Source organism: Lepidochelys kempii, chromosome 25 (genome assembly GCF_965140285.1).
Source record: "Lepidochelys kempii isolate rLepKem1 chromosome 25, rLepKem1.hap1, whole genome shotgun sequence".
Lineage (NCBI taxonomy): Eukaryota > Metazoa > Chordata > Testudines > Cheloniidae > Lepidochelys > Lepidochelys kempii.
Genome location: NC_136404.1, coordinates 3,785,862 through 4,073,435, shown reverse-complemented (window position 1 = coordinate 4,073,435; position 287,574 = coordinate 3,785,862). Strand labels below are relative to the sequence as shown.

The 287,574-nt window shown below is 48.6% G+C and overlaps 3 protein-coding genes across 8 annotated transcripts; 2 read left to right on the top strand and 1 right to left on the bottom strand.

The window, feature by feature from the left end:
• Positions 1-47,025: 47,025 nt before the first annotated feature.
• Positions 47,026-171,233, top strand: LOC140903081 (excitatory amino acid transporter 1). The gene is made up of 11 exons (XM_073323802.2): positions 47,026-47,196; positions 108,827-109,083; positions 110,354-110,491; positions 111,588-111,792; positions 129,893-129,935; positions 132,172-132,515; positions 145,107-145,340; positions 147,503-147,697; positions 162,362-162,496; positions 165,912-166,090; positions 167,580-171,233. The coding sequence occupies exons 2-11, from the start codon at positions 108,867-108,869 to the stop codon at positions 167,702-167,704; spliced, it is 1,815 nt and encodes a 604-aa protein (XP_073179903.1). The 5' UTR covers positions 47,026-47,196; positions 108,827-108,866; the 3' UTR covers positions 167,705-171,233.
• A 21,769-nt stretch (positions 171,234-193,002) lies between these two features.
• Positions 193,003-244,499, top strand: LONP1 (lon peptidase 1, mitochondrial). Of its 6 annotated transcripts, none has more exons than XM_073324137.1 (18): positions 193,003-193,021; positions 202,736-202,824; positions 213,032-213,151; positions 214,137-214,371; positions 214,993-215,054; positions 215,842-215,971; positions 217,171-217,254; positions 217,999-218,219; positions 226,253-226,391; positions 229,634-229,812; positions 231,131-231,218; positions 232,775-232,897; positions 233,566-233,682; positions 233,946-234,086; positions 234,174-234,339; positions 235,577-235,785; positions 242,955-243,119; positions 244,108-244,499. In XM_073324137.1, exons 3-18 carry the CDS (start codon positions 213,102-213,104, stop codon positions 244,270-244,272), a joined length of 2,274 nt encoding a protein of 757 aa, XP_073180238.1. In that variant the 5' UTR covers positions 193,003-193,021; positions 202,736-202,824; positions 213,032-213,101; the 3' UTR covers positions 244,273-244,499. The 6 variants fall into 6 exon arrangements, with proteins under 6 accessions (XP_073180238.1, XP_073180237.1, XP_078706718.1 ...); XM_073324136.2 differs by lacking the exon at positions 193,003-193,021 and adding an exon at positions 193,172-193,615; XM_078850592.1 differs by lacking the exons at positions 193,003-193,021; positions 217,171-217,254 and adding an exon at positions 193,172-193,615.
• Positions 244,500-245,642: 1,143 nt separating this feature from the next.
• On the bottom strand, positions 245,643-258,597 carry RPL36 (ribosomal protein L36). The gene is made up of 4 exons (XM_073324142.1): positions 258,490-258,597; positions 257,153-257,247; positions 247,195-247,329; positions 245,643-245,774 (listed from the first exon to the last, which is right to left on the bottom strand). Exons 2-4 carry the CDS (start codon positions 257,243-257,245, stop codon positions 245,685-245,687), a joined length of 318 nt encoding a protein of 105 aa, XP_073180243.1. The 5' UTR covers positions 257,246-257,247; positions 258,490-258,597; the 3' UTR covers positions 245,643-245,684.
• Positions 258,598-287,574: the final 28,977 nt, after the last annotated feature.

The window sequence follows — 287,574 nt, the reverse complement described above, 5'->3', positions numbered from 1 at the left end:
GCAGGCGTCCTGGGGTAGTGTCCCTGCCCCTGGTTCACATTTGCCCCTGGGGATTAGACACAATGCCCCCATCCCTCCTCATCTCCCTGCCACTCACCTCCTCACCCCCTGGCCTGCCTCGTCCCTCCTCAGTCCCCTGCCCACCACTTGCCTCCTCGCCCTCCGCTCACTGCATCCCTCCTCACCCCCGCAGCCCTGCGTGGGATGGCAAGCAGGGGGACCTCCAGAGGGGTGGAGGAGGGGAGGAAGACTCACCAGGCAGCAGCAGGCAGCAGCGGGGTCTTGGGGAAGGGGCGGAGCGGGAGGGAGGGGAAGAGGTGGGGCCACCATGGCCCAAGTGTCTGGTGGAAGATCCACAGTGGCGGCACAGGGGACTCCCCTGGCCTATTATACCCGCTGCCCATGCACCTGAGCTGGGCTCCCCATGCCCATATGAGGGCACACAACACAAGATATGGAAGGAATTCCGATGCTGAGCCATTTCTCACATTCAGGAATCTGGAAACGAGTGTTCAGTTCATCCAGTGAGTGACTGGCGCATTCACGCTGTAGCCAGTCTGTGGGTTCATGCAACATGCATCTGCCTGGAAGAATCCTGCATTGGCACCGACTGACATGCTTCAGCAGGACTCGTCTTCAAGGACAGAGATGGACATATTGAAATCTATTTCAGGTAGAATCTAATAACCCAGGCACTGGCTGGGGAGAGGTGGTGAAGCTCCCATCTACACCAAAGCCTTGCCATAAGGCTTCAGTTAGGACATGGGGCTCAGGAGAGCTGCCTTTGGATTCTCCCATTTAACAGACTAGACTGCAGCTCTGCAAAGCTGAGGGCTGCATCACAGAGTCATAGAAGATTAGGAAGGCGCTGAGAGGGAGGGGGAGGAGCGGGGATGGGGCATGCTCGGGGGAGGGGGCAGAAAAAAGAGGCAGGGAAGAGGAGGGGCAGGGGTGGGGCTTTGGGAGAAAGGGTGGAGTGGGACAGGGTCTGGGGCTGATAGGGGGGCCGTGAAAAATTTTAAATCAAAATAAAGGTCCCTGGGTTGCTAAAATTTGAGAACTGGTGATGTAAATAAATCCAGGTTTTCATTTTAACAACATCCCTTGTTGCCGTTCCCTTTAGCTGGAGAGAGTCTGTAGAAGGGAAAGATTCCCGGTTTGACAGTCTTCTCGGCGGTGTCAGAGGCAGAGTGTAACAGGCTCTTTGAGGCCCCCTGCTGGAGGCCTCGCAAGTCCTACCACATCCTGCCCCAGAAAAGGAGCAGTGAAGGTGGGTCCTCCAGGCCTGCCTAGAAAGGCTACAGGGAAGCAGCCAATGATATCCCAGCAGGCCCAGTTAAAAGGAACTGCAGGGCCTAAGCAGATCAGTGGCTGGCTGGATCCAGGGGAGCAAGGGGGCTCCTGGCTAGGTGCAGGAGTTGCAGTACTGCTCCTGCCTGGTGACTGGGATTCAAGCAAGACTTTAGCCCTGAGGTAAGGGTGAAGCTGGGGCTAAGAAAGTAAGTGGCCAATGGAAATGCAGCAGCAAACAATTAAAGGGAATCAGCTGGTGGATGCGACTTATAGGGTCCCTGGGTTGGGACCTGGAGAAGTGGGTGGGCCTGGCTCTACCCCAGACAGGCCAATGCAGAGTGGCCTAAGCCCAGAGAAGAGGGCAGAAGACCCTGAAGAGGGTCAGTATTTAATTGAACTGTTCCCCTGGGAAGGGGATTGAAGCGAATGGGGTCAGGAAGGCTTGCTATGGAGTGAAGAGTCACCAGGCAGGGGCCTTGGGGTGCTGCTCTGTAACAGCAGTTACCATTGGAAGCTAGCTCAGGAGGGGTCGAGGCTAATCAGGGTACTGTGATAAGCCCTGTTAGATGAACTGAGCCTGGAGACAGGGCTATAGGCTGAGATGTTACAAAGGGCACCGTGAAAGGCCCTGCTGGACTTGTGCCCTGGGAGGTGTCTAATTTGTTTATGCTCCTATGGACTGTATGCGACTCAGTCGGAGGGCTGAGGCAGTGACACCTGCTTGAGAAGGTTAACTATCAGCAGGGGTCACCACCAGCAGAACAAAGCTGAGAGAGTGCAGACCTCGCATGAGGTGAGTGGCCCTGTCACAATGTCCTTTTGAGGAAAAGGAAAGCTAATTGAGATGGGCTGGAGTTGATGTTGTGTTTAAAGTCTGATCCCATGTCTCTTAAGACAAAACAAAAGAGACACATACAAACGTGGAGAGAAAAGAACAGCAAAGACAGGAAATGCAGCTTCTGTCTCTCATGTTGACTTTCACTTGCAACCTCACTGCTGGAAAAACACAGCACATGGTCTTATCAGCCACTCTGAGAGCTGGCAAACTTGTACTAGCACCAGGCTTTTCAGGCAGTGTTTTTTAGCTGCCTCTTCTAGGTTGTAAGTTAACAGCACTGTTGTAAAATATACCGTCCTGGCCAGCTAAGATAGAGTCTAATTAGACAAAAGGAAAAAGTGATAGAAGAAATAAAGTAGAGAAACATAAGAATGGCCATGCTGGGTCAATCCAGTAATCCCTCTAGCTCAGCATCCTGTCTTCCAACAGTGGCCAATGCCAGATGCTTCAGAGGAGTGAACAGAAAAGGGCAATTATCAAGTAATCCATTTCCTGTTGTCCAGTCCCAGAGGCTTAACAATCTTGGCTAATAGCCATTGATGAACCTATCCTCCATGAACTTATCTAATTCTTTCTTTGAACACTGTTATAGTTTTGGCCTTCACCGCATGCACTAGCAACGAGTTCCACAGGCTGACATGCACTGCGTGACCTAGTATTTTCTTTGGTTTGTTTTAAACCTGTTATCTATTAATTTCATCGAATGACCCCTGGTTCTTGTGGTATGTGAAGGGGTCAGCAACACTTCCCTATTCACTTTCTCCACACCATTCAAAATTTTCTAGACCTCTATCACATTTTCCCCCTGCCCCCCCCCAATCATCTCCTTTCCAAGATGAACAGTCCCAGGCTTTTTAATCTCTCCTCATATGGAAGCTGTTCCATATTCCTAATAATTTCTGTTGCCCTTTTCTATATTTTTATCTGTGTAATGCATGGCTAGAAAGGGTTAAACATCCTGCAAAATAAATACACAAACATTATTTACATATGTATGAATGGGGTGGACAACATAATCAACAGTCCCTGTCTATGCTATATTCTGATAATTCAGAAGTCAAAAGAACATCTTATCATATAAATGAAGTGTAAACACTGGATATCTCAGTATTCATCTCTCTTTGCAATGTACTGTGAATGGTGGAGGAACAAGCAAATGGTCTTAGGTTAATTCATGTAGCTAAGTACTAGTGACGGACTTCCTTCAAAGGCATCCTAATTACCTTTTGTTCCCTGAGGAAATCCCAACCTGTCAAAAGACATGAAATTGTATAAAAGATCCTGGGGTCCTGATCTGCTTAAGCTTCTTCAGGGGAAGATTGAGGTCCCAGTTATGCTGGGATGCCCTGAATATGAGATTTGGACTATGAAGCGAATTCTAAAGGAACTCTTAGCAACTATAAAGCTCACCATCTCTGCTGTGAATCTGAACTCCAATGAATTGAACTCGTGTATGTATATTGATCTTTTAACCATACTCTCTCATTTTTTTTTAATAAATTTAGGTTAGTTGTTGGGTGTGATCTGAAACATTCATTAACCTGGGAGGTAATGTGTCCGATCCTTTGAGATTAGTAGAATCTTTTATCCTATATGATTTACAGAAACTTTCATCATATTTGATGAGGATACCTGGATGGAGGCCTAAAGCTGGATCACTTTAAGGGAACTGGGTTTGGACTTCTAAGTAACCAGTAAGGTAATAAGGAAGCTGTTTTTTGCTGGCTTGGTAAATCTAGATATTGGAATATCCACCAGCTTTGAGGATTGTCTGTCCCATTCTTTGCAGGTCTCCCTAATTGAGTGACCACAGCTGGCTCCCCACTAGCACCCTGGTCACAATCTGTTTTTGAGAGGGGGCAACCAGAACTGTATGCAGTATTCAAGGTGAGGCGTACCATGAATTTACGTAGTGGCATTATATTTTCTGTCTTATCTATCCCTTTAACTGTTCCTAATGTTCTGGTCACTTGTTTTGACTGCCACTGCATATTGAGCAGATGTTTTCAGAGAACTATCCACAATGACTCCAAGATCTTTCTTGAGTAGTAACCGCTAATTTAGACCCCATCATTTTATATGTATAGTTGGGATTATGTTTTCCAATGTGTATTGATTTTCATCTGCCATTTTCTTGCTGCATCAACCTGTTTTGTGATATCCCTTTATAACTCTTCAGTCTGCTTTGGACTTCAAATTTTGCCACCTTTCAATTCAACTCTTTCCCAGACCATTTATTAATGTTGAACAGCACTGGTCCCAGTAAAGATTCTTAGGGGACTCCATTATTTACTTCTCTCCATTCTGAAAACTGACCGTCTATTCCTACCCTTGGTTTCCTGTCTTTTAACCAGTTACTGATCCATGAAAGGACCTTCCCTTTTATCCCATGACGCCTTAAGTTTGCTAAGAGCTTTTGGTGTGGAACCTTGTCAAAGGCTTTCGGAAAGTCCAAGTACACTACATGAACTGGATCACCCTCATCCACACGTTTGGGAAAGGAAAGGTTATGTTCAGGATTGAGCTGGTGGTGGTCTCTGGCTCTCTCTGGCCCAGCCTGTTCAGGACAGCTCTCAATATGAGGCCATCTGAGGTCCCAGGAGACAGTGGGGGTGGCAGCCATGATGGTGAAGCTCATTCCTTCCCCATCTTCCAGTCAGCGCTGTTTTCCTTTGCCTTTCCAAAGTGTGTGGCTTTTTTGTGTATAGATGGCTTTTGTTTTTTTTGTGGGTGGGAGAGGTTATGACCGCAGGCAGGCATGGGTGAACTTGCCCATCCTCCTCATTTTGTCCACCAGTTAAGCCTAATTTCTGAAACTAATTTCATTGTTTTCCAGTTTAATAGTTCTTGAATTATAGCAGGAGGCATTTTTGTTTGGACTAATTGAATTTTTTTGTCTTGCTTTTGCAACTCTTCCCATTGACATTTATTGTTGTAGGCTACTGAGATTTTATGAACTTTCACTTTTCATTCCAATTAAAATAAACTTGTAGGCCCAATTATTATAACAGGTCTATTTATTTTTTTCAGGCCAGGGCATTGGATGGGAGCCCTCTCACTGTAGGATAGCAAAAATCCAAATAGCTAATACTGTTTTTCAGGGGACTTTGTAGCTAGTGCAGAGAGAGCATATTGTGTCAGAACATGCTAGCTGGTCATTGTAACCCCTCAGCTCCCTCCTATCCCTACCACTCCCAGAGTAGGTATCCACCTCCCGCTACTGCAGACAGGACAGTTGCCACACAGTAACTGGCATTACTACAGTGAGTTACATTCAAAGAATTTTACACACATTATCTGACAGATCCAGGAAGGGCAGCAGTACCCTGGGGCACTGTATGGGGGGTTTCATTACCTAGAAATGCTTCTCATAAAAGCCTCATCACTCTAACTAGCTGCACTGTAGTCTTACCATGCCAGTCATTCCATCTGAAACAGCTGCACTGCCCTATATGGCATATAGAAACCAGCCACAATTATTGTGCTCACCAAATTCAAATGAGGGATGGGGCTTGGCTTATGGAGTGTGGCTTGGAGCATAAGATTTGCTGCAGCTCCTGGGTTGTGATTACAGTTTGTGTCCATGATGTACTCAACCCAAGGTGAACCAGCAGAGCTCTGCATCTCATTTGTTCAGTGACTGCAGTCACATCTCCTCAGAGCTTGTTAGAAGGTGGGGTACATTCATTACTTAGATGAAAGACTTCCGAGGAACATTTAGGAGCTGCAGATAGTAATGTGGGTGGTAGTGTTCCCATGCTGTTCCTGAAGCTTTGTTGATTTCAGCAGACTTCGATCTTAATCATAAAAGACCACAGGTTCAGCTCAGTGGTGAAGGCTCAGCCAGGCTTATTATCAACAAAGCACAGTCTCAGTGCCCCGTATAGCAGTCTGTGAGTACACTAGCTAACATGTATGCTAATGACGACAAGGTGTGATATTCCCCGGCATTATCTGGACCAGTGATCTGCTAGGTCACTCCAATCCTTGATTCTGGGAGCCAGCCTTACCCTGCTCTGCTGGGAGAACCATTTCTCCCCCCCCCCCCCACTCCTGGGCTGTTCATGCACAGCCTCTGGTATCTAAGCTTCTCCCAGCTACTTGCAACCAAATGACACTAGCCAATGTCTCTGGTCCCAGATACAATGCTAGGAACCTTCATCTTGCAGTGTCCAGTTATACCTGCTGGATGCTGCAAGCTTATGAGTTCATCAATTTAACAAAGAAATTGATATGTACCAGGCCTGTTATCCCAAGGGGTGTCTGACATGCTTTAAACCAAACGCACTGCTTCAGGTAGAATAAACGAATTAACCATGAAAGAGATTTTAAGTGATAAGTCAAAGCACAACAAGTCAGATTTGGTCAAATGAAATAAAAGCAAAATGTATTCTAAGCTGATCTTAACGCTTTCAATGCCCTTACAAACTTAGATGCTTCTCACCACAGGCTGGCTGGTTGTCCTTCAGCCAGGCTCTCCCCTTTGATTAGCACTTCAGAGGCTTGGTGGTGATATCTGTAGATGGAGGTGGAAGAGCAGAGGAGCCTGTCAAACGTCTCTCCCTTTTATCATGTTCTTTCTTCCCTCTTGGCTTTGCCCCCCCCCTTCAGAGTCAGGTGAGCATTACCTCATCACAGTCCCAAACTGCCCAAAGGAAGAGGGGGGTGACTCACTCGAGAGTCCAACAGATCCTTTGTTGTTGCCTAGGCCAGTGTCCCTTGTTCCTGTGAGGCTAGGCTGGGTTTGTCCCATACATGACCTGATGAGCTGTGAACTGTCCCTCTGCTCTTGGAGGGTTTTTGCCTGGGCTTGCTTTAAGCCATGAGGACACATTCTCAGCCTCGTAATTATACTCACGAAATTACTACCTATAACATGAGTATAACAGTGCTCAGTGCATCATAAGCCTTCTGAAGACACCCAACATGACAAACTTTGCATTAGATACCACACAATCATAAGGATGAACATGGGGGTGCTGGGTGTTCCCCTGCGGTGAACCCTGGGTGTTCTCTTCCACAGAAGATATCAGTTCAATCAATATAGTGATGTCCCCATGCCTAATACAAAGCTGCCCCTCCTCCTATTACTCTCCTTTTATAAATGGTAATAAGTTACGCACTACATTGCAGATATTACTAGTTACCGTCCTTTTACCTTGGACCTGCTAGTTCAAGTAACCTCCTCATCCATTATCCTGTCATTCCATCCTTCTCTTACAAGGGATCTGTGTTCCTGTGCTAGCCACTTAGGAATGTATTCATATGGTTAGCTGGTACCTAGTGCTACTATTCTAACAAGGCCTACAGCTTACTTTGATTCATATGTTTAGCCATGCATAGGGCTGAAGCAAGGCCTACAGGTGGCTCATTAGGGTGTAAGTAAGTACTGAACTCAGTACCCCAGCACAGTGCTTTGCTGCTGGAAGCACCACCTTCCCAACCAGATATAAATCTGAGGGTCTGATCATTTACTGTTAGCCAAAATTTGGTGACAAGAATAAAGCCCAAATCAAACCGAGCAGAGCCATGAAGTCTGAACTATCACCTTACAGTATGAGAGTCTGGACCGGCAGGGACACTGCTCAGGGAAGCAGCATCTTCAAAGAGAACCCATGAACAACTTGGGGTAGAGAGGATCTTTGGAAAAGCCTCATTAATTCTTCCCCAAAAACTATGTTAAGAAAATATGATTCCTGGGATCTCTGTGCAACCTTGATAGTGACAGTTGGGAGCTTTAGTTTAAAAACCCTGTGTAAAATGTACTGTGTAACTACAGCAGACAAGTCTTAAAGGCTCAGTCAAATTGCAACTAATTAGCATAAGAAAATGCAGAACGGCCATGCTGGGTCAGATCAATGATCAATCTAGCTCAGTATCCTAGTGCTTCAGAGGAAATTAACAGAACAGGGCAATTTTGAGAGATCCATCCCCTGTTCATAGAATATCAGAGTTGGAAGTGACCTCCGGAGGTCATCTAGTCCAACCCCCTGCTCAAAGCAGGACAAATCCCAGCCAGAGCTTTGTCAAGCCTGACCTTTTAAAAGAACTTCTAAGGAAGGGGATTCCACCACCTCCCTAGCTAACGCATTCCAGTGTTTCACCACCCTCCTAGTGAAAAAGTTTTTCCTAATATCCAACCTAAATCTCCCCCACTGCAACTTGAGACCATTACTCCTTGTTCTGTCCTCTTCTACCACTGAGAATAGTCTAGAGCCATCCTCTCTGGAACCACCTCTCAGGTAGTTGAAAGCAGCTATCAAATTCCCCCCTCATTCTTCTCTTCCGCAGACTAAACAATCCCAGTTCCCTCAGCCTCTCCTCATAACTCAATTGTTCCAGTCCCCTAATAATTTTTGTTGCCCTTCGCTGGACTCTCTCCAATTTCTCCACATACTTCTTGTAGCATGGGACCCAAAACTGGACACAGTAGTCCAGATGAGGCCTCACCAATGTCGAATAGAGGGGAACAATCACATCCCTCAATCTGCTGGCAATGCCCCTACTTATACACCCCAAAATGCCATTGGCCTTCTTGGCAACAAGGGCACACTGCTGACTCATCCAGCTTCTCGTCCACTGTCACCCCGAGGTCCTTCTCTGCAGAACTGCTGCCTAGCCATTCGGTCCCTAGTCTGTAGCGGTGCATTGGATTATTCTGTCCTAAGTGCAGGACTCTGCATTTGTCCTTGTTGAACCTCATCAGATTTCTTTTGGCCCAATCCTGCAATTTGTCTAGGTCCCTATGTATCCTATCCCTACCCTCCAGCGTATCTACCACTCCTCCCAGTTTAGTGTCATCTGCAAACTTGCTGAGGGTGCAATCCACACCATCCTCCAGATCATTAATGAAGATATTGAACAAAACTGGCCCCAGGACCGACCCTTGGGGCACTCTGCTAGATACCGGCTGCCAACTAGACATGGATCCATTGATTGCTACCCATTGAGCCCGACAATTTAGCCAACTTTCTACCCACCTTGTAGTGCATCCATCCAGCCCATACTTCTGTTGTTCAGTCCCAGTTCAAGGCAATCAGAAGTTTAGGGACCTGCCATTGATGGACCTATCCATCATGAACTTATCTATTTTTTTTTTTTAAACCCAGTTATACTTTTGGCCTTCACAACATACCTTGACTATGAGTTCCACAGGTTGACTGTGCATTCTGTGAAGAAGTATTTCTTTTGTTTTTTAAACCTGCTACCTATTTATTTCACTGGGTAACCCCTGGCTTGTACATGAAGTGATAATTAACACTTTCGTATTCACTTTCTCCACACCATTCATGATTTTATCGACCTCTTTCATATCCCCTCTTATGCATCTCTTTTCTAAGCAAAACAGTCCTAGTCTCAAAGTATGGAAGTTGTTCCATACCCCTAATTTTTGTTGTTCTCTGAACTTTTTCCAATTTTAATCTTTTTTTGAGATGGGGCAAGCAGAACTGCATGCAGTATTCAAGGTGTGGGTGTCCCATGGATTTATATAGTGGCATTATGACATTTTCTTATTATCTATCCCTTTATTAATGGTTCCTAACATTGTTAGCTTTTTTTTGACTTCCACTGCACACTGAGCAGATGTTTTCAAAGGACTATCCACAATTACTACCACTTTCTTGAGTAGTAAAAGTTAATTTAGATCCCATTATTTTGTATGTATTGTTGGGATTATTTTTTTTCCAATATCCATTACTTTGCACTTACCAACGCTGAATTTCATCTGCCATTTTGTTGCCCAGTCACCCAGTTTTTTGAGATACCTTTGTTTCTTAAGTCCAAAACAGACTACAATCTTGAGTAATTTTTGTATCATTTGAAAATCTGGTTACCTTATTGTTCACCCCTGTTTCCAGATCAGATATGAATATCCCTCCCTCCTAGGTGGGGAGGGATAGCTCAGTGATTTGAGCATTGGCCTGCTAAACCCAGGGTTGACTTCAATCCTTGAGGGGGCCATTTAGGGATCTGGAGCAAAAATTGGGAACTGGTCCTGCTTTGAGCAGGGGATTGGACTAGATGACCTCCTGAGGTCTCTTCCAACCCTAATATTCTATGATTCTAAGGTCCTCTCATGGATCAGTAACTGGTTAAAAGGGTAGAAATAAATGGCCAGTTTTCGCAATGGAGAGGGGTAAACAGCAGAGTCCCCCAAGCATCTGTATGGTACCTGTGGTGTTCAACATAGATATTCTGTGATTCTATGTTGAACACCACAGGTACCATACAGATGCTTGGGGGACTCTGCTATTTACCCCTCTCCATTGCGAAAACTGGCCATTTATTTCTACCCTTTTAACCAGTTACTGATCCATGAGAGGACCTTAGAATCATAGAATATTAGGGTTGGAAGAGACCTCAGGAGGTCATCTAGTCCAATCCCCTGCTCAAAGCAGGACCAACACCAACTAAATCATCCCAGGCAGGGCTTTGTCCAGCCAGGCCTTAAAAACCTCTAAGGATGGAGATTCCACCACCTCGTTAGGTAACCCATTCCAGTGCTTCACCACCCTTCTAGTGTAATAGTGTTTCCTAATATCCACCCTAGACCTCCCCCACTGCAAATCTTCCCTTTTATCCCATGACTGCTTACTTTGCTTAAGAGTCTTTGGTGAGGGACTTCATCAAAGACTTTCTGAAAGCCCATGTACACTAGATCTACTGGATCACCCTTGTCCACATGCTTATTGACACTCTCAAAGAATTCTAATACATTGGTGAAGCATGATTTCCCTTTATAAAAGCAGTGTTGACATATCATGTTTTCTTTATATGTCTCATAAATCTGTTCTTTACTACTATTTCTATCAGTTTGCCTGGTACCGAAGTTAGCCTTACCCAGCTGTAATTGCCAGGATCACCTCTAAAAATCCAAGTTACATTGGCCACTCACCAGTCATCTGGTATAGAGGCTGATTTTAGCAATAGTTTACATACCATATTTAGTTCTGTAATTTCATATTTGAGTTCCTTCAGAACTCAGGTGAATCCAATCTAGTCCTGGTGACTTATTTTGTGTTTATCAATTTGTTCCAGAACCTCCTCTACTAACACCTCAATCTGGGACAGTTCTTCTGATTTGTTCCTTAAAAAGAATGGCTCTGGTGTGAGGATCTCCCCCATATCTTTTGCAGTGAAGACTGATGCAAAATATTCATTTAGCTTCTCCCTAATGGTATTAAGTACTTCAATCATCCAGTGGCTCCACTGACTGTTGGGAAGGCTTCCTGCTTCTGATGTACTTAAACTTTTGCTGTTAGATTTTTGTGTCTTTAGCTAGTTGCTCTTATACTTTTACACTTGACCTGCCAGAGTTTATACTCCTATTTTCCTCAGTAGGATTTACCTTCCAAGTTTTAAAGGATGCCATTTTGCCTCTATCTCTTGTACTCTGCTGTTTAGCCATATTGACATTATTTTGGGTCCTTTTACTGTTTTTCTTTTCGAAATGTAGGGTATACATTTAGTTTGAGCTTCTATTATGGTGGGTTTTTTTTTTTAAATAGTCTGTATGTAGCTTGCAGGCATTTCACCCTTGCGAGTGTTCATTTTTAATTTCCCTTTAACTTCATTTTTTGTGTGAAAAGGAGTACTTGTGGCACCTTAGAGACTAACCAATTTATTTGAGCATGAGCTTTCGTGAGCTACAGCTCACTTCATTGGATGCATTTTTTTTTCCTACTGAATGCATCTGATGAAGTGAGCTGTAGCTCACGAAAGCTTATGCTCAAATAAATTGGTTAGTCTCTAAGGTGCCATAAGTCCTCCTTTTTCTTTTTGCGAATACAGACTAACATGGCTGCTACTCTGAAACCTGTCATTTTTTGTGGTGTTCCCCATTTGAATTTAAATGCTACCATGGTGGGTTCCTTTGGCATTCTGCCCCCCATAAGGATGTTAAATTTAATTGCATTATGGTCGCTACTACCAAGCAGTTCAGTTATATTCCGTTCTTGGACCAGATTCTGTGCTCCAATTAGGACTGAATCAAGAATTTCCTCCCCCTTTGTGGGCTCCAGTACAAGCTGCTCTAAGAAGCTGCCATTTATAGTATCTAGAGACTTTACCTCTGCATCCCTTCCTGAGGTGACATGTATCCAGTCAAGATCAGGATAGTTGAAATCCCCCATTATTATTATTGAGGTTTTTTTTTTATTTTAATAGCCTCTCTCTAATCTCCCTGAGCATTTCAGTCACCGTCACCATCCTAGTCAGGTGGTAGATAGTATATTCCTAATTCTACACTCCATTATTCAAGCATGGAATTGCTGTCCATAGCAAGCCTATGGTACAGTTAGACTCATCTGAGATTTTTACTTTATTTGACTGTTTTCTTTCACATATAGTACCATTTTCCCTGACCAGCACAATCTACTCTATTTCACTGTAACACTTAAAGGTACTGCCTTCTACCGAAGGCTATTTCCAGGCCAGAGCTCCAAATTTTGCTCTTAACTGTTTCTGCTATAGGGCTAATAAAAAAGTTGGAAGAAACTTTATTTTTTTGCCTGGTTTTCAATGAAATTTCACTATTGGACACAGACATTAGGTTTTGTTGTTCCAGACCATCTAACCCTAACCCTGGAAGATTTCTGCCTGAAAGGAAAAAAAGCTTTAGGAAGTGATGAGTAATTGAAAACTAGGTCTTGGAGCAGTTGCTGCAGCTTCGCAAAAGAGGTTTGATTCCTGTTGCTTCAAACAAACTGTCCACTCCAGCCCCACAGTTTGGGGGAATTGCCTTGCCTGTTAGAGACTGGCAGTGTTCTGCAAAGTCAAAGTGAATACAATTCAATTCCTACAAGATTTTAGAATTATTTAATGGCATAAAAGGTAATAGTGTTGATGCAAGGCATTTGACTTGGTACCACTCAACATTTTGAGTAAACAACTAGAATGATATAAAATTAACATGCCACATACTAAATGGATTAAAAATTGGCTGACTGATAGGTCTCAAAATGTAATTGTAAATGGGAATCATCATCAGGTGTGTGTGTTTCCAGTGGGGTCCCACAGGGATCATTTCTTGGCACTTTGCTAATTAACATTTTTATCAATGACCTGGAAGAAAACACACCATCTGAAAGTTTGCAGATGACACAATTGGAGAAGTGGTAAATAATGAAGAGGACAGGTCACTGATACAGAGCGATCTGGATTACTTGGTTAAACAGGGCTCAAGTAAACAATATACATTTTAATATGGCTAAATGTATACATCTAGGAACAAATAATGTAGGGCATACTTACTTACAGGATGGGTTACTCTATCCTGAGAAGTAATGACTCTGAAAGATTTGGGGATTGTGCTAGATAATCAGCTGAAGATAACCTCCTGGTGTGATGCTATGGCCAAAAGGATTAATGTGATCCTTAAATGCATTAGCACAGGAATCTTGAGTAGGAATAGAGAGGTTATTTTATCTCTATTTGGCACTGGTGTGACCACTGCTGGAATACGGTCTCCAGTTCTGGTGTTAACAATTCAAGAAGGCTGTTGATAAATTAGAGGGAGGTCAGAGAACTGCCATTAAGGATTAGAAAACATGACTTACACTGATCTATTCGGCTTACCAAAGAGAAGGTTAAGGGGTGACTTGATTAGTCTATAAGTACCTACATGAGGAATAAATATTTAATTACAGGCTCTTCACTCTAGCAGAGGAAGATCAAACATGAGCCAATGGCTGAAAATTGAACCTAGACAAATTGAGACTTGAAATAAGATGTACATTGTAACAGTGATGGTAATTAATCACTGCAACAATTTACCAAGAGTTGTGGTGGATTCTCTACCACTGACAATTTTTAAATCAAGATTGGAGATTTTTTTAAATCTCTCCTCTAGGAATAATTTTAGAGAATTTCTCAGCTCTCTGTTACACAGGAGGTCAGACTACATGATCACAAGGGTCCCTTTTGTTGCTGGAATCCATGAATCCATAACAAATCCATAGTCACTTGGCTATGCCATTCAGATTGCCGTCACTGTCACACTGCCAGCATTGATACCCTACTACTGTGAATGTACCAACAAAGCAGGACTAAGATGTAAGTGCTTTTCATAGGCTGTATGCAAAGAAATTTACCATCTTATCATTCTGACTCCAGCTTGCAAAGAATAGTAGGGCACACACTTGTGAACCAGTTCAATAGGTGGATAAGAGAAAAGCTAAGATCTCGGGAAAGCCAAAATCCACTCTGCAAATGGAGGCTCTGGAGGACTCCTCTGCTAGCTGTCATCCCTAGGTCCAAAGATTTGTGCCTCACAATATAGTGGAAGGCACCCTGCTACAAATGCATTCTCTTCCCGTGTGCTACACAAGGGTACATCACCTGGCCCTAGACAGATGTCTCCTAAGGACACTGTCACAATTCACTGGGCTGGAGACTACACCTGGACTGAACTTTCAATGATGAGTGTGATTGTGTAGTGTTTGCTGTTCCAGGAAATGCTATGCAGGATGCACTGCAGGCTTATTATGCCCTTATCCCAAAAGTGCTGCTGTAGGGTTTGATCCTGCATCAGAAGGAAAGCATGTTAGCTCAGACTCAGACCTATGTGCATGTTATCTAATGGAGTCAATGGCAATTCTACAGCCAGTGCAGGAAGACATTTTAGCTGAGCTGTAGAAGCACAGTGACCTTGCTCTATAGATGCACATTTATAAAAGAGGGCAAATGGTTAGAATCAGTTAAAAAGAGTGAGGATCGACTTTGCTGGAACACTATCAACCTCAAGTAGCCCTAGGGGAAAAAGAAACTCATTGCCCAATGGGTGCCCTAAAGTCCTGCTGGACTAGGGAGCTGCAGCCAGATAGCCTTTGGAGCAGATATTATTAGTTATGGGCCCAGGCTTGAATCCCAAATCTAGACATTCCTGGGGTCAGGGAGTTGCAGCAATCTGGAATGGAACCTAGATCCAAATCTTGCAGCTCAGGCCCATCTGGTACATGGTTAAAAGAAATGTGAACCACCAAGGCACCTATCTCGAGCAGGAAACCCCAGGCCCTCCCAGGAAGAGAGATTGGGCAGGAGTTCATGACACTTTCCATGTACTGTCTCTGGAACATGATAGGTGGTGGCTAACTGAACCTTACCCTCTAAGGGCATGCCTATCCGCAAGTAAGAACCTGTGGCTGGCCTCTGCCAGCTGACTCAGGCTAAGGGGCTGTTTAATTGCGTTATTGACATTCAGGCTCAGGCTGGAGTCTGGGCTCTAGGACCCTGTAAGGTAGGAGGGTCCCAGAGCTCAGACTTCAGTCCAAGCCTGAAATTCTACACTGTGGTTAAACAGCCCCTTAACTCAAGTGCTGTATTGCCGAGCACGTGTCTAATTGCAGCGTATACATACCCTTAGGACAGGGGTGGGCAAACTTTTTGGCCCAAGGACCACATCTGGGTATGGAAATTGGGTGTTGGGTGCGGGCTCCGGCTGGGGGTGCAGGCTCCAGAAATGAGGAATTCAGTGTGCGGGAAGAGGGTCCGGGCTGGGGCATGGGGTTGGCATGCAGGGGGAGGGCTCCAGCTGGGGATGCAGGCTCTAGGGATTAGGGTGCAGCAGTGTGCTTTGGGCTGGGACCAAGGGGTTTGTTGGACAGGAGAGGGATCAGGGCTGAGGGTTGGGGCATGGGAGGGGGTTGGGGTGCAGACTCCAGGCAGTGCTTACCTCAAGCGGCTCCCAGAAGCAGCGGCATGTCCCTGCTCTGGCTCCTATGTGATGGCACAACCGGGCGGCTTTGTGCGCTGCCCCATCTGTAGCTCCCATTGGCCGTGGTTCCTAGCCAATGGGAGCTGCGGGGGTGGCACTTGGGGCAGGGGCAGCGTGTGGAGCCCCTTGGCTGCCCCTACCTGTAGGAGCCGGAGGGGGGACATGCTGCTGCTTCCAGGAGCTGCACAGAGCCACAGTGCGCACAGAGCAGGGCAAGCCCCTGAGCCTGCTCCCTGGTGGGTGCTTGAGGGCCAGATTAAAATGTCTGAAGGGCCAGATGTGGCCCCTGGGCCGTAGTTTGCCCATCCCTGCCTTAGGGCCTGGTCTTGCTGGAGGCAGTGGGGCTTTGAGGCCCTGCAATAATCTTTCCTCTGGACTGAATGCTGAAGGGCCAGGCCTGATTATGAGCGTGAAGGGACACCTGGAGAAGGGACATATCACTTTCTCTTGCTATTCCCACTTCTGCTGGTTGATCTTGGGTGCCCAATGCTGTGGGAAAGGCAGCTCCCATGGTGTTCTGGTATTTTCACTTGAAGACAAATCCAGGATGTGCAAGAAACAAAAATAATGGCCCAGGGGTTGGGGCAGGAGGGCTACAGGAGTTTCAGCCATTTTTTATTTTACCCTATTGGGGACACCAGTCCAGGACCCCGCCATCCACCCCATCAGCTAGACTCCAGTGTTTCCTGGTCCCCTCCTACCCCCACAGCCTCCTCTCCCCGGCGGCCCCGGGGCGCGGGCACCGCAGCAAGAGCTCAGCGGCGCCGGGGTTCACGGCAGCGGGGCCCGGCCACTGGCAGCGCGGGGCGGGGGCCTGGCTCCGCGCTCGCTGCTCCCTCAGTACCGCGGGGCCGGGCCGGTTTGCGGGGTGGGGCCGGGTCGGGCCGGTTTGCGGGCCGGGGCAGGGCGGGGCCGGGGCCGGGCCGGGGCCGGGCGGGTTTGCGGGCCGGGCCGGGGGCCTGGGGCCGGGGCTCTGCGGCCGCTGGAGCGGGCGGGGCACAAGCTGCGGCCCGGCTCCCCCTTTCCCGCCAAGAGGCTGGGCGCGCCGCTGTCCCCCCGCGGCGGTTCTGCTGCCTGCCGCCCGCGGCGCCGCCGGGGAGGCGGCTGGGGACCGCGGCCCCGGGCCCGGGGCGCCGCGCCTCGCGGGCTGGATCCCGGCTCGGCGCCGCTGCGGCTCGGGGTCATTGTCCCCCACAGAGCGGGGCCGGCCTCGGGCCCTGGCTGCCCCCAGGCTTGGCGGGTGCTCGGCGCGGGTCAGGCAGATGCTCGCGCTAGACCAGGCGCTCGCGGTGGCTGCACCTGTGCAGGGCCTTGTCCGAGTAACCGGTGGCTGGAGGCGTCAGCCCCAAGTGAGCCCTTTAACAGCGGCTGACCGGGCTTCAGGGCGTGCGGAGCCCCAGGAGCTGTTCTGCAGGGGCCTGTGGGGGGTCCGGGCTGGCCACAGGCAGCGCTGTGTGCGGAGGGCCAGCGATGTGGGGCTCATCCCGGGCTCGCGAGGAAACGGTTCACGTCGGGGGCCTCCAGAGTTTTTGTCCTGAGCTCTCACGTTGTGACGGAAGGTGCTGAATCTTTAACTAGGGTTTCACTGGGAGGCCCTGGGGTTAAATAGGGGTTAACAAACCCAGACAGAACCCAGGTGTCTGACAAAAACTCCCTTCCCTCTCAATTGCGCAACTTCCATTGGGGCTTCTTATTGCACAACCTGTAACTGATATTTGGTGCAAGTTTGTGAGGACAGGCTGATTTCAGATCCCATTTCAACATAACTTTTGTCAGTTTTTTACAGGCTTAAGGTAAATAAAAATAGGAGGTGCTTAGTCCAGCGTAGAAGTGTAGTCCGACAGATCTGCACCCCGATTGCTAACTCTGCACTGCACTGATGTAGTTGTTTTGGTTGCAGGTTGCATGTGGCTTATAAATCCCTCATTCTCCAGGAACCAGGCAGAATTTCAGGGTGGACAAGACCTGAATTCCTCATGTAAACAATAAGCAGATGCATTTTTTGTTTTTGACAAAAACATTTCAGGCTTTTATTCATTGTAAAGAAGCAAAAAGGGAAAATCAATTCCTCCCCGCTCCAGCTAGTCACCTTTATGTGAATTGGAGCCTTTTAAAACAAAAATAATTTATAAAACCCAGTGAAGATCTGAAATAATCATAGTCACTAGCTCTTCTGTAGTGCTTTTCATCAGTAGACCTCAAAATGCTATTCAAAAGAGGTCAGTATTATCCCCATGTACATATGGGGAAACTGAGGCTCAGAGAGGTGAAGTAACAGCCAAGGTCACCCAGTAGCCCAAAGCCAGGAACAGAACACTGATCTCTTAAATCCCAGTCCAGTGTTCTATCCAGTAGCACTCCCAGCCTATTGCAAATAAGCAGAATTCATGTGCATTTACTGTAAAATCACAATAAAAATTCATATATAGATTCGGGAACCTGATTCCCCGTTTCCTTGCTCTGCGGGTACTCACTGATACCAGCAAAAAGTGAGTGCAGGATGATGACAAAGCACTGCTGAATCAGAATGGCAACATTTCCTCCCACTTTGCACTGAAGTAAATGAGGGCATGACCATGCTAGCCTTTTTACCTCAACTTCCTGGATTGCCAGTTAACGCCAGAAGCAAGCACAATTGTGTAGGCTGGTGTGAACACTCCCCATGCATTTGCTCCAGGCTACAGATAGTTGCTTTACCCTAGGGCTCTGTTTAGGTGAAAAGGTCCAGTTTAGATAAATCTGCACCTTAAGATGCAGAGTAATGGAGAATCAGGCCCAAAGTGCATAAGAACGTCCATACTAGGTCAGACCAAAGGTCCATCTAGTCCAGTATCCTGTCATCTGACAGTGGCCAATGCCAGGTGCTTCAGAGGGAATGAACAGAACAGGTAATCTAGTGATCCATCCCATCACCCATTCCCAGCTTTGGGCAAACAGAGGCTAGGGATACCAATCCTGCCAATCCTGGCTAATAGCCATTGCTGGATCTATCCTCCATGAGTTTATCTAGTTCTTTTTTAGAACCCTGTTGTAGTCTTGGCCTTCACAACATCCTCTGGCAAAGAGTTCTACAGGTTGACTGTGTGTTGTGTGAAGAAATACTTCCTTTTCTTTGTTTTAAACCAGCTGCCTGTTAATTTCATTTGGTGACCCCTAGTTCTTGTGTTATGAGGAGTAAATAACACTTCCTTATTTACTTTCTCCACACCCATCATGATTTTATAGACTGCTATCATATCCCCCCTTAGTTGTCTCTTTTCCAAGGTGAACAATCCCAGTTTTATTAATCTCTCTTCATATGGAAGCTGTTCCATGCCCCTACTCATTTTTGATGCCCTTTTCTGAACCTTTTCCAATTCCTATATGTCTTTTTTGAGATGGGGCAAACACATGCAGTATTCAAGATGTGGGTGTACCATGGATTTATCTAGAGCAATATGATATTTTCTGTTTTATTATCTATCCCTTTCTTAATTATTCCCAACATTCTTTTAGCTTTTTTGACTGCCGCTGCACATTGAGTGGATGTTTTCAGAGAACTATTCGCAATGACTCCAAGATCTTTTTCTTGAGTGGTAACAGCTAATTTGGACCCCATCATTTTTTATGTATAGTTGGGATTATGTGCAGTTCTACTGAGCAAAATGGTGTCGGCTTCATGTCCATTGCGTCTCAGTAGCCATGGCTGCTTGATTTATAAATAAAAAGATGCTTTCTTGAGCTGCAAGTTCAGCCTGGGCTCTGACAGTCAAGCTAGGTTCTTGCCTGCTCTCGATTCATGATCAGTAACTAAAGGTATATCTACCCTGCAACAGGAGGCGTAATTTCCAGCTAGTTGCTTGCCTACAATCCCATCCAAGATCTTCCATATGTACTTGGGCAGCTAGCCTATCCCACTGCCATGGCTACGCTGCTATTTTTAGTTCACTAGCTTGATCAGAGACATGAACGTCGACCTGAGCTGGAAATTATACCGTAATCTCAGGTGTACCATAAAGGCTTGTGTACATACTTAGCAGTGCTCCAGTGCTTCTGGTGAAGACACTCTGTGCTGACAGGAGAGAGCTCTCCCGTTGGCATAATAAAGCCACCTCCACGAGAGAGCTTCTCCCACCAACATAGCGCTATCCACTCCAGCGCTTAGGTCGGTGTAATTTATGTCGCTCAGTGTAAATTATGCCCACATAAGATGTACTGTGGGCATAGCCTCAGTGCTGGCCAAATCCCACCCTGGCTGACTGTGCACCCTGCCAGGTGCAGTTGGGGTTACTGTGCTGCCAGCATGTAGAGAGGGAGGCTATAAACGAGGATGAGATCAGCAGGCAGTGGGGTAGCAAAGACATAGAGAACTTGCTTCCCAGATCTTCATTGCTGAAGATGAGTGAGAGGGAGAGCCCAGCTTAACTATCCAAGCTCTGCTGACCCTGTGGGCTGGTGGTTGAGGCCACCTGGCACATTTCTAGAGTCAGCAGAGCTGTAGGACATATAAGCACATTGTTAGAGTCTCTGTTTGAAATTCACTTCCTCCTTTACATATCTGCCAAGACCTGAGCTCAGGGTTCTGTGGGTCTCACCATGCTTAGGCCCCTGATTTCCTTTTGGTGCCAAAGCCCAAGGGTGGGGAAAAACCCCATAGGGTTCCTCTCTGGGAGTTTGCACTGCAGCCTTTCCTCCAAGGTGTTCATCCAAGCAGAGCTCACCGCTGGGTGGTCCTTCCCTGCCCTGCTTTGGGTGTTGCTCCCCCAGTCCTATCTCTTAGGAGCCCTGAGGCTGTGCAGTGCTTCCTTGCTCATGGTTGTGGAGGGAGTTAGCATCGCTTCTTGCAGCATTAACTGCTCTGGGGATGTGCCACTGGAGATCTGCCCAGTCCAATGGTGAATGGTTGCCCCCCACACTCCCTCATCTGTGCAGCTCCATCCATGTGGAGTTCATAGGCTCTGAGTCGGGGTGGGGGTGGGAGTCTGCACTTCCCAGTCTGCATGCACCCACTCTTTCTCCCCCATCAGCCTAGAGCATGGGTCTTTTTCTTTCTGAGGCCCCCTTGTCATGGACTCATAGGACTTGTGCTCTCTCTCAGCTCCCCACGGACCTTGGGAGGAACCCCATTCAGTGCGACAGCCCTTCTCGGGAGTCCACTCTTTCTTGGGGTTAAGCCGTAGGCCCCTCCACCTCCTGGAACTGCACCTCTCTGAGCCCTCATCACGCCTGTCTCTTGCCGTGGGCCCCCTTGGGGAGTCCACTCGCTCTGGACCCCTGGGGTCTCCACTCCCAGAGGGAATAATGCAACCCTGATCTCTAGACAGCAGTGACTCTCGGCCAGCATAAAACAGAAGTGTTTATTGAGCATCTGAACCCAGCACAGGAAGCTCTCCGGGCCCTCAGGCCTAGCATCCCTCAGCACAGTACATCTAGGTCTCTCCTGCATCCAGGTGAGCCCTTGCTGCTCTCTCCCCTTAGTCCAATAGCCCCTCCTTCCAGCCAATCATCCGATATCATCTTCCCCAATAGCTCCTCCCCTATCTTTTGTCTTCTGTCTCAGGTAAACAGGTCACTGGGGCCCTCTCTCCTCCATCCTTTGTTCCCACTGGCTGGAACTGGTTAGTCAGGTCACCAGGGTCCTCTCTTCTCAGCCCTTTGTCCTCCCACTGGCCAGAACCAGCTGGTTGCCAAGCTGGAGTGGGCATCATTGGTCAGCAGGTCAGGGCTGGCCCAGAACATTTTGCCACCTGAGGTGGGGAGCTCAAATGATGCCCCCATACCCCCTTGTTTGGGCCAAAACTTTGAAAGGTCTCAATTCTGCCTTCTTCCTGCTCTACTCCTCTCATGGTCCTGCTCTGCTACCTACCCCAATATAGGAGAACTAACAACTTAAAATGCCTTGTTCAAACATTTTAAGTAACACTTCACTTTCACTTTCAAACGCCTGAACAGCAAATGTAACTTTTCTTGTCTGCATAGTAAACACTGGCATATTTATCTGTTTGAATAATCAAAGTGGTGCTTTCCATGCCTTCTTGGTTGCAAAGATTTGAACTGCTTCCTGCTGAAGGTCCACAGTCTGGGCCAGCTCATGCTCTATGGAGATGGTTGCAAGGCCGACCAGCCTCTCCTGTGTCATTGTGGAGCATAGTTGTGTTTTTATTAACTTCAGCTTGGAGAAGCTGCGTTCTTCACTGGCAACTGGGTCAGGAAGTGTTGGAAGTATGCGCAGAGCAACAAAAGCATTTGGAAAGATGGTGGTCATCTTATTTGTGCACATATTTTCCAGAACAGCCTTTGGAGTTTATCCTGCTGAAATGTGTCTTAAAAGGGCTTTCAGTTCATCACCTTATCAGTTCATAGAATATCAGGATTGGAAGGGACCTCAGAAGGTCATCTAGTCCAACCCCCTGCTCAAAGCAGGACCAATCCCTCAATTTTTGCCCCAGATCCCTAAATGCCCCCCTTAAGGATTGAACTCACAACCGTGGGTTTAGCAGGCCAACACTCAAACCACTGAGCTATCCCTCTCCCCCCAAATCACTCGCGTCAATTTCGTGCATGTCATCATGTGTCATCAACACTGTCTGTAGTGCCCTGCATTGCTGGTGTTGTAGGTCTTCTTCGGGTATAGTGAGGAGATTTGGAATATAATACAACATCCCAAATATACTGCTGTGTTCCTTGAGCTCTATGAAACGTTCTTCAACTGACTGTATTGCACAATCTAGCACCTGGTTAAAGAATTCAACTTTGAATTGTCGTTTGGGGTCTCTTATGGGATTATCCCGTGCCTCGTGATCAAAATGTTGTCTTCTTCGGTGACTCTTGTATTCTTGAATGGGTGGGAAAATACCTTCTGTGTGACGTTCCTCTGCCAACTTCTGTGCACTCTTCAGAACGTTTTGAAATCCCTCATTTGACTGGTAAGACTGTAGGTATGACTTTGCTTTGTTCAGTTGTTCCATTGCTCCAGATATATCAAGGTCAACACCTTGGAGTCTCTTGCTTACAACATTTATTTCAAACAGTATGTCATACCACAACACTAAGCCACACAGAAATTTGGTTTGTTTCTGGTGATTCCATTTCACCTTGGCTGGCTCTGGCTTTAGGCAGCCGCTTCCCACCTTGTGGCCCAGGTACGACACCTCTGCCATCCTCATCTTACCCTTTCCGGCCTCTATCATCTGTCCTGCATTCTGGAGGCATCCCACCCCCCTCTTCACTGGGACACACGGTTCTCCCAGGTCAGGCTGAAGACACAGATATCATGAATGTAGCCAGGCACAGTCTTCCACCCCCCTCAGTAATTGACCCCCGGGCACTGGAAGGTGGCAGGTGCCCCCTTGAGGCTGAAAGGTAGGACCAGGAACTCAGAGCCCTCTAGGGCTCATGGCAGCAGATTTCAACCTGGCAACTGGGTCCAAAGACACCTGCCAGTAGCCCCTGGTGAGATTCGCAGTAGAGATGGATCGATCATTTTTAGTGCACTATTGGAAGCTCAGTGCTGTCACCCTGTTCGATGCTCGGCCCACCTTGTCTAGGATTTTGTTAGCCCTTGGCATGGGGCAGGCATCGAACATGGTGATGGCATTGAGCTTCCAATAGTTCACTAAAAATGATCGACCCATCTTACTTGGGGTCCAGCCCCACTGGTGAGTCCCAGGGGCTGGAGGATGGCTGGATCACCCCTAACGTCAGTATGTCACTGACCTCTCTTCCGGATCCCGGGCTGTTTCCCCGGTGACTATGAACAGGGAACACCTCCCCTCCTGTGCAGGGACAGCTAGATTAGTGAGCCCAGGCTGGCTGGCACCCGGCTGCGGGTACGAACGCAGCCCCTCTGATCTCAGCTGGCGGGCAGGGGTTAGCTTGTCAGAGAGGGGAAGGTATTCCAGCCGGAGGTCGGCTCCTGGCTTAGGACAGAGATTCACTTTCCCCTTCTCCTTTCCCTGCCCACACTCACTGCCACACCAACAGTCTCCCTGTCAACGTATGGCTTCATGATTTCAACATGGTACAATTGCCCAATTGGGCAGCTCCAGCACATGACTCACCTCCTTCAGCTGGTTGCTGATTTCACAGGGCTCTTTCCAGGCATCCTTCGCACTGAGCTGAGACCCCTCTTCCAGTCCCTGATCAGGGACATTGTTGTACCAGCCCTTTTGCAGTTCCTGGGCCCCAGCTAGATTCTTCCTGGCCAAACCCGTGAGCTCAGTGAGTTTTCCCCAGAACGATAGTTCAGAATCCACCACCAATTCCCCATTTGTTTCTCATCAAGTCCAGAGGTCCCCTCCTTCTCTTTCCATACACCAACTCAAAAGGGTGGACCCCTATGAATTTCCGGGGCAGTAAACGTTATGCAGCAGCTCTCGCCGGGTGTGCTAACCCCCCATGATGTTTAAAAGAAGGGACATCCCTCCAGTTGTACTTCTGGGGGACCACCAGGCACCCTCTGATCCCCCAAGTTCAGTTTTCCCTCAGGGAGCCTTTTCTTGGTACTGAGTCACTTTTGTCACTTGGATCCTTCCCCAGGATCTCACAACACTGGGGCCCACAAGGCCCCCGCTTCTTCCAGGGGGGAGCCTTCTGCGGCCAGGTCTAGAATTCAGCTGCTGGGTTCGGGGGCCCAGCCCTCATTGCTGTGCCTTAGTTTTCCCACCTCGGGACAAGGCCTTGGTCTCAGCCCTATTAAGCCCTGTCCTTGGCAACTCACTTCCCGCCATTGGAGGTTCCATGCTCCCCTGCTGAGTGGATTGCTGGTGCCAGACCAAGTGACCCTCCCTGATCTCAGCCACAGGCAAGGATCAGGGTGCTGTCTGGGCAGGTCTTCAGTCCATCCCCCAACAGCACCTCTGCAGGTAGCTGATCATGCACCCCAATCACTTGGGGCCCCCATTCAGATGTATCCTCGCTATAGAACCTTAACTGGGGGTCCAACCACCCCCAGCGCCTGTGTCCAGGTGAGGGTAGGGAGCGAGACCACTGCTTTGGTTGCTGCATCGGAGCCAATGTGAGCTACCTCTACCCTGTGCAGGGCTGGCTATAGATAGGCAGATAACTGGAGCTTTTGCAGTTCTTCCCTTGTGCTACTAGCCAAGGGGAAAAGTACCCTCCTCCCTGCTGACCTGGCCATTTGTGGGTCATTCACATGCTCACTAGCTCCTGCTTTCTCCACCATCTGATCTCTGGGTTCAGCTCTTTGGCTGTTATTGGCACAGGGTCCGGATCCTGTCTTAAAGAGACACAGTCACTTCCCAAGAGTACGTCAAAGCTGATGTGCTGAAGGACCCCAGCTACCAGTCCCTCCATCCTTCCTGTGTCTGAGAAAGAGGTGAATGGCTAACTTCCCCCAATCTACATGGCCCCTCAGCAGCTGGTGGGGTTGCACCACACCCACAAGAATCTCAGTCCCAGAATATCTTCACCCTGTGAATGTCTCCTGCCGCTCCAACTGGGGATCAGAGGGGCCTGAGCCCAGGAGTCACAAGCAGACATCTGCTGGGCTTGGAGTGGAAGCCCGTTTGCCTTTTCCCCCTCTCCTAGCTAGCTCTGCCCCAGGAGCTGGTTGGGTGACCGCTTCCGAGCTTGCTCTCTGAACCTGCATTACAGGCTGTCTTCCCTTTGCCCATTAACCCTTTGAGGGTTCTCGTGGGCAAAAATTTCCTGTGTCTTTGGGAATTACACCACCTTGCATCCTTTTCCCTGAAGTAATGACATCTCAGGTTCCAGGGAAGGGGTCTGCCTGTTCTGGCATTCGGGGGCACCCCTGCATTGGGCTTCCTGAAGTCTCACCTCTAAGAGGTCCCTGGCATGTTTCTCTCTCCTCCACCCTACCTGCTGTCCATAACTTCAAGGCTGCCAGCGTACCTGCACTTCGCAGGGCTTTGGGCTTCTGAGAGCAGATGTCCTACAGCTGCCCCAGTCCAACTAGATTATACACATCGTCTGCGGGAGTGGCCCGGCACCCTTTCCCACCTTGCAGAGAGAGTCTCCCAGCAGGATGGTGACCTCCTTGTACGTGATGCCCAGGGTTTCTCATACACCCCAGAATCTTTTCCTGTCTGCCTGAGGGGACCATTCAAACTTACGCAGCAAAGCCTGTTTGAATGTTCATAGTCCCCAGTCTCTGCACTGTCCATTTGGCTGAACACCCCTATGGCCTTGGGACCAAGCAGCAGGGTGAGACAGCTGTGCCTGTCCGTGGGGTCAACCTGGTTCAAATCACCAGCCTTCTCAGAGGCAGTGAGGTTGGCATCGATATCCCTCCCCCATTACATGGGGGCACATTTTGGAATCTAGGCTTCCTGCCAAATTGGCACCTTGGGGTCCTTCCCCACTTACCCCATAGCAGGTCCTCTTGGTCCGCCTCTTCTCCAACTCCAGCTCATATTTTCACTGCTCTGAGTGGTCAGCTAGCCTCCACTCCTCCGGCTCTAGCTCCTTCACTCTCAGCACCAGTTTCCATCTCTTCACATTCGTTGGGGGGAACCCAGGTTGGGAAGCCCTGCTCCTGGCTGGGGAACTGGGTTGTCCGGTGGATCCGATTCACATTCGACATTGGTGAGGCCTCATCTGGAGTACTGTGTCCAGTTTTGGGCCCCACACTTCAAGAAGGATGTGGATAAATTGGAGAGAGTCCAGCGAAGGGCAACAAAAATGATTAGGGGACTGGAACACATGAGTTATGAGGAGAGGCTGAGGGAGCTGGGATTGTTTAGCCTGCAGAAGAGAAGAATGAGGGGGGATTTGATAGCTGCTTTCAACTACCTGAAAGGGGGTTCCAAAGAGGATGGCTCTAGACTGTTCTCAATGGTAGCAGATGACAGAACGAGGAGTAATGGTCTCAAGTTGCAGTGGGGGAGGTTTAGATTGGATATTAGGAAAAACTTTTTCACTAAGAGGGTGGTGAAACACTGGAATGCGTTACCCAGGGAGGTGGTAGAATCTCCTTCCTTAGAGGTTTTTAAGGTCAGGCTTGACAAAGCCCTGGCTGGGATGATTTAACTGGGAATTGGTCCTGCTTTGAGCAGGGGGTTGGACTAGATGACCTTCTGGGGTCCCTTCCAACCCTGATATTCTATGATTCTATGATCCTCTGCCACTCTCAGGCTCTCCAGACATCTCGGAAGCCCTCCTGGGATCTGGAACTTGCTCCTCGGGCTGATCATTCTTTACCAGCCAGGCAATCAGCAGCTCCTGGGTGGGCCTTCTAACGCTCAGCGCTCTCTCCCTGCACAGATGTGCAGGGACCCTTGTAGGGAGCTGGTTCTAGGCCATTTCCTTGCTGGTTCCTTCAATTCCCTTGTTTTACTGCTGACAGCCACTCACTGCAAAGCGCCTCCTCTCACAGCTAACCGTCTACAGGGTGCATCCACCAACCATCCTCTGCTACCATGTTGCCAAGGACTCACAGGACTCATGTTCTCTCCCAGCTCCGTATAGTCCCCAGCAGAAACCCCCTTCAGTACGACAGCCCTTCTCGGGGGTCCACTCTCTCTCAGGTGTTAAGTCGTAGGCCCCTCCGCCTCCTGGAACCACACCTCTCTGAGCCCTCATCATGCCTGTCTCTCTCCGTGGGCCTCCTCAGGGAGTCCACTCCCTCTAGACCCTGTGGCCTCCACTCCCAGAGGGAATGATGCAACCCTGCTCTCTAGACTGAAGTGACTCTCAGCCAGTGTAAAACGGACAGGTTTATTGAGCGTCTGAACCCAGCACAGGAAATGTGCCCCTTTTTATTACAAACCACACACTTTTGCTCTTGCAAAAATCTCATTGTCTTAAAAAAGTTCCTAGCTATAGTATCGCCCGTGGTACAGCCTCAATTCTAATGAATATGGACAGGGTTCTTTATTGAGACTATGGGACAAAAGCAGACCCTGTAGTTCTCTTGGGATCCCCAGTCTCTGTGCTGCTTAGTTCTACAGTACCACATAAGGTCTCTCCAGGTCCTAGAGGTGTGGCAACAGTGCAGTGGGTCAGCAGTCACTGGTTCCCAGCAGAGTACATTGGGGCACAGACTGGCCTGTCATATTATAGCACCTTTGCCATGCTGGTGTAACACCGACAGACCCCGGTCGTTGGCAGGCGGGATCGAACCTGGGGCCTCTGGAGCTTAGTGCATGAGCCTCTACTGCATGAGCTAAAAGCCTCTATTGCATAAGCATTAGCTGTTTTAGCTAAGGCTGTAGAGCAGACTCATTAATCTCTCTCTCTCTCTCTAAGCGGTCTCAGTGCCACTAGATGGGACAGAACCCCACACCCAGAAGGTGTGTGGGTTACACTGGCTTATGCATGAATTGACCTATCCCCCTGTGACTCATGACTGATCCTAGTGCCCACGCCTGTAGTAGAAACTCAAACCAGGGGTCCTTCCTTTTATTAATTTGGATAGCAAGTTCAAGTATATCCTGAATCATCTATGACCAACATCGCGGAGAGCTGTAGCTTTGAAGCTCTGTGCATGGCTTGCTGCTGCTTTCCAGCAGGAGGTGACGTTCCCCCAATATTCTGATGCAACACATTGTGCAAATTACAGGGCTCTGGTTATAGCCATTCCCATTGGTCACATGGTGTCTGGACAACTGTAATCTGACCTGACAGAGGTGCTAGCTCTGTTGTTTGGCTTCTTTTTAAAAATATGTGTGTGTGAGAACGTTCCGTTTGCTACAGTGACCCAATGGAATTTCTGGCTACAGCCAGGCAAGAGGGCTGGCCAAGTTTCCCTAGCTCTGACAATATATCTCAATCAAGATTTGCATCAGTCTTGGTATCCCAGTCCTGCCTGCAGTTCTCCAGCTCAGCAAGAGCACTAAGCTTTAGTCCTGGACTCCACACCATTCCAGCCTTCATTAACAGTAGCTATGATGCTTCATTCCTTGCCTTTGAGTAATTCTACTGAAGTCATAGAATCATAGAATATCAGGGTTGGAAGGGACCTCAGGAGGTCATCTAGTCCAACCCCCTGCTCAAAAGCAGGACCCATACCCAATTAAATCATCCCAGCCAGGGCTTTGTCAAGCCTGACCTTAAAAACTTCTGAGGAAGGAGATTCCACCACCTCCCTAGGCAACGCATTCCAGTGTTTCACCACCCTCCTAGTGAAAAAGTTTTTCCTAATATCCAACCTGAACCTCCCCCACTGCAACTTGAGACCATTACACCTTGTCCTGTCCTCTTCCACCACTGAGAATAGTCTAGAACCATCCTCTCTGGAACTACCTCTCAGGTAGTTGAAAGCAGCCATCAAATCCCCCCTCATTCTTCTCTTCTGCAGACTAAACAATCCCAGTTCCCTCAGCCTCTCCTCATAAGTCATGTGTTCCAGACCCCTAATCATTTTTGTTGCCCTTCGCTGGACTCTCTCCAATTTCTCCACATCCTTCTTGTAGATTGGGGCCCAAAACTGACACAGTACTCCAGATGAGGCCTCACCAATGTCGAATAGAGGGGTACGATCACGTCCCTCGATCTGCTCGCTATGCCCCTCCTTATACATCCCAAAATGCCATTGGCCTTCTTAGCAACAAGGGCACACTGCTGGCTCATATCCAGCTTCTCGTCCACTGTCACCCCTAGGTCCTTTTCCGCAGAACTGCTGCCTAGCCATTCGGTCCCTAGTCTGTAGCTGTGCATTGGGTTCTTCCATCCTAAGTGCAGGACCCTGCACTTGTCCTTGTTGAACCTTATCAGATTTCTTTTGGCCCAATCCTCCAATTTGTCTAGGTCCCTCTGTATCCTATCCCTGCCCTCCAGTGCATCTACCGCTCCTCCCAGTTTAGTAACATCCGCAAATTTGCTGAGAGTGCAATCCACACCATCCTCCAGATCATTTATGAAGATATTGAACAAAACCGGCCCCAGGACCGACCCCTGGGGCACTCCACTTGACACCGGCTGCCAACTAGACATGGAGCCATTGATCACTACCTGTTGAGCCCGACAATCTAGCCAACTTTCTACCCACCTTATGGTGCATTCATCCAGCCCATACTTCCTTAACTTGCTGACAAGAATACTGTGGGAGACCGTGTCAAAAGCTTTGCTAAAGTCAAGATACAATACATCCACTGCTTTCCCTTCATCCACAGAACCAGTAATCTCATCATAGAAGGCGACTAGTTTAGTCAGGCATGACCTTCCCTTGGTGAATCCATGCTGGCTGTTCCTGATCACTTTCCTCTCATGTTAGTGCTTCAGGATTGATTCTTTGAGGACCTGCTCCATGATTTTTCCAGGGACTGAAGTGAGGCTGACTGGCCTGTAGTTCCCCGGATCCTCCTTCTTCCCCTTTTTAAAGATGGGCACTACATTAGCCTTTTTCCAGTCATCCGGGACCTCCCCCGATCCCATGAGTTTTCAAAGATAATGGCCAATGGCTCTACAATCACAGCCGCCAGTTCCTTTAGCACTCTTGGATGCAACTCATCCGGCCCCATGGACTTGTGCACGTCCAGTTTTTCTAAATAGTCCCTAACCACCTCTTTCTCCACAGAGGGCTGGCCATCTGTTCCCCATGTTGTGATGCCCAGCACAGCAGTCTGGGAGCTGACCTTGTTTGTGAAGACAGAGGCAAAAAAATCATTGAGTACATTAGCTTTTTCCACATCCTCCGTCACTAGGTTGCCTCCTTCATTCATTAAGGGGCCCACACTTTCCTTGGCTTTCTTCTTGTTGCCAACATACCTGAAGAAACCCTTCTTGTTACTCTTAACATCTCTCGCTAGCTGCAGCTCCAGGTGCGATTTGGCCCTCCTAATTTCATTCCTACATGCCCGAGCAATATTTTTATAGTCTTCCCTGGTCATATGTCCAACCTTCCACTTCTTGTAAGCTTCTTTTTTATGTTTAAGATCCCCTAGGATTTCACCGTTAAGCCAAGCTGGTCGCCTGCCATATTTACTATTCTTTCGACACATCGGGATGGTTTGTCCCTGTAACCTCAACAGGGATTCCTTGAAATACAGCCAGCTCTCCTGGATTCCTTTCCCCTTCATGTTAGTCCCCCAGGGGTTCCTACCCATCCGTTCCCTGAGGGAGTCAAAGTCTGCTTTCCTGAAGTCCAGGGTCCGTATCCTGCTGCTTACCTTTCTTCCCTGTGTCAGGATCCTGAACTCAACCAACTCATGGTCACTGCCTCCCAGATTCCCATCCACTTTTGCTTCCCCTACTAATTCTTCCCGGTTTGTGAGCAGCAGGTCAAGAAAAGCTCCCCCCCTAGTTGGCTCCTCTAGCACTTGCACCAGGAAATTGTCCCCTACGCTTTCCAAAAACTTCCTGGATTGTCTGTGCACCGCTGTACTGTTCTCCCAGCAGATATCAGGAAAATTAAAGTCACCCATGAGAACCAGGGCATGCGATCTAGTAGCTTCCGCGAGCTGCCGAAAGAAAGCCTCATCCACCTCATCCCCCTGGTCCAGTGGTCTATAGCAGACTCCCACCACTACATCACTCCTGTTGCTCACACTTCTAAACTTAATCCAGAGACACTCAGGTTTTTCTGCAGTATCGTACCGGAGCTCTGAGCAGTCATACTGCTCCCTTACATACAGTGCTACTCCCCCACCTTTTCTGCCCTGCCTGTCCTTCCTGAACAGTTTATAACCATCCATGACAGTACTCCAGTCATGTGAGTTATCCCACCAAGTCAGTGGAATCGCTACAGATTTATGACTGAGATCAGAATCTGGCCTTGTGTATTGTTGAGGGGCCTTGGTTGGAGACCTCACATTGCTTAAGAAGTGTTTTCTATTCAGTGATTTTGTATGCCTGGATGGGCATGTGTTACTTCTACCAGCATGGCAGTACTATCAGTAGCATTCTGGATGTCCTCAAGAAAGAGTCCATGTCCTCTCTGTTTGGTTAGATGCCTTCTGTTCCTCCTCTAGGACTGACTCTCAGGGTGTTTGTTGTATGATCTTGTGGTGGATATAGCTGTTGCCTTGGGAAATTGCTAGGTCATTTCTACTTGGTAATCTAGCATTCTTTCCCACTTGTAATGGGGTCTCATAATCGTTTTCTGACATCTAGGCAGTGTTTTGCACAATGGTGTGTGTAATGTGGCTTCCAAAGTTTTATGATCTGTTTGTACCTTGGCCATTTTCCTCCTGTGCCCACCATGTCCTGTAGCACACAGCAAAAGGCAAATGGCAAATCCCTTAAAGTGTAAATAAGTCAAGTCCTTACATATTTGTATCCTAAGTCACTTGTATGGCACTTCCACTCTCTACATCGCTCCACAGACCTTATGTAATTACTCTCTAGCTGTAGAAATATCAGTTGCTGTTACTTTGCTGCCTGGAATAGTCTCTTTCTTCCCCTTTGGCACTATCAACCGTTTGATGTTGCCACCCACTTCCCCCATGCCAGCCACCTTAACAATTCTTTCTGCTACTGTCCTGCAGAGCAATTCCCATTGCCTCAGCAGCTGCCACCTCTCATTACCCAACAGCCAATTAACTTTGGCTGGACTTCACCAGCAAGCAGCTCTGACTGTATCCATGGATAACAATCCAGCTTCTCATGCTGTGCCAGATCAGGAGCAAAGTCAAAATCCTTGAGATCTGGCAGCTCACCAGAAAAATATGTGCCGGCCCTGGTACACTGCCCAAATTGAAAACCAGCATCTCCCACAAGAAGAGAAGGGCTGCCAAAGTCTGGCTGTGGGTTAATGATCCCCAAGCCAAGGCCAGCAGACAATTGCAGGCACAAAAAGGAACAAACAAGCAGTCTTGGATTCAATGATTTTATGGGATTGTTGGTTTTTGCAGCTTTCCAAATAATCTCTTTCATGTGAAAAAATCTAGTTTCTGGTCTTTTCCACTGCTGATTGTTTGTACCCTATTTCCTGGGCACTTCTGTAGAAGTCAGATCCCCCCAACTGTGTCTGTGTCACCCGTTTGGCCTGTCCTCAGTCTCTCTACAGCAGGATGATGAGGACATCCTAGAGCACACAGTAATGGTGCTGCTCTTTGTGGAAGCCTTCTGGGTGTTCTCCTCTCTGCCCAGGCACTGTGGGATAGCTGCCTGGGTTTGCCCAGTTGACACTGACACACTCAGGCAATGTGGTAGCTGCACAAACATTGCTTTTTGGTTCACACTTGGCCAGGTGGTGAAAAAAGCTGCTATGTGGCCATAACTCAAGTATGTTTGTTGTTACTGGTGAAATGAGCATGCTACGAGCTGGCTTTCCTCGTAGCATAGATCAGACCTCCAGACATGGCCAAACCCAGAACCTTTGACCCAAATGAAACCCCAAACCTTGGTGGGTTGGATATGATGGAGCCTGGAGCTTTCTTGGCAAATCTGGGGCTTCAGGGGGGTTTCCCTGCCAAGCCCCTCTTATGGAAGATGACAAAGCTGGCTTCTGATCTGTTGTACTTCTGATCTGTTGTACCCCAAATGCCCAGACTCCAGATTCTAGTCTCACTGGCCCTGTTGGGGTAGAGGAGGCCACCCTGAGCCCAGGCTTGCCCACGAGGCCCTAAACAGTCACATGGACTTAAAGCAGCTCTAAATGGTGCTGTGTGCTGTCAAGAGGAGCAGCTCCAACTGGCTCCTAGCTCATTAGAGAAACTGAGCCAGAGGGGAGGTCTGTTCCCAGCACTAGTGCTATCAGGCCACCTCCGCTGTGAGCTCTCTGATCTACTTTCAGTGATTGCTCCTGACCTAGAAGAAGTTAGAAGCAGCCCCATAGGAATCTCACAGCTCATGCCCTGGAGCTCTCGGGGTACCAGTAAGCAGCCATGCTAGGGAGTGTGTCACTGGAAAATTGCACTGCTCTTTGAGTGAGCTTGCATTAGGCTGGAAGCGCTTGGGAAGGGCACCTTGAGAACAGCCCAGGCTGGTGCCCCACGCTGCCCCAGCCCTGTAAATTGTGTCACATTCACCCACTGACCCTCCCTCCCAACCGTGCGGACTGTCTCCCTTTGGCATAGGAAAGAAGTCCTCTGCTAACAGCGCTAACTACCCCCCAGTGACTCACCAGGGTGAGCAGGGGTGTTCAGGCTCCATAGCCCATTTGGTCCTTGCCCTTTCTATTGAGGAGATGTTTGTGAGTTCACACCTGTCCCACTAGGAACTGGACTGAGCCGCACTAGCTCATTTCAAATTGGTCCCCAAAGAGCTCCCTGATGGCAGCAGTGATCCCAAACATGGGCTGGATTGGAGCTGGATTCTGTGTCTTCGTTCTAGACCAATGAGCTCTCACATCCCATCCTCGAGAATAGAGCAGCCAAGCGACAGTGAAGAATATGACAGGTTTCAGAGTAACAGCCGTGTTAGTCTGTATTCGCAAAAAGAAAAGGAGGACTTGTGGCACCTTAGAGACTAACCAATTTATTTGAGCATGAGCTTTCGTGAGCTACAGCTCACTTCATCGGATGCATGCCGTGGAAACTGCAGCAGACTTTATTTATACACAGAGAATATGAAAAAATACCTCCTCCCACCCCACTGTCCTGCTGGTAATAGCTTATCTAAAGTGATCATCAGGTGGGCCATTTCCAGCACAAATCCAGGTTTTCTCACCCTCCACCCCCCCACACAAATTCACTCTCCTGCTGGTGATAGCCCATCCAAAGTGACAACTCTTTACACAATGTGCATGATAATAAAGTTGGGCCATTTCCTGCACAAATCCAGGTTCTCTCACCCCCTCACCCCCCTCCCAAAAACCACACACACAAACTCACTATCCTGCTGGTAATAGCTCATCCAAAGTGACCATTCTCCTTACAATGTGCATAATTAAGGTGGGCCATTTCCAGCACAAATCCAGGTTTTCTCACATCCCCCCCACCCCCATACACACACAAACTCACTCTCCTGCTGGTAATAGCTCATCCAAACTGACCACTCTCCAAGTTTAAATCCAAGTTAAACCAGAACATCTGGGTGGGGGGGTAGGAAAAAACAAGAGGAAATAGGCTACCTTGCATAATGACTTAGCCACTCCCAGTCTCTATTTAAGCCTAAATTAATAGTATCCAATTTGCAAATGAATTCCAATTCAGCAGTTTCTCGCTGGAGTCTGGATTTGAAGTTTTTTTGTTTTAAGATAGCGACCTTCATGTCTGTGATTGCGTGACCAGAGAGATTGAAGTGTTCTCCGACTGGTTTATGAATGTTATAATTCTTGACATCTGATTTGTGTCCATTTATTCTTTTACGTAGAGACTGTCCAGTTTGACCAATGTACATGGCAGAGGGGCATTGCTGGCACATGATGGCATATATCACATTGGTGGATGTACAGGTATACGAGCCTCTGATAGTGTGGCTGATGTTATTAGGCCCTGTGATGGTGTCCCCTGAATAGATATGTGGGCACAATTGGCAACGGGCTTTGTTGCAAGGATAAGTTCCTGGGTTAGTGGTTCTGTTGTGTGGTATGTAGTTGTTGGTGAGTATTTGCTTCAGGTTGCGGGGCTGTCTGTAGGCAAGGACTGGCCTGTCTCCCAAGATTTGTGAGAGTGTTGGGTCATCCTTTAGGATAGGTTGTAGATCCTTAATAATGCGTTGGAGGGGTTTTAGTTGGGGGCTGAAGGTGACGGCTAGTGGTGTTCTGTTATTTTCTTTGTTAGGCCTGTCCTGTAGTAGGTAACTTCTGGGAATAAGTAGGGGACCTACAGCACCATGATTTTTGAGTGCTTTTCACTATCTATCTGCTGGTCAGATAAGTGACAGCCTCCCAAGGCTTCTGCAGCTAAGAGGGTCCCTACGCCTTGTCCCTTATTCGTCTTTCCGCGGAATTGAGTGACCGATCCTGGCTTGGCACCGCTGGAATCGAGAGATGCAAGGAGGGTAAGAAGCACCCACACCTGATCTCCTATCTTTAGTGTACACATATTTTGAAGTAGAGCTCTATACTTTGTTTTCTTTCTTTGGGATTGTGGCTTCAGTTTTGTAACTTGTTTGTGTGTGTAACATCTCTACATTTAAATAAGTAGGCACTAGCAATTTTGTAACCACATGATTAGAATCTAGCTTAATAAATTTTGGTAACCATTTATGCATAAGCCTGACTTGTTTTCTCTGGTTTACTGTAAAGCAGCCAACACAATTAAAGAACCTCAGCCGTTTTGGCTCTAAAGCCTGGCCATTAGGTGAGAGTACTAAGAGCCTAGCGTTGAGTTGTGCCGCCTCCACGGGGCAAACTCTTGGGGCACCTGTCAGTCAATCCTGGCTGCCCGCTGCGAAGGAGCTCTGAGCTCTAGCAGTTAAAGTCACGGGTGTGGAGAGGCTCTTAGTGCTGCCATTGGGGCACCTGTCAGTCAGTATTGACTGCCCGCTGCGAAGGAGCTCTGAGCTCTAGCAGTTAAGGTCACGGGTGGTTAGGACCTTGGGGCATCCGTCAGCCTAGCCCGGGCTGCCCGCCGCGAAGGGACAGTGCGTCCTAGCGGTTAAAGTCACGGATGGTATAAACGGGCATAGCTGGCACCTCACCAAACATCCTTGGCCGTCGGCTAACAGAAATTGGTTTATGAATGTTATAATTCTTAACATCTGATTTGTGTCCATTTATTCTTTTACGTAGAGACTGTCCAGTTTGACCAATTTACATGGCAGAGGGGCATTGCTGGCACATGATGGCATATATCACATTGGTGGATGTGCAGGTATACGAGCCTCTGATAGTGTGGCTGATGTTATTAGGCCCTGTGATGGTGTCCCCTGAATAGATATGTGGGCACAATTGGCAACGGGCTTTGTTGCAAGGATAAGTTCCTGGGTAACTACAATACCCACCTGCTGAAGTAAAGAAACAGATTGATAGAGCCAGAAGAGTTCCCAGAAGTTACCTACTACAGGACAGGCCTAACAAAGAAAATAACAGAACACCACTAGCCGTCACCTTCAGCCCCCAACTAAAACCCCTCCAACGCATTATTAAGGATCTACAACCTATCCTAAAGGATGACCCAACACTCTCACAAATCTTGGGAGACAGGCCAGTCCTTGCCTACAGACAGCCCCGCAACCTGAAGCAAATACTCACCAACAACTACATACCACACAACAGAACCACTAACCCAGGAACTTATCCTTGCAACAAAGCCCGTTGCCAATTGTGCCCACATATCTATTCAGGGGACACCATCACAGGGCCTAATAACATCAGCCACACTATCAGAGGCTCGTTCACCTGCACATCCACCAATGTGATATATGCCATCATGTGCCAGCAATGCCCCTCTGCCATGTACATTGGTCAAACTGGACAGTCTCTACGTAAAAGAATAAATGGACACAAATCAGATGTCAAGAATTATAACATTCATAAACCAGTCGGAGAACACTTCAATCTCTCTGGTCACGCAATCACAGACATGAAGGTCGCTATCTTAAAACAAAAAAACTTCAAATCCAGACTCCAGTGAGAAACTGCTGAATTGAAATTCATTTGCAAATTGGATACTATTAATTTAGGCTTAAATAGAGACTGGGAGTGGCTAAGTCATTATGCAAGGTAGCCTATTTCCTCTTGTTTTTTCCTACCCCCCCCCAGATGTTCTGGTTTAACTTGGATTTAAACTTGGAGAGTGGTCAGTTTGGATGAGCTATTACCAGCAGGAGAGTGAGTTTGTGTGTGTATGGAGGTGGGGGGGATGTGAGAAAACCTGGATTTGTGCTGGAAATGGCCCACCTTAATTATGCACATTGTAAGGAGAATGGTCACTTTGGATGAGCTATTACCAGCAGGATAGTGAGTTTGTGTGTGTGGTTTTTGGGAGGGGGGTGAGGGGGTGAGAGAACCTGGATTTGTGCAGGAAATGGCCCAACTTTATTATCATGCACATTGTGTAAAGAGTTGTCACTTTGGATGGGCTATCACCAGCAGGAGAGTGAATTTGTGTGGGGGGGTGGAGGGTGAGAAAACCTGGATTTGTGCTGGAAATGGCCCACCTGATGATCACTTTAGATAAGCTATTACCAGCAGGACAGTGGGGTGGGAGGAGGTATTTTTTCATATTCTCTGTGTATAAATAAAGTCTGCTGCAGTTTCCACGGTATGCATCTGATGAAGTGAGCTGTAGCTCACGAAAGCTCATGCTCAAATAAATTGGTTAGTCTCTAAGGTGCCACAAGTACTCCTTTTCTTTTAGTGAAGAATATGTTAATGTGGAAGCAGCCACCACGGCAAGGCATGGAGGAGCAGCCATGTCAGGTGGAGCTGCCCAGCCCCAGTGTGTGGAATGTTAACTGTAACCTGGAATGCTGCCAAGTTACATTTAAATTGGACCCTCACAAAGTGCATGAAGAGTTAAAGCTCCCGCAGCCTGTCCCATCCCCACTCAGCCCTCGGATAGTTATGGGGTTGAGTCCCAGGGCGTGCAGGGTACACAAACCGCAATGGGTAAACACCAGGATGATGCTAATGTCTCGAATTCTAGGTTTCAAACATGGAGACTCCCCCAGCACTTGGGCTCAGGGCAGGACTGAGTCTGAGACTTCTCACATTCCTAGTGTCCCATCTCCAGGCCACTGATACCTGCCAAGGTGGATGAGCTAATGGAAGAGGACGCAGATGCATGGGGGTGGGGCTGATTCCTGGGGTGCATGAGGAAAGGGGAGCAGATCTATGGTTTGGTACATGTGCCATGGAAATCCCAGTTGTACTGAGACCAGGTGGCTCATGAGACTGTGAAAAACCTAACCAAGATGGATGAACCTGTCACCACTGACCCTTCCTTGTCACTTCAAGTGCACCCACCTTTCAGGTCTCTGGTCTCGAGCCAGCACTTGTCTGGGGGTCACCAGGCAGTTCTCCCCTGCTGCTAACCATGGTTTCCTCAGTAGACCTAGGTTCAGCCTTTGTATTTCAGTTCCTCTGGAGCAATGACAGTGGTAGGCAGTGATCAGACAGCCTCCTTAAAGCAGAATATTGTTTTACTTAGAATCAAAGTATTTCAGAGAGAACAGATCTTAATACGTCTATCCATGTGCCTGTCTGTCTCTGAGGTTTTCCATTCCCTCAGATGCTTCTGCAAACTGTCTTGGCTCCATATCTCAGTCTGTTCTACGGGGAACAGCTCACTCACACTCCACCCCAAGAGTTCTTTTAGCTGGTTAGTGTCCCTTTGACCTCTAGGTTCCCAGCCTTGGCAAACAGCTGTGTAACAAATGGCTGGAGCCTTGGAATAGCATCTTCATGGCTAATTGCTCAGCCATTGTCTTGGAATTGCCCCCAAGTGTGTGTTGAGAGGTTGCTTATCTAGGGCCACTGTATTGCTTTTCTGCACCATTTTCCCTACTGGCGAGACAAATTCATTCAGGAAAGTCTAATAGCCAAATACAGCTGTGCTCTCTGATCAAGTCATATATGATATTCATACAGTAACACTGCACTCCTGTTTATCCAAATGGCCTGCGGGACATCCAAAACTTTTGGCTAACTGGGCATTTGGATAAAGGAAGTGCTATTTTAAGAACATAAGAATGGCCATTCTGGGGCAAACCAATGGTCCATCTATCCCAACAGCCTGTCTTCTGACCGTGGCCAGTGCCAGATGCTTGAGAAGGAATGAACAGAACAGGGACATTATCGAGTGATCCATCGCCCTCTTGTTCAGTCAAAGCACCTGACAGTCAGAGGTTTAGGAACACCCAGAGCATGGGGTTGTGCCCCGACCATCGTGGCTAATAGCCATTGATGGAGATATCCTCCACGACCTCATCTAAGTCTTTTTGAACCCAGTTACACTTTTGGCCTTCACAACATCCACTGGCAATGAGTTCCACAGGCAGAATGCGCATTGTGTGAAGAAGTACTTCCTTATGTTTGTTTTAAACCTGCTACCTATTAATTTCATTGGGTGACCCCTGGTTCTTGTGGTCTGTGAAGGGGTAAACAACACTTCTGAATTCTGCTTCCAGTTTTCTCCAAATGTGTTTCTTTGTGGCTTGATTTTTTTCAATGTCAAGAGAGCTCATATTGGCCACCAGTGCCTGTGTGATATTCACCATTGTTACAACAGGAAGCTTTGAAAACAAATCAGTGCAGATATAACTGAATAGCATATCATATGCTATTGTCATGACCTTGATGACACTTTTCTGTTGGTCTTGTGTAGGCTCTATAACAAGATCTGTGTCTCTGCTGCTACTAGTTCCCTTGGTCTAACAGTTGATATCTTTCTGTCCATCTCCTCTTCTGCTCTTTTCTGTACATTCCTTTCTGACCTGAGATCTACTGCTTGACACGATGGCTCTCAGGACTTGGTCCCTTTCACATATTTGGATACTTTATCACAGAGTATATGGACTTTTCCATACACTGTGGTGGACGATGCTCTTATTCTCCTTATTGATTTGCATGATTCATGGCCAATTCCTTTGTTACAGCTAGAAGGTTCTGCTTGTTTTTTAAGCTGTTGCCATGTTTTCTTGTGTGTGAAGATCTTTCCACAATTTAGGAGATAAAATGTGTAGGTTCTTCACTGGTGTCTTTATATTGCATGATGGCAGTACATTTTTGGATCTCTGTGGCTCTCACAAGATTCTTCCATAATTCTAGGTATCTTGGTTTGGTCAGTTCTGTGTAAGGAGCTTCCACATTGCATATCTCACATGTGGTTTTGGACCTTTGCTCTGTTCGTGGACCCTTTTTGGGAACCTCTGAATTGGTTTCTATTTTTCATTCAAGAATCACAACTGCATCCCAAACTGAGGAAAAAATAAATCTTAGGTCACAGTACCTTATTGTACACAACAACTACCTAAAAGTTGATTTGAAGTTGAAAATAATTATGTTAATGCCTGCAGAATCAAAATAGTTTTTCACGTGAAGCTTGACCCCCGGTTGTGGTTGGTTGCCATGGCAACGGTTATGCAAATGAGACTGTTCAATGTCATTAAAATTTCACTAGTTTAACTAGAAAGAAATTACCTAAAATTGGGTGAAGATTTTTAGTCAAAGTATGGTCCATACCCATTTTTAACCCTTTGCCTACCTTCACATGTATGGTTTCCAATAGAAACAGGCCTAACTCCACCTTCAAGCTACAATGCAGAAAGGTCCACCACGTTTTTTTGTAATGTGTATGCATGGACCTTTCAAAAAAAGATGCGAATTTGCCCACCCATGTGATACCAAAAAGTTGTCTGGCTGATGGTCTGTCTGTCTCTCTCTTCTCCAGCTCTATCCTGGACCTCTGAGAAACCTTCCTGGCACCTGTTTTGCCAAACCCGATACATTTCCTGGAAAAGTTTCAGACAAATCAGCATTCAAAAAAAAAATTCACTGAAAAATTCTCAACCAGCTCCATTGTTGAGTGCCTTCCACATGAGTCCCAAGGCCCTGAATTTGACATCGTGTCCTATGGGGAGCCAGCCTGGAGAGTGGAGATTAGATCTGATGTGTTCACGATGCTTTGTGTTGCTGAGGCGACACACTGCCATATTCTACACTAAGTGGAGTTTTCTGAGGGCTTGTGGTTGCATTCCAAGTACATGGGGTTGCTGTAGCCCAGATGGGAAGTGACAAAAGCAGTCCTGCTATTCACTGCGGGAAGGCACTGCACAGCTGGAACCCAGTGAACTGCAAAATCCAGGCCTGCTATTATCACTAGCAGCTTGGATTCAGTTTAAAGAGACCAGGAACCTATTTTGTAACTTTGAGGTGTCTTGAGATAGTCCCAGGCACAAGCCCCAATAATATCTGAGTCTGGGTATCACAGGGCAAGGCTGGTGTGAGGAAAGACGCTGTAAGTGAAATTTGTCAGACATCAGTCATTCTCGGCATGTGGGAGACAGACACCAAACCGGCCACTATTTTTAGTCTGAAGGGGGGAAATAGAGCAGGTTGTAAAGGGCTAAACTGAGATTTAAATTTAATGTGAGCAGTGGGTGGTGGCAAAAGACAATTATCATAGAATCATAGAACATCAGGGTTGGAAGGGACCTCAGGAGGTCATCTAGTCCAACCCCCTGCTCAAAGCAGGACCAATCCCCAATTAAATCATCCCAGCCAGGGCTTTGTCAAGCCTGACCTTAAAAACTTCTAAGGAAGGAGATTCTACCACCTCCCTAGGTAACGCATTCCAGTGTTTCACCACCCTCCTAGTGAAAAAGTTTTTCCTAACATCCAACCTAAACCTCCCCCACTGCAATTTGAGACCATTACTCCTTGTCCTGTCCTCTTCTACCACTGAGAATAGTCTAGAACCATCCTCTCTGGAACCACCTCTCAGGTAGTTGAAAGCAGCTATCAAATCCCCCCTCATTCTTCTCTTCTGCAGACTAAACAATCCCAGTTCCCTCAGCTTCTCCTCATAAGTCATGTGTTCCAGACCCCTAATCATTTTTGTTGCCCTTCGCTGGACTCTCTCCAATTTCTCCACATCCTTCTTGTAGTGTGGGGCCCAAAACTGGACACAGTACTCCAGATGAGGCCTCACCTCATAGAGGCCTCACCTCATAGAATAGAGGGGAACAATCACGTCCCTCGATCTGCTCGCTATGCCCCTCCTTATACATCTCAAAATGCCATTGGCCTTCTTGGCAACAAGGGCACACTGCTGGCTCATATCCAGCTTCTCGTCCACTGTCACCCCTAGGTCCTTTTCCGCAGAACTGCTGCCTAGCCATTCGGTCCCTAGTCTGTAGCTGTGCATTGGGTTCTTCCATCCTAAGTGCAGGACCCTGCACTTATCCTTATTGAACCTCATCAGATTTCTTTTGGCCCAATCCTCCAATTTGTCTAGGTCCCTCTGTATCCTATCCCTGCCCTCCAGCATATCTACCACTCCTCCCAGTTTAGTATCATCTGCAAATTTGCTGAGAGTGCAATCCACACCATCCTCCAGATCATTTATGAAGATATTGAACAAAACCAGCCCCAGGACCGACCCTTGGGGCACTCCACTTGACACCGGCTGCCAACTAGACATGGAGCCATTGATCACTACCCGTTGAGCCCGACAATCTAGCCAACTTTCTACCCACCTTATGGTGCATTCATCCAGCCCATACTTCTTTAACTTACTGACAAGAATACTGTGGGAGACCGTGTCAAAAGCTTTGCTAAAGTCAAGAAAAGTCCTATGTTAGTTAAATGTTAATTACTAATAATAGATGTATCCAATCAAGAAGACACTGTCAGGTATTGCCTAGCATACATGTCACCTTTGTCCCCTGCTGGATAGAGTCAGAATTGCTCCACTGTCATGTGACCTATGAGGCATAACAGCTAGAGAAGATCAGCTTAGGTTCCCCTCATGAGGGTTTTTTGCTTTCCCCTTCCTGGCTTCTGAATTATTTATTCCCAGGCCAGCTGCTGAAGCAAGGAGTCAGCCCTGTGGGCTAGATAAGTGGCTCTCAACCTTTCCAGATTAGTGTGCCCCTTTCCAGATTAGTGTGCCCCTTTGTCTTGCAAACCCCAAGTTTCACCTAATTTAAAAACTACTTGCTTACAAAATCAGACATAAAAATTAAAAAGTGTCACAGCACACTATTACTGAAAAATTGCTTGCTTTCCCATTGTTACCATATAATTATCAAATAAATCAATTGGAATATAAATCTTGTATTTACATTTCAGTGTATAGTATAGAGAGCAGTATAAACAAGTCGTATGAAATTTTAGTTTGTACTGACTTCACTAGTGCTTTTTATGTTGCCTGTTGTACAACTAGGCAAATGTCTAAATGAGTTGATGGACCCCAGGAAGACCTCTGCGTACCCCCAGGGGTACGTGTACCCCTGGTTGAGAACCACTGGGCTAGAGCAGCAGCAGAGATAGCTGAGAAATTGCAGCAGAGATCTCTAATTGCAGCAGAGATAACCGAGAAAAGAAGCATAAACTGCTGTGCAAAAGGTGACCTCCCAGCCCCTGGACTGCTTGTCTGATTTCCTTTCTACTAAACTTCTGTGTTCCCCCCCCTCACATCTACCCCTGCTGCCCTCATGGGGTGGGTGTGCAGGCTCCTCTGAGAGCCAAGGAGCAGGCCAGTTGGCTCCAGGCACACTCTTGCCTGCCACCTGCTCTCTCCTCCCTCAGCAAGAACAATTGCTCAGTTCTATCGACATATCTCAACACATGCTTAGGAAGCACGATACAGACTGAACGTTGGGCTGTCCTGCGTCGCACCAAGAGTGTATGTTTTCTGGGCACCTGGTCTGTTTCTGATATCCTGTGGAAGAAGCCTCAGCCACCACAGGCTAGCTGTCCAGCCTGGTTACACAGCGCTGGAGAGCAGCCTGTCCAGGTTGGAGGCTGCTCGATCACATAACACCTTTTTGTTTGATGCCAGATCTTGCTGCTTTTGCTCAGTGAAGGGGACTGGCAGCATGGAGGGGAAACTTCTCCCTTCTAGCCACTCATCACAGGTAGAACAATTCATTCAGTAACAAGAACAGGCCTTAGAAGATAAAAGGAAACTGGAGGGTTTACAAAAGTGCAGTCAGGCCTTTCAGGTCTCAATCCCACCCCTAGTCTGCAGCATCCATCTAGGCCCTAGGCAGCTCTCCCAGGTACTGAGATGCCAGCAGAAGCCTGGTGGCAATTTAGGTTCTGCTGTGTCCATTCTTCCTTCATCAACAAGCCCAGGAGTTTCATAGAGTTTAAGGCCAGAAGGGACTGTTAGATCAAGTCTGACCTCCTGTAAAACACAGGCCAATACATTTCATCCAGACACCACATATTGTGGCCAGTGGTTTTAGTTAAAACATTTCAGTGTGGAGACTGATGTGTCACCATTGCCCAAGTGTCTAGGTGAGACATGCCCACGTGATCCCAGCAGGTGTCCATGTCCCAAGCTGCAGAGAAAGGCAAAAAACCCCAGGGTCCCTGCCAATGTGACCTGAGGGAGAATTCCTTCTCAACTCCATGAGTGGCAGTCAGTCTGACCCTGAGCATGTGAGCAGACACACAAGCCCGGCACCTAGAAAGAAGATTCTTTCTACCACCTGAGAGCCTGGCGCCCCCCCATCCAGTCTCTTGTCTCCAGCTGTGACAGTCCCTGATGCTTCAGAGGAAGGTGGGGGAAAAAAGCCTGGAATACATCTGGCCAATTGTGCCCTGGGGTATTCCTGAAGCATGAGATTTGATGATAGTCACTGTCATAATGTGGAGCTGCAAGTGTTGGGAGCAGACTGTAAACAGCTGTGAAGCTCTTTTGTTCCTAACAGCTTCCGGGAACTTTAGGTCTTGGCCCATCTCTCTGTGGCACCCGGGGTGGAGAATGGGACAACTCCTGAGCTCCCGGAGAGCCTTGTAAAGGTGCCAGGGAACAAAGCCTGGCTTCCTCACCTAGAGGAAAGTTAGAAAATTCGGAGATTTAGAGAAACACCAGAAACCAAAGAAGAAAGAGAGATGGGGGATTGGGGTGGGGTGGCAGTTCTGGGGAGCTCTTAGAGCTTGGAAATGTCCAGGGTTTTATACAGGTTAATGTATGTTCTGGATATTGCGCTGGGCCAGTAACATGATGGATGGCTCTGTAGTGAGATGGCTTTAAGAGTTATTCAGCTCTGAAGGGCCTGGGCCTGAACCCAGTGGTGCAGTGTCCAGCAGAATTGCTCCCATACAGAGGAGCAGATTGGTTGTGGTGCTGCCTGCCTGCCTGCTACTCCCTTGTGCCTGATTTGGGTGATGTTGGCAGCTCTGAGAGCTCGAGAGCCAGCAGCAGGTTTATTTTCATCATGTGAGACCAGATGCCTCTCTTGGGAGACAATGTGAAGTGTAATTTGGGCGGCTTGTCTCAAGCAGGGAGCTGTGTCCGTGGCACAGGGAGAGAGGAAGAGGGGTGACAGAATGAGCCCTTCAGTACCTCCACCTCAAGAGCACACAGGAGCTTTGTCAGTGAGACTCAGGCCTCTGAGTGGGCAGTGCTGGACAGCTGCTTGGGCTTTCTGGAGGCATCCCAGGAGGTGCCTCTAAGGGGCTCTTCTTGCCTCTCCTCCTGCTCAGTGTTTACATGAAGCTGCAGGGTGTCTGCTGCTGCAGTGTTGCTGTTCAGCTCAACTTTTCTCCTTCCCATTGAGCATAGATTATAGTTTCAGTAACTCACCAAGATCGGATGGACCAGGCTGGGTCTCGGCTCGTGTGAGGCAGAGTTGGTGCTTGCTGGCAGGCGAATGGTGGGAGGCTAGGCCATGGGCACACACACTAAGCCAGTGGTTTACCTCCTCCCAACCAGACGAGTCAAATCACCCACAGGAGTTCATCTCCCACCTAGGGTGTGATTTTGTAACTACTTAGCTGGATGTTGAACCCAGAGCATTCAGCACAAGCCCCAGAGCTACAAGAGAACTCCACTAGCCTTCAGGCTCTTATCTCCACTTGGGCCAGCTTCTAGAGGGACATGTGATCACGTGCACTCCTGCAGCACACTGCAGACATGGAGCTGCTGCTGCTGACCTTCCAGCCCTAAAACTTGTGTCTGGGAGATACGGCTCTCCCTGTGCCTCGTTGCAGGAGCTGTGATTGGCTGGGAAGTGCTTTCTCTTGTCCCCTAAACTGTATGCTTGAGGTAGTACTTTTATCTCCGTGTTTAGAGTGCCCAGCTGCCATGGGAAAGGGAGCTCTAGGAATCTGTGTTTAATAAAGCAGTGATGAAAGCCAGCGGGAGCTGTGCCTGTTTCCCTGAAGGCAGAGTTTGACTCACAGCTAAAATGTATTGATGATATATTTTCCTTTGCATGAAATGAATGGCATCTGGCTAGTGACATAGCTGATACACACACTACTGTAGATCCCACATGTTAGGACAAGGGCAGAAAATTCACATTTACAGGCCTTGGGCTAAGCTGTGCAGGTGCATCTGGCCTTTGGAGGTCCTGTTTGCATAGATCAGGCTGATGAGAGAAGAAAATCTGGGATCCTTATCTGGTAACTCTCCAGCTGTGGGATCCAAGTGGCTTTCTGAATGCAAGGCAGCCTACCAGAAAGCAGCAGAATAAAGAAATGGGGTGGGATAGAAGCTGGTGCCTCCTGGGAACGCCTTGCACTGTTCTTGCTCCGCTGCCTTCACTGTCACTAACTCTTTTCTGTAGCTTGTGTGCGGAGACAGAGGAACCCAGCCCAGCATTGGCAGTGTTAATTGCAGTGTGGAATCCACGCAGCATCTTGGTGACAGGTGCCTTGAGTCCCCAGCTCCCCCACAATCAGTTCAGATCCTGCAGTCTCCTCCTCCCTGCTACCCCCACCCCCTTCCATGTATCTTAGGAATGATACAGTCATCCTTTTCCTTTCAGAGGAGGCTGCTGAGAGTTCTGGGCTAACGCTGGACCTTCCAAAGAAGAACATTTTGCCTTCTTCCTTTGTGCGGGAGGAACAAAGAAGAAAAGAACAAATGGACTCGCAATAACCCCCAAGAACACAGGCGCGTTTTCAGACCAGAGTCCTGCTGCCCTTTGACACCTGCTTCAGGTGAGTTGTTTTGCCAGTGAAAGCTGTGATTTCCCCACGTGCCAGGGGAAAGCTGCAGGGGTCTGGCGGACACTGTGGGGATGCAGTAATAGAAGGCAAGGGTTTTCCCAGGTGTGTGTGTGAAGGAACTTCTCTCTCAGTGTTCTTTGTAAAGGGGAGCTAACCTGAAGAGAGTGCCTGGGAAAGCACTCTGCCCTGGCTCTGTGGAGGGCTTATGTTACTGGGCTGTATTTTGTGGGGCTAGAGACTAGGGTGAAGCAGATTCCATTAGGGGGCGTCAGTCTGAGGTGGGAGATTATTTTCTTTGTAGATGCCTGCCTTCTGGGAACTGGACTTAGACCCTGGATCAGAGCGAACCAATGTTCAGTCATTACAAAGTGGTCTGGATTGGAACCTAGCTCCCTGATCCATCTGGTTCCCTGTGGGTTCTCTTCCCAGCTTTGCCACTGCCTCACTGAGTGACCTTGGGCAGGTCCCTTACCCTCTCTGTGCCGCAGCTTCCCTGCTTGTGGGGTAACCATTGCTACCCACGCTGTACGTGTTGGGGAAGGTCTAGGTGGGGATTGTTGTACAGTACTCTCTTAGAGGCAAACAGAAGAGGCGATATTGTTTGGTATGGAGAGGAAAGAGTAAACAAGGGAAAGGAGGCATTTCCTAGACCTTCGCAGACAGGACACCCCTGCTGGGTAGGTTCATGCCCAGCTCAGAGCCAGCCGAGCTCCCCCATCATTGTACTGCGGAAAGGAGCTGCTCCAAACATCACACAGCAGAGACACTGCTCTTTCCAGTGAGCCTCAAACGTGGCCCCACAGAGCCACCACAGGGCAAGTGTGGGTACGCAGTGGCCCAGACACAGCCCAGCAGAGCCCCTCAGCCTCTTTCCTGAGACTCCCAAGAAGGGCAAGTTAGTGCCAAAGTGCAGGAATCATTTGCTGTCCACACCAGTTCCCAGGCAACTGACCAGAGCTCCAAGGGTAACTATCTCGCTAGGGCAGTAGCCCTGTCTGCCTGGCCTCTCCTTGTGGGGACAGAACACCGCTTCCCTTCTGCCTTTGCCCCTTCTTTCCTTCTGCCCTCTCCCCGCGGCCTGGAGACCTCCCCTCCCTTCTGCCATCTGCCCGGGCCTGGTGCTGGAGAACTTCCCTCCACTCTGCCCCCGGTGCTGCAGCACTCCCCTCCCTTCTGTCATCTGCCCCCGGTGCTGGAGAACTCCCCTCCCTTCTGCCCTCTTTCCCCAGCTCTGGAGAACTCCCCTCCCCTCTGCCCCCTGCGCTGGAGAACTCCCCTCCCTTCTGCCTTCTGTCCCTGGTGCTGGAGAACTTCCCCCCCTTCTGCCCTCTGCCCATGGTGCTGGAGAACTCCCCTCCCCTCTGCCTTTTGCCCCCAGCACTGGAGAACTCCCTCCCCTCTGCCTTCTGCCCCTGGCGCTGGAGAACTCCCGTCCCTTCTGCCCGGAGATCTCCAGTGTTCCCAGAGGAGTTAACTTCCGTCCCCAGGGAAGCAGCCAACACACATTCTCTCTGTAACCCCCTGCTCCATGCAGGGGGTACCTCTCTTTCGCCTTGTAAGTTAGTATCTACCTATTGTATGCTGACCCCACTAGTCTCCTGGGGTCCCATACTCCCCCTCTCGCACTCCTTTAGGGTGCCTCATTGCTGCTGCCTGGGAGGGGTTTCATGGCCGCCCCCACAGAATATGCTGGTTCTGTGTGGGACACAATAGCAGCGTTTTCTGGAGATGGGAGAAGTGGTCTCAAATGTGCTGATTATTCCCAAGGTCTCTGGCTACTTCCTAGCTCCAAAGAAAGCTGAGGCAGTGGGAGTGGAGAGGAGAGGAGTCTGGGAAGGGCTGTGTGTCACTGAGGTGAGGTGGGCTCAGTGGACTCACTTGACTCTGGGACCTGTTCCCAGGGCTGAGCTCTTTGGTGGCAAATGAGGCAGGGTGGTGCAAAGGGGGGTTCCTTCCAGCCGGAGTGAGAGCACAGGTTTCCCTGCTAGCTTCACACACATTAGATTAAAGGATTGCTGCTTCAGGATGCCGAGCCGTTTCTTTCATTGAATCCCACCCACTCTGATTATCTTGAATGAGGTTTTGCAATGGGCGTTTCAAATTGGGCTGGCTTTGGCACTTCTTGGGAAGAGGCTGTATGGTCTGCTAATTCGAGTAGTGCCCTGTCTACACTCAGGGTTCTCCCCCTGTTGCTCTAGTTCGGGTGCACCCCTGCTGGTGCGAGTAATAATGGGAAGATGAGGGTACGTGAGCCACCAGGCTTTTAACCATTGTATAAACCTGCTCAGAGCAATGAGAGGTGGTCCGCTTTGCCCTAGTACTCCCACCCCAGTGCTCAAGCATTGGTGGGAGAATTTGACAAACTCCGGAGTGCCCATGCTGCCCAAAGTACTGGAAAGCCAGGATTCCTGGGTTCTGATTCTGGCATTACTGTCGGCTCCCTGGGTGACCTTTCTCAAGACACTTCCTCTCTTGGTGCCTCCTTTTCCCCCTGTACAATGGAAATAATGATACTCACCAGCCCTTGGAAAGTGCTTTGAGATGTAAATGCAAAGTGTTGTCAATCAGCTCCATATCATAATCGTTCATGGTTTTGTTACAATGAGAGCAACAAGCCCTTCTCACTTATTCCAGGGTGTCGGTGAGGGGAAGTCCCTGGGCTTCCCTCTGGTCTACGATATGCCAAAAGATGCAATACAAGCACTTAGTTCAATATGTAACACGTAGGGCAAAGCACTCAGCAGTCCCCTCTCACCTTGTGTCCCTGCCTGACCAGAATGACCAGCTGGGCCAGTTGTGTGTCTGTCCTTTGCTTCCAGTTGGACAAGGCTATGGAAAGGGAGTTATTGGCTGAGGCTCCAAAGGTTTTTATTGATTGATTGAATTGCTGCCCCCTTTTTGCTCATGTTGCTTGGTAGCTGATCCCCTCTGTGCCTGGGACCTCTGGGTTTGTCCTTGTGCCACAGCCTTGCTCAGGGCTTGGCGCGCAAGGAACTGCTGCCGTGGTTGGTATTGGTGATTGTGCAGCACAACGCCTCCTCCAGCAAGTGCCTCGCTGGAGAGTTACACACACACACACGAACAAAAGGAGAAGGGCATTCACTGAGTCACCCCAGTGAGCGCATGGGGGAAGAAACTGACCCCTCACATTCAAATTTAGTCTCTCACGGGCCTTAAAAGGGGGAAAAGCCCCGCTGGAATTGTGGTGCTCTCCTAAGGGCACCCAGAACCGTAAGCTACTGTATTACCTCTTTGCCGGAGTTTACAGTGTGTGTCCGCTCCCTGCCACACCCATCTGTCTGCATCACCAGCCAACTCCTTGAGACTCTGCCAGTCTAAACCTTCCCTTGCAAGTAACATTCAGTGCCCCAGGATGTCTCTCTGCAGTGTCCAGTCCCTCTCACTGGACACTCACAGAAATTTACCAAGGGGCACTGCCTCCAGAGAGACAGTGCGCACCCCAGCCTATTAGCTTAGCTGAGGACACACACTTCACTTTGATATACAGCACTGAAATGGTTTATAGTCAAACTAAGAATAGATTTATTAATAAAGAGCATGGATTTAAGTGACACTAAGATAGAGTAATAGAGACAAAAATGGTTCCAGATAAAACAGAAGTACAAACACGCTTTGTAGAGTCTAAAATTTAAGATTACAATCCCGGTTGCAGGCAGTTTTGAACCTATAGTCAGTTCTCAGCATCTTCAACCCACATGGCTGAAGGATCTGTCTTTCACAGATTCCAAGAGCACTGGCTTCTTTTGTCCCTTGGGTGATAGATAACTAAGGGGTTCTCTCTCCTTCTTTTTATAGTCCAGTAAATCTTTCAAATGGATTCTTCTGAAGTGTATCTCCAGATAAGGATTTTTTCCCCTGCTGCATGTGCTCCAGGAAGCTGACACCATGCTGTCTTCCTCATCCTCTGGACAATCTGCTTTTTCAGTTGGTTTAAATGTGTAGGTGTAAATATACTTTCATTCTCCTTGGGATCACCTTGCTTAATTTATAACAGAGACAGAGGCAAACAGACAAAAGAATATTCCTTTGTCTAGGACAGTCTTGTTCATCAGCTCCACTTGGATTGTGCTTTGTCTAAACACATTTTAGTAATTTATTTTCCTCAGGCATAAATAATTCTTAATACACAACCTGTACATACATCATGCAATGATATTCATGACCAGTATGTTCCCAGTTTTTATATGATACCTTGCAAGATACTATTTGGATAAATATTATGATACACGCAATGTGTTACATGTAGTGAGTTTGTCAGGCCTGGCAACAGTTTAGTTACAGGCAGTGAACCCTTTGTCAGAGGGCAGTGAGGCCTCCTGTTGTGTTAGTTCTTCTAGGATTTTGCTCACCAGGAGCAGCCTCTCTTTTTAAGGGGACGTAGCATGGGCCACTGGGGATTTGCTTTGCTGGCTGCCCCATTGCCACTAGGACAGCTGTGGAGTAGCCAGGTTGAGGCACTCTCTTCTGTCCCAGGACAACAAATGGAGTTGTGTTGTGTGCACACAGCAACTGGTTTTCTCTGCCTGCCCATTACTGTGGCGCTGCACAAAATTAAAGAGCAAGAGAGAAAAGGAGCCTGGACCACAACATAGCCATGTGCCATTGTATTTGTGCACCTGAACCTACCACCCTGCTAACTGTGTGTGTATCAGAGCATGCTGGGAAAATCTGGACAGCTATCCCACACTGCCTGTGCGAGTGACTGCACACCCAGCGTACAAGCTGGGAACAGGAAGTGCAGAGGCAGAGTAAACAGGAAAGATAATGAAAATAGTTATCTGAATGTCACCAAAATTCTCACAAAGTTTGGCTTGAAAGTTGGGCCAAGGTTTGAGGGCTAGGGATGGGTAGGGTGACATATTTCCCTATGCTGAATACAGGACACCTGGTAAAATTACTTGTATTCAAGCGCGTTCAACGGCAATCAGTCATGCAAATGTTCAAACTAACATCAAGGTGACTGAGCCCCTGTTAAAAGAAATACTGCTAGTTGGATTCTTTTCATTTACCTTTGTATGTTTAAGACTTTAGCGCTCACACAGGGAGGGGTGACACCCCCCCACACACACACACAGAGGGAGAGGGGTCACACACACACACACACACCTACCTCTCTCACACTGACCCGACCTCCCTGCCTGCGCTCTGCACCCTTCATACCTGACTGGGCCCCCAGGACAGACCTGCCTCTCCTGGAACCTGGCACCACATCTTCCAGAGGCAACAAGTCGGGGGGCACACAGGGTCACATGCCCCCTCTCCCCAGATTTGTGCCAGGGTTCACATCAGAATGTGGCCGGCAGCAGCCTTTTGGCACTGTGCGGGAGGGAAGGGATGGGAGCTGCTTCCAGCCTCAGGAGAGTAGGGGAGAGGGAAGGGAAGACCTGGCCCGTGTCTTTGCAGAGCTCATCTCTCCCCCACCGCTCCTGTGTGGCTGGAAGCAGCTTGTCCCTTCCTGCCCGCACAGTGCCATAGAATCATAGAATAACAGAGTTGGAAGGGACCTCTGGAGGCCATCTAGTCCAACCCCCGGCCCAGAGCAGGACCAATCCCAACTAAATCATCCCAGCCAGGGCTTTGTCAAGCCTGACCTTAAAAACTTCTAAGGAAGGGGATTCCACCACCTCCCTAGGTAACGCATTCCAGTGTTTCACCACCCTCCTAGTGAAAAAGTTTTTCCTAATATCCAACCTAAATCTCCCCCACTACAACTTGAGACCATTACGCCTTGTCCTGTCACCTGCTATCACTGAGAATAGTCTAGATCCATCCTCTTTGGATCCACCTTTCAGATAGTTGAAAGCAGCTATCAAATCCCCCCTTATTCTTCTCTTCTGCAAACTAAACAATCCCAGTTCCCTCAGCCTCTCCTCATAAGTCATGTGTTCCAGACCCCTAATCATTTTTGTTGCCCTTCGCTGGACTCTCTCCAATTTCTCCACATCCTTCTTGTAGTGTGGGGCCCAAAACTGGACACAGTACTCCAGATGAGGCCTCACCAATGTCGAATAGAGGGGAACGATCACGTCCCTCGATCTGCTGGCAATGCCCCTACTTATACACTCCAAAATGCCATTGGCCTTCTTGGCAACAAGGGCACACTGTTGACTCATATCCAGTTTCTATGTGGATTTGGGCAGCAGTGCACAAAACAGATTGTACAAGGTTTGGCTAAAATCTCTCTTCTTCCAACCATGCCGAGCTCTCCTCAGAATCCATCTTTCTTTCTTGGTATCATGACAGTGCAGAGAGTCCCCAGCGAGGATCATGATTCCATTGTGCTGAGCACGGTACCAACACAGCAGAAGAGACCATCTCCGCCCTGAAGAGACAGTTAAAGGAAGCTCTGTTAATCCCATTTTACAGATCAGAGACTAGGGCACAGGGAATTTTCATTATGGCTGGTGATTTGCCCAAGGCAGTGTAGGAAGCCTCTAACAGAGCTGCAAATTGAATCCAATTCTCCGAACTTTGTATCCAGTGCCTTATCCTCAAAAGCACCCTGACTTCTCCAGCAGTGACCCTCCCACCTTGCACTGCATCAGCAATACCTGGCTTGCTCTGCCAAGGCATTTTAAAATGGAATGTCAAGTTCTGAGTTTGGATTGTACAAACCCTGCTGACCATCTCCCACAAGGAGCAGAGTGCACAGGGCCCCTAACAACCCTCTACCTCAGCCAGTGGAGAAACTTGCTTGGTTCTTTTTTAAAGAATCAGGTCCCTGTAAACTCACCTGTGAAGATCCAGTTCCTGAGGTTAACACCAACTGCCCCAAAAGCAGCAGGATCTTACAAGGGGCTGTCCAGAGAGATTTTGTTTATCTTTTACCCTAGAACTCATAGAATGCACAAGACTCTGTGCTGGCCTCACTCAGAGATGTCCTTAGTCAGTCGTGTGTTGTAGCTGGAGTCTTTCTGAGATGATGGGAAATAGGCCAGCTCAGTGAAATTAAACCCCGGTTTATGAAATGGGTTATGTAACAGGCCTGTCCTCTTGCATCATCTGTAAAGCACTTGTCCCTTCAGATCCTTCCAGGCCTTTGAGTGTGTTCATGCCTCTCATGGTATTTGTAGTGTTATCCTTGGTTTGTGGCTCAGCTCCCACCCCTGGTCTGCAGGGGACCCAGGCCATCCCAAAGCCTGCTCATTGCAACCAGAATTTTGGGTGAGAGAGGAATTGCTGGCCCCTCACGTAACAGCAGGTATGTTGGAGTCTTTTGACGCATTTCAGTGTTTGCAAATGGATTTATTTCTGAGTCTTCACTGGCCCTTCGGGGAGTTTCTTGTGCTAGGGAGCCCTGCGCTGTTGTAGCTCCAGAACAGGCTCCTCTCCAATGGGGCTGGCAGAACCCAGCACCATCTGAGGGGGTGTGAAACTTCTGAGATTTCCTTGCTGTACAGACAATTGGAAAGACATTATTGCTCTGTTTTTTTTTAAAAGATCTACCCTCAGAATGAGCTTGGGGAAGTTCTGGGGCCTGTGTTACACGTGAGCTTGGCAGAGTTCCAGTTGTTTCTGAGTTTGACAATTAATATGGATTGTTATTTTTTTTAAAAAAATTAGTTTTTAACTATTTTTATTTGTACAGTGGCTGGAAATTAAGGAGGTGGGGTTGGGCTTTGGGTAGTGCCGACAGCGGGGCTGCAGGGGGTTCCCAGCACTAAGAGCAGGACTGCAGGGGGCTCCCTGGTAGGGCAGGGGCCCAAGACACCTGGGCACAAGGTGCAGAAGAGACTGTGGAGCAGAGCCCCCAGCCAGGGGCATGTCCACAGGGGAGGCCATCCCACTGCTGAACAGCTCCTGCCTGGGGAGGGCTTCTACGCCTCTGACTGGTGAGTGAGCAAGGCCATGACAGCAGAGCTGCAAAGGGCTACATGCATGGCCACTGGGCCAGCGACACTGGATCCCTGCAGTCACAAGGGTGTAGGGAGGGCTGTAGTCCTGGCAGGACATAACAGAGACCCTGCAGTTGTGGGCACGAGGAGGAGTCCCTGCTGTGGGGGAGGCCACTTGGTGCTGAATGGCTGCTGACTGGGACAGAGCCATTCAGCAGTGGGCCAGAGTCTCTGCTCCTTCCAGTTCTGGCCCAGAGTCTCTGCTCTCCATGGCCAGGACTGCACCCATCCCTGCACCGTGTGCCTGCGGGAATCAGGTGTCACTGGCCCTGCAGCAGCAAAGGGAGCCCTCTGCATCGCCGCTGTCAGAGCACGGGAACGGGTCTGTGACAATGGGGCTGCGGCTGGGGACACGCGATCCTTGCAAACCCAAGGCGTGGGGGGAGGTTGCACTCCTGTTGACTGTTACTGAGCAATATATTTTTCATCGATTTCAGTGTGTCAGCAGAAATAGATGTTTTCTGACATCTGTCAATTAAAATCTAATCCTGCCAAGCCTGCTTATCCAGGGGCGCAGACTAGATGATCACACTGGTCCCGTCTGGCCTTGGAAACTAGGACTCTGTGCTGCTTCCTGGACCAACAGCAATAAACCAAAACCCAGCAGCGCTGAGAACTCATGCTCCAAACTGAGAACTTGTACTCCAGCAGCCTCCCCTTGGCTTGCTTACAAAAATGGGTCTCTCAGTTCCAAAATCACTGAGTTTGGGAGTATTGCGGTTATGTGGGAGCAGATTACCAGAAATAGCAGAGCCCAATGCAGTATGCATAGACAGGGGAGAGCAAGTGCATTTTACCTACCCAATGGGGGCATTGTATAAGCTCTCAAGACTATTTCATTGCATTTTTAAGGGGTATGACTGCAGCCCACTCTCAAGTGAACCAGCTTTTGCAAGGGGTTCCACATTTTAACAGAATCCAGTTCTGTTCCACGGGCTGCAAAGGCAGGCAATTTTCTACAGGTGAGAGAGAGACTGCTCCTTCAAATACTCTGTAGACTAAGGGAAAGTGTGGAGCTGGGAATCAGGAGGCTGTGTGTTCAGGCCTCACCTCTACTGACTGCTCTTTCTGTTTCCACGCTCTTATTATTGACCAGAACCTCATACCCTGGAGTAGAGTCCTTGAAGAGCTAGGTGGCCTAGTGCTTAGTGCACCCAGTTTTTTGTCTCCCAGACAAAAGGGGGCAGAAACGTCTGGTTCCTGCCCCTAGGCCAGAAGAATCACAGCCTCGGTCGGTTTTGGGGCCTTGGTCTCAACCAGCTGTGGTAGGGGGACCCAGAGCCTCTCTTCACCTGGTCTCAGGCCAGGCCCTATTTGGGACTGTACCAGCAGAGTCCTCTACAACAAAACTCCTAGTCTGCTCTCCTGGGTCACTTCCTACTTGTACTCGCCTTCAGTTTGGGGTGCAGTCCCCTGCAGTCCAAACAATCAGGAACTTCAGAGTTCAAAACTGAGCCAGGTTCTCCAAAGGGTGTTGCAGAAGGCACTGCCAGGGGATGTCCTCAGTACTGGGGGCTCATCTCAGGCTCAGCTTTCTGTCTGGCTTTGTTCTAGGAGAGGGCTTATCTTTCCTCCAGCCCATTTACCTCCCCCGTAACCTGGGCTTCTGGGGTCTTTAATTTGCTTCTCCAGCCAGAGTGTACTCTGCAGGCCTGGGAAGAGGGGGATTGGCCCAGGATTGTCCTTGAGCCCTTTTAGGCCCAGTGCAGGCTTCACATACCCAACCTATCCTTCCCTACTTTACAAATAGGTCCACACAGTTAACTGGACATTGTTACTGAAACGTGCCTGGGAAGAGAACCCAGGTCTCCAGCAAGACCAGGCTAAGTTTTAGCTACTTGGCTGCACTGCCTTTCCCATTGGGTATGCCACATGTATGTCTAGTTAGTCTGGCTCTAACCACTGCACCACATTCTGCTGTCAGCCCCAGTGATAGAACTCAGGAGCACTGCTCTCCAGTAGTTTACTTCTGACTAGCAAATAGCTGTTTCACCCACTGTCAGAATCATAGAATCATATACTATTAGGGTTGGAAGAGACCTCAGGAGGTCATCTAGTCCAATCCCCTGCTCAAAACAGGACCAACACCAACTAAATCATCCCAGCCAGGCCTTAAAAACCTCTAAGGAGCCACGGCAGCGCTTTAACATAGGCTGTGTATGTTACTGGCTGGCACTTCTTACTGGTGCACCATGCTGGCCCACTTCCACCTCTGGTTCCAGTGCATTCTTGTGTACTTTATCTAATCCAGTTTCATGTTAGGTAGGACTCTTCTCATTGCCTTTTTGGATACTATTCAGCAGTATAATAGGTCTCTCCATTCACCCCAAATTTTCCTTAGCTCAGTTTCACACCATAACTACAGACCAGTCAGCCTCACCTTAGTCCCTGGAAAAATCATGGAGCAGGTCCTCAAGGAATCCATTTTGAAGCACTTGGAGGAGAGTAAGGTGCTCAGGACCAGTCAACGTGGATTCATCAAGGGCAAGTCATGCCTGACCAACCTGATTGCCTTCTATGATGAGATAACTGGCTCTGTGGATGAAGGGAAAGCAGTGGACATGATATACCTTGATTTAGCAAAGCTTTTGATATGGTCTCCCACAGTATTCTTGCTAGCAAGTTAAAGAAGTATGGATTGGATGAATGGACTATAAGGGGATAGAAAGCTGGCTAGATTCTCAGGCTCAACGGGTAGTGATGAACGGCTCGATGTCTAGTTGGCAGCTGGTATCAAGCGGCGTGCCCCAGGGATTGGTTCTGGGGCCAGTTATGTTCAACATCTTCATTAATGATCTGGATGATGGGATGGATTACAGCCTCAGCAAGTTTGCAGATGACACTAAGCTGGGTGGAGAGGTAGATATGCTGGAGGGTAGCGATAGGGTCCAGAGTGACCTAGACAGATTGGAGGATTGGGCCAAAAGAAATCTGATGAGGTTCAACAAGGAGAAGTGCAGAGTCCTGCACTTAGGACTAGAGACCGAGTGACTAGGCAGCAGTTCTGCAGAAAAGGACCCAGGGGTTACAGTGGACGAGAAGCTGGATATGAGTCAACAGTGTGCCCTTGTTGCCAAGAAGGCTAACAGCATTTTGGGCTGTATAAGCATTGCTGGCAGATCGAGGGACGTGATCGTTTCCCTCTATTTGGCATTGGTGAGGCCTCATCTGGAGTACTGTGTCCAGTTTTGGGCCCCACACTACAAGAAGGATGTGGAAAAATTGGAAAGAGTCCAGCAGAGGGCAACACAAATAATTAGCGGGCTGGAGCACATGATTTATGAGGAGAGGCTGAGGGAACTGGGATTATTTAGTCTGCAGAGGAGAAGAATGAGGGGGATTTGATAGCTGCTTTCAACTCCATGAAAGGGGGTTCCAAAGAGGATGGATCTAGACTGTTCTCAGTGGTCGCTGATGACAGAACGAGGAGTAATGGTCTCAAGTTGCCGTGGGGGAGGTTAAGGTTGGATATTAGGAAAAACTTTTCACTAGGACAGTGGTGAAACACTGGAATGGGTTACCTAGGGAGGTGGTGGAATCTCTTTCCTAAGAGGTTTTTAAGGTCAGGCTTGACAAAGCCCTGGCTGGGATGATTTATTTGGGGATTGGTCTGCTTTGAGCAGGGGGTTGGACTAGATGACCTCCTGAGGTCCTTTCCAACCCTGATATTCTATGATTCTAGATGACCTCCTGAGGTCTCTTCCTAATCTTCTATGATAACTCTTAGCTGTAGTCCGCTAGCATTACCCTAAACCAGCCAATCTCAAATCTGATCCACTGCCCTTTTCCTGGTGGACCCCAGAATGCAGCATTTGAGGAAGCAGATCCCGGGAGGATGGAACATTTAGGAGAGAAGGGGGTCGATCTTATCTGAAGTTGTTCACCTAACACAGTGGCTGGAAAACCACTGCTGGAAACACCTTGTGAGGGATAAACCTCAGCTAGTTCAGAAATTCAGTTTGGAGATTAATCCAAACCTCTTTGTTCTGCAGAATCATACTAGAAATTTCTTAACAACAAAATTTGTGGTGCTTCCTGCCTGGTCAGAAATACTGCAAGAACAGGTTTCAGAGTAACAGCCGTGTTAGTCTGTATTCGCAAAAAGAAAAGGAGGACTTGTGGCACCTTAGAGACTAACCAATTTATTTGAGCATGAGCTTTCATGAGCTACAGCTCACTATGTATCCGATGAAGTGAGCTGTAGCTCACGAAAGCTCATGCTCAAATAAATTGGTTAGTCTCTAAGGTGCCACTAGTACTGCAAGAACAGTCTGTCTCCCACTATCATTTTGTCATTTTTGGTTCTGATTCCAGCCACAGTCTGGCACTCAGAGGAAAACAAAAATGTAAAATTGAGGGAAATAAACAGAAAATGTTCAATTATCATTGTCAGATATTAACGAAGTTCTTTAGCAGTAGAGCTGGGCAAATAAGTGATTTCTTGGGGTTAGTGGCCAAAACCAAAACAATTTCATTTCAGGTCCAGTGAAGGGAAACGTTTTATTTCAGGGTTGGGTGTTGGTTTTGTTTTGTTAAATCTAGCTAAATTTCTAAACAGAACATCATTTTAGAAACAAAAAGCCTAGGGGGCCCAGAGGATGAAGGAGGAAATTTCATGAGCCCCTAGATGGGATAGCAGCAGGGTCTGTTCTCCCAGTACCCAGTGCTGCCCCACATACTCCCCCAAGGTGTCCAGACACATCTTATTGGCCAAGGGCTTCCCTTCCAGCTTCTGGGCAATGGTCTCCCTGCTCAGAGCAGCTGCATGGCTCCTGGAGCTGGCACCCGGCTCAGGACATCCTGGGGGCAGGCTTTCCCCTTGCTCCTGGTGCTGCAGCTCTGCTGTGAGCCTCTGATGTCCTGCCTGGAGTTTCCATGGCAACTTGGGGCTGGGCTTTCCCCTTGCTCCTGGCCCCAGGCTGCAGCAGCTGCTCCCCTGTGAGGCCCTGGGGTCCAGCCAGAGAGGTTCTGGCCACCCAGCCTTTGTGGGGAAGTTTCACTCGCCTTTGGATGCACACACATACCCAGAAGTTCTCCCAGCCATGCTCAAAGTGACATGTGGGGATGCAGAGGAGCCCAGATGGGGGAGGGAGCCTCTGGAGACCTGGCTGCCCTCCCCTTCCTCCGGGCACTGAGGGGACTTGGCTGTTGATGGCAGATCCTGTTTGCATTGCTGCTGAGGGAAGAGTGACTCTGGCAGGCTCTGGAGCGCTGGGACCGGTATACAGTTTTGGGGCAATGCCCCTGCCTATTATGGTTGAACCTGCCAGGAGCAAAAAGCCCCCACCCAAACAGACTCTGGGGATCATTAGAGCATGCAGGCTGTCCCACCATGACAAGGCAGGGACACCAGAGGACAGGGAGCCACCTAAAGAGGAAGCAAACATCCAGGAGGCAGAAGAAGGTCTTGATATCAACACAGACACACCAACTAAGGAAGTAATCATTCAAGCCATCAGATCCTTTAAAAATGGGAAACCTCCTGGCAGGGATAACTTGAATAAGGAATTGTTCAAGCTAAATCCTGAGTTAGCAGCATCTATCCTGGCCCCTCTGTTGAGCCCGCCAGGTTCTGTTTCTATTGTGACAAAGCTCTGTCCTTGTCTCCATGGGTCCCACATTTCCTGGCAGATTTTGCTAGCCTCAGAGCATCACTGTGACCTTCCACATAACCCTTCTCTCTCTAGAGACAAGGGTCACAGTCTACTGATCCATTTTCATCATAAGCCAGCAAGGAAGGTGAGGAGAAGCCACCCTCCCTTGCACAGTCTCTGTTGTCTCCCAGTCTCAGTGATTAGTCAGGGGGGGGAGGGGGGCAAAAGGGGGAGCCAAGGCCCACCCTCTACTCCAGGCTCCAGCCCAGGGACCCTAATAGTATCAGCTATGGTAGCTGACCTTTTAGAAACATGACACATACAATTCCCTGGGCTACTTCCCCACAGCAGCCCCCACTTCCTCAAGCTCCACTTCACCCTTACCTCAGGGCCTCCTTCCTTGTGCCTGATATGGTGTGTACCGCTCAGTGTCTCCAACAGCACAACTTCCTCCCACAGCTTCTGACATGTCCACCACCTGACTAACTGGGAGGCTTTTAACTAGTTTCAGCCAGTCCCTGATTGGCTTCAGGTGTCCCAATCAACCTAGCCTTCTCCCTGCCTTCTGGAAAGTTCTTAATTGGCCCCAGGTGTCTTAATTGACCTGGAGCAGCTGCCATTTCACTTATCCTGGTACCAGGGATTTGTTTAGCCTGGAGTTAATATAGCTATCTCCCACTACTTTTCTATAGCCATCTGGCCTTGCCCCGTCACACTATTTACATCAGTCTGGGAAAGGGAAAAAGCTGTGGACCAATGGGGTTATAGTGAATATACCAAAGAAAGGAATTCTCAGTGATTGTAATAACTGGCATGGTATCACACCTTTTATCTGTGCCGAGCAAATTATTGTGTAAGATTATAGTCCAGCATATATCAGAGGCAGTTGATAGCATTCTCAGAAAAGACCAAGCCAGTTTTTGGAAAGGGTGTGGAAGCACAGACCAGATCTTCACTCTATGAAACATAATAGAACAATGTTTAGAATGGCAATGGCACCTCTCCATAAACTTCATAGATTTTGAGAAGGTTTTGCTAGCATTCACAGGACCAGCCTATGGCGCATTCTGCAGGCATATGGAATCCCTCTCCATATCATCAACATCATCAAAAGCTTCTATTCCAACTTTACATGCAGTGTTGATCACAGTGAGCTCAGTTTTGAAGTCAAAACAGGAGTACATCACGGATGTGTCATGTCTGCAATCCTCTTCAACATTGCCATTGACAGGGTAATGCAGCATACAACAGAAGATATGCCAAGAGACATTAAATGGACACCCTTCTCATCCCTTGAAGTCCTGGAATTCGCAGATGATCTCGCTCTCCTGTCATATACCCAACACCATATACAAGAAAAAACAACTCAACTCAACACATTCAGCCAGCAAATTGGGCTGAAAATCAACTGCAATAAGACTGATATCATGACCTTTAATATTGCCTCATCAGGATGGATCATAGAATCATAGAACTGGAAGGAACCTTGAGAGGTCATCTAGTCCAGTCCCCTGCACTCAAGGCAGGACTAAGTATTATCCAGACCATCCCTGACAGGTGTTTGTCCAACCTGCTCTTAAAAATCCCCAAAGATGGAGATTCCACAACCTCCCTAGGCAATTTATTTCAGTGCTTAAACATCCTGACAGTTAGGAAATTTTTCTTAATGTCCAGCCTAAACTGCCCTTGCTGCAGTTCAAGCCCATTGCTTCTTGTCCTATCTTCAGAGGTTAAAGAGAATAATTTTTCTCCCTCCTCCTTGTAACAACCTTTTATGTACTTGAAAACTGTTATGTCCCCGCTCAGTCTTCTCTTCTCCAGACTAAACAAACCCAATTTTTTCAGTCTTCCCTCATGGGCCATGTTTTTTAGACCTTTAATAATTTTTGCTGCTCTTTTCTGGACTCTCTCCAATTTGTCCACATATTTTCTGAAATGTGGCTCCCAGAACCGGACACAATACTCCAGTTGAGGCCTAATCAGCATGGAGTAGAGAGGAAGAATTACTTCTTGTGTCTTGCTTACAATACTCCTGCTAATGTATCACAGAATGATGTTTGCTTTTTTTGCAACAGCATTAAACTGTTGACTCACTGGTACCAGATGACAGAACAAGGAGTAATGTTCTCAAGTTGCAGTGGTGGAGGTTTAGGTTGGATATTAGGAAAAACTTGTTCACTAGGAGGGTGATGAAGCACTGGAATGGGTTACCTAGGGAGGTGGTGGAATCGTTAGAGGTTTTTAAGGTCAGGCTTGACAAAGCCCTAGCTGGGATGATTTAGTTGGGGATTGGTCATGCTTTGAGCAGGGTGTTGGACTAGATGACTTCCTGAGGTCCTTTCCAACCCTGATATCCTATGATTTTATGACTCATGTTTAGCTTGTGATCCACTATGACCCCCACATCCCTTTCCACAGTACTCCTTCCTAGGCAGTCATTTCCCATTTTGTATGTGTGCAACTGATTGTTCCTTCCTAAGTGGAGTACTTTGCATTTGTCCTTATTGAATGTCATCCTGTTTACTTCAGACAGTTTCTCCAGTTTGTCCAGATCATTTTGAATTTTAATCCTGTCCTCCAAAGCACTTGCAACCCCTCTCAGCTTGGTATCATCCGCAAACTTTATAAGTGAACTCTCTATGCCATTATATAAATCATTGATGAAGATATTGAACAGAACCGGACCCAGAACCGATCCCTGCAGGACCCCACTCGTTATGCCCTTCCAGCATGACTGTGAACCACTGATAACTACTCTCTGGGAATGATTTTCCAACCAGTTATGAACCCACCTTATAGTAGCTCCATCAAGGTTGTATTTCCCTAGCTTGTTTATGAGAAGGTCATGCAAGACAGTATCAAAAGCCTTACTAAAGTCAAGATATACCACATCTACTGCTTTCCCCCATCCACAAGGCTTGTTACCCTGTCAAAGAAAGCTATCAGGTTGGTTTGACACAATTTGTTCTTGACAAATCCATGCTGACTGTTATTTATCACCTTACTATCTTCTAGGTGTTTGCAAATTGATTGCTTAATTATTTGCTTCATTATCTTTCTGGGTACAGAAGTTAAACTGACTGGTCTGTAATTCCCCGGTGTGATACACCGGCAGCAGGCGAGTGTTTTTTTTGTTTGTTTGTTTTGTTTTGTTTTTTTGAAGCAGAAAAGAATTTTATTTGTATAACACTTACAAAGAATCACCAAAAAAAAAAAATAAAGCAAAACTATGCAACAAAACAAAGGCAAACACAAGGTATAACACATCAGCCTTCAGGAGGGAGAAGTGTTCAGATTAGCCTGGGCCCAGAGCGGGGGGGGCATCCTTGACACTCGTGGTCTTCCACCCTCCTGAGTTACCTGGTGGCCTAGAGCGGGCGAGCTTCCTTGACACTCATGGTCTTCCACCCCCTCGAGTTACCTAGTGCCACGCCCAGTGTCACCGATTATTCCTCTCCTGAGAGTGCCCGACAAGATGGGCAAGGCTGCAGGGTGGGTGGTTTGGGGGTGGGAGGGGACGCATACCATGTGTGATAGGACCCCTCCTAGGTGACAGTAATTATGGTATCCACAGCAGCAACGGCTGGGGCTGGGGTCTCTCGCTCTTCCCCTCAATCAAAGGGTCAGACGGAGGGAACCGGACGGGGTCATCGAGCAGAGAACCTCGGACAGCACCCGCCGCTCCTCGAAGGCGTCAAGGGAGTCGGTGGACGCTGCCCAGAGGAACTCCGCCCGGATACGTGAATGTACTGAGGATCGGGAAAATGGCCCTACAATCACAGGACGCTTCATTAGCCAACCTCCCCTCTCTGGTTTTATAAATGGCTGTTTTAGCTAGGGCTAGGAGGAGGTTAACCAGGAGATTTCGCGATTTTGTGGGGCCATGGATGGGGAGTGTGTAAATAAAAAGGTGAGGGGAAAAGTGTAGCCAAAAGCATAATAAAATATTCGTGAGGAGCCGGAAAAGGGGCTGCAGCCTGGCACACTCTAAATATATGTACGCCAGGTTTCCCTCACGTTGCAAAAAGGGCAAGTATCCGGGGTGGGGGTGAACCGTGTCAAAAACACGCCCGTGCTCACAGCTCCATGAAGGAGCCGCCAACTAATGTCCCCGACGGGCCTCGGGACGAAGGTGGAATACAGGCTGGCCCACCGGGGTTGCTCACCCTCCAAAGGTGGCAGGAGGTCCTGCCACTTTGTATCGGGGCGGGACACCAGGGTGTGGGCGTGAAGGGTGTGAAGCGTGAGTGTGTATAGATATTTCCATGGCGCGATTTGGAAGCTGACTGGCTGCAGTTCATGCAGCTGGCTCGCAGTGAAAGCGTGAGGGGTTTGTTGGGATCTACGGGGTAGGGGCCCAATTGAAAGGTCCGGCGGGCCTGGGGTAGAGGGTGGGCGGGGTGCGCCCTCGCGCAGGGCTCGGTTGAGATAAGCCTGAGCAGCGGGCGTCAAGGTGGCCTTCACCTCCTGAAGTACGCGCCGGGGGGTACGAGGTCTGGAGAGCCCCATGCGCCGAGTGAGCGTCAGGGGATCCAGCCAGTCTCCCCGGTCGTAGTCCAGGAGATCTCCGACTCTCGTGACTTCCGCCAGGACCAAACTCTGGCACACGGAGCGGGACTCCGCCGCCTGCACACGGAGCTGGGGGTTGTGTAGCAGGGGGTCCGCAAGGAGATCTGCTCCCACGGTGGCCGCCACGGACCTGGTCGTTGAAAACAGTTTCCAGGTCCGGAGGAGGTCCTGGTAGAAGACTGGCAGCCCAGAGAGGTCTCGCGGAAAACCTTTTGGACAAAGATAAAAGAGCTGCTGGTTGTATCGGAGCCCTTGGAAGCGGCGCAGGAAGGCGTGCGCCAATATGCTCCACGTCAAACTACCTGCACTATAAAGGAGCCTCTGCAGGGCCTGGAGGCGGAAGACACGGACCTGAGTGTGCAGACACTTCAGGCCCTGCCCTCTTTCCTTCAGGGGTAGATGAAGAACCCCAACAGGGGCCCAGTGCATTCCTGACCAAAAGAACTCTAGATTCGATGTCCGGAGGTCGGTCAGGAAACTCGGGACCGGAACCAGGGTGTTGAGCCAGTATCAGAGCGTGGACAGGACTAGTTGGTTAAGCACCAGTGCTCTCCCTCGGAGGGAGAGACATCGGAGTAGCCTCGTCCATTTCCGGAGCGGCTCTATCACCCCGCCTTCTAAATTTTGCCAGTTCTCCGGCAGAGAAGGGTGCATGACAGAAAGGTAAACGCGTAGGTAGAGCAGTGGACCCGTGCTCCAAAGGATGGTCTGAAGTGCGGGTCGGAGGGAGCTCGCCTGCCGCCAGTCCCCCACCACCAAGCCAGAGCTCTTGACCCAGTTGACTCGGGCGGAGGAGACTGCCAAATAGATGGCCTGGCAAGCCTCCACCCGTGCCAAGTCCCCCGGGTCCTGGACCACAAGGAGCACGTCATCGGCGTACGCCGACAGGACCAGCCCCAGCTCCGGCTCCCACAGCACCAACCCCGTCAACCTCCTGCGGAGGAGACAGAGGAAGGGCTCGATCGCCAGAGCGTACAGCTGGTCCGAGAGGGGGCACCCCTGCCGTACTCCTCGCCTGAAGCTGACCGGTTGGGTCAGGGTCCAGTTAAGCCTAACCAGACACTCCGCGGAAGTGTACAGCACCTGGAGAAAACTCACAAACTGAGGTCCGAATCCAAACGCCTGCAGAGTGCCCAGGAGGTACCCATGGTCCACTCTATCGAATACCTTCTCCTGATCAAGAGACAGGAGGGCGAACGACAGACCCTCTCTACGCCCGAGTTCCAAAAGATCTCGGACTAGAAATAGGTTGTCAAAAATGCTGCAACCCGGGACAGTATAGGTCTGGTCTGGGTGGATCACATCCGCCATCACAGACCCTAGCCGCAGCGAGATTGCTTTCACTACGATTTTGTAGTCCGTGCTAAGGAGTGAGACGGGATGCCAGTTTTGTAAATCGAGGAGGTCCCCCTTCTTCGGCAAGAAGGTGAGCACTGCTCGCCTGCATGAAAGAGGGAGGACCCCGCCCTGCAAAGACTCAGCCCAGACAGTGGCTAGGTCTGGGCCAAGGATGTCCCAGAACGCGCGGTAGAACTCCATGGTCAGCCCATCCATGCCCGGAGATTTGTTGGTGGGCATGCGACAGAGGGCTTCCGAGAACTTGGCCAGGGTGAGAGGCAGCTCTAGTCGGTCTCGGTCGCCCACGCTGACCGTGGGGAGTTCCTCCCAGAGCACCCTGCAAGCGCCAGGAGCGGTCGGATCTGGGGAGAAAAGGCTTCTGTAGAAGTCACGGGCCCTCCCACACATCTCCACTGGATCCGTGAGGGGGCTCCATCTTCTGCTAGAAGGCAGTTGACGTGTTTCTTGGCCCCCCTCGTTTTCTCCAGGGCGTACAAGAAATGGGAGCCGCGATCCATCTCCCGAAGGAGGCGGATGCGGGATCGAACAAAGGCACCTTGGGCCCGATGGTCCTCGAGGGCCCAGAGCTCCTCCCGCTTCTCCCAGCACGCTCCGCAGAGGAATGGGTCCTCGGGGCTGGCGGCCAGACACCTCTCCATCTCTAAGACCTACCGTTCCAACTGCTCTATCGCTGCATTTCTCTGTCGGCTGGTGCCCCGGGTGTAGTCACGGCAGAAGAGCTTGGCGCGCACCTTCCCTAGATCCCACCAACGCCGCTGCTCTCACCAGGCCAGCCAAAACTCCCGGAAGGACGTCACGAAGCCCTCATCCTCCAACAGGCTGTTGTTAAAGTGCCAATAGGCCGGCCCCGGCCTCTCTGCACGGAGGGAGGGTGTTATGGTGGCTAGATGATGGTCGGAAAATGGGGCCGGCCGAATGTTGGAGGAGTGGGCCTGTGAAAGATGGAAACGGGATAAATAAATACGGTCCAACCGAGAGTGGTGTGACCGATGGGCCTCCACCCGTTGACAAAGGTGAACGTGGAAGTGTCATCTGGGTGGTGGTCACGCCAGACGTCTACTAGGGAGTGATGTTCGACTATTTCTCGGAGAATGTTCGCAGCAGCCGGGCTCAGCTTGGCCCCTGAGCTGTCCTTTTCCTCGAGGGTGGTGTTAAAGTCCCCTCCCAGGACTAAGCACTCGTGAGAATCTAGGGTGCTGAGGAAGTCGGACACCCGCTGATAGAATTGCGGCCACTTCGGGCTCGTTGTCAGGGCATAGATGTTAACGAGGTTGACCACGAGCCCCTCCATACGGACTCGGAGATGCAGCAGGTGGCCCGGCATGGCCTCAGTGACCCCTAGCACCTCGGGCCGTAGGTTGGGGGAGAACAGGGTCACCACTCCAGCTTGTCAAATCGTGAAGTGGCTGAAGTAGACCCCGTCCCCCCACTCCAGCCGCCAGCTGTCCTCGACGGTCGGATCCGTATGGGTCTTCTGCAGGAAAACCACAGAGTACCCCCCTTCACGAAGGTAAGAGAGCACCTGGGACCTGCGGAGAGCCATCCTACAGCCCCTGGTGTTCAAGGTTGCAATAATGAGGGGCGTCATGCGGAGGGCTGGAGGGGTGGGGGTTCCTTGTTGGCGGGGGTGTTCGCAGCCCCCAGCGGGTCACGCAACAATCCGTGACCCATCCTGTAAGTGAGTAAATCGTCACGGAAGCTGCGGGCCTGCCCGTAGGCCGTGGCACCGTGCCTTCCTTTCCCTTTACCCTCCTTTATAAGGGCCCTTGTGGCCTGGAGGATTTGATCAAAGTCCCCCCATAGCTGAAGAGCTAGCTATACTGTTGTACCAATAAAATAAAAACCAGCAGGATCTTATTAAAGGGAAAAAGGCAAAATACCACATTTATTGTGAATACAGAAAGAATCATAGTAAGCAGTTAGTTATAGCTATAACATTCCATTCAATCTCATATTTATTCACACATTCATTCATACAAACACACACACACACACATACACACCCACACACACAGGTTCTGCAAGGTTGTTATCATAGTTACCAGCCTTAGAGTTGCTCATGCCAAGCCACTGGCCAGGTGGCCTGGACATGAGGAGGGAGCAGGGCCTTGTCAGATGCTCATCTGATGCTCCTGGAAGTTGGTTTGCAGAATCAGACCCCAAAATTCTCACTTTTTAGAGTCTATTTTTATAGGAATTTTTTCCTATGCCAGTCTATGGGAATTGCTACATCATGCTGTTGCTGAATCGATCAGCAGATAGCACATTCCTGACGGCTCCAAGATGTTATCTTGTTCTTTGGTTCTCCCATTCCTGAGGCTGTTGGGTGGATTCCAGTCTGCCCTCCGGGGGGTCCTCTGGTTATTTCCACTTGACGCCTTCTTCAGCCAATGGACACTGGATTCTTAGGCTGGCACCTCCCTGATCATTCAGTTATTATCCACACCAAGCATCCATCCACATACATCCTCTATCTCTATTTTAATCACAATTGTTAATACAACAAAAGGGCGGGGAGTCTCTGGGTGCTGTTTCTGTTGTTACAGAGTATTGCTTTGAGTCTCTCTCTGTGTTAATTGCTTTGAGAACAGGACTCTGTCTTAGAATGTACTAACACAATTAGCAGCTTGCAAGTTTCACACATAGAGGGAGAGAAACAGCACCAAAAACCAAGAGACCTCTTAATTAGTAATACCCTGGAATTGAAACTATGGGGAATCAAACTCATTTGTGATTTTAATACAGAACTTCTTTAATATGATCCAACAATACCCTGTTGCGGGAGTCACGGATGTCTTCTAAAAACTGTCGCAACGCTTTTCGCAGTTCATGGGGGGGGGTTGCGATTTCCAGGTTATTCCCTGGTGGAGCTCTTGGTGCAGCCTTGTGGTCCGCTGAGGCGGGCAGGCAGGGTGCGGACCACCGACGGGGCATCTGAGAGGCTAAAGTTATTAGGTCCATCTCAAGCCTTGGGGTAGAAGAGGATGGCGGAGGGAAAATTGCAGCTCCTAATGGGTCGCGGCAGGAAAATGAAAAGTCTGCTCCTTGGGGGGGATCCGCAAAAAACAGGAAAGAAATAACCCCAGGGGCGGAAATAGCATTGCAGGAGGAGGTGGATTGGGCAGGGACAGGGGTGGGGGTGGGGGCAGAGGTGAGGCTCTGGGCTTTGGGAGGCAAGCAGCTGAGAGGTGGTGCCTCCCGAACAGATTTGAGGGTTGAGGGGGTGGGGAGGGGGCTCCCAGAGATGCTAGGCGCAGGCTCTGTGGTGGATTTGGCAGCCATGGCCTCAGGTGGGGGACCACCTTCTGCAGGGTGCTTGCCCGGGAAGGCGGTTAGGGGGAGGGAGCATGGGGAAAGGGGGACTGGGGTGAGGTTGCCCAGATCGAGGCCAGCCGGCAGTAGGTCATTCTCTCCCTGGGTGACCGGGGTCAAACCTAGGGCCTCGATCTCCTCATACATGGAGGAGAGGTCGTCTTCTGCCACCCCGGGGGTCTCCCCTCTGGTGCCCGCTACGACGGTTGCTTCGGGGTTTGCGGGGGGTTCAGGTGATATTCGGGCAGAAGGGGCTTCCTCAGGGGTCTCGGAGGGGAGGGTCTTCCGTGGAGGGGAGATTCTACCTTCCAGTGCTATTTTGTCTTCCCCTCCTGACACCGGCGGACGGATCTCTCTCGTGGGCATAGCGGAAGGCTCAGTGTCAGTGTCTCCCTTCCTGGTCTTCCGGGGGGGCCTCCGCATCGGATGGGTGCAGCGGAACTCGAGCCTTCCGCTTGCCTCGTTTTCCCTGGACTAGGGTCCAGCCCTCCATAGCATCATCTGGGGGCTGGTTAGCAGGGGTCGTGTCGGGGGGCAGAGACAATGGCTCAGGGGCTTGGGGGGGGAACGGTGAGGCAGCATGGGGGGGGCGGTTCTCCTTGGGGTGAGCCCTCTCCTATGCCTGGTAATATCTTTGCTGCACCCTCCTCCATAGGCTCTGCTGGATTGTTAACAGCAAGGGCGGGGCTCCCTTGCTCGTCTGAGCGTTGTAGGGGAGGTGTCTCTTGGGCCCTGGCAGGAGCAGCGGTGGATCGAGCAGGAGGAGAGGTGATTTCAGATGTCGGGCGGCCAGGGGCGCCGGCAACGACGAAGCTGATGTCCTGCCAGGTCTCGGGTGCCCCTCCCTGCCGGGCCAACGGGAAGTCTCTTCGGACATGCCCCGCTGATCAGCAGAGGTAGTACCGGGCCTCTCCTGTGGAATAGTAGACCCGATAGCGGGCTCCCTGGTAGGGGACTAGGAAGGACCCCTTGAGCGCCTCTCCATCACGCGCCGGCGGCGGTAGAAGCTGCACTTGCCGGCGGAACGAAAGGACGTGACGGAGGGTGGGGTCCTTGCAGCCCAACGGGAGAGGGCTGATGACAGAAATGAGTTTCCCCAGGATGGAGAGAGCGGGTAACAGGGTGGCATTGGGTAGAAAAGGAGGGACGGAGGTCAGGACTAGGCGGACGCCCAGGTCTTCTAGCGGCTCCAGAGGGACAAACACCCCCCCCACCGCCAGGCCCTTCCCCACCGCCAGGCCCTTCTCCACCGCCTCCTGGGCGACAGCCTCCGATGCTAAGAAAAAGACGACCTTCCCGTACATTTTGGAGGCTTCCACAATAGCCGTGGATTCTACCACCCTCGCCAACGCCTGCACATATGTCTCCACGTGGGGCGAGGCGGGCACCAGGAGGCAACAGACGCTGTGCTTCATGGTCATGGTGGGAAAGGGGCCTCGGCCACTATTGATGGTAGCGGAGGCGGTGGGTGGGCGAGATGATGAGGCGGCAGGCCGGGGGGGCGGACTGCCACCACCCAGGCATACGCCCTGGGGGCCGGGGGAGGGACGCTCTCAGAGCTGGTGGAGGGAACAGCGGGGAGGGACGCCATGGTCGATGATGAGGCCACAGCGGTGGGGGCAGCCTCTGCCATGGAGGGCTTGGTGGTTGTGGTGGGGCCCTTCCCCTTCTTTGCACCCTGGCCTTTCCGGCTAATCGGGGGGGCTTTCCTAGAATCTGGGGGGGCGGTGGGCGTAGCAGCGGTAATAGTCGCCCTGGTGCCTCCGGCTGCCGATGCCCCAGCGGAGGTGGTGGCAGGTGTTTTGGCAGCAGTGGTGGGGAGGGAGGCTTGGGGGTTGGGCAGGGGGGTAGATGGGGGAGGGGCAACTGAGGTTGTTAGAGGGGGCCTCACTCCTCTCATTCCTCGCCATCGTGAGCAGGGAGAGACGGGGAGACACCAGAAGGAGGAGGGGGGAGGGGGAAGCAGATTAACCACTTCTCCCTGTTGGGCTGCAGGTGGGGGGGGCAAATGGGTCGGACTGGACAGGGGAAGGAAACAGGAGTTGGGGTCAGATAGTGGGGCAAACTGTGGGGTGGGCAGTCTGGGGGTGCAGGGGGGGGGAACGCGGACCCACGCGCGTTTATCCAAAAAGTCTCGTTTGGTCGGCTGTTGTGTCTGGTCCGGGTGATGGAATTCAAAGCAAGCAGTTGAAGCTAGAGGCAGACGGCAGGTTGCCAGCAGGGACGGACGGCGCGGGGGCCATGACGGTTGTAGTAATGTTGGGGGGGCACCAATGGATCGGGGGGCAGCTCCGTGCCACACCCCCTGTGCCCCTACAAACGCAGTTAAGACACAGTCAAACTCCCCCCACATGAGAGTACAGTTCAAAAGTTACTCAGTCTTATGGCCCCCTCCACGATGATTTGTAGCTTCCCTGAGCAATGTCTCTGTCAGCTGTCTTCTCTCCTGGTCTTTGTGGAGCATTCCAAAAATGCCAAGCAAAGATAAGAAAACCATTAATTGCGGGCCACAAAGAAACAGCAAAACAGTTGGGTCTGGGGGCATCCACTCCCCTCCTCCGGGGAGCGGGTCGGCAGTCCTCCCCCCCTCCTCCGGGGGGTTGCAGCTGAAACAGTAGCAGCGTCCGAGGGCAGGCGTGGGGGGGGGCTGGCAGGCAAGCTGGCAGCCGACCAGCACTCAAACGGCAGCAAAAAAAAAAACAGCAAAAAAAAAAACAAAACGAAGAAAAAGCGTCTGGCCCGGTCGGGGGGAGGGGGGGAACTGAAGCAGGGGCAAAAAGCAAGGAAAGCCCAGGCCAGAGGGCAGCAGGCGAGTGTTAGAAGGGAGCCTTCTTCCCTGTAGAGGGAAGAAAGTTTGCTATAGATTAATTAAAGCACCTGAAGCCAGTCACCTGATAAAACCCCCCTGCCAGGGGAAGGAGTTGACGCAGAGTGGTTTGGTGTTGGAGCAGAGAGCAGTTTGGAGGAGTTGAAGCAGAGTGGATTGGTGTTGGAGCAGAGAGCAGTTTGGAGGGAAGCAGAAGAGAGTTTGGAGAAATGCTGCGGTGGGCTAAGAAGACCAAGACCCTAGGTAAAGGGACACCTGGTTCGTGCAGAGGGAGGGCAGGAAGCCCCACAAGCTGAAGGGCAGGAGAGGGAAGTAGCCCAGGGGAAGGGAACCGCTATTTCAAGCGGTTTACCACTATCCCTAGGGCCCCTGGGCTGGGACTCAGAGTAGAAGACGGACCCAGGTCCCTCCCTCTCCACTCCCCTCCTCTAGGACACTCGTGGGGCAGTTAATACCCCCAGTTCAGGGGTGAGAAACGGTGCCCTGAACCGTCCCCAAGAAGAGAAAGTGCGAGACCTATCAAAGTACTGCCGGCAATTTGCCACACCGGGTTGTCCTTATTTCCCTTTTTATAGATGGGCACTATATTTGCCTTTTTCCAGTGTTCTGGAATGTCTCCCATCTTCCATGACTTTTGAAAGATAATTGCTAATGGCTCAGATATCTTCTCAGTCAGCTCCTTGAGTATTCTAGGATGCATTTCATCAGGCCCTGGTGATCTGAAGATATCTAACTTGTCTACGTAATTTTTGACTTGTTCTTTCCCTATTTTAGACTCTGATCCTACCTCATTTTCACTGGCATTCACTATGTTAGATGTCCAGTTGCCCCCAATCTTCTTGGTGAAAACTGAAACAAAGAAGTCATTAAGCACCTCTGCCATTCCCACATTTTCTGTTATTGTCTTTCCCCCCTCGTTGAGTAACGGGCCTACTCTGTCCTTGGTCTTCCTCTTGCTTTTAATGTATTTGTAGAATGTTTTCTTGTTTCCTTTTATGTCCCTAGCTAGTTTGATCTCATTTTGTGCCTTGACTTTTCTAATTTTGTCCCTACATACTTGTGTTGTTTGTTTATATTCATCCTTTGTAATTTGACCAAGTTTCCACTTTTTGTAGGTCTCTTTTTTGAGTTTTAGATAATTGAAGATCTCCTGGTTAAGTCATGGTGGTCTCTTGTCATACTTCCTATCTTTCCTATGCAGTGGGATAGTTTCCTCTTATGCACTTAATAATGTCTCCTTGAAAAACTGCCAACTGTCTTCAACTGTTTTTCCCCTTAGACTTGCTTCCCATGGGATTTTACCTACCAACTCCCTGAGTTTGCTAAAGTCTGCCTCCTTGAAATCCATTGTCTTTATTTTGCTGTTCTCACTCCTACCATTCCTTAGAATCATGAACTCTATCATTTCATGATCACTTTCACCCAAGCTGCCTTCCACTTTCAAACTCTCAACCAGTTCCTCCCTATTTGTCAAAATTAAATCTAGAACAGCCTCCCCCCCCGAGTAGCTGTCTCCACCTTCTGAAATAAAAAATTGTCTCCAATACATTCCAAGAACTTTTTGGATAATCTGTGTCCTGCTGTGTTATTTTCCCAACAGAAGTCTCGGAAGTTGAAGTCCCCCATCAGCACCAAGTCCTGCGCTTCGGATGATTTTGTTAGTTGTTTAAAAAAAGCCTCATCCACCTCTTCTTCCGGGCTAGGGCGTCTGTAGTAGACCCCACCATAGCATCACCCTTATTTTTTACCCCTTTTATCCTTACCAAGAGACTTTCAACAAGTCTGTCTCTTATTTCTATCTCAACCTCAGTCCAGGGGAAGACATTTTTAATATATAAGGCAACACCAGCTCCCTTTTTTTCCTGCCTGTCCTTCCTGAGCAAGCTGTATCCTTCTGTACCAATATTCCAGTCATGCGTATTATCCCACCAAGTCTCCGTCAAGTCAACTGTCATAGTTATGTCTATTTACTAGCATTATATTCTCACCAATGTAGAAACATTCATATACTTGGGCAGCACCATCAGCCAGGACATCTGGAACAAAATCAATAAAGCCAGGAACCCCTTCAGGAGCTTAAATACAGTCTGGAAATCATCAAAATACAACATCAAACCAAACTCAAGATTTATCAGAGCTGCATACTTTCAACATTACTTTATAGTGCAGAATGCTGGGGAATGAGAAAGTATGACATGTCCAAACTGTCTTCATTCCATACAACCTGCCTCAGAAAAATTCTCCATATCTTTTTGCCCAGAACAATCTCAAACCAAGATCTATTGACACAGTGCAACCAAGAAGATAAGAGCATCATCACTGCCAGGAGGCATTGGAAATGGATTGGCCATGTGCTTTGGATGGAAACTGATTCCATCACCAGAGTGGCAATAAGATGGACACCTGAAGGCAAGCAAGAACAAGGCTGCCCAAAAACAACATGGCGAAGAGCTGTGGAAGCTGAGCTGAAAAACCTGGGGCACAGCTGGGGAACCATTGAAAGACTTGCCAGAAACAGACAGGAGTGGAGGAGCTTCGTCGCTGCCCTAAACGCTAGAGGCGTAATGGGAACATGATGATGATGATGGGAGTGGGAGGGGGAGGAGAAGCAGCTCTCAATCTCTCCTGTTGAAGCTATTCCACTTTTTAACTAATTAACTAGTCACTGGAGCCGGACTTGAACTTGTCTCCAGAATCATAGATGAGTCTCCTAACCATCTGGCTTAGTCATTCTTAGGGCACGTCTACATTGCAATGTTAAGTCAACCTATGTTAGATGGACTTATAGCCACTGCAGAAGCCATGAAATTGACAAGAATGACAGCCAACAGCCGCTGTAAGGGACACAGTGTCTACACAGACACTGTCTCCCTAACTACACTGACATAAGCCCTATGCCTCTCATGGAGGTGGAGTTATTTTGTCAGTGTATTAGGGCACTTACATTGGCGGGAGCAAGAATATAGTGTAGACACTGACATAGGTCTACATAAGCTGCCTTTTATCGACCTAGCTTTGTAGTGTAGACCAAGCCTTAGGCCTTGTCTACACTACACAGTTTTGTCAACAAAAGGCAGCTTTCATTGGCAGAACAGTGGAGGTGTACACACTACAATGCTCCTCCAGCTGATTTAACTCTCCTGCTATGCTGGCAAAACCACCACGAAGAGAGACGTAGAGCTTTTTGTGGCAGTTAGATCGACAAAGTGTCAGTGTAGACACTATGTTCATTACATCACCATGCCCACCGTGACCACTCTGCTCGCTGTTCTGAACTCTGCTGCCCTGCATCCAGCTACAGACATGCACCCTTCCCCTTTCAAAGCCCCAGGAAGGTCTGAAACTGCTCAGCATGGAGAGCTCACATGGCTACTGCCAAGCTGAGCAAACGCACTCCTGCCTGGACTACAGGGGAGAGGGTGGATCTCCTTGGTCTGTGGGGAGAGGAGTCTATGGGAGAACTTGGAGGGAATCACAAAATCAACACATTAACATGGAGCCAGCAGCAGACAGGCAGGGCGGGCTGCTGATGAGGGGTGGAGGAAGAGACTAGTGCTGTGCAGAGTCAGGGAGGAAGGACAGGGGCTGATGTTGAGCTGTCCCCCTCCCCTCACCGGTGTAGGTCTCTGCTGAGCTGGCCTGTGGGGACAGGTGGGCACCTGCTGTCTGTGCACCAGCTTCTGCCTCAGGATTGGTTGCTTCCGGCTGCTGTCTGAACTTAAAGAGACAGCGTGCTGACACACTCATTGTCCCCCACCACACACAGTCTTTGTCTCTCTCTCACACACACACACTCACTGTCACACACTCTTCCCCCCCCCCCGCCCCCACTTCTGTGGGCTTCTTGTGTTAGTGTTCAGCACTATCAGTTGGTCATATTACCGAGTGCTACTTTGAAACGTGATTTACAATGTGTTACTTTTCGGGCACACACAGCAATCATTACACGGTTCCTAGCACGGTGCAAACAAACAATGCCAAGCTCAGCACGCTACAGCAACACACATTACTGTGGCTCGGTGTTAATATGCTCCTTCAAGGCATCCCCCGCCTCAATAGCCGCCCACTGGGCTCCTCTTGTAGCCTTGTGTTCATGACGCATAGCACAGTGCTGAATAGCAGTGCAGGATCCAGGCTTTTTGACAGAGTTGGCTGGCTTGCAGGTTACCAGGGTAGTTGAAAACCAGCTGGCAATCTAGTAGAGTTCCCATGGAATGATGGAATTGAGAAACCTTCATCATGTGACACTGTACCTGCCCCATGTGGCACTGCAAACCTTTCTCAGAGCACCCTGTGGCCAGTTGTACAGTGGGATAGCTACTCACAGTGCACTGCTCTCTGTGTGGATGCAAGAGGATGCTAAACTGGGAGGAGTGGTAGATACGCTGGAGGGGAGGGATAGGATACAGAAGGACCTAGACCAATTGGAAGATTGGGCCAAAAGGAATCTGATGAGGTTCAATAAGGATAAGTGCAGGGTCCTGCACTTAGGACGGAAGAACCCAATGCACAGCTACAGACTAGGGACCGAATGGCTAGGCAGCAGTTCTGCGGAAAAGGACCTAGGGGTGACAGTGGACGAGAAGCTGGATATGAGTCAGCAGTGTGCCCTTGTTGCCAAGAAGGCCAATGGCATTTTGAGATGTATAAGTAGGGGCATAGCGAGCAGATCGAGGGACGTGATCGTTCCCCTCTATTCGACATTGGTGAGGCCTCATCTGGAGTACTGTGTCCAGTTTTGGGCCCCACACTTCAAGAAGGATGTGGATAAATTGGAGAGAGTCCAGCGAAGGGCAACAAAAATGATTAGGGGACTGGAACACATGAGTTATGAGGAGAGGCTGAGGGAGCTGGGATTGTTTAGCCTGCAGAAGAGAAGAATGAGGGGGGATTTGATAGCTGCTTTCAACTACCTGAAAGGGGGTTCCAAAGAGGATGGCTCTAGACTGTTCTCAATGGTAGCAGATGACAGAACGAGGAATGGTCTCAAGTTGCAGTGGGGGAGGTTTAGATTGGATATTAGGAAAAACTTTTTCACTAAGAGGGTGGTGAAACACTGGAATGCGTTACCTAGGGAGGTGGTAGAATCTCCTTCCTTAGAGGTTTTTAAGGTCAGGCTTGACAAAGCCCTGGCTGGGATGATTTAACTGGGAATTGGTCCTGCTTTGAGCAGGGGGTTGGACTAGATGACCTTCTGGGGTCCCTTCCAACCCTGATATTCTATGATTCTATGATTCTAGGTGCTATTGTGGATGCGCTCCACCAACAGAAGCAACATAGTATGGACATGCAACGACGGTTTAATTACAGCGGTGGCTGGACATCAGCTTAACTTGCATTGACAAAACTCGGTAGTGTAGACAAGGCCTTAGTCTCTCCAGCTGAAATGACTATTCATTGTCATTCATAGTGGCACTTCACAGAGTGAATAGTCATTATGAATGACCACAATGAATGACAAGGAATAGTCATTGGGCTCTAGAGACAGTAAGTGAGAATAATTCTATAGCCTGCTGGTGGCCCACTCACTGAGGATGTGGGCGACTCAGGTCCCTTCTCCAAGGACAATTTAATTATTTATACACAGTGGAACAGCTTCCACAGGAGAGATTGAGAGGGTGCTGCAGAATATGCCCTAGCCCAGTGATTTGGGCACTCATCTGAGGGGTGAGGCAGGTCTGTGTTCAAATTCTATCTCCCCAGTGTGGGGGTGGGGGGGAAGAGAAGCTAAAGGTTAGAAGGCACCTCCTCTTTTAACCAGCTCAGTCTCACAAAATATTTTGGGTGACAGTGTGTAGCCAGTTCATATCAAATGCATTTTTCAGTGAATTCTCTATTTACTGAAAAAGTTTCTCCCAGGTCAACGTAAACCCCATGATTCTCAGACTCATGAGCCGCTGGTCATTTATTCCCCCAAGGCATCAAGTGAGTACATTACTCAAGCTGTGTTACTTACCGAGGATTTTCTGAAGAAACAAGAAATTCCAGAGATGAGAACTGGCTGTAAAAGCTCTCGAAGTGCTATAACTTTTGAAATATTTCTAAACTGCTTCTTGGTGCTGCTAAATAGCCGAGCTCAGGGGCAGGGCAGTGACATACATTTTATGAGGGGGGAGGCCTTATTTATTATTTTATTTTATTTCTGTAGCTCTGTTAAAAAAAGTTGTGAGACAGAAAATTTTTAAAGGTTTCAGAGTAACGGCCGTGTTAGTCTGTATTCACAAAAAGAAAAGGAGTACTTGTGGCACCTAAATTGGTTAGTCTCTAAGGTGCCACAAGTACTCCTTTTCTTTTTGAAAATTTTTAAAGCAGCTCTTTTTTGGAGGCTGGGAGCTGTTTGCCAGGAATCCCTCCCACAAATGACCCCAAATTTGTACCACAACATTTATCATGATTCCTGTTGTATACCTATTTTCAAGACAAGCTCCCACTGCACATGGCTTTTACAGCACTTGGAAAAATCAGCTGTTCAACAGCGAGCTCTACTCTCCCTGAACTTTGGAAGTCATACACTCCTCCATAACAAGCATCTGGGGCAAAGTTCTCAACTGATCCCTAGTAGAGAATAGTACAGTATACATCTGACATTCTCAGGAATCTACTGAGGGAGGACTTGAACTCTCACTCCCTGAAGGTTCAAGTTGAGGTCTACTGCCTGGTCCCTAAGCTGCCAAGGGATAGTAGCACACGCTGACCTGCCTCTACACAGTTGTGGCCACAGCACAGCCTGGCTTGTGACACAGGCACAGATCCCTTTCCCAGATGCCTGCCAATTTATTCAGGTGGACAGACTTGCTAATAACTTTTTCCAATATTGATTCTCTGCCATGGATCTGGGTGCCAGACACAAGCTGATTTCAAATCCAATTGGATAATCTTAGGCTGGTGCAGTGCCATAGTTTGAGCCACAGGGATGTGCACAAAAAGTTACAAACATCAGAAAATTTACTGATCAAACCCGTTTCCCTGGGTGCTGTATCTCAGGAATATCTTGATTTAGGAATCCCAAATTTGCAGCACTAACCCTTCTCCGCGCCCCTTTGAGGCACATCAACTTTCAAGATAATTTGATTATGCGTGTGAATTTTATAGCACTTTGAAAAACATCCTCTGTGGTTTTTCCCATGGGTTAGAGAACTTGTAGCACTGTGGAACAGGTGGGTTGTGGGGGTGGTGATTTATCCCTTGGTGGCAACCTGCATGGAGGCCCTGTGATTCTGCAGTGCCTCCTAGCAACCCCTACCCCAAAGCTCTGCTGCTGTGAGCTCCTTGGCCTGCAGAGCCGATTCCTGCCGAGCACTGGTATGTGCATTCAGATGGAATAGAGGGGCCTGTGGGGTTGGGGAGACTAGAACAGCTGAGCGCTAAAAGCCACTGGACAAGTGCTATTAAAGCAGTAGGGAAAAAATATGTAAGAAGGTATGGGAGCAAATACCAAAAAGAAAAGGAGAACTAGTGGCACCTTAGAGACTAACCAATTTATTTGAGCATCAGCTTTCGTGAGCTACAGCTCACTTCATCGGATGCTACTCTGAAACCTGGGAGCAAATAGAAGTATCAGCTGAGTGACTAAAGGCAATATTTGAACCAACCGTGAGGAAAGGAGATCCTCCTGAGCTGAATAATTATTGCAGTATAAGCTTAGTACCAGTACCAGGAAAAATAATGATGAAAGTGATTGTTATCGGATCCCAGCCATTTTCAGAGGCAGTCGTAGGCAAGGAACAGTGGAGCTTCAGACCAGGCTGAAGTTGCATTGATTAAATAATCAGACTCTGACAGTGGATGGGATAAAAGTGATGAGGATTAAAGATGTTTGCTGTTTTCATCAACTTCATGAAAGTATTTGATTCTGTTTGGAGGGAAGCATTGTAGTAAGATTATATGGAGTTCGAGACAGGATAACTGAAATTCTAAAAGTTATGTATGGAGACTCCTGTAGTGCCATAAGAATTGGTGGAAAGATAAGCAACTGGTTCAAGTCAAAAGTTTGCTGTAAGACAATGGGCCAGGAATCACCATAATTTTTCATCATGTTCTTAAATAGGACGTTAAGAAAGATAGGGTGGAGAGTGTGGCATTAGGGGATCCAGAGTTAAGCGCTTTAGCTTATGCAGAAGACATCATACAATGCGTAGACACATTTAAATTAATGAAGATATTCTTTGTTAACTTGGAACATTGGTGTAGTTCACTTGGACTTACAATAAATGCCAAGACAATGAAGTGGTTGCATCTTGGAAAGGGACAATAGGTAGTGTTGAAATGCAGCAGCAGTGAAGTTGTAGAGCAAGTAAAATCTGGGAAGCTTGATCAGTGTCAATGGTTCCATCAAGGATGCGGTTTAAAGGAAGTATGTTTTAACTACAAGTGATGCACAGAAGTTGATGAAATTATGGACTGATAAAAACAGTGGTACCAAAGTTAAAATGTATCAACCCAGTGTACTAACAATATTACTCTATGGTCTAGAAGCAGCTGCATTAAATGAAACAGACCTCTCAAGGCTGGAGGCAGTATGGGATGAGGGACAAAGAGTCAAAGGTGTTAGCCTGGTTATTGTCCAAAATCAAACAGTGTTAAGCAAAGTTCAGGGTTTGGTATCCAGAGGCCTCAGCCTGCTTAGTTCCACAGCAAACACCTTGTAACCATTCATCAAAGATAAGGAATAGAAGGGAAAACAGTTAGAGCATTTGAAATGTAAGGTATTAAATCGGGCTCTCTTTGTCACAGCGTCCCCTTTCCCTTTCCCTCTAGCTGGAGAGAGTCTTTAGACAGGCTTGTAAATGGTATCACAGGTGGTGCTAACTGTCCTTCCGGGGGAAGAAAGGAGGTTAGTGGAGATGGGCTGGAGCTAGTGATGGTGGTGAAGTCCAATCCCATTTCCTAGCAGAAAAAAACAGACAGACCCACACAAGAGGGGGAGACAAGCCCAGTACAGATCGAAAACGCAGCTTCTGTCTCTGGTCTGACTCCCACTTGTCACCTCCCTGCTAGAAAAACACAGGCCCAGCCCATGGTGTGATGAGCTACTCCAAGACCTGGCAAACTTGTACCAGCACCGGGCTGTTTAGGGCATCGCTTTGAGCTGCCTCTCTGGTCACAGGCTTACAGCAGTGTTGCAAACTATGCAGCCTGGGCTGCCCAAGCCAGGCTCTTGTCAGACAGAGGCCAAAGGAGAGGGCTAGAAAGAGAAGAAATAAGGGAGGGAATGAAAAGGACGCATGGTGGCGTGGAGGAGAGACACAAAGTCTGATCCCAGGTGGTGTTTGAGAGTTAGGCAGAGCTGGTGATGTCATCTTCGTCCCACTCTCAGGCCCGATCTGGCAGCACAGCTCTCAGGATCAGGACAACAAAGGTCCAACAAGGTCATGGTGGATCCCAGGAGCTGGAGGGCACTGCAGCTATGATGGTGAAGCTCAGTTCTTTCCTTTTTCTCAGTCAGCAATTGTCCCCCTTTGCTTCTTCTCCCATCAACATGGAGTGACACAAGATGATTCTTGTGCTATTTTATTGAACTCCCAATCAGGGTAAATGTGTAGGCCCAATTATTACACCAGCATCTACGCAGAAACTTTCAACCCCAGGGAAGCCAGCCATAAAAGGATCACTCCCCACTTCCACTCCCACCCACACCCAGAATCCCAGCTGTTCACACCTCTTCATAGCAAGCAGAACAGATTGTGGAGACTGATGTATCAGCTCCCACCAGTTCTACGTTCGGGCTGATTAGTGCTGTGTGCTGCCTGCCAGGTGGCTGGGCAGTGCTGGTAGCCAAGAGAACTGATTGACGTTTGAGGCTGTGGTTTGGGTGAGTTGTTCCCACTTGCATTAGAGATGAAAGAGAATGTCTGAATCCCTGCCTGATTAAAGAATACTGGTATTCTGCATGATTGGCTCTGCTCTATTGCCTCTGGATTTGCTCCAGGGGAAGTCCATCACCTACCATAGACCACTGCTGGACTGTATAATAAAAGCCTGCCTGAATGAGACTTGGCTGATGCAAGCCCTGACCATATGGCTCTCTGGTCTGAGCAAAGAGGTGGTATATTGGATACAGATGGGATTACTTGGTTGACCAGCTCCTTGAGCAGTGTGGGTAGATTCTGGTGTCACAGCTCAGGGCAACTGCATCAGAATTCCTCCTCTAGTGTCCATCAAGGCCAGCCACTCTGGGCTTCCAGCTCCCCAGCCATTGGCTCTCCTGCCTTCATCTCTTTCCCTTCTGACCAGGGTATTTCCAGGCTGCACAGTCCCTTGACTATACTGTGAAGAAAGGCAGCCTAGGCAGGCTTCTTTTGCCTTCTCTTCAGAGACAGTATGCAGTGTAATTGTCACAGGGCTACAGTACTACCCAGTTCTTCCTAAGCAAGCATATTTTATTTTGAAGGTAAAAGCATCACAGAGAAAATATATTAAAACAGTAAAAGAACTGACACACATGCTAATAAATTTACCAGAGATCCCCATCCCCAAACTTCAGCCTGGCAAACTGTCTTTCCAGAGGTATTCATAGAATATCAGGGTTGGAGGGACCTCAGGAGGTCATCTAGTCCAACCCCCCTGCTCAAAGCAGGACCAATCCCCAATTTTTTGCCCCAGATCCCTAAATGGCCCCCTCAAGGATTGAACTCACAACCCTGGGTTTAGGAGGCCAGTGCTCAAACCACTGAGATATCCCTCCCCCAGTTTGTGTTGTTTCAAGTTCCGATTTCACTCCTTTGGCCCTGAACAGGAACATCCATGAGTAAGAGAGTCACTTGTTACTCTTGCTGACTCTTTGAAGAGTGTGAATAGGTAATCAGCCAGTCTTTGCTCAAAGTACAGTTTTAAAAGGATGAATTTGAGGGGGATCATTTGCACACCCCTCACCCCTAGGTATTGCCTGGGAAATCCATTTCCCACATATTGTTCCAAAACGTCCTTATAAGTTCCTAATATCTCCTAGAGATTGCATCAGTCCTGCCTTCCCCTTAAAGAAGTTCTATACAATCCCACAAGAGTACACAAACATTTGCATTTCAATACAATGGACTCCCCCAATACTTAAACTTAATTCCATAAGGTTTGGCCAGGATATTGCCATATCTCTCACACCTGGGTCAGAGAACAATAGCTCATTTCCTGTAATAAGAAGTACTACAGTGTAACAGAATGGCTAGTGTGTCTTTATGCCCCCTGTTGGACAGGACCAGACCTGCTCACCTGTGCACTGTAGGCCCTACGCTGCTGACAGCTAGCAGAGATTCTCTTAGCAGAAGTGGCAGGGGGCTGAGCTTTTGGAACAGAAGAGCCTGAGTTTTATCTGCACTGTCACCATGAGGTGTCCTGTGGCTGCTGTGTGCAGAACAGCCATGACACAAAGTCTGTGCTAACCCCGTTTTGTAACAGTTATTTGAACTACCACTGGGGGGCATTCAGGGTGCACATGGAGCTAAATTGCAACCGCCTAGGGATTCTGGCTTAGACCAGCCTCCGGCTTTTGCTTTGGGCCTTACAGTGGCAGAGTATTTTGCTGTAACTTTCTCTTTACCTAAACCTACAGTGCAAAATTCATCCCCGAGATAACTCCGCTGACTTCCAGCCATAAGGAAAAGGCCTGGTGTATGTAACAGTGAAGAAATCAATCAGGTGCTATAGAACATACTCAAATCCTATTGCTTGTAGGCTTTCAGCACCTTCACAGAGAATGCCTAGGCAGGGACATAATTATCTGGTTCTGTAGGAAGGTGTTACAGGGTGACGGGCTCCCTAAGAGGGAGCAGGGTCCAGTGCACCTGGTACTGATTAACTTCCTCCCAACAGAGCTTCAGACAGGGCACCTGGGCCTTATATATGGTGAGGGAGGGAGACAGTGGGGAAAATGAACAGGTCAGAGCTCCCTGAGAAGACAAAATCAGAAGAGGGAGCAATAGGAGCAACAGAAGATAGCTGGTACCATTAGGAAGAACAAAAACCGAAGAAAGTGTTGGTGACGCCTGGCCAGAGCTGGGGAACCCTGCTGAATTGTAGGAGTTTATGCAGAGGCCCCTGGGACCTAGGGGAAGAACCTGCCTGGTTCAGGGCAGCTGAGCCTGAGGAAAGAGGGTTGATGCTAGTGGGTGGATCCAGGAGCAGGGATAGGACTTCTGGGCAGGGACCCTAGGGGACTGGAACATCATAAGAAGCCCCCTTGCAGTAAGGGCTGCAGGCAGCTGAGCCTAGAACCAGGGGTTGGTCCTGGAGGGATGCTCCTACTCACAGGCAGGGGGGCCTCAGGAGTGGAATGCTCTGGGGAGGTCGGACTTGGGTTGAGGGAAGGGAGCCTGTTCATGTGGCTGCCCAGGGAGGCTTGTGCTGTCAACTGCAGGAGCCTGTGGTGTCAATCGGAAAGGGGCCCGGAAGGCCAGGGCTGTGGGAATGGATCCGTCTCTATCCAGCAGGCTGTGTAGGGAGAAGGGCTCAGTTCCACCTGCCAGCGCTCACCCCTTCAAACAAGATATTCTCAGTGATGTGTCAGAGAATCAGGTACAATCAGGGGGAGATGATTCAGACCAATCTCCCCTCATACAGCCTCTTGTGCCAAAAGCTCTGACTCCAGCTGTCAGTGACCCCACCTCCCCTTCTAGGGAAGACCCAGGGAGGGAGCACCATAACTCTACTCTGAAGGCTGGAGACAGAATCCTGCTCACTGCATGCACTCAAAAGGACCCCAACTGCTCTTTCCCCTAGGCTCAGCCCAACCATGGAGGCTGACTTTGCTATTGCAGAAATAACTTTGTGGACAAAGGAATGGAAACTTCCATTTTTGACCTTGCAAAACTCAGTCAATGTCACTTTCATTCTGGGAGGAGACAGCAGCAGCCAGATAACACAGCACTCCCTGAGGCACTGCACAAAGCACAGGCTACAGCTCAGGGGAAACTCAAAGACTCAGGGCTAGTCTACACTGGCAAAGCTAAAGAGCTGCCACGGCAGCGCTTTAACGTGGCATGTGTGGTCACGGCAGAGCACTGGGGGAGAGCTCTCTGAGCGCTGTAAAAAACCCACCCCCACGAGGGGCGCAGCCCCGGGCGCTGGGGCACTGTCTACACTGGCGCTTTACAGCGCTGAAACTTGCAGCACTCAGGGGGGTGTTTTTTCACACCCCTGAGCGAGAAAGTTGCAGCGCTGTAAATTGCCTGGGTAGAGAAGCCCTCAGACAGGCTCAGGATTGTGATGTTCCCTGTCCTCTTTACTGACTCACTTCCATTCTCCCTCTGTGTATTTGGCAATGCAGCTATTTCCCCCACATCATTCCCTCGTTTCATGTTGTTGAAGCGAGTCTGTGTAAATGATCTCTTTCTGGCAGGTTGGGTGGAAGCTAGGATGATGAAGCAGTAAGTAACCAGGAGCAAATCTTTAATAATTTCTCATGTGTTTTCTGTCCTCCACAAAAATGGTGGACACCGCCCTCTTTGTGTTTTCCCTGTTCATGTTTGTTCTTCTCCAGTTTCATGTCTAGTGGAAGCACTGAAGTACCTGAGAATGACTGTTCTTTATGGTACCTCCAACCTGGCCTAATTCAGGAAACACTAGACATTTTGCAAAAAGCCTGATGGTGTTGTGAAACTGATGCCCAGTTCCAGACCATGGAGTTTCAGAGAAACCATTGAATGTTGTATATTTCAGGATGCATGGTTTATGCAAGAACTGGGAGTCAGGACCCCAGAGTTTATTCTTAGGCCAGGTCTACACTAAAAGCACCATGGCGTGCTTTAGCCAAAGGACTGTAGCTTGCCAAAGTTGTGTTTAGTCTCCTAGAAAGATGTTATACTTTCATTTCATTTGTAACCATATCTGTTCCTACTATCTTTAGTCAGGATCACTCACATCTCTGCTGTTTATAACTAAATTTATTCTTGGTTTACTATACATTCATCTCCGTGCTGTAAGATTAGAGTAAAGTGACTCCTCCACTCAGCTGACAGGTTGGTGTGTGCACTTCTCTTTGGAGATAGCAAACTAGATCATTTCTGAGTGTCCAGTGCCAGGGGAGAGATGCTGCAGAGAAGATTCTGCCAGAAGGGGCAGGGAGTGGAGTGCAGGGCAGGGGAAAGGCTGGCAAAGCTTTTGAGGAGATTGTTTGGGTGGCTAACAGGCTGGAGTGTCAGGGAGCACATGCCCAGATTAGCTCCAGCAAGGTTGAGGCAGAAGGTAACAAGGTGACTTGCACTGCTGAACTTACAGAAGCCTGTCTCTCCCCACCCCCGACATCACCCAATGTCCTACTGGCGGTGTGCAGGACGCCTGCTCTGCAGTAACCAGGCTGTGGACTGAGTTTTCGGTTACCAGGGCTCAGCTGAACTTTAAAAGTAAAAAGAGAGAGGAACTTTGTGCAGCCAGAGCAGGGCTGCCTCAGCCACCCGCAGTGCCCTGCAGGGCCCAGCATTAGCAATGCCTTTGTGTTCAGCGGGTATCCGCCTGCAACACGCTGACCTTGTATCAGGCCAGCACTCTACTCGATGGTTGTCTAGTTTTTCTGGGCTACTTCCTACTCTCCCCAGGTTTGGTACCTCGGTGTGGTGAGAGTCTGGTGTCTCCTCAGGGTATACTGCCAGTGGCAAGCACAGCAGCTCCTCAGCATTGGTTGGGTCTGGTAGCTCTGGCAAGTCCTCAAGGTAACCATAGGCACCGACTCCATCGGTGCTCCGGGGCTGGAGCACCTGTGGGGAAAAATTGATGGGTGCTCTGCACCCACCAGCAGCCAAGCTCCCCGTCCAGCCCTAGCTCACCTCTGCCTCCTCCCCTGAGTGCTCCACATCCCTGCTTCTCCTCCAAGCACTTACCACTGCGAAACAGGTGTTTCGCGGCATAACAAGCTGTGGGAGGTAGGGGGGAGAAGCGGGAATGCGGCGTGCTCAGGGAAGGAGGCGGGGAAGAGGCGAGGCCGGGGCGTTGATTTGGGGAAGGAGTCTAATGGGAGCAGGGAGGGGGTGGAGTTGGGGTGGAGACTTAGGGAAGGGGTTGGAATGGGGGTAGGACAGGGGAGGGGGCGAGGCAGGAGTGGAGTTGGGGTGGGGCCGGGGGCAGGTGGGCGTGAGCACCCACCGGCGTCAGGAGAAGTTGGCGCCTATGAGGGTAACTGAAATCTTCTACAAGCTCCTGCATCAGCAGTGGGGAGAACACATCCATCTCCTTTGGCAGCTGCTGCTCAACTGAGCTACAGGGCCCTCCTTTTATACTTCCTGTTCCTGTCCCGCCCCTCTGCTTCCCGTGTGGTTAGCATGGCCTTCGTGGTTCTGCCCACCAACAGACGACTGGCTGTCCCTCACTGTCAATCTCTGAGGATGACCACGCCTCTTTGCTACACTGCCCCACCAGCATGGCAGGTGGGTTAGCGGTCGTCCATTGTGTGCGCCCCCCCCCCCTCTTTGACTTAGGGACAGGCCAATTTTGGATAACATTTACTTTAGCCTGTAGGGGGTTGGTAGTTCCTTGACCCACATGGTGTCCAAGGTACGTTACCCCGTTGAGGCCTATTTGACATTTTTTGGTCTTAACGGTTAATCCTGCCTCCCTTATGCGCTGGAAGACAGCATGGAGGTGTTCCAGGTGTTCTGCCCATGAATCTCAGAATATGGCCACATCGTCAAGGTAGGCGACTGCAAATTCCCCAATCCAGCCAGAAGGTTATCTACCAGTCTCTGGAAGGTGGCAGGTGCATTTCGCAGTCCAAAAGGGAGCACATTAAATTCATACAGCCCTACATGGGTGATGAAGGCTGACCTTTCCTTGGCTGGGTCATCTAGCGGCACTTGCCAGTACCCCTTAGTTAAATCTAAGATGGAGATGAACTGGGCACATCCCAATTTCTCCAATAGCTCATCTGTGCGTGGCATTGGATAGTTGTCTGGGTGAGTTACAACATTTAGCTTATGGTAGTCCATGCAAAAACGTATCTCCCCATCTGGTTTGGGAACCAGAACCACTGGAGAGGCCCATACACTCTCAGAGGGGTGGATTACACCCATCTGTAACATGTCCTTGATCTCCCTTTTTATTGCGGTTTTGGCTTGAGGAGCCATCCGGTAGGGTTGGGCTCTAATTAGGTGAGCATCACCTGTGTCAATGGAGTGGTACTCCCGTTCTGTCCATCCTGGGGTGGCTGAAAACATTGGCACAAAGCTGGTGCACACTTTCTGGATTTGCTGTCGCTGCTTACACCCAAGGGTCATGGAAAGGCTCACCTCTTCTATGCCACTGTTGCTTTTTCCTTCATTGTAGACTCCATCAGGCCACTCCGCATCGTCTCTCTCCTGGGCTGTAAATTGGAGAACCTTGATTTCTCGGGAATAAAAGGGAATTAGAGAATTAACATGGTATACTTTAGGTTTTAGGGTAGGGTCTGGGAATGCTATGAAGTAATTAACAGCTCCCAGGTGCTCTCGGACCGTAAATGTCCCCTCCCACAACGTTTCCATCTTATTGGTCTGGAGCATTTTCAGGACCATGACTTGGTCACCTACTCTGAAGGAATGCTTTCTGGCATAGGCGCCAACTTCCCCTCTGCCCCCAGCCCCGCCCCCACTCCACCCCTTCCATGAGGCCCTGCCCCTGCCCCGCCTCTTCCCACCCCTTCCCTGCCCCCATTCCAACCCTTTCCCCAAAGTCCCTGCCCCAACTCCGCCCACTCCCTGCCAATATTCCAACTCCATCCCCAAATCACAGCCCCGCCTCTTCCCCGCCTCCTTCTCTGAGTGCGCCACATTCCTGCTCCTTTCCCTCCCTCCCGGAGCGTGCTAACGCTGCCAAACAGCTGTTTGGTGGTGGCTGGGCATGAAACACTGGGAGGTAGGCGGAGGAGCAGGAATGTGGTGCGCTCAGGGGAGGAGGTGGAGGTGGGGCAGAGGGTGAGGGGAGCTTGGCTGCCGGTGGGTGCAGAGCACCCACTAATTTTTCCTCGCGGGTGCTCCAGCACTGGAGCACCCATGGAGTCAGCTCCTATGCTCTCTGGCATGTTTATCATACCAGGCCTTTTGCTCTTGTTGAGCATCCTGTAGGTTTTCTCAAGCAAGAGCTAGAGAGTCTTTGAGGGTGTTTTGCAGGTTGGTTACTGAAGGAACAGGAAAGGACACTGTGTAGAGTCAAGCACAAAGGTTTATTATGCAAAGCGCTGGCTTTATTATGCAAAGTCACTTTGCTTATTAGGCTCAGAGACACTGCCCAACAATTGATTACAATAGATTATATAGGGTGCCATGGGTGGAGAGAAGCGACGGGGGGAGTTCCCGAGCCCCTGGATAGGTTCTAGCAGCAAGACAAGATAACCACAATAAGCCAATAGTCTAAAAAATTACATGATGGCTCCACCCATGGTTCAGGTTAACATATTGCTAATACACAGGTTATTTCCCTCAAACTATTCCTATTAAAATATATAGGTTAAATCCTAATTTTGGGGTCCAGGGGAATGAGGTAGCAGCTCTCCCGGTTAACCAACAAGTACATTCCTGGAGATTTAAAGCAAAAGACAGTGATTAGTATGCAACAATAACAATTGTTTATAGTCTTATAGTTTTACCCTTCCATTGCCGTGAACTAGGATTGGCATCCATGAAGAAGGATACATCTGTGAAGTGGGAGGATACCATATCTCATACTGAAATGTTGGGCCTCTCCCTGAACTCTAGTAGGCATGTGGGGAGGGTATCCGCTATCTCCTTCCTGCACTGGGGAGTAGACTTTGAGGCCCTACTCAGAGCTTTGTGTGTCTGTAACTCACGATAAGGGCACCCAATTACGGCTCACCATCTGGAGTTATGCTGACTCCGCTCATCTAGTAGAAACAAAGCAAGGTTGTCTCCTGTTTTTCTTAGCTAGTATTGTTCATTGTTAACTAGGCCCTAGGCTGCAGACCACTCTGTGGAATTCAGGCCTATGTAAAAGTTCTTATTAGAGACTCTGGTTAAGTTTTACATACACATGGCCCTTCAGTTACAAAGTCCAAAATGTTAGTTCCTGGAGAAGATGTAACTCCTTCCCATTGCTGCTTCACCAACTGTAATGGCCCCTTAACTTCATGGCCATAAATGAGTTCAAAGGGTGACAATCCCAAATTGGGATGTGGTACAACCCTGTAGCCAAAGAGCAACTGCTGCAACACTAGGTCCCAATCATTGGAGTGCTCATTCACAAATGTATGTATTGTGGCCCCCAAAGTCCCATTAAACTTCTCCACTAGGCCATTCGTTTGACGGTGGTAAGGGGTGGCAACCAAGTGGCTCACCCCATGAGCTTCCCAAAGACATTTCATCGTCGTTGCCAGAAAGTTAGTTCCTGAATCCATAAGGATATCTGAGGGCCAACCTACCCTGGCAAAAATGTCTGCCAATGCCTGGCTCATGCTTTTAGCCCTGGTGTTGCTTAGAGCTACTGCTTCTGGCCATTGGGTGGCAAAATCCATTAAGGTGAGTATGTACAGCTTTCCTCTGGGTGTCTTCTTAGGGAAAGGACCCAGAATATCCACAGCTACATGCTGAAATGGAACGTCAATTATGGGGAGTGGCTGGAGAGGGGCCTTGACCTGCTCTTGGGGCTTTCCCACTGTCTGGCACACCTCACAAGACCGGACATAGGTAGAAACGTCCTTGCCCATTCCCTCCCAGTGGAATGACTTCCCCAGATGGTCCTTCATCCTGTTCACCTCAGCATGGCCACTAGGGTGATCATGTGCTAAGCTCAAGAGCTTTTCTCTATACTTAGTTGCAACTACCAACTGTCTCTGAGGATGCCAGTCCTTCTTGTGCCCACCAGAAAGGGTTTCCTTGTATAAGAGTCCTCCTTCTACAACAAACCTGGACCTGTTGGAAGAGCTGAGAGGTGGTGGATTGCTCTGTGCCACCGTCCAAGCTCCCATGAGGCTTTCATCCGCTTCCTGCTCTGCCTGGAACTGCTCCCTTGATGCCGGAGACATTAGTTCCTCGCTGGGTTGTGGACTTGGGCTTGGTCCCACTGGAAGCAATGCAGGTGATGGGGTTGTCTCTGTTGATTGTGTACCGCTGTCCGCTGGTGCACTAGGTTGTATTTTAGGCTCCGGTTGAGCTTTTTGCGTGGGTTAGCTGCTGCTGCAGGTGCAGGCTATGTGGCGCCCTTTGGTGCTGGCTCCCCTGACTCTGGTGGGGTTGTAAGCATGGGCTCTGGTGTTGACTGCTCTGCCAGTTACGACCCTTGGGCTGGTTCTGGCTGGGTCCCAGGAACTGGATCTACAACTGCTGCCATAGACTTTGGTCTAGGGTCTGGCACCCCGTGCCTCTTCGGGGGAAAGCAGTTCAGAACAGCATTCACCAAGGAATTTAGTTCTTATTTTAGGTGCTAACCTAATGCTCTTGAGCTAAACCGATTACACTGAGTATATGCAGACGCAGGAGAAAGGGGGGGTTGTAGCATGAAGAGCTGCACTCGAGTTGCATCGTTTAAGGGGATAAGCAGTACTCTTTGCTCCTGCCCAACCTAGCCAGTGTCCATTCAGGTCCCTCTTAGGGCCAAACTCTCGTGGAGGCATGATGGCATGGTGCTAATCTCTGTCTCCATGAAGGTTCTTCTTGTTTCCAGGGAATGTAATGAAAGTATTTTTGAAAAACAAAGAAGAGATGAGAATGTGTGCTGGCAAGGGCAGGGGATTACAGACAGGAGAGGAGGGGGCTATAGGAGAAGAGGGGTTTGGGAGGGGGATTATGGGGAATGGGATAAATCGGAGTGAGTGGCAGGGAAGGGGAGAGAGGTTGGGAGGCTCTGGGTTTGGCACTGCAGTGAGGGAAGGGGCTCACTGGGAGAATAGGGGCTGGGGCACATGGCAGCCCCACATTCTCCTCTTCCATATGCGTGGCACGATCTGGGCAAGGCAGCCTCGCTTGGGGGGGGGACTGAGCCCCTCATCCTACCTTTGTGGGTGGGTGTGCACCAGCATGTGGGGACACACTACTCCTCTTGAGGCGTCTGAGCCTCCTCCCAGCTCCCCTTCATGTGAGCCAGGATATGAAGGATCCTTGTCTTTCTGGGGATGTCTGAGCTCTTTTCCCTGCCCCCCTCAAAAGATCTTGGGGCCATGTCCCTCCAAAGGAGTCCCTCTACCCCTCTGAACACCCATCGTAGAAACCATTGACCAAGGGGGTACACATGAGAGACGAGTGACACACCGTTACCACAAACGGAGAAACTGCAAGTGCACATACTCGACCAGGGGGCATTTGCGAGAGGTGTGTGCCACCCCGTTACAGCATGCTTGATACACATCTGAGGTTTCTCAAGCACTGGGGAGGAGCGACAGAAATTTTCTCTGAGGCCAGGTCTATTTGTGCGTGGGACTATGCTCAGATTTTTCACTGGTCAACATAAGCACCCTGTTACAGCCACACAGTAAAACCACCTTCCTGAACAGCGAAGAGTCTTGATTGATGCGGTGTGAGTGTAGACACTGCATGACCTGTGTCGACCCTAACAGTCCTCCAGCAGCTGTCCCACTCCCTGCGACAGTGACCACTCTGGTCACAATTGTAAACTCCACTGTCCAGAGCTCACAGAGTCTGGAAGCCACCTCCACCCCACCACACTCTTTTAAAACCCTCTGTGTATTTAGAAATGCCTTTTCCTGATTACCCACCTTGGCAAGCTCACCTAGCAGCTCATCCTTGTTGTGTGCAACTGCCCAACCAACCATGCTGGCTCCATGTGCTAGACATGTTCCTTCCTGCAGTAGACAAGAAGCATTGGATCTCCTGGGCCTGTGGGAGAAGCAGCTGTGGAAGCATGGCTACAGACCAGCCACAGAAACATGGACATCTACGAGCAGCTTGCACAGGGATGACAGACAAAGGGGTATGACAAGGAGCAGCAGCAGTCTTCGCCAGGGATACCACAAGGCAAGGGAGTGCAACAATAGATCTGATTTAAAGATGGCGCCTGGCCCATCCCCAAGCTAATGAAATAACGGTGTCGACTTTTCATTGGTTGACTCAAATGAAAAGAGTTAGTTGCACAACAAACAGAGGTAGAGTTGGCATCCGCTTTCATTCCCTGTTGGGTGAGGCAGCGGGGAGGGCCACGCAGAGCACTTTGTTTACATGCATTGGGGTGGCCCGTTTATCCTCCTGAGAGATCTCAGTGAAACTTTCCTGGAGAAAATCTGCAGTCCTCTCCTGAAGGCTCCTAGGGAGGGCTGCCTTATTTCTTCCTCTGTGGTAGGACATTTTCCCATGTGAATTCATCTGGTACCATCACAGTACCCAGGCTTGCAGCATATGGGACCAGGAGTCTTCGGGATGCCAGTAGCAGCTGTGCTCTCTGTGGCTTTGTAACCTCAGGAGTGAGATATCAGGTAAAATCACCCCCACCTGTGGAGAACGGTGCCAATATTCAGTGCCAGTACCCTATACTTGTACCCATGGAATAGGGGCTGAAATTTTATAGCTTTACGCAACAGAAAATCTGTCCCCCCTTTCCCATGGTGGTCCATACTCACCATGGCCAGGGCTGGAGAATAGTGCCGAGGCACTCCAAAGCTGAAGTGTCAATAAGCAATTCTTATTAAAAGTGTCTATGGGGCTAAGGGAAGGGAGTTTAGAAACTTACCTTTCTCTTTCCCTTGTGACTGTAAGTACAATGGTACATCTCCCTGGTTTTATTAGCAGCTTCTGGCAAGGCTGCTTTGATGGGTGCCCCCTCCACACCTGCAGAACACATGGCCCTGATAAGGAGGAGAAAGAGGTCTAGGGAGGCCATGTTCTGTGAGATCCTGCAGCCAGTGCTGCATCGGACCATGAAAAAAGGGCTTGGAGGGCCAACATGACTGACAGCCTGGAGAAAGGCTCAGGAGTCCCAGCAGGACAAGGAAAGGGAAATGCATCAAGACATAATGGATCTTCTCAGGCAATAAACCCAAACGCTGCAGACCTTGGACCTGCAGGTCCAAGAATCCAGGATACTCTGCCTTTGTCTTTGTCTTTGGAGAACTCAGTGGTCGCTGCTCCCTATACACCCCAACATACCACATGGTATCACAGGACACATCCTTACCCCGACCACTGCATGCCAAGGGACAACAAGACAAACCACAGCTTCACATACACTGACCTGTGAGAATCATGGTTGGTGTATGTGTAGCCACAATGGATTACATTCAAATGGACATAAATGTTTACTTCTTTTGCTCTAATAAATTGGTTAGTCTCTAAGGTGCCACAAGTACTCCTTTTCTTTTTGCGAATACAGACTAACACGGCTGTTACTCTGAAATACTTCTTTTCTAATTTTAAGTTTTCATGATGTTTAGTTATGTTAAAAATTTGTATTATATTGCCTATGGTTTTGTTTTTCACATTGATTTTTTTCTCTTTTGTTTCCCACTGAATCAAGTTCTGTTTTTCCAGAATATATTTCTTTATAATTTCACAACACATTGCAGAACGCACAGCAGTAGTCAAGGGAAACAGTACTTGTAAGTGCACATCAAGCACCACAGCATTCATAGCTTCATGAAAATTTATAAATTGTGACAGGGTCTGGCCAGATGGCTACAGGACAGTAATAGAAGGCAGATATATTAGCCCCAGGTTAAGTAGGTCCCTTTTCCCTGGGTAAGGTAACAGGGAAGGTTTTTTTGTTTTGTTTTGTTTTTTGAAACAGAAAGAAAATTTATTGGTAACGCTTACAGAATTACCAAAGGAAACAAAACAACTATGCAACAAACAACGCAATCAGAAGGTATAACACAGCAGCTTTCAGGAGGGAGAAGTGTTCAGGCTAGCCTGGGCCCAGAGCGGGGGGGCTTCCTCGACACTTGTGGTCTTCCACCCCCTCGAGTTACCCAGTGCCGCGCCCAGTGTCACCGATCCTCCCTCTCCTGAGAGTGCCCGGTAAGATGGGCACGGCTGCGGGGTGGGCAGTTTAGGGAGGGGGGGTAGACACCCATGTATTATAGGACCCCTCCTAGATGACAGGAATGATGGTATCCACAGCGGCAACGGCTGGGGCTGGCGTCTCTCGCTCTTCCCCTCAATCAAAGGGTCAGACGGAGGGAACCGGACGGGGTCACCGAGCAGAGAACCCCAGACAGCGCCCACCGCTCCTCGAAGGCTTCAAGGGAGTCGGTGGACGCCGCCCAGAGGAACTCCGCCCGGATACGTGAGTGTACTGAGGATCGGAAAACGGCCCCACAATCGCAGGACGTTTCATGGGCCAACCTCCTCTCTCTGGTTTTATAAATGGCTGTTTTAGCCAAAGCTAGGAGGAGGTTGACCAGAAGATCCCGCGACTTTGTGGGGCCACGGATGGGAAGTGTATAGATAAAAAGGTGGGGGGGAAAATGAAGCCAGAAGCGTAATAGAATATTTGTGAGGAGCCGGAAAAGGGGCTGCAATCTGGCACACTCTAAATACACGTGCGCCAGGGTTTCCCTCACATTACAAAAAGGACAAGTGTCCGGAATGGGGGTAAACCGTGTCAAAAACACGCCCGTGCTCACAGCTCCATGAAGGAGCCGCCAACTGATGTCCCCGACGGGCCTTGGGACCAGGGTGGAATACAGGCTGGCCCACCGAGGTTGCTCACCCTCCAAAGGTGGCAGGAGATCCCGCCACTTTGTATCGGGGCGGGACACCAGGGTGTGGGCGTGAAGGGTATGAAGCGTAAGTGTATATAAGTATTTCCGTGAAGCAATTTGAAAGCTAACCGGCTGCAGTTCGTGCAGCCGGCTTGCAGTGAAAGGGTGAGGGGTTTGTTGGGATCTACGGGGGGGGGCCAGATGGAAAGGTCCGGCGGGCCTGGGGTAAGGAATGGGCAGGGTGCGCCCTCGCACAATGCTCGGCTAACATAAGCCCGAGCAGCGGGGGTCAAGGCGGCCTTCACCTCCTGAAGTACGCGCCGGGGGGTACGGAGGCTGGAGAGCCCCATGCGCCAAGTGAGCATCAGGGGATCCAGCCAGTCTCTCCGGTCGTAGTCCAGGAGGTCTCCGACCCTCGTAACTTCCGCCAGGACCAACCTCTGGCGCACCGAGCGGGACTCCGCCACCTGCACATGGAGCTGGGGGTTGTGTAGCAGGGTCTCCGTGAGGAGATCTGCCCCCACGGTGGCCGCCACGGACCTGGTTGTTAGAAACAATTTCCAGGTCCGGAGGAGGTCCTGGTAGAAGGCCGGCAGCCCGGAGAGGTCTCGCGGAAAACCCCTCGGAGAAAGATAAAAGAGCTTCCGGTCATATTGAAGCCCTTGGAAACGGCGCAGGAAGGCGTGCGCCAGTATGCTCCACGCCGAACTACTTGCACTATAAAAGAGCCTCTGCAGGGCCTGGAGGCGGAAAACGCGGACCTGAGTGTACAGACACTTCAGGCCCTGCCCTCCTTCCTTCAGGGGTAGATGAAGAACTCCAACAGGGGCCCAGTGCATTCCTGACCAGAAGAACTCTAGAATCAATCTCCGGAGGTGGGTCAGGAAACCCGGGGCCGGGGCCAGGGTGTTGAGCCGGTACCAGAGCGTGGACAGGACTAGTTGGTTAAGCACCAGTGCTCTCCCTCGGAGGGAGAGACATCGGAGTAGCCTCGTCCATCTCCGGATCCGCTCTATCACCCCGCCCTCTAAATTTTGCCAGTTCTCCGGCGGGGAAGGATGCGTGGCGGAAAGGTAAACGCCGAGATAGAGCAGTGGACACGCACTCCACCGGATGGTCTGAAGTGCGGGTGGGAGGGAGCTCACCTGCCGCCAGTCCCCCACCGCCAAGCCAGAGCTCTTGACCCAGTTGACTCGGGCGGAGGAGGCTGCCGAATAGATGGCTTGGCATGCCTCCACTCGCGCCAAGTCGCCCGGGTCCTGGACCACGAGGAGTACGTCATCGGCGTACGCCGACAGGACCAGCCGCAGCTCCGGCTCCCGCAGCACCGACCCTGTCATCCTCCTGCGGAGGAGACAGAGGAAAGGCTCGATCGCCAGAGCATACAACTGGCCCGAGAGGGGGCACCCCTGCCGCACTCCTCGCCCGAAGCTGACCGGTTCAGTCAGGGTCCAGTTGAGCCTAACCAAACACTCCGCGGAGGCATACAGCACCCGGAGAAAACTCACAAACTGAGGTCCAAATCCCAACGCCTGCAGAGTGCTCAGGAGGTACCCATGGTCTACTCTATCGAACGCCTTCTCCTGATCAAGAGACAGGAGGGCGAACGATAGACCATCTCTCCGCCCGAGTTCCAAAAGGTCTCGGACTAGAAAGAGGTTGTCGAAAATGCTGCGACCCGGGACAGTATAGGTCTGGTCTGGGTGGACCACGTCCGCCATCACGGACCCTAGCCGCAGCGAGATTGCTTTCGCTACGATTTTGTAATCCGTGCTAAGGAGTGAGACGGGACGCCAGTTTCGTAGATCGCGGAGGTCCCCCTTCTTCGGCAGCAAAGCGAGCACCGCTCGCCTGCATGACAGAGGGAGGACCCCGCTCTGCAAGGACTCAGCCCAGACGGTGACTAGGTCTGGGCCGAGAATGTCCCAGAACGCGCGGTAAAACTCCACGGTCAGCCCGTCCATGCCCGGAGATTTATTGGTGGGCATGCGACGGAGGGCTTCCGAGAACTCGGCCAGGGTGAGAGGCAGCTCTAGTCGGTCTCGGTCGCCCACGCTGACCGTGGGGAGTTCCTCCCAGAGCACCTCGCAAGCGTCAGGATCGGTCGGGTCCGGGGAGAAAAGGCTTGTGTAGAAGTCACGGGCCCTCCCCACATCTCCTCCGGACCCGTGAGGGGGGTGCCGTCTTCCGCAAGAAGGCAGGTGACGTGTTTCTTGGCCCCCCTCATTTTCTCCAGGGCATAGAAGAAGCGGGAGCCGCGGTCCATCTCCCGAAGGAGGCGGATGCGGGATCGAATGAAGGCACCTCGGGCCCGGTGGTCCTCAAGGGCCCAGAGCTCCTCCCGCTTCTCCCGGCACGCTCCGCAGAGGGACGGGTCCTCGGGATCGGCGGCCAGGCGCCTCTCCATCTCTAAGACCTCCCGTTCCAGCTGCTCTATTGCCGCATTTCGCCGTCGGCTGGTGCCCCGAGTGTAGTCACGGCAGAAGAGCTTGGCGCGCACCTTCCCGAGATCCCACCATCGCCGCACCGAGGGAAAGGCACGCCACTGCTCTCGCCAGGCCAGCCAAAACTCCCGGAAGGACATCACAAAGCTCTCGTCCTCCAACAGGCTGTTATTAAAGTGCCAATAGGCCGGCCCCGGTCTCTCTGCACGGAGGGAAACCGTTACAGCGACTAAATGATGATCGGAGAATGGGGCCGGCCGAATGGCGGAGGAGTGGGCCTGTGAAAGATGGAAACGGGATAAGTAAATACGGTCCAACCGAGAGTGGTGTGACCGATGGGCCTCCACCCGGACAAAGGTGAACGTGGAGGTGTCATCTGGGTGATGGTCGCGCCAGACGTCCACTAGGGAGTGATGGTCGACTATCCCTTGGAGAATATTCGCAGCGGCCGGACTCGGTTCGGCCCCTGAGCGGTCCCGTTCCTCGAGGGTGGTGTTAAAGTCCCCTCCCAGGACCAGGCACTCATGCGAATCCAGGGTGCCGAGAAAGTCGGACACCTGCTGATAAAATTGTGGCCGCCTGGAGCTCATTTGCGGGGCATAGATGTTAACAAGATGAACCACGAGCCCCTCCATACGGACTCGAAGGTGCAGCACGTGGCCCGGCACGGCCTCATTGACCCCTAGCACCTCAGGCTGTAGGTTGGGGGAGAATAGGGTTGCCACTCCAGCCTGCCAGGTCGCAAAGTGGCTAAAGTATACCCCGTCCCCCCACTCCAGCCGCCACCTGTCCTCGGCGGCCGGGTCTGTATGGGTCTCCTGCAGGAAAACTACAGAGTACCTCCCCTCCCGAAGGTAAGAGAGCACCTGGGACCTGCGGAGAGCCATCCTACAGCCCCTGGTATTCAGGGTCGCAATAAGAAGAGGCGTCATACGGAGGGCTGGGGGGGGTGGGGGTCTCGTATTGGCGGGGGGGTTCAGGGCCCCCGGCGGGTTGCACAGCAACCCATGACTCATCCCGTGGGTGAGTAGATCGCTTCGGAAGCTGCGGGCTCGCTCGTAGGCCGCAGCACCGCGCTTTCCTTGCCCCCTGCCCTCCTTTATAAGGGCCGTTGTGGCCTGGAGGAGTTGATCAAAGTCCCCCCATAGCCGAAGAGCCAGCTGTGCCCTATTGCGGGTGCCACGGGAGTGCTCTAGGAACTTCCGTAGTGCATGCCGCAGCTCATGGGGGGGTGGGGTTACAATTCCCGAGGTATTCCCTGATGGGTCTCTTAATACAGCCTCGTGGTCCGCTAAGGCAGGTAGACAGGGTGCGGACCACCGACGGGGCGTCTGACAGGCTGGGGTTATTAAATTCATTTCACGCCTTGGGGTGGAGGGGGATGGCAGGGGAAAAATTGCCACTCCTAACGGGTCGCGACTAGAAAGTGCAAAGACTGCTCCCTGGGGGGAGTCTGCAAAAGGCGGAAAGGAAATAACCCCAGGGGCGGCGTTAACATTGCAGGAGGAGGGACCTTGGGCAGGGGCAGGGGTGGGGGCAGGGGCAGGGGTAAGGCTCTGGGGTGCAGGAGGCGAGCAGCTAAAGGAAAGTGCCTCCTGAGCAGAGTAAAGGGTTAAGGGGGAAGGGGAGGGGCTCCCAATAATGCTAGGTGCTGGCTCCATGGTGGTTTTAGCGGTCACGGCATCAGGTGGTGGACCGCCTTCTGCAGGGTGCTCACCCGGGAAGGCAAATAGGGGGAGGGAGCATGGGGAAAGGGAGGCTGGGGTAAGGCTGCCCAGCTCGAGGTCAGCCGGCAGCAAATCATCCCCTCCCTGGGTGACCGGGGTCAAATCTAGGGCCTCAATCTCCGCATACACGGGGGAGAGGCCAACTCCTGCCACCCCGGGGGCCTCTCCTCTAGGGCCCGCCTCAACGGCCGCCTCAGGGTCCGTGGGGGGTTCGGGTAGCATCCAGGCAGAAGGGGTGTCCTCAGAAGTCTCGGAGTGGAGGGTCTCCCGTGGAGGGGGGATTCTGCCCTCCAATGCCAGTCCGTCTTCACCTCCCGACACCGGCGGATGGATCTCGCTCGCGGCCGTGGCGGGAGGCTCGATAGCAGTGCCTCCTTTCCTGGTCTTCCGGGGGGCTTCCGCGTCGGGTGGATGCAGCGGAGCTCGAGCCTTCCGCTTGCCTCGCTTCCCCTGGACTAGGGTCCAGCCCTCCATAGCATCATCTGGGGGCTGGTTAGCAGGGGTCGTGTCGGGGGGCGGAGGCGACGGTTTAGGGGTTCGGGGAGGTAGCGGTGGGGCAATGTGAGGGGTGGGGGCTTCTCCTTGGGGAGGGCCCTCTCTTGTACCCGATAATATCCTTGCCACACCCTCCTCCATGGGCTCTATTGGGTTGGTACTAGCAAGGGTGGAAACCCCTTGCTCGCCCGGGCATTGTAGGGAAGGTATCTCTTGGGCCCGGACGGGAGCAGCGATGGGTCGAGTAGGAGGAGGGTTGGTTTCAGGTACTGGGCAGCCAGGGGCATTGGCAGCGACGGGGCCAATGTCCTGCCGGGTCTCGGGGGTTTCGGGTGCCCCTCCCCCCGAGCCAAAGGGCAGTCTCTGCGGACGTGCCCCGCTGAGCGGCAGAGGTAGCACCGGGCCTCTCCGGTAGAATAAAAGACCCGATAGCGGGCTCCCTCGTAGGGGACTAGAAAGGACCCCTCAAGCGCCTCTCCGTCACGCGCCCCTGCCGGTGGTAGAAGCTGCACTTGCCGGCGGAACGAAAAAATGTGACGGAGGGTGGGGTCCTTGCAGCCCAACGGGAGAGGGCTGATGACAGAGACAAGTTTCCCCAGGGTGGAAAGAGCGGGTAACAGGGCAGCATTGGGTAAGAAGGGAGGGACGGAGGTGAGGACGAGGCGAATGCCCAGGTCTTGTAGCGGCTCCAGGGGGACAAACACCCCCCACACCGCCAGGCCCCTCTCCACCGCCTCCTGGGCGGCATCCTCCGAGGCTAAGAAGAAAACGACCTTCCCATACATCTTGGAGGCCGCCACAATAGCCGTGGGTCCCACCACCTTCGCCAACGCCCGCACGTATGTCTCCATGTGGGGCGAGGCGGGCACCAGGAGGCAACGGACGCCGTGCTTCCTGGTCAAGGCGGGGAAAGGGCCTCGGCCGCTGGTGATGGTGGCGGAGGCAGGGGGGGGCGAGATGACGAGGCGGCAGGCAGCGGGGAGCCCGCTGCCGCCCGGGCATACGTCCTGGGGGCCGGGGGAGGGACAATCGCAGAGCTGGTGGAGGGAAACGCTGGGAGGGGCGCCACGGTTGATGACGAGGCTGCAGCGGTGGGGGCAGCTCCCGCCATGGAGGGCTCAGTGGTTTTAGTGGGGCCCTTTCCCTTCCACCCGCCCTGGCCCTTCTTGCGAACCGGGGGGGGGTTTCCTAGTATCTGGGGGGGTGGTGGGTGCAGCAGCAGCAGCAGCAATCACCCTGGTGCCTCCTGCTACCGGTGCCCCAGCAGGGGGGGTGGCAAGTACCTTAACAATAGTAGTAGGGGGGGGACCTTGGGGGTTGGGCAGGGGTGGTGGTGGGGAAGGAACAACTAATTTTATTAAAGCAGTCTCGCCCCTCTCGTTCCCCGCCATTGTGAGCAGGGAGAGACAGGGAGACACCGGAAGGAGGGGGGGGGGAGAAGGCGGAATAGCCCCTCCTTCCGCTGGCTGCGGACAGGAAGGGAAAAAAATGCCGAGGGAGGGGGGCTGGGAGGAGGGGGGGGAACAAAATCGGGGTCCAGTAAAAGGGGCAAGTTGTGGGATAAGCAATCCGGGGGGGGGGGGGTGCAGACCCACACACGTTTGTCCAAAGAGTCTCGGTTGGTCGGTTGTTAGGTCTGGTCCGGAAGGCAAAGTTCAAAGCAAACAGCTGGATCCGAAGGGAGATGGCAGGTTGCCAGCAGGGACAGACTGCGGGGGGGCCGTGACAGTTGTAATAACGATGGGGGGGTAGGGGCACCGATGGATCGGGGGTGGGGGTCTCCACACCACACCCCCTGTGCCGCCACAAACGCAAGTAATCACAGTCAAACTCCCCCCCACGAGAGTATAATTCAGAAAGTTACTCAATCTTACGGCCTTCGTCACGATGATTTATAATATTTCTTCTGTCTGCTGAAATCTCCGTCTCCGGCTGTGTTGGCTGTGTTCCAAGGCCTCCGGCATGTTAAGAATGTTGTAAGGTCCGAGCTGCTGGCAAAACGGCTGGGTCTGGGGGTTTCCACTCCCCCCTCCGGACAGCAAAATCGGCAATCTTCCCCCCCCCCCTCCTCCGGGGGCTCAGCTGAGGCAAATAGCTGCGCCCGAAAGCAGGCGTGGGGGGGGGGGATGGCTGGCGAAGGACGTAGACGGAAAAAAAAAACAACAAAAAATGAAAAAAAAAATCAAAAAAGCGTCTGGCCCGGTCGGGGGGGGACTAAGGCAGGTGCAAAAAGTAAGAAAAATCCGGGCCAGGGGGCTTTAGGAAAGAACAGAAAGCAGATAGCTGAGGAGCAAGCAAAAGACGTTCCGTTTCCTAACAGGGAAGGTTCCAGAACAATCAGGAACCTTCTGGAGACAATTAAGACAGACAGGCTGATTAGAACACCTGCAGTTAATCAAGAAGCTGCTAAAATCAATTAAGGCAGGCTAATCAGGGCACCTGGGTTTAAAAAGGAGCTCACTTCAGTTTCTGGTGCGCATGTGTCAAGGTTCCTTCCCCACTCTGAACTCTAGGGTACAGATGTGGGGACCTGCATGAAAACCTCCTAAGCTTACTTTTACCAGCTTAGGTTAAAACTTCCCCAAGGTACAAACTATTTTATCTTTTGCCCTTGGACTTTCGCTGCCACCACCAAACATCTAACAGGGTTTATTATTGGGAAAGAGTCGTCTGGAAACGTCTTTCCCCCAAAAATCCTCACCAAAACCTTGCACCCCCCTTCGTGGGGAAGGTTTGATAAAAATCCTCACCAATTTGCACAGGTGAACACAGACCCAAACCCTTGGATCTTAAGAATAATGAAAAAAGCATTCAGTTTCTTACAAGAAGAATTTTAATATAAGAAAAAGTAAAAAGAATCACCTCTGTAAAATCAGGATGGTAAATACCTTACAGGGTAATTAGATTCAAAACATAGAGAATCCCTCTAGGCAAAACCTTAAGTTACAAACAGACACAAAGACAGGAATATCCATTCCATTCAGCACAGTTTATTTTCTCAGCCATTTAAAAAAATCATAATCTAACACATATCTAGCTAGATTACTTACTAAGTTCTAAGACTCCATTCCTGTTCTGTCCCCAGCAAAAGCATCACACAGACAGACCCAGACCCTTTGTTTCTCCCCCCTCCAGCTTTGAAAGTATTTTGTCTCCTCATTGGTCATTTTGGTCAGGTGTCAGCGAGGTTATCCTAGCTTCTTAACCCTTTACTGGTGAAAGGGCTTTTCCTCTGGCCAGGAGGGATTTTAAAGGTGTTTACCCTTCCCTTTATATTTATGACAGTGTGTAAGGAGCTGGGAGCAAGAGGCACTAGGAGCTGAGAGTGAGAACGCAGACTATTGGAGGACTGAGGTGTACAAGCCTTATCAGACACCAGGAGGAAGGTCCTGTGGTGAGGATAAAGAAGGTGTTGGGAGGAGGCCATGGGGAAGTAGCCTAGGGAGTTGCAGCTGTCATGCAGCTGTTCCAGGAGGCAGTCTAGACAGCTGCATTCCACAGGGCCCTGGGCTGGAACCCAGAGTAGAGGTTGGGCCTGGGTTCCCCCCAAACCTCCCAACTCCTGGTCAGACATAGGTTCATGAAAACAGCCAAACTGAGGGCTGCCATGAAGCTCCAAGGCAAGCAAATCCACCAATAAGCGCAAGACCCACAAAGGTAGAGCAGGAACTTTGTCACAACTGGTTTCAGAAGTGGGATCTGGTGTCTACAGCACGGCAGAAGAAGGAGGGTGTTTGGGCCGGTGGGGAGGAGGGGGTGTCACTACGACACAGAGAGTAGAAAATTGTGTCTGCTGCATGTGCATATGTATTCTCTCTGCTCTAGATGCATAGAGATGGTGGAGTGCTGTGCTGGAGGAAGGAGGGCACAAGAGACAGAACAGGCAGGCAGGAGAAAAGTGGAGAGGGAATAACAGAAAGCAGCAGGAGCTCCAGGGAGAGAGAGGAGAAGAAGCATCTTATGTACCTCTCTAGCACCCCCAGGAGCCTGGACTGATTAACACCAGCTTCTCAGGGAGCTTCTTGTTTCCTGCTGCTTCCCTGAAGCCACTTAAGGAGAACAGGCAATCAACTGAAGTAGTAGGAGCCAGTGAGGCCCTTAAGATGCTGATATCTTCCCTCTCTCAGGCCCTGGTACCAGCCTGCTTATTTGTCCCCTTCAATTGAGTGTTGAGAGCCACTATAGCTGGCACAGAACTGCAGTCATGAGTGAAAGAAGAAAACGCCCCTCTGGGGCAGCATTCAGAAAAAGCAAGCAAGCAAAGGAAGCTTTTCTCTCTAAGCAGGAAGGAGCTCTCCTGAGATATGTAGACACAAATGTTCACAGTGAGCCTTCTGGCCCCAGTGAGGATGTGAGTGGTGAGGAGATGCCTGATCTTCCAGTTAGTGCAGGTGACCTGGCAGCTACTGCAGCACCCATATCTCTATCTCAAGTGGATGTAACCATGCACAGTCCTGAAGAAAAGTGTAGCTCAGAGAAGAGTGTGGTGGAGGCGCAAGAAACAGCTGCTGCTGAGTTTAGTTCCTTAAGTCTAGATGATCCAGGACTGTGGACCCACTTGAGCAGTAGCCTGAGGGACTTCCTTGTACTGCATGGGCCACAGCAAGTGAAAAACGTCATGTTCCCTAAAGACAATGAAAACAGAATTTTCCATCCAACACATTACTGGTGTGAAATCCCCAATGGTGACAAAGTGCAGAGGCCATGGCTTATGTACTCAAAAACCCAGAATGCTGCATACTGGTTTTGTTGCAGACTCTTCCAGTCTAATGTTCCAGCCACATTGGGTTCTACAGGAACACAGGGTTGTGAGTTCAATCCTTGAGGGGGCCATTTAGGGATCTGGGGCAAAAATTGGGGATGGGTCTCACAACCCTGGATTTAGCAGGCCAATGCTCAAACCACTGAGCTGTCCCTCCCCCACGAGGGCCATGTTCTGTATGGATGAAATTTTCAGGGGATTTAACTTCAAAGCTCTAGCCACCCTCTACTGAGCATGTGTAAACTGAAATTTTTCAAAGTCCCAGTCTTATTAATCTCTCCTCATACGGAAGCCGTTCTATATCCCTAATAATTTTTGTTGCCATTTTCTGAACCTTTTCTGATTCCAATATATCTTTTTTGAGATGGAGCAACCACAGGTGCATGCAGTATTCAAGATGTGGCCATACCATGGATTTATATAGAGACAATATGATATTTTCTGTTCTATTATCTATCTATTAACTCCAAAACATTGACTTAGACTTCTTAAAGAAAAGGTCACCAGAATTTTTTGACATGGGGAAAACAACATATTTTCACTAACCTTGTTTTTCAAAAAGGTGGCAGCATTTTGGCTGACATTTTCCAAAAAATTCAGCCTGAGGTAGACACTTGGCATATAAAATTTAATCCAAAATGGTTCAAGTTTGACAAAGATATATGCAGCTGAAAACAGGGTCTTATGATGGGGAATGTTGGGCAACCTTAGCCTTGCCTATAACATCTGATCTGGGACTCAGCACTTCCCAGCATTAGAAGAAGAAGGTTGCATTTGGGGAGCCAGAGGAGCTTTAAAAATCACTCTAACTGAGGACTAATTAAAAAGTGCAATTGTTCCAATTTTTCCAAATAGCAAGGAACATAATCTCACACAACAGCAGCACCGATGAGGGGGAATGAGTGGCTGGGTTGTGGAAGAGGCCAACAACTGAGCCACATGATAAAAGAAATTTTCTCATTTGGGGTGAATTTGTCATTTTGGACATAGATAAAATTTCACCTTTTCCATCCATCAGACTCTTTTCAGGGATAATAGTGTAATTGTGCATACACACTCACTCACACACACTTTGCAATCACACATGCTCATATACACATATTCACACACTTACACTGTCATACTCAGATTCACACACAGACACATACACACTCACAAAACAATACAAATTTTAATTAAAGTTAAAAAGCACACAATCCCAGTCCCACAACACGCAAACTCTCATGCACTCACTGTCACTTTCAGGGAATCATGAAACTTTATAAAGTCAAGGAATGAGCTTGCACACTTGGTCACACTGGTGTAAATCAAAGTTAACTCCATTGACTTTTCTGGATTTGCTCCACATTTTCACTGGTGTAACTGAGAGCAGAAGTAGGTCCATTATTTGCCTCTCTAGAGAGAAAGAGGTGCTTTTGACCTTAAGATCTGTAAACACAAGAAAGGACTCCAGCGTGCCAGTGAAAATACAACCAGGAAGAATTCTTTCAGCTTGTTTTAGGGGTGAAAGAAGCAATGAAGATGTTTGTCTACACTACCACGGTAAGTCGACCTATGCTACGCAACTCCAGCTACGTGAATAACAAAGCTGAAGTCGACGTACCTTAGGTCAACTTACCACGGGGTCTACATTGTGGGAGATTGACCTCCCGTCAACTTACCTTACTCTTCTCCTCGGAGGTAGAGTACAGGGGTCAACTGGAGGGCAATCTGCTGTCGATTTGACAGGTCTTTACTAGACCCAGTAAATGGACCGCAGGTGGATCGATCTCAGAGCATAGATCCCAGCTGTAGTGTATACATAGCCTCAGACATGCTGTTTGAAAGCTGTGCAATTGAAAAAAATCACAACTTTCCCACTCTGTGAAAGCTACAGAGGGCTTTTGCTTCTTCCCTCTATGTCCACGAAAATAACAGGGGCTGTTTTTCCTTATACAAAATTGTTTCTGCAACACCACTTTGGGAAGTTTGGTTTGCTCCCTGGGCTTCTATGGAATCATTTGTATATTTAAAAAAAAATATCAGCTGGATGGAGAAGGAGAAATCTCAGCATTGTCCAGCTCTCAAATTCTCTTGAAAAGGAGTGAGAATGTCCATCCAGTCTCAGGCACACCTAAACCAGTACCTGCATTCCCCTCAGAGGGGCTGCTGTTCCCCTGATGCTTGGGAGAAACAATAGAATTGTAGCTTTTAAACTAAAAAGAAAAGGAGTACTAGTGGCACCTTAGAGACTAACCAATTTATTGGAGCATAAGCTTTCGTGAGCTACAGCTCACTTCATCGGATGCATTCAGTGGAAAATATTTTTCACTAAATACCCTCCTAGTGAAAAAGCTTTTCCTAATATCCAACCTAAACCTCCCTCACTGCAACTTGAGACCATTACTCCTTGTTCTGTCATCCGCTACCACTGAGAACAGTCTAGATCCATCCTCTTTGGAACCCCCTTTCAGGTAGTTGAAAGCAGCTATTGAATCCCCCCTCATTCTTCTCTTCCGCAGACTAAACAATCCCAGTTCCCTCAGCCTCTCCTCATAAGTCATGTATTCCAGTCCCCTAATCATTTTTGTTGCCCTCCGCTGGACTCTCTCCAATTTTTCCACATCCTTCCTGTAGTGTGGGGCCCAAAACTGGACACAGTACTCCAGATGAGGCCTCACCAATGTTGAATAGAGGGGAACGATCACGTCCCTTGATCTGCTGGCGATGCCCTTACCTATACATCCCAAAATGCCATTGGCCTTCTTGGCAACAAGGGCACACTGTTGTTGACTCATATCCAGCTTCTCGTCCACTGTAACTCCTAGGTCCTTTTCTGCCGAACTGCTGCCTAGCCATTCGGTCCCTAGTCTGTAGCGGTGCATGGGATTCTTCCGTCCTAAGTGCAGGACTCTGCACTTGTCCTTGTTGAACCTCATCAGATTTCTTTATGGGGCTTTCCAGAACTGCCTCCCAATCAGCCTGAGTAGTTATATCTGGAGGGCCAGGGGGGCACTGTCAAGGTTAGGGAGATTTCATGCTGCCTTCTGACTCTCCACTTTGCTTCTCTCCTCCCACAGACAAGAGCGGTGTCTTCTGGACCAGGAGCTTGATCTGATTATGAGTGAGCAGCGGGGCCATGTGAACAGCCTCTTCTTGAATGAGGAGTCAGCCAAGCGGCTCAGCTCCAACAACCGGGTGCAGCGCTTCCAACAGGCAGTGCAGGAGCAGGCAGCACGGGCCAAGAAGCGGATGCACAGCATCACCAAAGACAGCGCCAAGAGCTTCCTCAGGAGAAATGCCTTCGTCCTCTTCACCATCACTGCTGTCCTACTGGGTAGGGAGCCTGGGGCCTGCAGGGTGGTGCTGTGCTGCCTGGGGAGATTCATTAAGCTAGCACAAAGAGCGATTAAAGAAGTGTGCTGAGGTCAGGGTTCTGCCACAAACACACTCTGTGCCCTTGGGCAAGTCCCTTCATCTCTCAGTGCCTCCATTATCAGGCATTGCATTGCAAGAGCATCTACAGATGCCTGTGAGGGATCAGGGCCCTATTGTACTGGACACTGCTCTCACCTGGAATGCAAAGCCGGGCTTCACCTCACAGAGTTGGCTGGCTCTGCACTAGGAATGTTTGCTGGTGTAAGGATGGTGGGCAGGGGTGATTCTTTACAACAGTTTGTAGAGGGAAAAAGTGCTCATTTAGATACAGTTATTCCAGCAAAAGGACTTATTTAGATCATTTCCCTTGGGGAACTGTACAGCTTTACTAGCTAAAAAGCCCTCTGCTGCTATAAGCTGTGTCTCCACTAAGGGGGTTTGCTGCTACTGGGAAAGTGAGGATAACAGAGAACCTCAGGCACAAGTCACTGCTCATGTGCAAAGCAGCATGGTTCCAGCATGCGGGGGCTTATAACAGCCAGCCTCAGGAGGGAACTACGGAAAGTGACACTAAACCTCCGCTGCACAAGGCTCTCTGAGAGCTTTACTGACAGTCCCTCAGGAAGCCTCCCAGCCCCAACAGGGTAAATCTCCCTATCCCCGCTGCCCAGAGGGGAAACTGAGGCAAGGAGCAGTCCTGTAACTCACCTTAGGCCAGCCTTAGGACATGGTAGAATCTCTGTCACTTGGATTCTTTAAATCAAGACTGGACATCTTTTTCTAAAAGATCCACTCTAGTTCAATCATTTCAATTGGCTCGCTGCAGAATCACGGGGTGAAATTTCTAGCCTGTGATATGCAGGAGGTCAGATGGACTCTTCTAGCCTTGAAGTGTTTGCATTGGTGAGCTACATGGCTGGAAATACAACCCAGAAGTGCAGCAGGGAAGTGTAGAGTAGTGCTGTTCCCCCCTTGATGAGGGCTGGCTGGCTGATGCACTCTCATGGTGTGGCTCCTGTTTACCAGACTAGGAGCTCACTGTTTATATGAGCAATATCCCTTGTAATAAGGGAGGGTCCCAGGAATCCTTATCCTGGGGAAAGGGCCATTCTCCATGCCTGGCACGTTCCTGCTCACCGAGGCAATGGCTAACAGGACAGGCCTCTCACAGGGGGCTGCGTTTAACCCTTCGATTGCACAGATTTCCCTTCTTATCCCTTGTTTCTCAGGGATCATTTTGGCCTTTGCGCTCCGACCCTACAAGATGACCTATCGCCAGATCAAGTATTTCTCCTTCCCAGGAGAGCTGCTGATGCGGATGCTCCAGATGCTGGTTCTTCCCCTCATTGTCTCCAGCCTGGTCACGGGTGAGGGACCTTTCCTGGTGCTTGCAGCCATCTGCATCCTACAGGCCATGCAGCACCCTGCAAAGGTGCTGCCAGCCAATGACCCAGCTCCCGCTGCAGGTCCAGGCCTTGGTTGGGGCTATGGGAAGTGGGATTGACCCGTCTGTCCCCTGGCTGCCTTGGTGTGGAGGTCAGGGTGGCAGAAGGTCTTACGCCTTTCTGAGAAGGGTGAGGAGCAAGCCTGGTAGTCCTGCCAGCCCTCAGGCACCATGATCCAGGCCCTGCAATCCTGATACTTAAAGATGCACTGGGGGTCAGGGAGGGGCTGGAGGTATTCATTTGCCTTCAGGCATTAGGAGGAAGTGTCCACCCCTGAAGTGTGTGTGTGAGCATTGCAGGGTCACAGTGCACCTGAGATAGCCAGGCAAAACTGTGGGTTGCCCAATGGCTGCTTGGAGGGGGCTCCCTTTCCCCTCCGCTAACACAGCAGCTATTCCAGCCCCTCCAGTCCCCTCCCCAATCACTGTTCTGGCTCCTTATCCTCACTGCCCACCTGCTCTGCCTCATCATTCACATCCCTCCTCCCCACCCCCCAAGGGCCCCCAAGGGCTCCTGTCTCCAGACCCCCTGCCCCCACCTTTCACTCCCTTATCCTATCTCCTCATTTTCTGTCACCCCATTTCTCTGCACCCCCTAGTCTCCTCATGCTTCTCGTCTGCCTCCTATGCCCCACGAAGTTTGCTTTCTGCCCCCACATTTCCCTACATACCCCAAAGCCTGCCTCCTACATCCCATATTCCTCTGCAGCCTCCAAAATCTGCCTCCTACACCCCCTACTCCCCACAAAGTCTGCCTCCTGCACCTCACTTTCCTCTGCTCCCACATCTCTGCCCCCCAAACCCTGCCTTCCAACCCCCCAACCTCCGATTCCTCCTCTTCAATCCATAGTCCCCTGCACTCCCACAGCCTTCTTCCACACCCCACATCCCCTTAGAGCCCCCAAAATCTGCTTCCTGCATCCCACATTCCCCTGCACCCTCAAAATCTCCCTCCAGCCCCTCACCTCACTAATGTAAGAGGTAGACACTCTTGTCTTGTTTTGCGTGTGGCTGCCCAGGCATGGCCTCGCTGGATGGCAAAGCCTCTGGGAAGATGGGGATGCGGGCCGTAGTCTACTACATGGTGACCACCATCATCGCGGTCTTCATCGGCATCCTTATGGTGATCATCATCCATCCAGGCAAAGGGTCCAAGGACAAACTGCACCGGGAGGGCAAGATTGAGCAGGTGCAAACAACTGATGCCTTCATGGACCTGGTGAGGTGAGCAAACAAGTTGGTGTGTGGTAAGAACATGCACCTGTGATACGATCACCATCCTGCACTGAAAGCCATTCAAACCCCTGCACTGCACATGGAGAACATGCTCTGAATAAGCTATGAAAGGAGACCGAGCCGCTGACTTCAGAGTTCTCTGGGAGTGCTCAACCCCCCCTGCTCTGCCCCAGGCCCTGCCCCTACTCCACCCCTTCCCCCAAAGGCCCCACCCCTGACCCACCTCTTCCCAGCCTCTTCTCATCCCATTCCACCCCCTTCCTCATTCTGCCCCGCTCCTCCCCTTCCCCCGCCCAGCACCTCCTGCACACCGCTGAACAGCTGATCACCAGTGGGTAACATAAAATGAGTATCTGAGAAACTATATACTCACACCATATATACTGACATGCAGAAAAACCTGAAGTGTTAGTCCTCATCCTCACCATCATCATCACCAGGAGTGGCCATTGTCCTGGCATCTCCCAAGGCATGCAGGCTGGGATAAAACTTTTATAACAGGTTATGCTGACACCCCTATGCCTAATGCATATTCAGTAGGGGTTTCAACCCCTTTTCCTTATCTGTATTTCCTCACCTAGTAATGCTGAGGTGCCCTTCTCCCATACGTTAGTAGGCCTTTTACCTCAAGTTCATTAGCATATACTTCAGTTAGTTACCATGACCTTCTGGTGGTCAGACATCCGCTGATGTTCCTAACTTAAAAATATCTAAAGCTGATATCTACTGGCATCGTGTGGTCATCTATCAGCAGTTGGGTTATTACAGCATTCTATCGTGTGATCTCATGATCTTGGTTTTGGTCCCCCCACTACGGACAAATTGGAGAGAGTCCAGTGGAGGGAAACGAAAATAATTAGGGGACTGGGGCACATGATTTATGAGGAGAGGCTGTGGGAACTGGGGTTATTTAGTCTGCAGAAGAGAAGATTAAGGGGGGATTTGATAGCAGCCTTCAACTACCTGAAGGGGGTTCCAAAGAGGATGGAGCTGGGCTGTTCTCAGTGGTAGCAGATGACAGAACAAGGAGTAATGGTCTCAAGTTGCAGTGTGGGAGGTCTAAGTTGGATATTAGGAAACACTATTTCACTAGGAGGGTGGTGAAGCACTGGCATGGGTTACCTAGGGAGGTGGTGGAATCTCCATCCTTAGAGGTTTTTAAGGCCCGACTTGACAAAGCCCTGGCTAGGATGACTTAGTTGGTGTTGGTCCTGCTTTGAGCAGGGGATTGGACTAGATGACTTCCTGAGGTCTCTTCCAACCCTAATATTCTATGATCTAGGGTTGCTGCTGGTTAGCTGTTTATGCTAAGGCTTTTTGAGCCTTATCTTTTGATTAGTTTAGCTAAACTATTGTCTTTTTGGCCTTGAGGCTTGTAGGATCATTGGAGCTCACATACAGTAAGAGCATAAGAATGGCCATGCTGAGTCAGACCAATTGTCCATCTTGCCCAGACTTCTGTCTTCCAGCAGTGGCTGGTGCCAGATGCTTCAGAGGGAATGAACAGAACAGGGCAATTTATCAAGTGATCCATCCCCTGTTGTCCAGTCCCAGCTTCTGGAGTCAGAGATACAGGGGCACCCAGAGCAAGAGGTTGCATCCTTAGCCATTTTAACTAAGGGCCACTGATGACCTATCCTCATGAACTCCTTTTTGAGTTATACATTTAGCCCAAGTTATACATTTAGCCTTCACAACATCCCCTGACAATCAGTCCCACAGATTGTCTGTTGTGTGATTTTATAGACCTCTATCATAGAATATCAGGGTTGGAAGGGACCTCAGGAGGTCATCTAATCCAACCCCCCGCTCAAAGCAGGACCAATCCACAATTAAATCATCCCAGCCAAGGCTTTGTCAAGCCTGACCTTAAAAACTTCTAAGGAAGGAGATTCTACCACCTCCCTAGGAAACACATTCCAGTGTTTCATCACCCTCCTAGTGAAAAAGTTTTTCCTAATATCCAACCTAAACCTCCCCCACTGCAACTTGAGACCATTACTCCTTGTCCTGTCCTCTTCTACCACTGAGAGTAGTCTAGAACCATCCTCTCTGGAACCACCTCTCAGGTAGTTGAAAGCAGCTATCAAATCCCCCCTCATTCTTCTCTTCTGCAGACTAAACAATCCCAGTTCCCTCAGCTTCTCCTCATAAGTCATGTGTTCCAGACCCCTAATCATTTTTGTTGCCCTGCGCTGGACTCTCTCCAATTTATCCACATCCTTCTTGTAGTGTGGGGCCCAAAACTGGACACAGTACTCCAGATGAGGCCTCACCAATGTTGAATAGAGGGGAACGATCACGTCCCTCAGTCTGCTCGCTATGCCCCTACTTATACATCCCAAAATGCCATTGGCCTTCTTGGCAACAAGGGCACACTGTTGACTCATATCCAGCTTCTCGTCCACTGTAACTCCTAGGTCCTTTTCCGCAGAACTGCTGCCTAGCCATTCGGTCCCTATTCTGTAGCTGTGCATTGAGTTCTTCCGTCCTAAGTGCAGGACCCTGCACTTACCCTTATTGAACCTCATCAGATTTCTTTTGGCCCAATCCTCCAATTTGTCTAGGTCCCTCTGTATCCTATCCCTGCCCTCCAGCGTATCTACCACTCCTCCCAGTTTAGTATCTTCCGCAAATTTGCTGAGAGTGCAATCCACACCATCCTCCAGATCATTTATGAAGATATTGAACAAAACCAGCCCCAGGACCGACCCTTGGGGCACTCCACTTGACACCGGCTGCCAACTAGACATGGAGCCATTGATCACTACCTGTTGAGCCCGACAATCTAGCCAGCTTTCTACCCACCTTATAGTGCATTTATCCAGCCCATACTTTAACTTGCTGGCAAGAATATTGTGGGAGACCGTGTCAAAAGCTTTGCTAAAGTCAAGGAACAATACATCACCCACTGCTTTCCCTTCATCCACAGAACCAGTAATCTCACCATAGAAGGCAATTAGATTAGTCAGGCATGACCTTCCCTTGGTGAATCCATGCTGACTGTTCCTGATCACTTTCCTCTCATGTAAGCGGTTCAGGATTGATTCTTTGAGGACCTGCTCCATTATTTTTCCGGGGACTGAAGTGAGGCTGACTGGCCTGTAGTTCCCAGGATCCTCCTCCTTCCCTTTTTTAAAGATTGGCACTACATTAGCCTTTTTCCATTCATCTGGGACTTCCCCCGTTCGCCACGAGTTTTCAAAGATAATGGCCAATGGCTCTGCAATCACAGCCGCCAATTCCTTTAGCACTCTCGGATGCAACTCGTCCAGCCCCATGGACTTGTGTACGTCCAGCTTTTCTAAATAGTGCCTAACCACCTCTTTCTCCACAGAGGGCTGGCCATCTATTCCCCATGTTGTGATGTCCAGCGCAGCAGTCTGGGAGCTGACCTTGTTTGTGAAGACAGAGGCAAAAAAAGCATTGAGTACATTAGCTTTTTCCACATCCTCTGTCACTAGGTTGCCTCCCTCATTCAGTAAGGGGCCCACACTTTCCTTGGCTTTCTTCTTGTTGCCAACATACCTGAAGAAACCCTTCTTGTTACTCTTGACATCTCTCGCTAGCTGAAGCTCCAAGTGCTATTTGGCCCTCCTGATTTCATTCCTACATGCCCGAGCAATAGTTTTATACTCTTCCCTGGTCATATGTCCAACCTTCCACTTCTTGTAAGCATCTTTTTTATGTTTAAGATCCCCTAGGATTTCACCGTTAAGCCAAGCTGGTCGCCTGCCATATTTACTATTCTTTCGACACATCGGGATGGTTTGTCCCTGTAACCTCAACAGGGATTCCTTGAAATACAGCCAGCTCTCCTGGACTCCTTTCCCCTTCATGTTAGTCCCCTAGGGGATCCTGGCCATCCGTTCCCTGAGGGAGTCGAAGTCTGCTTTCCTGAAGTCCAGGGTCCATATTCTGCTGCTTACCTTTCTTCCCTGTGTCAGGATCCTGAACTCAACCAACTCATAGTCACTGCCTCCCAGATTCCCATCCACTTTTGCTTCCCCTACTAATTCTTCCCAGTTTGTGAGCAGCAGGTCAAGAAAAGCTCTCCCCCTAGATGGCTCCTCTAGCACTTGCACCAGGAAATTGTCCCCTACGCTTTCCAAAAACTTCCTGGATTGTCTACACACCGCTGTATTGCTCTCCCAGCAGATATCAGGAAGATTAAAGTCACCCATGAGAACCAGGGCGTGTGATCTAGTAGCTTCTGCGAGCTGCCAGAAGAAAGCCTCATCCACCTCATCCCCCTGGTCTGGTGGTCTATAGCAGACTCCCACCACTACATCACTCTTGTTGCTCACACTTCTAAACTTAATCCAGAGACACTCAGGTTTTTCTGCAGTTTCGTACCGGAGCTCTGAGCAGTCATACTGCTCCCTTACATACAGTGCAACTCCCCCACCTTTTCTGCCCTGCCTGTCCTTCCTGAACAGTTTATAACCATCCATGACAGTACTCCAGTCATGTGAGTATCCCCCCCACACTTTGTTGTATCTTTTCTAAACTGAACAATTCAAGTCTTTTTAGTCTGTTTAAGCCATTCCAGTTCCCCAATCATTTTTGTTGCTCTTCTAATATATATCCTTTTTGAGATAGGGCAACCAGGACTGCATGCAATATTCAAGGCGTGGGCATACCAGGGATTTATATAGTGGCATTGTGATATTTTCTGTCTTATTTTCTCTCTCTGTCTTAATGGTTCCTAATACTATGTACCTTAAGCAGATGTGTTCAGAGAACTATCCATGACTCTAAGATCTCTTTGAGAGGTAACAGCTAATTTAGACCCCTTAATTTTGTATATAATGGTTCCTAACATTGTTAGATTTTTTTTTTGACTGCCACTGCACACTGAGCAGATGTTTTCAGGGAACTATCCACAGTGACTCCAAGATCTTTCTTCTGTGTTAACAGCTAATTTAGACTCCATTTTATATTAGGGCTGTCAATTAGTTAGAGTTAACTCACACGATTAACTAAAAAAATTGTGATTAAAAAAATTGCAATTAATTGCAGCTTTAATTGCACTGTTAAACAATAGGATACCAATTGAAATTTATTAACTATATATTTTCAAATATATTAAATTACAACAGAATACAAAGTGTACAGTGCTCACTTTATATTATTTTTATTAAAAATATTTGCTCAGTAAAAATTATAAAGAAATAGTATTTTTCAATTCCCCTCATACAAGTACCATAATGCAATCTCTTTACTGTGAAAGTGCAACTTACAAATGTAGATTTTTTTGTTACATAACTGCACTCAAAAACAAAACAAAGTCCACTCAGTCCTACTTCTTGTTCAGCCAATTGCTAAGACAAACAAGTTTGTTTACATTTACAGGAGATAATGCTGCCAGCTTCTTATTTACAATGTCACCTGAAAGAGAGAACAGGTGCTCACATGGCTCTTTTGTAGCTGGCATTGCAAGGTATTAATGTGACAGATATGCTAAATGTTTGTATGCCCCTTCATGCTTCAGCTACCATTTCAGAGGATGTGCTTCCATACTGATAATGCTCATTAAAAAATTAATGCGTTAATTAAATTTTGACTGAACTCCTTGGGGGAGAATAGCATGTCTCCTGCTCTGTTTTACCTGCATTCTGCCATATATTTCACATGATGGCAGTTTTGACTGATGACCCAGCACATGTTGTTCATGTTAAAAACACTTTCACTGCAGATTTGACAAAACGCAAAGAAGGTACCAATGTGAGATTTCTAAAGATAGCGACAGCACTCAACCCAAGGTTTAAGCATCTGAAGTGCCGCCCAAAATTTGAGAGCGACGAGGCGTGCAGCAAGTTTTCAGAAGTCTTAAAAGAGCAACACCCTGATGCGGAAACTACAGAACCCAAACTACCAAAAAAGAAAATCAACCTTCTGAAGTGGCATCTGACTCAGATGATTAAAGTGAACATGAATCGGTCTGCACTGCTTTGGATCGTTATCGAGCAGAACCCGTCATCAGCATGGACGCACGTCCCCTGGAACGGTGACTGAAGCGTGAAGGGACGTATGAATCTTTAGCTCATGTGGCATGAAAATATCTTGCAATGCCAGCTTACAACAGCGCCATGTGAACACCTGATCTCACTTTCAGGTGACACTGTAAACAAGAAGCTGGCAGCATTATCTCCAGCAAATGTAAACAAACGTATTTGTCTGAATGACTGGCTGAACAAGAAGTAGGACTGAGTGGATTTGTAGGCTCTAAAATTTTAGATTTTTTTTTTGAATGCAGTTGTTTTTGTACATAATTCTACATTTGTAAGTTCAACTTTCAGGATAAAGAGATTGCACTACAGTACAGTATTAGATGAATTGAAAAATACTATTTCTTTTGTTTTTTACAGCACAAATATTTGTAATAAAAAATATAAAGTGAGCACTGTACACTTCATATTCTGTGTTGTAATTGAAATCAATATATTTGAAAATGTAGAAAACATCTAAAATATTTAAATAAATGGTATTCTATTATGGTTTAACAATGTGATTAATCACGCAATTAATCACGATTAATTTTTTAATCACTTGACAGCCCTATTTTATATGTATAGTTGGGATTATGTTTCCCAATGTCCATTATTTTGCATTTATCCACATTGAATTTCATCTGCCATTTTGTTGCAGTCACTAGTTTAGTGAGATCCCTTCGTAAGGCTTTGCAGTCAGCTTTTGGACTTATCTTGAGTAGTTTTGTATTATCTGCAAACTTTGTCTCCTTACTGTTTACCCCTTTTTCCAGACCATTTATGAATACGTTGATCATCACTAGTGCCAATACAGACCCTTGGGGGACCCTGCTATTTATTTCTCTCCACTGTGAAAAACTGACCATTTATTCCTACCCTTTGTTTTCTTTTAACCAGTTACTGATCCATGAGAGGACCTTCCCTGTTTCCCATGACAGCCTATTTCTCTTTAGAACCTTTGATGAGGGACCTTGTCAAGGGCTTTCTGAAAGTCCAAGTACACTGTATTCACCGGATCACCCTTGTCCATGTTTGTTGACCCCCTCAAAGAATTCTAGTAGATTGGTGAGGAATGATTTCCCTTTATAAAAGCTGTGTTTGACTCTTCCCCAATATATTGTGTTCATCTCATGTGTCTGATCATTCTTTTGTCGACTGTAGTTTCAACCAATTTGCCTGGTACTGAAGTTAGGCTCACCAGCTTGTAATAGCCAGGATCGCCTCTGGAGCCTTTTTTAGAAATTGGCGTCACATTATCTACCCTCCAGTCATCTGGTACAGAAGCTGATTTAAGTGATCAGCTACATACCACAGTTAGTAGTTTTGCAATTTCATATTTGAGTTCCTTCAGAACTCTTGGGTGATACCACATGGTCCTGGTGACTTTTTACTGTTTAATTTATCAATTTGTTCCAAAACCTCCCATATTGACACTTTAATATGGGACAGTTCCTCAAATTTGTCACCTAAAAAGGATGGCTCATGTGTGAGGATCGCCCCCATATCTATTGCAGTGAAGACTGATGCAAATAATTCATCTTCTCTGCAATGGCTTTGTTTTCCTTGAGTGCTTCCTTTAGCGCCTTGATCATCCAGTGGCCTCACTGATTGTTTGGCAGGCTTCCTGCTTCTGATGTACTTAAAAAAAAAATGGTAGTTTGTTTCTTTTGTTAGCTGTCCTTTAAATGCTTATAAGAACATAAGAATGGCCACACTGCATCAGACCAAAGGTCCAATCAAGCCCAGTATCCGGTCCTCTGACAGTGGCCAATGGCAGGTGCCCCAAAGGGAATGAACAGACAGGTGATCATCAAGTGATCCATGCCCTGTCACCCAATCACAGCTTCTGGCAAGCAGAGGCTAGGGACACCGTTCCTGCCAGTGCTGGCTAATAGCCATTGATGGACCTATCTAGCTCTCTTTTGAACCCCGTTCTAGTGTTGGCATTCACAACACCCTCTGGCAAGGAGTTCCAGAAGTTTACAGTGCATTGCATGAAAAAATTACATTCTTGTGTTTGTTTTAAACCTGCTACCTATTAATTTCATTTGGTGACCCCTTGTTCTTGTATTATGAGAAGGAGTAAATAACACTTCCTTATTTACTTTCTCTATACCACTCATGATTTTATAGACCTCTATCATATCCCCCCTTAGTTGCCTCTTTTCCAAGCTGAAAAGTCCCAGCCTTACCAATCTCTCTTCATACAGAAGCCATTCCATACCCCTAATAATTTTTGTTACCCTTTTCTGAACCTTTTCCACTATATCTTTTTTGAGATGGGGCGACCACATCTGCATGCAGTATTCAAGGTGTGGACATACTATGGATTTATAGAGGCAATATGATATTTTCTATCTTATTATCCATCCCTTTCTTGATGATCCCCCACATTCTGTTTGCTTTTTTGACTGCCACTGCACATTGGGTGGATGATTTCAGAGAACTCTCCACAATGACTCCCAGATCTCTTTCTGGAGTGGTAACAGCTAACTTAGACCCCGTCGTTGTATATTGTGACAAAGTTCCTCCTCTGCCTTGGTGGGTGCTGTGCTTATTGCTTGCATCAGAGATTCACGGCAGCCCTCAGCTTGGCCACTTTTGCTAGTGGCTCAAGCCTGCCGTTCACTCAGCTAACCTCATCACTGGCCAGCATAAGAAAAAGGAAGGAGAACAATCCCTGCAGTCTCTGCTGATCCACCATGTGGGTCAAGGAACAGCCCAGAGACCTTCCCCTCTGGTGGAACCCATAGTTCTGATCAGACACAGGAGGAGTTGACCTGGAGTTGGGAGGTTTGGGAGGAACCCAGGCCCACCCTCTACCCTGTGGACTGCAGCTGTCTAGACTGCCTCCTGGAACAGCTGCATGACAGCTACAGCTACAACTCCCTGGGCTACTTCCCCATGGCCTCCTCCCAACACCTTCTTTATCCTCACCATAGGATCTTCCTCCTGGTGTCTGATAATGCTTGTACTCCTCAGTCCTCCAACAGTCTGCGTTCTCACTTTCAGCTCCTAGTATCTCTTGCTCCCAGCTCCTCACACATACCACAAACTCAAGTGAGGTCCTTTTTAAACTCAGGTGCCCGGATTAGCCAGCCTGCCCTAATTGATTCTAGCAGCTTCTTAATTGGCTCCAGGTTTCTTAATTAGCCTGTCTGCCTGAATTTGTTCCAGGAAGTTCCTTTTTGTTTCAAAAAAACTGCCCCAATTATCTTATCCAGGGAAAATGGACCTGCTTAATCTGGGACTAATATATAGAATCATAGAATATCAGGGTTGGAAGGGACCTCAGGAGGTCATCTAGTCTATCTGCTTCAAAAAATAGTCTCCTGTAGCCATCTGGCCTGACCCTGTCAAAATATGTATACTTAGGATTATGTTTTCCAATGTGCATTACTTTGCATTTATCAACATTAAATTTCATCTGCCATTTTCATAGATTATCAGGGGTAGAACGGACCTCAGGAGATCATCTAGTCTAACCCCCTGCTCAAAGGAGGACCAATCCCCAAGTTTTGACCTAGATCCATAAATGGCCCCCTCAAGGATTAAACTCACAACGCTGGCTTTAGCAGGCTAATGCTCAAACCAGCAAGCTATCCCTCCTCCTGGTTTTGTTGCCCGGTCACTTGGTTTTGTGAGATCCTTTTGCAGTTCTTCACAGTCTGCCTCGGACTTCACTATCTTGAGTAGTTTTGTATCATCTGCAAATTTTGCCACCTCACTGTTTACTCCTTTTTCCAGATCGTTTATGAATATGGTAAATAAGACTGAGCTCAGAACAGACCCCTGGGGGCCACCACTATTTACCTCTCTCCATTCTGAAAACTGACCATTTATTCCTACCCTTGGTTTCCTATCTTTTAACCAGTTACCAACCCATGAGAGAACCTTCAGTCTTATCCCATGACTGCTTATTTTGCTTAAGAGCCTTTGGAGAGGGACCTTGTCAAAGGCTTTCTGAAAATCTAAATACACTAGATCCACTGGATTGCCTTTGTCTGCATACTTGTTGACCCCCTCAAAGAATTCTTGTAGATTGGGGAGGCATGCTTTCCCTTTACAAAAGCCCTGTTGACTATTTCCCAACAACTTATTTTCATCTATGTGTCTGACAATTTTGTTTTTTACAATAGTTTCAACCAATTTGCCCAGGACTGAAGTGAGGCTTACTGGCCTGTAGTTGCCAGGGTCTCCTCTGTAGCCCTTTCTAAAAATTGGCATCACATTAGCTATCCTCCAGTCATTTGTTACAGAAGCTGATTTAAATGATAGGTTACAGATGACAGTTAGTAGGCTTGCAATTTCACATTTGAGTTCCTTCAGAACTCTTGGGTGAATACCATGAGGTCCTGGAGACTTATTACTGTTTAGTTTATCATTTTGTTCCAAAACCTCCTCTAATGACACCTCAATTTGGGACAGTTCCTCAGATCTGTCACCCAAAAAGAATGGCTCAGGTTTGGGAATCTCCCTCATATCCTCAACAGTGAAGACTAATGCAAAGAATTCATTTAGTTTCTCCACAATGGCCTTATTGTCTTTGAGTGCTCCTTTAGCATTTTGATTGTCCTGTGGCCCCACTGGTTGCTTAGCAGGTTTTCTGCTTCTGATGTATTTTTAAAAAAGTTTGCTATTACTTTTGGAGTCTTTGGCTAGCTGTTCTTCAAATTCTTTTTTGACCTTTCTAATTATATTTTTACACTTCATTTGGCAGAGTTTATGCTCTTTTCTATTTTCCTCATTAGGATTTATTTTCCTCTTTTTAAAGGATGCCTTTTTGACTCTTTCTGCTTTTTTTACTTTGTTGTTTAACCACGGTGGCTCTTTTTTGGTTCTCTTACTATGTTTTTTAAATTGGGGGTATAAATTTGAGTTGAGCCTTTCTTATGGTGTCTTTAAAAAGTTTCCACACAGCTTGTAGGGATTTTACTTTTGGTACTGTACCTTTTAATTTCTGTTTCACTAACTCCTCATTTTTGTGTAGTTCCCCTTTCTGAAATTAAATAGTACAGTGTTGGGCCACTGTGGAATTTTCCCTGCCACAGGGATGTTAAATTTAATTATGTAATGGTCACTATTACCAAGTGGTCCAGCTATATTCAGCTCTTGGACCTGATCCTGTGCTCCACTTAGGAATAAATCAAGAATTGCCTCTCATCTTATGGGTTCCAGGACTAGCTGCTCCAAGAAACAGTTATTTAAGGTGTCAAGAAACTTTATCTCAGCATCCCTTCCTGAGGTGATATATACCCAGTTAATATGGGGATAGTTGAAATGCCCCATTATTATTATTATTGAGTTTTTTATTGTAATAGCCTCTCTAATCTCCCTGAGCATTTCAGAGTCACTAACACCATCCTGGTCAGGTGGTCTGTAATATAGCCCTACTGCTATCTTCTTATTTTTCAAGCATGGAATTACTATCCATAGAGATTCTGTAGTACAGTTTAGTTCATTTAAGATTTTTATTTCATTTGATTCTACGCTTTCTTTCACATATAGTGCCGCTCCCACACCAGCACTCCCTGTTCTGTCCTTCCAGTATATTTTGTACCCTGGTATTACTGTGTCCCATTGATTATCCTCATTCCACCAGGTTTCTGTGATGCCTATTGTATCAATATCCTGCTTTAACATGAGGCACTCTAGTTGACCCATCTTATTATTTAGACTTCTAGCATTGGTATATAAGCATTTTAAAAACTTGTCATTTTTTGGCTGTCCCCTATTGCATGTCATAATTAAATGGGACATTTTTTCATTTGACTGTTTCTCATCAGAGCCTCCCTGTATTTTATCATTTTCCATCCTCTCCTACGTATTAGGACATAGGTAATGTCCAAACCACATGGAACTCCGCACCTGTCGGCTTTCCTCCAGCCCTTAGTTTAAAAGCTGTTCTACAACCTTTTAAATTTTAAGCGCCAGCAATCTGGTTCCAGTTTGGTTTAGGTGGAGCCCATCCTTTCTGTATAGGCCCCCCCTCTCCCAAAAGCTTCCCCAGTTCCTAATAAATCTTAACCCCTCCTCCCTACACCATCGTCTCATCCACACATTGAGACCCATGGATTGAGACCCTGCAGTTCTGCCTAACTGGCTTGCCTACTTGTACTTTTACACTTGACTTGCCAGAGTTTATGTTCATTTGTATTTTCCTCAGTAGGATAGGATTCCCAATTTTTAAAAGATGTCTGTTTGTCTCTAACCACCTCTTTTGCTCTGTGGGTTAGCCATGGTGGCATTTTTTTAGTCCTCTTACTGTTTGTTTGTTTTTCATTTGGGGTATACATTTAGTTTGAGCCTCTATTATGGTATTTTTAAAAAGTTTCCATGCAGCTTACAGGCTGTTGCAACTGTTCCTTTTAATTTCCATTTAAATAGCCTCCTCATTTTTATGTAGTTATCCTTTTAGAGGTTAAATGCTGCTGTGGTACGTTTCTTTGGTGTTTTCCCCCCTACTAAGATGTAAAATTTGATTCCGTTATGATCACTATTACCGAGTGGTTCAGCAATATTCACCTCTTGGACCAGATCCGGTGCTCCACTTAGGACTAAATCAAGAGTTGCTTCTCCCCTGTGGGTTCCAGGACAAGCCTCTCCAAGAAGCCGCCATTAATAGTGTCTAGAAATGTTATTTCTGCCTCCCAGCCTGAGGTTACATGTTCCCAGTCAATATGGGGATAGTAGATGTTCCCCATTAATATTGTTTTGTTTTTTTAGCCTCTCTAAGCTCCCTAAGTGTTCACAGTCACCGTCACCATCCTGGTCAGGTGGTTGGTAGTATATTCCTACTGCTGTAGTCTTATTATTCAAGCACAGAATTTCTATCCATAGAGATTCTATAGTACAGTTTGAGCCATTTAAGATTGTTACTATATTTGACTCTATGCTTTCTTTCACATATAGTGCCACTCCTTCACCAGTGGAACCTACTCTATTGTTCCTACATATATTGTACCCTGGTACTACCATGTCCCATTGATTATCTTCATTCCACCAAGTTTCTGTGATGCCTATCATGTCCATATCCTCTTTTAATACCAGGCACTCTAGTTCACCCATCTTACTATTTAGAATTTTGCATTTGTATACAAGCCCTTATAAAATCTGGCAATATTTAGTTGTCTGCCTTCATGGGTTGTAACTGAATGGGACTCTTTCATTTGACTGTTTCTCTTCAGTTCCTACCTGTACTTTATCAGCTTCTATCCTCTTCTCTTTACTAGGTTATGGAATATCTCCTTTAATAAATCCTTCCCTAAGGGATGTGTCTGTCTGAATTGTGTGTCCTCCTCACCTGTCAGCTTTCCCCAGTCCATAGTTGTAAAAACTCCTTTATGACCTTTTTAATTTGACATGCCAGCAATCTGGTTCCATTTTTGTTTAGGTGGAACCCATTTTTCCTGTATGGGCTCCTCCTTTCCCAAAAGATCCCCCAGTTCCTAATAAATCTAAATCCTTTCTTCCAACACCATCATCTGATCCACACATTGAGACCCTGCAATTCTGTCGGTCTAGCTGGCGCTGCACGTGGAACTGTAAGCATTTTAGAGAATACTCCCATGGAGATCCTGGACTTCAATCTCTTACCTAGCCACTTAAATTTGTCCTCCAGGACTGCTCTCCTGCCTTTCCCTATGTCACTGAAACATGTACCATGACCATTGGCATCTCCCCAGCACTGCACATAAGTCTGTCTAGATGTCTCAAGAAATCTGCAACTTTCACACCCATGAGGCAATTCGCCAGGCAGTTCTCCTGGTCATCACAAACCCAACTGCTTATATTTCTAATAATCGAATCCCCTATTATATTACCTGTCCTTTCCTAGTAACTCAGTCCCCTCCCCAAGAGGGGTGTCCTCAGTGTGAGAGGTTACCATGACATCATCTGGAAGGAGGGTCACGAGTATGTGATGGTTTCCCTCCACTGTAGTTTGATGTTCTCCTTGCCTGAGACTTTCACCCTCCCCAACAGCACAGAGGCTGCCAGATGGGGGCTGGGCCCGCTTTGCTGTGTCCCAGGAAGTCTCCTCTGTGTACCTCTGTTTCTGTCAGCTCCTCCAGGTCAGCCACTCTGGTCTCCAGAGCCTGTAAGCAATCTCCGAGGGCAAAGAGCTGCTTGAACTGCATGCACACATACACCACCTGCCCACTGTGCGAGGCACATCTGATAGCCCCACTCTGCTGCTGCACTTCCGCCTGTGTTCTTTTTATTCTGGCTGGGGCTTTTTGTTTGTTTGTTCCGTATGTTTGGGTGTATGGCTGGACTCTGAAAGGCTCTCTATAGAAAGCTGGAGTTTCTGTTCCAATACACCAGTGGTTCTCAAACTTCTGTACTGGTGACACCTTTCATATAGCAAGCCTCTGAGTGCGACCCCCCTTATAAATTAAAAACACATTTTTATATATTTAACACCATTATAAATGCCGGAGGCAAAGCGGGGTTTGGGGTGGAGGCTGACAGCTCACGACCCCCCATGTAATAACCTCGCGACCCCCTGAGGGGTCCCAACCCCCCGGTTTGAGAACCGCTGCAATACACTGAAGGGAGGGAGAAATCCCTAGTCATGAGGCCAAGCAGTTTCTCTATCATGGGTCACCATATTTCAGCAGAGCATGGGGAGGGGTCTCCGGGATACTGCAGGGTTTGGTCTTAAGACTGGAGTCATGGTTACAGGGCGAGCTACAATTTACATCCCTTTGCAGACCCTGCCGAGTGAAATCCTTGTCTCCTGCCAGGCTGGACCCTGCTACTCCCCACTCTGAGGCTGGCTCTCTGGCTGTAGCCCACCATCAGTTTCTCCACCATGATAACACAACAGGCTCAGCTAAATTTGGCACCTGCAAGAAAACTTCCCTCTGGGAGCCTTTGACCCACAGTTGATTAAAGTGACCCCAAAACAGCCTTCAAAACCAGTGTACAGTTCATTCACACAAAGGCATCTAGCAAGCAGAGAAAAGGGTTACCACAGCTAAAGTCTATACACATCTGGGCTCAGCTAAACTTTGTCCTCTCTTTGCAAGTGTGGAGAGACAGACAGCCCCGCACCATTCTCTTAGCATCTTACCCAGTCACCCCACTTCTTCCTTGCTAGGCAGGGTCTTTAATGGTTCAGTGTCCTTTTGATCATAGGCTCTGGCCTGGAGAAAGGTGACATTTCCCAATTAATAGCTCCCCCACTGTTCTCTGAAGGGCCCCTGATATTCTCTCTGGACGTATCTTAGCTCTGTCACCTTCTCAGGTCATGTTTGTTCTCCCTAACAGCCTCCTTTGATGTAACTCTGTGTAGGCAGACAGAATAATATCAAGCAGGTAAACTGAGGTGCATATCATATTCATAAAAATAATACAGCTATGTTCCTCGTTCTCCTCATCCAGTTATATCAAATCTCTTTAATCATGCTTGGGAAGAGAATAAAGAGCTTCTCACAAAATACCCTGAGGCTATGAAATCCTCATGGAGGGAGCTGCAAATAGCAGGGGTGAGAGAAAAATGCAAAGAGGAGATTGAAAATAGGGTCAGCCTAATCTGTCTAATCTGAGGCAGCCCCTTTCCCCGCACAGACACAGGGACAGTTGGGAAGCAGGAGCTACTGAGAAAAACTAGGGCCTTACTCTCCCTTGCCCTGTACCTTGTGCAGTCTTTACACCAGTGCAAGGTAGAAACATAGGACTGGAAGGGACCTCAAGAGGTCATCTAGTCCAGTCCCCTGCACTCATGGCAGGACTGAGTATCATCTAGACCATCCCTCACAGGTGTTTGTCTAACCTGCTCTTAAAAATCTCCAAAGATGGTGTCAAGGTTCCTCCCCCACTCTGAACTCTAGGGTACAGATGTGGGGACCTGCATGAAAACCTCCTAAGCTTACTTTTACCAGCTTATGTTAAAACTTCCCCAAATTAATTTTATCCTTTGTCCTTGGAATAACCACTGCCACCACCAAACTCTAACTGGGTTTACTGGGAAACGTAGTTTGGACACATCTTTCCCCCCCAAAATCCTCCCAACCCTTGCACCCCACTTCCTGGGAAAGGTTTGGTAAAAATCCTCACCAATTTGCATAGGTGACCACAGACCTAAACCCTTGGATCTGAGAACAATGAAAAAGCATTCAGTTTTCTTACAAGAAGACTTTTAATAGAAATAGAAGTAAAAAGGAGTAAAGAAATCACCTCTGTAAAATCAGGATGGTAGATACCTTACAGGGTAATTAGATTCAAAACATAGAGAACCCCTCTAGGCAAAACCTTAAGTTACAAAAAAGATACACAGACAGAAATAGTCAGTCTATTCAGCACAATTCTTTTCTCAGCCATTTAAAGAAATCATAATCTAACACATACCTAGCTAGATTACTTACTAAAAGTTCTAAGACTCCATTCCTGTTCTGTCCCCAACAAAAGCAGCATACAGACAGACACAGACCCTTTGTTTCTCTCCCTCCTCCAAGCTTTTGAAAGTATCTTGTCTCCTCATTAGTCATTTTGGTCAGGTGCCAGCGAGGTTACCTTTAGCTTCTTAACCCTTTACAGGTGAGAGGATTTTTCCTCTGGCCAGGAGGGATTTTAAAGGGGTTTACCCTTCCCTTTACATTTATGACAGATGGAGATTCCACAACCTCCTAGGCAATTTATTCCAGTGTTTAACCACCCTGACAGGAAGATTTTCCTAATGCCCAAGCTAAACCGCCCTTGCTGCAATTTAAGCCTGTTGCTTCCTGCCCTGGCTTCAGAAGCTAAGCAGAACAATTGTTAGTATGTGTAAAGTCCTACTATTCTGATGTGGTAGCAATTTACACCCACTTCACACTCCACTTTGCCCTGGTGTAAATGGCTTACAAGGCACAGGACACTCAAGAAACCAGCCAACAGGGCTTAGAGCTGACAGCGAATTAGACATGAATTTGCACTTAGGGCTTGGCTACACTTACATTTTATAGCGCTCTAACTTGCTGGCTCAGGGGAGTGAAAAATCAGCCCCCTGAACGTAGCAAGTCTGAGCGCTTTAAAGCGCTAGTGTAGACAGGCTCCGGGGGCTGGGAGCCGCTCTCCCAGTGCTTGGGGCTAATCCCCTCGTCAGGGTGGATTACCAGGAGCGCGACCACACTTGCACTTCAAAGCACTGCCGCAGGATATGGCTGCAAAAAGCCCAGTGCAGTCTGATGCTGTATGATACAATGGCATCATGTCCCAGTGGATGGAAATCATAGGGCCTTTCTCGATGGCTCCAGCGTGGTACGCCTGGAATATGGCCTTCAGTTCTGTGCATCCTACTACTAGAAAGGCAGTGATGAAAAGGAGGGAGTTCAGGTCGGCTGGCTGGGACCCAGGATTCCCATTCCACAGGAAATTCCAAAATTAAAAAATATTGTTCCGCATTGAAACAAAACCTCAAAATTCTGACATTTTCCATGGAGTAGGAGGAGTCCAGAATTTTCATTTAAAAGAAAAGGGAAATGACATTCTGGGTCAACTTCTTCTAAACACAATGAGACTCCCTGAACTGCTTGGAGCTCTGTCTGCCTGCGGGGCAGAGGGGGGGCTACTGAGAAGCCAGGAGCTTGTAAGTGCTTACAGCCCTGGAGGAATGATGGATGAGATAGAGAAAGGCACCATTTGGGCTGAGATACAGTGAGATGTATCAGTCAGGGGAACTCATTTTGCAGGAAGCAGTGGAAGCTGCGCAGCTTGGGACACTTAAAATTGGACTGTGCCAGAGAATGGAGATGGAGATGATGGTCTGGTCTTTTCCTTCTCTCACTTTGATGATCTTAGGACCCTATCCATAGCTGCATAAAACCTAGCTCACACAGATCAGCCTCCCAGGGCCATATGCTTCCCCTTGGGAGCACAGCCACGTTTAAATGTTTCAAGCCATGGGGCTAGAGCAATTCCTTGCTTGGCTGCATCTGGAAGGGCGCTGAATAACCTGAAAGAAAACTCAGTGCTATTGGCATTGAGCTCTTACTAACCTTGAGTATCCCGACTACAGCCAGTGCTTAACCATGAGTATCAGGCAATGGGCCTGCTCACCTGGCTCTCAGCCAGATGGCAGCGTAACCTTCTTCTTGTTTTATCTGCTTCAGGAACATGTTCCCGCCGAACCTAGTAGAAGCCTGCTTCAAACAGGTACGGACACCGGTTCCCCATGCCTGCTTCTTCCTGCCCAGCACTCTGATTGTCCTTTATGCCTGTGCAGAAGAGGTTGCATTCTGAACTGCCCCCCTCTAGAGATGCAGGGATGGGTTTAGGCCACCTTTGAACCTCCCAGAGTGCACTGCTCCAATGACCACTGCAGCCACCAGTATAAATTAGAGCAGCTCCCAGGCAGCCTTACTCAGTTGTCTATAGATTAGTAAACAGCCCGGAATTGCTGGAGCACAGACTGTTCTGGCCACTACCCTTCCTGCTCTTGGCTTGCTCCTCTCAGGGGCCTGCCAAGGGGCAGTGTGGGGCCCCTTATATGCCAGCCCTGTACTGCCTGTGAACAAGGGGAGCTCCCCCAGGGCTGTTCCCCTGCCCCTTTATAGCACCTCAGGAGCAATATAAAGGGCCCATAGCACAAGTATGAATATCTGGCCCAACGGTAACAGTTGGGTGTAAAATGACACCAAATGGGATTCCCCACTCACAGTGCTAGCCATTGCACCATCCCCTGCGGAGCTGAAGAAGAGACTTCTTTCCCTGAGTGTAAGTAGCACAGCATCTGGGTCGCTTGGTAAGCTGGTCCCATTCAAACAATATGTGTTTTAATACAGCCAAATGCAAAGTCAGACATCTAGGCAAAGGAATGCAGGCCACACCTACAGAATGGGGGGCCGGACCCTGTATCCAGTGACTCTGAAAAGGATCTAGGGGTCATAGTGGACAAGCCATGGAACACAAGCTCCCGGTGCAATGCTGTGGCAGGAAGAGCTAATGCGACCCTTGGATGGATAAATAGGGGTGCAGTGAATAGGAGTTGGGAGATGTTTCTACCTGTGTTTAGCAGTGGTGAGACTGGCCCTAGAATGCTGTGTCCAGGTCTGGGATCTAGATTTTTTAAAGGATGTTTCAAAAATTGAGAGGGTGCAGAAAAAATCCACACATTTCATTTGAGGCCTGGAGAAAATGCCTGACACTGAGAGACTTAAAGAGTTCACAAAAAGAAAAGGAGTACTTGTGGCACCTTAGAGACTAACCAATTTATTTGAGCATAAGCTTTCGTGAGCTACAGCTCACTTCATCTGTTGCATTCAGTGGAAAATACAGTAAGGAGATTTATATGCACACAGAACATGAAAAAATGGGTGTTATCATACACACTGTAAGGAGAGTGATCACTTATGCCATCATGTGCCAGCAATGCCCCTCTGCCATGTACATTGGTCAAACTGGACCCTCTCTACGTAAAAGAATAAATGGACACAAATCAGATGTCAAGAATTATAACATTCATAAACCAGTCGGAGAACACTTCAATCTCTCTGGTCACTCGATTACAGACCTAAAAGTCGCAATATTACAACAAAAAGACTTCAGAAACAGACTCTAACAAGAGACTGCTGAATTGGAATTAATTTGCAAACTGGATACAATTAACTTAGGCTTGAATAGAGACTGGGAGTGGATGGGTCATTACACAAAGTAAAACTATTTCCCCTCTCTTCCCTCCCCCCCCCCCCATTCCTCAGATGTTCTTATCAACTGCTGGAAATGGCCCACCTTGATTATCACTACAAAAGGTTTTCTCTCCCCCCGCACCCGCCCCCTGCTCTCCTGCTGGTATTAGCTCATCTTAAGTGATCACTCTCCTTACAGTGTATATGATAAACACCCATTTTTTCGTGTTCTGTGTGTATATAAATCTCCTCACTGTATTTTCCACTGAATGCATCCGATGAAGTGAGCTGTAGCTCACGAAAGCTTAGGCTCAAATAAATTTGTTAGTCTCTAAGGTGCCACAAGTCCTCCTGTTCTTTTTGCGAATACAGACTAACACGGCTGCTACTCTGAAACCTTAGAGTTCGATCAGCTATCCAGGGAAAAGGTGGATTCTCATCTCTTGATGTCTTCAGTTCTAGACCGGATGCTTTCTGGAAATTCTGCATTGGCTAAACCCAAGTTATTGGGCTCAACGCAGGGGGAACTGGGTGAAATGTAAGGGCCTTTGCTTTACAGGAGGTCAGGCCTGATGATCTAATGGTCCTTTATAGCCTTACGCTCTATGATCTAGACGTCTGTGAATCCTTGCACTGAGCCAGGGAATTAGGCCCAAACAGTTGTCAGCCAAGTCCCTGGGAGTTCAGGCTCAGGCCCTGTGGAGAAGAGCAGGGTTATTGTGCAGAGGCTTGTGGGCACGGCTGACAATGGTGTATCATTTCAGTACAAGACGCAATACAGCACCAGGGTCTTCGCCAGAACCATCCTCCGCAGCAGCAATGACACAGCAGGGACCACGGCCAGCTCACAGGCTTCCATGCCTGAGAATGTCACCGGCACTCTGGAGAACGTCACACGCACCCTTAGGAGCCTCCAGGAAGTGCTGAGCTTCGAGGAAACCATCCCTATCCCCGGCTCTGCCAACGGGGTGAATGCGCTGGGCCTGGTGGTGTTCTCCGTGTGCTTTGGCCTGGTGATTGGCAGCCTGAAGCAGAAGGGACGGGCCCTGCAGGAGTTCTTCAACTGCCTCAACGAAGCCATCATGAGGCTGGTGGCCATTATCATCTGGTGAGGAGCAGGGTGGGTGGGGCAAGGAGACCTGATGAGAGATGGGGGTAATTTTAAAGGTGAGATACACAGGGAAAATAAATGGGTGTGGCCCCCATTTTGCTCCTTAGTGCCTGGATGGGATTTTAATTCACAAGTGTGTGTTGGGTTTTGTTTGTTGTTTTTATCATAGATATATCAAGGAGGCCAGGACATGACTTCCTTGATGCTGCTTGAGGCCTCCTTGGAGGACCAGAGAGCTGAAGTGGGGGGGTCACTAAGACGTTACCTAAAGGGGCAAGCTGTGAGTGTGGCACACACAGAGCTTTCCTCCCAGCTGTTTTCCAGGAGTTTTAGTTAATGTTGAATGGTGTTGGGCCAAGTACCAAACCCTGTGGAACACCAGTAGAAACATCCCCTTTCGGTGAATCCACACTGACAACTACTTTGTTTTTAATCAATTGAACATAATCAATTGTTCTGTTGAGATTGTACAGTGCTAATTTTTAATTAGAATGTCATGTGGTACTAACTCAAATGTCTTACCAAAGTTTAAGTATATTATATCTATGCAGTTATTTTTATCAACCAACCTTGTAATCACTTCAAAGAATGAAATCAGTATTGTTTGCCATATTTGGAAACAAAATTGCCAGACGTATTTTCCATAAAACTATGTTGACTGGCATTAATTGTATTCCTGTTCTTGGATTCTTTATTGATTGAATCCTGTATCAGTTTTTCCATTATTTTGCCTTCATGGCTAACTGACCTATAGTTACCCAGGTCATCACACCTGCCTTTTTTGAATATTGGCACAGCATTAGCACTCTTCCAGTGATCTGGAATTGTCCTGGTTTTCCAAAATTTATGAAAAATTAACATCAGCAGGCCAGAAATATCCTCAGCCAGCTCTTTAAGCACTCTAGGGTGCAAATTAACTGGGCCCGCTAATTTAAAAATATTTATCCCTGGTAGATATTAGCATCCTCCTAATTTACTAATCCGGTTGAAAGGATTTCATCATCCCTATGTGATATGAGTACATCATCCTGCCTCTTTCCAAATACAGAATAGAAATACTTATTGAACCAGGGGCAGCGGAACAATGGGTGTGGGGGACTAGTGCCCCCTCGAGGGAAATATTTGGGGGGGTCTCATGTATGTTTCTGCCCCTTCCAATGTTTCCCCCCAAAATATCTCATGGAAATGACGGTGGGATTGGGAAGAGGGGCTGGAGCTTCCTCTGAGATCAGGTTGGCCACGAGGAGCAGGTAGGAACACCAGTCCTGTCCCTGCCTTCCAGCCTCCATGGGTCCTGGTGGAGACACTTGGCCCAGAGAGGGGCAGGAACATATGTGCCAGCTGTCAGAGTAGGGTGAGGAATGGAAGGAGCACAGGGCACTGGGCACCAGCTGCCAAGGAATTGCTGTAGGAATGCCAGTAGGAACTGCTGGGACACCCTTTCCCAGCCTGTTGCCAGCTGCCCCTCTCCCATCCCTCCCCCCACCAATTCTAAGTAGCTCCCCTCGCTCCCCCTCCTATCCATCTGCTGCCTGCCCATTCACAGTGAGCTTCCGTACTAAACTCTTCTGCCTTTGTGCATCGTTATTAACGTTTACCATTAATAGTAGTGGGCCTATACCATTGCTTGGAGTCCTTTTTTTCCTAATATACTTAAATTTCTTCTTAATATAAGACCAGCAATACTGGGTCCGATCAATGGTCCATCTAGCCCTGGATCCTGTCTTCTGACTATGGCCAATGCCAGACGCTTCAAAGGAAAGGAACAGAACAGAGCAATGATTGAGTGATCCATCCCCTGTCGTCCAGTCCCAGTTTCTGGCAGTCAGAGGCTTAGGGACACTCAGAGCATGAGGTTCTTGTGTTATGTGAAGGGGTAAATAAAGCTTCCTTATCCACTTTCACTACACCAGTCATGATTTTTTAGACCTCTATCATATCCCTCCTTATTGGTCTCATTTCCAAGCTGAACATTTCCAGTCTTTTTAATCTCTCCTTGTATGGAAGTTGTTCCGTCTCAACCGTTTCTGTTGCCCTTTTCTGTACCTTTTCCAATTCCAATATATCCTTTTTGAAATGAGGCAACCAGAACTGCACATAGTATTCAAGGTGATGGCCTACCATGGATTTGTATAGTGGCATTGTGATATTTTCTGTCGTATTATCTCTCCCTTTCCTAGTGGTTCCTGACATGTCTGTTAAATTTTTTGACTGCCACTGCATATTGAGTGGATGTTTTCAGAGAACTATCCACAGTGACTGCAAGATTTCTTTCTTGAGTGGTAACAGCTAATTTAGACCCCATCATTTTATATGTATAGTTGGGATTATGTTTTCCAATGTGCATTACTTTGCATTTATCAACATTGATTTTATCTGCCATTTTGTTACCCAGTCACCCAGTTTTGTGAGATCCCTTTGTAGCTCTTCACAGTCACCTTTGGACAACTATCTTGAGTAATTTTGTATTGTCTGCAAATTTTGCCACTTCCCTATTTACCCCCCTTTCCAGATCAATTATGAATATGTTGAACAACTCTGGTCCCAGTACAGATCCCTGGGGCACACTGCTATTTACCTCTTCATTCTGAAAACCATTTATTCCTACCCTTTGTTTCCTATATTTTAACCAGTTACTGATCCAGGAGAGAACCTTTCTTCTTACCCCATGACAGCTTACTCTGTTCAAGAGCCTTTGGGGAGAGACCTTGTCAAAGGCTTTCTGAAAGTCTATGTGCACTCTGTCCACTGGATCACCCTTGTCCACAGGCTCGTTGACTCCCTCAGAGAATTCTCATAGATTGATGAAGCATGATTTCCTTTTACAAAAACCTTGTTGACTCTTGCTCAACAAATTGTCTTAATTTATGTGTCTGATAATTCTGTTCTTTCCTGTAGTTTCAACTAAGTTGCCTGGCATTGAAGTTAGCTTTACCAGCCTGTAATTGTCAGGATCGCCCCTGGAGCCCTTTTTAAAAAGGCGTCACATTAGCTACCCTCCAGTCATCTGGTCCAGAGGCTGATTTAAGCGATAGGTCACAGACCACAGTTAGTAGTTCTGCAATTTCACATTTGAATTCCTTCAGAACTCTTGGATGAATACCATCTGTTAGGGGGCTTATTCCTTCACCCACTTACTTCCCTGGTCCTTCTCGCATGAACAGAGAGCAACAATACCCGAAGTCCAAAGGTGCAAACAATTCGATGTTTATTGGGGTGAACTTCCAGCAAGCATGATTCCAGTTTCCTTCCTTAGTATCCTCCTTCCCAGCTCTGACACCACAGAGCCTTACACCTGTGTCCCTGTTCCCATTCCTACCCTTAGCCAAACATGATTCCAACTTCCTTACTCCCATTCCCTGTTCCCATTTCCCCCTTTAGCAAAACATGATTCCAATTTTCTTACCCCCATTCCCTGTTCCCATCTCCCCCTTTAGCAAAACATGATTCCAATTTTCTTACCCCCATTCCCTGTTCCCATCTCACACACCCACATGCCCACCCCCACCCACACCCAGTCACTTCCTCATTGACTACAGATTATATAGTAAAACTTGAGTTCTGCTTAGCTATACCTTAACCAATCATTTTCCTGAAATTTAACTAACCAATCCTAACATATTGTAACCAATTATATCCTACCACCTTAATTAGTTTACACCCAGCAAAATTAATTATACAGCAGACAGGAACAATCACAGAACCAGACAGAGATTATACAGACAAACAATAGAAAAGTAGGAACTATAATGACAAAACAATACAGAAGTGAGGATTTCACATCCCAGCTATTGATAAATGAGTTCTTGCCAGACAGGATGCTATCAAACTAAGTTTCCTTTTACATTTTCTAGGCACTTCCCTTTCTCTGGAGGTGATAGGAACTATCAGGACAGGATTGTATTCCTAACAGCCGAATAGCACCTTATTTCAGTGTGACTAGTTTGGAATGTGAGGATGTGACTGTTTGCTTCCCAGCTTATGGCTGCCTCTGCTGCTTAGCCAAAGGTCTTAGCCTAAGAACAGGGCCTCAGACTGTCACAGTAAGAGAAGGCCCTTACACCAGCAGACAGTGATTTTGATTCTTTCTTTTATACCTCTATCACTAGCCAAGTGATAAGAATACACCTAAATTCTTAGAGTATAGGCCTTTACAGACAGGCCTGAATATCTATATCCTAACACCATCTGGTTCTGGTGACTTATTACTGGTTAATTTAACAATTTGATCCAAAACCTCCTCTACTGACATCTCAATCTGCAACAGTTCCTCAGATATGTCATCTAATAAGAATGGCTCAGGTGTGGGAATCTGCCTCCCATCTTCAGCAATGAAGACTGATACAAAGAATTCATTTAGCTTCTCCACAATGGCCTTGTCTTTCTTCAGCGCTCCTTTACACCTTGGTTGTCTAGTGGCCCCACTGATTTTCTTTAGCCCTGCCAGCCATGGATTTTTCCCTGAAGTCTTTACTTTCCTTATTAATTTTCTACCCTTTGTTGTATTTATCTATTCCCCTTTTTTCCATTCGTTATATTATGCTTTTCTATTTCTAACTGCTGCCTTCATGTCCCCATTGAACCATGGATGGGCTTTTAGCCAAAGTTGTCCTCTTTCGTGTGGAATTGTGGCTTTGGGGCATCTAATGAACGCTTCTTAGAGAACTCGCCATTGTAATCCACATTTTTCTGTCTACATTTTTTCTCGCAGTCAATTTTGCTCAGACTTTTTCCTCAGTGTTGGGGAATTAGGCTGGGCCTGTCCTCTGTTTACCTGTATTGAATGTAACCAGGTCATGATCACTGGTCCTTAGACAACCACCAGCTCCCAACCCTGTGATTAATTCATCTGTATCCAGTATAGCATTCCTTCATGTTGGATGCAATACCTTTTGTGTTAGAAAATTATTTTCTATATTTTTTAGAAACTCTAACAATGTTTCACTGCTGGCTGAATGCAACCTCCAGCATATGTCTCCCAGATTGAAGTCCCTCATAACAACACAATTTTTCTGAACACACAGTACAGACAGAAGTAACTCATGCTGTTCTCTGGTTTGATTCAGTGGTCTGGGCTTTGCTAATAGCACTTTGATCCATATGCATACAACATCCCTAGGTCTGAGTCATTGATACCTCTAACACATTACCTCTTAGTAATGGTGTCTTTTGCCCACTCAAATCTTTCTAAACAGGTTATAAGCAGTGATTTTAACATTCCAGTTATGTGAATTGTCGCACCAGGTTTCAATAATATCTAATTTCTTCTCTATCAATGAAAATTTCCAATTCCTCTTGCTTGGTACCCAGACTCTTAGCTTTGCATTAAAACAACTGAAAAATTTCTTCTCTTCTCATTCTTTGCCACATCAGTTCAATTTGTTCCCAGCATACTGCATTTGAGTTTGTACCACATTTGCCTTCTTAGTATCCTCCCCTTGTGTTGCTAGCTTAATGTCCTCCTGGCTCCTCCAGCTAGTCTCCAAGAGCATCTCTTTGGGTGAATGGGCCACTTCACACCTCTCAGCCATCTGTGCTGCAGATAGATGTGCAGAGCCTCTTCCCTGAACACTAGGACCAGATTTGGGGCAGGGATTCTGCATCTCAAATCTTCTGCCTCCAGCTGGTTCATGCACTTCTCTCAGCCCCACTACCTTCCTTTCTCAGAAGCCCTCCAAGCTTACCAGGGCATGGAGTGGCAAGAAGGAGAGTGGAGCTGGTGTGTAGTGTCCGGAGCAGTGGGTGGGCTAAGAGCTGCAGGGGATGTCAGACTGCAATGGCATAGTGCAGAGAATGTTGGAGATGGAGCGGCATTGGAGCAGTGGGGAGGAATCTGAACAATTGCAGGGAATATGGGGTTTTGGAGCGGTGGGGGTATTAGAACAGTGCATTGAAGAGTGGGGAGAAAAGGAGGGGGTCAGAGCTGTGCAGAGGGGGATGCTGGTTTTGTCAGTCTCCCAAAACTCTCACATCCATTGCCCCCCAAGTTTGTCCACCTCTTCAAAAAAAGTCCCCACTGACTCCATGCTAGTCCCTGAACTGCTGCTGCATCCTCACCCCTGCACCCACAACTCCTCAATGTGGGTCCTGTCCTGATGCCTGCCTCTCTGTGGGAAGGAGGGTGAAGCAGGGTGTGCTGGAGAGGCGGAGACAGGAAGCGATGCAGGGGCAGCAAAGGGACTAATATGGAGCAATGTGTTCTGTGGCCAGGGTAATCGTTGCCTCAGAGCCAGAGACAGTGGAGAGGGTGGGAGTACATGGGGGTGCAGAGAAAATATTGTTTTTAAAAGCAAAGAAATTAAACGCTCAAAAGCCATAATGCAGTGTTACGATTGGCCAGCTGTGCCCCATGTCCTTCCAGAGTGTGGAGAGAGACTAAACAGAAACCTCTGAAAACTAGGAAATACAAAATTAAGATACATGCTGTGACGGGTTGGATCACAGAAACCCCCTTGGGGCTGGCCACTGATTTGCCAAGAGTACTTCTGCCCCGCCTTTCCTGCCAGCTTGGGACTCCAGAACCCTGCCTGGTTGTGCCAGACATGCTTGCCGGCTACAAACACAGGCCCAGGTCTGAACCACGTCCACAAACTGAAAGCAGCTTAAGAAGTGTTCCTGTCTTTAACACTCAGATGCCCAACTCCCAGTGGGGTCCAAACCCCAAATAAACCTGTTTTACCCTGTATAAAGCTTATATAGGATAAATTCATAAATTGTTCGCCCTCTATAACACTGATAGAGAGATATGCTCAGCTGTTTGCACCCCCCCCCCCCCAGGTATTAATACATACTCTGGGTTAATTAATAAGTAAAAAGTGATTTTATTAAATACAAAAAGTAGGATTTAAGTGGTTCCAAGTGATGACAGACAAAACAAAGTAAATTACCAAACAAAATAAAATAAAACATGCAAGTCTATGCCTAATACAGTAAGAAAACTGAATGCAGATATAACCTCACCCTCAGAGGAATTCCAGTAATCTTCCTTTTACAGACTAGTCTCCTTCTAGTCTGGGTCCAGCAATCACTTACACCTCCTGTAGTCCTGGTTTCTTTCAGGTATCCTTTGAGGTGGAGAGGCTATCTCTTGAGCCAACTGAAGACAAAATGGAGGGGTCTCCCAGGGGTTTAAATAGACTTTCTCTTGTGGGTGGACACCCCTCCCTCCCCCTGTGTAGAATCCAGCTACAAAATGGAGTTTTGGAGTCACATTGGCAAGTCACATGTCCATGCAGACTGAGTTCCTTACCAGCCAAGCCACATTCCTGGGAAAGCTCAGATGTGGATTGGCATCTCCACATTCATTGTTGACTTAAGTGTTTCTTGATTGGGCACTTACTGAGAATAGTATTTTCTCAGGAAGCTAACCAACTGCTTCACTGAGGCTATTTAAAATTAAACAAGTACATAGCCAATATTTATAACTTCAAATACAAAAATGATACATGTATACAGATAGGATGAATGTATTCAGTAGATCATAACCTTTGCAGAGAGATGTTACATGGCATATGTAGCATAAAACATATTCCAGCCATGTCATATTTACATTCATGCGCATATTTCCGTAAAGCATTATGGGGTGCATCGTCACACATGCCACAACCCTCATTAAGTTGTTCCAATGGTTAACTACCCTCATTATTAAAGATGTGTGTCTTATTGCTAGACTGAATTTATCTGGCTTCAGCTTCCAGCCATTAACATGTTAGACCTTTCTCTGCTAGAGTGCAGAGTGCTCTGGTATCAAATTTCTGTTCCCGTGTAGGTACTTTAAAAATATGTATTGTTTGCCTGTGCCCAGCTTCCCAAGCAATCCAGATTGCCCTGTGTCAATGTCCTGCCTTTTTATCCAGATACTCCTGTACTGAGACTAATAACTTGTGTCTGACTACAGCACCCTCCAGAAGGGTGATCAGTCTGCATTTGTGGAGATCAAGAGGTGAAGAATCCACCACTTTCCTTGGTAGTTTGTTAACCTTTAACCCATTCCCAGTGGCTGTTACCAGCTCCAGAATTGGCACAGTTAAGGTTGCATTGCAGGGCTGGCATGTACCTTAACTTTGTATTTTCTGATTTTCAGAGGTTTTGGTTTAGCCACTGTCCACATTCTGGAAGGGCAGGAGGCACCACTGGGCAACTTTAACTCTGCAGTAATGAAGTTTTGGGGCATTTAACATATATTTGCCCCTTGAGCTAAAAGTGTTGCTGGTAGCAGTAGTAGGCTGTTATCCTCTGTATGGCTCAGCCAATAGAGGGGTGTGTGACACACGTTTTATCAGTGGACAATACATTGCTTGCAACACAGCAGTAGAATACTGGGTGTCAGGACTCCGGGGTTCTGTTTCTGAGCCTGGGACAGGAGTGGTTAGAGCAGTTGCTGCAGCCAGAGAGCCAAGTGCATAGGTTCAGCAGACTCTAGTTGAAAGGAGGAGTGACTGAATCTTGGATCTGGGTATTAGAGATCTGGCATCTGTTTCTAATTGCCAGGAGTCCTGTTAGCTGTAAAATGGGGGGATGATACTGGTCTTCCTAAGGTAGGGGTCTGAAGCCTTGCCCAGCAAAAAGGGCTGTGAACTCAAAAAGTGTTGCATCCAACATGGGGGAAGTCTATATTAGACCTTGTCTTGACAGCTAAAGAGGAACTGAGCACAGAACTAAAAATGAATGGTAGCTTAGGCACAAGTGATCATGACTTATCACATTTATAATGTACAAACAGAATGGAGTCCAGTGATATCAATACTTGGTGCTTTAAAAGGGCCAGTTTCACAAAGCTGAAAACAATTATGAGCCAAGTCAGCTGGGAGGAAGAATTGAATCAGAACAAAGTGAATGACTGTGAATTAAGGCCACTTTATGAGGCTGTGTCTACACTACAGACCTTACAGGGGCACAGCCCTATCGCTGCAGCGGCACCGCTGTAAGGTCTCCTGTGTGGCTGCTCTCCCACCAGCGTAATTAAACCACCCCAACGAGTGGCAGTAGCTCTGTCGGCAGCAGAGTGTCTCCTGCCAACATAGCGCAGCCCACACCGACGCTTTTGTCTGTGAAACTTATGTCTGTCAGGGGGTGTTTTTTCATACCCCGGACTCAAAGTTTTACCGACACAAGTGCTAGTGTAAACATAGCCCTAGTTGCCCCAAAAGCCACAATCCCCCTGTCAAGGAAGAGGCCATATTGGTTATCAAAGGACATTTTGATTAAAAATCTAGGTGGTTGTAAAATTAACACGGTGCACACTAAATGGATTAAAAACTGACTAACTGATAGGTCTCAAAATATCATTGTAAATGGGGAATCATTGAGTGGGTGTGTTTCTAGTGGGGTCCCACAGGGATCAGTTCTTGGCCCTATGCTACTTAACATTTTTATCAATAATCTGAAAGAAGACATCAAATCATCAATAATAAAGTTTGTGGATGACACAAAAATTGTGGGAGTGGTAAATATGGTAGAGGTCAGATCTGGATTGCTTGGGAAGCAAAATATACTTTTAATACAGCAAAATATACCTGTGTACATCTGGAAACAAAGAATGGAGGCCCTACTTCCAGGATGGGGAACACTATCCTGGGAAGCAGTGACTCTGAAAAAGATTCAGGGGTCATGGTAGAGGTGGACAATCAGCTGAACATGAGCTCCCAGTGCAACGCTGCACTCCAAAGGTCTAATGCAATCCTTCGGTGCATAAGCAAGGGAAATCTCAAGTAGGAGTAGAGAGGTTATTTTACTTCTGTATTGGCCCTGGTGTGACTGTTGCTGGAATTCTGTGTCCAGTTCTGGTGCTCACAATTCAAGAAGGATGTTGGTACATTTGAGAGGGTTCAGAGAAAAGCCATGAGAATGACTAAAGGATTAGAAAACATGCTTTGTAGTGATAGACTCAAGGAGCTCAGTCAATTATAACAAAGAGAAGGTTAAGGGGCAAGTTAATTACACTCTAAATACCTACATGGGGAACAAATATTTGATAATGGGCTTTTCAGCCAAGCACAGATCTAACACTATCCAATGGCTGAACATTGAAGATAGCCCAATTCAGATTGAAAATAAGGCACACATTTTTAATGGTAAGAGTAGTTAACCATTGGAACAATTTACTATGGGGCATGGTGGATTCTCCATCATAAACAATATTTAAATCAAGATTGGATTTTTTCTAAGGGGCCCACTCTAGGAGTTCTCCTGGGGTAGGTCTCTGGCCTGTGCTATCCAGGGATTCAGACTAGGTGATCACAAAGGTCTCTTCTGGGTCTTGGAAGCTATGAATAGGTGACAGTATTGACTGGAGATTCTGAGCCTTGAACTCCTGACACTCCTGGCTCCTAGCTCAGGGCACCCTCGGCTGGTGGGTATTTTGTGGGGAAGGGACCCTCAGACTGTTGAAAAATGGAGATTGAAGGAGGCAGATCTGTCTTACAAAATTCAGAACCCCAAACTCATGGACCACTAAAAATGTTGATCGAAAGCCAACTCTGGAGTCAGGACTCCTGTTTTTTATCTTCCTCTCTGTCACTGGGTCACTCTGTGATGCTGGGCAAACCACATAACCTCTGTGTGACTCAGTTTGACCATCTGTTCAGTCCTGTGACGGCTTTGCATGGAAGGATTAATAGCACAGTGTTTCCTGTCACGGGTGGGATGTGGCGTTTTCCCTTTCCCATGAACTGATGGAATGTGCTGGACTGGCAGGCCGGGTCTCTCTGCTGAGACTATTTTCTGTGATGGTGTCTGTTGGGAAATGGCCGCTTGTCCACTGCATTGGGACCATCATAGTGATTCAGAAGGGAAGGCTCCTTGCAGCACCTGCAACACTGAGCCACCTCCTTAAACAGCAATGCACCAAGTCAAGCTAGTGAGTACAGCTTGTGAGGAGCCTGTTCTCCCTGTCCCTGGCTCATGCGGGGCTAGAACCAACAACTCCCTCCTCTGATCACTGACATCAAAGTTATTTGGCTTCTAAATGCTTTGCTCTCATGCATGCCCAGCTGAAGGAAAGGGCACATTCAATGACTGCAACCTGAGTTGCAGGAGATTTCTACTATGCAAGGGCCAGGGTGAGTTGGGGAGAGCTATGGTCAAGGGAGCTGCCAAGGGGCACAGGGGCAGACAAGCCCCTAAAGGTCTGGCACATTATTCAAATCAGGTCAAATCTCCCAAGGACAGGCTGCCTCCGGGGAGCCCTAGCTGCTGCCTCCTGCTGGGAATGTGCTTTCACGCTGAGGCCGGGAGGGGCAGAGGAAAGCCAAGATGCCTGAACTGTTCCAAACTTCCCACATGGCTGAGTGTGAGCCCTGAGCCTCTTGAATACGAACACTTGAATGGGAGTCCCTAGGGGTGAGCCCTGAGCCACGAGTGTAAGCCTCAAAGCCACAGTCTGAGCTCTGACTGGGAGCCGGGAGTCCTGAGTGGGACCCTGAGTACCTGAAGGGTGTGTCCATGGAGGCATGGTTCTCTTTTATCTTTCCCTAATTTTACCTTCCTGTGACCGCCTCCATCTCAGCACTAGGGCGCCTCCCGCTGAAAGGCAGCCCTGCACTCACTAGATGGATCAGAGCCGGGAGCTCTGCACCCGCAGGATGGATGGGAGCTGAGAGCCCTGTACTCATGGAATGGGATCTGGGAGCCCTGTGCTCGTGGGATGGGAGCCCTGCACCCGCAGGATGGATCAGAGCTGGGAGCTCTGCTCCCGCAGGATGGGATGGGAGGCGGGAGTTCTGCGCTTGCGGGATGGGATCAGAGCCTAGAGCCCTGTGCTCGCGGGATGGGATCAGAGCCGGGAGCCCTGCGTTCTCAGAATGGTATATCGGAGCCGGGAGCCCTGCGCTGCCAGGATAGGATGGGAGCTGGGAGCCCTGTGTTCACGGGATGGCATCGGAGCTGGGAGCCCTGCACTCGCGGGATGGGATCGGAGCTGGGAGCCCTAGTTAGGAAGTTCTGTGGGGTGAGACGGAAATGGAGGAGCAGAGAGGGCAGGTCCCAACGCAGGAGAGGATGTAAGGGCTGATGCAAACATACTTCAGACAAAATGTTTCCTGACCAGCCTCTCCTTTTACTTCTCTGCTTGGACCCAAGTTCAGCATTGCTAGCAACATTTGCTCCCCTGAGTCCCACCGATATTTCAAGAAGGGTTTACATGAAAATATCTGCATAGCCAGTGTTTCCATGATGCTCCTGCCTGTACCTCGCCCTGAGTTAATACTGCCCTCCAGGTGGAGGGGCCTGGCTGGGAGGGGACAGAAAGGGATTTGGAGAGCCCGTCATGCAGAGGCCAGTGCTATCACAGAGGGGTGGATTTCAGTGGAGGAGCAATCCCACCCAGTGCCCCAGCCTGTGCAGCCAGCAGGGGACTGAGGCCATTGACAGACAGACATTGCTTGGTCATTTGAATCCACAGGTCAGCTCTCTGCTGTCCCTGCAGCTTCCAGGAGGGGGCAGCTAAAACCCCGTCTGGCGACTTCATGCGTGGCCTGTGTCTTTGGGTGCCCCAACCTCCTGTGGCTCTGTACAGCGTGGGAGAGCCGATGCAGTTATGTGCGATTCTGGAGGCCAGTTCTAAGCCCTGGTCCCTGTGTTCTGTGACAGGTACGCCCCCGTCGGGATCCTATTCTTAATCGCTGGCAAGATTCTGGAGATGGACAACTTAGCAGTAATGGGGGGCCAGCTGGGAATGTACACGCTCACCGTCATCGTGGGGTTGCTCATACACTCCCTGTGTGTCCTGCCGCTGCTGTACTTCATTGTCACCCACAAGAACCCATGGGTGTTCATCACAGGCCTTCTGCAGGCCCTCATCACCGCACTGGGCACCTCCTCAAGGTATGCTGCTTCCCCAGGCAGACTGCGCTGGGCAGGGGCACAGCAACCCGTGGGCAGGGTTGCCAGGCATCTGGTTTTCAACCGGAATTCCCAGTCGAAAAAGGACCCTGGCGGCTCCGGTCAACACTGCTGACCGGGCTGTTAAAAGTCTGGTCAGCAGCACAGTGGGGCTAAGGCAGGCTCCCTGCCTGCCCTGGCTCCATGCAGCTCCTGGAAGCAGCCAGCATGTCCCTGCAGCCCCTAGGCACAGGGGTGATCAGGGAAGCTCCGTGCACTACCCTTGCCCCGAGCGCCAGCTCCGCAGCTCCCGTTGGCCAGGAACCACACCAGTGGGAGCTGTGGGGATGGCGCCTGTGGATGCGGGCAGTGTGCACTGTGCAGAACTGCCTGGCTGTGTCTCCGCCAGGGGTCAGACATGCCGGCCACTTCCAGGAGCAGCATGGAGCCAGGGCAGGCAGGGAGCCTGCCTTAGCCCCACTGCGCCGCCGACTGGGAGCCACCTGAGGTAAGCGCTGCCCAGCTGGAGCCCGAATCCTCTGCCCCAGATCAGAACCCACTCCCACCCCCTTCCTCCCTCCCGGAGTCTGCACCCTGCACCCCTTCCTGCACCCCAACCCACTGCCCCAGCCCAGAGCCCCCTCCCACACCCTGAACCCCTCATTTCTGGCCCCACCCCAGAGCCCACACCCCCAGCCCAGAGCCTGTACCCCCTCCCACAGCTCAACCCTCTGCCCCAGCCCAGTGAAAGTGAGTGAGGGTGCGGGAGAGCGAGCGAAGGAGGGAGGAGGGCTAGAGTGAGTGGAGTGTGGGGCCTCAGGGGTGGGGCAGGGCAGGGGCGTGGCAAGGGTGTTGCTGATGAAGGGTTTTGTGCAATTAGAAAGTTGGCAACCCTACCTGTGGGGGAGGGCTGGGGAGCTAATTAGACATCATGGGACACATGCTCAGAAGCTCTCGTTATTCTCAGTGAGTGCTGAACTCTTGCCACCGCAAGGCTGTGGGGTGGGATTCCCAGCTTCTTGCCCTAGAACCCAGTCCCAAGCCCAACAAAGTCCCATGGCCTTCTTTGGCCCTGGATTGGAGCTGTGATCATGAGGGCAGGCTGCCTCCATCTACGTGCATTAGTGTATGTGCCAGCCACCAAGGAGGCGAACATATCTGTCTGGGGAGGAGATGGTGGGGACTTAGCCGCTGGTCCTGGACTGCACGCCTGAGCTCAGGGCCCAAACTCATATACCACTGGCCTGGCCTGGGGGAGACTGCTCAGCCTGCCTCTCACACACACATTCACAGACACGCTCACACGTGCTCTCATACACACACATGCGCTCTCACAGACACGCAGTCACACACACAAATGCTCACACACATTCACATGCGCTCTCACACACCCGCTCTCACACGCACTCACACATGCGCACTCACACACATGCACTCACATGTGCTCTCACACACTCACACATACACACTCAGACAAGGCTGTCTAGTCTTTCTCAGTGATTGGGGAGAAGGGCCTCAAGACCCTTGTCTAAGACTGGTGCAAAGAAGCTCAAGATGGTGCCACACTCCTGCAGTACAAACAGCTTTCTGCGGAACCTGCTGCGAGGCCCCACTCCTGGCCTGACACCGTCACTCCCAGCCAGCAGCAGGGCTGGGAGTCCTGACACTCTCAGGCAGCTTCAAAGTGCACTATACCACCAAGAGACCCACTCAGTCTGCACTGACTCCCAGCAGCCACTTCTGACCTCCCCCTCTACACCTTGCAGGGCAAGAAAGCAGGGATGTGGGATAATAACAAACCAGGGAAGGGCCAAGCATGCTGGAGTGCGTGGCCTTTGCTATTTCCTAGAGGAAGGCAGCATGGTCTGGTGGTTAGAGCTCTGGGAGTCAGGAAACCTGGGTTCTGCTCTTTGCTCTGAGCTTAACTCTCCATGTCACTTTGGGCAAGTCCCTTTCCACCTTTCTGCCTCACTCTACAATACAGAGGTTCTTGGAGGCACCATGCCAGGGGCCAAGCCCTTGGTCCTTCCCCCCAGCGTAGGCTCCAGTAGCCTTCAGGGTCTATTGCTGAGTGAGTGGGGTCACAAAACGCCTCCGGCCAGGGCCCCCTCCCTGGTGCAGAGGTTGGGTGTGGCTCTTTCATGGTGTTTGGGGTTTCCTTTCAGCTCGGCAACACTCCCCATTACGTTCAGGTGCTTGGAAGACAACAACGGGGTGGACAAGCGCATCACCAGGTTCGTTCTGCCCGTAGGCGCGACCATTAACATGGATGGCACAGCTCTATACGAGGCCCTGGCAGCCATCTTCATCGCACAAGTCAACAACTACGAGCTCGACTTCGGGCAAATCATCACAATCAGGTGACTGGGCCCAAGAACCTCTGCCATTCAGAGGGAGTCAGGCATCGGGGATCTTGCAGGGCTTGACGGCTGACCCCAAAGGGATCAGGCACTGGTTCTGCTTTGAAAAGGGACTGAGAAGAGGGGGAAACAACAAATTCAGAGAGGGCCCCACTTTTGCCAGCCATGTTCTGGGAGGCGGTTCTGCCCCAGGCCAGAGATCAGGCTGTGGTTTTCAGACTGGGGTACATGAAGTCTCTCCCCATGGTGAGCAGAATGAGCCCATGAGAGCCAAGCAGCAAAGGTTGGGGGTTGGGGGATTGAGGGTGGAGGGGACTCTGACAATGACCGCAGTTTGCAGTGTTGTTGCAACCATGTTGGTCCCAGGCTATTACAGAGATAAGGTGGGAGAGGGAATATCATAGAATCATAGAATCTCAGGGTTGGAAGGGACCTCAGGAGGTCATCTAGTCCAACCCCCTGCTCAAAGGAGGACCAATCCCCAGGTAAATCATCCCAGCCAGGGCTTTTTCAAGCCTGATCTTAAAAACCTCTAAGGAAGGAGATTCCACCACCTCCCTAGGTAACGCATTCCAGTGTTTCACCACCCTCCTAGTGAAAAGGTTTTTCCTAATATCCAACCTAAACCTCCCCCACTGCAACCTGAGACCATTACTCCTTGTTCTGCCATCTGCTACCACTGAGAACAGTCTAGATCCATCCTCTTTGGAACCCCCTTTCAGGTAGTTGAAAGCAGCTATCAAATCCCCCCTCATTCTTCTTTTCCGCAGACTAAACAATCACAGTTCCCTCAGCCTCTCCTCATAAGTCATGTGTTCCAGTCCCCTAATCATTTTTGTTGCCTCCGCTGGATGCTTGCCAATTTTTCCACATCCTTCTTGTAGTGTGGGGCCCAAAAGTGGACACAGTACTCCAGATGAGGCCTCATCAATGCCGAATAGAGGGGAACGATCACGTCCCTCGATCTGCTGGCAATGCTCCTACTTATACATCCCAAAATGCCATTGGCCTTCTTGGCAACAAGGGCACACTGTTGACTCATATCCAGCTTCTCCTCCACTATAACCCCTAGATTGTTTTCTGCAGAACTGCTGCCTAGCCATTTGGTCTCTAGTCTGTAGCGGTGCATTGGATTCTTCCGTCCTAAGTGCAGGACTCTGCACTTGGCCTTGTTGAACCTCATCAGATTTCTTTTGGCCCAAACCTTCAATTTTCCAGGTCCCTCTGTATCCTATCCCTTCCCTCCAGCATATCTACCTCTCCTCCCAGTTTAGTGTCATCTACAAACTTGCTGAGAGTGCAATCCATGCCATCCTCCAGATCATTTATGAAGATATTGAACAAAACCGGCCCCAGGACCAACCCTTGGGGCACTCGGCTTGATACCGGCTGCCAACTAGACATGGAGCCATTGATCACTACCCGTTGAGCCTGACAATCAAGCCAGCTTTCTATCCACTTTATAGTCCATTCATCCAGCCCATACTTCTTTAACTTGCTGGCAAGAATACTGTGGGAGACCGTGTCAAAAGCTTTGCTAAAGTCAAGGAACTCCATCCACTGCTTTCCCCACATCCACAGAGCCAGTTATTTCATCATACAAGGCAATTAGATTAGTCAGGCATAACTTGCCCTTGGTGAATCCATGCTGACTGTTCCTGATCACTTTCCTCTCCTCTAAGTGCTTCAGAATTGATTCCTTGAGGACCTGCTCCATGATTTTTCCAGGGACTGAGGTGAGGCTGACTGGCCTGTAGTTCCCAGGATCCTCCTTTTTCCCTTTTTTAAAGATGGGCACTACATTAACGTTTTTCCAGTCTTCTGGGATCTCCACCGATAGCCATGAGTTTTCAAAGATAATGGCCAATGGCTCTGCAATCACATCTGCCAACTCCTTTAGCACTCTCGGATGCAGTGCACCCGGCCCCATGGACTTGTGCTCGTCCAGCTTTTCTAAATAGTCCCGAACCACTTCTTTCTCCACAGAGGGCTGGTCACCTCCTCCCCATGCTGTGCTGCCCAGTGCAGTAGTCTGGGAGCTGACCTTGTTCGTGAAGACAGAGGCAAAAAAAGCATTGAGTACATTCACTTTTTCCACATCCTCTGTCACTAGGTTGCCTCCCTCATTCAGTTAGGGGCCCACACTTTCCTTGACTTTCTTCTTATTGCTAACATACCTGAAGAAACCCTTCTTGTTACTCTTCACATCTCTTGCTAGCTGCAACTCCAGGTGTGATTTGGCCTTCCTGATTTCACTCCTGCATGCCCGAGCAATATTTTTATACTCTTCCCTGGTCATTTGTCCAATCATAGAATCATAGAATATCAGGGTTGGAAGGGACCTCAGGAGGTCATCTAGTCCAACCCCCTGCTCAAAGCAGGACCAATCCCCAACTTCTTGTAAGCTTCTTTTTTGTGTTCAAGATCAGTAAAGATTTCACTGTTAAGCCAAGCTGGTCACCTGCTATATTTACTATTCTTTCTCTACATCAGTCTGGTTCGTCCCTGTAACCTCAATAAGGCTTCTTTAAAATACAGCCAGCTCTCCTGGAGTCCTTTCCCCCTCGTGTTATTCTTCCAGGGGATCCTGCCCATCAGTTCCCTGAGGGAGTCAAAGTCTGCTTTTCTGAAGTCCAGGGTCTGTATTTTGCTGCTCTCCTTTCTTCCTTTTGTCAGGATCCTGAACTCGACCATCTCATGGTCACTGCCTCCCAGGTTCCCATCCACTTTAGCTTCCCCTACTAATTCTTCCTGGTTTGTGAGCAGCAGGTCAAGGAGAGCTCTGCCCCTAGTTGGTTCCTCTAGCACTTGCACCAGGAAATTGTCCTCTACACTTTCCAAAAACTTCCTGGATTGTCTGTGCACCGCGGTATTGCTCTCCCAACAGATATCAGGGTGATTGAAGTCTCCCATGAGAACCAGGGCCTGCGATCTAGCAACTTCCGTGAGTTGCCAGAAGAAAGCCTCGTCCACCTCATCCCCCTGGTCCGGTGATCTATAGCAGACTCCCACCACGACATCACCCTTGTTGCTCACACTTCTAAACTTAACCCAGAGACACTCGGGTTTTTCTGCAGTTTCATACCGGAGCTCTGAGCAGTCATACTGCTCTCATACATACAATGCAACTCCCCCACCTTTTCTGCTCTGCCTGTCCTTCCTGAACAGTTTGTATCCATCCATGACAGTACTCCAGTCATGTGAGTTATCCCACCAAGTCTCTGTTATTCCAATCACAGTCAGGCAGCGGCACAGACAGCTGCAGCGGCACAGGAGCTAGCAAACAGAGCTGTAAACAGGGGAGTTTGAGTGGGAGTTCTGTTGGAGGAGAAGGTATTTGTGTTTGTTTGGTTTTGTATTGGTAGTATCTGTATGTGTAGAGGCTTGTAGGGGCTTTGTGCTGGGAGAGAAGCTGAGCCCTGATTAGGGGGCGGGGCTTCACTGACTAGGGGTCCTATAAAGGTAGCAGCCAGTCAGGCAGCAGCACAGGAGCTAGCAAACAGAGCTGTAAACAGGGGAGTCTGAGTGGGAGTTTGACTTGTGGTGCTTGTGTGGGGTTTGGTTTTGCTGTGGGTGGTGGTGTTTTGGTGTGGTTTGTGTTTCCCAGATTAACAGGATTTAGGTGGGAAGGCTATGACAGATTCAGAGGTGGCAGTGGGAGTGACCCATGTAGCAGATGACACAATGAAGATGACTGGATGTGGAAGCTGTGGTATGTACATGATCCTGGAGGGGGCACCTGGTAAGAGTTTTCTCTGCATGAAATGCCGTCTGATAGAGCTGATGGAGGAAAAGATCAGAGGTTTGGAGATGCAGGTGGAAAGTCTGGTAGAGTTTAGGAAGGGGTTTGAGCAGATTATGGAGCAAAGACATGAGGTATCTGAAGGGAAAAGCTCAGACTTGCAGATGGAAGCAGGACTAGGGAATTCTGAGGGGAGACTGGGTGAGGAAAGTGGTCAGTGGAAGCATGTGACTAAAAGAACTAGGCAGAGGAAAAGACGGGCTAGTGAAGGAGAAATAGAGCTTCAGAATAGGTTTGCAGAGTTGGAAAATGAAGAAGGGGCTCAGCAGGTAGTCACTGAAGGTGACAGGGCAAGGAAGAAGAGAAGAGCGGTTAGTCCTATAGGAAAAGGGGAAGAGTTAATGGAGATTACACCAAATATGAGCCCCAGGAGGATACAGGATGGGTTAAAAAGGATTACAAGGGAGAATGGGAATGGAAAAAACTTGCAGTCAGAGGGAACAGGGGATAGACTGGAGAATAGCACCGTCACTAGGAAAAGGCAGGTCTATGTGATTGGGGACTCTTTACTGAGAAGAATAGATAGGCCTGTAACCAGAGCTGATCCAGAAAATAGGAGGGTGTGCTGTCTTCCAGGTGCTAAGATACGGGATGTAGACCTGAGGTTGAAAAGGATTCTAAAGGGAGCGGGAAAGAATCCCCTAATTATCCTTCATGTGGGAACAAATGATACGGCTAGATTCTCGCTGGAAAGTATTAAGGGAGACTATGCTAGGCTGGGGAGGACGCTTAAGGAAATTGAGGCTCAGGTGATCTTTAGTGGGATTCTGCCTGTTCCTAGAGAAGGGCAACAAAGGTGTGACAAGATTATGACTATCAATAGATGGCTTAGGCAGTGGTGCTATAAGGAGGGCTTTGGGATGTATGGCCATTGGGAGGCATTCATGGATAGAGGACAGTTCTCTCGGGATGGACTTCATCTGAGTAGGGAAGGAAATAGACTTCTAGGATGGAGGCTGGCACAACTGATTAAGAGAGCTTTAAACTAGGAATTTGGGGGAGATGGTTGGGAGATGTCCAGGTAATCTCCATGCCAGAATTTAGCGTAGAGTGGAAAGAAAATGAAGTAAGAGTGGATACAGCTGTAGGTAGGAGGAAGGGCAGTGTAGATACAAGTCTAATAGGTTATACTGGTAGTAAAATAACCGTGCCTAATAGGGCTCAGAATGTGAGTGAGGCCAAACAGCAAAAATTAAGATGTTTGTACACTAATGCAAGGAGCCTAGGTAACAAAATGGAGGAACTAGAGTTACTGGTACAGGAAGTGAAACCAGATATTCTAGGTATAACAGAGACCTGGTGGAATAGTCGTCATGACTGGGCTACAGGTATTGAAGGGTCTGTGCTGTTTAGGAAAGACCGAAATAAAGGTAAAGGTGGTGGAGTAGCACTGTATATCAATGATGAGATAGAATGTAAAGAAATAAGAAGCGATGAAATGGCTATGACTGAGTCTGTCTGGGCAACAATTAAATTGGGGAAGAAAACTATTAGAGCCTCCCCTGGGATGGTGCTTGGGGTGTGCTATAGACCGCCGGGATCTAATTTGGATATGGATAGAGCCCTTTTTAATGTTTTTAATAAAGTAAATACTAATGGAAACTGTGTGATCATGGGAGACTTTAACTTCCCAGATATAGACTGGAGGACGAGTGCTAGTAATAATAATAGGGCTCAGATTTTCCTAGATGCGATAGCTGATGGATTCCTTCAGCAAGTAGTTGCTGAACCGACTAGAGGGGATGCCATTTTAGATTTGGTCTTGGTGAGTAATGAGGACCTCATAGAGGAAATGGTTGTAGGGGATAATCTTGGCTCAAGTGATCATGAGCTAATTCAGTTCAAATTGAATGGAAGGATTAACAAAAATAAATCTGCAACTAGGGCTTTTGATTTCAAAAGGGCTGACTTTCAAAAATTAAGGAAATTAGTTAGGGAAGTGGATTGGACTGAAGAATTTATGGGTTTAAAGGTAGAGGAGGCCTGGGATTATTTTAAATTAAAGCTGCAGAAGCTATTGGAAGCCTGCATCCCAAGAAAGGGGAAAAAATTCATAGGCAGGAGTTGTAGACCAAGCTGGATGAGCAAGCATCTTAGAGAGGTAATTAAGAAAAAGCAGAAAGCATATAGGGAGTGGAAGAAGGGAGGGATCAGTAAGGAAAGCTACCTTATTGAGGTCAGAATATGTAGGGATAAAGTGAGACAGGCTAAAAGTCAAGTAGAGTTGGACCTTGCAAAGGGAATTAAAACCAATAGTAAAAGGTTCTATAGTCATATAAATAGGAAGAAAACAAAGAAAGAAGTGGGACCGCTAAAAACTGAGGATGGAGTGGAGGTCAAGGATAATCTAGGCATGGCCCAATATCTAAACAAATACTTTGCCTCAGTCTTTAATAAGACTAAAGAGGATCTTAGGGATAATGGTAGCATGATAAATGGGAATGAGGATATGGAGGTAGACATCACCATATCTGAGGTAGAAGCGAAACTCAAACAGCTTAATGGGACTAAATCGGGGGGCCCAGATAATCTTCATCCAAGAATATTAAAAGAATTGGCACAAGAAATTGCAAGTCCATTAGCAAGAATTTTTAATGAATCTGTAAACTCAGGGGTTGTACCGTATGATTGGAGAATTGCTAACATAGTTCCTATTTTTAAGAAAGGGAAAAAAAGTGATCCAAGTAATTATAGGCCTGTTAGTTTGACATCTGTAGTATGCAAGGTCTTGGAAAAAATTTTGAAGGAGAAGGTAGTTAAGGACATTGAAGTCAATGGTAAATGGGACAAAATACAACATGGTTTTACAAAAGGTAGATCGTGCCAAACCAACCTGATCTCCTTCTTTGAGAGAGTAACAGATTTTTTAGATAAAGGAAACGCAGTGGATCTAATTTACTTAGATTTTAGTAAGGCGTTTGATACTGTGCCACATGGGGAATTATTAGTTAAATTGGATAAGATGGGCATCAATAGGAAAATTGAAAGGTGGATAGGGAATTGGTTAAAGGGGAGACTACAACGGGTCCTACTGAAAGGTGAACTGTCAAGTTGGAGGGAGGTTACCAGTGGAGTTCCTCAAGGATCAGTTTTGGGACCAATCTTATTTAATCTTTTTATTACTGACCTGGGCACAAAAAGTGGGAGTGTGCTAATAAAGTTTGCAGATGATACAAAGCTGGGAGGTATTGCTAATTTAGAGAAGGACAGGGATACCCTACAGGAGGATCTGGATGACCTTGTAAACTGGAGTAATAGGAATAGGATGAAATTTAATAGTGAGAAGTGTAAGGTCATGCATTTAGGGATTAATAACAAGAATTTTAGTTATAAGCTAGGGACGCATCAACTAGAAGTAACGGAGGAGGAAAAGGACCTTGGAGTATTGGTTGATCATAGGATGACTATGAGCTGCCAATGTGATATGGCTGTGAAAAAAGCTAATGTCGTCTTGGGATGCATCAGGAGAGGTATTTCCAGTAGGGATAAGGAGGTTTTAGTACCGTTATATAAGGCACTGGTGAGACCTCACCTGGAATACTGTGTGCAGTTCTGGTCTCCCATGTTTAAGAAGGATGAATTCAAACTGGAACAGGTACAGAGAAGGGCTACTAGGATGATCCGAGGAATGGAAAACTTGTCTTATGAAAGGAGACTCAGGGAGCTTGGCTTGTTTAGCCTAACTAAAAGAAGGTTGAGGGGAGATATGATTGCTCTCTATAAATATATCAGAGGGATAAATACCAGAGAGGGAGAGGAATTATTTAAACTCAGTACCAATGTGGACACAAGAACAAATGGATATAAACTGGCCACTAGGAAATTTAGATTAGAAATTAGACGAAGGTTTCTAACCATCAGAGGAATGAAGTTTTGGAATAGCCTTCCGAGGGAAGTAGTGGGGGCAAAAGATCTATCTTGCTTTAAGATTAAACTCGATAAGTTTATGGAGGAGATGGTATGATGGGATAACATGGTTTTGGTAATTAAATATTCATGGTAAATAGGCCCAATGGCCTGTGATGGGTTTTTAGATGGGGTAAGATCCAAGTTACCCGGGAAAGAATTTTCTGTAGTATCTGGCTGATGAATCTTGCCCATATGCTCAGGGTTTAGCTGATCGCCATATTTGGGGTCGGGAAGGAATTTTCCTCCAGGGCAGATTGGAAGGCCCTGGAGGTTTTTCGCCTTCCTCTGTAGCATGGGGCACGGGTCACTTGCTGGAGGATTCTCTGCTCCTTGAGGTCTTCAAACTACAATTTGAGGACTTCAATAGCACAGATATAGGTGTGAGGTCTTTTTTAGGAGTGGTGGGTGAAATTCTGTGGCCTGCATTGTGCAGGAGGTCAGACTAGATGATCATAATGGTCCCTTCTGACCTAAATATCTATGAATCTACATTATAATTCCTTGACTGTGCCAGGACTTTCAGTTCTCCCTGCTTGTGTCCCAGGCTTCTTGCATTTGTGTATAGGCACTTGAGATAACTTGCTGATTGTCCCTCTTTCTCAGTATGAGACAGGAGCCCTTCCCTCTCGCATCCTCCTGCTCGTGCGTCCTCCCGGTATCCCACGTCCCCACTTACCTCAGGGCTTTGGTCTCCTTCCCCCGGTGAACCTAGTTTAAAGCCCACTTCACTAGGTTAGCCAGCCTGCTTGCGAAGATGCTCTTCCCTCTCTTAGTTAGGTGGAGCCCGTCTCTGCCTAGCACTCCTCCTTCTTGGAACACCATCCCATGGTCAAAGAATCCAAAGCCTTCTCTCTGACACCACCTGCGTAGCCATTCATTGACTTCCACGATTCGTTGGTCTCTACCTGGGCCTTTTCCTTCCACGGGGAGGATGGACGAGAAGACCACTTGCACCTCAAACTCCTTTATCCTTCTTCCCAGAGCCACGTAGTCTGCAGTGATCCATTCAAGGTCATTCTTGGCAGTATCATTGGTGCCCACGTGCAGAAGCAGAAAGGGGTAGCGATCCGAGGGCTTGATGAGTCTTGGCAGTCTCTCCGTCACATCGCGAATCTTAGCTCCTGGCAAGCAGCAGACTTCTCGGTTTTCCCGGTCGGGGCGGCAGATAGATGACTCAGTCCCCCTGAGGAGAGAGTCCGCGACCACCACCACCCTTCTCCTTCTCTTGGGAGTGGTGGTCGTGGAACCCCCAACCCTAGGACAGTGCATCTCATGCTTTCCAATCGGCGGAGTCTCCTTCTGTTCCCTTCCCTCAGATGTAGTCCACTCTCTGCATTAGTAGCTGTGGGGAGAACATGAAAAAGGTTGTTTACCTGCATCTGCGTTGCTGGTACATGGACGCTCCCCTTTCTTCTTCTGGAGGTCACATGCTGCCAAATTTCTTCACCGTCCGTCTGTCCCCGCTGCGCAACCTGCTCTGAATCTTCAGAATGTTGTGTCCTTAGAAGCATATCCTGACGTCTGTCCAGGAAATCTTCAGTTTCTCTTATGCAACGCAGGGTCAATACCTGTTGCTCCAGACCTTGAACCTTCTCTTCCAATATGGAGACCAGCTTGCACTTCGTACAGACAAAGTGGCTTCTGTCCTGTGGAAGAAAGACAAACATGGCACATCCAGTGTAGGTCACAACAGCTGAACGCTCACCATCCATATTACCTTCCTTCTACGAGTTTCCTCAGGAATTTTAGTAACTACTCAGAGAAGACAGCAAGATGTAAGCCTCAGTGGGCTCTCCCCAGGTGAACTCCCTCTGTTAGCCTCTCTCCTGTTCGCTGCTCAGCTGGTTCGCAGCTGACTGGCTTTTTATAACAGTCAGGCCCACTCAGGGCTCACCTGGAATATATCTTTCCTTGGACCAGCTTCTGTTGGAGAAGGAGACAAGCTGGGCCAGCCCTGAAGAAGAGCTCAGTGCAGCTTAAAAGCTTGTCTCTTTCCCCAGCAGAAGCTGATCCAATCAAAGCTATTCCCTCCCACGCCTTGTCTCTGCAGCAGTAATGTTCGCTAATCACTGAACTCGGTGAGCAGGTTGTAAACTGAACTTCCCTGATTGATGTTACCTGTGAAAAGGGCCAAAAGCCCAAACTATAGCTTGAGGGTCCCCAGATCTCAGCTCTGCCCTGGAGTGCCCGGCTAGATGGCGAGTTACAAAGCAAGCAGCCAGCATGCCTGCGCTGGAACAGGCAAACTCACGGGAACACTTTGCAGTTATGACTGAATGTCCCAGCGGGGGTGGAATTCCTAGGCATTCCTGGCTGCTCCATCCCTCAGAGCCCTGAAATCTCCCTTTGAAATGGGTAAGTGCAGGGGAGGGCACATACTGCTGCTGGGACACAGTAGACCAGAGTATGGATGCAGGAAGCAGCCTGCGTTCATGGCCATTGCAAGTGTGCACTGTGCTGCATGCCTGACCAGCCACTGCCCACAGGGATGGCAGGAGCCTGCCTGGTGACCGAGGCCAGCTGTTGAGCTTGCGGCTGATGGGATTTGAGCACCTTTGTGATACACTGAATGTATTGCTCGCACTACTTGCCTCTTTGGGTGACACTGGCTCTGTGAACTGGCACTGGACTAGATCAGAGCATAGGAGAACTCCTGCCTTCCTCAAAGGCTGCAGGAGGGTTCTTCACCCCACAGCAGGGGCTGGGAGTTTGACTCCCCCAGGCTAGGTTGTTCCATTCAGTCCCAGCTTGGGTGGATTGTGCTGTGGCTCTTGTCTGTAGAAAGGGATGAAATAGCACCAGGACCTGAGCAGTCCTGCACTTCGTGGAGTTTGAACTCCGCACCAAAGGTCATCGCTCCAGCCCCTCTACAGGCTGCATGTTTATATAATCACACATCTTTCCAGCTGCTGACCAGTCTCTGTCCATAAGTCCCTTCTGAGCCATTTCTCGCCCTGGAATCATAACCCAAAGCCAGGGAAACTGGGATGTTAGATGAGGTGGGATCTGAGTTACTATAGAAAATTCTTTCCTGGGTATCTGGCTGGTGAATGTTGCCCATATGCTCAGGGTTTAGCTGATAGCCATATTTGGTGTCGGGAAGGAATTTTCCTCCAGGGCAGATTGGAAGAGGCCCTGGAGGTTTTTCACCTTCCTCTGTAGCATGGGGCACGGGTCACTCGCTGGAGGATTCTCTGCTCCTTGAAATCTTTAAACCACAATTTGAGGACTTCGATAGCTCAGACATAGTTGAGAGGTTTATTTCAGGAGTGGGTGGGTGAGATTCTGTGGCCTGCATTGTGCGGGAGGTTGGACTGGATGATCATAATGGTCTCTTCTGACCTTAGTATCTATGAAACTGCTTCCCTTCAGGGCCTGCCTTAAAAGTTGAGACCCTTTCAGGTATGTCTACACTGCCATTAGACACCTCTGGCTTCCCCATGCCATAGAACAGGAGTGGGGAACCTATGGCCTGTGGGCCGGATCTGGCCCGTTGCTTAATTTCATCCAACCCGTGTATCCTATAGGCTGGGGAAGGCTGTGACTCCCCAAACAGCCAGGCGTGGGCCACACTCCACCCTGCCCAGGCCCTCTCCCCGCCTGTTCACTACCGTGCAGCGTGCAGCTCCTCCAGTCCCCCTGTGCTCCAGCCAGAGCTTGGAGGGCTGCCCGCCTGCCCTCCTGGCACTCTGGGTCTAGGCAGGCCTGTGTGCTGCCTGACTTCCAGGCGCTCCAGGCCTGGGCAGGGCTGGGGCCCACGCCATCTGCCCTCCCGGCACCCCTCTGGGGCTGGGAGGCTAGCGTGGGGCGGGGTTTGGGGCCGGTGGTCATGGGGTGGTGTGGGGGCCACAGGACTCTGGCAGGGAGGTGGAAGGGGCGTGGCTGGGGGCTTTAGATCAGACCCTTGCTTTTTACTATTATGTGACCCGCGACTGATTGTTTTCTGTGGGTCAGTGATCTGTGGTAGAAAAAAGGTTCCCTACCTCTGCCATAGAACATACGAACGGCCACATCGGGTCAGACCAACGGTCCATCTAGCCCAGTCTCCTGTCTTACGACAGCGGCCTGTGCCAGGTGCCCCAGAGGGAATGAACAGAACAGGCAATCATCAAGTAATCCATCCTCTGTCGCCCATTCCCAGCTTCTGGCAAACAGAGGCTAGGGACACCAGTTTCTCTGAAATGGCCTTATCATCCTTGAGTGCTCCTTTAGCATCTTGTTCGTCCAGGGGCCCCACTGGTTGTTTAGCAGGCTTCCTGCTTCTGATGTACTTAAAAAAATTTTGCTATTAGTTTTTGAGTCTTTGGCTAACTGTTCTTCACATTCTTTTTTGGCCTTCCTAATTATATTTTTACACTTTGCTTGCCAGCCTTTATGCTCCTTTCTATTTTCCTCACTAGGATTTAACTTCCACTTTTTAAAGGATGCCTTTTTGCCTCTCACTGCTTCTCTTACTTTGTTGTTTAGCCACGGTGGCTCTTTTTTTGATTCTCTTACTATGTTTTTTAATTTGGGGTATACATTTGAGTTGAGCCTCTGTTACAGTGTCTTTAAAAAGTTTCCATGAAGCTTGCCGGGATTTCACTTTTGGTGCTGTACCTTTTAATTTCTGTTTAACAAACTTCCTAATTTTCATGTAGTTCCCCTTTCTGAAATTAAATGCTACCATGCTCGGCTGCCGTGGTGTTTTCCCTGCCACAGGGATGTTAAATTCAGTTATATTATGGTCACTATTACCAAGCAGTCCAGCTATATTCATCTCTTGGACCAGATCCTGTCCTCCATTTTGGACTAAATGTAGAATTGCCTCTCCTCTTGTGGGTTCCAGGACTAGCTGCTCCAAGAAGCAGTCATTTAAGGTGTCAAGAAACTTTATCTCGGCATCCCGTCCTGAGGTGACTGTCAATATGGGGATAGTTGAAATCCCCCATTATTATTGAGTTTTTTTGTTTTTATAGCCTCTCTAATCTCCCTGAGCATTTCACAGTCACAATCACCATCCTGGTCAGGTGGTCAGTAATATGTCCCTACTGCTATTTTCTTATTATTCAAGTATGGATTGCTATCCATAGAGATTCTGTGGTACAATTTGGTTCATTTAAAATTTTTACTTTATTTGATTCGATGCTTTCTTTCACATATAGTGCCACTCCCCCACCAGCATGATCTGTTCTGTCCTTCCAATATATTTTGTACCCTGGTATTACTGTCTCACTGATTATCCTCATTCATCAGTATTGTAGGCAGAGATATTACCATCTCCCTATTCCTACCCCATGTTCCCATTTATACATCCAAACAAGCTGTGATATCTGCATCCCTATTATCTGGGAAAGTTTCCTTCTAAGGGTATGTCTACACTGCAGTTAGACACACTGGGCTGGCCTGTGCCAGCTGACTCCAGACTGCTGCGGGGCTGCAGGGTCCTAGACCCTGTGCTCCAACCCAGGTCCAGAAGTCTACACTGCAATTAAACAGCTCCTTAGCCCAAGCTGTGTGTGCCTGGGTCAGCTGTTTAAAACAAACAAAAGGAAGCATTTCTTCACACAACGCACAGTCAACCTGTGGAACTCTTTGCCAGAAGACGTTGTGAAGGCCAAAGCTATAACAGGGTTCTAAAAAGAGCTAGATAAATTCATGAAGGATAGGTCTATCAATGGTTACTAGCCAGGATGTGCAGGGGTAGTGTCCCTAGCCTCTGGTTACCAAAGACTGGGAATGGGCGATAGGGGTTGGATCACTTGATGATTACCTGTTCTGTTCATTCCATCTGGGGCACCTGGCATTGGCCACTGTTGGAAGACAGGATACTGGGCTAGATGGACCTTTGGTCTGACCCAGTATGGTTGTTCTTATGTTCTTGATGAGACCTTTATTGGACACTGTGTCCAGTTCTGGCCTCCATGCCTGAAAAAGGATGTTGGAAAAATTGTAGAGGGTTCAGAGCAGAGCTACAAGAATGATTCAAGGTCTGTAGAACCTGCCTTGCAGTGACAGCCTAAAGAAGCTCAATATATTTAGCTTATTGAAGAGAAGGGTAAGAGGTGACTTGATCACAGTCTGTACGTTCCTACCCGGTGAGAAGATTTCTGATTGCAGAGAGCTCTTTAATCTTATAGATTCATAGACATAAAGCCAGAGGGGTCCATTTTGCCCATCAGTTCTGACCTCCTCCATAATTCTGGCCACAGCTTCTGGGTTAACGAGAGCAGATCCTTTAGAAAGACGTCCAATTTTGATTTAAAGACTGCAAGTAATAGAATCCACTACGTTCCTTGGTAAGTTGTTCCCATGGTAAATTACTCTCAATATTAAAAATTGTTCCTTATTTCCAGTTTGAGTTTGTCTAACTGAAACTTCCAGCCATTGGATTTTTTTTCTACCTTTGCCCACTAAGGTGAAGAACCCTCTAGTATTGTATATTTTTTCCCCATAGAAGTAGTTAGACTCCACATCACACATGCAGTGCAGGGTTTGGATGGTGGCAGTAAATAAGGCAGGGGCTACAAACTGACTGAGGAATACTGAACAAGCTGCCTCCTTCACTGAGCACTGTCCGTCCTTTGTGCTGAATGAGGTGCAGTCCTGTGGAAACATAGTGCATGGTTATAGAATTAAGGAATGTACCATAATGCCTAGACACAAGGTGGCAGCACTAGGTTTGCACAGGCCACCAGAGATCTGCCATTTCCTACCTTTGCAGTGTGTGACTTTGCATATTTAACGTTTTAATATAGTTTTTTTTCATGCAATTAAAAAATAGAATAAAATAAAAATAAGTGTGGAACCAAATTTAGGGCTTGAACCTGCTCCACTGATGCCAAAGGCAAAGATCTTGGTGGCTTCAGCGGGAGCAGAAGTGTACACTGATTGAATGAAGACCTGCCCCTTTGCAGGGCATGGCCCACACCTTTCTTTCTCCTGCTGATCACTGTGCTTCCTATCCTCCCCAGCATCACTGCCACTGCAGCCAGCATTGGAGCGGCAGGCATCCCCCAGGCAGGCCTGGTGACCATGATGATTGTGCTGACATCGGTGGGGCTGCCAACTGAGGACATCACCCTCATCATTGCGGTGGACTGGTTTCTGTAAGTGCCCTGCACAATGGCGAGCTCTGCTCCAGCTGCAGAGCCAGGTCCTTCCTGCTATGTGCGGGAGTTTGCTGTGCTCAGTGCCTGGTCCAAACAGCACAGTGAAGGCTCTAGGACCACCTTGTATCACTAGGCTTGCAGCCTACTCCTTTACATGTGGGGTCCAGCCAGGGCTCCTCAGCACATATCCCAGAGACTCCAGGCACAAGTGACCATGTTCAGAGCAGCTGGGTCACTGAGCAGAGTAGGCTCCATTTGCTCTAACTGGCCAAGTCCTAAAGACTTTTCCTAGACCTTCAGGGCCAGCTTGTCCCCAAAAGGTGCAGGCCTGCATTGGGGCAGTACTGCACGCAGGGAGCTTGGGAAGGGATTGTGTCTCAAGGAGGCACAGGGCTCCCTGGGGGCAGGAGTGTGGCATCGGCGCCAGAATAGGGAGGGCCAGGGGGCCATGATCCTCCCACTTTTTGAAAGTGGACAGATTAGCCCTGCCCCCACCTCCAACCCTGCTCCTCTTCTTCCCCCTAGAGCCCCACCCTCTGACCAGGCTGCCAGCTGGAGCCCGGCTGAGGAGCCTGGGCAGCGGGGGGTGCCATGCCACTGACACTCCACCTGATTGGGGTGGGGGGGACCAAGAGAAGCCCCCAGCCCATGTCCCTGCTCCTAGGCCCCCAGCCCAGGGCAGGTGGAGGCTCCTCATTGCTGCCTGGCCACACGGCTCTTACAATGGCTGGCTGCGGCTCTGAGGCCCTAGCCCCTGGCCGGAGCCAGGTCAGAGTAATAGCCATGCAGGCAACTGTGGGGAGCCACAAACCCTCCACCTGCACCGGGGGTTGCTCTCGGCCCCCTCACACCGGGCAGTTGGAGGGTCTACGGCTCCCAGCCCGCTCCGGGTTCCAGCATGGCCGGGGGCGGGGCAATGGAAGGAGCGGGGTTCCTGCCCCCCCACTTTTGGGACGGTTCCACCGGGGCTGGAGTGTGGCCCTGGCAGACAGCAGCAATATTTGTGTATTCTGCGTTCATTGTGATGCAGACTGAAGCGGGTCACGCTAACTATGGGCATTAAAAATTAACACAGGAATAGACTGAAAGAGCAGCTCCCAAGTCTAGGATTGCGTTGGTAAGAAGAAAATTGACCAGGGCTGCAGGCAAATGGCTACGGGTGAGTGCCAGAACGTGCACCCCTGCAACACAGAGCAGGGGACGGAGGCTGGCGAAGGGTCTCAGGCCTGGAGTTGGCTGAGGAAGGCGAAGGAAAATAGGGAGCTGATGAAATGATGTTGGCTGTTGTGTTTAAATGATTACACCGTATAAGGGATCAGCTGCCTCCTGAGCACCCCCTCATGGCCAGAGGTCATGCTGCAGCAGCCTGCTTCTGTTCCTTTCCTTGGGTCCTTTCATAACTCACTCAGTTAACTGGTGCTGAAGCGTTTTCTGCTCGCTGCTTCACAGGGTCGGGTTAGAGCAAGGCAGGGCGTAGGCTGGTGCCAGGGTGACTGTAGCAGGCCCTCAGAGCTGTGTTTGCACAGTTCGGGGGTCATCCCCCAGCAAAGCTCCACCCACTCCTACGTGCACAGGCCCAGCACCCTCCCTGTCCCCTCTGAACCCCTGCCCTCACACAACGCTTGGCCCACTCACGTCATGCAAGTGCTTAAACATTCCAAAACTGAGGCAATTCATGCACGAACCCCTCTGCTGGGAACCAGTTCCAGCTGCCACACATGCAAGTTACCTGACAAACCACAAAGGCAAGGAAATGAAAAGTTAAAGCACCTAGCAGTACATGCCCTCTACTCCACCCACAGACACACACCTTTTCATTACCGTACGCCACGTGGCGCAGCCTTAACCCAGAGGGATTCCATCCTCCTACCCCCACATTTTGCAACATATGTAACATATAGTGTCATCTCTATAGCGAGGTGTAGTCAAGTCAGAACATGACACAGGCTCGATCCACCCTCTGGGCCCCTGCTTGTCAAGAATCAGTTTTCATCCCTTTCATTCCTGAACTGGTACTGTAATAGGCGTGCATCCTACATAACGTGGGGGCACCTAGCCCACCCCAATCGTAGAGTACACACCAGGATCAGCAGGGACAATCTGATTGTCACCAACACAGAGGCCAAGAAGGGGGTTTGTGTGGGGTCATAAGAATTACAAGTAAGCAGAGCAAGTTCAAGGATAAATGACTTCTGCCTAGATGTGCCTCCCACAGTCAACCGAACTGGAAGAATAGGAGCACAAGGTGAAACGGTGAAGAAACAGGTCCTATTGGCAACAGTGCTCGTGGGGTAGGTGGCTGCCATCCCTGAGGGCAGCATTAAGGTTCTGGGGTAGATGTGACAGTCCCATCCGTGCCAGTGGGTGTAGAGGGAGTGTACCAGTCAGTGGCTTCACTCCTCACTCCATGGTTTTGTGTCAGGTGTGTTTTGTGTGTGGCCACTTTAATTATTTCACAATTACCTTTTTGTGTGTGTATAAATAAGTAGAACGATGACATAACAGCTACTGGCAAAGAAACCAGAGCAATTTGGTGGGAAATGATTTTCAATCATATTATGTCAAACTCTTGGTGGGGGCAGTTTGGTTGGTTGGTTTTGTTCAGGCTCATTTTAAAGCACAGTTCTGCTCAGAGACAGCTTGGTGGGGTGGGGGGTGTCCTTGTTTGTCTTTCAGTGAGTCCGATCCAAAGCCAGCTGCCAGCTCTGAGCCCTGTGGGACAGGCTCTGTTCCACCATCACCAGTAGAAAAGGTTCTGCAGGCCAAATTACCCCTCCAGGAGAGCTGTGGGGCCCCGGTGCTTGGAGCAGGACTGCACAAGTGTGAAGTGATGGGAAGTTCTGTCAATGCCAGGCTGCAGTTCACTCTATCTCAGCCCAGCTGGCTCTGCCAGATGAAAACCAGTCACAAGTTTTTTGAGACCCTTAAAGGCAGCAGAACTGAGAGCGATGCACAGAGCCTGATTTCCCTCTCACACCAGTTGTAAACTGAGAGCAATCCCTTTGAAACCGGTGGAGCTGTACTGGTCCTGTTGACATTCCAGGGAAGTGTCGGGCGGAAGTGAGAGGCGGGGGTAGATCAGTTGAATAAGAAGGACTCTTTTTAAAATCACTTCTCTGAGTCAAACCGAACTTCAGGTGTCCCAAGTTGGGGGGGCCATTCCGTAGCTGCCTAGATCTGCCTTAGGAAGATTTTCAGCACAAATTTCATTTTGACCCTTTGTCTAAAGCACCAGGCACTAGAGCTGCTTGAAAAATGGGGAACATTTCCCTGAAAATGTTTGTGGAAAATGTGTCCCTTTTTCTGTTGAAATTCTGACAGTTTTCAGCTAGCTCTGGTACCAAAAAGTGATGACATTTCCCTGAAAGACTCATCCTGTTTTTCATGGTCACTCTTCTCTGCTGCTTTCCAGGGACCGTCTGAGAACCACCACCAATGTGCTGGGGGACTCCCTGGGAGCTGGGATTGTGGAGCACCTGTCTCGGCATGAGCTGGACGCACAGGACAGCGAGCTCGGGAAGTCTGTGATTGAGGAGAATGCGAAGCCCTACCACCTGATCTACCAGGCGAACACCCACAAGCACCGCAGCAGTGAGACAATCATGTGACGCCAGGGAGCAGGGTTCAGATTGAGCCTTTAAAAAGGTCAAGACTTTCAGTGGCGGGGGATGGAGAAAGAGCCAAGCAGAAGCAAACTCTCCTCCCCCTACACACATTTCCCCATGCAGCCTCCCAGCCCTGCCTCTTTTAAACCTAAGCTACAGAGAAAACAAAGATTTAACCCTTTCTTTACCTAGACAGTTAGATGTTCATTGTGACCCTCATATAAGAGAAGCAGGACTGAGAGGTCCTGCCTTTGTGGTCCACTTCCCCACCCTGGACTAGACTAGGAGTGGGAGGATGATAGTGTTTAGATTAGTAACTGTTCCTCCTCTGCACTTTGAGGCAGAAAACTGGAGCAGCCTCTGTCTCCCACTTCTAGACATTGTCTGAGGCACCAGGTGTTTCATTAGCATCTTTCTTCAAATTTTTATTTGCCTTTCTTTGTATGCTTGGCATATGAAGGGTTAAGGACCAAGACAATAGGCAGCAACTGGCTCCTAGAATTAGTTGGTATTTTGCAGTAACCAACTAGGATTTGGTTGCTTCCATGGTACTTACCTGTCACTATATAGCAGCATTTTTCTTGTGAAGTCCTGGCTTTCTAGTTTCTATTGTGATCCAGGAATCAGACCTGAGTATGTTACATTCAAAGGTAGAGTTGGCCTAGCACAGGGGTGGCCAATCTGGGGCTCCGGAGCCACATGTGGCTCTTCAGAAGTTACTAGGCGGCTCCTTGTCTAGGCCCCGACTCCGGGGCTGGACCTACAGGCGCCAACTTTCCAGTGTGCTGGGGGGTCCTCAATGCTCAACCCCTGGCTCCGCCACAGCCCCTGCCCCCACTCCACCCCTTCCCACCCCACCCCTCCCCTCAGCCTGCCGTGCCCTCGCTCCTCCCCCCTCCCCCTGCAGAGCCTCCTGCATGCCACGGAACAGCTGATAAGGAGGCGCTGGGAGCGGGGAGTGGAGCTAATGGTGGCTTTTTGGAAATGTACATTGGTAAATTCTGGCTCATTCTCAGGCTCAGGTTGGCCACCCCTGGCCTAGCAGCTCCCCTGGTTCTCAGCTAAAGCATTACCCAACCAATAACTGAAGCTAGACTAGTGATTTGATTGTCACTGTGGCTGCATAGAAGCATTGTCACAAAATTCTTAATGTCCTCCTGCAGAGATGCAGAGCCAAACAGCAGGTCAGGCTCCACAGGTCTGAGGATCACCACTGGGAACCCGGTTTACATTAGCAAGGGGCACACAAGGAATCAGGGGGGAGCTGCCAGAAGAACTCCCCGACTTCTCAAGTGGCAATTATATTTATATCAGAATAGCAGCAGTGACATCATAGCAACCCAGGGTTCCTGAGGGCCTATCTCATGCAGTATCCTGACAACCTTGTTACAGGCAGCTCTTGGGGCTGCATGGCTTTCAAGGGGCTGGGAATCTGTGGACAATAAGGACATTCTGACTTTTCTTTTACTCTTTAGTTTGGGACAAAATATCATTACCTGTGAATATGGGCCAGGCTGGCAGAACCAGGAAGGGGTTGAATGACTTCTGTTCATCTGAGAAGCTGCTAGAGGTGGGCACACGAGCACAGAGAAAGAATTGATTGGCATTGGTTAAGGCATCTAGCAGTCTGTAGGTACTCCAGGACTTGGATGGGAAATCAGGCTTCTTCTAAAGGTCAAGAGGGTCGAGGGATAGCTCAGTGGTTTGAGCATTGGCTTGCTAAACCCAGGGTTGTCAGTTTGATTTTTGAGGGGGCCATTTAGGGATCTGGGGCAAAAATTGGGGATTGGTCCTGCTTTCAGCAGGGGGTTGGACTAGATGATCTCCTGAGGTCCCTTCCAACCCTGTTATTCTATGATTCTAGGGGGTCGTGTCACTCCTCAAAAGTTGCCTTGATAGCCAGTAGCTCCTTGTCCAGACTATCATAGCTTTTTTCTGCCAGGGTTAGCTTCTGAGAATAAAAGGCACAAGGGTGGAGTAGGGGTGGGGGGCATATTGAGTTTGGCAAAGTTTGAGGTGTGGACCTCGATTGTAAATGGTTTAATGGGATCTGGGTGAATCAGGATGAGTGCTGTGGTAAACTTCTGTCGATCAAAGGCCAACTGAGCCTCTGTGGACCAGGCAAACTGGGGCAAACCATTAACCATGCTGCCAGGCTAGAGAATCCTTTAATAAATTGCCTGTAGAAACTGGCGAACCCCAGGAATTGCTGCATCCTGCTACCTCCTTAGGCATGGCCCAGTTGGATAGTGCTGCCACCTGACATGGGTCCATGGTGTGTCCCGCATGCAAAATGATATATCCCAAGAATTCCACTGTGGCTTTATGGAACTCAGTTGTTCTCCATGCTGGGGAGACAGGGCTGGACCTGATCAACTTGCATGGGTTTGGGCATTGGAGAAAGGACTGGTAAGGCGGGGCTGGAGCCAGCGGGGCTGGTGGATGCTGGGAGGACTATATATTTTCTTGGCAGCATTCGGTCAGGCAGTCTGTTGATCTTGATGCATAGGTCGACTAACCCATCCAGGTGGGTCAGTGATCCCACCCATGCCAGGTCATCTTTCATAGTGTCATTTTAGGCCAGGCTGGAAATGATAACTCTGGTCAGCCTCATTCTACTCAAAGTCTGCTGCCAAGCATTGGCACTCCAGGACCGTCTGCCATTCCTGCTGACACCTGAAGTGCAGCTTCAGCTGCACACTTGAAGATCACCACCATAGCTTGAATGAAGTCCGCACATTGTCCCAGAATGGCTCCAGGAATGAAGATGCCAAGCTAGGGCCTCCTCAGGAAGCAGCCTGATAATCTGTCCCACTCAGGGTTGGTCAGTGGGGTACATAGAATCATAGAAGATTAGGGTTGGAAGAGACCTCAGATCATCTAGTCCAACCCCGTGTTCAAAGCCATCTAGTCCAACCCCCATCTCTGAGCATATCAGAAATAGGAGCCAACATTGATTTAGGAACCCACGAAATTTGTTGTGATGGCCATTGAATTTGTCAGATGGGGGAGCTTAGACTCATGGAGAAGAGGGGCCAGAGCTGAAGGCAGTGTGGCTTGAGCTTGAAGGACTGCATTCTGCACATGCAGGCCAGCACCCTAGGCCAGCATGGTCTGTCGGACGCCAGCTAGCTCTGTCAGAGAGATATTGGCCTTTGTAGAGTCTGCACTCTCTGTCTCAGCTCTAATTCTCCTCTTGTTTGTATTGGGCTGTCAGTGACCAGAAGACGGGTGGTTGGGCTTAGTGATGGGAGCAGGACTAGGGCCTAGTGGGTAGGGCAGGAGTCGGTACTGAGGAATCGCAGCCCAGGGTCAGAGCCGCTGTACTTGGAGAGAGACAAGGCTGGGGCCAAGGCAGGAGCAGGGCAGAGGCCAAGGGTGGAACAGGGCAGGAGCAGGGCTGGGAATAGCAGGCCCAGGAGCTATTGCAGCCGTAGGCAAATGCTTTGAGTAGCTGCTGAAGTGCTGCTGCTGGGCATAAGAGCCAGTCTACTGACTTCTCCCACCAATCCGCTGACGCAGACAGACAGGCAGCCTGCACAGGCCAGCTGCACTTGTGAGGTTGCCAGAGACTGGCTTACTTGCAGGCCGTGGGTCCCAATAACCCCTCAGACACATGTGCTGAGTGAAGGGGTAGTTTTGCTAGGGCTGCAAATACCCTAGGTGCAGAGGCTCAAGCAGTTACAGTTCAAGGTGTGTAATAGCGGTTCCTGTTGGGGTCTGGCCAGTCCAGAGCCAGGGCTCTTTCAGCTTAGGGTGCCCTCTCCAGTCCAGTCTCTACTCCAGCAAACTGAAGCTTGCAGGTTTCCAGGCCAGGCTCAGTTAGTGTCTTTCATTGAGGCCTCTCTGCGCTGGCTCCGTGCCCAGCCACTGCTGCTCCCACATACGTCCCACACACACCTGCACCCACCTGTGACATCCGGCAGTCACAGCCTGTTTCACACACAGCTGTCCACAGTTCCTTGGGCTTCTCTCCAGCTCCCTGCTGCCATACAGCTCCCCCTCCTAAACAAAGCCTGGCCACTTCTGGTTGAGGGTCTTTCCCCTTACCTGGCCAGGCGTAAGGGGACGTGTGGTGAGAAGGGGGCTGACGGGATTTGTCGTCCCCTGCTCTGCAGAGCCAGCACACTGCCTTTCATGGGAGCTGGGCAATCAGCACCTTGGGCAGGGCTTGGAAGCATTGGCAGCTTCAGACAGTTGGGTCTTATTTTTCTGATTTATTTTTGTAAGAGAATTGTGCAGATATTTCAATCATTTGAAAGCAGGCTGCTGCTCCTCTGGCAGTAACTTGATTCATGTCCTGCTGGAGCGATTCTGTACTGCAGACCGGTCCCTCATGACAGTGATAGACTGGCACAGTGCAGGCTGTAGGGCTCCCACTCCATTTTTTAAATCAGTGCCTAAATAAGGATAGCCCAGAAGAACTCTGTCGGAAAATCCGGTGCATTACACACATTTGCTATTTACACAGTGTGGTGGCGTGAACACCCATAGCTGAGCCATCTCCTGGTGGCTGTGCCAGGGCCTGTGAACTGCCATTTAACACAGTGAAGACCCAAGCTAAGGAAACTAGAATGTAACACCCCCAGGCTCCAACAAAGTCACAGACTGACAAGCCCAGGGAGTCAGGAAAGTAGGAGTTACAGTACCATCCCCTTCTTAACTTCCCCACCCAGAAGGTAGATTGATCATGCATATGGGCTAGGGGACAGAGTACCAGACTAGATCTGCAACTGACCTGCTGCGTGTTCCTGGACGCATCACCTTCCCCCTTTGTCTCAGTCTTCCCATTTGAAAAATTATTCTGACCTACCTTGGTAAAGCACTTGAGAAGTGCAGATAGAAAGTGCTATGTAACAATCACTCATTTTATAGAGGGGTAAAATTCAGCTTCACACAGAAACTTAGCTGCAGCCTTAACTATGGAAAGGCAGACACCTGACCAGAATTGGAATCTCCATCCTTAGAGGTTTGTAAGGCCCAGCTTGACAATCTGGGATGATTTAGTTGGTGTTGGTCCTGCTTTGAGCAGGGGGCTGTCAGTGGCTTTCAAACTTTTTCTGGTGACCCAGTTGAAGAAAATTGTTGATGCCCATGACCTAATGGAGCTGGGGATGAGGGGCTGTGGGTAAGGGCTGTGGGATGGGTCTGGAGATGAGGGGTTTGAGGTGCAGGAAGAGGCTCCAGGTTTGGTGGGGGCTCAGGGCTGGGGCAGGGGATTGGGGTGCGGGCTTACCTCGGTCAGCTCCTGGTCAGCAGCACAGTGGGGGTGCTAAGGCAGACTTCCTGCCTGTCCTGGCACCGCAGACCACGCTGCGCCCCAGAAGCAGTCAGCAGCAGGTCTGGCTCCTAGGTGGAGGCGTGCAAGGGGCTCCGCGTGGCTCTCACCCATAGGCACCGCCCCCAGATCCCATTGTCCAGGAACTGGCCAATGGAAGTGTATGGCCGATGCTCAGGGTGGGGGCAGCGCGCAGAGCCCCGTGGCCCCCCCACCTAGGAGTCGGACCTGCTGCTGGCTGCTTCCGGGATGCAGCGCAGTGTCGGAAGAAGTAGGGACTAGCCTGTCTGAGCTGGGCAGCACCACCGACGGGACTTAACGGCGACCCACAGTTTGAAAACCATTGGACTAGATGACCTCCTGCCGTCTCTTCCAACCCAAATCTTCTATGACTCTATGATAATTCTGAGTTAACATGGTAATTGGTAACAACCATTGGAACAATTTACTAACAGTTGTGGTGGATTCTCACTGGCAATTTTTAAATCAAGACTGGATGTTTGGCTAAAAGTTTTGCTCCAGCTCAATTCAGAAACCTCCCAAACCTTCACCCAAACTTCAAAAGCAAGAATGTTTGATTCATGATGTGTCATGCTTTTTGTCATGCTCCACATTCCTTGATTCTGTACAGCTATGTAAGCTGCAGTAACAGCGCCAACAAGGCGGAAGGCTAGACTCTAGAATGAGAGAGTCATGTGACTGTATAAGCCCGATACGGGATACTGGGTGCATTTCTGGCTACAGTCCCAGCAAGCTCATTCCCTGCAGGAGACATTAACAAAGAATTTAGGAGAGGATGAAAGGTTTAGGCATTCAGGCTTGTCCTGCTGCTGAGGTGATCCTAGTAGAGATTTACAACAACCCTACATTGTATGAATTTCAGGGCCTCAAGAGACCATTATGTTAAAATAATCTGATACTCCTGCATAAGAACAGACCAGAGAATGACCAGGTGATTCCTGCATCAAGCCCATAATCCGTGGCTCAACTGGAGCAGATTCTTCTGCGCAGTCCTGATTTAGAGACTTCAAGGACTTGTCTTCACTGCAAAATCAACTCAAGTTATAATCTGAGTGTTGCTCCTAACTTGAATCCTGTCCACCCCCATACCTTTCACTCAAGAGCAGTGGTGTTTTTAACTTGCATTGACTGCCGCAGAAGAGGTATAGACTAAAACCTGAGTGAGTCTAATTTGCTAACAAGACCACTCTGTAACATGGATTCAGGTTAGTGCTATTCAAGTGCGGCTAGTCCTCCAAGTTCTAGAGAACTTGCCACCTCCGTGGCAATCTGTTCCCGTGGTTACTCGCTCTGCTGAATAGCGGCATTCTATTCCCAGAGTCCGCAGAGATTTTTTTTTCATTTTGTTGATGGTGTCCAAACCTATTAAATAGGGACCTAGGGGTCAGTAATTTGTTAGCACCTTTCGTCCTAGACTCTGGTTTACAGTTCTTACTGCACGAGCCATCACACGCCCTGCCCAGTGCTATGAGGCAGCAATGTAGAGGTGGGAAAATAAGAAACTTTGGCAGATTTATTCAAGTGAAAGTAAGAAACACACAGAACAAATCAGAAAAGAAGGCAGCTGAACCAAATAGTTCACTGCAGTCAGGAGACTCCTCGTTTTGTGTCTGGGGAGCAGGAGGGAGCAAATCACTAGAACGTTTAAAAATGGGCAGGAAGTTGGGGCCAGGCAGCTTTTTCCTATCCCTGATGTTTCTCACATCTGTAATGCAGGGCGCAATGTGCTCTGGTGAGGGTGGCTCTCAGGTAGTAATGAGGGTAACCAAGGCATTGCATGTACTTTCTTCATTAGAGGGTCCTTTTATTCAGAACATATAAAAAAAGTAAATTCTTCTCATTTTCCCAAAGATAGTTTTGTTTCAGAGGCAAAAGGTAAAACCCGCTGTGGCTCTCATCTGCCCAGTTGTTGTTAGCAGGTACTTACATGTATCTTGTGCTAGGGGAGCCCATTGCACAAATACAACCTGACAGGCAAGGCTCCCACAGAGCAGTAAGCTTAAAGCCTTGCCTCTTGCAGTTGCCTACTTTGTGAAGGCGACTCGGGAAGGAGCAGCAGCTGAGCAGCGGCCTGTCGTCAGCCAGGGCAAACCTGGCTCACCGGGAGGATTTCAAAATTCAAGCTGAAGAAAGATCTTTTTTACCTTGATACCTTTTTGCCCCAACCCTGGCATTTTTCTTCAGGTTGCCAGCTAACGACATGGTTAAGATTGTAGGTCTTTATGTTTACACTATCCAAAGGGTAAAAAATGGTCAGAACTGTGTGTACATCTCTCTCTCTTACATTTTTTTGCTGCTACTTCCGGAATGAAGAGAGGTGCAGATTCACAAAGATACTTAGATATTGTGATGCTGATCGGATCGATCCCTGCATGGGAGTTAGGTGGGCGAATGCCAGTCTGCAAATCACTCTGAGGGTTAAGCACTAGGTAGGCACCTGGGCACCTAGAAGGAGGCAGCACTGCACATGCCCTGAGGCACAAACGCAGGCTCCAAGGGAACCTTTTACTGCAAAAACCTAGGCACTGAGTGAATTTGGGCACCTACAGAGTTCAGTGGGAGTTTTGTGAATCGCAGTGGAGCCTAAAACTGGGATAGAGGCACCTACAACCAGCCGTCGCCACGTAAGCACCTTTGTGACTCTAGGCTAGAAATACAGAGCTCCCTCTCTGTAAGACTGCACACTCCATTCTGGTGCTTGACTCAATTAACCAACTAACTCCCTCCTTTAAAACAGATGCCATCGGGAGGTGGTTTTGACACTGGGACGCCCAAGACCAGCCTTGCTAGGAAGGAGCTCCGTATGTATATTCAGTTTATGTCATGTCAGCTGATGGCATCTCTAGGATTTTGCAATGTATGGAGAGGGCAGGACATAGTTCTTTACTGGGAATTGGGATGCCCAGTTATATCCCATGCTCCTGTTGTGTTTGTTACACCAAGTGGGATAGATTAAGGCTCTCCAGCCAACAAAACATAAGATTTTGAACAACGCCCTCTAAAGCCGAAGATCTAGCTTTGCCCCAGTCCTTGAAAATTTGATACTGAAAGTGTTTGTGGTTAAAATCCTATTGTCAACAGGTACCTGAGGGTATTCCGACTGGTCTGTCTCTGTTACCTAAGTGATGCTTCTTCCTATAGGGACCTTCCAGTTGTTTTTGTATTTTAAACAAGTCACATGTCTGTGTCCATGTGACTGCAGTGCAGTCTTGTTTCTAACTATTGGGTGTGCAAATGTGTGGGTTTGAACAAGGACTTTGTTCACTGCTTTAAATACGTAAAGAACTGCTTGGCCAACACACATCTTGTTAAAATGGAGAAACACAGAATTTCCAGGACAAAGGCAACATTTTGCAGTGGAGAAAGCAAATTTACACACCGGAGGAAATGTGTAAAATGGGCATTTGTTCCAGGAGCGGATCCAGTTCTGGAACAATGGCCTGTCTGTCCACGGCTGCACATAGGGATGGAAGAAATTGACAACTGGAAACTGTTGCTTGATAGTATGTTCATAGTGTGCTCACAAGTTGGCTGTGTTTATGCTTGAGGGCTGCTTCTTTATGCTTTGAGTTTTAGAGATTTTAATGGTGGAGAGTTTGTGTATTTGAAAAATAAAAGGAAATTTTCCATGAGTCCTGCCTTGGAAGCATGACCTGACAAGCTTCAGTGCCTGAGATTAGAGACAATGCCTCTGGTATCATTCATTACAGCTCTTGGTGTTCACTTGTCCATGTCGGGGGGACCTGCATGAGATGTAAATTCTCACCAGCAAGCCTCTTCCCTGAAGCTTTCACCTGAACTCTAGCCCTTGCCACATTCCTCATTACAAGCAGTTACAAATTGTCTTCCTTGCACTCAGGTGTCAAGAATAGTCTTTCCATCTCTGCAAACCTTGTCCAAGAAGTAATAGCTTGTGCGTAGCTCCACTTACTGGCTGGCGGATGAAAGTGTTTGGAGGGAGGACCTGTTTAGCGTCCACACTCCTCTATGAAAAGACATGTCCCAGTACCGTAATATACAAGGCTGAATTTATAATGCCAGTCAGAGCATTTTGGGGTGGTCCTGTGAAACAATGGCTCAACCCTCTGTTCACTTCAAAACCAAGACTAACACGGCTGTTACTCTGAAAAATGACTCCTGTCCATCCTGATCATTCAGATTTCAAAGCAGGTCAGGGAGGAAATTTGTTGACCTGTGCCTCAAACATAACTGACTCATTTTGCATGAAAAGTGTGCGTGTGGCTCAGCCTCCTATTGCACGAGTCAGTATTGCCAACTCTCACGATTTAATTGTAAGTCTTGAGATATAGCCGGTGTTTTTCTTAAAGGCCCAGCTCCTGCAGCCATATGATTGTCAAAATCTCAGTTTTCATTTAAAAGAAAAAGTAAGCTTCTAGGCCTCCTGGTTGCAGAAAAAAGCTTGAGACTGTGAACCTTAACTCTCAGATGCCCAAAACTGCGACCCCGAGCGATAGGCATACATAGGTTTAGATTTTCAAGGCTCTTTGCGAGAAAAAGAACTAGGAACTTGCCTTTTCTTTGATAATGTAAGATGACATGCTCCTATACATTCCTAGTTTCCTCAGCTCAGGAGGACCATGGGGGTGGACTTTGCAGCTCTGCTGCCTTTATGTGTGTTAGGATATAGATATTCAGGCCTGTCTGTAAAGGCCTATACTCTAAGAATTTAGGTGTATTCCTATCACTTGGCTAGTTAGAGGTATAAAAGAAAGAATCAAAATCACTGTCTGCCAGTGTAAGGGCCTTCTCTTACTGTGACAGTCTGAGGCCCTGTTCTTAGGCTAAGGCCTTTGGCTAAGCGACAGAGGCAGCCATAAGCTGGGAAGTGAATGGTCACATCCTCACATTCCAAACTAGTCACATTGAAATAAGGTGCTATTGGGCTGTTAGGAATTTAATCCTGTCCTTATAGTGCCTATCACCTCCAGAGAAAGGGAAGTGCCTAGAAGCTGTAAAAGGAAATTGAGGTTGATAGTTTTCTGTCTGGTAAGAACTCACTTATCAATAGACACAGCTGGGAAACTCTTATGTCTTTACAGATGTAGTTGTGAAATCCTCACTTCTGTATTGTTTTGTCATTATAGTTCCCACTTTGCTATTGTTTATTGGCATGGTCTCTGTCTGGTTCTGTGATTGCTTCTGTCTGCTGTATAATTAATTTTGCTGGGTGTAAACTAATTAAGGTGGTGGGATATAATTGGTTAGCTAATCCATGTTAGGATTGGTTAGTTAAATTTTAGTAGAATGATTGGTTAAGGTATAGCTAAGAATATTACTATATAAATTAGGGGCAAACAGGAAGTAAGTTGGGATTCGAAAATAAGGAAAAAAGGAACTTGTATTTAAGCTTGCTGGAAGTTCACCCCAATAAACATCGAATTGTTTGCACCTTCGGACTTCGGGTATTGTTGCTCTCTGTTCATGCGAGAAGGACCAGGGAAGTAAGTGGGTGAAGGAATAAGCCCCCTAACATCTTGGTGCCGGGACTTGGATACATCGCATTGGATAGGTGAGTGGCAGCCTGTAAGTCCCCCTCCCCAACAGTCCGCGCAGCTGCTTGGAGGGGGTATGGCGAACTCTCGTGATGGTAGTTGCGGGTTCTGGCAAGCTGGGGTAACGGATTTTTTGAACAAATGCATAAGGAAGAATCAGGGCCCATACCAGGTGCAGGGGTTCACCTGGGATGAGATTGAGAAGGAGATGGGAGAGGTTTTGGGAGACCCCAAGGGAAAGGAGTGTAGGAAAAAGGGAATGGTATTTCAAGGTTTGTGTGCTGGGATGGCATACTGGGTAAAAAGGGAAGCTGATCTCCTCCAACACATTAAGGATTTGGAGGAGATTGTGGATCAGCAACGGATTTTAACAGAAAAATCTGTGTTAGCAGTAGAGGTAGCGGATTTGAAGGCACGGGATGCTGCACGGACAGAGGAGTCTTGTGAGGCAATCCGGAGAGAGAGGGACGAACTGCTGGGGAGAGTAGGAGACTTAGAGGAGGAATTGTATTATTGTAAACATGGGGGCAATGGATTTGGGGACCTCAAACCATCCGCCCCACTAATGGAACTGAAGGAGACAACTCCACCACCCTACCCTGAAATAACACTGTACCCACCACTGCCAGGGGACGTTGTAAGCCGGCGATCCACAGTTACAGCCCCTGCGAGAGAGGCTACCCGGGAGGAACTGCAGGAGGCAGGAATAGTGGCCCCGGTTGCGGGGTGGGGGGACCATGCCCCACAAGTAGTAGAACAGGCAGAAATCCGCCCCTTGTCCCTGAAGGACCGGGAGGCAGTACTGGGCCGTTTGGGAAAGGTACCCCGGGATGATCGGGATCAGTTTGTGCTGTGGCTAGTGGAAGTGGGCAGGGAGATGGAGGGTCTAACTCGTGAGGACCAGGTGATCTTATGGCGTAGTCTTTTGGGACGAGGTACCTTGGGAATCGATGTGGCAGGAGTGGCACACCCATTTCTAATTCCCGGACAGGTGGCAAAACACTTGTTTGGGGTGTACTCTCGTACTGCGGGGATGAATAAGATGAAGCGAGTCCCTGGGGAAACAGGGCGGGATACACTTAATCGCATACAGGCCTGGGCACGGTGCTGGGTGGATCCCCTGGACGGTCCATGGGTGATGCCCCAGACAGGGGCACCGGGACCTGGTGGGGGTGTGGAGCAGGGCAGGGGTGTGGAATTGCTGGAGAAATGGTTGGAGCTGAGCAATCCGCAGTTCGTGGGGCATTTAAGGTTGCAGCACCCTGAACTTGCTCCCAATCAGCTACCCCAGTTTCTGGAACAGGCAGATGTGTGGAGGCAGATGCATCAGGGGGAAGAGCCAGTCCATGCTATTACTGCGGGGGATCAATACAAGGTGGAAAGGAGTGGGTCAGCCTGGAGAGGAGGAGGTAGAGGGAGAGTTCGTGGCTTTGGGAGGGTAGTCAGGGATGAGCGGGCAGCTATAGAGCAAGAGATCCAGAGACTGCAGGCTAAACTGACTACCCACGATCTTACCAGATCAGGGGGAAAGTGGTCCCGGAGGCCAAGGGACTGGGACTGCCTGAAATGCCAGACATACAATTTTGCATGGAGACAGGAATGTGTTCGGTGCCAGGACCCCCGGTCCCCCCATGAACCAGTGGGAGGGACAGAGGTGGGTACTGCAACTTAGGGGTGCCCTGGGAGGCGTCCTGTCCATGTTCTCAGTTTAGGACGGGATGCATCTGGTCGCCCCACGCTCCAGGGGGCAATCGAAGGGAGTCCCATGAGGGATTTTTTGATAGACACTGGAGCAGCCATCAGTTTAACCACATGGGGGCAGGGGAGACCCTCAGAAGGGACTGTGACAATTGTAGGGGCAACAGGAGGGGAGACACAGTTAACCCTGAGGAGGGGACAAATCAAAGGAATCTGGGGGGAAGGGGAGATTATGTGGGGTTGTAATGATATGCTTAATCTGTTGGGGGCAGGAGATTTACACAAACTGGGACTTGTACTGGATTTAGCCAATTGGGTGTGTTTACTGGGGCAAACACAGGACGGTCAGGGCTATACCATTCCCATGGGGATAGCCACTATGACCATTAAAGCGGCACATGCCCTCCCACCCCCCCGGCTGGGTGGGAACACATCCCTGTGTGGGCTAAGGATAACCTGGATTGTGGGAGGGGCAGCATGGAGGTACTGATGGAGGGAGGGGACCCTCCCCCACAGAAACAGTACCCTATTCCTCGGGAGGCATTGGCAGAGGTGGGGGCAACTATTGAGGAGTTGGAACAGAGGGGACTGATTCGGGCAGTTGCATCCCCTTGTAATGCTGCTGTGTGGCCCGTGAGGAAGCCAAATGGTACCTGGCGCCTCACTGTGGATTACAGGGCACTAAATGCTCTGGCCAATTCGCCAGCCTCAGTGGTGGCAGCGTATCCTGAAATGTTGGCCCGTATTGGACCCCAATTCCGAATTTTCACTGTTTTGGACATAGCTAATGGATTTTGGTCTCTGCCACTAGCTACCTCGTGTCAGTATAAAACTGCATTCACATGGGAGGGCAGACAATTCTGCTGGACAGTCCTACCCCAGGGATATAGGGACTCCCCTGCAATTTTTCACAGATACATGAGACAGGCTCTGGAGGGGGTGGATTCAGCAAGGTGCATACAATATGTAGACGACCTGTTGCTAATGTCAGGGACAGAGGAAGAAGACAGGGAACTAACTGAGCAGGTCTTGCAAGCTTTGGCAAGAGCAGGATTGAAGGTCAATGGGAAAAAGGCTCAGATGGGACAGACAAGAGTGACCTACTTAGGAGTGGAAGTGTCTCAGATGGGAAGGGAAATCGATAAGGGACGGGTGCCACTGATCCAGTCCCTGCCACTGCCTACGGATGTTAAAAGCTTGCAAAGTTTTCTGGGTCTAACTGGATTTTGCAGGGATTTTGTGGCCAATTATGCAGAAATAGCCCAGCCTCTATTTGACCTAACCCGAGCCTCAACTTGGGAATGGTCAGAAGAGTGTACTGAGGCAGTGAGAGTGCTAAAGGAAAACCTGGCCAGTGCTCCAGTGCTGGCCTCCCCAGATGGGGAGAAATTCTTTTATCTGTACCCTTTGGTATCGGACACTACCATTGGTTGTGCATTAACACAGGAGTATGGAGCAAAGGACCGACCTGTGGCCTTTGCCTCTCGACTTTTGAGTGCTGTGGAATTGAAGTATGGATGGTGTGAAAAGGTGCTGTTGTGCTCCTACTGGGGGGTAGGGAAATTTAAATACCTTACGGGAATGCAGAAAGTAATAATCCGATCTCATCATGACCCCCTGCGGCTGTTAAACATGCACACTATTTTACAGGGACAAGTGAGTGGGCAGCGTATTGCTAAATGGTTGCTGGCTCTACAGGCAGAAAACATTAAAGCAGAGGTGTTAAAGGAACCCATAGTCTGGGTAGCTGGATTACATCTGGCTGGCACCCCGCACCAATGTGAAGCCAGCCCAGGTAAAACCCAACATCAGGTGTTTCGGGCAGCTAATCCCAATCAGGTAAAGGAGGGGACACTGGTATGGTTTTTGGATGGAAGTTGTAGCTATCAAGGGGGACGGAAAACTGCAGGCTTAGCTGTTGTGGGAATCAGAGGCAATGAGACAGTCAGCACCATTGGTTTCTCACTAGAAGCAAAGTCAGCTCAGGAGGCAGAACTGGCAGCCTTGCTAACAGCTTTAAATGAAGTGGATCCCAAATTTGAGGCAGAATGTTGGGTGGTGGTAGATTCAGATTATGTATTTCGTGGTGCCACATTAATGCTGAGATGGTGGGCAGATAATCATTTCAGGGCGACAGACGGCTCCACAATCAAGCATGCTACCTGGTGGAAGCGAGTGGAGGAGCTGAGTCACTGTTTTACACGGATCAATGTGGTGAAGGTAAAGGCACACAAGAAAACAGGACCCCTAAGCAAAGGGAATAATCTGGCCGATGTAGAGGCCAAGCGGGCTGCAACAGAGGCACCCCCATGGCCCTGGGAGCCAGAAGAGAGTGTGCCTGTAGCAGTGTTAACAAGAAGCGGGGTGGATACAGATCGGGGAGGGCGAATTCGAGAGTTGCAGGAATCTGACCCAGGACTGGAAGGCATCATGAAACTTGGGGACAGGCATGTGCCAAAGGTGGAACTAATGGAAGGGATTTGGTGTGTCTTAACAACTGAGGGACCGGTCATGTTGTGCCCTCAGGGAAGTCGGACGGCTTTCTTAAGCTGGGTGCATGGGAGCTTGGCAGGGGGACACCCCGGGTTTGAGGAGGCACTGGGAACTTTAAAAAGGTTGTGCTGGTGGCCAGGAATGGCAGCTGATTTAAAATACATCTGGAACGTTGTTTGGACTGTGCCAGGCACAGCCCACCTCACAAGGTGCTAAGGGGAGAATTAATGAGACAAGCCCCAAGGGGACCATGGGAAAGGATACAGATTGATTACACAGGACCCCTACCACCAGATCACAGGAAAAACCGATTCATGTTGGTGGTAGTGGATGCTTTCAGCAGGTGGGTGGAAGCTTTCCCCACAAAGTATCAAACAGCCCGGGTAACTGCTGCAATACTGGTAAATGAGGTATTCACTCGCTGGGGGGTCCCAAAGGTGATTGACTCAGACCAAGGAGCTGCTTTTCGATCAGATCTGTTAGGGGAGCTATCAGCCCTCACTGGAATCACACAGTTGTTCCACATTGCTTACCACCCCCAGGCTGCGGGGCAGGTGGAACGCATGAACCGCACCATTAAAAGTGAGCTAAGAAAGGGAGTGGAAGTTGGAGGAAAAAACTGGTCACAGTTACTGCCCTTTGTCTTAATGAGAATAAGGGCCCGAGAATCAAAGGGCACAGGATTTTCTCCATATGAAGCTCTCATGGGAAGGCCTATGGAACGGTGGGAAAATCTACTTACCCCAGTACCTGGGGAAGTCACTACACACGGCCTAACACAAGAATGGATTTTAACTTTAATTGACCATGTAAAACAAGTACAGCAGGCGGTGGCCTGGCGAGACGAGCAAGGAGCAGCAAGAGTCAGAGCGTGGTACGACCTGCCTGGGGAGCGTGATCTACCCATGGTGGGAGATCTAGTGATGTACAAGATTCCAGGTCAACACCATCCATTCCCAGCTCCTAAATGGAAGGGCCCCTATCTTGTCCTTGACCAATTAGGGCCCAGTCTGCTATTACTGGGTACAGAGAATGGAGGACGGGAGTGGGTTCACTGCACGCAAATAAAAAGGTACAAACAGGGGATAGGGAAAGGGGACATGTAAATTTTGTTATGTATGTATTACAGGTTAATTCAAAAAGGAGAAAAGGATGAAAATTCCCTGGCCCTGGATGGAACAATTACTAGTGCTAATCACAATTGTCACATTTACAAATTCTATTCAGATCCCACAATGTGAAGTGTCAAAAGGAGGAAACACATGGACGGCTACACATGCAACCTGTGGTAATAAAGCTAATGAAGACTATGAGAATCTCCCCATAGAAAGATGTACCACTAATACTCCAACAGGAATTTGGCAGTGTCGGTATATGGTTTATGGATTAGATGGGGGAATCCCAACCAGGTGGAGAATATCAAATTTATCAGGAAATATCGCATGGTACTCCCTGGGTGCTGCCATGATTAATGGTAGTGGAAAACACAGTTACCCAGCTATGTGGTTTGTTACAGAGGGTCCAAAGAATATAACTCTCTGGTCTCCTGGAGCAAATGAACCCTCTTGGGAAAATAGGGCCCCACATTTAGGGTGTGATGTTACCATATGTAACCACAATGGTACTTCCATGGAAGATAATCCCCAAAGGTGTGATTGTTATGTACATATTACATTAGGCGTAAAATCCCCTTTGGGACGCTGGGTGTACGATGAGTTAACCATTTTACAGAATGTAACCCTACAGGTGATATGGATGCCAAGTTGGAAGAATCCAAATTTAAAGTGGCCACAGCCTGGAGCCAAGAATATTCCCCGACGAGCAAATGTCTGGGAGCCATTGTGGGAGCAGGTGCAGCCAGCACTTTTTAACGTGTCCTTTCACTCTATTACATGGGTGGTACGCCCCAAGGAATGGTGGGTGGACCAAATCCATCCTAATTGTAGTATGTACATAAAAGGATTGAAACAACAATTCAATGCATGGGTGAGGGGACACACCTGGAATCGTCGTCGGAAAAGGGGATTGTGGGCAGCGGGGAACACTATGCTGGGTACATGGAATCTGGGGGACGAGTGGGTAACCAAACAATTAGTAAGCCAAAATGTGAAATTTCAACAACAAATTAATGAATTAATGGCACAGCAACTATCAGCAGTTGCCACAGGGTGGAGGACAGCAGTAGAGGTAAACTTGCAGTTAACTCATTGGGCAGGGGACCTGGTGACATGGGTAGAAGATGGCTTCAGAAGACTAACATGGGGAGAAGTGTGCATAGGTATTCAAAATGCTCAGTTAATAATGTTAATGGATATTATGAGAGATGCTTGGTCAGAACAATGGCCTTCAGTATTGAATCGGGAAGCTAGCCCATATTTATCCACAATTGCAAAAACATACCCATCTACCTGGAAAATAACATCCCCGACCTGTGGGGACAGTTCTTGTGTAATTGTTACTATGATACCATGGGAAGGAAATGCAAATAAGGTGGTTCCCTTGTACCCTATGGGAGTAAGTAGGGAAGGGGGAGCACGTTGGGAGCCACTAGGGAATAGGTGGGGGGCATGGAATGGGGTAAATTGGACTGTCATCACATTAAGCAGTTGTATATCCAGAGGAGGAATATGGATGTGCCCCTCTCCTATGACTATGGAGGAGCAGGATCAATGGCCTATTGCAAAGGGGGGGCATTTAGGGGTAATGTATATGGGGTATGGTGTATTCTGTTGGAAATGTATGCAATCCTGCAATATAACACTAGGAGGCAAAATCCTTCCAGTGTATGACAAAATTATGAACTTCTATACTCTGCCACCTGGACTATGGTGCACCAATGGATCAGTGGACTCAATCGTTGTAAACAATCGAACCAGCACCTACTACCCGATACCGTACCAAGTAGTTGAATTGGTTTGGACAATACCAAATTTCACTGTGGATATTCAATGGACACACAATATGGACAAAAGTACACAAAGATTACAAGAGCAACTTGCTGCAAGCGACAACAGTTGGACACACTTACAATACACACTACAGGATGGCGCTGACAAAATTTTAACCTTATCAAAGGAGGAGAAGCAGTGTTTTTGGTGGTGGCCAGGATGTTGGACCATACTGCAGAGGTCAGGACTCTCGGTGTTGCTGTGGAGTATCATAGCAGCTAGTGTATTGTTAACTATATGTGTGTTACATTGCATATGGAAACGATCAAGGGGGGCACAGCCCCCTAGAGAACAGCCACTAATTATAACTTATAAGTAATGTAGTAAGCCCCCCCCCACCTATGTGTACTAGACAACCCGGACCCAACCTTCTCGGGCCCACTACGCTGGGAAGTCTGGAACACTAATTGGAATAGGTGTAGTATGCCCGTACGAGAGAAGGTGCAGGGCATGGTACTACACAAGGGGCAGTGGGACAGATGGAGCATCGACACCTTCCACCTCGATGCCTGGACCTATCAGGAAATGTGTCGCCATATGTCCTATGCTATTCCAGGGATACCTGGGCAGGAGGATCCCAAAAGAAAAAGAAAAAAAAGGGGTGGAGTGTTAGGATATAGATATTCAGGCCTGCCTGTAAAGGCCTGTACTCTAAGAATTTAGGTGTATTCCTATCACTTGGCTAGTTAGAGGTATAAAAGAAAGAATCAAAATCACTGTCTGCCAGTGTAAGGGCCTTCTCTTACTGTGACAGTCTGAGGCCCTGTTCTTAGGCTAAGGCCTTTGGCTAAGCGACAGAGACAGCCATAAGCTGGGAAGTGAATGGTCACATCCTCACATTCCAAACTAGTCACATTGAAATAAGGTGCTATTGGGCTGTTAGGAATTTAATCCTGTCCTTATAGTGCCTATCACCTCCAGAGAAAGGGAAGTGCCTAGAAGCTGTAAAAGGAAATTGAGGTTGATAGTTTTCTGTCTGGTAAGAACTCACTTATCAATAGACACAGCTGGGAAACTCTTATGTCTTTACAGATGTAGTTGTGAAATCCTCACTTCTGTATTGTTTTGTCATTATAGTTCCCACTTTGCTATTGTTTATTGGCATGGTCTCTGTCTGGTTCTGTGATTGCTTCTGTCTGCTGTATAATTAATTTTGCTGGGTGTAAACTAATTAAGGTGGTGGGATATAATTGGTTAGCTAATCCATGTTAGGATTGGTTAGTTAAATTTTAGTAGAATGATTGGTTAAGGTATAGCTAAGAATATTACTATATAAATTAGGGGCAAACAGGAAGTAAGTTGAAAAGGAGTACTTGTGGCACCTTAGAGACTAACCAATTTATTTGGAAGTAAGTTGGGATTCGAAAATAAGGAAAAAAGGAACTTGTATTTAAGCTTGCTGGAAGTTCACCCCAATAAACATCGAATTGTTTGCACCTTCGGACTTCGGGTATTGTTGCTCTCTGTTCATGCGAGAAGGACCAGGGAAGTAAGTGGGTGAAGGAATAAGCCCCCTAACAATGTGTGTGAGCAAATTGCTGAAAAATGTACTAATGTGATCCTGTCACAGTTGCAGGGCTAGCTGGACTGTTGACCACTTACTGGTCTCTTTAAGTGCAGCCCCTCAGGTGTCAGGCCTCAGGCCCTCATCTCTCCTGGGGTGGAATTCCACCATTCCCCCACTCTTTGAGCTGGCCTTGGGCCGCAGCACCCTGTGCATCAACTGTGCATATCCACCAGGTCTGACTGAGTTTGGACACCTGCAGGCGTCTGGAGCCAGTGGTGACCAGCCTGCTTAGACCAGAGTAGTGTTACTTTAACAGTAGAAATAACTCAATCCAGAAAAAGGATTTAAAAAAAAACAAATAGTCTACACAAATCTCTGTCTTACTGAAGTCCAGCATCCCCCTCATGGTGTGCTAGGCAGGCCTAGCTTCTTCAGGCAACTGCCCCTGGAGTGCTAACCCCTCTCCTGAGAGTCCCTTTTTAAACTGCTATTGTCCTTTGGATCTTCTGGTTCCCAGGCCTTTTCCCTCATAATGGCCTTGTCTCTTAACAAACCACCCGTGTTTGCTGAAAAGGGCTTATCGTGAGCCATTCTGTTTCCTTCCTGCTTGTTTTCCTAAAAGTCCCTTATTAGACTTGTGACGGGATCCCCGGGGTGCAGCCTGGGACTGTGGGACCGCTTTGCCCCCTTAACTCTCCAGCCTGGGCTGTCTCTCACAAGCTTTGCTAGTGACAAGCAGCAAACCCCTCCAGGCACTGTTATCACTCAGCACAACTGCATGTGGAGCTGCACACCGAGCTGGATTGCATGAATGCTCCCAGAGCCACTCATGAATCACACAGAGAAAGGCACCAGCCAAATCCCCCCAGCTCCCAGCCTTGTACCTCAGAAATATACCATCCTGCACTGCTCAAGACCCTTTCTTGAGATTGCAAGTTTATTAATTAGTTCACCACTTCATCAATGGAAAGTGGATATACACCAGCCTTTGTAAACCTTAGCAGATTTACCAGGCACTTTAGGCAAACTCACTAGTAAAGATAAACAGTAAAATAAGTTTATTGATTACAACAGATAGATTATAAGTGATAAGTCACACATGTGATAAGCAAAAAGTCAGAGTGGTTACCAAAATAAAATAAAATATAAGCTTGCAGTCTAAACCTTAACCCTTATCACACTAGACAGTATTTAGATCAAGCATTGTTCTCACCCCACTGGATCTTACAGTCTTTAATATACAGGTTTCTCCCTTAAACCTGGGGCAGTCTCCTCTTTTGAAATCATCAGTCTTCTGAGCATCCTTGTTGCTTGCAGTGTAGGTGTGGGGAGGAGAAAAGGCCACTGTGTTCTGTTTTATACCCTCAGTCCATGTGCTTGGAGAGCACAAGTCCAGGCAAGTCTGGTGGGCATTGCTGAGTCACCCAGCAAGGTTGAGTAATTCCCTTGTTGTGGCCTTGTGAAGGTGAGTCATTGCATTGTAGTTCCCTTGCTGGACAATGGCTGTTGACGGTTGTTCAACACCCTCCTGGGTGTTGATTATCCCCCTGGTTATTGTTTTAGGGGAGCTAGTATCTGGGCGCTTCCAAAACCCACAGCATATTTTAGTGACAACCATACAACACATTCTCATAACTTCATATGCATTAATGATACACATATTTAGATAGAACAATTACTTTTGGCAGATCACAACCTGTCATAGAATCATAGAATATCAGGGTTGGAAGGGACCTCAGGAGGTCATCTAGTCCAACCCCCTGCTCAAAGCAGGACCAATCCCCAACTAAATCATCCCAGCCAGGGCTTTGTCAAGCCTGATCTTAAAAACTTCAAAGGAAGGAGATTCCACCACCTCCCTAGGTAATGCATTGCAGTGCTTCACCACCCTCCTAGTGAAATAGTTTTTCCTAATATCCAACCTAAACCTCCCCCACTGCAACCTGAGACCTTTATTCCTCGTTCTGTCATCTGCTACCACTGAGAACAGTCTAGATCCATCCTCTTTGGAACCCCCTTTCAGGTAGTTGAAAGCAGCTATCAAATTCCCCCTCATTCTTCTCTTCCACAGACTAAACAATCCCAGTTCCCTCAGCCTCTCCTCATAAGTCATGTGTTCCAGTCCCCTAATCATTTTTGTTGCCCTCCGCTGGACACTTTCCAATTTTTCCACATCCTTCTTGTAGTGTGGGGCCCAAAACTGGACACAGTACTCCAGATGAGGCCTCACCAATGTCGAATAGAGGGGAATGATCATGTCCCTAGATCTGCTGGCAATGTCCCTACTTATACAGCCCAAAATGCCGTTAGCCTTCTTGGCAACAAGGACACACTGTTGACTCATATCCAGCTTCTCATCCACTGTAACCCCTAGGTCCTTTTCTGCAGAACTGCTGCCTAGCAACTCGGTCCCTAGTCTGTAGCGGTGCATGGGATTCTTCCGTCCTAAGTGCAGGACTCTGCACTTGTCCTTGTTGAACCTCATCAGATTTCTCTCTGTCCCCTGATACCTCACACGGCCTGCTTTATATGCAATATAACAATTATATACAAATGAGGAATATGGGAGTTACAGGGTGCTCCCCTGGGGTGTAGAGTGTCAACTCCACTGTTGTCCTGCTGACTGTCACTTACTGGCCTCTCCGGTCACTGGCACTGGAACTCCTGATCACTGGCCACAATCATCTCTTGGGAGGCTCATAACGAATGATAATTGTGCTGTGCTCCTCATGCCCTTCCACAATGGGAGAGTTTAATTCCCCAGGGTCAAGTGTTGGAGCACCAGGAAAATCATAGTTCAGGCCCCAAAAGAATATTGGCATTACAAGAAAAGAATAAACACAAACATTAGCAAAGCAGGAAATGCAGAGCTCAGGTGACACTTCCCACACAGCACAGCCGCACACCCTTTCTGCTTATCCTTGTGGGGACAGTAACAGGCACTGGGAATCCAGAAGTACCTCACCCCTCCCTAATCAAATCGCCCATCTCTCTGCACCAGCCAGCACACGAATCAGCCCTCCCGCCAGCCCCTCTGTGCTGTAGCAGCACGACTGGTACTTGCTGCCAGCTAGCAGAGGTTACTTGGCCAGCTCAGGAAGCTGCAGCCCGTTGCTGATGGGTAAACAGGGCTGTGGGGCTCCCCTTTCCCTGCATTCCTGGCAGGACAATCTGAACATACATTATGCAGCTATAAATACAATTTACTACAAACCATTGCACTGATCTGTGATCAGCCTTCACCTGAAATGCTTTGAGCAGCAATAAAATAATTATGCTGGCATGGGGGGGTTGGATTTTCAAAAGGGCTAGAGGAGTTAGGCACCTAATTTCCATTGACATTTCAGTGCCTAGCTCCCTTACGCTCATTTGAAAAATCCAAGCCTAAAGTATCATCATTGGGCATCTGAGCTAATGCTAGGGGCAGTTCCTCTTAACTGGAGCAGTTCCTCATATCTCTTGGTTCAGGCTCCCTTCCAGACTCAGGAAGTTGCCACATTCAGTTCACGTGCTGAAGGTTTTCTTTGCAGCTGTGACAGCTAGAGCCTTTCTATATAGATATAGCAAATGCTGTGATTCCACAGAACAAGAGAGCAGCAGCAAGAAGAGGTCCCATGTCACTAACCTACGTGACCCACCCCATTCTAAGCTGTAGGCACCATTGAGAGGCATCTGTGGGGACTGTAACATATTTTGGCAAATTCTGCATAGGGACGGGAATGCAGTGAATTGTGTTGCTATTGCAGCTCCAGAAATTCCTGGAGTGTACTCACTATTGTCAGTCAAAACAACAATTACAACACTTGTCCCTGAGCCCATAATGTACCCAACCCCTCCTCCTCTGCTCCGCTCTGTCTGATGTAACATAGCCTTTGAAAGCTCCTCAGAACCCAGTTTGGTCAAAACCCTGTACCAGTCAAAATAGGCTTCAGGGCCACTCCTCACCACAGAATTAGCCAGCCCTAGTAAGTCTCAGCCCTGCACTCCTGTGATATGCACCAAATCTTCCCATTCTCTGCTCCCCACTGGATCTCAGGGCTGTGTGCCCAAGCCATGCATTGAGCCTGCCCATTCTCAGCTCCACTCCTTGTCTCAGGGCTGTGTGGGCCTCAGAATGCTCCTGACTGGAGGGAGGGTTTGCAGGGTTTCTCTTCCCCCTCATTCCCATTGCTCACATGGTCATAGCTACTGTCACCCTGGAAGCTCAGCACTGTGCCCCCCAGGCTTGCTGCCTACCCAAATATCCCCCAATGTCTCTCACCCCCTCCCAAGCAAACGCCTGCTCCACCCGAGCTTTAGACACTGCACCATGCAATTGCCTCCTGAATCCTATGCTCAGCACCAGAAGCCCCCGGAGAGTCCAACTAGCCACCAGATAGGGAAAGTTGGCCAAGGTCCCATGATGTGAGGAAGAGATGCCAGTGTGCCTGAGCAGGGCAGGGCCTTACACACAAGCCCATCCTTCCTCCCATATCCTCCTGGGCTGCAGGTGATGCTCTATGCAGGTCTCAGTAACATGTCCAAAGTCACATAAGAAGCCTTTTCTTAGGCAACTGCCTGTGTGCAGATTTTAGAGCCTTTGGAAAAACTGACAGAACCCCTGCGGCAACAGCATAAAGTCCCAGCGCTGTTGCAAGAGCTTTTCCTTGGCCATAAGGGCCTGCCAAACAGGACAGCAACACAGCCCCTCACCAAAGGGGAATTTGTGGTGGTGCCTTAGGTTTCCACAGCCAGGACAAAGAGCTGTGTATGCACAAAGGGGAACCTACTTCAACCTGGCTATGCCTTTGTGCTGTCCATCACTCTGCCGACAGACACAGAGTAAAATCCTGGCTCCATTAAAATCAATGGAAGCATTGTCACTGACCTCAATGGGGCCAGGACTTCACTCTCATGTTTAGGTGATGCTTAATGTCTAAGTAACATCAATCCCTTGTGTTGATTATCAATGGGCTACTAGAGCTAAGGCTGAGACTAGTTTACCGTTTAAAAGCTGCCTTTTCCAGCTGCCTTTTACAATTCCATACCAATTGACAACCGTGCTTCAGCAGGGCATGGGAGAAAGTTACTGGTCCAAGCTGAGGTAATCTGAGCAATTTTAAAGATAAAGTGCCCCTAAAATGTGACCATTAAATTGTCCAGTTCTTAGAATGTTTTCTTGCATATACCTGCAGTCTCCAACTCTGGTACTGGGCCTCCCCAGACTGCTCTCACTCAATGGGATTGGATCTGAGCTCATGCCCTGCACCCACTGCCCTTCCAGGGGAGCAATAAAACGCTTAAAGTTAGCACTACAAACTAGCATCTGGGCAACATACAGCAGAGAGTGATTTGCATACGTGCAATGGAAAATGTGCATAGAGGTTGATTGCTCTCAGCGTTATTGGAGCACTCAGGGCAAAAGGCTCACCCCTTGACCTTGAGCAATACTCAAGGATAGTGAGTTCAACTCCTGCCTTGGCAGATTGCCAAGAATGCCTGCCACTGTGCACACCAAAAGAAAAGGAGGACTTGTGGCACCTTAGAGACTAACCAATTTATTTGAGCATGAGCTTTCGTGAGCTACAGCTCACTTCATCGGATGCATGCCGTGGAGAATACAGAAGATGCTTTTATACAACAAACCATGAAAAAATGGGTGTTTATCACCACAAAAGGTTTTCTCTCCTCACACCCCACTCTCCTGCTGGTAATAGCTTATCTAAAGTGATCATTCTCCTTACAATGTGTATGATAATCAAGGTGGGCCATTTCCAGCACAAATCCAGGGTTTAACAAGAACGTCTGAGAAACTGAGAAACGGAGCGGGGGGAGAGGGGGGTAGGAAAAAACAAGGGGAAATAGGTGACCTTGCATAATGACTTAGCCACTCCCAGTCTCTATTCAAGCCTAAGTTATTTGTGCTGGAAATGGCCCACCTTGATTATCACACACATTGTAAGGAGAGTGATCACTTTAGATAAGCTATTACCAACAGGAGAGTGGGGTGGGGGGAGAAAAAAACCTTTTGTAGTGATAAACACCCATTTTTTCATGGTTTGTGTGTATAAAAACATCTTCTGTATTTTCCACAGTATGCATCCGATGAAGTGAGCTGTAATTCACGAAAGCTCATGCTCAAATAAATTGGTTAGTCTCGAAGGTGCCACAAGTCCTCCTTTTCTTTTTGCGAAAACAGACTAACACGGCTGTTACTCTGAAACTTGTGCACACTACTACTCCTTTGGGAAGTTTTGCCCTGGGTAGTGAGCTTTTTCATTAAGAGCTCTTATTTCAGTGTTCTGGCATCCACAGGTATACTCAGATTGACTGTATGCCTCACCAGAGCCAAGGGAGGAAATAGTGCTAGAAGTTTAGGACTGTTTGGTCAAGGAGCTCTTTCAGATTCAGCCTCCCAATAAATAGCTTACTTTAATATTCAAATTGCTCTCACACCATGTGCATATGGAGACTATCATAGAATCATAGAATATCAGGGTTGGAAGGGACCTCAGGAGGTCATCTAGTCCAACCCCCTGCTCAAAGCAGGACCAACACCAACTAAATCATCCCAGCCAGGGCTTTGTCAAGCCTGACCTTAAAAACCTCTAAGGAAGGAGATTCTACCACCTCCCTAGGTAACGCATTCCAGTGTTTCACCACCCTCTTAGTGAAAAAGTTTTTCCTAATATCCAATCTAAACCTCCCCCACTGCAACTTGAGACCATTACTCCTCGTTCTGTCATCTGCTACCATTGAGAACAGTCTAGAGCCATCCTCTTTGGAACCCCCTTTCAGGTAGTTGAAAGCAGCTATCAAATCCCCCCTCATTCTTCTCTTCTGCAGGCTAAACAATCCCAGCTCCCTCAGCCTCTCCTCATAACTCATGTGTTCCAGTCCCCTAATCATTTTTGTAGCCCTTCGCTGGACTCTCTCCAATTTTTTCACATCCTTCTCATCTACCTGAAGGGGGTTCCAAAGAGGATGGCTCTAGGCTGTTCTCAGTGGTGGCAGACGACAGAACGAGGAGCAATGGTCTCAAGTTGCAGTGGGGGAGGTCTAGGTTGGATATTAGGAAACACTATTTGAATAGCAGGGTGGTGAAGCGCTGGAATGGGTTACTGAGGGGGGGGTGGAATCTCCTTCCTTAGAGGTTTTTAAGGCCCGGCTTGACAGAGCCCTGGCTGGGATGGTTTGGTTGGGGATGGCCCTGCTGTGAGCAGGGGGCTGGACTAGAACCTCCTGAGCTCCCTTCCAGCCCTGATCTCCCAAGATTCTGTGGGGCGGGGCCACCTGGTGCAGGTCCTGAAGGAGCTCGGGGGCGGGGCCAGGTGGGGCGGGTCCTGAGGGAGCTGGGGGGCGGGGCCAGGCAGTGGCCCAAGGACGTTGCGGGGGGCGGGTGACGCGGGAGTCAACGCCCACGAGGTGCCCTGATCTCTCTTCGTCAGAAGCTGGAACTGGGCGACAAGGGACGGATCAGGTGACGGGGACAGGGCCCACCGTACCACGCTACCTCCCTCCCGGCGCTTGCGCATTGGCGCCGTCACCCGAGTTGGCATTTCTGCGCACGCGCAGCGATGGGCCCTGTGGGAGACGCGTGCATTCGTCATATGTGCGCGACCGCCTGCGGGGCGGGGCTGAGGAGTGGCGCGGAGCGCACGCCGGCGGCATGGCGGCGGCCCGCTACCTGCGGCTGTGGCGCTGCTGGCGGCCGGGGCTGCCCGGGGGCCTTGCCCCGCTCGGTCCAGCGCGGCGGCGGCTGTACGCGGCCTGCTCCTCCGCCTCCCCGTGGGCGCTGTGGGCTCCGCGGGGCCCGGCCCCGTCTCCGTCTCCCCCCGCCGGCCTCAGCGTCGGGCCCCGGCGACGCCTGCGTGGCCTGGGCAGCCTGGGCGGCGGGGACGGGCTGGAGAGCGGCGGAGCCGAGGACGGCGGGGGCGGCGGTGCCGATCCCGCCGGGGCCCCCCCGGCCATGACGGCGCTGACCCCGCTGCTCATCCCCGAGCGCTTCCCCAACGTGCCGCTCATCGCCGTGACGCGCAACCCCGTCTTCCCGCGCTTCATCAAGATCCTGGAGGTAACGGGGGCCGGCCTCCGCGGGCAGCCGGCGCGCCCCCTCTGGCCGACAGCCGCCCGGCTCCCCCCATCCCTTGCGCCTGCCCGGCTCTCATGCCTGGGGTCTGGGACGCCTTCCCGTGTGCCCTGCTCACCGCCCGCTGCCCCCTTCTCCATTTCATCGCAGTGCTTGGGACCCTTTCTCCTCTCCCAGGGCTGCGCACTGCATCCTTTTTCCCGGCAGAGCCACGGACACCCCCTGGCGCTGGGTCGGCCCTAGCTCCTCTCTACCCCTTTGCCGAGTGCGTGGAGGTAAAGGGACCGTGCTGCAGGGGCACAGACCCTCCCACCTCCTTTGCACCCTGCCAGCTCTGGGGAGACAGATTGCCTGGCCCGGAAGCCTGTGACCCTGCAATGTGAGCTAAAGCTTCTGGATCCACACGGAGGGAGAGGAGCTCTCTGCTGGCCTAGAATGGGAGGATGTGGACTGGCAAAGTCATATTAAAACCCCACCCTTGCTGCATCCCAGTCATGTAGAAGATGACCATGCCTTTCTGGGAGCCCACCTATTGCAGGTTTCAGAGTGGCAGCCCTGTTAGTCTGTATTCGCAAAAAGAAAAGGAGGACTTGTGGCACCTTAGACACTAACCAATTTATTTGAGCATAAGCTTTCGTGAGCTACATGCATCCGATGAAGTGAGCTGTAGCTCACGAAAGCTCATGCTCAAATAAATTGGTTAGTCTCTAAGGTGTCCCCTGTTGCAGTTGATGCTGTGCCCTGGTCTATGCACAGATTTGGTAGAGTAACCCAGGGCTTGTCTACACTTAATTTTATAGCGCTCTAACTTGCTGGCTCAGGGGAGTGAAAAATGGCCACACTTGTGCTTCAAAGCGCAGCCGTGGGAGCACCCCTGCGACAGCACTTTGAAGTTTCCAGTATAACCATGCCCTCGGTTAGGGGTGTGATTCTTTAATGAAATAGTTATACTGGTACAACCCCTAGTATGCTTGCAGTTATACTGGGGTAATGGGTCATTTTAGGGGCCGGCATAGCTTATTTGCTGTCTCATATATAGTTAAAGCAGAAGAACTTTTGTCTGTAGACAAGCCCAAGACTGGAAGCATTAGTAGGGACAGGGAGCCAGGATTCTTGGGTTCTGTTAGCAAGTCTGTGGCAGAGCTATAATGTGGCCTTGAGTAAGTCAAAAGAAGGTTAAAGGAAGGAGAGGGGTACACTAGGGCCATGTGACTAGGCAGGGCACAAAAACAGGAGTCCAGAGAGAACTTTGCTTAGCCTCTTGGACCGAGAGGCAGAGGACTTGCATAGTTAGTTTATTTTATGTCTTCCCAGTTCCAGCTGTTCATCTTGTTTACCACTATGTAAAACCAACTTGTGGCAGTTGGAGATTGCACTGCAGCTAGATTTACCAAGTAAATTTTAGGCTGTCCTTGAATGTCAGTGCTTACGCTGACTGTAAATCTTCTTTTCATCTGTTTTTATTACCATAGTGATTGTGTCCTTGATTCAGCCTTGGGTGCACATGTTCACATGTATGTGAACATGATGTATTCCTGATGTCCTTAAAGTGGCAGTGATGAGTCTCATTTCCATAGTTTATTACTGTCATAAATATAAAGGGAAGGGTAAACACTTTAAAATCCCTCCTGGCCTGAGGAAAAACCCTTTCACCTGTAAAGGGTTAAGAAGCTATGATAACCTCGCTGGCACCTGACCAAAGTGACCAATGAGGAGATAAGATACTTTCAAAGCTTGCGGGGGAGAGACAAAGGGTTCTCTCTGTCTGTGTGATGCTTTTGCCAGGACCAGAGCAGGAATGCAGGTCAGAACTCCTGTAAAGAGTTAGTAAGCAATAAATAAGCTTAGGGGGTCTTTCGTGCAGGTCCCCACATCTGTACCCTAGAGTTCAGAGCGGGGAAGGAATCTTGACAATTACTTACTTCTATGGTTGCATCTTTTTCAGTCAAAAAACACCAAAGAAACCTCAGAGAGGAAGTGAGCTGTAGCTCATGAAAGCTTATGCTCTAATAAATTGGTTAGTCTCTAAGGTGCCACAAGTCCTCCTTTTCTTTTTGTGAATACAGACTAACACGGCTGTTACTCTGAAACCTCTCAGAGAGAGGGTGTGTCACATTTTGGGGCATGCTGACCGTGATAGTGGCCTTTCTAGTTATATGCCTGGCCATGTTCACTTTGGAATATGTCCTACTTTTTTCTACAGCTGTATGGTTTGGCACCCTTATCACACGATTTGCAGGTGTTTAACGGCACATCTAAATCTGAAACTGAATATGCTGTTTGAGTCAGGAGGGAGGATGGATGGACGGACTTTATTTTGTGGATATTAAGCATTTGGAATGTGTAAATATTGATTCTTAGCACCTGGTAGTGCTGTATTGACAGTTTTATTGATGCTAATCTTGGAGTAAAAATATCAAGAGTCAGACCAATGTAAGTTTTGATTCTTGTATGGTTATCATAATTATGTTCATAAATACTATATTAAAATGTTTGGGTTTCAAAGTTAAACACTCAAATATTAGGAAATGCCAGAATTTGGGTTTCTTGTGCAACATTCATTCTGCCCCCTTGAAAATCGGTAGGTCTGGAAGGATTTAATTTTTATTAATAAGTGTTGGTAAATGTCAAGTTCACCATACACCCACTCAAATCTATGAGAAAATAATTCCATGGATGATGATGATAGAAATTTACTAATAGAAAAAGCAATAAAATTGCTGCTTGAGAATTTACTGGTTTGACTTAAGGATATTTACTTTGTATATTCTAACACGTCATGACAGTTTGTGTTTTAATGGTTAAAAAGCTCAGTGTCTACTATCATTAAGTAATTTTCCGATTCCTGGATTGTCTGATTCGTTTGTAATTTCCCACATGTGTATATAAACATTTTAAAAAACACTTAATCCATAATTTTGTGTAGCTGTGAATATTGACATAGATACAAATAGAAAAAAAACTTAAACATAGGTTTATGAGCTGTAGCTCACGAAAGCTCATGCTCAAATAAATTTATTAGTCTCTAAGGTGCCAGAAGTCCTCCTTTTCTTTTTAAAGAACATTATCATGCCTCAAAATTATTTTAAAAAATCAAATTCTGATAAGCCTGTATATATGCATTAATGGTAGCCTTTAATTACGTGATGCTATACTAGGTTCCATACCTCATTCATTCAGTGCACTGGATGGATGGTGCTCTGGGGATGAGGCGTCTGTTAAGTATTCCTTCTGTCCTCATCTCAACATTCAGTGTGTAGCTTCAAACTATTTACTAACACAAATAGAACCCTACTCCAAAAATGTAATTATTCATTTCTTCGTTGTCTCTTCTAAGGTGCTCATCACTGTAGTAGCTGGGTGCCTTACTAATGTACAGCTGGGGAACCTGAGACAGATGCCTGAGGCCACACAATGTCAGTGATTCCCAACCGTGAGCTTATTCCTCCTGATCACATTGCCTTACTGCCAGACGCACTGAGCAGCCACAGGTCTAAACAACTTCTGTTGCAATTGTGGGTGCTCAATGCTTCTGCAAATCAGGCCTCTGGTATCAGAGGTTGGGCATCCAGAAAATGAAGAACACAATTAGTGACAACCTGTGAAAGTTTGGCTTAAGTGACTTATATACATCACATAGGAACTCTGTGGCAGGGATAAAATTGAGTTCTCTTGTGTGATATTCACCTGTTTAACTGCTGGACGATCCTTTCTCTTTGTGCAGTCCCTTGCTTTGTTCTGTATAAGCTAGGGCTGTCAGGTGATTAAAAAAAGTAATTGTGCGATTGATCACGCGACTAAACAATAATAGTATACTATTTATTTAAATATTTTTGGATGTTTCCTAAATTTTCAAATATATTGATTTTAATTACAACACAGAATACAGAGTGTACAGTGCTCACTTTATATTTTGATTACAAATAATTGCACTGTAAAAAACCAAAAAAAAGTATATTTCAGTTCACCTAATACAAGTTCTCTGTGTAATGAAAGTTGAACTTACAAATGTAGAATTATGTACAAAAAATAACTGCATTCAAAAATAATCTAAAACTTTAGAGCCTACAAGTCCACTCAGTCCTACTTCCGCCAATCGCTCAGACAAACAAGTTTGGTTACAATTTGCAGGAGAAAATGCTGCCCACGTCTTCTTTTCAGGTGACATTGTAAGTGAGATCAGGTGTTCACATGGCACTGTTATAAGCCGGCATTGCAAGATATTTTCGTGCCATGTGAGCTAAAGATTCATGTGTCCCTTCACGCTTCAACCACCATTTCAGAGGACATGTGTCCATGCTGATGATGGGTTCTGCTCAATAATGATCCAAAGGAGAGCAGACTGACGTATGTTCATTTTCATCATCTGAGTCAGATGCCACCAGCAGAAGGTTGATTTTCTTTTTTGGTGGTTTGGGTTCTGTAGTTTCCGCATCAGAGTGTTGCTTTTTTAAGACATCTGAAACCATGCTCCACAGCTCATCCCTTTCAGATTTTGGAAGGCACTTCAGATTCTTAAACCTTGGGTTGAAGGCTGTATCTCTCCTTAGAAATCTCACATTGGTACCTTCTTTGCATTTTGTCAAATCTGCTGTGAAAGTGTTCTTAAAACGAACATGTGCTGAGTCATCATCTGAGACTGCTATAACACGAAATATGTGGCAGAATGTGGGTAAAACAGAACAGGAGACATGCAGTTCTTCCCAAAGGAGTTCAGTCACAAATTTAATTAATGCATTATTTTTTTTAACGAGCATCATCTGCATGGAAGCACGTCTTCTGGAATGGTGGCTGAAGCATGAAGGGGCATACAAAAGTTTAGCATATCTGGCACGTAAATACCTTGTGAAGCCAGCTACAACAGTGCCAAGTGAATGCCTGTTCTCACGTTCACGTGACATTCTAAATAAGAACTAGTCAGCAGTATCTCCTGTAAATATAAACAAACTTGTTTGGCTTAGCGATTGGCTGAACAAGAAGTAGGACTGAGTGGACGTGTAGGCTCTAAAGTTTTACATTAAGTGCAGTAATGTAACAAAAAAATCTACATTTGTAAATTACACTTTCATGATAGAGATTGCACTACAGTACTTGTATGAGGTGAATTGAAAAATATTTTCTTGTGTACAATGCAAATATTTGTAATAAAAAATATAAAGTGAGCACTGTACACTTTGTATTCTGTGTTGTAATAGAAATCAATATATTTGAAAATGTAGAAAAAATAGAAAAATATTTAATACATTTCAATTGGTATTTTATTGTTTAACAGTGTGATTGATCAAGATAAATTTTTTTTAATCGTGTGAGTTAAAGCTGATTAATCAACAGCCCTAGTATAAACCTTTCAGCTTCTAGAGCAAATGAGACTGAGATCCTGCAAACAGCCTCAGTCATTACACAGAGTTGATGTAATTCCCAAGGCATGTTCCATCTTTTCACTGAATGAGGCTGGGGGGGTCTTGTGCAAAAAAAAAAAAAAAAAAAGGTATAACTAAGGCTACGATTTAGACATGGGTATTTTTAATAAGTCATGGACAGGTCACAGGCAATAAATAAAAAATCATGGTCCATGACTTGTACTATAAATACCAGCTGGAGGGGTGGAGCTGCCGTTCCTGGGAGGGTCTGGGGGGAGCACTGCTGCTCGGGTGGTGGGGGGAAGCCACCGCCCCTGGCAGGGGTGCGCCACCACTGCTCTGGAGGAAAACCCCGGGGGAGAGCCGCTGATTGGGGGCACTTTGGAGGGGCAGGGCCAGGGCCAGCAACATCAGGGGCCGCTGAGCTGCCGCTGATCCGGCCACCCCCAGGACTGTTGCCAGGGGCTGCCAAGCTGTGGCTGCTCCTGCTGCAGAAGTCTTAGAAAGTCACAGAATCCGTGAATTCTGCAACCTCTGTGACAGACATGGAGCCCTAATCATAACTGGTAGAAGAAGCCTATTTACGTTGCAAATTCCAGTACTTAAAAGTTAAAAAAATGCCAATATTTAGGTTGCCTGTGCAACATTCTTTCTGCCTGCTTCTGCTCGGCTTCAGTCCATGCAGTCCATTTAAAAGTGTCTGGTCTGGATATGGCCCTGTTAGCCGACGGCCAAGGATGTTTGGTGAGGTGCCAGCTATGCCCGTTTATACCATCCGTGACTTTAACCGCTAGGACGCACTGTCCCTTCGCGGCGGGCAGCCCGGGCTAGGCTGACGGATGCCCCAAGGTCCTAACCATCCGTGACTTTAACTGCTAGAGCTCAGAGCTCCTTCGCAGCAGGCAGCCAGGATTGACAGACAGGTGCCCCAAGAGTTTGCCCCGTGGAGGCGGCACAACTCAACACTAGGCTCTTAGTACTCTCACCTAATGGCCAGGCTTTAGAGCCAAAATGGCTGAGGTTCTTTAATTGTGTTGGCTGCTTTACAGTAAACCAGAGAAAACAAGTCAGGCTTATGCACAAATGGTTACCAAAATTTATTAAGCTAGATTCTAATCATGTGGTTACAAAATTGCTAGTGCCTACTTATTTAAATGTAGAGATGTTACACACACAAACAAGTTACAAAACTGAAGCCACAATCCCAAAGAAAGAAAACAAAGTATAGAGCTCTATTTCAAAATATGTGTACACTAAAGATAGGAGATCAGGTGTGGGTGCTTCTTACCCTCCTTGCATCTCTCGATTCCAGCGGTGCCAAGCCAGGATCGGTCACTCAATTCCGCGGAAAGACGAATAAGGGACAAGGCTTAGCTGCAGAAGCCTTGGGAGGCTGTCACTTATCTGACCAGCAGATAGATAGTGAAAAGCACTCAAAAATCATGGTGCTGTAGGTCCCCTACTTATACCTCTGTACTCCTTTATTCTCTTTCTCCTTTCTTATGCCAAATTGAGGCTGGTCTGTCTGGGTGATGCCAGCTTTCGCAAGAGTAGTTTACACTTGCAAGGGAGAGAAACAATAAGTTTCGACTACTGGACATTTCTTTTATCAGGGTAAATATTTTCCCACCTAGGATGTTGGTGTGTGTGCATCACGCTATTTAGTAGGGGCTAAGAGCCATGTCTGTCACAGGGCCTCTGCCCGCTGTGAGCTTAATCGTAGTATCTGTTCCCAGAGGCACATTGTAGCAGCACACCTGTGCTTTTCACAGCTTCAAAGGCTGTGCTGGAATATATGTTAAGTGCCCTGTTCCGGCTTCCTCCTGTGTTTCCAGCAATGCTGGTCTGGGGAGGGCTGGCTGTCTGGCTACAGGCCCATGGGCTGCCTATTGACTACACCTGCTGTAAACTGTAGGTTTTCCATTCTGAACAGATTTGGAGTGGAATAGCTTGGAGAGTGATTGAAGCTGATTCCCTTTCCCTGACTATATTTCACTTCAACAGCTCAATGTCATTTACAGGCAAGGATGGGATTTTGGCCTTGATCTTTTTGAAACTCAAGCTCTCTGAAGGCTGGTTTTTATTTTTCTTGTTGGTTTTGTAATCCTGTAGTCCCACAGACTTCCTACACTGGCATCGATAGCAGGACAGAATACGAAGTGTTGATTAACAGAAATAGCAGTATCAAGGCAAAACAGGGACTGCATTAGATCAACCAAGAGTTTATTGCTCATTGTAGAATTTGCACAACACTTCAATTTCAGGAGCACTATAATGAGAGAGTTGTGATGACTGGTTTTTCAGTAGCACTTGTTCTGCAGCGAATGTTAAAAACTGACTGTTGTATAGAGAAGGCAAACAGAAGTTACACACTTTTGCATGCGCTGTTTTAATTTTTGGAGCGCGCTCATGGCTCTTGTTTTGGTCGTGGAGCCATTAAGGAATGGAATAGGAGAATTTGCTTGGAGCAGTATGCCTTGCACATCTAGGGGGAAGAGGATTGGAAGGAGAGGAAGTTTCTTTGCCTTTTTCAAGATGTAGTAAGACAAAAGCTGTGAAGTGAAATTTTTTAAAAAAAAGATTTTGTTCATGTATCATAATAACCTGCCTAGGGAAACTTTAATGTTTACTAATCTTAAATATTTATATTCCTTTTAATAATTTCTCATACTTCCTTAGTATCTTTACCTAGCTTGAATCTGAATTAACACATACACTGAGAAATTCCCTCCCTTGCTGGAGTTCTCAATATTCATCAGTACTCACTGTGCCCAATGTCCGTCTAGAAAGGGCAGATACATTCCAAATAGCCAAGAGAACAAATTTGCCTTAAAGATGTCTGTTCCATTCTCTATAGGTTCTTGTACTGTGCTCATCAGTGTAGTGTTTGAGCACCATTCAGTAATGGATTAAGGAATGTAAATAACATGTCACGTGTTTCTCATCTTCTTCCCAGACGGACAAGTCCGTGCAGGGAGTACATTGATTTTAAAATTTGTATGTGTATATGTTGCTATATATTTGTTAGAGAAGGCAGGTCAAAGAAGTGCACTGGGAGAGGTTTGTGATGCCCAATAGTTCCTGAGGGAGTTTGTTCCACAGCCTTGGACTGGGCCCCAAGAAAGCTTAGTGTGTTACTTTGCACTTACCATTACTGAATTTCATCTGCCATTGTGTTGCCCAGTCATCTAGTTTAGTTAAGTGTTTCTGATGTTCTAACTTGAACAAATTGACACAAATTTTGCCGCCTTGCTGCTCATTCCATTTTCTGAGTTTTAAATAAATGTTAAACAAGCCTGGACCTCGTATGGAGCTATGTAGTACTCACTGTTAATCTTTAGCCATGGGGAAAATTGACCACTTATTCCTACTCTTGATTTCATGTTTTACAGGAAACCAGAACCCATGTTGTAACCATGTTTTAGTTTAGAAGCTCCCAAGGTTCTCCAACATGCTTTTCTTGCTTGTGTAGGGTGTCAGTACAGGCAAGAAAAGCTAGTGTATCACAGTGTTACCCAACAGCCATGCTTCACAGCTGTGTATGTGACTGATGGGTCAGAAAGAACTCGAGTGGCTTGCTGAAGGTCTCAGGATGTCTGTACCAGAGTTGGGAAGGTAGCCCAGATTAGATTTCCTAATTCAGTCCTGGTCTGTAACCACAAGCCCATCCTTCCTGTGTGACAGGAGCTGAAAGCTTCTGCGAAGCCTGCTCTGAATTTTTACTTAAAACTCATTGCTATCCTAGGTGAAAAATAAGAAGCTGGTGGAGCTGCTGAGGAGAAAAGTTCGCCTTGCCCAGCCTTATGCTGGTGTCTTTTTGAAGAAAGATGACAAGTAAGTGATATCTCTTGCTGTATATAAATACTAATGAGGTTGCATGATTGTGCTGGGAGTGCACTAGGAAAGCTGAGTCCATTAATTGTCTCAGTGGTGACTATGGTGGAAGATGTAGCATAGTGGTAAAAAGGGCTGAACCCTGTCTGTTACCCTTTGTTACCACTGTGCTACATCTTCCACCATTGCTACTGCTGGTAGAGAATTATGGGTCTTGGCTTTCTTTCTGTAGAAAAGTCCTTAACTGTTGGTCAACGGTAAGTAAAAGGTTCTATGTACTCATTAGAACTTTGAGTGGAGACCACATACTAGTTGTTTTGTTCACACCATTATGTATCAGACTCTAGGGACAAGGAGTTTAAGGAGTCACTGTTGCCTCAGTTTGTTGCTCCTTCACCTCCTTTTCCAGACTGGATATCTCAGACAAAGACTCTGAATGTCATACGCTGTGTCTGCACTGGTGACTGGACAGGGTTCTGTGTGCATGGTTGTGCCAGAACCCCCTCCCTTCCACATCTAAACCAAAGAAACACTGGTTTTGAGGTGTGCATGGAGCAAGAACTGCACTGTATGTAAGGGAGCAGTATGACTGCTCAGAGCTCAAGTATGAAACTGCAGAAAAACCTGAGTCTCTGGATTAAATTTAGAAGTGTGAGCAACAAGGGTGATGTCGTGGTGGGAGTCTGCTATAGATCACCGGACCAGGGGGATGAGGTGGATGAGGCTTTCTTCCGGCAACCCACAGAAGTTACTAGATTGCAGGCCCTGGGTCTCATGGGAGACTTCAGTAACCCTGATATGTGCTGGGAGAGCAATACAGTGGTGCACAGACAATCCAGGAAGTTTTTGAAAAGTGTAGGGGACAGTTTCCTGATGCAAGTGCTGGAGGAACCAACTAGGGGCAGAGCTCTTCTTGACCTGCTGCTCACAAACTGGGAAGAATAAGTAGGGAAAGCAAAAGTGGATGGGAACCTGGGAGGCAGTGACCATGAGATGGTCGAGTTCAGGATCCTGACACAGGGAAGAAAGGAGAGCAGCAGAATACGGACCCTGGACTTCAGAAAAGCAGACTTTGACTCCCTCAGGGAACTGATGGGCAGGATCCCCTGGGAGAATAACATGAGGTGGAAAGGAGTCCAGGAGAGCTGGCTGTATTTTAAAGAATCCTTATTGAGGTTACAGGGACAAACCATCCCGATGTGTAGAAAGAATAGTAAATAAGCCAAGCTGGTCGCCTGCCATAACAGTGAAATCCTGGCTGATCTTAAACACAAAAACGAAGTTTACAAGAAGTGGAAGATTGGACAAATGACCAGGGAAGAGTATAAAAATGTTGCTCAGGCATGCAGGAGTGAAATCAGGAAGGCCAAATAACACCTGGAGTTTTAGCTAGCAAGAGATGTGAAGAGTAACAAGAAGGGTTTCTTCAGGTATGTTAGCAACAAGAAGAAAGTCAAGGAAAGTGTGTGCCCCTAACTGAATGAGGGAGGCAACCTAGTGACAGAGGATGTGGAAAAAGTGAAAGTACTCAATGCTTTTTTTGCCTCTATCTTCACGAACAAGGTCAGCTCCCAGACTACTGCACTGGGCAGCACGGCATGGGGAGGAGGTGACCAGCCCTCTATGGAGAAAGAAGTGGTTCAGGACTATTTAGAAAAGCTGGATGAGCACAAGTCCATGGGGCCGGATATGCTGCATCCGAGAGTGCTAAAGGAGTTGACGGATGTGATTGCAGAGTCGTTGGCCATTATCTTTGAAAACTCATGGCGATCGGGGGAAGTCCTGGCTCCATGTCTAGTTGGCAGCCGGTATCTAGCGGAGTGCCCCAAGGGTCGGTCCTGGGGCCGGTTTTGTTCAATATCTTCATTAATGATCTGGAGGATGGTGTGGATTGCACCCTCAGCAAGTTTGCGGATGACACTAAACTGGGAGGAGAGGTGGATATGCTGGAGGGTAGGGATAGGATATAGAGGGACCTAGACAAATTGGAGGATTGGGCCAAAAGAAATCTGATGAGGTTCAACAAGGACAAGTGCAGAGTCCTGCACTTAACACGGAAGAATCCCATGCACTGCTACAGACTAGGGACCGAATGGCTCGGCAGCAGTTCTGCAGAAAAGGACCTAGGGGTTACAGTGGACGAGAAGCTGGATATGAGTCAACAGTGTGCCTTTGTTGCCAAGAAGGCCAATGGCATTTTGGGATGTATAGGTAGGGGCATTGCCAGCAGATCGAAGGACGTGATCGTTCCCCTCTATTCGACATTGGAGAGGCCTCATCTGGAGTACTGTGTCCAGTTTTGGGCCCCACACTACAAGAAGGATGTGGAAAAATTGGAAAGAGGCCAGCGGAGGGCAACAAAAATGATTAGGGGACTGGAACACATGAGTTATGAGGAGAGGCTGAGGGAACTGGGATTGTTTAGTCTGCGGAAGAGAAGAATGAGGGGGGATTTGATAGCTGCTTTCAACTACCTGAAAGGGGGTTCCGAAGAGGATGGATCTAGACTGTTCTTAGTGGTAGCTGATGACAGAACAAGGAGTAATGGTCTCAAGTTGCAGTGGGGGAGGTTTAGGCTGGATATTAGGAAAAACTTTTTCACTACGAGGGTGGCGAAACACTAGAATGCGTTATCTAGGGAGGTGGTAGAATCTCCTTCCTTAGATATTTTTAAGGTCAGGCTTGACAAAGCCCTGGCTGGGATGATTTAGTTGGGGATTGTTCCTGCTTTGAGCAGGGGGTTGGACTAGATGACCTCCTGAGGTCCCTTCCAACCCTGATATTGTATGATTCTAAGAACATTAGCACGATGAGCATGAACACGCCATGTAATTTTGTAGTGTGAATGGGGGTAAGAGGTGTGTACCGGATCCTAGTTCTCCATTCCCATTCCCACAATGCACTAACCCTTTCCTGCTTGACCCTTACCCAGATCTATAAAGGTCCCGAACCCCCCCCCCCCCCTTTATTAACAGTTCTGTGCGGACCACTACAGAACAGTTTTCCACAGAACTGTTTTCACCACTATAACCGAACATGAAATCTGCTCCAAGAGTTGCCACCTGTTCAGCTGAGCACACCTGCTCATCAATGTGTGATTGGAGTTCACTGTCCACACCTTCTCCCACAGCACCAAGAACATCCGTCTTTACCAGGAAGATTCAGAGAGGTTGGTGCAGGTAGCTATTCACCAGACTAGCTCAATGCTGGGAACAGATAAAACGTGTCAGGCCATGGAACTGAAAGGCAAAAGACTCCAGCAGTCACTCCAGGAGTTCTCCAATATGCCCCTTCTTCAAGGAGTTGGACCCAGTGCTTTCTAGGGCCCCCAGTACAGAGCCTGAGGTGACTCTCAACCCCCTCCTCAACCTCACGGGCCACATCGTCTTACAGCCAGGTCTATACTGGCAACTGGACACAGGTCCATGGGTGTCATCATCTAAACCCAGGGCGAGGAGGCAATGGGGATTGTGGAGGTGGCAGCCCCAGTAGACCCGGAGGAGGAGCAAGTTATCCTGCATCTCTGCCTGAGGAACCAGCTCAGCAAGCCCCTCTGGATGAGCCAGAAGAGGATCCCAAGACTCACCAGGAACCAGAACCCCAGGCTGGTAAGTTTAAATCCCACCCACCCCGCCAATATCCTCTCCCTCTTTCTCCAGGGCTGCATGCAGGACTGGAAGGCTACTCCCCTCCCAACCCCAAAATGGTTCCCGACCAAGACGTTCAACATTTTATTGAATTACCATGAATCACCATAAAGCTTATGGCAGAAGTTATTGAACAGATTATCAGCAAACTATCGTATTGCCCCTGGGTCTGAGAGTTCATCAGCTAACTGGCGGACAGCAAGGATGGGGGTAGAAAGGTCAAGGTGGAGGACAGGGCATTTGTACAAGATTAATGGTTCTTCAAAATTGCAACTGTTTTGTCATTCAAGATATCAAACTTCCGTTACAGTAACATCCTTCTCTCCACAAACAGGAGCCATACCAGGGTGGGTTAGTGTCAGGGCTGGTTAGTTACGTACAGGAAGGAGAAGGAAGGGGAACAATTGCTTTTCCGAGGAGTGGGACAGCGGTTATCTGTCCTGGTGTCTGGGGTCTCCCTGCTTGGAGCCATGCTTCACAAGCTGGAGGAAAGGTGGGTGGAGGGGAGTTCTGCTCTGGTGACTGCACAGACACAATGCAGCGTACCTTTGCAGTGGGGAGGCAAGTGGCTTGTGGTCTTGATTGTTCCATGACCTTTCCAAAGTAAAATTGCTGTGTGATTTTTTTTCTCCATTCCTGTCTCGACTCTTTGCTGAACAAAGGGGCCCAGATTTAATGAACCTGCAATTGCAGGGGCCCACTTGGTGGTGGCTCGGCATTCACAGTGGTTTTCTTCTCCCTCTCCACAGTCTCCATCAGCTATCTTAGAATATAGTCTATTTCTGTTCAGATTGCCTTCTAGTCCCATAAGTGCACATCTGCATGTTTCTGGTGCAGCAGAAACTCCAGCTGGTTCTTAAGGTTCAATGGCAGTGCAAATGGGCTTGGTCCACCTTTCCAGCTCACCATCCCTTCCATTCAGCGACATGTAGAGAGGTGAGAAGCAGCTCAAACATCTCTCTGGCAGAGATTGCTAGGTCCCCACTACGGGACTGGAAAGACACCTCCCTTTTTCAGTCTGTTTACTTTCAGACCTGTTTCATCGAAATGATGGCCAGCCTTGAAAGAAGACATAATGGTTAACATTACTCCCTGAAATAAATGCACCCACCGTCCCAATCACAAATTTAAAGAAGTAAATGTTTAAAAACTATTATTTCATGCTACCTACCGCTTTCAGCAGGTGCTTTTTTCTCGGAGGCTGCAAAAGTTGTCTGAGAAAGAAGGGTAATGAAACAATCATTTCTGAAATGCTGAACAGTATCTACATTGTGAGCGTCAACAGCTAAGTTGTGTTATGTGGAGGGGATTTCTTACACCCTTTAAAAGGAAAGAAAATGATAGAATGCTGTTATTCATTGTTCTTTCATTTTGTATTAATGGTCACAACTGTTAGCCAGACCACAGTTTAGGTGGGGATTAGTCAATGCTTGTAGGACCTGGAGAATAGTTGATGAAGGGGTTGGGAGGGGCTTTTACTACTGGCATCTGTGAGGTGTGCTGGGATAAGGGCACTTACAGGCCAACTATCAGTAACCCCATGGAAGTGCCCTTATCCCAGCACACCTCACAGATGCCAGTAGTAAAAGCCCCTCCCAACCCCTTCATCAACTATTCTCCAGGTCCTACAAGCATTGACTAATCCCCACCTAAACTGTGGTCTGGCTAACAGTTGTGACCATTAATACAAAATGAAAGAACAATGAATAACAGCATTCTATCATTTTCTTTCCTTTTAAAGGGTGTAAGAAATCCCCTCCACATAACACAACTTAGCTGTTGACGCTCACAATATAGATACTGTTCAGCATTTCAGGAATGATTGTTTCATTACCCTTCTTTCTCAGACAACTTTAACTGGGCAGACACCCATCACAGAACAGTCACACAGCAGAAGATGTTATAACTGTGGAGGTGCCCTGTCCCAACTACCCATAACAAGTCATTACCTAAATGAACGACTAATGACCATCAGCAGGAGGGGAACTAAACTGCTAATTGAAACACAAGTGAATGGGAATGGTCCCTGTTGTCTTTTTACAGCACCTGTACGGGGTTTGGTGCTTAGTTTGGGTGACTCTGCCTGCTGTTCCAAGATACAGGCATGATTTGCATCCTGGATTTCCCTGGCTTGCTGTGATCAAGCACCAGCATGAACATTCACTGGATCATGCTGACTGTAAAGGGTTTGCACGCCAGTCCTGTCCTGTGCACACTCTGTCCTAAAGTACTCTCCTTTATTCTCGCAAATGTTATGAAGCACACAGCTGGCCACATTATGAGGATGGCATTGGCCACATTGGCATCCAGTCGGTTGTGTAGGCATAGCTAACAAGACTTCAGCCACCTAAAGGTGCACTCCACTATCCTCCTGCAGCTGCTTAGTTTGAAGTTGAATTCAACTGGATTGGTTAGGGTAGGGTTTCATTAGCCAGGGTAGGAGCAGTACTCCGGGTCCCCCAGAATAACTCTGGGCGCAGAGATACCATATAGACCCATGTCATTTCTGGGGAATAAAGTTCTTTACTACCCCTTCAAGTGCAATCTCAGTCTCCTCAACACCTTGGCATCATGAACCTTTCCTGTGTGTCTGACATTAGTGTGCACGAACCTGCCTTGGTGATCTACTAAGCCTTGAAGAATGACTGAATAGTAATCTTTTCAACTGACATTCTCTCTCACTCCTTTTGGTGGGCAGAGTTTGGGGACTTGAGTGCCGTCAATGGCCTCCATGCAAACCCTATTCTCTGGACCCCCGCTATAATTTCTGGCCATGGGTTTGAGAGGGTTGATAGCTACCCAAATCTGCACTACCCCAAGCCTGACAGTGGACTTCCCCACTCTGAAGTGGTTTGTGATTGACTGGTAGCTGTCCAGCATTGACTACTGCTCTCTGGAAGCTGGCACTTGCTTCTGCATCAGTATGGGTTTCTGGAACAGAGTTCTGCCACTGTAGGATTGGGGCCAGCTCTCAAAGGGCTCCATGAACATCTGCTTCCTCATTCTGAAGGTCTGCAGCCACTGGTCATGATCCCAAGTTTTCAAGACAATGTGACCCCACCACGCTTTGCTGGTTTTTCTGGTCCAGAGGCAGCAGTCCACCCTTGAACATACGGTCACGACACTGGCAGTTTCTTGCTTCTTTGTCTCACAGGGTGACAGTGCATCAGTCACCTTTCTGGTCACGCATCTTTGGCGTGTGAGAAAGGTCTGAGTACATTCACCTGAGATTCTTGCCAGTTGCGTGCTGCAATGCACATGTTTGTCCTGAAAAAAGGAGCAGGACAGAAATGCATTGTCAGTCACTTGCTCCATGTCTTCTGAGTTGGCCAGGAGAAAAGGGTGAGTGGTCACTGACATCAACAAATGTGTGAAAGTAGCTGACAGGACCAATAACACACTGCAGGGTGGTTCCTAGAGGGTCTCCTTGTGATGCATATAACCCTGGGTTATTACCCCTGAAATTCTAATGCTAAAGGTGTGTAGCAAAAAAGTGGCAGAGTGGATGCAAGTATACATGTGTAATAGCTTGTGTGCCAGGTTCCCCCCGGGCTGTCATCTGGAACTGGGGTACCATTGAGCCCCCTGACCCACCAGCCTGTGACAAGCTGCAATACCCTCCAGCCTGCACTTTCACCAGCATTCACACAGGTAGGGATACACCCAGCTGCAGTTTCATGCAGGTTCTCTAACCACCAGCATCCTAGGCTGGGACCCCAGAGCAGTACTGTCCTGCCCTGGTCAAATCTGGCCAGTATATGGGTTTAATACCCAGTCCGCCTCTCCCTCAATGTGAAGAGAACAATGCACACTTGTAACCAAGCAGAGATTTTCCTGAAGCACTCCAGTCAAAGCTCACTGGTCTAGATTAAAACAAAAACAAGTTTATTAACTACAGAAGATAGATTTTAGGTGATAGCAAGCAGATCAAAGCAGATTACCTAGCAAATAAACAAAAAATGCAAACTAAGCTTAATATACTAAATAGATTGGACATGAATTAGCAGATTCTCACCCTAACTGTTGGTACAGGCAGACTTGTAGATTCTTAAGGCATAAACTAAACTTGCTTTGCAGATTGGAATCCCCAGGTGTTTTGTACACAGGCTAGAAATCCCTTTAGCCTCGGTTCAGCACTTCTCCCAGTTCAGTCTTTGTTCCTCAGGTGTTTCCGAAGTCGTCTTGTGTGGGGAGTGAAGAGGCCTAAATGATGTCTGTCATAACCATACAGCTAAGGGTAACCTAGAATTCCTCCTTACCTGTAAGGGGTTAAGAAGCTCAAATAACGTGGTTGGCACCTGACCAAAGGGACCAATGGGGAAAGAAGATACTTTCAAATCTTGGCTGGGGGGGGCTTTGTGGTGTGTTCTCCGGGAAAAGCAGAGAAGCATCAGGTCAAAAAACCTCCTCCTATAAACCATCCTGTACAAGTCTCTGATATTACAAAAAGAGTAAGTAAATAAGGCAAAGGCGCGTTAGATTACCTTTTTGTTTTCAACTTGTGAATTTTCCCTTTGCTAGTGGGGGGTTTATCCCGGTTTTTTGTAACTTTAAAGTTTTGGCTAGAGGGGAATCCTCTGTGTTTTGAATCTGATTAGCTTGTAAAGTATTTACCGTCCTGATTTTACAGAGGTGATTCTTTTACCTTTTCTTTAAATAAAATCCATCTTTTAAGAACCTGATTGATTTTTCCATTGTCCCAAGACCCAGGGGTTTGGGTCTTTGATCATTTTGTAACCAATTGGTTAGGATATTATTCTCAAGCCTCCCCAGGAAAGGGGGTGTAAGGGCTTGGGGGGATTGCTGGGGGAAGAGGAACTCCAAGTGGTCCTCTTCCCTGGTTCTTTGTTAAATCACTTGGTGGTGGCAGCATTACTTAAACCCAAGGTACAAGCGAGAATTTGTGCCTGGGGATTTTTTAACTAAGCTGCTAGAAATAAGCTTAGGGGGTCTTTCATGCGGGTCCCCACATCTGTACCCTAAAGTTCTGAGTGGGGAGGGAACCCTGACAATGTCACTCCCTACCGTATATAGCTTTAGATATGGCAGGAACCCTTTGTTCCAAAACCAGTTCCCAGACCAGTGTGTGGGGAAAAATAGACACCCCAAATAGAGTCCAGAGTCATGTGGTCTGGTCATATGTCCTTGTAGAGTCATAGCAGCCATCACTCACAGGCTGTCTGTAGTGTTCTAGGGAAGGCTCACCAGGTGGGAGATAAGCTTCTCCTAAGGCCCTATTGTTCTTTCTGGTGGCCCACTGTCCTGAATAGGCCCTTCCCCGCCCACTGTGTAGACTGAAAGCATCTTGTCTAGTGAGTGTTATCCAGGTGTAACTACATTTGAAGTACAGATACATAGTCAGTATTTATAACTTCAGATACAAAAATGATACATGCATACAAATAGGACAATCATATTCAGCAAATAACTTGTCCAGTGGCACCTCACGTGACTTATCTTGCATAAAATAATTATGCTACAATCATAGCACCCTAATATCACTATGAAGAATATGGGGAGCAGTGTCACAGCTTTTAAGTGTGTCTAGCACAGCATACGGGAATACATGCGTGAGCATATGAATGGGTAAGTACAGGTTAAGGTCTGAAAGGACTGCCAGATCCTCTAGTCTGACCTCATGTATATCACAGGCCACCAGCACCTGCACATTAAACCTTGCATCTAAAATTAGATGCAAAAGTTACATCCCACAGAAGACTAAGCTGTTATGTGCCCCAGTAGAGAGTAGGCAGGACCGAGGTGCCCCAGTGCCCAAGGCCTCTGCAATGGCAGGGTTTAAGTGAGATATATCTAAATAATCCCAGCAAGTGTGGCCTGTGCTCCATGCCTCAGAGGAAAGTGGAAAAACTGCCCATCTGACCTGGGGCATATGGCAATCAGTTAGACCTGAGCATGAACCAGCCAGCCAGCATCTGAGAGAGAATGCTCTGTGCCACCTCAAAGCCCTGGCCCACCCCACCCAGTGTCCCATCTCCAGATGTGGCCATCTCTGATGCTTCAGAAGGACCGCTCCCCCACCCCCCAAAAAACAACAGAATACATGGGGGCCAGGTGCTGGGTTTCAGGGAGAGAGTTGCCAAAAACACCATATCACCTTTGGGCAAATGTTGTTCACAAAGTGACATCCCATATCTAATCTTTCAATACTTGTCCTCAAGGGAAACCTGCTCAACATCTTCAGAAGGTGAGCCTGGGAATTTAAATTCATAATTCTGCTAGAACCAAAAGCCATGGATTTAACAGGGTTTTATGGCTCATTACAGCTATTTGTAACATGCCACACTGCCTGCTACCCTTAATTGCCCACTCAAGTCCTTTATGCATAACAATGTAACGTGAGTTCTTCCAACATGTTACCCTTTTGGCTTGTCTGTTCCAAATTTAACTCAGACACACTGCTTCCTTCCCTACACCTGAAGAGCTCTTTGTAGCTCAAAAGCTTGTAGCTTCCACCAACAGAAGTTGGTCTAAAAAAAATATTACCTCACCTACCTTGTCTGTCTCATGTTTACGTAATGTTTACCTTTAAATTTTATCAGCAATGAATCTGACGTGGTGGAAAACCTGAATGAAATCTACCAGACAGGCACTTTTGTCCAGATCCATGAAATGCAGGACCTTGGAGACAAGCTGCGCATGATTGTCATGGGGCACCGAAGGTAACTTCATCTGCTGCAGAGCCCAGGCATGTGTCTGCCATTCTTGGTGGGCAGGCACATCCTTCAGCTCTTGTTATTGCACTTGTAATGAGGAGAAGAGGGTCATGGGGTGCCATCTGAGGTCTCTTTGGGGAGCTTGCTATTATCAGCTAAGTGTTCGCTTAAAATCGAAATCTTGTATTTACAATCTGTGCTGCACTTTGCCCCACTCTATTCCTGATGGAATGGGGGTACATGTCTCCAGAAGATCTCCCACTCCTGAGATTGGAAGTTTCTGATCTAACTGATAGGGTTCGTGTCTGAGGGAGCACAGTCTGGGTGATATCCTCTGGCAAGGGTAATGGACTGCCTAGTCCAGAGGGAATAATCCCACTATTATAACAGATGTTATTTTTGTAGTGCTATAAATTTAGTAAAATAGACAACCAGATTGGAAAAGCCTTTTGATCTTTGAGATCTCAAGTTACTTTTTTACTGATTTTGCTTTGTGGTGGCACCCGCTCCCTTGTGCTGAGCTCTCCAAAGATATATAGCAGAGATGGTCCCTCAGATGAGAAGATTTCAGTCTAAGTGTGTCCATCCTTATACTTAGACCAGGATGTGATGAGGGAGCCAAGGGTCACAGTTTCAAATCCAGCTGTGCTTTCTTTAAGGGGTTGGTTCTTCAAAACAAAATGTTAAAATCTAATTCCACTTTGATGTAGGGCAGAAATACAGAGGAGCTAACACAGCAGCCAGCTTACCTTTTTCATGCTTCAGTTTATTCTTTCTAGTATTTGCTTTGCAAATCCCATATGGGTTCACAGCTGCCTGATTCTTAGTTATGTTAAATCAATCTTCAGTGTTCCTGATGGAGACACGAGAGAGAGTGACACCTAAGCATAATATATAATCCAGAGACTGCAAGTAACCCTGCCCCAGAAGGGTAGTTGCACACACCAATGTTAGACTTGCGGTGCTACAGCTGTCTTCTCTCGGTCTTCAGAATTCGTATAAACAAGCAACTAGAGATTGAGCCTGAGGAGTCTGAGCCTGAGGACAAACAGAAAGCAAGAAGGAAGCTGAAGCGCGCCAGGAGAGAGGCTGAAGAAGAGGAGGGACCAAAGGACCAGACTGTGGAGCTGGTGCTAGAACCTGTGGCCGCCTCGCCAGAAGAGGTGCTCATGGTAGAAGTGGATAATGTTCTCCACGAAGATTTTCAGATCACAGAAGAAGTTAAAGTAAGTGAAGAAATCACACAAGCCTAGTGCTGCAAGTGTGTGTATCCAGATCTGTGCCGGAGCTATTGGGGATATCGTGCATGTGTTGTTTACAGGTTTATTATACTGTCTGTTCATAATCTCACCCCATGGAAGGTGCCTGGTTCTCATAGTCCTAATATATGTATCTGCATGTTAATCCCATTACGATGACCCTTCTCAGTGCAACATCTCTATTGCTCAGAATGCCTGGCCCCTAATTAACATCACTGTAAGGATGGATTATGCTGTGCGTGCATCCCATGTAATAGCTTGTATCCTGATGGGCATTTATTTTAACTAGCTTGGCTGAAGAATGATTATAACTTCTTTCAAGGGTCATGTCTGAAGGGCCAACCTGAGGGTGTGGGAGAGTTCACTCCATGCAAGAGCCCAGTCTCCAAGCCATCCTTCCCCACCTCCCAGAACGATGGGAAATGGAGGAGGGCAAGCTTCCTTAACAACAACCAGAGTTAAATGGACGCAGGGACTTCTGCCCAGCTTACTGGTGTTTCTTGGCCCTGACATGGGAGGAGGGAGCAATGTTGTGCTTGCATTTTCACTCAGAACTTGTGGGTTTCAGACTGTTGTTTTGTTTAATAGGCGCTTACTGCAGAAATTGTCAAAACAATCCGGGACATCATTGCCTTGAACCCTCTCTACAGGTACCTTTACCCTGTGCTGCTTTATCTCTGGCTTTCAGCAGTTCTCAGGCATGTTTGGTACTTTGAAGCCATTTTTTCTAGACTCAGTAAATGTCTGCGTGCTGTAGCCTAACCAAAGGACGGCAGTAACTGGAGAGTTTCCCACATAAGATTTAGCTTCAGGATGGAAGTAGATTTAATGAACAAGATGATAATAAAGGGCATGATATGAAACTTAAATGTCTAGGAGGGAGGCTCATGAGTGCATGGGCTAAAAACACTAACTTTAACTGGTGACCTGGGTTCAAATGTAGCTTGGTCACCTGACATGGGTCTTAGCCTAAGACATGTTACAACAAAAGCTTGCCACAACTGCCAAGCTAGGCTTAGGATTCCTGAGATGCAGGGGTGCTGCAGAGCTGGGTGGGGGACACTTCCATAGATCCTGCCTGCATTAAGACTGGGCTGAGCCACCAATAATTCCTCGCTTTAGTCACCCCATGAGCGCTGGTTGAGCTGGAAAGCTGAATTGCTGTTTCGTCTCTCCTGTCTTGTTGGTTGTATTGAGGAATTTCTAATACGGTATAATTTCAATTTTCTGAATAGTGTCCCCATGTAGCCCTATGTTGCATCTAAAGCATTAAAATAGCATGCCTGTTTAGCCGAAGGCGAAATTATCCAAAAGTTTCAGCTGCTCCCTAGGCCATGTGGGAAAATGGGAGAGTACTGTATTCTTAGAATATTAAATCAAAGAAACCATTTACTTTTTATTAGACATTTTGATTCTTGTTTCTAATTGACCTTTCAGAGAATCGGTGCTTCAGATGATGCAGGCAGGGCAACGAGTAGTAGATAACCCAATCTATCTGAGTGACATGGGTGCAGCATTAACGGGGGCCGAGTCGCATGAGCTGCAGGATATCCTGGAAGAAACCAATGTAAGATGAAAAAACTTTTAACTGATGAATCCCCTCGTATAGCTGCCTCTTTCAAAGCAGATGCATCATTACTTGTCATGACTTCTCTAGTGTCTACACTGAGGACACATTAGCTTTGCATTTGGTTATGGCTTGATTTCAGTGGACAATTAAATCTGTGTGTGTGTTACACACCCAGAGATGGTCTCCATTGCAAGCTAAATTGGAATGGTGATGCTAAGTGGGCATCTCATGACACTTACTGTATTAGGTAAAAGAAACGAAACCTGTTTAAAATGGATCATAGACTGGAATAATCCCGTGGTCTCACAAAATGGAGCTTAGGTCAAAACTTCCCCAAGGTACAAAATAGACTCTAGACTGTTCTCAATGGTAGCAGATGACAGAACGAGGAGTAATGGTCTCAAGTTGCAGTGGGGGAGGTTTAGATTGGATATTAGGAAAAACTTTTTCACTAAGAGGGTGGTGAAACACTGGAATGCGTTACCTAGGGAGGTGGTAGAATCTCCTTCCTTAGAGGTTTTTAAGGTCAGGCTTGACAAAGCCCTGGCTGGGATGATTTAACTGGGAATTGGTCCTGCTTCGAGCAGGGGGTTGGACTAGATGACCTTCTGGGGTCCCTTCCAACCCTGATATTCTATGATTCTATGATTCCTTTGCCAAGTGTTATTCCTTTTTATCACATTGTATCCTTGCGGGAGGGGTGGAACACTGCAGGAGGGCATTAGCTCTGTATCTTTGAAAATACATCCCTTGTGATCAGCCTGAGTTATGAGAGGTAAAACAAATCTTTATCTTCTTTCCTGCATTTGAATGACTGTAGAATCAGTGAGGGGTGGCTTGCCCACTGGTTGGAGAGGAATATATTGCATCTGGTTTGATGGCAAACAGCTGAGTTTTCCCATCAAGTTCCATATTGCTAGATGTTCGCTGTCCAGATTGATTGTGTCATGTTATCTTATGCATTGAAGCCATTGGATGTGCTTCTGTACATGCTTATTTCCAGCCTGTGAATGGAGAAGTTATTTTGCACCAGTCTCACCAGACCTATGGATGCTGGAGAATTGTAGGTTCATGGGAGAACATTGTGACAGCTCATCAGCCTCTGTCGTTAGGCAGTAGCCTTTCTCGTCAAGTGCTGACAGGCCTGTGATGAGTCTGAAGACATAGTTTGTTGCTGGGTGGTTGTTTTTTTTCAGATTCCCAAACGGCTTTATAAGGCCCTCTCTCTCCTGAAGAAAGAGTATGAGCTGAGCAAACTCCAGCAGCGTCTTGGACGGGAGGTGAGGCTCTAAAGGAACAGGGCACGTTCCCTGTCTTACAAGTTCTTATACTGCACTCATCACGGCAATATAGATGAACACTAAGTAATAGCAGTTATGTGGTGGCATCTTATGTCTCGCAACTGAACAGTGTCATCTGTACTTAGTCTTGTGAAGTAAAAACCTCACTAATTTGCATTAATTACTTGGGCATGCATTGTAAATTATGAGAAAGTGGACAGAAATCGAAGGAAGTGTAGTACTTTATGTATACTTTTGACAGGTATAAGTCACTTTTAATTTACAAAAACTTCATATTGCACATGTAAATATTCTATGACTTTAATTTCAATGAAGAATTGTGACTGACTTTTACAAAACATGCAAGAAGGGTAAGAAAGGGGTGTGATCTAGATATTGGAGCTTTGAAAGGGCCTCAGTTCTAGTTCCAAGAGCTGTGAAATAGATGATGCCTTGTTAAGTTGCTGGAGCCACCTTTACTTGTAAAATGAACGCATGTGACAAAGAAATAATTGAAATGCAATAAATTTGAGACTCCACAATGCTACTCTTAGTCACTTCTTAGAGCCTTAGAGTAGAACTATACTGCAAATGCTTTCCAAGGGGTATTTGAATCTTCTCTTGCTGGGGACCTCCCAATTCATTCAGATCTCTTTGGAAAGTGGTTGGAGGCATATGGTGTTGGGTTGGGGAGTGAGGGGGTTAGTTATAACAGGTTAAAGTTACTGTGCACATTGTGTCTAGGTTGAGGAGAAGATCAAGCAGACTCATCGCAAGTATCTTCTTCAAGAGCAACTGAAGATTATCAAGAAAGAGCTAGGCCTAGAGAAGGAGGACAAAGATGCCATAGAGGAGAAATTCCGAGAGCGGCTCAAGGATCTGGTAGTGCCAAAACATGTCATGGAAGTGATTGATGAAGAGCTGAACAAACTTGGTTTGCTGGACAATCACTCCTCGGAATTCAAGTGAGTGCACACTAATGCTCTTTGCAATGAGGATTAATTAGAGCTGTGTATGAAAGGTGTGCAGTGCCACAGGGCACCTAGAGCAGTGGTTCCCTGCATTCTTACAAAGGGATCCTCCAACTGCCTGTTGTCTCTTATTGTGACTCACCGATACAGTGTGTGGGTGTGCGCGCGCACACCCCTCCCCCCACTTCCTTCTCCTCTGCTCCTAGGTGGTGGGGAGGCGACACCTTTCAATGGGAGTCCAGCAGCCCCTTTGGCCCCTGGAAGCTCTTTTTAGACAGCTTTTTAGATTTTAACCTTCAAAAAATGCATTTTGGAGGCATTTGTTGTGATTATTTCCTATACCACCCAGTTGTGCCCCCAGCCCTACACGCAACCCAAGTCACCTGGCAGCATATTGCACCCCCCAACCCCACCTGGCAGCTGCCCCTCCCCTCAATCGCACTCTGCTCCATTTTTAAGTGAGCTTCCCCCTGTTCCCCCCTGGAGTCATGAAGGGGCCTGACTCCCCTGGCCCCACATGACGTCCCAGCCTCCAAGGGGTAGGTGGGCGGATCAGCAACTGCTTCTGGGGTCTGTGGCTGTCCATGGCCCCTGCCTGCAGAGGGGTGGTGGCACATGGAAAGGATTCCCCACCCCCTTCAGGTGCCCTGCTCACCTGGATTGGCACTCCCTGCCCCAGGTGCATGAAGTAATCTCCCTCCCACCCAGAGCTGTGGTGACTGACAGCACCGCAAGCCAGTCAGGACTCCCCAGTGAGGGCAGGGATCTGTGAAGCAACCCAGGGTCCACTTGGAGCACTGTACTCAAGTCAGCTCCCTAGATTATTTCTGGGGCATGCATGGGGCAGGAAAACTATAGCAAAGAACAGAATTGTCAGACACGTAGATGAACATAATTTGTTGGGGAAGAGTTAACATGGGTTTTGTAAAGGGAAATCATGCAGCACCAATCTACTAGAATTCTTTGAGGGGGTTGAATGCACACGTGGACAAGGGGTATCCAGTGGATATAGAGTAATTTAGATTTTCAGAAAGCCTTTAACAAGGTCCCTCACCAAAGGTTCTTAAGCAAAGTAAACTGTCATGGGATAACAGAGAAGATCCTCTTATGGATTGGTAACTGGTTAAAGATAGGAAACAAAGGGTAGGAATAAATGGTCAGTTTTCAGAATGGAGAGAGGTAAATATTGGTGTCCCACAGGGATTTGTACTGGGACCAGTCCTATTCAATATATTCATAAATGATCTGGAAAAAGGGGTAAACAGTGAGGTGGCAAAATTAGCAGATGATACAAAACTACTCAAGATAGTTAGGTCCCAGGCAGACTGTGAAGAGCTACAAAAGGATCTCACAAAACTGGGTGACTGGGCAACAAAATGATAGATGAAATTCAATGTTGATAAATGCAAAGTAATGCACAAAAGATGGGGTATAAATTAGCAGTTACCACTCAAGGAAAAGATCTTGGAGTCTTTGTGGATAGTTCTCTGAAAACATCCACTCAGTGTGCAGCAGCAGTCAAAAAAGCTAACAGAATGTTGGGAATCATTAAGAAAGGGATGGATAATACGACAGAAAATATATTGCCTCTATATAAATCCGTGGTACGCCCACATCGTGAATACTGTGTGCAGATGTGGTCACCACATCTCAAAAAAGATATATTGGAATTGGAAAAGGGTTTGGAAAGGGGCAACAAAATCATTAGGGGTATGGAATAGCTGCCATATGAGGAGAGATTAATAAGACTGGGACTTTTCAGCTTGGAAAAGAGACGACTAAGGGGGAATGTGATAGAGGTCTATAAAATCATGACTGGTGTGGAGAAAGTAAATAAGGAAGTGTTATTTACTCCTTTTCATAACACAAGAACTAGGGGTCACCAAATGAAATTAATAGACAGCAGATTTAAAACAAATAAAAGGAAGTATTTTTTCACACATGCACAGTCAACCTGAGGAACTCCTTACCAGAGGATGTTGTGAAGGCCAACGCTATAACAGGGTTGAAAAAAGAACTCAGTAAGTTCATGAAGGATAGGTCCATCAATGGCTATTAGCCAGGATGGACAGGGATGGTGTCCTTAGTCTCTGTTTGCCAGAAGCTGGGAATGAGCAACGGGATGGATAACTTGATGATTCCCTGTTCTGTTCATTCCCTCTGGGGCACCTGGCATTGGCCACTGTCGGCAGATGGATCTTTGGTCTGACCCAGTATGGCTGTTCTTACGAGTGGTGTGGGGCTGAGATGGGCTTGTGATGGCAGTGCTAGACCCTTCCCACAACCCTTTGGTTGGTTAGGACGCACTGCTTGGGAAACACTGAGCTACAGTGTGGGGATTGCTCTCCTTGCTCCATAGTATTGTTCTCTTTGCATTGTATAGGGTCAGTATCCAGCTCTCCCTTATGGACTTACTGTAGTTCCTGTAGATAATTATTCCTTTGATTTCTGTTCTCACTGTGTCAATTTACTTTCAACTGTTTTCTTTGGGAGTTCTAGAAATCATTTCTTACAACCCATTAGGTTGTAATTAGCAAGGGTTATGTAGTCCCACCCCCCACTCCTCAGCACAAGGCTCACACAGGGTTCACACACTCAGTCCCCAAGCAGCTCAGCTTTGGCTCTTAAAAGAGGGCTCTAGATTTCATATGAAGCGAGAAACAAGAGGCTAATCTGTCACATGACAGTGGCTCAGCAACATAACTCTTGTTAATTGATTGAAAAGCTTGGGCAGGATGGGAATTGCAAAAGGCTGAATCACTTTTGCAACATAATCAGCCCATTGATGTGGGCTTTCAGGAGTGTAGAGTGGTGCTTCATATAATCATAGAGTATCAGGGTTGGAAGGGACCTCAGGTGGTCATCTAGTCCAACCCCCTGCTCAAAGCAGGACCAATCCCCATTTTTTGCCCCAGATCCATAAAGGGCCCCCTCAAGGATTGAACTCACAACCCTGGGTTTAGCAGGCCAATGCTCAGGCCAAAGTGGAGGGAGGGATAGCTCAGTGGTTTGAGCATTGAGTGGTTTGACTCAGGCTCCATCAACGCAAAGCAGCATTTTGTGTAGTTGTCACACAGTGAATTCCATAGCATCTCTTTGCATCTAAAATATACTAAATATTTTTGCTGGCATACACAGAATTCTTTGCTTAGCCATGCTGGAAACCCAGCTCAGATTTCCAGCCCCAGTATCTTGGTATCTGGACTGGGAGCACTGTGCTTGACTTTACAACCTTAATAATGTTCTTTTCACATAGTTCTGTTTGTGTGCAGTTTCCTAGTTTTTAAAAAAAAAGTAAACTGAAGAAAAAACAAATTCCACCTTGTGGTATTTTACTGGTGGCAACTGATTATATTGTGGCAACTGATAGTAGTAGTAGGTTGGTGTCCTCTGTGTGGACCAGCTCTAGAGGGGAAAGAGACACACTTTGACCGTTAGTTTCACAGATGTTTGCTGACAGCAGAGGAATGACAAGATTCAGAAACCGTGCATTCCATTCCAGGCTCTGGAGTAGTGTGTGCCCTAGTGGGCATAGACTTGGCTGCTGCCAGTTCTCCTCAAAGTGTGAACCCTTCTGTCCAGTCCTATCTCTTCCCCACTCCTGTCTTCTCATCCTAGTTCCAGTTTCCTTGCCCAGGAAGACTTAGTCTTCTCACTCCCACTATGTCTCCTTGTCTAGCCAGTCCCAATCCCCCACCAGCTTCTCAGCCGATCCCTCTCCCTCACCCTGGCCTCCAATCACCCATTTCCCATTAGCTCCCAATCTCGTTCCCAGGTGCCTCTTCCAAACTCAGTGTCCCATCTCTTCTCCCTTGGACCCTCCAGATCTTTCTCCCAGTCTCTTTGCCCATCTAGTTACAGTTCTGCCCTTGTATTCCAGTTCTTCATTAGATCTGTCTCCCTTACCACCCCCACCACATTTCTTCACCGCACTGGTTCAGTCCTAATCTCCTTGCCCAGCTAGTCCCAATCCTCCCTCACCCATCCTGGCTTCTCATCCAATCTTGTCTCCCCTCCCTATGTAGGCTCACAGTCCCAGTTTCCCTCTTCCCTCCCCCTGCGGGTCCAGCTCTTGTCACCTCTGCTTTCAAACCAGGCAGCTTCTTCCTTCATGCTGCTTAGGCCCAACAGGAAGGTCATTCAGAGCATAGGAGAGACAGTCTCCCTGCTCTCCGCTCTGGTGCCTGGACCTGGCACAGCCCACAACTGCAACTGCAGGGAACGTTCTATTCAACCTTGGCCTGGAGCATGCTCAGTGCAGAAAAAAATCTTTGGGGAATTTAGCTGCTAAAATCTAAAGTCTCTACTGAGCATGTGAACTGTGACCCCTTTTTCCCCAAGTCCCTGCTTCAAAGCATGTGGGTACTAGAGCTTTTAAAAGAAGAGGTTGCCAAAATTCTTCACATGGATAAAACAATGTGTGTTCTGAGAAATGGCCGAACCTGCTGGCTGAAAAATTCAGCCTGAGGCAGACACCTGACGTGTACAACTTCAGTCTGAAAGGTTAAGGTTTGCAAGGGTAAAGAGTCTTTTAATGGGAAGGGTTAGGCAACCTTAATATGGTGGAGTCGCATCTTACGTGGGGGTTAGGTTCTAAAGTCAGCGCGTAAGGCAAAAATCACATATAGTCAAATTTACCCTTGAAAATCCCTTAAATTGCCAATAAAGTACAGTATACTGTACATGGTTTTGTGTATACAACCCTCTACAGTAATGTGTATGCATGTATACAGTATGCATGTATACAGTAATGTACAGTATATAATAAAGAGTACATACGCAAAATATAATTTTACAGTACTGTATTTTTAATTACAGGGGGTAATTACTGGGGGTCATCAGGGCTTGATGTCGATCCAGAAGACGGCAGTGGCGGAGAGCGAGTCGTAGATGAAGTGGGTGGCTCTGGTTCAGCTTGAAGTTGATTGCGTAGGCTCATCTGCAGCTGGTTGTTTTTCCTTGAAAAACATGGTGATCGGCAACTGTCGCTGTTGTCTCTTGAGCTGCTCAAACATTTCTTGGTACGGTCTCAAATAGTCCATAATACTACATGTGATTTTCAGGCTTCGTTCCATAGAGGGATCGTATTCAGAAATTAAATCATTCAGGTGTTTCGCTGCTTGGAACACTTCAGCAAATTGATGAAGATTCCAACTTGCTGGCTCTTCCTGTTCATCATCGTCATCTTCGTTTTCTGTAGACGATTTTATCAGTTCCTCTAACTCTTTGTTAGTCAATGTTTCTCTTTGGCCCTCAATTAATTCTTCAATTTCTTTCTCAAGGATGTCGACGAAGCCATCACCACCCACTTGCCTGGCCACCTGAACAATGCGTTTCACTTCTTTGTCAATTGTTGGGAAACCCTTAAAATCATTCACACATTTTTTTCCATATGTTTCGCCAACATGCGTTGACTGTTTCAGGCTTGATTGCATCCATTGCCTGTTTAATATAAGTGATGCAATCGGCAATGTTGAAGGACTTGCAACACGCCATCACATTAATCAGCATCCATGGCGCTACTTATCCGTGAGAACGTAAGCCTTGTGTACGTGGCCTTGAAACAGCGAATCACGTCTTGGTTGAGAGGATGGAGGTGGTACTGGGGGGGAGAAAGACGACTTCAATGTCATGCGCAAACTGGAGTGCCGCAGGGTGGCCAGGAGCATTGTCTACGATCAGCAACACTTTCCAGTCCTTTCTCTTCAAGGTACCACTTGACCTCCGGAATGAAACACTTGTGGAACCAATCCAGAAATAATGCTGCCCTCACCCAAGCCTTTTTATTTGATTGCCAGAACACAGGCAGGAGATTTTTGTTTTTGCCTTTTAGGGCATGGGGTTTGCAGCCCTGTAGAGCAAGCCCGGCTTTATTAAATGCCCAGCTGCACTGCCACAAAACAACCCAGTCACACGGTCTTTAGCTGCTTTGAAGCCAGGGGCTTGTCTTTCTGATTTCGAAGTGTAAGTGCAGTTGGGCATTTTTTTTCCAGAAGAGTCGAGTCTCGTCAGCATTAAAAACTTGTTCCGGAAGTTAGCCCTCTTCTTCTATGATTTTCTTTAATTGTTCAGGGTAGGCTTTTGCTGCCTCTTCATTGGCAGATGCAGCTTCACCAGGAGTCGGCATGTTTTTGAGGTTGAAGCAGTTCCTAAAACTGTTAAGCCAACCTTGGCTGGCTTTGAATTCCTTCTCATCAGAAGGCTGTCCCTCTTCGGCAGGAGGTTTGAACAGCGTGTAGAGGCTAAGAGCCTTTTCTCGCAACATGTTGCCATCGATAGGCACATGTTTACAGTTCGTGTCTTCCAGCCATAAGTTTAATGCCTTTTCAGTCTTCACTAAAGTCTTACACGCACCTGGCTCGTCACCTTAGCAGTTATTGAAGCACTTGATGCCATAGCTTGACAAATTTCTCTCTCTCTAATCTTGATGGCACGGATGCTAGATTTGTTGCGGCCATATTTATGCGCCATGTTGGAGACCAACATACCGTCTCTCAATAAGTCCAACACAGCCAGTTTTTCCTCCGGCGTTGGAACAGATTGCTGTTTCTTTGGTTGAGCACCAGATGAAGTAGTTGGCTTGCGTTTAGGGGCCATGTTGTACAAAAAATACGTACAGTATCTTTAAACACTAGAATCCCACTCAGTGCGGTGAGATGCTCACACTATGAGAGGCACGTGGGAACTGAGACCGACTGAGGAAACAGCAGATTCACGTCTCCCTTCTCATGCTCACTCCGGGGCATATGCTCATTGATGGAATGGTGGGCGGAATCGCCCGCACTATTTACAGGTATCTTGTTGTTTGTCTTTTTTTTTTTTTTTTTTTTTTTGGCCAAGCGTGTATAGTTGAATTTGCGTAAGTTAAATGCACGTTTGATGCGACTCACCTGTAGGTGGTGCTGCCCGTCCCACCTATAAGAAAACGTATGGAACATTAATATATAAACTGTTACAAGTGTTCAATGAATATTCTTCAGGTTGCAGAATCAAGCACTTTAAAATTAGGAAATGGCAGACTCAGTTTGCTTGTGCAACTTGAAATCTGCCTCTTGTGATTCTGTCCCACTTGCTGAATGAGGCAGGGGTCCTGCGGGGAAAATAGGATGTGACTATGTCGTTAAACTGTGTGGAGCCTACCACAAGGGTGCAGATTTACTGTTGCAGGGGCCAGGGAAAGTTTCCTAACTTTTGAGAACTTGCCTTTGCCATCTAAATAATGTTTTTTAAAAATATATTTTGTACTTTCCTATGTGTGTGTTCTTATGGGGGGGAACCCAAACTTTTACTTGCAACTGTCACAGCTCTCACTCCCCATCATGCATTGTCAGCCAGGTTTGAACTGTGAATCGTCAGTACCTGCAGCAGTATAGATCGTTACCACTTGAGCTACAGGACTAACTGCGTTAACTGGCAGCAGGAGAAGCCTATTATTCCGGAAGGAGTGGGGTGGGCCGTTGGGGTCGGGGGAATGGAGGAGGTGCTGTGACTTTCTCTCCCCTCCCCAGTAGCTAGGGGTGCTTGGTCAGGGGAAGCCCAGCCTGGCAACTTTCCCCATTCCCTCTGGATCTGCACTGGCAGCTCCTCTCAGGCATTGCTAGGACAGTGCCCGTCGCTGCTCCTCCAGGGGCAGTGTTAGCCCAGCCTCAGAAGGTTCATGTGGAGCCGCCATTTTGGGAGGCTGCCAAAGAGAGGGTCAGTTTTCAACAGTTTGTTTCAGCCAAACCTGAACAGAATTTCAGGTGACAAAGAAAAGACCTTTCCTAATCCAAGGGCTTGTACCCTGCCAGATGTCGAAGATCTTCTGCAAATGGAGGTGTTCGTATTTTTCAAAACAATGTTGCAACAGTAGCCTAGGGGTAGTTACTCATTCTGCCTGTGACAAAGCTGATACGACATTCCATCCTTTTTCCCCTGTGCCCCCCATGAGCCCAGGTTAAATCCCATTCGTCTTAATGAAACTTTCTCTTTCACTGGTGTGTTGGCTTTTTATGATGTTGACTGTTCTGATTGTTTGCTGCTGCCAGTGTTACCCGGAACTACTTGGATTGGCTGACATCCATCCCCTGGGGTAAATGCAGCGAGGAGAACCTGGATCTGACCAGAGCCCAGGCAGTTCTGGAGGAGGATCACTATGGAATGGATGACGTCAAGAAGCGAATTCTGGTAAGGCAGCATATGCCATTCTAGGTGGCATTGTGCAGCCTGGCTCATGGCTCTCTTTACAGTTTGTTTCCTGATGTGTCTAATGGGGGAGATACATGAGCCTTGTGGTGGTGTAGGATGGGTGGCAGCGTATTTTAGTGGCTCTGTCTTCATAAGGGTAGTTTGCTTATTACTTTCAATGGTCTCAAACCCAAGATTTTTGTCCCACCTCTATTGAATTGTCATTGACATCTAAAACCGTGGTTCTCAAAGTGTGGGGCGCATTCCCCTAGGGGGGCGCAGAGGAACATTCGGGGGGGGCATGTGGCAGGACTGGATCCAGTCCCCTTAGGGGGTGAGGAGGGGGTGCCACACTTCCAGCCCTGCTCTGTCCCCAGACCAGTTCCGGTCCTGTTCTATCTCCAGGCCCAGTTCCACCCCCAGACCAGCTCTGCCCCCAGTCGCAGCTCTGCTCTAGCTCTGCCCTCATCTGCTCTCCACACCCAGACCAGCTCCTCCCCCATCCCCAGTTCCACCCTCATCTCCGCCTTCAGCCCAGGCTCTGCTCTTGAGGAAGCCTTGGCTGTGCAGTAATGGAAGGTGGGTGCAGACAGATTCCGTTACTGGTAAGGGGGGTGGGGAGCGGTGGTGGTGGCGACAACTGGAAAAGTTTGAGAACCACTGACCTAAAAGGTTGTTCTTCTGATTTCAAACCACTGTGTACCATTTTGCCACGGGGTGGGGCTGAGCAAATGAGCAAACGCTGTAGGGAATAGTTTCCTGATTAACATTTATTCATTGCCCAGAAGCTTCATTAATGCAGAGTTCAGGTTTACCAGCCGTGCCACATACCCTTCCAGAATGTAGAGTACATCTATATTTAACCCTCTAAAATCCAGGAAACACAGAGCTTAAGGTACACACCAGGCTGCCCTTCCACCTTAGCTACTTCCTGCAGCTGGAAAAAGCTGCTGGGGATATACTGTAGGTATGTTTCAGCAAGGCTGCCCTATAATAAGCAGACATGAGAGAGAACTATGTAAGTGTGCCATTTTTTGTGTTGTGCTGTGTCCCACAGAATTGCATTGTCATTCATCTGCATGCACTCCAACTGCACTGCACAGTATTAGGGTGGCTGTATTGATTGGTGCAGGGGCTACTTGCATCAGGTAGCCACAGCTCACATGCTGATATGAGGATAGGTGCAGACGCATTTTTTCTGCACTGAGTTACATGGATTGTGTAAGCAGAAGAGCGCAGTGGCTATTCTTGCCCTGGTTGCACACTGGTAGCATGCATGACAGAGCACTGAAGGGCATGGGTGAACACTTATCTTAAGGTCTCTCTCTGGGACAAAGGGTAACTGTGGGGTCGTCTGTGCAGAGCAGGTTGAAGTGGCTGAGCATAAGCCAGGAGCAGCTAGCTGGTGGTGTCTCAGCCTGCCCTAAATGAGACTTTTGCCTTTGTGAGGACACAGTCTGACAGTTTCTTGTACTGCATCCTCACAGTGCTCTGTCTTCTCAGAAAGAATAGAGTGTTACCATGTCTGCCGGGGCAGTTGAGGTTTCACTCATAGGGTGGACTTCAGATTGTAGGGCAAGGATGGTATATACCGTAACTATCTGCAGTGCCGGGTTCACAATGGCCCCAGTGGCTCCATGGAGCTGGGCCCATGCTCAGAAGGGGCCCTGGCCTGCTCCACTTGCACTGCGCCCCGAGACCCCGCTGGCTCCCCCCCGCCCACCACTTGCTCCTCTAGGCCTGCCCGGCAGCTGGCTGAGGGCTCCTCTCTGCCCCCTGGCCGGACTGCAGTGCACCTCCGGCTCCGGGCAGTGTCTGCTTCCCTGTGGGGCCCCACCTGTCTCCCCGGAGCTGAGCCGCCTGGGACTGGTGCAGAAGCCTGACCAGTCCCAGCCGGGGGTGGGGTTGGGGGGGGAACAGTGTGGAAGGCATGGCTGGGCCCCTCCAGTCAAGTGCGTCTTGAGGGACCCTGCCGGGGCAGGTCCTGACCTTGCTGATTGCGCCACTCCCGAGGGGCTGGAGTGATTCCTGGCTCTGGGACCAGCCCTGGCTGCACTGCCGGCTCAGCCTGGCAAACAGTCACCTCCCAGGAGGGCCAGTGAGTGCAGCTGGGAGGCAGGGCTTGGGGAGTGGGTCTGGGGGAGACTGGGGAGGTGCTGGGCTGTGAAGGGGCAGGGAAGATCTGTGTGTTGGGGCACTAGGGAGTGGGGGGTGCTGGGCAGTTGTGGTGGGGCTGTGGGCAGGGGTGGTGTTGTGCAGGGCGCTGTGCATTTGTGGATGGATCTGGGGGGCCTCTGGCCATATCGAGTTGGGGGATGTTGGGCAGGGGGGCTGTGTGGTGTGGCATGGGCCTGCCCCCAAGGGGAAGGGGCATGCTGGCAGCACAGGGCCAGGTAGGCCACTGTGCGTCTGGCAACTGCCAGTTTGTAAATAGTGCCCTCGCATTGGGAGGAGCAGGGCTTCTTCTGCCCCTGCCATGCCCCATTGCCCCTGGCTGGCCCCTCGCTCCAGGAACTGACCTCCCCACACCGTGCTCCGTTGCCTCCATGGGGGCCCACAAAAGGTTAATCTGGCCCTGACTATCTGGGGTATCCTGTGCTCAGACAACCTCAAACCACTTAGAGGCATGCTGCTCCAGCCTGTTGTGGACGCACAGGCCCACACTCTGTGCAGCTGCCATCTGTTACAGCAACTTGCTAGAAACCAGAGAACCATGCTCCTGCAACTGGGTGAAACTGACAAGAGCTATGTCCTGCAGAGTGAAAAATGCAAGTATTGGTCCAGTTTCATTTTGTAGCAGAGGCAAGCAATTGTGACGTGTGTGTTTTTTCTCTCTCTCTCTCTAACAACGGGGAAGTAGTTCAGGAACACTGAACAGTAGGGGTGGAGTGCACACTGACTGGGAGAGGCAGGTAAGAACTAGTGAGGGTAGGAGAGAGGCACAGAATCCCACTTCCTAAGTCATAGACTCCAAATATAGCTGTCAGCTCATTGCCCCATGGGAGCCTGGTGTGCCCCAGCCAGGAGAGGATGTGCCGTAGGATCTTTACCAGCCCTCTCCTTCTAGGTTAATTGGAGGAGCTATTTTTTACCTATCTCCTTGGGTATAATTGGTGTCGGGTACAGTCCTCCAGCCCTGCATTAGTGAAAAACTTCCTCAGTGTAACTGTGATGTTCTTTTTCTCCTGGTTGAATGTGTGGCTGCCCAGTACTTAACCTGTAATGCATCTTCTGTTCATCAGGAATTCATAGCAGTCAGCCAGCTGCGAGGATCAACCCAAGGGAAGATTCTTTGTTTTTATGGCCCTCCAGGGGTTGGCAAGACCAGCATTGCCCGCTCCATCGCTAGAGCCTTAAACCGAGAGTATTTCCGCTTCAGTGTTGGAGGAATGACTGATGTGGCAGAAATCAAAGGACACAGGTCAGTTTAACTCAAGCATTTCCCACCCCAACGAGTTTTTATCAACCTTTACAGTGACCTAGTTGATGATGAAATGTGCATGTAATTTAAATTCCCATAGTCAAGAGCGGGATCCTATGGATATAGTAGAAGATTTGTCTTTGGAAGCTATTAAAGTGATGACTTGGGCAGGATTTTAAAATAAACAAACATCAATTAAAAATGACTGTTTCAGAGTAGCAGCTGTGTTAGTCTGTATCCACAAAAAGAAAAGGAGTACTTGTGGCACCTTAGAGACTAACAAATTTATTTGAGCATAAGCTTTCGTGATGCATCTGATGAAGTGAGCTGCTGCTCACGAAAGCTTATGCTCAAATGAATTTGTTAGTCTCTAAGGTGCCGCAAGTACTCCTTTTCTTTTTTTTAATTAAAAATGAATTTCTTTTTAAAAAGTACATCATGCTCTCTGCTCCTCTCTGGTTGTTCTATAACTTTGCCCCAAATACCTTTCCAATTACTCTATGCTGTTGACTAAAGGATGTAGCCAATTGTTTGACTACATTTGCAGTTCATTCTTTAAAATGTTCAAGACCAAACATAGCCAAATGTATTGCATAAAGACAAAGCAGAACAATACAAAATGGAGACATACAGACCCTCTTTTAGGAAGCAAATTCTCGCAGTGTGTTCACTTTCTAAAGATGGTGCACTTCAAGGATATAGGGGTGAGGTAATATCTTTTATTGGACCAACTTCTGAAAGCTTGTATCTCTCACCAACAGAAGTTGGACCAATAAGATATTTCCTCACCCACCCTGCTTCATTGATACGCATTTCGGTTAGTAGTATTTATAGTATGACTACCAGCCACTAAAATCCAACTCACCTGTTCATAATAGTTCCTTAATTTGTTCTTTTGTTCTCTGCTTTTCTTATCTTGGTTTTGGACACAACACTCAAAACCAGTTGGGTATAGAGATATGGTCCAACCTGTGCTAGGACACAGCATTCATGTATCTTGGCTTTGACAGGCTTCGTATCTTAGAATCATAGAATATTAGGGTTGGAAGAGACCTCAGGAGGTCATCTAGTGCAGTCCCCTATTCAAAGCAGGACCAACACCCACTAAATCATCCCAACCAGGGCTTTGTCAAGCTGGGCCTTAAAAACCTCTAAGGATGGTGAAGGAACATAATATGGACACCGTGTAGAATCAAGCATGTGGGTTTATTACGCACAGCTACCTCTTAAGCAGATTATTCCCTCAACTGCATGATATGTTATCTGATATGTGCACTATCCTATCCATCTTCCATGAATATGGTCTCTCATAAAACAGGAGGACGTACGTTGGAGCAATGCCAGGGAAAATAATCCAGTGCCTAAAAAAGACCAAGACAGAAAACCCCCTGATCCTGATTGATGAGGTGATGTATTGATCTTTCTCCTGGCTCTTCCCCAGGCTGCAGGGAAACTCCAAGGGTAACTTTGGAAATTAAGTCCTGTTGACTTTCAGTGCGGTTTGGGCTCCTAACTCACTTAGGCACTGAGACAGTTAAACCAAATGGCAGACTCCCTTCCAACCCTGATATTCTGTGATTCTATGACTCTGCATAGGGGGTGAATGGGCACAAAACCCCAATTTTCCTTCTGGCCCTAGTGGGGGTATGGGGGGGAAATTCCTTTAGGTTGGATTTAAGGCAGTGGCATGAGGGGTAAGAAGCTTAATTTCATAGAATCACAGAATATCAGGGTTGGAAGGGACCTCAGGAGGTCATCTAGTCCAACCCCCTGCTCAAAGCAGGACCAATCCCCAGCTAAATCATCCCCTCCAGGGCTTTGTCAAGCCTGACCTTAAAAACTTCTAAGGAAGGAGATTCCACCACCTCCCTAGGTAACCCATTCCAGTGCTTCACCACCCTCCTAGTGAAAAAGTTTTTCCTAATATCCAACCTAAATCTCCCCCACTGCAACTTGAGACCGTTACTCTTCGTTCTGTCATCTGCTACCACTGAGAACAGTCTAGATCCATCCTCTTTGGAACCCCCTTTCAGGTAGTTGAAAGCAGCTATCAAATCCCCCCTCATTCTTCTCTTCCGCAGACTAAACAATCCCAGTTCCCTCAGCCTCTCCTCATAAGTCATGTGTTCCAGTCCCCTAATCATTTTTGTTGTCCTCCACTGGACGCTTTACAGTTTTTTCAAATCCTTCTTGTAGTGTGGGGCCCAAAACTGGAGATAGATCACGTCCCTTGATCTGCTGGCAATGCCCCTACTTATACATCCCAAAATGCCATTGGCCTTCTTGGCAACAAGGGCACACTGTTGACTCATATCCAGCTTCTCGTCCACTGTAACCCCTAGGTCCTTTTCTGCAGAACTGTCACCATCTGTGCTGATCTTGATTCACAGGCAGTTATAGGACTCTGGGCTGTCAACCCAACACTTTCCACTAGCATGAAAAAATATTTCAAGAAGGCAAACCGTGCATAAAGTTGCAGTATAATAAAGTCAAGATAAAACCATCACTGACCCTGACACAATTTCAGATGGTGTTGATGACAAATCTTGCACTTGGCAGTGTGATGTTGCATTAGTCCATAAAAGCAGACACTTCTTTCAAAGAAAGATACAGGGCTGCTGTAAGCAGCCGCTCTTGATCTGCTGTTGTCACACGTTTTGATTCCTCGACACTTTAGAAGCCAACCTGGGTCACCTCTGTACAACTTTTGTCCTGTGAGTACTAACAACCACCCCATTTCTTGCCAAGCATGCTAGTTCCTAGAGGCTATGGGGACAGGGTGCTGCTGCGTGGGTGCACCTGAGTAAGGTGGTCTTTGTGAAGAAGCACACTCTGGTGGAGCAGGGGTGTGAAACAGCTGCTCGTCATGAACAAATGCACTCAAATCTTTGCAGTAAAAATGAATCCTGGTAAGAAGCTTTTCATGCTACTACATTTTCTTAAATTCTTCTGTCACTTGTAGGTGGATAAAATTGGGCGAGGCTATCAAGGTGACCCATCCTCAGCCCTTCTAGAGCTGCTGGACCCAGAACAGAACTCTAACTTCTTGGATCATTACCTTGATGTTCCTGTCGATTTATCAAAGGTATCGTTCCATTGGGTGTTTAAGATGGAAGCTTACAAATCTATTCAGATGCCCCAGCCATTAAAACTGCTGAGGATTCAGTGAGCAAGGTGGTAGGATAGAACACACTCCCTGTGCCCAGGGAGATGTAATTGAGACACGGGGGGGTTCCACATAAGTCTTTTTAACTGGAGTTGATTGCAGTCCAAACCTATACACACTGTACTGAAAACATTCCATTCCTATGAGGGCCTGACCTTGGATTGGGAGCCAGCTGTATGCTGCTGTCGTAACATCATCTGCCAGCTAGTGAGCATGGGGCCTTCTCTTCCACTTCTAACTGGCCAAAGCGGGGCTTGCTCTCAGCAACAGAATGTTAGTGCCCTGCCTACGTAATTGCTTTCCGAATTGCTGCAAGGGAGACTTTCAGTGTGGATGTTCATCTGGGTTTCTTCCACATGCTGCTGCTGAGGTCCCTGTTCTCTAGTTACAGTGGCAAATGCCACTTCCCCATGGTCACATCAGAGCATTCTGACTTCCCACTGTATGACTAATTGACTTGGGGGCAGAGAACAGCTTGCTCTGGAATCTGACTTCCTAACAGTAGAGGGATAGAACTTGAGGTTAGAGTAAAGTGAAGCAGCATGCCCATGAGAAACACCTAACCAGGCTTGTCTTGTCATATTCAGGTGCTCTTTATTTGTACCGCCAATGTGACAGACACCATCCCAGAGCCGTTGCGGGACAGAATGGAAATGATCAATGTGTCAGGATATGTCGCACAAGAGAAACTTGCAATTGCAGAGGTGAGAAGCTACCTCATCAAACGAAAGAAAACAGTATTTCAGCAGCGTAAACCTGTTCTGCACAACCAGTCAACTTGAGTCCAGTGTTCAAGGGAACAGGTCCAAAAGAGACCTGCACTCCCAACTGGATAATACTGGATTTCCACTGGAGACAAGTCCTAGGCATGTCTAGAAAGCATTCATTGATCAGAATGAAGTTGGGTGAAATGGGATGACCAAGCATTCAGTTGTGGGGAGAACACATGGTGGTTGATGTCTTTCAGAGGTATTTGGTCCCTCAAGCACGTGTCCTGAGTGGTTTGGATGAAACCAAGACCAAGATCTCATCAGATGTGCTGACTGTTCTCATCAAGCAGTACTGCAGGGAGAGTGGAGTGAGGAACCTGCAGAAGCAGGTGGAGAAGGTGAGGGTGCTGTGAATGTCAAGTTCCTCCTCTGTGTGCTTTCTGCCTTGGCAGCTTTCTGCAGTAACTAATCACTCTCTTGCACAGGTATTAAGGAAATCTGCCTATAAGATTGTCAGTGGAGAAGCAGACACAGTTGAGGTAACCCCTGAAAACTTGCAGGACTTCGTTGGCAAGCCCATCTTCACTGTGGATCGGATGTATGACCTCACTCCTCCTGGAGTGGTGATGGGCCTGGCCTGGACAGCTATGGGTAAGATGCAGCTGCAGCAGAATCAATGCGGGATTAGCAAGGTGGGCATTTGTCATGGGTGATCATGCTTCCAGGAGAAACTCACTTCCTTTTCGCCAGTTAGGCAGAGTTACTGGTGCTGAATGGAGAGCAGCAGCTGGGGAGCTGAATTACTGCTCCTCTGAAGTTTCCATGCCTTTTCTCTGAAAGCAGCTGTGCAGGAGAGGAAGTAAAATGTCCCCTCTTGGTCCAATGAGAGAACCTTATTAGCATTACTGAAACTCCCCCCTGTGGCTAGTTTAGCTCCTGACTTGTTCTCTGCTGAAAGCTGATATCAGACCCCTCTTGGCTTCAAGCCAGTGTGCTTCTTCTCCAAGGCTTCATATTGTGGGAGGGACTAATTCTGAATGTAAAGACTTTTGTAGGCATGCATACACGAGCCCGTTATCTTCCAGCAGCACGATGTGCTACCTAGGTACACAAGGATGGTGCACCATGGCATATGTACTGTGTCTCACTTGCTTCCTGGTTTGAGTGCAAGTAGCATATGTGCTGGCCCTCTTGCCTCATCTGAAGACTGCTGCTGCACACTAGTGTTCTGTCAGAGGGGGTTCCTGATAACCCAGAGCGCTTTATGTTCAGGGGAAAATATTCACCAAAATGAATATGGAGTGGTGGGCACAAGCTGCTTCTGGGAGCTGGAATGTTTCTGTTTCTGCCCTAGTGTATTCCCTGATTGACAGCGGGTTATGGAACTGAAGCTCCTAGAAGGGCTAAGCAGGAAAAATCAGTAAGATCGTGAGGGTGGTGTGGAGGTGCTTAAATATCTGTAGGATTGAAAAGCAGGGCTGCCTGGACCTGTCCAAGTGGCATGAATTCTTCAGAGGAAAATGCAGGCAGTATCTGTGTTACAGGTTACAAATAGGCCTGATGGGTTCAACAAGTAAATGTTTTTTTCAGAAAAGCGTTTTAGAATAAAGCACTTTGAGATTGTAAAGGAAGCAATGTGTACCCATCAGACCTTTTTCCTGTTGGCTCCAAAATGCCTGAGAGCGCTGCTCGGAATGCTATTTGCATTGGGTAGGAGTTGCAAGTGTTCTGGTGGCTTACTGGGTCCGATTGAACTGCTGACTGAGACTGTCATTAAAGTGTCAGGATGGTTTTTTTTTTTTAACTAATTTATCCAACCAATTAACAGCACACTAGTCTGGTTCTTGTTGGACTTTTCTAAAGATTCCTATATTCTTTTTTTTTATAGGAGGTTCCACTCTATTTATTGAAACGTCCCTGCGGCGACCCAAAGACAAGGAAAACAAGGATGGGTCCCTTGAAATAACAGGCCAACTGGGAGATGTGATGAAGGAGAGCGCCAAAATAGCTTACACGTTTGCTCGAGCTTTCCTGATGCAGAAGGAACCCACCAATGACTTTCTGGTGACCTCCCACATCCACTTGCATGTGCCAGAGGTAAAGAGACCCTGGGTCCATGGGGGCTGTATAAGGACCTAGACAGGTAGAGCTGGCATTTAGAGGTAGAGCCTCTTAGCCCAGTTGCATGCACTGTGTAGAAAACCTGCTTTCAGCAGCAATACCTGAGTAAATTAAAAAATGACATTTTTCCTGGCAACTCCGGAAGATATTCACATGACCTTTGCTGCCAGCTCCTTTCCTCAGCAAGCACATGGCGAGGTGATACTATGCACACTGCTCTTTAGCCGGGATCTTGGAGCATTTTTTGAGGCAGTATTGCCCCTGTTGGGTAGATGGGGAAACCCAGGCACAGAGGTGAAATGACTTCCACTTTGGATAAGTGGTAGCCTGAGAACTAGGAGACCCGGATTCAATTCCCTGCTCCACCGGAGTCCCTGGGAAAGTGAGCTGGGCAAGGTCATATTGGTAAAACTTCCATCCTCATAGGCCTCTAACTCACACTAGGTATGTGTACGCTGCCCGCAGCAGCGAGCCACCCCGCCTGGGTGACAGACTCAGACTTGCGGGACTCACACTGGCTGGCTTAGAACTAGCTGTGTAGACGTTGCAGCACAGGCTGGAGTGCAGGGAAGGGGATAGGTTGCAGAGCCCCAGCTTCAGCCTGAGCCAGAACCTCATTGTGCCCTCTACACAGCTGGTTTTAGTGGGTTAGCTCAAGTCCTGCTGGCCAGAGTCTGTTGATCCAGGCTGGGGGGCTCACTGCCACAGGCTGTGCAGATGTTCCTTAGTGTTACCCTGTGTCTCTGCCTTGCTCCCAGTCTGCACGGTGGGGATAATAGCACTTTCTACCTCCAAGGCAGGCTGTGAAGATAGCAGGAGGCGCACAGATACTATGGTAATGGGGCCAGGACCGTGCTTGAGAGAGAAGATACTTGTGCTATCCTCAGACCCTGAGCTCTGCTTGCAAACTGCAAGATTTAACCCAGGAACAAGGTGTGCACTTCTCTTTGGAGGCAGTGAACTTAATAGCTGTGAGTGTCCAGTGAGAGGGACTAGACACTGCAGGGAGACAGGCCTGGGAAACTCTGGGACTGTGGTTCACTGAATGTTACCTGCAAGACAAGGTTTGCACTGGTTTCAGAGTCTTGAGGAGTTGGCTGGTGAGGCAGACAGACTGGGATGGCCAGGAGCTGTCTCACAGTCGAGGCTCCAGCAAAGCTCTCTTGCTAAGGCAGAGAGATAACATGGTGGCTCATGGTGCTGGTTGCTCTGAGGAGAGTGTCACACAAGGACACTCAAAAAAACTTGCTTCAATATGGGGGGGGGGAGCACTGACTGCACACCACTTACCACCCCCATACAGAATATCCTCAAACAGTTACAGCCCATACTTGATGGGGATTGCATCGTGAAAGAAATCTTTCCTGAACCCCTTCTTCTAGCCTTCAAACCATAGGATATCATAGAATATCCAGGGTTGGAAGGGTCCCCGAAGGTCATCTAGTCCAACCCCCTGCTCGAAGCAGGACCAATTCCCAGTTAAATCATCCCAGCCAGGGCTTTGTCAAGCCTGACCTTAAAAACCTCTAAGGAAGGAGATTCTACCACCTCCCTAGGTAACGCATTCCAGTGTTTCATCACCCTCTTAGTGAAAAAGTTTTTCCTAATATCCAATCTAAACCTCCCCCACTGCAACTTGAGACCATTACTCCTCGTTCTGTCATCTGCTACCATTGAGAACAGTCTAGAGCCATCCTCTTTGGAACCCCCTTTCAGGTAGTTGAAAGCAGCTATCAAATCCCCCCTCATTCTTCTCTTCTGCAGGCTAAACAATCCCAGCTCCCTCAGCCTCTCCTCATAACTCATGTGTTCTAGACCCCTAAACATTTTTGTTGCCCTTCGCTGGACTCTCTCCAATTTATCCACATCCTTCTTGAAGTGTGGGGCCCAAAACTGGACACAGTACTCCAGATGAGGCCTCACCAATGTCGAATAGAGGGGAACGATCACGTCCCTCGATCTGCTCGCTATGCCCCTACTTATACATCCCAAAATGCCATTGGCCTTCTTGGCAACAAGGGCACACTGCTGACTCAGATCCAGCTTCTCGTCCACTGTCACCCCTAGGTCCTTTTCCGCAGAACTGCTGCCTAGCCATTCGGTCCCTAGTCTGTAGCTGTGCGTTGGGTTCTTCCGTCCTAAGTGCAGGACCCTGCACTTATCCTTATTGAACCTCATCAGATTTCTTTTGGCCCAATCCTCCAATTTGTCTAGGTCCTTCTGTATCCTATCCCTCCCCTCCAGCGTATCTACCGCTCCTCCCAGTTTAGTATCATCTGCAAATTTGCTGAGAGTGCAATCCACACCATCCTCCAGATCATTAATGAAGATATTGAACAAAACCGGCCCCAGGACCGACCCTTGGGGCACTCCACTTGATACCGGCTGCCAACTAGACATGGAGCCATTGATCACTACCCGTTGAGCCCGACAATATAGCCAGCTTTCTACCCACCTTATAGTGCATTCATCCAGCCCATACTTCCTTAACTTGCTGACAAGAATACTGTGGGAGACAGTGTCAAAAGCTTTGCTAAAGTCAAGAAACAATACATCCACTGCTTTCCCTTCATCCACAGAACCAGTAATCTCATCATAAAAGGCGATTAGATTAGTCAGGCATGACCTTCCCTTGGTGAATCCATGCTGGCTGTTCCTGATCACTTTCCTCTCATGCAAGTGCTTCAGGATTGATTCTTTGAGGACCTGCTCCATGATTTTTCCAGGGACTGAGGTGAGGCTGACTGGCCTGTAGTTCCCAGGATCCTCCTCCTTCCCTTTTTTAAAGATTGGCACTACATTAGCCTTTTTCCAGTCATCCGGGACTTCCCCGGTTTGCCACGAGTTTTCAAAGATAATGGCCAATGGCTCTGCAATCACAGCCGCCAATTCCTTCAGCACTCTCGGATGCAACTCGTCCGGCCCCATGGACTTGTGCACGTCCAGCTTTTCTAAATAGTCCCTAACCACCTCTATCTCCACAGAGGGCTGGCCATCTGTTCCCCATTTTGTGATGCCCAGTGCAGCAGTCTGGGAGCTGACCTTGTTAGTGAAGACAGAGGCAAAAAAAGCATTGAGTACATTAGCTTTTTCCACATCCTCTGTCACTAGGTTGCCTCCCTCATTCATTAAGGGGCCCACACTTTCCTTGGCTTTCTTCTTGTTGCCAACATACCTGAAGAAACCCTTCTTGTTACTCTTGACATCTCTCGCTAGCTGCAGCTCCAGGTGCGATTTGGCCCTCCTGATATCATTCCTACATGCCCGAGCAATATTTTTATACTCTTCCCTGGTCATATGTCCAACCTTACACTTCTTGTAAGCTTCTTTTTTATGTTTAAGATCCGCTAGGATTTCACCATTAAGCCAAGCTGGTCGCCTGCCATATTTACTATTCTTTCGACTCATCGGGATGGTTTGTCCCTGTAACCTCAACAGGGATTCCTTGAAATACAGCCAGCTCTCCTGGACTCCTTTCCCCTTCAAGTTAGTCCCCCAGGGGATCCTGGCCATCCGTTCCCTGAGGGAGTCGAAGTCTGCTCCCTCTTCAGATGTAGCTCAGGACAGTTTACCACTCTGCCCTGCATTCTCTGTACAGGTTGATTCACCTTCCTCCACCAGTTCTGGAGTCCTTGTACTGGTGACATCCCCACAATGGACCTGTTTGCAACAAGAGAAAACTGGAAATGTTGCCTGTTCTGCTCTTGGAGGGGACGCCTTTCACTGCAGCTAACAATCGACTGCTGTATGCCTTCCCTTCTCTTCCAGTTATTCCACAGGTCATCGCTAAGCTCAAGGCAGATCAAGCCAGACTCATCATGATTACCCTGGCATGACCGAGACAGTGCTGGTTCTCAGATCTCCTTGCTGTCAGTCCAGCCTCCCATGCTGCTTCTCCTCCATCCTGACGACCTCAGACGGACCACAGCATGGTGATGAGCTCTGTTCACCTTCTGGCATGGCTGAACAAGGGGAAAGAGTGTTGTTCAGAGGCTCTCCAAAAGGTCCTACTTAACAGCAGGAAGTCTTTCACTAGGACGGCCTACTTAGTGAAGTGGAAGAGGATTTTGGTGTGTTTTGGAACCCGTCCAACAGGGACTTTCATCCAGGACATCTTAGAGTACCTGCTGTACCTTCAGAAATTAGGCTTGGCGCTTGGCAGCAGTATCCACGTTTCATCCCCCTATCCAAGGGAAATCGGTTTTCTCCAACACTATGGTGATGAGATTTCTGAAAGGATTTCTTCACCTGCATCCTCTGGTCGGAGAGCCTGTCCCCTTGTGGGGTCTGGACATGGTTTTAACAGCGCTGATGAGGCCTCCATTTGAGCCTCTTGCTTCCTGTCCACTGCCCCTCTTGTCTGAGAAAACTGCCTTCTTGATAGCTATCACCATTGCCAGGAGGCTGGGTGAGTTGCAGGCCCTGATGATGTGGCCTCCTTACACGCAGTTCTCCAGGGATAAGGTAATGCTTTAGCCACACCCAAAGTTGTCTCCCAGTTTCTTCTGAACGAGGCTGAATATTTGCCTGTGTTCTTCCCTAAGCCACTTTCCTCCCCAGAGGAACAGCGCCTCCATATGTTAGATGGTGTCTCTAGCCTTTTATCTGAACAGAACTGAATTGTTTCATGCTTCACCTCACAGACCACATGAAGGGACAAGTGTTCTCTGCACAGACCATCTCTAGAGGAATAACATCTTGTATCAGGACTGTGTATGAGATAGCATCGGCAACGTCTCCTCAGCAGATACGGCAATGTCAATAGCCTTCCTTAATGATATTTCCATTATTATACATCTGTAGGGCGGCCACATGGTCGTCCATAGATATGTTTTACGGACCATTATGCTATCACTGCATCTTCCAGAGCAGATGCTAGGGTTGGAAGAGTGGACCTTCGATGCTTACTCTGACAGACACCAAGCCCCACCTCTACAAGGATACCGCTTGTGAGTCACCTACTTGGAATAGACAGCAAGTAGCAATGGTTAACTTTCTATAACTGTGGTTCTTTGAGATATGATGCAGACGTTTATTCCATGACCCACCCGCCATCCCTTCTGCATTGGAGTCTTGGTGCAAAGGAAAATGGGGGTAGGGGCAACTCCATAACGGAGGGACTACAGACATGAGGTGTGAACGCTGTCCCTCTACAGGTACTGCTAGGCAAAAATCACTGGTACGCAGGCACACCTACTTGGAATACACATCTGGAAGAACCAGAGTTACAGTAACTTTCTCTCTTCTGGCACTGTACCTTTGCTAAATGCTGTTGAGGACTAGCCTTTTAATCTCTAGGCTCTTCTTTATTCCCTCTCTGGTATAGTCACTGTAGCTTTAAAGCCCCTGACCTGGCCTGTCCCCACCTCCTGGGCAGGGTCAGTGGAAAACGGGTGTTGACATGTCATGCAGGATACAAGGAAGTGCTTCAGGAGGTGCTTACATGCCTTTGAGTTTCTAGATTACTATTCACCTGTAAGCACATCCAGAATCTATGGTATCTTTAATCCTAGTGTCCCATGTCTTAGAGCAGAGGTTTTCAACCTTTTTTCATTTGTGGACCTCTGAATTTCGAATGGAGGTGGAGGATCTCTTTAGAAATCTTAGATGTAGTCTGCAGACTCCCATGGGTCCATTGACCACAGGTAGAAAACCACTGGCTGAGAGAACTGAAGCTAATATTAGAGCTGTATAGACAATCGTGATGTTTGAGCAGGGCTATATCCAAGATTCCACCAGTGACATTTCAGCCAATGTTAGCCGACGGCCAAGGATGTTTGGTGAGGTGCCAGCTATGCCCGTTTATACCATCCGTGACTTTAACCGCTAGGACGCACTGTCCCTTCGCGGCGGGCAGCCTGGGCTAGGCTGACGGATGCCCCAAGGTCCTAACCACCCGTGACTTTAACTGCTAGAGCTCAGAGCTCCTTCGCAGCGGGCAGCCAGGATTGACTGACAGGTGCCCCAAGAGTTTGCCCCGTGGAGGCGGCACAACTCAACACTAGGCTCTTAGTACTCTCACCTAATGGCCAGGCTTTAGAGCCAAAACGGCTGAGGTTCTTTAATTGTGTTGGCTGCTTTACAGTAAACCAGAGAAAACAAGTCAGGCTTATGCACAAATGGTTACCAAAATTTATTAAGCTAGATTCTAATCATGTGGTTACAAAATTGCTAGTGCCTACTTATTTAAATGTAGAGATGTTACACACACAAACAAGTTACAAAACTGAAGCCACAATCCCAAAGAAAGAAAACAAAGTATAGAGCTCTATTTCAAAATATGTGTACACTAAAGATAGATCAGGTGTGGGTGCTTCTTACCCTCCTTGCATCTCTCGATTCCAGCGGTGCCAAGCCAGGATCGGTCACTCAATTCCGCGGAAAGACGAATAAGGGACAAGGCGTAGGGACCCTCTTAGCTGCAGAAGCCTTGGGAGGCTGTCACTTATCTGACCAGCAGATAGATAGTGAAAAGCACTCAAAAATCATGGTGCTGTAGGTCCCCTACTTATACCTCTGTACTCCTTTATTCTCTTTCTCCTTTCTTATGCCAAATTGAGGCTGGTCTGTCTGGGCGATGCCAGCTTTCGCAAGAGTAGTTTACACTTGCAAGGGAGAGAAACAATAAGTTTCGACTACTGGACATTTCTTTTATCAGGGTAAATATTTTCCCACCTAGGATGTTGGTGTGTGTGCATCACGCTATTTAGTTGGGGCTAAGAGCCATGTCTGTCACAGGGCCTCTGCCTGCTGTGAGCTTAATCGTGTATCTGTTCCCAGAGGCACATTGTAGCAGCACACCTGTGCTTTCACAGCTTCAAAGGCTGTGCTGGAATATATGTTAAGTGCCCTGTTCCTGCTTCCTCCTGTGTTTCCAGCAATGCTGGTCTGAGAGGGGGGGGCGGCTGTCTGGCTACAGCCAAACATCTATGCAGTAAATCAAATGTTGCATCAGACAGCAAAGCTGGAGACCTGCTGAAGTCTGGAACTGGGCTTCTGTTCCCCTGACCATACTAAGCTGGCAGTGACAAAGGTGTGGAAGTGGGCTCTACTACAGATCTGTGTACATCATGACAGTACTAAGTATTTCACACAAGCCTCTGCTTGGTTTGAATGATTGTCAGAGTGTGACTTTCTCTTTCCAGGGAGCGACTCCCAAGGACGGGCCAAGTGCAGGATGTACCATAATAACGGCCTTACTGTCATTGGCCATGAATCGTCCAGCGAGGCAAAACGTGGCCATGACTGGAGAGGTGTCATTAACTGGAAAGATTCTTCCTGTTGGTGGAATCAAGGAGAAGACTATTGCAGTAAGCACCTTCCTCTTGTGTAAGATCATCTGCTGGTGCATGACAATGGGGAGGGCCCTAGAGTGCTTGCTGAGTGACATCACTGTAGTGCTGGACCACTTACTCCTGCTGTCCTGTGGGTGTTAATAGTGAAAACAAGGTGGGGGAGGGAATATCTTTTATAGGACCAACTTCTGTTTGGGAAAGACACAAGCTTTCGAGCTACACTGACCTCTTCTTCAGGGCTGTCTCTTTCCCCAAAAGAAGTTGGTGCAGTAAAAGATATTCCCTTACCTACCTTGTCTCTCTAATAGGCCAGGACCAGCATGGCTCAACAACACTGCAAACAGGCCCAGCAGTGTGAGCATGGAGATCTTGCCTGTGGCCACAAGCTCAGCTTTTATTGGCACCAGTGCTTCCCTGTGCTGTACCTAAGGAGTATCTAGCATGTTGGAAAACCTTGCATGGTGGTGGTGGCGGCTTTTGGTAACTGAAGATTATCTGGCTTGAAGGGCTTCTGGAAGACTGAGGGGCCTATTGTGGGTTTTTAAGGATAGGGGTAGGTTTGTTTCTCTGAAGGAAGCGAAGCATTGGTAACTTCTACTGATGGCGGGCAAAGTGTAGCCTGCTTAGCCCTTGCTAACCAGTGCATTGTCTCTAAATTGTACAGCCTGACCTTGGTTAGACCAAGGTTTTAAAATCTTGTAGACCTTGTCTAAACTACCCAAGCAAATTATTTTTAATTCAGGTCCGCTAAAGAGTTTCCTGGCTAAGACCAAACAAGGCAGCCTTAGATACTTTCCATTTCAATTGTCCTTGGCATCTCTTAATGTGGAGGAAAATTTTTGGTAAGTGACAAAGATTAAGATACAGGCCTTAATCTGTAAAATCCAGGACTATGCACAATGAAGGGGAACTACTTCTTTCAGCAAAGACATGTTCCACAAATTTTCCTTTGCTAAATACACTTCCTACCACAGTCCATATAATGGTGTTCTTTCCTCCCTAGGCCAAGCGAGCTGGTGTTACCTGTATCATTCTCCCATCAGAGAACAAGAAGGATTACTATGACCTTGCTGACTTCATTACAGAGGGACTAGAAGTGCATTTTGTTGAGCACTACAACAAAATATTTGACATAGTGTTTCCAGAACTTGATACCCCTGGAGGATGACTGATGTGAACCGTTTGTACTAAGGGTCCGTCCCTGGCTGCTCTACACCACCCCAAAAGCGAGATGGCCTGGGACAGGTAACACTTGGAGCATGAATATTGCTGCTGCGCAGCCACTGAAATTAATTATGGCTTAATTTGCTGCTGCCTTGGTTACTGTGAGGCATTTCCCACTTACGTTTACGAAGGGATTTGAATTATGACCTGATTAAAATATTTCTAATAAGATGCGGGTCTGCTTTGCACTAGTCTGTCCTGCCTCATCTACTGAAGATGGGATTTACTGATGTGTAAGTGATTTAAAAACTAAGTTTCCCTCTGCAGCTAGGAATAGTGGTAGCAGTGTATTCCCCACTAAAATAGGCATGTGCATAGTCAAGAGGTTATGGCAGCTCAGAGAAAGCTCTGTAAAAAGGAACAGGGCTAGATCCTGGTATTTCACTTCATCTTCAATGGTTGGTGCAGATGAGTCCTTTACTCTAGCCACCTGTGCTCTAGAGCTGAAGTGATTCTTTGAGAGCAGCCAACCCTAGCTCCTGCTTTCTGTTGGAGGAGCTCTCCCCAAAACCTGCTGAGACTTCCAGCTATCATTCTTTAATTAAAGGGCTGGTGAATATAGGTCCCAGCTTGCCCTCCTCAAAGGCAGCTTGGGCTCAGCAGGAGTGCCTTGCCTTGGAGGACAAGCCACTGCACTCCTGTATTATGCTGTTTTCCAAGCCTGGAGTTGGTTAAGTGGCTCATATGCATCTACAACTTCGAGACTTACACAGCAGATGGATGAGACTCACATTTGACTCTTGCTAGTGCAACTCTTACTCCCAATCCCCATATTCCCCTTGAAATAGTAATTCAGCCCTCACCACAAGGTCAGTTTGACACTCCTTAACGAAAGGGGCAGGCTTATTAAATCCTACAAGACACTTGCAGGGGTATGCCTTAAGCAACAAAATTGAGAAGCATTGAACATACAGCCTCACTACCCCTTCCTCCCACTCACCTATCTGGGATAATGACATGCTGGTTGTTCAATACCAGACAAATGTAATTTTGCAGTGTTGTAGCTATGTTGGTCGAAGCAGAGAGACAAAGTGTGTCAGATAATGTTTTATTGGACCAACTTCTTTTGAAGAGAGACAAGCTTTCACAGAGCTCTTCTTCAGGTCTAGATCTAAAAAATTAGTCTAACAAAATGTTACCTCACACACCTTGTCTCTCAAATCTAAAATTAACATCTATCCAAAGCAAGACACAAGCCAAGTTTAACCCTTTGTTACTCTTGGAGGTATTTCAGCACTGTCCCTTCCCCTCCACTCCCCCATGGCAAGCACTCTCCAGTTGTCAGGTTGCTAATAACACCATCATACTGCTGGATTCTCTGAACACACTTTAATGAGTTACAGGAGTTTTTGCAGCTTAATCCTTCTTGGCAGCAGCCTTCCTCATAGCTGCCAGAACATTGCTGAGCTCCTCACGTTTTCGCTTGGCCCGAATGTGAGTACCAACCTGTGTATGAAAGAAAGCAGCACAGTGAGCAGTTGCAGCATTTGATGCTGGTGCTGTAGTAGGGTGCCTTTCTTATTCTGAAAAAGAAAAGGAGGACTTGTGGCACCTTAGAGACTAACCAATTTATTTGAGCATAAGCTTTCGTGAGCTACAGCTCACTTCATCGGATGCATACCGTGGAAACTGCAGCAGACTTTATATACACACAGAGAATATGAAACAATACCTCCTCCCACCCCACTGTCCTGCTGGTAATAGCTTATCTAAAGTGATCATCAGGTGGGCCATTTCCAGCACAAATCCAGGTTTTCACTCTCCTGCTGGTGATAGCCCATCCAAAGTGACAACTCTTTACACAATGTGCATGACAATCAAGTTGGGCCATTTCCTGCACAAATCCAGGTTCTCTCTCATCCCCTCCACCCCCATACACACACAAACTCACTCTCCTGCTGGTAATAGCTCATCCAAACTGAATGTGCATGACAATCAACCTGGATTTGTGCAGGAAATGGCCCAACTTGATTGTCATGCACATTGTGTAGAGAGTTGTCACTTTGGATGGGCTATCACCAGCAGGAGAGTGAATTTGTGTGGGGGGGTGGAGGGTGAGAACCTGGATTTGTGCTGGAAATGGCCCACCTGATGATCACTTTAGATAAGCTATTACCAGCAGGACAGTGGGGTGGGAGGAGGTATTGTTCCATATTCTCTGTGTATATATAAAGTCTGCTGCAGTTTCCACAGTATGCATCCGATGAAGTGAGCTGTAGCTCACGAAAGCTCATGCTCAAATAAATTGGTTAGTCTCTAAGGTGCCACAAGTACTCCTTTTCTTTTTGCGAATACAGACTAACATGGCTGTTACTCTGAAACCTTTCTTATTTTGCCTAACTTTGGCCAGGCTGTTTTGGGAGACAAAGGAGATACATGTTCACAGTTGAAGGCCTGTACGGTGGAGCACAAACATAAGCTTGAAGAACAGGGGCTCCTTCAGTTTGATGGAACAACCCCAGCCAGCTCCTCTCCCTGCCCAAATCCCAGTAGCTCTGTTGCATGCTCAGAGCAGTTTTGAGCTTTACTTCCTTCTGGTCCAAGTCACTGGGTTAGCTGGATGAATCCAGCTCAGTCTCCCATCACCCTTGCATGAGCTTTGCAAAGCAAGTTCCGGATCACCCTTCAGGGCCTCCCCTTCAAGGGAGCGCCTCTAAGTTCTCTCCATCACTGAGGTAAACTTAGGACAGGCATAGCTGTTGCTGCTCTCCTACGCCATGCCTCCACCAGGCTCCTGATTGCTCAAGGCTCTGTCCTTATTCAATGCTAAGTCTGCTGTAGGGTGGGATCCTCTGACTTGGGGGGAGGGAAGAGGAGCTAGCAAAGCTGGACACATCCTCTGAAGTAAGATGTTAAATTCACTTACCCTTTTCTTTATGAACTTCAGAGCCCGCTTGTCCTTGGAAACTTTCAGCAATTCCATAGCACGTTTCTCATAGGGGGCAAAGCCACAGACCTCTCTGATCATGTCTCGTACAAACTTAGTGTGTTTGGTCAGGCGCTGCAGGGAAACAGTGGTTCAGTGTGAGCAGCATGTACGAGTCGAGGGGAAATGTTATTTGCCTAAAGCCTTGCTAAGTTAGTGGTTGGGCTATATGTTGCAGGCAACTGGAATTTGCTGAAGAGCCAGAACTGCAGTGATTCTGGTACGAGTGACACCTGAAGCATCTTTCACACACCCAGCACGACCTGCATTCAGTTTGGAAAGAAGGATGTAACTGTTTACTGGGAGCCCTAGGTAGACCCCAGCAGGAGACTGCACAGGCTTTACTCTCTAATTTCCATGTCACTTGTAGGCCCCAGGGCTCTGCACTATGCACTCTTACCTGAGATGGCAAACACCTGAACTTTACCAACTCAACAAACTGCCACTTGTACTTCAGTCATCTGCACATACAGAACCAGCTGGCTAGTCCTCCCTCCACAGGTACTGCACATTCCAGCTAGGATACTCCAGCTTCTGAAGGAAAACAGGATCTCCTTGGGAAATTGGTCATTTCCCATTTGTTACAACAGCAGCAAGATGACATTTCAGATACATCTGGCAAACTAGACCAGGGCCAGATGCAGGAACAAGGCAAGTTTAAGAAGCAAGGTTTGAGAAGAATGTACTGTAAGTCTGCGTAAATAGGCAGTCCTCCTGCATGGACAGCGCCTCATGCATTGTAGGTGTGACAAGAACACAAAAAATAAAGCATAGGTTAACCCAGATTAACAAAACTCTGGATTTAAGTGCAAATTGTGTATGCTCCTTCCCCGGGGCTGTAGGCTTGGCTAAGAGAAGCAGGACAGAGGTGGCTGCTAAAGAAGGATGATAAAGAACATAAGAGGGGCCACACTGAGTCAGACCAATGGTACATCTAGCCTAATAGCCTGTCTTCTGACAGTGGCCAGTGCCAGGTGCTTCAGAGGGAATGAACAGAACAGGTAATCATCAAGTGATCCATCCAGTCTCCATTCCCAGCTTTTAGCAGTCAGAGACTAGCAACACCTCGAGTGTGGGGCTGCATCCCTGCCCATCCTGGCTAAGAGTCATTGATGGGCCTATATCCTCCATGAAGTTATCATAGAATATCAGGGTTGGAAGGGACCTCAGGAGGTCATCTAGTCCAACCCCCTGCTCAAAGCAGGACCAATCCCCAATTAAATCATCCCAGCCAGGGCTTTGTCAAGCCTGACCTTAAAAACTTTTAAAGGAAGGAGATTCTACCACCTCCCTAGGTAACGCATTCCAGTGTTTCACCACCCTCCTAGTGAAAAAGTTTTTCCTAATATCCAACCTAAACCTCCCCCACTGCAACTTGAGACCATTACTCCTTGTCCTGTCCTCTTCTACCGCTGAGAATAGTCTAGAACCATCCTCTCTAGAACCACATCTCAGGTAGTTGAAAGCAGCTATCAAATCCCCCCTCATTCTTCTCTTCTGCAGACTAAACAAACCCAGTTACCTCAGCCTCTCCTTATAAGTCATAAAAAGAAAAGGAGTACTTGTGGCACCTTAGAGACTAACCAATTTATTTGAGCATGAGCTTTCGTGAGCTACAGCTCACTTCATCGGATGCATACCGTGGAAACTGCAGCAGATATTATATACACACACAGATCATGAAACATGAAGATCTCTGTGTGTATATAATATCTGCTGCAGTTTCCACGGTATGCATCCGATGAAGTGAGCTGTAGCTCACGAAAGCTCATGCTCAAATAAATTGGTTAGTCTCTAAGGTGCCACAAGTCCTCCTTTTCTTTTTGCGAATACAGACTAACACGGCTGTTACTCTGAAACCTCTCATAAGTCATGTGTTCCAGACCCCTAATCATTTTTGTTGCCCTTCGCTGGACTCTCTCCAGTTTATCCACATCCTTCTTGTAGTGTGGGGCCCAAAACTGGACACAGTACTCCAGATGAGGCCGCACCAATGTCGAATAGAGGGGAACGATCACGTCCCCCGATCTGCTCGCTATGCCCCTACTTATACATCCCAAAATGCCATTGGCCTTCTTGGCAACAAGGGCACACTGCTGACTCATATCCAGCTTCTCGTCCACTGTCACCCCTAGGTCCTTTTCCGCAGAACTGCTGCCTAGCCATTCGGTCCCTAGTCTGTAGCTGTGCATTGGGTTCTTCCGTCCTAAGTGCAGGACCCCGCACTTATCCTTATTGAACCTCATCAGATTTCTTTTGGCCCAATCCTCCAATTTGTCTAGGTCCTTCTGTATCCTATCCCTGCCCTCCAGCGTATCTACCACTCCTCCCAGTTTAGTATCATCCGTAAATTTGCTGAGAGTGCAATCCACACCATCCTCCAGATCATTTATGAAGATATTGAACAAAACCGGCCCCAGGACCGACCCCTGGGGCACTCCACTTGACACCGGCTGCCAACTAGACATGGAGCCATTGATCGCTACCTGTTGAGCCCGACAATCTAGCCAACTTTCTACCCACCCTATAGTGCATTCATCCAGCCCATACTACTTTAACTTGCTGACAAGAATACTGTGGGAGACAGCGTCAAAAGCTTTGCTAAAGTCAAGAAACAATACATCATCCACTGCTTTCCCTTCATCCACAGAACCAGTAATCTCATCATAGAAGGCGATTAGATTAGTCAGGCATGACCTTCCCTTGGTGAATCCATGCTGGCTGTTCCTGATCACTTTCCTCTCATGTAAGTGCTTCAGGATTGATTCTTTGAGGACCTGCTCCATGATTTTTCCGGGGACTGAGGTGAGACTGACTGGCCTGTAGTTCCCAGGATCCTCCTTCTTCCCTTTTTTAAAGATTGGCACTACATTAGCCTTTTTCCAGTCATCTGGGACTTTCCCCGTTCGCCACGAGTTTTCAAAGATAATGGCCAATGGCTCTGCAATCACAGCCGCCAATTCCTTCAGCACTCTCGGATGCAACTTGTCCAGCCCCATGGACTTGTGCACGTCCCGTTTTTCTAAATAGTCCCTAACCACCTCTTTCTCCACAGAGGGCTGGCCATCTGTTCCCCATGTTGTGATGCCCAGCACAGCAGTCTGGGAGCTGACCTTGTTACTGAAGACAGAGGCAAAAAAAGCATTGAATACATTAGCTTTTTCCACATCCTCTGTCACTAGGTTGCCTCCCTCATTCATTAAGGGGCCCACACTTTCCTTGGCTTTCTTCTTGTTGCCAACATACCTGAAGAAACCCTTCTTGTTACTCTTGACATCTCTTGCTAGCTGCAGTTCCTGGTGCAATTTGGCCCTCCTGATTTCATTCCTACATGCCCGAGCAATATTTTTATACTCTTCCCTGGTCATATGTCCAACCTTCCACTTCTTGTAAGCTTCTTTTTTATATTTAAGATCCCCTAGGATTTCACCGTTAAGCCAAGCTGGTCGCCTGCCATATTTACTATTCTTTTGACTCATCGGGATGGTTTGTCCCTGTAACCTCAACAGGGATTCCTTGAAATACAGCCAGCTCTCCTGGACTCCTTTCCCCTTCATGTTAGTCCCCCAGGGGATCCTACCCATCCGTTCCCTGAGGGAGTCAAAATCTGCTTTTCTGAAGTCCAGGGTCCGTATCCTGCTGCTTACCTTTCTTCCCTGTGTCAGGATCCTGAACTCAACCAACTCATAGTCACTGCCTCCCAGATTCCCATCCACTTTTGCTTCCCCTACTAATTCTTCCCAGTTTGTGAGCAGCAGGTCAAGAAAAGCTCTGCCCCTAGTTGGCTCCTCTAGCACTTGCACCAGGAAATTGTCCCCTACGCTTTCCAAAAACTTCCTGGATTGTCTGTGCACCGCTGTACTGTTCTCCCAGCAGATATCAGGAAGATTAAAGTCACCCATGAGAACCAGGGCGTGCGATCTAGTAGCTTCTGCAAGTTGCCGGAAGAAAGCCTCATCCACCTCATCCCCCTGGTCTGGTGGTCTATAGCAGACTCCCACCACTACATCACTCTTGTTGCTCACAGTTCTAAACTTAATCCAGAGACACTCAGGTTTTTCTGCAGTTTCGTACCGGAGCTCTGAGCAGTCATACTGCTCCCTTACATACAGTGCTACTCCCCCACTTTTTCTGCCCTGCCTGTCCTTCCTGAACAGTTTATAACCATCCATGACAGTACTCCAGTCATGTGAGTTATCCCACCAAGTCTCTGTTATTCCAATCACGTCATAATTCCTTGACATCACCAGGAACTCCAGTTCTCCCTGCTTGTTTCTAAGGCTTTGTGCATTCGTATATAAGCACTTGAGATAACCTGCTGATCGCCCCTCATTCTCAGTATGAGGCAGGAGCCCTCCCCTCACCGACGTTCCTGCCTGTGCTTCTTCCCAGTATCCCACGTCCCCACTTACCTCAGGGCTTTGCTCTCCTTCCCCCGGTGAACCTAGTTTAAAGCCCTCCTCACTAGGTTAGCCAGCCTGCTCGCAAAGATGCTCTTCCCTCTCTTCGTAGAACTGTTATAGTTTTAGCCTTCACAACATCCCCTTGGCAGCAAGTTCCACAGGTTGACTGTGCATTGTGTGAATACTTCCTTTTGCTTGTTTTAAACCTGCTGCCTGTTAATTTCATTTGGTGACCCTTGGTTCTTGCGGAGGAGTAAATAACACTTCCTTATTCACTTTCCCCACCCCAGTCATGATTTTATAGATCTCAATCATCTCCCCCCTTAGTCATCTCTTTTCCAAGCTGAGAACTCCCAGTCTCTCTTCTCATATAGAAGTTGTTCCATATCTTTTTTTTTTTTTTTTGAGATGAGGTAACCAGAACTGCACCCAGCATTCAAGATGTGGGCGTACCATGATTTATATAGCAGCATTATGATATTTTCTGTCTTATCTATCTCCTTCCGAAAGGTTCCTAACATTGTTACCTTTTTTGACTGCTGCTGCACATTGAAAAGATGTTTTCGAAGAACTCTTCACAATAACTGAGATCTTTCTTGAATGGTAACAGCTAAATTAGATCCCATCATTGTATATGTATAGTTGGATTTTTACCAATCTGCATTACTTTGAGAATGGATGGGGGTGAGGCAGCTAAAGATGCCACAGCACCTCATGTCCTGTGTGCAGAAGCTCTACAGGGCTGAACTCTAATTCTCTGAATGTTTGAGATGTTTTAAGTGGTTTGGAGAATCATCTTGTAATTTCAGGCTGTGGTGCTGCACACTATATTTAAAGGGGACATTCAATGAAAATGAAAGGAGGCAAATTCAAAATGGATCCAATAGAACCTCAGAGTTACGGACACTTCAGGAATGGAGGTTGTTCATAACTCTGAACAAGCTGTTAAGGGATGCTTCTCAGTGTGGACTACTCAGAGCAGTGGCTTCACTCTGCAGTGGTTGCCTGGCAAGTGGGACTGGGGGTAGACAGGTGGTTCTAGGTCCTTGGCTGCAAGGGTGACGGGTGTCAGTGGGCACAGGCTACAGTCCTTTAAAACTGAGCTGCTACTCCAGAGCACAGCGTACAGGCAGGAGCTCAGGCTCCAGCTCCAGCAGTTTACAATCCAGGCCAGGGTTCAGTAGCAGTTTGGGAAGTTTCTTTCCCCAGGCTCTGAGCTTGCAAACTTGTCCCCCTTCCAGCCAGGGGGCAGGGAGAGGGGAAAATAGTTTTCACCAATTCCTACCTATAAGTGACTTCCCCTCGCCATGGTGAGTAAGGGTTGGGGGTCAGGTCAGACAGCCCAGATGTGCCTACCTTTAAGATGCAATACAGGCACAGTACAGCATTTGCTGGTTGGTTTGGCCTGATAGCTTACTTCCCCATGGCGTCCAATTGACTGGTCACTCTGTAACTTTGGTGTTTGTATCTTTGAGGTTCTACTGTACAATAAAAGAAAAGGAGGACTTGTGGCACCTTAGAGACTAACCAATTTATTTGAGCATAAGCTTTTGTGAGCTACAGCTCACTTCATTGGATGCATACTGTCATCCGATGAAGTGAGCTGTAGCTCACGAAAGCTTATGCTCAGATAAATTGGTTAGTCTCTAAGGTGCCACAAGTCCTCCTTTTCTTTTTTTGTGAATACAGACTAACACAGCTGTTACTCTGAATACTGTACAATACACCCAAATCCCACACAAATATCTCATGGCAGTGAGTTCCATAGGCTAACTCAAGCCAAGAGTTTAGGATTCAACATATGGATAACAAGAATATCCAGAGTTCTATTAAATACTAAAAAACCCAAGGATTTTGGAAAGGATATAAACCCTCATATATAACTATTTAGGGTTAGGAGGAAAAGTTCCACCAGGGTAGATTCGCACATTACCTGGCATGTACAAATGCATTCACTGGGAAATTCCATTTCCCATGAGTATGTCCTGCTTTCCCTCAGCTATCCAGACCCACTCACCTCCACAGCACAGAGGGGCAGCAGTCAGAAGAGCCACCACTCATCTTTCTAGAATGTGCAGCACTGTACTTGTATCTCCTTAAGCAGGCTCCCCACAGCCACAGTGTGTATACTACAAGCCCCAACTGGAAGGAGGCAAAGCAGAGCTAGTCCCTTGTGAAACAGGCTCTCCCAGGTTAATAGCACATTGACCTGCAAATGAGGCCTCTCCCAGCCTCAAAAAATTGACACCTTGTCATAAATCCAGTATCTTCCATCTCTATAGATAAAGGCCAGTGGCCAGCATCTGGTGAAGGCTCAGAGGTATTAGTAGGATAGAACATACGAACGGCCATACTGGGTCAGACCAAAGGTCCATCTAGCCCGGTATCCAGTTTTCTGATAGTGGCCAATGCCAGGTGCTTCAGAGGGAAGTTTCTGGCAGACAGAGGCTAGGGACACCATCCTGGCTAATAGCCATTGATGGATGTATCCTCCATGAACTTATCTAGTTTTTTTTTTTTTTTTTGAACAACACGTCCTTATTTACTTTCTCCACACCAGTCATGATTTTATAGACCTCTATCATAGCCCCCTCCTTAGTCCTCTCTTTTCCAAACGGAAAAGTCCTAGTCTTATTAATCTCTCAGTTTAGCCCTGAACTCAGCCAGCTGTCATTCATGCCCCCCAGTAACCCCAGCCCAGCTGCCTGCCACAGTCATTCTCCCCTTGACGGTGTCCATTTCACACAGACAGCCTTGCTGCTTACCACACCACAACCACATTTTTCATGGGCAGAGAGAGCAATTTCAGCAGAGGCAGGAACAGGGCAACTCTTCAGCCTCACAGCTGCTGCATCGTCAGGGTTTGAAGCAGCTCCCTCTATTCCAGTCCTGAACCCCCAGCCCTCCAACTCTGACAAAGCATCTCATTCCCGACTTGCAGGCAAGGAAATGCCAGTGAGTTGAGCGTTGGGCCTCACTGTTTGGCCAATTAGCAATTAAACATCTTAACACCAATAGGCAAATATTCTCCCCTACATGCACAATCCTGTGCAGGGTCAGGTAACACCTTACAGCACAGATCCAACACTACCACCGATAACACTATTCCACAGCAGCCAGATCAACCATGAGGACCAAAAGCAATCTGAAGCAGCTTTCTTCAAGGGACATAGGTTTAAGAACATTGGCAAACACAAGAATTTCAAAATGTCAAGAACTGAAATTAACCAATCAAATGCTATTTGGGCCCATTATCCTAGTGTGAAAGTACATGCTGCAATTCATGCCTATGACAGACTGGTACTAAAGTCTTAACAATCCCACCAGCAATCAGTGACCATCTAGTAGCCCCCCTCCACTCAGCAGCAGCACCACCAGGAGAAGCTTGAGCACGTGCACAACTTTCAGTGCATTGACACTCTGGAACATACCACCACCACAGCACTACTGCTATGTCTCTCACCACTGTCAAGTCAAGTCTATGCCTCTTACATGTCACGCTTCCTCAAATAAGGAAAAAGTTACAATCTACACATGTACATCATCAACACAAATAAATATATGCAATGGGCTTAAATTGCAGCAAGGGCTGTTTAGGCTGGACATTAGAAAAAACTTCCTGTCAGGGTGGTTAAACAATGGAATAAATTGTCCAGGGAGGCTGTGGAATCTCCATTAATAGAGATTTTTAAGAGCAGGTTAGACAAACACCTCTCAGGGATAGTCCAGATAATACTTAGTCCTGTAATAAGTGCAGGAGACTGGACCAGAAGACCTCTTGAGGTCCCTTCCAGTCCTACAATTCTATATTACATCTTATCTCACTACTCGCTCCTCCCATCTGCTGTTTTATGGGAAAGAGTTCACTCTTCAGGGCAGTCACCTTGCCTCTATTTGTTTTGTCATGTGCTTAGCACACCTTAGACACTAGACAAATAACCCAGGATGTTCAGTAACTCATCACTTAACGTTGTAGTTACGTTCCTGAAAAATGTGACTTTAAGCAAAACGATGTAAAGCGAATCCAATTTCCGCATCAAAATTAATGTAAATTGGGGGGGGAGGTTAGGTTCCAAGGAAATTTTTTTCAGCAGACAAGAGACATATATATATATATATATATATACACACACACACAGTATAAGTTTTAAACAAACAATTTAATACTGTACACAGCAATGATGATTGTGAAGCTTGGTTGAGGTGGTGAAGTCAGAGGGGGGGATATTTCCCAGGGAATGCCTTACTGCTAAATGATGAACTACCACTCGGCTGAGCCCTCAAGGATTAACACAGTGTTGTTAACGTAGCCTCACTCTACAAGGCAGCACAAATGGAGGGAAGGGGAGACAGCATGGCAGACAGAGACACACAGTGTGTGTGTGGACAGAGAAACACACTGTGTGTGTGTGATGTGCATTTCCCCTTTAAGTACGCTGACCCCACTCTTAAGTACACTGCCTTGTTAAGTAGATCAGCAAGCTGAGATCGCAGCTGCTGTCAGGAAGCTCCCTCCAACCTGACCCCTGTCATGTCCCCCGCCCCGCTCTATGGAAGATGGGGTAAGCAGGGGGTGCAGGAGCAGGGGGACACCCAGACAGCACCCCCACACACACAGCAAGCAGGAGGCTTGGGAAGCAGCTGCAAGGCAGAGGGCAGGAGCAGCACATGGCAGTGGGGGGAGGGACAGGGTATTTAGGGGAACAGGGAGCTGATGGGGGGCTGCCGCTTCACCCTGGTTCCAAGCCCCCACCAGCTTGCTGCAAAACTGAAAGCAGTGGACAAAGCTGGTGGCTGCCAAACAACATTATAAGGGAGCATTGCACAATTTTAAACGAGCATGTTCCCTGATTGATCAGCAATGAAATCGGGACGACTTTAAGTGAAGACTTACTGTAATGGCAAAGAATGTGCATTCACTTGTTTAAATACTCATTCCACACCATACATTTCAGATCTTTATCTGTACCCCAATTTACAGAAACCAACCCATTCTAAAGCCATCCAGCACCAATGGGGCTCTGCCACAAGGACAATGATCAGCAGAACTGACCAGGACTTAGCCAGCAGAGCTCTCCATTGCCCACTGAGTCACGCCTCGCATGCATTAAGGCCTCTGTGTATTAAACCTGTATGTGTCTGTGCAGTGATTACTCAGGGCAAATGGTAACTTCCTGACTGTCTCAACAGCTGCAAGCCACGGTCACGGTCTGGCTTCTTAGCCCTGGCACAGCCCCCACCTAACGTTAGCCTGCAGAAAGTCTACAGCCAGCCTGCACTTCCCAGGCACTGGCCATGGCCTCAGCAAGCCATGGCACCCCCACAAACCTGGCCCAGAGGCGGGCACAAGCCAGCTACCTCCAGTGGGTTCAGTACTGCCCAGCTCAGCTCTAGGAGCCAGACATGCGGCAAGCCCTGGGCGCAGACACACACCGCCCCCAGCCGTGCTAGGTCAGGCCAACGGCTCCGGGCTGCCCCGCCCCCCGCTCACTCACCCCTCTGCGGCGGCACTGCCGGGGCTTCGACACGTTCTTTGTCACCTTGTGGCCCTTACTGAGGCCGACAGCCATGGGGTAGCGGATCGCCATGTCTGTGGGGAGAGGGTCAGCGGGTCAGCCCTGGGCCGTGCACAGCATGCCCCCCCCAGCCAGTCTCCGGCCACCCCCCTCCTCCAGCTTCCCCCACCCCCCAGCCAGTCTCCGGCCACCCCCCTCCTCCAGCTTCCCCCACCCCCCAGCCAGTCTCCGGCCACCCCCCTCCTCCAGCTTCCCCCACCCCCCAGCCAGTCTCCGGCCTCCCCCCTCCAGCTTCCCCCCCCCAGCCAGTCTCTGCCCCCCCCTCCTCCAGCTTCCCCCCCCAGCCAGTCTCTGCCCCCCCCTCCAGCTTCCCCCCCCCAGCCAGTCTCTGCCCCCCCCTCCTCCAGCTTCCCCCCCCAGCCAGTCTCTGCCCCCCCTCCTCCAGCTTCCCCCCCCAGCCAGTCTCCAGCCCCCCCCTTCTCCAGCACCCCCCCAGCCAGTCTCCAGCCCCCCCTCCTCCAGCTTCCCCCCCCAGCCAGTCTCCGCCCCCCCTCCTCCAGCTTCCCCCCCCAGCCAGTCTCCGGCCCCCCCAGCCAGTCTCCGGCCCCCCCCTCCCGGAGCTGTCCCCCCCCAAGCCAGTCTCCGCCCCCCCCCCTCCCGGAGCTGTCCCCCCCCAGCCAGTCTCCGGCCCCCCCCTTCCCGGAGCTGTCCCCCCCAGCCAGTCTCCGGCCCCCCCCTTCCCGGAGCTTTCCCCCCCCCAGCCAGTCTCCGGCCCCCCCCCTCCCGGAGCTGTCCCCCCCCAGCCAGTCTCCGGCCCCCCCCTCCCGGAGCTTTCCCCCCCCAGCCAGTCTCCGGCCCCCCCCCCTCCCGGAGCTGTCCCCCCCCAGCCAGTCTCCGGCCCCCCCCCCTCCCGGAGCTGTCCCCCCCCTCAGCCAGTCTCCGGCCCCCCCCCTCCCGGAGCTGTCCCCCCCCTCAGCCAGTCTCCGGCCCCCCCCCCTCCCGGAGCTGTCCCCCCCCTCAGCCAGTCTCCGGCCCCCCCCTCCCGGAGCTGTCCCCCCCCTCAGCCAGTCTCCGGCCCCCCCCTCCCGGAGCTGTCCCCCCCCTCAGCCAGTCTCCGGCCCCCCCCCTCCCGGAGCTGTCCCCCCCCTCCCGGAGCTGTCCCCCCTCCAGCTTCCCCACACCATCTCCCGGGCCGCCTCCCATTTTCCCCGGCCCCAACAAGCGCCCCCGGCTCCCCACACCTCGACCCTCCCACCGAAAGGCCCCCCGGCGCCTCCCCGCAGAGGATGGACGCAGATTCTCCCGCCCGGCCCCACCTGCCCCAACTCGAACGAGGCCACACCGGAAGAAGAAGGAGCGAAGCCGCGCGGAGCTCTGGGATATCAACCGCTCCTTCCGGTCCTCCTATGCTGAGGAGAGGGAGAGAGCGCGAGGAGGGGCTGGGATGCCAATGGGCTTTCTCTATCTCGCGCTGTGACCATAGAGGCGGGCCGCTTGGGCGCCTCGCCGGAGCCTCCGCAGCCGCGGGCCCCCAGGGCGGGGCGCGGAGAGAACCGGGCCGGGCGGGCTCAGCCGCTCCTGGAGCCCCGGTGCCCGTGGGCTGGGCTCGGCCCCGCTCCCAGAGCGTAGGGGGGGAGCCCTGGGCATGCTGCCCCCCGTGGCCCCCCCGGGAGCTGGGAGACCCCGGCCCGGCCCGTGGGCCCCCCCCCCGGGGGAGCTGGGAGACCCCGGCCCGGCCCGTGGGCCCCCCCCCTGGAGCTGGGAGACCCCGGCCCGGCCCGTGGGCCCCCCCCCGGGGGAGCTGGGAGACCCCGGCCCGGCCCGTGGGCCCCACCCCGGGGGAGCTGGGAGACCCCGGCCCGGCCCGTGGGCCCCTCCCCCGGGGGAGCTGGGAGACCCCGGCCCGGCCCGTGGGCCCCACCCCGGGGGAGCTGGGAGACCCCGGCCCGGCCCGTGGGCCCCTCCCCCGGGGGAGCTGGGAGACCCCGGCCCGGCCCGTGGGCCCCACCCCTGGAGCTGGGAGACCCCGGCCCGGCCCGTGGGCCCCCCCCCGGGAGCTGGGAGACCCCGGCCCGGCCCGTGGGCCCCCCCCCGGGAGCTGGGAGACCCCGGCCCGGCCCGTGGGCCCCTCCCCCGGGGGAGCTGGGAGACCCCGGCCCGGCCCGTGGGCCCCTCCCCCGGGGGAGCTGGGAGACCCCGGCCCGGCCCGTGGGCCCCTCCCCCGGGGGAGCTGGGAGACCCCGGCCCGGCCCGTGGGCCCCTCCCCCGGGGGAGCTGGGAGACCCCGGCCCGGCCCGTGGGCCCCTCCCCCGGGGGAGCTGGGAGACCCCGGCCCGGCCCGTGGGCCCCTCCCCCGGGGGAGCTGGGAGACCCCGGCCCGGCCCGTGGGCCCCTCCCCCGGGGGAGCTGGGAGACCCCGGCCCGGCCCGTGGGCCCCTCCCCCGGGGGAGCTGGGAGACCCCGGCCCGGCCCGTGGGCCCCTCCCCCGGGGGAGCTGGGAGACCCCGGCCCGGCCCGTGGGCCCCTCCCCCGGGGGAGCTGGGAGACCCCGGCCCGGCCCGTGGGCCCCTCCCCCGGGGGAGCTGGGAGACCCCGGCCCGGCCCGTGGGCCCCTCCCCCCCTGGAGCTGGGAGACCCCGGCCCGGCCCGTGGGCCCCCTCCCCCCCTGGAGCTGGGAGACCCCGGCCCGGCCCGTGGGCCCCCTCCCCCCCTGGAGCTGGGAGACCCCGGCCCGGCCCGTGGGCCCCCTCCCCCCCTGGAGCTGGGAGACCCCGGCCCGGCCCGTGGGCCCCCTCCCCCCCTGGAGCTGGGAGACCCCGGCCCGGCCCGTGGGCCCCCTCCCCCCCTGGAGCTGGGAGACCCCGGCCCGGCCCGTGGGCCCCCTCCCCCCCTGGAGCTGGGAGACCCCGGCCCGGCCCGTGGGCCCCCTCCCCCCCTGGAGCTGGGAGACCCCGGCCCGGCCCGTGGGCCCCTCCCCCGGGGGAGCTGGGAGACCCCGGCCCGGCCCGTGGGCCCCTCCCCCGGGGGAGCTGGGAGACCCCGGCCCGGCCCGTGGGCCCCCTCCCCCGGGGGAGCTGGGAGACCCCGGCCCGGCCCGTGGGCCCCCTCCCCCGGGGGAGCTGGGAGACCCCGGCCCGGCCCGTGGGCCCCCTCCCCCGGGGGAGCTGGGAGACCCCGGCCCGGCCCGTGGGCCCCCTCCCCCGGGGGAGCTGGGAGACCCCGGCCCGGCCCGTGGGCCCCCTCCCCCGGGGGAGCTGGGAGACCCCGGCCCGGCCCGTGGGCCCCCTCCCCCGGGGGAGCTGGGAGACCCCGGCCCGGCCCGTGGGCCCCCTCCCCCGGGGGAGCTGGGAGACCCCGGCCCGGCCCGTGGGCCCCCTCCCCCGGGGGAGCTGGGAGACCCCGGCCCGGCCCGTGGGCCCCCTCCCCCGGGGGAGCTGGGAGACCCCGGCCTGCCCCGTGCCACACACACACCCCCCCGCCTTTTGCTCACTTCTGTATTCCAGAATAAGTAGTGATGGACAACAGACCACAATTCACTGCAGCAGAATTTAAGTCATTGTGAACAAAATATGATTTGATCATATTACATAAGAATGGCCTTATTAGGTCTGACCAATGGCCCATCTAGCTCAGTGGTGTTACCGGCACCCAGTGCCAAGAGGCTAAATAACAGCTTGAGTTGGTTCGTTACCCGGTGTGCTACACCCAATTATCACAACAGGGTGGAGAAGCAGAAAAGTTTATTTGCAGCTGCAAAAAGGTATAGGGAGAATAGAATCTCAAATCCTGCACACAGAGCAGGAAGTTACACAGGCTTTTATACATCCTTTTTCCCAGCATACTTATCCAATAGCAAGCTGCCCCAAGTTTCCATATAGCCAGCCAATCCAGTTCCCAGCTAGTTCCCTGGTTCTCTGTATCATTTGTTAAACTATACATAAAGCTGCTTTATTCAGCATTGTTCTTCCACATCTGCCCTGTGTGGCCTTGCTTAGTTTCAGGCAGTCTGACTCCGCAACATATTGTTGCAGATCCTCAGCATAACTGCTGTGTGTGCCTCCAGGCGGGGGGGCCAAGGACACTTGGGCCTAGTACGCAGAGCTGCTGCGAGTGCCTCCAGGCAGGAGGGGGGGCCAAGGACACCTGGGCCTAGTGCGAGGGGGCTTCATCGACACTCGTGGTCTTCCATCCCCTCGAGTTACCTAGTGGCCATGCCCCAGTGTCCCCAACAGTGGTTTTCAAACTTTTGTACTGGTGACCCCTTTCACACAGCAAGCCTTTGACCCTTTTCACACAGCAAGTGACCCATAAGTCAGAGGTGTAGGGAAGCTAGGTGTAGGGATGCTCCATCACCCACTAGTGATGGAGAGGCTGAAAGAGCTGTACAGACAGCCAATAAAAACCTACAGCAGCATGATCCATTCCTTGCTCTTCTGAACTACAGATCAACACCAGTAGTAGCTACTGGATAAAGTCCAGCACAACTCCTGTTGGGCCCAGGATCTTCCTACATGGCTCTGATTGCCATCTCAGGGCCTCAGTCTAGATGCACCATGATGGGTGCGGGTAACAAAGAGCAAACAAAGAATGGCGAAAGAAGAGGAACATGGGTTCGACTAAGAACCCAGTGCCTTGGGTTAGGCGTGTGCCTATCAGACTAGGATTTGTATTAGCATAGCACCTGGGGTTGAAAATGTATTTATTATGTGAACTGCGACAGGACCTGGCACCCCCAGTCGAGGCCCCATTGTGCGAGGTGCTGTACACATACGTAATAAAAGCCAGTCCCTGCTCCAAACAGTGGACAGTCAGAGCCATTACTACACTAGCATTGGGATCAGCGTGTGCACATCAGCTCCTCAGGGCAAGTCCGAGTCTTCCAGCACGGCCTGTGCCTTGTGCACTGTGGGTGCTTCATGGACACAAGAAACATCACCTAAATTAACGCAGCTTAGCCAGAGCTCTGTGCTGGAGCAGGTGGGGTAGGACTCTGCTGGGGGCCCAGCTAGGAGAGGCACCAGAGCCTGCTGCAGGAGGAAGGCTGAAGGGGAGGAGGCAGGCAGGATTGAGTATTGCTCCCCCAGCTGGAGGGAAATCCAGCTGTCCACTCTCAGAGCTGGAGCACCTCACCCGCAGCGCTCTGCTCTGGCAAGCCAAGACTCCCCAAGTATCTAAGCCCTTGGCGGGCCCTGCTTCACCACCAGAAGTCATGGACAGCAGCCCTGCCCTGAGGTATCTCAGCCTGTGGCAGCCTCCAGCCCTGGCACACGTCCTGTGCTGGTGGGGTTAGCGCTCGCTGCTGGCTAGCGAGGTCAGCGCTGTGATGCTGGGCTGGGATGGGCAGGAAGCAACTGGTTCCCCTGGGATGGGAGGCTCCTCTGTGCGGCTCAGGCCCAGAGTGCGCTGCACCCTGCCCTCCCCGGGGCTGCCAAGGGCAGCCTGGTCTGGACACGGGGCACAGGGGCATGGCCAGAACCCCACGCAGCATGCAGACCTAGCACAGTGCTCTGGCCACCAGCACTGAGCAGCCAAGAGCAGAGCCCTCAAGAGGTGACATTACCTCACAGAGCAGCTGCAGAAAGGCTCCAAGGGTTCTTCTATCACCAGGGAGGCCAGGCCCAGAATGCAAGCGGAGTCCCCTGCCCATGGCTGGCTCCATTCCAGACCCCATTTCCCTGTGCCCCTTGGGCAGCCAGGCCCCCAGGTCGCCCTGCGTGTTCCTGCCTTATAAGCACTGCTGGGAGCGGCCCCTGCCAGGGAGTGGCCCAACAGGGAGGCAGGGTCCCTGTGCCCGCCTGCGGGAAGGCCAGGGACCGCACAGCAGTGGGTGCCCAGCAGGGAGGAGGTGGCCAACTGGCAGCATGGCCAGTGGCAGCCCCAGGGCGTGGCAGTGCGTGCAGCAGAAGCGCCCCTGGCCCACACTGCTTAACAGGCCTGCAAGACCCACACCCAAGACCTATAACGTGGGCCTGGCAGCATTCCCGGCCAGCTGTGGGAGCTAGCAGGCCCGTGTCCACCACCTTCCAGGTGGCTGAGAAAGCCCTTCATGGGCATGGAGCTGCACAAGCAGATAAAGCGCTGTTGGCAGCATCAGTCCCTCGGTGAGCCTGGAGCAGTGCAGGATGGGTGCAGCCCTGGGTAAGAGCAAGAACCTCTCTGGGAAGTTGGGTGGCAGCACCAACTGCTGATCTTTCGGGGTGACAAGGTGGCAGAGCTCAGGAAGACCTGCCCCACCTGAGGGAGCCAGTCTGCAACCTTTCATCGCCTGCAGTCAGGATGAAAAGCCTCCTTCATGCCAACTTCGCTCCAGGGCCAGCAGCAGCCCCCCCCGTGTGCCCAGAGAAAAGCCGCGTGGAAAGTCGAACAGTGTCCCTCCAATCCCAGCATGGGAGGTGTTTGGCCAGCTTAAGTAAGCACTTTCTGTGGCGCCCCAGGGACGGTCGGCCTCAATGATGGGCCTGGGGTGCACACATCATGCAGTATCCCATGGGAACCTCAGGGAGCACCCTGCATTAGGACGTTCTCCACAAGGCTGAGCTGGCTGAACTCCTCCACTCGCTCGACCTGCCCCTGTTTCTTTCCCATGGGACGGTGCCTGCCCACTGTCGAGGTGGCTAGGAAGAGGATGGCTTGCAATGCTCCATGCCAGACAGGCTGGGCTCCAATTGACCTCAGTTATGGGAACACCCTCAGAGAGCTGACACCTACAGGAAATACTGGGGCTCAAACTTTCCCTAGGCCTTTATGTTACAATGGATTTCAATCCCCTGCCTGAGGGCCAGCCGCAGACAGGGAGCTGAACCCTGGGCAGCTGGGCAGAGTGGGACACACACATTCCTGCTGGTCCTCCCCCTGCAGTCACTTCATCTGGAGGCCAGACATTCAGCTCAGGTCAAGCTGGGCTCAAAAGATGCTTGGTTCAGGAGAAAAAAGTAGCCAGAGCCTGGTGTTTCTAACATTGTTTGGCAATACCGGAGTTTGAGCCATCTGGAACCTGGCTGTTACAAGGCCATAGAGAATATCCAGCCCCGGGAGCACCAGACAAGTGGGATCACTGCCTTCCTTGCTGACGCCCCCCACCCCTGTGAGACTGCTGGGGCAGTGGGGAAAGGAGCAAAACTGCTGGGGCCATCAGGGAGGAGTGTGTCAACTTTCATTTAACCGGCTCCCAAAATAAGCAGACAGGGCAGCAGCCAGCCTAGGCATTTGTGTCTCAAGGAGCTGGAGCAGAAGACCAGGTGCTGAGAGGTTCAAATGTTCCTATGGACCTTATCCTGGAAGGTGCTGATTTCCTCCATTTTCCTTGTTCACAGTTGGTTTGGAGGACTTCAGCATCTCACAGGATTGCGCCCTAACTGAGCAGGCTGGTCCTACTCACTGGAGTAGCTGGGAGAGTCTTACACAATGTAACTGGGAAAGGAGCCCTGTGTTCCTGTCCCAGAGTCTGACTGGAGACAGCCCAGGTTGACGGCTGCATGAAGCTGCAGAGCCCATTCAGTCACAGTGATACTTACAGGAGGCTGATTCTCCCAGCTAGCTCTGGTGCTGCTCAGGCGAGGAAGAGGAGAATGCCTTACTCCATGAGTCACACCTGCCTGGCTCAGATGTAATGACTGGCCTGAGGTGCAAAGCAGCTGAGCCTTTGTTGTCCTTAATGAGCATTATTGAATGAATCCATCTGTGGTTGACAGACAGATGTGAGGCCCCGTAGCGAGTTAATTTCCAACACTCTTTCTCCAAGAGCAGGGTGTGAGGCAAAGGAGCAGGAGGCTGGTGGGGTGTTAGCCCAGCTGACATGGCCGCTCTTTGGAAGATGTTCTGGTTTTAAGGTGGAAATGCAGCCACCTCGGGGGTGGAGCGAGGCAGATATTGAGGCACACGATAGTGCTGAGGGAATAATTTGGGCAGGGTGCTGGGGCAAACTCCTAGTCTCACAGGATGGTGGGATGGACTTTGTCCTCACCCATAACTATTTCACATTTGGGGACAATGTATACCTTCAAGTCAGCGGCACTGCTATGGGTACCCGCATGGCCCCACAGTATGCCAACATTTTTATGGCTGACTTAGTAGTACAACCCTTCCTCATTTCTCATCCCCTAACGCCCCTACTCTACTTGAGCTACACTGATGACATCTTCATCATCTGGACCCATGGAAAAGAAGCCCTTGAGAATTCCACCATGATTTCATCAATTTCCATCAACCTCAGCCTGGACCAGTCCACACAAGAGAGCCACTTCCTGGACACTACAGTGCTAATAAGTGATGGTCACATAAACACCACCCTATACCGGAAACCTACTGACTGCTATACTTACCGACATGCCTCCAGCTTTCACCCAGATAACACCACACGATCCATTGTCTACAGCCAAGCTCTAAGAGACAACCACATTTGCTCCAATCCCTCAGACAGAGACAAACACCTACAAGATCTCTATCAAGCGTTCTTAAAACTACAATACCGACCTGCTGAAGCGAAGAAACAGATTGACAGAGCGAGAAGACTACCCAGAAGTCACCTACTACAGGACAGGCCTAACAAAGAAAGTAACAGAACGCCACTAGCCGTTACCTTCAGCCCCCAACTAAAACCTCTCCAGCGCATCATCAAGGATCTACAACCTATCCTGAAGGACGATCCCTCACTCTCACAGTACTTGGGAGACAGGCCAGTCCTTGCCTACAGACAGCCCCCCAACCTGAAGCAAATACCAGCAACCACACACCACACACCAGAAACACTAACCCAGGAACCTGTCCTTGCAACAAAGCCCATTGCTAGCTCTGGCCACATATCTATTCAAGGGCCACCATAAGGACCTATTTCAGAGTAACAGCCGTGTTAGTCTGTCTTCGCAAAAAGAAAAGGAGTACTTGTGGCACCTTAGAGACTAACCAATTTATTTGAGCATGAGCTTTCGTGAGCTACAGCTCACTTCGTCGGATGCATACGTGGAAACTGCAGAAGACATTATATACACACAGAGACCATGAAACAATACCTCCTCCCACCCCACTGTCCTGCTGGTAATAGCTTATCTAAAGTGATCAAGTTGGGCCATTTCCAGCACAAATCCAGGTTTTCTCACCCTCCACACAAACTCACTCTCCTGCTGGTAATAGCCCATCCAAAGTGACAACTCTCTTCACAATGTGCATGATAATCAAGGTGGGCCATTTCCTGCACAAATCCAGGTTCTCTCACCCCCTCAGCCCCCTCCAAAAACCACACACACAAACTCACTCTCCTGCTGGTATTGTTTCATGATCTCTGTGTGTATATAATATCTGCTGCAGTTTCCACGGTATGCATCCGATGAAGTGAGCTGTAGCTCACGAAAGCTCATGCTCAAATAAATTGGTTAGTCTCTAAGGTGCCACAAGTACTCCTTTTCTTTTTGTCCTGAATTGGCACTCTCCGTTGGGTCCCACCAAGGGCAGTATCGTTACAGGGGGCTGGACTGGATGACCTCCTGAGGTCTCTTCAACCCTAATCTTCTAACATCACTTTTCACAGCATCAGACTTGTTAGCTGGCTGGGAGGCAGTGAAAAGTGATATTAACAGATGTACAAATATCACTTTTCACAGCAGACTTACTCAGCCCTGGTAACCTGAGGGAACAAATTAAGCCTTGGATGGGGAAGTGGGTCAGGAGGCAGTGGGGGTCTGGTGTGATGGGGTGGATGGGTGAAGACCCGGGGGAAGCAGCAGGGGCCAGGGCGATGATGGGGCTGGTAAACCTGAAGCCCATTGGCTGGGGGACGGAGCCCACTGCTGCGCAGCCAAAGCCTGAAGCCCGATTTCAATAGATCTGAAGAGTTAGAGACACTGATGGAGAGCATAGCAGAACAATGGCAGTTTTTCAAAGAAGCAAGTGTGGATGCAGCCAGGACTAGAGTGCAGGGTGAGAAGACCTAAGAAAGAAAAATGACTCTGTCAGGGGGTACTCACCACAGGTGTGCTCTTTTCCAGGTTCAGCTCTGGTCTTGTGCGACTCTCTTACATTGATGGAGGAAGACTGGGTCTTGTGTCTAATAATTAGTGGCCTTCTCATATTTTGGGAACTTAAACTCACTTTTTCCCAGCTTGTCCTCTATGAGTGAAATGATGCAGTCAACAGAGGGTATCAAGGCAGTGGGGAAGTAGCATCAGCATGAAGAGTCCAACTATGTGTATCCCTCACTATGGGCCATGGGCCCAACCAGTTCTTAACTGTAGCTGCTGCCCTACTGGGCTGGTGCTCTGAATACTATCATGGGCAGGGGCCTGAAAATCTGCGGATCTCCATGGACCGTGTTTGTGGATCACAGTTCAGATGCAGATACAAATGTTGTACCATGCAGTGTTCTGCTCATGGAGACATGGAGGAGTAGTAGTGATGGTAGAGTTCAGACTATGGCAGATTTTTCCTTTTATCAGGCAGTTAAACCTTTGTTTCTAAGAAATGTTGTACAAGCGGCAATAAAGGAAACAGCAAATAAAATGGACAGGGTATTTGGTGCAGTGCAGGCCCATACACCTGGAATAATAAGACTGCAACATTTTCCACTTTTTAAACATTTTAATGGCACGTCTCACCTTTTCCTAAGCCCTTCTGCCAGAAATATAGACAATATTCTGGGCTCTGATTTGCCATGCACATTACGCAATGCATGCTGACTGAAAACATTACAGAAGTAGCCGTGCTGTCTCCTCGGTAACTCTTTAAATATTAAAAGTTACTATGCGTCAATATGACACCATGAAGCTGGGCTGGTCTTTATGAGTCCCAGTTAGGCAGCAGTGTTCACATCTCAAATGAGTGGGGGGTGGGGGAGCTGCAGGGTTCACCATTCACTGAGGTGAATGGGCTGAAATCACGGTTGTTTGTTCTTTAAGGCTGAGTCAGGCCAAAGGGAGAATGTTACTGAAAATTTGGGGTGTGTGAAAACAGCCTCCTTGAACTAAACTCATTCACTGCCAGGTGACCATGTAGTAATGCATGGCACTTGTGCAGCATCTACAGCAGCAAAGCAAATGTTGTAATCTAAAGAGACTGTGCTAAGCAAACTAATAACAGTGATAGGAAGCGTATGTTACCTGGATTTCAGCTGATACCCTAGATTCTTTGGTAACTTTTTATTTCCCCGTGCCAAAGGCTCAGTGAACACAAAATGACCCATGCAGTCTCCTGAGGGATGGGAGACCATAAAAAATTGATGAAGTACATGCATAGTTTTTCTTTGTTTCCCTCAAGGAAAGAAGGCTAGTTTTCAACAGAGCATTTCCTTTTTGTTCGAATGTAATAACAAGTTTCATAGACACAGCAGTTAAATATGTCAGATAAAATTACAGCCTGGATGATGCGGGAGCTACATGGACTTTCACAACATCCTCACCCTGAATCTGGATGATAGACTTTAATAATATACACGATTAAAAAGCAACTCAGCTCCTGTGTCAAACAGAGGAACAGCTCACCTTTCTGATAGAGAAGACAAGACAGAGAAGAAAAATTTGCAGGGATTTTCTCTCCGAACCTGCATCATTTAAAATATTTTTATTCTATTTATTTCAACTTGGTATAACAAGTTGTTATAAGATACAAGAAGGCTTGATCAAAAGTGTCATCTTATTAAACTGACCTGAATGGATTAAATGTACATTATGACATGTTATCACACTACTACATGTGTCCTTGTTCCCATTCCTGCCCTTAGCCAAACATGATTCCAATTTCCCCACCCCCATTCCCTGTTCCCATTTCCCCTTTTAGCAAAACATGATTCCAATTTCCTTACCCACATTCCCTGTTCCCATTTTCCCCACACCCACTTCCTGATTGACTGCAGGCTATATAGTAAAACTTGAGTTCTGCTTTGCTATACCTTAACCAATCATTTTCCTGAAATTTAACTAACCAATCCTAACATACTGTAACATGATTATGTAACCAATTATACCCCACCACCTTAATTAGTTTACACCCAGGAAAATTAATTATACAGTAGACAGGAACAATCACAGAACCAGACAGAGATTATACAGACAAACAATAACAAAGTGGGAACTATAATGACTAGACAATACAGAAGTGAGGATTTCACATCCCAGCTATTGATAAGTGAGTTCTTGCCAGACAGGATGCTATCAAACTAAGTTTCCTTTTACATTTTCTAGGCACTTCCCTTTCTCTGGAGGTGATAGGAATACAATCCTGCCCCGATAGTGCCTAACAGCCCAATAGCACCTTATTTCAATGTGACTAGTTTGGAATGTGAGGAGGTGACCGGTCGCTTCCCAGCTTATGGCTGCCTCTGCTACTTAGCCAAAGGCCTTAGCCTAAGCACAGGGCCTCAGACTGTCACAGTAAGAGAAGGACCTTACACTGGCAGACAGTGATTTTGATTCTCTCTTTTATACCTCTAATGAGCCAAGTGATAAGAATACACCTAAATTGTTAGAGTATAGGCCTTTACAGACAGGCCTGAATATCTATATCCTAACAGTCTTCACTATGTCAAGGGAAAACTTCTGCTCTATGGCAGTTAAGTTGCCGGTCTCTCTTTGTTTTCTCTTCCCTTCCAGCCTAGGAGCTTTGCAGCTGGGCCTCCCAACGTGTCTGAACTTTGTAGTTTGTTGCTCCAAAGGAGATTTGACCTTCGCCTTCAGCCCTTTCTGAGAATCCTCCAGATGCTTCTTGATTTCCTTTCAGGTCTTGTTTTAAATTATTTTATCCATCTTTGATTTCTGCAAGCCTCGCCATCGCTGCACATCTCGGTTCATGAGGAATGCCAGCTCACCATTGCTCTCCTTAGAAGCTGGATCCTGCTCCTGACGCCAGCGTTGCCCCTTTCTGACCAGAGTGGCCAATCAAATTTCAGGGCCCTGGGGATGTTCCACTTGGAAGTAAAAAATGATGGCGTCTGGGATTTTCTTTGATGCAATTATGATGAATGTGGGAATTTTGGTAATATTTTTAAGATTCCTGTGTGCATCTCCGTTTCTCTCTGGGCTTTGCATTGCTGTGTACTAGAGGCAAAGAGAAGGGATGCGGCGTTTGACTCATGTAGCAGGCTGGCTAGAGACGAGAGTCAGTAATTAAAGGCTCGTTTACACTTGAAATACAACAGCAGTACGGCTGCAGTGCTTCCGTGTGGACACTACCCGTGCTGATAGGAGGGGCTCTCCCACCTCCCCAAGAGTCAACAGCTCGGTCAAGGGGAGAATTCTTCCCCTGACCTAGCGCTGTCTGCACAGGGCCTTAGGGCAGCTTAGTTACACAGCTCAGAGGTGGTATCCCAGGAAGCAAACCGCCACCGTTCCGCCTACTGCCTTTGTGTGGTTTTTGCAATGCAGGGTGGGGCAGAAAATAGTTGCGCAGGGGTTACTGGGAGAAAGGGATCAACTTCCCATAATGCAATTTTTCCTTCCCAAAATACCAGGGCCGTCCTTAGGCATACGCAGCATACGCGGCTGCGTAGGGCACCCTCGCTGGCTGCAGCTGGAATCCTCTCCTCTCTGGCCCCTTCCCCACGCTGGGCCGGCGGGCTTCTCCCCGACCTCAGCCCTGCCCCCTCCCTCCCTCCCTCACCACTCAGCCGCCTGGCGGAGGGCCCAGTCTCTGGTTCTGCTGCCCCAGCCCCGGGGAGCCCAGACCGGCGTGGCCGGTCACTGGCGGCATGGTGGCCCAGCCCACCGCTGCCCAGCCCCTTCCTGCCTGTCCCACTTCTTCTCTGGTGGGGGCTGGGCCAGAGCCAGGACAGGAGGAACAAAACTTCCACGTGAGTCAGTGGGGGATGGGAGCCAGGCCAAGCGGGAAGGGAGGGAGATGGGGACTTAAAGTGACAGTGCGCTCACTGTCTCTCCCACTTCCCTAATACACACACAGAGTCTCTCTCACACACAGACTGGCTCTCACACCCACATACACTCCTTCTCTTGTCTGCAGGAAGCATGGACTCTGCACAGCTCTGCACTACTGTCATGACCATTGCAAGCACAGGATACACTTTCCTCCAGTATTTGCAGAGCCACAAGAAGAACCATGGGGCACATGATGATTTCCTGGTGGTGAGTTTGCTGTGGGACATGAATCAATTCAAGGTTGTTGGTGGCATTCACAGAGCAGCTGCAGAGGGCGGAGCGCTGCATCTGGGCTGGAGAAGCAAGCACCGGCTGGGCGGGATCGCTGGGTAAGGCGCCGGCTGGGCGGGATCGCTGGGTAAGGCGCCGGCCGGGCGGGATCGTCGGGTAAGGCGGGTCTGGGATGACGAGCAGCAGCTACAGAACTTTCAGATGCACCAGGCCACGCTCCTGGAGCCATGTGCAGAGCTCGCTCAGCCCTCCAGTGCAGAGACACCGGAATGAGAGCCGCAGTGACAGTGGAGAAGCGAGTGACGATCACAATGTGGAAACTTGCAATGCCGGATTGCTACCGGTCAATGGGAAGTAATTTTGGAGTGGGAAAATCCACTGTGTGGGTGGTTGTCATGCAAGTGTGCAGGGCCATTAATTGCCTCCTGCCACTCAGGACTGTGACTCTTGGCAACATGCAGGACCATAGATGAATTTGCACCTCTGGGATTCCTGAACTGCGGTGGAGCAATAGATGGTACTGTGACAGACCCAGAGCAGTGGGATACAGGAGTCTGGTAGAAGGCAAATATATTTGGCCACTGGATGAACAGGTTTCTGTTCCCTGAGTGACCAGACCAGGGGCTGCCCTAGAGCAGTCAGGAACCTGCCAGAACCAATTAAGACAGGCAAGCTCATCAAGACACCTGGAGCCAATTAAGAACTTTCTAGATTTAATTATGGCAGGCAGGCTAATAGGACACCTGATTTAAAAAGGACCTCCCATCAGTTAGTAGGGGGGTGTGCCAGGAGCAGGAAGTGGGAAGGTGATCACTACCTTTTGTAGTGATAATCAAGGTGGGCCATTTCCAGCAGTTAACAGGAACGTCTGAGGCGCCGGGGGGGGGGCGGAATAAACATGGGGAAATAGTTTTATTTTGTGTAATGACACATCCACTCCCAGTCTCTATTCAAGCCTAAGTTAATTGTATCAAATTTACCAGTTTGCAAATTAATTCCAATTCAGAAGTCTCTCGTTGGAGTCTATTTTTGAAGTCTTTTTGTTCCAATATTGTGACCTTTAGGTCTGAAATCGAGTGACCAGAGAGATTGAAGAGTTCTCCGACTGGTTTATGAATGTTATAATTCTTGACATCTGATTTGTGTCCATTTATTCTTTTATGTAGAGACTGTCCAGTTTGACCAATGTACATGGCAGAGGGGCATTGCTGGCACCTGATAGCATATATCACATTGGCGGATGTGCAGGTATACGAGCCTCTGATAGTGTGGCTGATGTGATTAGGCCCTGTGATGGTGTCCCCTGAATAGATATGTGGACACAGTTGGCAACGGGCTTTATTGCAAGGATAGGTTCCTGGGTTAGTGGTTCTGTTGTGTGGTGTGTGGTTGCTACTGAGTATTTGCTTCAGGTTGGGGGGCTCTCTGTAGGCAAGGACTGGCCTGTCTCCCAAGATTTGTGAGAGTGATGGGTCATCCTTCAGGATAGGTTGTAGGTCCTTGATGATGCGTTGGAGAGGTTTTAGTTGGGGGCTGAAGGTGTTGGCTAGTGGCGTTCTGTTATTATCTTTATTGGGCCTGTCCCGTAGTAGGTGACTTCTGGGTACTCTTCTGGTTCCGTCAATTTGTTTCTTCACTTCAGCAGGTGGGTATTGTAGTTGTAAGAATGCTTGATAGAGATCTTATAGGTGTTTGTCTCTGTCTGAGGGGTTGGAGCAAATGTGGTTGTATCATAGAGCTTGGCTGTAGACGATAGATCGTGTGGTGTGGTCTGGGTGAAAGCTGGAGGCTTGTAAGTAGGAATAGTGGTCAGTAAGTTTCCGGTATAGGGTGGTGTTTATGTGACCATCGCTTATTAGCACCATAGTGTCCAGGAAGTGGATCTCTTGTGTGGACTGGTCCAGGCTGAGGTTGATGGTGGGATGGAAATTGTTGAAATCATGGTGGAATTCCTCAAGGGCTTCTTTTCCATGGGTCCAGATGATGAAGATGTCATCAGTGTAGCGCAAGTAGAGTAGGGGCATTAGGGGACGAGAGCTGAGGAAGCGTTGTGCTAAGCCAGCCATAAAAATGTTGGTATACTGTGGGGCCATGCGGGTACCCATAGCAGTGCCTCTGATTTGAAGATATACATTGTCCCCAAATGTGAAATAGTTATGGGTGAGGACAAAGTCACAAAGTTCAGCCACCAGGTTTGCCGTGACATTATCAGGGATATTGTTCCTGATAGCTTGTAGTCCATCTTTGTGTGGAATGTTGGTGTAGAGGGCTTCTACATCCATAGTGGCCAGGATGGTGTTTTCAGGAAGATCACCGATGGATTGTCGTTTCCTCAGAAGTCAGTGGTGTCTCGAAGACAGCTGGGAGTGCTGGTAGTGTAGGGCCTGAGGACGGAGTCTCCATAGCCAGACAATCCTGCTGTAAGGGTGCCAATGCCTGAGATGATGGGGCACCCAGGATTTCCAGGTTTATGGATCTTGGGTAGCAGATAGAATACCCCAGGTCGGGGATCCAGGGGTGTGTCTGTGTGGATTTGTTCTTGTGCTTTTTCAGGGAGTTTCTTGAGCAAATGGTGTCGTTTCTTTTGGTAACCCTCAGTGGGATCAGAGGGTAATGGCTTGTAGAAAGTGGTGTTGGAGAGCTGCCAAGCAGCCTCTTGTTCATATTCCGACCTATTCATGATGACAACAGCACCTCCTTTGTCAGCCTTTTTGATTATGATGTCAGAGTTGTTTCTGAGGCTGTGGATGGCATTGTGTTCTGCACAGCTGAGGTTATGGAGCAAGTGATGCTGCTTTTCCACAATTTCAGCCCGTGCACGTCGGCAGAAGCACTCTATGTAGAGGTCCAGTCTGTTGTTTCGACCTTCAGGAGGAGTCCACCTAGAATCCTACTTTTTGTAGTGTTGGTAGGGAGGTCTCTGTGGATTAGTATGTTGTTCAGAGGTGTTGGAAATATTCCTTGAGTCGGAGACGTTGAAAATAGGATTCTAGGTCACCACAGAACTGTATCATGTTCATGGGGGTGGAGGGGCAGAAGGAGAGGCCCTGAGATAGGACAGATTCTTCTGCTGGGCTAAGAGTATAGTTGGATAGATTGACAATATTGCTGTGTGGGTTAAGGGAACCATTGCTGTGGCCCCTTGTGGCATGTAGTAGTTTAGATAGCTTAGTGTCCTGTTTCTTTTGTAGAGAAGCAAAGTGTGTGTTGTAAATGGCTTGTCTAGTTTTTGTAAAGTCCAGCCATGAGGAAGTTTGTGTGGAAGGTTGGTTTTTTATGAGAGTATCCATTTTTGAGAGCTCATTCTTAATCTTTCCCTGTTTGCTGTGGAGGATGTTGATCAGGTGGTTCTGCAGTTTCTTTGAGAGTGTGTGGCACAAGCTGTCAGCATAGTCTGTGTGGTATGTAGATTGTAATGGATTTTTTACCTTCAGTCCTTTTGGCACGATGTCCATCTGTTTGCATTTGGAAAGGAAGATGATGTCTGTCTGTATCTGTACAAGTTTTTTCATGAAGTTGATAGATTTCCACTCCATACAGCTAAATGCAGTGTCTTGCATAACGACATAGGGGCAAAGGGGCCCTGATCCACAAAGCTACTTAGGTGCCTAAACCCAGGACTTCAAGATGGCTAAGTCCCAGTTTTAAGCTCCTCTGTAATCCACAAAACTGCCAAACACTATGGACACCGAACCTCACTCCGCACCTAAGTAGTAAAGGTAAACTTAGGTATACTATTTATCCACAGTGGAACAGTCACAGAGGGGGAGGTGGGAGCGAGAGAGTCTGTAGTCCAGTTGCTAGGGCATGCACTGGGGAGGTGGGAGACCTGGGGTACAGTCTCTTGCTCCAGTCCAGAGTGAAACAGCTTCAGCATGAGAGACTGAGGGTCCCCCATCAGAATAGCCCATCGCTCAGTGGCTAGAGCAGCCTGCTGAGTTGTGGGAGGCCCCTGTTGAAAGCCTTTTGTTAGGGGGCTTATTCCTTCACCCACTTACTTCCCTGGTCCTTCTCGCATGAACAGAGAGCAACAATACCCGAAGTCCAAAGGTGTAAACAATTCGATGTTTATTGGGGTGAACTTCCAGCAAGCATGATTCCAATTTCCTTCCTTAGTATCCTCCTTCCCAGCTCTGACACCACAGAGCCTTACACCTGTGTCCCTGTTCCCATTCCTGCCCTTAGCCAAACATGATTCCAATTTCCCCACCCCCATTCCCTGTTCCTATTTCCCCCCCCCTCACACCCACCCACTCACTTCCTGATTGACTGCAGGTTATATGGTAAAATTTGAGTTCTGCTTAGTTATACCTTAACCAATCATTTTCCTGAAATTTAATTAACCAATCCGATCATATTGTAACATGATTATTTAACCAATTATATCCCACCACCTTAATTAGTTTACACCCAGCAAAATTAATTATACAGCAGACAGAAACAATCAGAGAACCAGACAGAGATTATACAGACAAACAATGGGGAAATGGGGACTACAGTGATAGAACAAACACAGAAATGAGGATTTCACATCCCAGCTATTGATAAGTGAGTTCTTGCCAGACAGGATGCTATCAAACTAAGTTTCCTTTTACATTTTCTAGGCACTTCCCTTTCTCTGGAGGAGACAGGCATTATCAGGACAGGATTGTATTCCTAACAGCCCAATAGCACCTTCTTTCAATGTGACTACTTTGGAATGTGGGTAGGTGACTGGTCGCTTCCCAGCTTATGGCTGCCTCTGCTGCTTAGCCAAAGGCCTTAGCCTAAGCACAGGGCCTCAGACTGTCACAGTAAGAGAAGGACCTTACACTGGCAGACAGTGATTTTGATTCTCTCTTTTATACCTCTAATGAGCCAAGTGATAAGAATACACCTAAATTGTTAGAGTATAGGCCTTTACAGACAGGCCTGAATATCTATATCCTAACACCTTTCCCCCACTCAGCTCGAGGCAGGAATTGAACGTGGGTCTCCCACAGCCCAGGTGAGCCTTCTAACTATTGGGCTAAAAGCTATAAGATGGGTGGTGGCTCCTCCTCTGTCCACTTTTCAAAAATCTAAGTAGAGTAGAACCCTGTTTATCCAACCCTCCATTATCTGTAGGGCCCAACCAAATTCACAGTCCATTTTGGTCAATTTCATGGTCATAGGATTTAAAAAATCATAAATTTCATGATTTCAGTTATTTAAATATGAAATTTAATGGTGTTGTAATTGTAGGGGTCCTGACGCAAAAAAGGAGTTGTGGGGCAGTCACAAGGTTATTGTAGGGGGGGTTGAGGTAATGCTACCCTTCTGGCTGCTGCTGGCGGCGGCTGGAGAGTGGTGGCTGTGGGCTGGGAGTCCAGCTCTGAAGGCAGAGCCGCCACCAGCAGCAGCGCAGATATGGGGTGGCATGGCATGGTAGGATTGCCACCCTTGCTTCTGCGCTGCTGCCCGCAGAGCTGGGCCCTCGGTTAGCAGCCGCCGCTCTCTGGCCGCCCAGCTCTGGGGGCAGCGCAGAAGTAGGTGTGGAAATACCGTGACCTCCCCTACGGCTACCTTTTGGGTCAGGAACCCCATCTGAGAAACACTGGTCTCCCCCATGAAATCTGGTCTTTTGTATGCTTTTACCCTATACTATCAGATTTCATGGGGGAAGACCAGATTTCACAGTCTGTGACATGTTTTTCATGGCTGTGAATTTGTTAGGGTCCTAATTATCTGGCTCTCCTTACTAACTGAATAACCAGCGCACAGAAGTCCAGAAGAAAGCAGTCCATCCTGTGACTGCTAGATGGCACTGCAGCCTCACACTTTCCCATTATCGGGATAATCAGAATTTTTGACTATCTGATCTGGCCCCAGTCCCAATTAGATCAGATAAATGGGGTTCTGCTATATATTACATCAATGGTTTACCTTTGTCAACCAAATTCATAATCCTGAAAAAAGATATTAAGCTAGTTTGACAGGATCTGTTTTTTGTTTTTTTGTTTTTTTCCTCCTCTGTCCATTTTATGTGGAGGGAGGCAGGCATCTAACTCGTTCTCACAAGAAACGATGTAGGCACCTAAGCTGCTGGACTCCTGGACAGGAGTTTGCATTTGGGGATTGCTAAGCAGACGTTGGTGTCTATCTCCATGGGGGGGGAAGGGCTTAGCACACCCCTCCTGCTTGCTGGCATCTTCCATTGGCTACCTGAGGTGGCTCCCCACCTCGCGTGCTGTGGATCGCATTCTAAAGCGCCTATTCACTGTATCAGAAACCTGGGTGCCAACTCAGGCTTTGTGGATCACAGTGGTGTGCTGGTGATTTGCTAGGTACCTAAAAGTTAGGCACCGAGACACTGAGCCTTGCGGCTCCTATGTCCTTTTGTGGAGTTGGGCCAGAACTACTCATTTGCAAGTACAAAAAAGTAGGCTCATTGGTGGGTACAGAGTGCACCTCCAACACGAAGGACAGGCTTCAGCCCATCTGAATACGTACTCCTTAGATATCTGCAAGGTCAATACTGTCCTCACAATGAGCATTCACAAAAATGTACACCAGTGTCTGAACCTGACTGTACTCCCCTGCTCAAAGTCCAGAAAGCTTGTGGGACAAGTGACCCACAGATTTTGTCAGGATTTGAAAGCCTAGCAGCTGAGCCCAGTATTCATGATTATGCTACTGCGAACAGCATCACTTGCAAGCAAACCTAGGCCAGATATGTTCCATTTGGCAGCTTAAAAATAGAAGCAGCCAGACAAACTCACTGTGAAGGCAATATGGGAGTCTCAGGAAGATAGTGCAGATCCTCATGTTATAAATTACAGATTTGAAGATTATTCTGATCACCTAGGAAATGTTACACAGAGAACTACACCATAACCAATTCAACACATCAGCTTATCACTTGGAGGGTTGAAGAGGACTTTTCTGCTCCCTATCCGAATCCCTCATGCACCCAGTCAGGGGCATTATGTGGATTTAACCTTCACCTGAAGCATTGGGTACTGGCTATTGCCAAGGCAGACTAGCAGACCAGGGAAACTCAATCCTGCTATCCTTAGCCAAAGAAAACTTCCCCTGACTTTGATGAGAGTTGCTTGAATAAGCAGAGCAAAGATCTGGCTCTAGGTGGTCCAGTGATTTGATCTGGTATGGAATGAAGCTCTCAGCCTAGCACCTCTGCTGAATATTTACAGTTACATTGTGTCAAGTATCGGGGGAGGGCGGGGGGGTAGCCATGTTAGTCTGTATCCACAAAAACAAGGAGAAGTCCAGTGGCACCTTTAAAGACTAACAGATTTATTTGGGCATAAGCTTTCGTGGATAAAACCCCCACTTCTTCAGATGCATGGAGTGAAAATTACAGATGCAGGCATTATTATACTGACACACGAAGAAAAGGGAGTTACCTTACAAGTGGAGAACCGGTATTGACAGGGCCAATTCAATCAGGGTGGATGTGGTCCACTCCCAATAATTCATGCATCTGAAGAAGTGGGTTTTTTACCCATAAAAGTTTATGCCCAAATAAATCTGTTAGTCTTTAAGGTGCCACCGGACTCCTCGTTGTTTTTACGATTACATTCTGTATCACGTAGGTAGTAAGCTCTCTGACCCGAGGTAGGTGCTGTTTTCTTCATTACTAGTTTGTTCAGTGCCTAGAACAATGGGGCCCCAATCCTTGACTGGGGTTCCTGTGTGCTACCAAAATAGATCTAATAAATAATGATTAAAAGTAAAGCAGCGGGAGCCCAGACTGCAGACCAGTGGTCTGATACAGCCCTGCAGTTATTGATGCAAGAGTCTCAGAAGTTCATTTGTAGGTGGTCAGCATACTATATATGTAATCCTATATTACTCTTCTCAATCAACCACAGAAAAGGGAACTCGGTCGCTCCTATGTAATGCCACCTGTATGAAGTGTGACTGCAGGATGTAACATGAGCTGTTTGAAGACAGAGAAGCTGTCTGCATGCGTATATATGTTTATACAAACGTCATGTTGGGGATTTTTCCTGAATATTGGCCTTTTATCTACCCTACACCCATGTGGATGATTTCAAAGCTGCCCTTAACCTCCTTGCAAGCTCCTCAGTGTATGAGCAGATTCAGCAATACACAACAAAAGGGAATTTTTACATGCTGACAGACACTATTACTGTTTTATTACACCACTTTCTCCGACTCAGATCTCACATGCTAAGCAGGGTCAAGCAGAGATTTACTTTAGATAGAACTTTTCACATGCAGAGCTCTAAGCACTCTGAAAAGGGTAAGTGTAATTACACCCATTTTACAGGTGCAGAAAATGGAAGCACAGAGGGATTAAGGTTCAAATATTCTAAAGATGCTTCTAATTTTACATCACAGCATCTCATCAGAGCACCCGAATCCTCGCTGCCTTTGAAACCGCTGAGTGACTTAGCCACAGGTAGTTAGCAAATCTCTGGCTGGGTTACTGATGCCCAGAGCAGTGCTCTAGCCACCGCACCAGCTTTCCAAGGAAAAGCAACAGTGTCCAGGAAGTGGTGTTGGTGATTCAGTAGGAGACATCACTCACATACAGCCACTGATCCAGCATGGGGGTGGGGTGGGGGGGAGGCTGAGGAAGGCTGCGCTGCTCTTTTGGATGAGCCATACACATGAAGTCTGAGCCATTTGTGGCCACTGAAGATCCCATGCCACTTTGTATAAAGGCCTGTCCCCTCTGCAGTTACCGCTGGTAATCAGCACCCAGCTTAGCCTAGCCTGGCATGAGGCAGCGCACTGCTGCGCCCTACCAACCTGACTTACTTCAGCCCAAATCCTTCAAGCTACTTGGGTGTCTCTGTGGAAGTTTTGGTGCTTACAACCATCCATTAGGCGCTGCTGACATTTTCAAAGCTACCACTCAGCTGCCACCTGTGCCCATGTCCCCATGGCACCTATGTTCCTGTTGCTCAGCTTTGCAGAGCTGCCTAATCCCTGATGCCCCCCAGCCATGACTCACAAGCTGCTAGGAGCCCTAGCTTAAGCCAAAGCCCTGGTGGCCCCAGGTGGGGTTCTTACACTTGGCAGGGTGACACCGATCTTGGCAGCAGAGCTAATCCTATAGGTGTGCTCATTGATGGCTGGAGAGGGTGTATGGGGTCAGAAAAGCACCTGCAGAAAAGACACCTGAGGGCACAGGGGAACATAGGTTGATATGAGAGAGGTAGCGAGCGTCAGCAGGTAACCTGCAGAAGAGCTCTGTGGAGCTCAAAAGCTTGTCTCTATCACCAACAGAAGCTGGTCCAATAAAAGATATTCCTGTCTCTCTAATAGCCGGAGACCGACATGGCTACAATGCTGCCAGCAGGAGATGGTTTTATCTGGGGGGACTTCCTAACTAGCTACCTTGGTTTGGTGCCTAACTCCAGAAAAGGGTTTGCTGCTGAGGGACACAAGTGACAGGAGGTGCCTGTCTCCGGCCCAGCAGCTGCTTAGGCACCTGTGCCCCCCACTTCTCCTTAGCATCTCCCATGAGCTAGCCTAGGCAGCTGCCTGCTCAGCATGCTGGCTCCTGCACAGCTCTTCCTTAGGCACCTATCTCTCCCGCTGCATTGTATAAGGAACTTGGCCACCTACCGTGGGGCTGAGAATTGCACTGGGCAAGCAGGGCACCTAGGGGTTAGGCAATACTGAACAGAACAACGCCTCGCTATCCTTAAGGCTTCAGACCTGCATCTTCACTGGCACTACATCCCCCATGTGTGTCACGAGGATTGCGGGGGGAACTCCTAGATGCCTTTGTGCTGCAGAGAGATGACCCTGAGGATGGATCTAGACCAGGGGTCTCAAACTCCCAGCCCGCGGGACATCTGCGGTCCGAGAACCTCCCCAATATGACCCACGGGGCTCCAGCAATTTTGGGGCTGGGTCTCTCCCTTGGCCCTGCCTACTGCCCCCGGGCGCTCCCCCCACACCTCCCAATGGTGATTTACAATGGCCCGGGGCCCCGTCCACCACTGGCAGTGCAGCAGAGCTGACCGGCTTCTGCCTGGTTGCTCCACGTGGCTACCAGCCCCTCCCTGCAGCCCCGGGGTGGGGTGGAGCTGTGCCTCTGTGCGCTGCCCCCGCCCCGAGAGCCCCTGTGGCCAATGGGAAGCTGCAGGGGCAGTGCCTGGGGGCAGTAGCGCGTGGGGGCCCCAGGTAAGCACTGCATCCCTCCACCCCCTTCCAGAGCCTGCACCCCCACCCCCTCCCCACATACCCCCTCCCACCCCCAAACTCCCTCCCAGAGCCTACAACCCAACCCCCTTCTCCTGCATCCCCACTCCCTGCCCCAGCCCAGAGCCTGCAGCCAGCACCCAAACTCCATCCCAGAGCCTGCACCCTCAGACCCCCTCTCCCACCCAAACTCCCTCCCAAAGCCCAACCTCTCACCCCTTCTGCACCCAAACTCCCTCCCAGAGCCTTAGGCAAGTGGGGGGTGGAGTTTTGGGGCAGAGTTTTGGGCGGGCAGGTTCTGGGTGGCATGAGTGACATTATTGGCCTGCTGGGAGGATTTGAGGAATGAACTGGCCCTAAGGTAAATTGAGTTTGAGACCCCTGATCTAGACTGTTCTCAGTGGGAGCAGATGGCAGAACAAGGAGTAATGGTCTCAAGTTGCAGTGGGGGAGGTTTAGGTTGGATATTAGGAAAAACTTTTTCACTACGAGGGTGGTGAAGCGGTGGAATGGGTTACCTAGGGAGGTGGTGGAATCTGCATCCTTAGAGGTTTTTAAGGTCAGACTTGACAAAGCCCTGGCTGGCATGATTGAGTTGGGGATTGGTCCTGCTTTGAGCAGGGGGTTGAACTAGGTGACCTCCTGAGGTCCCTTTCAACCCTGATATTCTATGATTCTATGACCTGCTCTAGGATGTGTTTTACAGTGTGTTGTGGTAGAACTTGTCTGTCCTTCTGGGCACAAGGGGGAATTGAGGGAAAGTGTGATGTTTGGGGGACACCCAGACTGGAAAGGGGTTCTGTAACTTCGGGGTGCCTTGGAGCTATGTTGCTCTGGCTCAGAGCCCTGATACCGGTAGCCAGCCCACAAGCACAAGGTCTCATCCTGGCTCTCACCAGCCTAGTTACTCCTGGCAGGGTGACCCCAACAGTCCTTTCAGACCCAAGTCTTCCTAAATCTGTCCTCCCTGAGCTCTGAACAGCCAGACACCAGGCCTGGTCCCCTCTGGTTCATCACCCAGAAGGAGTGAAACCTATCTCAAGTTCTCAGCTCACTGCAGCACACACCTTCTCCTCAGGCTGCCACCTTGACGTGGTGGAGAAATTTGCATATATGATGCTTAAGAGCGATGCCTTCTGGAGTCCTGTACTCCTGGTAGGGTCCCCCATGGTGGTAAGGTCAAGGGCAAGGTACCAGACAAAGTGCAGCCCAGCACAACACAACTCATTATAAGGGATAGTGCTTGGAGTGTGCTATAGACCGCTGGGATCTAATTTGGATATGGATAGAGCCCTTTTTAATGTTTTTAATAAAGTAAATACTAATGGAAACTGCATGATCACGGGAGACTTTAACTTCCCCGATATAGACTGGAGAACGAGTGCTAGTAATAATAATAGGGCTCAGATTTTTCTAGATGCAATAGCTCATGGATTCCTTCATCAAGTAGTTGCTGAACCGACTAGAGGGGATGCCATTTTAGATTTGGTTTTGGTGAGTAGTGAGGACCTCATAGAAGAAATGGTTGTAGGGGATAATCTTGGTTCAGGTGATCATGAGCTAATTCAGTTCAAACTGAATGGAAGGATTAACAAAAATAAATCTGCAACTAGGGTTTTTGATTTCAAAAAGGCTGACTTTCAAAAATTAAGGAAATTAGTTAGGCAAGTGGATTGGACTGAAGAACTTATGGATCTAAAGGCAGAGGAGGCCTGGGATTACTTTAAATCAAAGCTGCAGAAGCTATCGGAAGCCTGCATCCCAAGAAAGGGGAAAAAATTCATAGGCAGGAGTTGTAGACCAAGCTGGATGAGCAAGCATCTCAGAGAGGTGATTAAGAAAAAGCAGAAAGCATACAGGGAGTGGAAGATGGGAGGGATCAGCAAGGAAAGCTACCTTATTGAGGTCAGAACATGTAGGGATAAAGTGAGACAGGCTAAAAGTCAAGTAGAGTTGGACCTTGCAAAGGGAATTAAAACCAATAGTAAAAGGTTCTATAGCCATATAAATAAGAAAACAAAGAAAGAAGAAGTGGGACTGCTAAACACTGAGGATGGAGTGGAGGTTAACGATAATCTAGGCATGGCCCAATATCTAAACAAATACTTTGCCTCAGTCTTTACTAAGGCTAAAGAGGATCTTAGGGATAATGGTAGCATGACAAATGGGAATGAGGATATGGAGGTAGATAATACCATAACTGAGGTAGAAGCGAAACTCAAACAGCTTAATGGGACTAAATCAGGGGGCCCAGATAATCTTCATCCAAGAATATTAAAGGAATTGGCACCCGAAATTACAAGACCATTAGCAAGAATTTTTAATGAATCTGTAAACTCAGGAGTTGTACCGTATGATTGGAGAATTGCTAACATAGTTCCTATTTTTAAGAAAGGGAAAAAAAGTGATCCGGATAACTACTGGCCTGTTAGCTTGACATCTGTAGTATGCAAGGTCTTGGAAAAAATTTTGAAGGAGAAAGTAGTTAAGGACATTGAAGTCAATGGTAACTGGGACAAAATACAACATGGTTTTACATAAGGTAGATCGTGCCAAACCAACCTGCTCTCCTTCTTTGAGAAAGTAACAGATTTTTTAGACAAAGGAAACGCAGTGGATCTAATTTACCTAGATTTCAGTAAGGCGTTTGATACCGTGCCACATGGGGAATTATTAGTTAAACTGGAAAAGATTGGGATCAATATGAACATTGAAAGGTGGATAAGAAATTGGTTGAAGGGGAGACTACAACGGGTCCTACTGAAAGGTGAACTGTCAGGCTGGAGGGAGGTTACCAGTGGAATTCCTCAAGGATCAGTTTTGGGACCAATCTTATTTAATCTTTTTATTACTGACCTCGGCACAAAAAGTGGGAGCGTGCTAATAAAGTTTGCGGATGATACAAAGCTGGGAGGTATTGCCAATTTAGAGAAGAACTGGGATATCATACAGGAGGATCTGGATGACCTTGTAAACTGGAGTAATAGTAATAGGATAAAATTTAATAGTGAGAAGTGTAAGGTTATGCATTTAGGGATTAATAACAAGAATTTTAGTTATAAGCTGGGGACGCATCAATTAGAAGTAACAGAGGAGAAAAAGGACCTTGGAGTATTGGTTAATCATAGGATGACTATGAGCTGCCAATGTGATATGGCTGTGAAAAAAGCTAATGCAGTCTTGGAATGCATCAGGAGAGGTATTTCCAGTAGGGATAAGGAGGTTTTAGTACTGTTATACAAGGCACTGGTGAGACCTCACCTGGAATACTGTGTGCAGTTCTGGTCTCCCATGTTTAAGAAGGATGAATTCAAACTGGAACAGGTACAGAGAAGGGCTACTAGGATGATCCGAGGAATGGAAAACTTGTCTTATGAAAGGAGACTCAAGGAGCTTGGCTTGTTTAGCCTAACCAAAAGAAGGTTGAGGGGAGATATGATTGCTCTTTATAAATATATCAGAGGGATAAATACTGGAGAGGGAGAGGAATTATTTAAACTCAGTACCAGTGTGGACACAAGAACAAATGGATATAAACTGGCCACCAGGAAGTTTAGACTTGAAATTAGACAAAGGTTTCTAACCATCAGAGGAGTGAAGTTTTGGAATAGCCTTCCAAGGGAAGCAGTGGGGGCAAAAGATCTGGCTTTAAGATTAAACTTGATAAGTTTATGGAGGAGATGGTATCATGGGATAATATGATTTTGGTAATTAATTGATCTTTAAATATTCATGGTAAATAGGCCTGTCATAAATATAAAGGGAAGGGTAAACCCCTTTGAAATCCCTCCTGGCCAGGGGAAAGCTCCTGATATCCAGGCATCCCAATGTTTCACAATGTGGTAGGCATGTCGGGTAAATGACACATCTGGTTTCCACCTTAGGGCTCTGAACCTCCGACGAGACTGCTCGGGTGTTATCCCCATTCTGACTCTCGCCTTGGATTTAAACAGTTCATACTTGTTCATGTGTTCTTTAGGCATTTCAGCTGCCACCTCAGCTAAGGGTCCACTGAGCTGCGGCCTCAGCTCTACCATGTATTGGTCAGTAGAGATGTTGTACCCAAGGCAGGCCCTTTTGAAGTTTTCTAAGAAGGCCTCAGTATCATCACCTGCCTTGTAGGTGGGGAACTTTCTGGGATGGGAAGTGGTACCTGGAGAAGGATTAATAGGGTTTGTTGGTATATTCTGCTGGGCCTTTATCCTCTCCACCTCCTCCACATGCTTCCTCTCTTTTTCCTTCTCCTCCTCCACATGCTTCCTTGCCTCCATTTCCCTCCTGTGGGCAGCCTCCTGTACCTCCTTCTCCAGCTGCATGAGTTCTATCTGTCTTTCATGTTCCCTTTGTTTTTCCTCAGCCTGAAATTTGGCTAATTCCAGCTGTAGTCGAGCCGCGGATTTTGTCATTCTAACCTCTCTGTTTTTAACTAACTTTACACCCGAGGTTTAGAAATAAACAAACAAAACTTGGCTGTAAAATTTTGCTGTGCTGGAATAGAATACCTATTCTCTGATAGTGATTGTCAGCCTACAGAAAAAAACAATTCCCTTGTCTCTGCTCTGGGCCCAAATTAAAGCAAAAAACCTCCAACTACTTGGAAACCTGCTTACCCAGCCCAAAGAAAAAGCAAATGGGTAGAACACACACCCCCATTTACTTTTAGGAAGAAAAAAAAAAAAACCTCTGGGTTGGAAGACTGTGAATTTCCCTGCAGGAGTTAAGTACCCTGCCTCCAGGCAAAGAAAACCTGCAATTCACAAAGATAATCCCCTTTTGTCTCTGCTTGGCCACAAAGCAGAGAAAAAACAAGCTGCTTTCAGTTTCAGCTGCTTTCTGGACTTCCTTTCCAAAGGAAAAAAAAATTTCCTTTTTAAAATCTGTATTTCTAGTTCAAAAAATCTCAACTGGATCTCAAAATGATTTCAGGTTAATCCCACCACTATGCCACCATGTCAAGGTTCCTCCCCCACTCTGAACTCTAGGGTACAGATGTGGGGACCTGCATGAAAAACCTCCTAAGCTTATCTTTACCAGCTTAGGTCAAAACTTCCCCAAGGTACAAAATATTCCACCCGTCGTCCTTGGATTGGCTGCTACCACCACCAAACTAATACTGGTTACTGGGGAAGAGCTGTTTGGACGTGTCTTTCCCCCCAAAATACTTCCCAAAACCTTGCACCCCACTTCCTGGACAAGGTTTGGTAAAAAGCCTCACCAATTTGCCTAGGTGACTACAGACCCAGACCCTTGGATCTTAAGAACAATGAACAATCCTCCCAACACTTGCACCCCCCCTTTCCTGGGAAATGTTGGATAAAAAGCCTCACCAATTTGCATAGGTGACCACAGACCCAAATCCTAGGATCTGAGAACAATGAAAAAGCATTCAGTTTTCTTACAAGAAGACTTTTAATAAAAATAGAAGTAAATAGAAATAAAGAAATCCCCCCTGTAAAATCAGGATGGTAGATATCTTACAGGGTAATTAGATTCAAAAACATAGAGAACCCCTCTAGGCAAAACCTTAAGTTACAAAAAAGATACACAGACAGAAATAGTTATTCTATTCAGCACAATTCTTTTCTCAGCCATTTAAAGAAATCATAATCTAACACATACCTAGCTAGATTACTTACTAAAAGTTCTAAGACTCCATTCCTGGTCTATCCCCGGCAGAAACCCAGCATATAGACAGACACACAGACCCTTTGTTTCTCTCCCTCCTCCCAGCTTTTGAAAGTATCTTGTCCCCTCATTGGTCATTTTGGTCAGGTGCCAGCGAGGTTACCTTTAGCTTCTTAACCCTTTACAGGTGAGAGGAGCTTTCCCCTGGCCAGGAGGGATTTCAAAGGGGTTTACCCTTCCCTTTATATTTATGACAAGGCCTAATGGCCTGTGATGGGATGTTAGATGGGGTGGGATCTGAGTTACCTAGGAAAGAATTTTCTGTAGTATCTGGCTGGTGAATCTTGCCCATATGCTCAGGGTTTAGCTGATCGCCATATTTGAGGTCGGGAAGGAATTTTCCTCCAGGGCAGATTGGAAGAGGCTCTAGAGATTTTTCGCCTTCCTCTGTAGCATGGGCCACGGGTCACTTGCTGGAGGATTCTCTGCTCCTTGAAGTCTTTAAACCACGATTTGAGGACTTCAATA

Excerpts from the sequence above, each read along its gene's own strand:
- LOC140903081 (XM_073323802.2), top strand. The coding sequence starts at position 108,867 with ATGAGTGAGCAGCGGGGCCATGTGAACAGCCTCTTCTTGAATGAGGAG. Across the intron at positions 109,084-110,353 it reads CATCACTGCTGTCCTACTGG|GGATCATTTTGGCCTTTGCG; the intron begins GTAGGGAGCCTG and ends CTTGTTTCTCAG. Across the intron at positions 129,936-132,171 it reads TAGAAGCCTGCTTCAAACAG|TACAAGACGCAATACAGCAC; the intron begins GTACGGACACCG and ends GTATCATTTCAG.
- LONP1 (XM_073324136.2), top strand. The coding sequence starts at position 193,211 with ATGGCGGCGGCCCGCTACCTGCGGCTGTGGCGCTGCTGGCGGCCGGGG. Across the intron at positions 202,825-213,031 it reads TTTTTGAAGAAAGATGACAA|CAATGAATCTGACGTGGTGG; the intron begins GTAAGTGATATC and ends AAATTTTATCAG. Across the intron at positions 217,255-217,998 it reads AGCAGCGTCTTGGACGGGAG|GTTGAGGAGAAGATCAAGCA; the intron begins GTGAGGCTCTAA and ends CATTGTGTCTAG.
- RPL36 (XM_073324142.1), bottom strand. The coding sequence starts at position 257,245 with ATGGCGATCCGCTACCCCATGGCTGTCGGCCTCAGTAAGGGCCACAAG. Across the intron at positions 247,330-257,152 it reads GGCAGTGCCGCCGCAGAGGG|CGCCTGACCAAACACACTAA; the intron begins GTGAGTGAGCGG and ends GTTTCCCTGCAG. Across the intron at positions 245,775-247,194 it reads TGAAGTTCATAAAGAAAAGG|GTTGGTACTCACATTCGGGC; the intron begins GTAAGTGAATTT and ends TTTCATACACAG.